General features: G+C 40.5%; 3 protein-coding genes across 12 annotated transcripts; 2 read left to right on the forward strand and 1 right to left on the reverse strand.

Moving 5' to 3' along the window:
* Positions 1 to 503: 503 nt before the first annotated feature.
* On the forward strand, positions 504 to 12463 carry Ssb (small RNA binding exonuclease protection factor La). Of its 2 annotated transcripts, none has more exons than XM_040745524.1 (12): positions 504 to 645; positions 2412 to 2503; positions 5239 to 5342; positions 5535 to 5709; positions 6216 to 6323; positions 6396 to 6496; positions 7348 to 7419; positions 7729 to 7768; positions 10550 to 10690; positions 11384 to 11585; positions 11677 to 11799; positions 12071 to 12463. In XM_040745524.1, the coding sequence occupies exons 2-12, from the start codon at positions 2438 to 2440 to the stop codon at positions 12157 to 12159; spliced, it is 1221 nt and encodes a 406-aa protein (XP_040601458.1). In that variant the 5' UTR covers positions 504 to 645; positions 2412 to 2437; the 3' UTR covers positions 12160 to 12463. The 2 variants fall into 2 exon arrangements, with proteins under 2 accessions (XP_040601458.1, XP_040601459.1); XM_040745525.1 differs by having other exon boundaries at positions 527 to 674.
* On the reverse strand, positions 12160 to 25140 carry Mettl5 (methyltransferase like 5). 4 transcript variants are annotated; one of them, XM_040745528.1, is made up of 7 exons: positions 24799 to 25139; positions 21504 to 21618; positions 20334 to 20515; positions 18715 to 18797; positions 14418 to 14469; positions 12674 to 12723; positions 12160 to 12263 (listed from the first exon to the last, which is right to left on the reverse strand). In XM_040745528.1, the coding sequence occupies exons 1-7, from the start codon at positions 24905 to 24907 to the stop codon at positions 12225 to 12227; spliced, it is 630 nt and encodes a 209-aa protein (XP_040601462.1). In that variant the 5' UTR covers positions 24908 to 25139; the 3' UTR covers positions 12160 to 12224. The 4 variants fall into 4 exon arrangements, with proteins under 4 accessions (XP_040601462.1, XP_040601463.1, XP_040601464.1 ...); XM_040745529.1 differs by having other exon boundaries at positions 12160 to 12723; positions 24970 to 25140; XM_040745530.1 differs by lacking the exon at positions 14418 to 14469 and having other exon boundaries at positions 24799 to 25140.
* Positions 25141 to 43605: 18465 nt separating this feature from the next.
* Positions 43606 to 187338, forward strand: Ubr3 (ubiquitin protein ligase E3 component n-recognin 3). 6 transcript variants are annotated; one of them, XM_040745531.1, is made up of 40 exons: positions 43606 to 44197; positions 65018 to 65157; positions 69125 to 69283; positions 74233 to 74376; positions 74942 to 74991; positions 87350 to 87416; positions 88165 to 88295; positions 89780 to 90008; positions 96151 to 96330; positions 97326 to 97459; positions 105643 to 105729; positions 108054 to 108119; positions 108212 to 108301; positions 108968 to 109096; positions 109703 to 109755; positions 109857 to 109990; positions 110331 to 110416; positions 112383 to 112524; positions 115619 to 115715; positions 122239 to 122380; positions 126106 to 126210; positions 127104 to 127277; positions 127450 to 127482; positions 129448 to 129908; positions 138349 to 138437; positions 140132 to 140281; positions 144389 to 144522; positions 150517 to 150627; positions 152621 to 152833; positions 154958 to 155094; positions 161865 to 161950; positions 164328 to 164433; positions 170843 to 170946; positions 178410 to 178534; positions 180848 to 180955; positions 181056 to 181181; positions 183107 to 183286; positions 185312 to 185521; positions 185940 to 186079; positions 186364 to 187338. In XM_040745531.1, exons 1-40 carry the CDS (start codon positions 43662 to 43664, stop codon positions 186479 to 186481), a joined length of 5706 nt encoding a protein of 1901 aa, XP_040601465.1. In that variant the 5' UTR covers positions 43606 to 43661; the 3' UTR covers positions 186482 to 187338. The 6 variants fall into 6 exon arrangements, with proteins under 6 accessions (XP_040601465.1, XP_040601467.1, XP_040601466.1 ...); XM_040745533.1 differs by having other exon boundaries at positions 152621 to 152821; XM_040745532.1 differs by having other exon boundaries at positions 69128 to 69283.
* The last annotated feature ends 59137 nt before the right edge of the window (positions 187339 to 246475 follow it).

Consider the following 246475-nt stretch of genomic DNA (forward strand, 5'->3'; position numbering starts at 1 on the left):
GCAGGTGGATCTCTGTGAGTTCGAGGCCAGCCTGGTCTACAGAGCGAGTTCCAGGACAGCCTCCAAAACAATACAAAGAAACCCTGTCTCGAAAAACAAAAAATTATTGAAAAAGGCCAAGCATGGTGGCATACTCTTTTAATCCCGGCACTGGGGTAGGAGGTGGTGCGGGCAGAGGCAGGTGGATCTCGCCAGCCTGGTTGACAAGAGCACGTTCCAGGTCAGTCAGGGCTAACCCAGGGAAACCCCGTCTCGAAAGAACAACAAACAAAATTTAAAAACTAAAAGAAACGTCAAACACAACATAAGGTGGAAGGGGAGGCTCGGACATACTGTCCAGAAATGCTAAAGATAAATAAACAAACAGACTGCCTGCCGTCCACCTACACTCCGCCGGGCGCCTTCACAATTTCTCGGGCGAGAGAGGGCGGGACTCCGAGGATTGTGGGAGGCCGCCGCTACGGCGCACGCGCGGAGGGTCGCGCTGGCGGAGCGCGCCCCGTGGCCACGCCCACCCGCCCGCAAGGACTGCCGGGAGAGCCCCCATCTTTAAGCGCGTTTGGCTGGCCCGCGGGCGCTCGGAAGTGGAGCCGCTTCCGTCGTTGTTCTTGAGGCTGTGGTGACTGTGGGATCGGAGTCTTTGAGGTGAGCTTCTTGGAGGCTGGGGAGAGAAGGTACGTGGGATTGTGCTCTGCGTAGGCCTCGCCTTCCTCGAGTGCGGCCGCGCGGCCCGTGTCCGTGTGCGGGGCTGCGGCCCGAGGGGGCGCGGGCCTCGGCGAGGCCGCGGAGCGGGCCCCCGCCAGAAATGCGGCCGCCCGGGGCTTCCCACGTGGCAGGGGCCCGGGAGGGCCGGTGTGGGAGGACGCGGCTCTCGCGGGGCCTCTGAGGAGAGGCTGGCCGCATCCTTACGGCGTCCTTTCGGTTTGTTGCCTGCACCCTTTCGTGGCTGGCGGAAGGCGGATGTTCCGGACCTTTCTTGAGTCCCCGGGATGGTCGGTGCGGGTGAAACGCTACAGGCTTTCCGTGGGGGCTCGCTGCAAGCCGAAGAGGTGGGGGCCGCGGCGATGCGCTCAGCGACGCTGCCTTGGGATTTCTCATTGATTTCTTTTTCTTTTCTTTTTTTTTTTTTAAAGAAATGCCATTTACCCCCTTCAAAGCTGCGTCTATGTGGAAATTGTTTGGAAGTATCTGGTAAAACAATTCCAGAGTTGGTTAAGACCACAGAAGTGTTGCAGGGGCTAAATAGGTCGTTTTTGACGTTGTTTTGCAGAGGAACCTAGGTCTCTGTAGTAATGTGGTGGCTGAGACAAACCAGTACCTGAAAAAGTGAATTTTGAAATGGGTGGGACGTGTACCGAGTAGGTTCCCCCTCACACGACTTCCGTGGGTCTCCAGGTTATAAACCAGCATTTTGAGCATTGTCTCTAATATACCGGCGGTAACTCGTAACTGTATTCCTTTTTTTTTCCTCCTCTCATAACTGTATTTTACTGCTGCAGATACTCTTAATGAGCTCGTACACTTTAGTACAATACAGCTGCGTGCTTTATTTAGTAGAATCCTGAAAGCCAGTACGTCAGAAGATCCGGATTTCTAACAAACGAATATCTCTTTATGCCAGGATTGCTGTCAGGCTGTGAAACAGGAAACCGACTATAGAGTGAGCCAATGTATTAGTGTATCAGGCACACCTTCCCCTCCAGCTCCCTCAGTTTAAAGAGTTTGTGTATCCATGCTCTCAAGTTCCCATTTTTCTTATATTGTCTATAGTATGTAACCACCATAGCTTTTGGTTTTGCCTTATTTTTCATTTTTGCCAGTAATGAGTTTTGGTAAGTCAGCTGTAACTAATTTGAAAAGAAATGCAAGCTGTGCCAAGCAAATAGTATTGAGAGCTATAGGAATATACTGACAGGTTGTAATACTGATCTTTTAAAAGCTAGAAATGGTTGAGAAGTGGTTAAGTGGATACTTTTTCCTTCTGAAACTTACTTTACCAACTACACGAAGATAACAAAATAAAAGAGGAGGCAGGTGCTTTACTGAAAAGAATACCAGGTTATTGACCTTAAGTTTTCCTTAAGGTGTTGTGTTTTTGTATTTTGTTTGCCCCCTCCCCCCTTCGAGACAGGGTTTCTCTGTAGCTTTGAAGCCTGTCCTAGAACTCGCTCTGTATGTCCAGGCTGGTCTCAAACTCACAGAGATCCACCTGCCTGTGCCTCCCCAGTACTGGGACTGAAAAGGCATGGGACACCAACACCGGTAAGGTGTTGCTTTATTAAGATATATGAGAAATCATAGAAAAACAACTTGCAATATTAGAAATTCTTGAAATTTAATAAAAGTGGTGTGATTTTTAATCTGTTCTCTTGTCTTAATTATTTTTATAAAAAATAATCTCTTTTCTTCAGTGTGAGAAATTTTACAGATAGCCACAATGGCTGAAAATGGAGATAATGAAAAAATGGCTGCTCTGGAAGCCAAAATCTGTCATCAAATTGAGGTATGATTCTTGTGTTGTTAAATTGCAAAATTATACATTCCTTCAAAAGAAACGTAGGGCTTTGAGTTGAAAAACAGAATATTAAATGTCATACGTGGGCTTAACTTTGATTCTTGGAGTTAATGTGAACATATTTTATTGGGGCTAAGTCAGGAAATTCAAGAATTACATACAACTCCTCCCCCCAGATGATAAGTGAAACATTCTAGATAGAAAGCAACTGAGGAGAACTTTTAAAAATTGAGGTAAGGGTTCTCAAGTGTATCTCCCACAATTGATGGCTTCTTGCGGGGTGCAGGTGGGGGAAGATCAGTTTTCTCTGAGGGACTGGCCAGTGAGTATATGGGCAACACAAACTGGACTTTTTTTCTCCTTTTGTGGGAGGGTCACAGGTTGGGGCTTGGGCCTGGGAGGACTGGGAAGTGTTACTGGGGTACATGATGTGAAATTTCCAGATAATCAATAAAGATATATTGGAACAAAAACAATTTAAAAAATAATTATAGTTATTGCAAAAGTTAGCATCATTTTAGTAAAGCTTCTATTCTCAAAGTTCTGTTAGCATTTCAAATTTAGGCATTGTGTTTAGGTTGAAGTGTGTCAGTAACAATAATGGCTGTATGGTAAATTGTCTGTGACTTGTGTTCATACTATGAAATCATTGTTTATGGTGTATTGTTTTTGTTTTGTATTTCTTAACTGTTTCTTTTTAAATTATTTTTATGTGCATTTGTGTATTACCTGCATGTATGTATGTATGAGGGTGTCAGATCCCCTGGAATTGGAATTATGGACACTTGTAAACTGCCGTGTGAGTGTTGAGAAGTGAACTCAGGTCCTCTGGAAGAGCAACCAGTGGTCTTAACCAGTGGGCAATCTCTCCAGCCTGTGTTTTTTGTTTTCTTGAAAAAAATTGTGTTCTTAATAATTGTAGAGACAGTGCTGTTTGCTCTTGCTTAATGCTTACACCAATAATAACAAAGCTGTTGTAGAAAAAAAATGTTATTTCCACAGCCTGCAGCCTCAAATCACTCCCTCTAGATAGATTCAGGGTTAAAAATCTTTGCTTCAGCCGGGTGTTGGTGGCACACACCTTTAATCCCAGCACTTGGGAGCCAGAGGCAGGCCTGGTCTCCAGACCAAGTTCCAGGGCAGCCTCCAAAAACAGAGAAACCCTGTCTCAAAAAAAAAATCTTTCATGATTCATGTTCAAATTGTTTTTATTTTTAGTTTACTTTATGTGTATTTTGCCTGATGTATGTCTGTAGACCATGTACGTGGCTTGGAGCCCATAGTAGCCAGAAGTAGGCAATTGTTCGCCTAGGACTGGAGTTATAGATGGTTATGAGTTCCCATGTAGGGATGCTGGCAATTGAACTTGGGTCCTGTGCTGTTAACCTTGATGGAGCCATCTCTCCAGCCCCTAAAATGGTGGGGGGGGGGGCTTTTATTTATAAGAGTAGTATGAAATTCACAGTAAATACCCAGAGATAAGATTTCCTAAACATCCCCAACTAGAATGGCACATAATTTTTCCTTTCCTTGACCAGAGTTTTGTGTCACTGGTAATATACCATTAATAATCCATTCATCTAATTCTCTAATGTGTGGAATCTTTTAACTAAAACAGTTCTCTGATGGATATTCTTTTAAACCTGTCCTGGAACTCAATCTAGACCAGACTGGCCTGGGACTTGCACTTTTAAGCACTAAGACATATCTCTAGCTCCTCTACTGGTTTCTTTAAGATGGAATTCCTAGGAGGTGCTACATTGGCTGAAGCTATGTACATTTTATGCTAGTCTATTTTTTGAGACAGAGTCTCACTGTGTTACCTGCTGGCCTGGAATTCACTTTGTAGAGCAGTCTGGTTCCAAACTCATTCCACCTATTTCTACCTTCCTAGCACTGGGATTAAAGGTATTTTGGTTTAGGTTTCAATTAGTAATGTTAGACTTTTCTGTGGGTTATTTTGTTTTGGTTTTTATACAGGGGGTCTCTTAGTAGCCTTGGCTGTCCTGGAACTTGCTCTGTAGACCAGGCTGCCTACCAACTCAGGGATCTCCTTGCCTCTGCCTCCAGAGTGTAGGGATTAAAGGTGTATGTTATCACTGCCTGCAAGAATCTTTAATATATTTAGTTTACCTTTTTGATTCATGTTGCTTTTGACATTTCAAGTAATCATACTTGTTGTCTTTTTTTCTTTTAGTCTGGGGGGTAAACTCAGTTTCTCAGTCTTTTTCCCATATTGACTAGAAAATAGGGTTTTTTGATTTTTATTTACTTTTATGTGTGTTGGTGTTTTGCCTACATGTATGTCTGTATGAGGGTGTCAGATCTTGCAGTTACAGACTGCCCTGTGGGTGCTGGGAATTAAACCCAGGTCCTGGAAGAGCAGTCAGTGTTCTTAACCTCTGAGCCATCTCTGCAGCCCTGAAAAGGTATTTTTAATATATTAGATCTCTACTTACATTTGAGGCTTTCTATTCTAGTAACACACTTATTATACTAGTTTACTAACTTTTTTGTTTTCTTTTTATTGAGTTCTGTTATGTGTATTTCATTATAGTTTATTTAGGAGAAAATGCTTCTTGGGTCTTTTAAGTTCTAACATACATTTTTAAAAAATAGAACTTGCTGGTATAAAAAGTAGTTTTCAAGAAATGTTATGATTGAACTTATTATACAGTGCTCTAAGTGCTCTAACACCTGGAATACATTACAATTATTCACAGTATTACTTTGGAGACTTCAATTTGCCAAGAGACAAATTTTTAAAGGAACAGATCAAATTGGATGAAGGCTGGGTACCTTTGGACATAATGATAAAATTCAACAGGTAAGACCTTTTTGTTGGTTTGTTTTCATTTCTGGGAATCAAACCTAGGAACTTGATCATGTGCTGTCATTCAACTATGTTAGTTTTGGGACTAATAAACCCCAAAATCTTCAAAAAGTCATAAGTTCTCTGTTACTGTTGATAGCTACTACTAGATCTGCTTTTACATGTTTGTATGTGTGTGCTCTTCAGGCTAAACCGGCTGACAACAGACTTCAATGTGATTGTTCAAGCACTGAGCAAATCTAAGGCAAAACTCATGGAAGTGAGTGCAGATAAGACTAAAATCAGAAGGTCTCCAACCAGACCCCTTCCTGAAGTGACTGACGAGTATAAGAATGATGTAAAAAACAGATCTGTCTATATTGTAAGTGGATCTTCAGTGCGTTTCATATTTTATTTAGAAGGAAAGTACATGGAGTGAATAAGGATAAAGGCTCAGGACATGTTTGGCCCATTACTATGTTTTTGCAAGTGTAATTCTAAGCTTTTATCATTTTAATTCACATATGCTAAATCCTGTCTATTAATAGGTGAATTCTGTAGTAATTTTCATTAGTTACTTTCTAAATACATAGAAAGCTTTAAATACAAGGAAGTAGATTGAATAGTGTAATGTACCATTGCCAGATATCAGCAATTCTTAACATGTAAATAATGTTTTGTCTTTGCTCCAGCTGAGTTATTTTGGAGCAAATCTTAGGTGAATCATTTTATTGCACTGGAAAATAAGGTTGCTAAACAAGAGAAGGGACAGAAAGTTAGACACTTATGTTTCTGGCTTCATTCAAAACAGAATAAATCAGAATTTATTCTGGGAAGAATTGTTACCTGGGAGTCATTATTTGTACTTTTTTTCCCCACTTCTCACAGAAAGGCTTCCCGACCGATGCAACTCTTGATGACATAAAAGAATGGCTAGATGATAAAGGTCAAATACTGAATATTCAGATGAGACGAACATTGCACAAAACATTTAAGGTATGATTATTTCATATAGACTTTCTAGTTGTAAAATATCGATTTAAAGAAAATCTTTCTGTCCTTTTATAGGGGTCAATATTTGCTGTGTTTGATAGTATTCAGTCTGCAAAGAAGTTTGTGGAGACTCCTGGCCACAAGTACAAAGACACAAGCCTGCTAATACTCTTTAAGTAAGTCTTTTTGCTTGCTTCTCAGGCCACATGATTATTTGGAATTGATACAGTGGGGTAAGGTATAAACAGCAGCATCCCCTGTACAGTTAATATTATTTTTAGTATGCTCTGAATATAGGTTTGTTCAGGGTAATTCTAATAGTATTTTAAGAACATGAAAGTAGCTCTTAGTACCTTTCTAATCTTATCTATTTTCAGTGCGTTGAGGTATATATGTGCATGATGGAGGTGCACATGTGCTGTAGTGGGCAGCAAGGGGAGGTCAGAACAACTCTGTAGCCCGTTCTATCCAGTGATAGAACTCAGGTCACCAGTCATGTGCAGCAAGTGTGCTCACCTTCTCAGAGGCTCGGGCAGGAGGGTTGTTGGATTGAGGCCTGGGCTACGTGACAAATTCCCAGCCAGTGTGTAATAAACAGTAAGACCCTGACTTAGAATATCCCATCAAAAAAAAAGAAAGTGTATGGTAATTTTTGTGAAGCCAGGATTTCAAATATTCAAAGTAATTTTCAACTGGTCTATGGTTCATGAACCTACTTTAGGCCCAACCCTTGGGAGGCAGAAACAGGCAGAATCTCTTGAGTTCAAGGACAGCCTGGGCTATACAGAGAAACTCTGGCCAAAAAAAAAAAACAAAGATAACTAATTAAATGTTTGTTTGTTTATTGGAGATACGGTTTCTCTGTGTAACAATTCTGGTTGTCTTGGAACACACTTCATAAACCAGGCCTGCCTCTATCTCTTAAGTGTTGGGATTAGAGGCGTTCACCACCACTGCCCAGCACAAAAAGTAGTTTTAAGTCTTTTCTTTGTCTTTGTGAGCTTAGTCTGTGTTTTGTGTTTTTCAGGGAAGATTACTTTGCAAAGAAAAATGAAGAAAGAAAGCAGAGCAAAGTGGAGGCTAAATTAAAAGCTAAACAGTAAGTGTGTTAAATTCATGTGACACATTTGAATTTCTTAATGCTTTTGCAAGGTTAGCCAGTGGTTCTGGGATGAGCTGATGATGAACTTTGAGATGAGTGATAACTGGTTTATCATTATTGATAGTGAAATACTCGTCTTAGGATACCTTGATAACCTGGAAGCCATATTACTGGTGTTTGTATGATCAAAAAAGTCTAAGGACTTGCTTTGATCATTAAGTGGGTTGGTGGGAATGATGGAGGTTATTAGGGTTTTTAATGTAGTTAAGTTTAAACATACTATAATCACAACACATTTATTTTTAGAGAACATGAAGGAAGACACAAGTCAGGAAGTACTGAAACAGTAAGTATTAATATCTAATACATGGGTGAATGTTAGTGTTTTTTTGAGTTGGGGTGTGTGTGTGTGTGTGTGCTATTGTATGGAGGTCTGAGGACAGCTTTTCAGTTATTTCCTTCCCCATGTGGATCTCAGGGATTGAACCCAGGTTGTCAGACTTGGCATCTAGCATTTTTACCTGCTGGCCCCTAGATTTTATTTATCCAGAGATAAGATTTTACCATTGTAATCTGGCTGGCCCAGAATTGGCTTTGTAGACCAGTTAGGCCTCAGACTTGGAGTGGGAGTGATCAACCTGTTTCTGCCTCCCAATTGCTGGGATTAAAGGCATACAACACCATACTCTGCTGAAATAACTTGTTTAAATTTTTTTCCATTTTATATTTTAAAATAAATTTACTTTGTATCCAATCTGCAGTTTCCCCTCTCTCCGTTCCTCCCAGTCTCCCTCTGCCCCCCAATCAACTCTTCCTTTCTGTTTAGGAAAGGGCAAGTCTCCCATGAGTGTCAAGAAAATACTGCATATCAAGTTGCAGTAAGATTAAGCACCTTCCCTTGTATTAAGGTTGGCCAGAGCAACCCAATATGAGGAGTATGGTCTTGGGAACCTGTAAAAGAATTGGAGACAGCTGGGTGGTAGTGGTGTACACTGTTAATCCCAGCACTTGGGAGGCAGAGAGGGGTAGATCTCTCTAAGTTTTGAGGTCAGCCTGTTCTACAGAGTGAATTCCAAGACAACCAAGGCTGTCTCAACCCCCTCCACCCCCAAAAAAAGAAAAGTCATGAAACAACCCTTGTTCTATTGTTAGGAGTCCCACTAGAAGACCAAGATACACAGCTGTAACATATGCAACGTGCCTAGGTCATTCCCATGTAGACTCCCTAGTTGTTGGTTCAATCTCTCTGAGCCCCAATGAATCATATACATGTACATACATAATTTGCTGGACAGTGGTGGCGCATGCCTTTTAATCCCAGCACTCAGGAGGCAGAGGCAGGTGAATCTCCGTGAGTTCGAGACCAGCCTGGTCTGCAAGAGCTAGTTCCAGGACAGTTTCCAAAGCCACAGAGAAACCCTGACTCAAAAAACCAAAGCAGGCCGGGCGTTGGTGGCGCACGCCTTTAATCCCAGCACTTGGGAGGCAGAGGCAGGCGGATCTCTGAGTTCGAGGCCAGCCTGGTCTACAAGAGCTAGTTCCAGGACAGCCTCCAAAGCCACGGAGAAACCGTGTCTCGAAAAACCAAAAAAAAAAAAAAAAAAAAAAAAACCAAAGCATATGTATATACATATACATCTAAAATTATATAAAAATTTGTAAATTTTTTGTGTATGTTGGAGGCTAGGAGAGGGTGTCCAATCCTCCGAAGCTAGAGTTGTATGTATGAGTGGCAGGCACAGTGGATGCTAGGAACTGAACTCAGTCTTTAAAAGAGCAGCAGGTGCCTTTAACTATTGAACTACCTCTCTGGCTCTCCTGAGAACAATTTTTGCATGCCAACCACAGCTTCCCCTCCCTTCTCTCCTCCCATCCTCTCTCCACCTCCTTTCTATCCTTCCCCATCCACTCCTCCTCAGTTTCTATTTCGATGGGGTAAGTCCTCCCAGGAGAGTCAACAAAGCATGGCATATCAAGTTGAGGCAGGACCAAGCTCCTCCCCATTGCATCAAGGCCGACCAGGCATCCCACAGTAAGGAATAGGTTCCAGCTCATGCATCAGGAATAGTTCCTGGTCCCACTGCTAGGGACCCCACAAAAGAGCAAACTACACAACTGTCACCCAAATGCAGAGGGCATACGTGGGTCTCCTTCGGCTCACTGTCCAGAGTCAGTGAGCTCCCAAAAGTCAACTAACTGTCTTTGTGTTTCCCCATTCTGATCTTGACATCCCTATGCTTCCCTGTGGATCTGCTTCTGCTTCCATCAACTGGATGAAGATTCTATGATGACAATTAGGGTAGTCACCAATCTGATTACAGGGAAAGGCCAATTCAAGTACCCTGTCTACTCTTGCTGGGAGTCAGTTGGGGTCATCCTTGTGGATTCCTGGGAGTTTCCCTGGCACTGAGAATAAGATTTTTTTTTAATTTGTGTGTGTGTTTGAGAATGTTTTGTCTTACGTGTGTATAGGTTCCTAGGGTGGGCAGAAAAGGGTGCCAGGTCCCCCGGACCTGGAGTTACAAGTGATTGTGAGCCATCTAAACTGGCAACTAAACTTTGGTAAACTGGAGTGCTCTTAACCCCTATGCTCCCTCTCTAGAGTTAGTTTTTTTTTGCTTGTTTTTGAGACAAGGGTTTCTCTGTATGTCGCTTTGGAGGCTGTCCTGGAACTCCATCTGTAGACCAGACTGACCTTGAACCCACAGAGATCCACTTGCCTCTGCCTCCCAAGTGCTAGGATTAAAGGCATGTGCCACCATCGCTCGGCTAGAATGAAAACTAGTGTGTGTGTGGTGTTGGGAATGGACCTGTAGTCCCCTTAGGCCTCTAACCATGTATGAGAGACTGTGTATAAATGATTCTACCAGTGTCATTGCATTAGTTATACACAAATAATATTGTCTGGGATCGTTGCTTATTAGAAGATAGTTAAACTCACCTATTGAAGAAACTTAATAAAATAAAGTCATTGTTAAACAGGATGACAAAGAAAAACATACTTTTACACTGTACTAAAATAGCACTGACTTCTCTTTTTTCCTTATGTAGGTATAGAATGATGTGAGCCATTTTGGTGAGGTTGCTCTTAAGGGAACCTTTTGATGGCCTTGTATTATTTTTGTAGAGACCTCTAGAAGGAAAGATGGGATGCTTACTGAAGTTTTCAGGTGACTTGGATGACCAGACCTGTAGAGAAGATTTACACATCCTTTTTTCAAATCACGGTGAAATAAAATGGATTGATTTTGTCAGAGGAGCAAAAGAGGTTTGTGAACATCTTTGTCCTTATTAGTCTATAGAACATTGTTAGAAGATGAAATTACTAGGAATCAGTTTTTCTTTCAAACAAATTAAAGTAATGTATAAAGCATGTTGATTAAAATAGTTAACAACTGGCCAGGTGTTGGTGGTGCACACCTTTAATCCCAGCACTTGGGAGGCAGAGGCAGGAGGATTTCTGTGAGTTCGAGGCCAGCCTGGACTACAGAGCGAGTTCCAGGACAGCCTCCAAAACAATACAGAGAAACCCTGTCTCAGAAAACCAAGATATATAGGGAGGGAGGGAGGGAAAATAGTTAATAACTCAGTCATGTACTTTTGTCTTTAAGTCCTTTACTGGGTGTGATGTCTTGTTTTGCATGTCAGATGGGTAATGTGCTGACCTTGTACCAAAATTTGTAGGACGCACATGTCCCAAAAAAGGCATGATAAACCGAAAAAAATCCTTGGGGGTAGGTAGGAGGGTATTAGTATAAATAAGTTGGTATTGGTAACTGGAGTTTACTTTTTTTTTCTTTTGAGACAGGGTTTTACTTTTAAAGCATTCCTTCATAATATTCAATAAGATACATTAAAAATAGCAATAATAGATATGCTGGCGTTGGGGAATAGCTTTGAGTAAAGAAATTGTCAGACTAAAAACTGAAGAGTGAAACATTTCTTTTTTCTCTTTTTGTAGGGAATAATTCTCTTTAAAGAAAAAGCTAAGGAAGCACTTGAGAAAGCCAGAAATGCAAATAATGGTAACCTACAATTAAGGAACAAAAAGGTGACTTGGAAAGTACTAGAAGGACATGCAGAAAAAGACGCGATGAAAAAAATCATGGAGGATCAGCAAGAATCACTAAACAAATGGAAGTCAAAAGGAGGAGGAGGAGGAGGTAATTATTCTACTTTTTCATTAATAGTTGGTTACTTTACCTCATTTTTGCTTGAGAATTTTTGACTACGTTCTCAATTGTGTTTCTGCAGGCCGCAGATTTAAAGGAAAAGGAAAGGGGAACAGACCTCCCTATGCTGGGGCACCCAAAGGAAGAGGACAGTTTCAGGGAAGGAGAACAAGATTCGATGACGATGATTATCATCATCGACGAGGTAAGTCTTCCTCAAATCTCTGGGAGTGGTCTCTGTACTTGATAAGACATTATTTCTCTGTGAGTGAGTCTTGATTCCTCTGTGCTGTTTCACAAATGAGAGGTTGGTTAAAAGATAACTTTAAAGGTCAGAAAGACTGTGCACTCAAGGAATAGCCTTTTCTCCCGGAAGGGAAATTGATAATTTTTTAAAGGAAGCTGTCAGTGATTGTAGTCAATATTAATACAGCAGTGTTTACATTGATTTTAACAAATTATTTGTGATTGTATAGGACCAATGAAAAGAGGAAGAGATGGAAGAGACAGAGAAGAGCCTGCATCAAAGCATAAGAAAAGAGAGAATGGTGCTAGAGACAAGTAGTTTAGTAAGCAATGTTTTTATTCATCTTAGTTAGATTTTAAGCTGCGTTTTGTCTTCGGAAGCTTTTAAAAAGAAAAGCGAATTAGGTCCACTTCAATGTCCACCTGTATAAAAAGAAAAAAATTTGTTTTACTTGTCTTTTTTTTTGTTGTTGTTGTTATCCAAATGAAAGTTTTTTAAAATGTATAGTTCTGTTTGTGTTTGGATGATTCAAATATGAAAAGGAAGATTCTTCCTCTTAATTGCCTTTGTAATATGAGAATGTATTAGTACAAACTTGTAAAATATATGCTGTATAAAAATAGCCAACCGTTTATTTTTTTCTTTTTTTGCTCTTAAAACTTTTCACAAAGTACTTCAACTAGAATATTGACTGCTTTGGTTATGGGCCCTTTTCACAATTAACTTATCTAATCTCTCAGGCTGGCTTTCTATTTACCCATGCAAGAGTGGAAAGAACTATTGCAAAGCTTTTGAATACTGAATGTACACAGGCCACAATTGGGAAACTTACTGTTTTCTTTTTATGAAAGTTGTATAATGCTGGCAGGTCATATCGAAGCTCTGTAAAACAAGCCAAACATTCACTTTACTTTAAAAGTAAATGCTAGTACGCATACCATTTTACATTCATCACTTTGGACATATCTTTGTATACTTATGTGTCAAGTTATGCATGGTGTTCCTGCTATTTTGATTACATGCCAAAATTTGAGGTTTTGGAGAATAGTTAAAAGAATTAACAAGTGAAGAAAAAATTCTATGGAAATAATAAGATGTATCTATAGCTTGATATTTTCCTGTCCACATTTTAATAATGTTTACTCCTAGTTACTTTTTCCACTAGCAAAATGAAGGCTCATTTTTCACATTCCTTTCTAATTTATTAGATAAATTCTCTGTACTTTCACTATTGACCAGTCGTATCTTTTATAACTTCCAATGTGATTCTAGTCCTACAGGTCAAGTCATTTGGGAATCTTGTTTAGCTGCCAACTAATTCTGTCTGTGTAGGCTCAGGGTTGTTAATAATAGGAAGGCAAACAGGTCTTTATAAACAATTTAGGTAGATGCTTTAACACCATAGGACCAATTCAAGGTAAACTCATAGCTAGGCATGGTGGCATGTGCCTTTAATCCCAGGATTGGGAAGCAGAGGCAGGTAAGGCCTAGTCTACATAGTACGAGGACAGCCAGAGATACACAAGAAATGCCTCCAAACAAAAATGTTCCTTTTATTGCACATTTTCCCCATTTTTCTCTTGTGTGTGCTAAGCAAGCATACACCCCACTGTTTATAGTTTGTTTCAAGCTTCTCTGGGTGACTTCTATGACTTCTACTTTCTAATGGTTTTCCTGTTTTGATGCTGGCAAACTTAGTAAAAAGGAAAAAAATTAAGGCATCTCTTATAACACTGTGGATGTTTATGACCCTTCAGAAAAGGAAAGGTTGGTGTTGTTTAGCTATGTATCAAGCATAAATCAATGGCATTTTCAGGTAGGCCTACCATGTTCAGGCCCATGTTTTCACTTACTGTTGGTAGTAGTTAGTCTTCTGTCAGGGCCTGGATGACCAAGTACCTTGGTACCATTACATTTTTTTTTAGAAATGCATAAATAGAGATAGGTGCAGGCCAACCTTGGTCAATGTTTACCCTAATTAGTGCATTTCCAACCTATTGCCGAACTGAATAACATTCCATAGTATTTTTTCAGTACCTTAAAAATTTAGGCCGGCCGGGCGGTGGTGGCGCACGCCTTTAATCCCAGCACTCGGGAGGCAGAGGCAGGCGGATCTCTGTGAGTTCGAGGCCGGGATGGACCGATAGCCTCCAAAACAATACAGAGAAATCCTGTCTTGTAAAAACCAAAAAAAAAAAAAAAAAAAAAATTTAGGCCGGTGGGTTGGAGAGATGGCTCAGTGGTTAAGAACACTGACTGCTCTTCCAGAGGACCCAGGTTCGTTTCCCAGCACCCACATGGCAGCTCACAACTGTCTAACTCCAATTCCAAGAGATCAGATACCTTCATATAGACACATACAGACAAAACACCAATGTGCATAAAATAAAAATAAATTTTTAAATTTTGGCTGGCCTGTTGACTTTTTAAATAGGGTTATAGACAGGTGGTAGTGCTTCATGCCTTTAATCCCAGCACTTGGGAGGCAGAGATAGGTGGATCTTGGAGTTCCGGGATAGCCTGATCCACAGAGTGAAACCCTGTCTCGAAAAAAAACAGGGTTGAGATAAGCTTACCTGCAATAATTTCTATCTTGACTTTCCATTCTGCAGCTTTCTTCTGAATATGCTAAAGACAAATAATACTTTCATATGAGTTGATGTTTAGATCTGTTAATGTTTGAGATTAAAATTACAAAATTTTCAATAAAATTAGACTCAAATTTTAATTATATAAATGCTTTTAAAAGCTAGGAACAGCCGGGCGTTGGTGGCGCACGCCTTTAATCCCAGCACTCAGGAGGCAGAGGCAGGTAGATCTCTGTGAGTTCGAGGCCAGCCTGGTCTACAGAGCAAGTTCCAGGACAGCCTCCAAAGCCACAGAGAAACCCTCTCTCGAAAAACCAAAAAAAAAAAAGCTAGGAACAATGTGACTTTGCTATTTAACTGAACATTATGTAATTGAAAACTGAAAAAAATCCATCAAAATCCATAACATGAACAACTTTCACTAGTGAATAACAGTTCTATGTCAACAGGTCATTCAGTGGCAGGATGGTAGAGAAAAGCATGGTCTGGAGCCATGGCCTTTGGAACTGCAGTCCTACTATACTTAGTACCTAACTAAAGTAGCCCTGGCTAAGTTATTCGTTCTAGACCTAAATCATTTTCCTCATCTGTTGAGCGACGTGATCTGATCAGAATTGAAGTGTTCTAAATAGTGCTACTACACATCACCAAATATATTAGCTATAAGTCTAAATTTTTGAACCTCTTCACAAATAATTCTTCAATCTGTTAAATTACATTTCAACTTCAATAGAAATGAAGAGGTTAAATTATATATGTATAATAGTCCAGGAAGGGGTGAGAAAATTTGGTATTATATACATTTTGGTCATATTGGTAGTCATCTTTGTGATCAAATTGATAAAATACTTTCCCCAATATTTTAGGTTCAAATATTTCAAATACTATAACTTTCTGCCTATTGGTTCCCCTCCCCCCAAACGTTCTGGATGTATTTCCTTCCACTAAAGATAGTTTGGCGGCTAGAGAGATGGCTCAGTGGTAGGTGTATTTGCTGTGTAATCTTGAGGAGAGTTAAGACTCTGGTCACAGTCTGCCAGGAAATACTTTTTAAAAAAGTTTTATCAGTTACATCAGATCTATACTGTGAACAGCTAGTCAAATACTTTTAATACACAGTTAAGGAACCTGGAATAAACCAGTGACAATGTTTGTTCTAAGTAATCCTGAAGTGAAGTTACAAGCTTGTGTATGTCTGTAGCATACAGTAAAGGACTGTCTTAATAAATGAAGAAAATTCATTCTTCTCAGTGTATACTGTACTCAATAAATCCATCACTTAAATTGGTTACTTTTCTGTCCTTAGTGAAAAACTTATTAAACCTGAAAAAGTAATGCTGATAATTTTGCCCCCAACCCCATAGTGGGGGAGTGGCAGGACCAAATAACAAAGATGGACTTAGCTAAATTTGTGTATCACGTATGCCTGGTGCCCTCAGAGGTCAGAAGATAGCATTGCATCTCCTAGGACTGAAGTGACAAGACAGTTGTGAGCCATCATGTGGGTACTAGGAATTGAACCCAGGTCCTTTGCAAAAGCAACCAGTGCTATTCACCATGCAGTCATCTCTCTAGCCCCTTTACCATTTTTAGGTGTGTGGGTGTATGTGGATATATGAATGTTGAATGCAGGTATATTCAGAGGTGCCAGATCCCCTGGAGCTGTCATACAGACTGTTGGGAGCTGAACTCTGATTCTATGCAAATGCAGCAAGTACTCTTTATACTGAGTCACCTCCAGCCCAATTGATGGTTGATTTTAATTGTCAGTTTGAGACGATCTAGAATCCCTCAGAATGTCAGTGGGGGATTATCTAGATTGTTTGCCTGTGGGTAATATTATTTGTTTTAGTTTGCTTGTGTGAATGTCTGCACCATGTGTATTCTTGGTGCTCTAGATCAGAAAGCATTAAATTCCCTGGAACTGGAGTTATGGATGGTTGAGAGCATCATGTGGGAGCTGGGAATTGAACCTGGGTCCTCTGCAAAAGCAACAAGTGTCTTAACCGCTGTACTGTCTCTCCAGCCCCCTGGAGGATTGCTTTGATTATGTTAATTAAAGTAAGAAGAAAGACCAAGTCCATTTTGAGCAGTACCATTCATTTCCTGAATTTGGATCCTGAAATGTCTAAGTGTAGAGAACAAGCTGGGCACTGACAGGCATGCATGCGTTTTTTTTTTTTCTCCTGCTCCTGACTACTGCTTAAAGTTCCTGCCTTGACTTCATGGTGAGGATGGACTGAAACCTGGAATTGTAAGCTAAATCAACCCTGTCTCCCCTAGGATGCTTTTTGTTGGGATTTTTTTTTTTTTTTTTTTTTTTTTTTGGTTTTTCGAGACAGGGTTTCTCTGTATTGTTTTGGAGGCATGTCCTGGAACTTGCTCGGTAGACCAGGCTGGTCTCGAACTCACAGAGATCCGCCTGCCTCTGCCTCCGGAGTGCTGGGATTAAAGGCATGCGCCACCACCGCCCGGCTTGTTGGGATATTTTATAGCAAAAGAAAATGAACAATACAGAGATTGAATTTAGGTCAGTAGGCTTGCTGGCAAGCACCTTTACTGGCTGAGTCATTTTGACTTAAATTTTTTGAGATGGTGGGTGGCAGTGGTGCATGCCTTTAATCCCAGAACTTGGTAGGCAGAGGCAGGCAGATCTCTGTGAGTTTGAGACCAGCCTGGTCTACAAGAGAAACCCTGTCTTGAAAAAAAAAAATAGAGACGGTGTCTCATGTATCCCAGTTTGCCTTGAAACTTCTTAGGAAGCAGAGAAGCTTGAGCCCATACTCCTGCCTTTACTTTTGAATGCTGGAATTATGGGGGTGTACCACCAAATCTGGCTTATATGTGATGGCGCTTAAATCCAGGGCTTTGTGAGATGGTCTAATGTATACAAGCTTAGCCTTTTGTAATTAAAGATGACCTTACATGTATTATCTTTTGGCATCCACCTCCCAAGTGCTGGGATTATAAGCATGTACCAGCAAGCAATGTTATACTTTTACAGGGGGCTATTAGATTACCATATACCCAAATGTATCCCTCTGACCTGGATTCTTTGCTGTGGGTACGTGTATGTACATGGCTATAGAGATCAGGTTGACCCTTGGTTTCTTTGTCATTTGTTCTTTTTGAGACAAGTGTGGTGAAGACAACGAGGGTGGGAAGAGGGCTCAGCAGTTTAAGAGCATTTGCTGTTCTTCAAAAAACCTGGGTTAAATTCCCAGCACACTCAGCAGATCACAACTTCTGTAACTCCAGTTGAGGGATCTAATGTCTTCTACTCTTCTCTTTGGACATGAGGCACACATGTTATGCACAGACATACAGGCAAAACACTCATACACATAAAATTTAAAGAACCAAATGTTTACATATACAATTTCAGGTAACAATAGTAAATGACAACTGATAATTAAATATGCTAGATACAGACATAAGTATTCCATAAATGTGCCAGACATGGACCTAAGTATTTCATAAAAATATTAACTCATTTAATCTAGAAGTAAAGTGTAGTCTAATTGTATTTCCTAAAAAATCATCATTGCATAGTATCGATAATGGTACTGAAGCCCAAGTTCTGTGACCAGGATTACAGCTAAGAGGAAGTACAGTTTATGTGTTAATCCAAGACAGTCGGTCTAGTCATTATGTTACAGTAACATTCAAATATTAACTCCTCCAGTGTCCTGAAAATAAGTAGTCTTGTACATGGTAATATATGTGCTATATGCTGGCAGAAAGGATAATAGAAGTTGTTTTTTTCTCTTTTTAACATTCATATATTGTGTGATGTGTAGCTGAATCTTCTACAGCACACGTGTGGGTTCTAGAGATCACATTTAGGTAGTCTTCCTTGGCAGCAAGCGAGTCCCTTGCCTAGACCTATTTTGCTTTAGGCCATGTTTTTAAAAATCAGCCCTTGGGCCAGTGAGATGGCCCAGTGGGTAAAGGTCACTTTATGCCAAGCCTGATGGATCTGAGTTTGGTCCCTGAGATTCTCACAGTGAAGAGAACTGATTCCTGAAGGTTGATCTCTTATCTCTACATGTGTGCACTGCCACATACACACACACACCTATTTAAAATAAACCTACATAACAAAAAATATGCATACATATATATTGGTTTTTTTGAGGTGGTTTCTCTGTATAGCCTTGGCTGTCCTGGAACTTACTCTGTACATCAGATGTCCTCCAACTCAGATCTGCCTGCCTCTACTTCCCAAGTGCTGTGATTAAAGGTACACGCTACCACTACCATAACAATAATGATTTAAACTTACTTCTCTAGTTGAGGATTTGTGTAAAGAATATACTGCTGTTCTTGCCATTTCCAAAGCAGTCTTCAGAAAAGCCATATCTGTACCTGTGAAGAGTAAAAAAGAAAATTCATATATATATATTTTTCCCCTTCCCCAGACAGGGTTTCCCTGTGTAGCTTTGAAGCCTGTCCTGGAACTCGCTCTTGTAGACCAGGCTAGTCTTTAACTCACAGAGATCTGTCTGCCTCTGACTCTTGTGTGCTGGAATTAAAGGCAACCACCAATATTTTTTAAAGATTTATTTATTATGTATACACTGTTCTGCCTGCATGTCAGAAGAGGGCACCAAAACTCATTATAGATGATTGTATTATGTATTCTTAGCAGAGTAGATTAAATGAATAGGATTAAGTAGCATTCTTTCCAAACTAAAATTTCTTCACATTATTTCTTCAAAAAGGGTACAGATAAAATATTCTGGCAAAACAATGGTTGGAGCTGGAACAGTGGTTCAGCATTTTAAGAGCTTTGTTTGCTCTTCTATAGGGGACTTGAGTTCAGTTCCAGCACCCACATGGTGGCTCACAACCATCCATAATTCCAGATCCCAACTTATAAGTATCTGACATCTGACTTCCTCAGACATGCAAAGTTACACACAAACATAGGCTAAATCCTCATAGATATAATCTAAAAACTTCAAAAACACTATGGACTGGGAAGATGGCTCAGTTTTTAAAAGCACTGGCTGTTCTTCTAGAGAGCCCAAGTTTGATTCCCAGCAATCACATGATGGTTCATAACTGTAACTCCAGTTCCAGAGGCTCCAATGCCCTTGCCTTTTTGGACACTGAACACATGTGGTACAAAAACATGCAGGCAAAGCACCTATACACAAAAGTAACAATAAATCTTAAACTGGGTCTGGTGGCATACACCTTTATTTAACTCCAGGATTCAGAAGGCAGGGGAGGGAGTTTGGGATCTACAGAGTTCCAGGAAAGCCAGAGCTACACAGTGAGACTCTGTCTCAAATAAATATTTAAAATAAAATCTGATGAAACCAAAATTAGGCTGTTAGAAAAAAAATTGGACTAACGTAAAATTTAATATTCTGAGTAACTTAGAGGAGAGAATGAAGAATGCAAACTAGTCAAAATAATCTTGGTGGTGTGGTGCTTTAAACTGCATGGTTTTTCCTTCGTATCTTTCCCACAGTACACACAAAAATAAGCACAGTGAATCACTATGGGCATATTTTGAAACCTAAAGCCGTTAATAACAGGTTTTAGAAGCTGAGAGTGTTTGCCTTCATGATAGAGAGCATCTGCTCAGCATGCATGAGACCCCCATTTTAGTCCCTGGGACCCTCTAGAACCCAGTTTCTAAAAGAAGAAAAATGTTTTAAGTTTTGTAACCATGGGGGCTGATCAAATCATTCCAGTTATTAATCAGAAATAAAAGTACATTAGTACAAATCTATAAAAATAAAGATTACATTTTCCAACTGAAGATCAAATGTGAATTTTAGTAAGTATTAAAGTGATTGGTTAATTTAATAAACAGTAGTAATAAAAAAATCACTTAACCCAGATCACTGCTCTATAAATATGAGAATATGCTGCACTTTTATTACTAACCTTTATTATTTTTGGTTCCAAAGGGAGGATTCATAATTACTGTATCAAATAACTTGGACATTCTGTTAGATAACGAGCACACATCACACTGAATCATATCAACATTTGTTAACTCAAACTCTTCCACACTCCTATTAAATATTTCCAGTGCATCTTCATCTATATCAAATCCAACACACAACCTATAAATATAAAATAAAACGATTTATTTATAAGTTCCTAGTTAAAAAAAAAAAAGAAAACAGTGGTAGCCCCAGCTCACAAATAACCCCAGAGAAGCTTGAACCCTCTTCCAGAAATAGATGGAAGCAGATGCAAAATCCACGAAGTGAAGGAGGAGTGATAATACGAACAAAGGGTGGGGAATCAGCTAGTGAGAGATCACTGACTCAGGTCTGACAAATGGGAAAGCTGCATAAGACTGAACTAGATTGCTTTAATAGAGGTGACAATGGTGTGACTGGGACAATATATGAGGCTACTGGAAGTAGGTCCAAGATCTAACTCTAATGCACAAACTGACTTAGTGGAGTCCATTCTATATGGAGAGATACCATGCCCAGCCTAGACATGGGTGTAGGGGGTGGAGAGGTGCCTTGGTCCTGCCTCAACTAGATGATGGGACAGACTTAGTAGACTTCCTAGGGGAGGCCTTACCCTCTCTGTGGAGCAGATGGGAAGGGGGAGGGGAGTAGAGGGAGTGAGAGAAGGGAGAGGGAACTGGGATTGGAAAAAAAAGAGTTAATAACTTTAAAATTCCATAGTCTTTACAAATTAAAGAACATTCTTATTTCAGTCTCAAAAAAAAAGTGGTATTTTAACATGCAATTTTCAACCCAATTAAAGTTTTTTGTTGTTGTTGTTGTTGTTTTTCTTTTGTTCTTTTTGTTTTTTGAAACAAGGTTTCTTTGTGTAACCTTGACTGTCCTGGAATTTGCTCTGTAGACCAGGCTGGCCTCAAACTCACAAATCTGCCTGCCATTGCCTCCTGCCTGAGTGCTGGGATTAAAGGTGTGCACAACCACCTAGCTGATTTATTTCTTAAGTGACATTTTTATCTTTAGCATACTCAAAATGTACTCAGTATCAAATTATTGCTCCTCTCATCCTATGAATATATACATTTACTTAAACCATGCCATATCCAAATAGCAAAAAATGATCACTTACCCTGCTCCTAACATCGAAGCCCCAATGCTAAGTACTCCACAACCACATCCTAGATCTGCAACCACTTTATTTTCAATGTCATCATATGTATTATGGATTGTATAGAGCATGCATGCTAGAAACAGTAAAAATAGAACATTAGTGAATAAGTTAACAAACTTACTACTAAAATCGAATGCAAATGGCTCTAAAATAATCTGTCTTCCCCCAACATGGAGCTCCAGGTTATTTGTTTTCCAGTTTAGTTCTTAAAAATACAGTGTAATAACTTGGTATTTAGGAAGAGGCACTGCAAAGGAAGATTATACACATCAGTGGTTCCCACATACTATAGAACTATGTCAAGTTTCTGCTGACAATGCCAAGATTGAAAAAGATGCTCAAAACATCTGCTCTGCACAGATCCATAGATGTAGATTTCCTTTGATGCTGAGATATTTTTATGAAAGATTAGTTTTATGAACGATTAAATAAGTCTATCATTCTTGGTCAAACTATGTTTAGTAACCCTGTATTATATCTCCAGAAGTATTTTGAAATTCCAGCAAGTTGGGGCTGGCAACATGACTCTCAGTGTGCAGAAGTACTTGCTGCGAAGGCTAACAGGCCTCGTTCAGTCTCCAAGACCCACGTGTGGATGGAAGTAAATAACCAACTGCCAGAAGTTCTCCTTGGACCTGACTGAGGGCAGACTTGTGTAACCTTCCAATAAACAAAGGGCACAGAACTTATCACCAGAAAACAGTTATCACAAACTTCTGCATCTACAGTATAGACTAGAGATACTTTTTAACTGTTGTTTTGCCTGCATGGATGTGCACCATGTGGTTGGTGCCCATTGAGGCCAGAAGGGGATATTGGATACTTCCTAGGTTTGAAGTTACAGTTGTGAGCTGCCATGTGGGTGCTGAATTGAACCTAGGTCCTCTACAAGAGCAGCCAGTGCACCTCAATGCTGAGCCATCTCCCTACCCAGACTTAGTGGTGATATCAATAGATGCGCATATTCATAATCTATAGCAGAGATCTGATAATAGAACAAATAATCAGGGCAGAAGTGGCTGAGATTACATGGAGTTCTCAAAAACAGACTATATTAAACACGAATAACACCATCAGTTTTTCCTTGTGTGTATCAGATCTCAAGGACTGCTACCTTCACTAATGTCTGAGGACCCAGAACATTCATTTAAAACAAGCAAATACTGGGTGATGGTGGTGCAGGCCTTTAATCCCAGCACATGGGAGGTAGAGGCACTCAGATCTTTGAATTCGGGGCCAGCCTAGGTCTACAGAGATAATTCTAGGACAACTAAGGCTACATTAAGAAACACTGTCAAAAAATCAAAACAAAACAAAAACCATAGGAATGCCGGGAGGGTGGTGACACAAGCCTTTAATCCCAGCACTCAGGAGGCAGAGGCAGATGGATCTTTGTGAGTTCCAGGACAGGCTCCAAAACAATACAGAGAAACCCTGCCTTGAAAAACCAACCCCCCCACCCAAAAAAAAAAACCATAGGACTGGACGGATGGGTAAGACTACTTTTTCCTCTTGCAGAGGAGATGGGTTTGATTTTCAGCATCCACATGTCAGTTCACAAACATTTATAATTCCAAATAATAAAAAATATTTAAACCAACTATGGGATACTTGCTTACTATTGCAAGTACTTTGAAACTCATATCATGTGCACATTACAACCAGGTGTGAAAAACTGATTTATTGATTAATTGATTTTGAGACAAAGTCTCATTATATATAACCCTAGCTGGCCTGGCTATATGGTCCAGGCTGGTCTTGAAGTCACAAAGATCTACCTGCCTTTGATTCCCAAGTGCTAGGATTAAGGGTATGTTCCACATTCCACCATAGGCCTCTAATTTTTATCTTTTTTTTTTTCCTTCAAGACAGAGTTTCTCTGTGAAGCCCTAGAAGTCCTGGTACTTGCTCTGTAGAACAGCCTGGCCTCGAACTCACTGAGATCTGCTGGCCTCTGCCTCCTGAGTACTGAGATTAAAGGTGTGCACCACCACTGCCTGGCTTCATTTTTGTCTTTTAAAAATTGAATTTCTCCGGGCGTTGGTGGTGCACACCTTTAATCCCAGCACTCGGGAGGCAGAGGCAGGCGGATCTCTGTGAGTTCGAGACCAGCCTGGACTACCAAGCGAGTTCCAGGACAGCCTCCAAAGCCACAGAGAAACCCTGTCTCGAAAAACCAAAAAAAAAAAAAAAAAAAAAAAAAATTGGATTTCAGCTGGGCAATGGTGGCGAAAGCCTTTTAATTTCAGCACTCTGGAGGCAGAGGCAGGCAGATCTCTGTGAGTTCAAGACCAGCCTGGTTTACAAGAGCTAGTTCCAGGACAGTCTCCAAAGCCATGGGGGGACGGGACGGATAGGTACGGATAAAAACAAACAAAAAACTGGATTTCATGATAAAACCCTACAACCAAAAGGCTGTAAGCAGTTACACTGAGAAAGCCAGGGACTGGCTTGGTAAGTGGCTGGCTCAGTTTGTACTGTCCTTACCCTGCGAGCACTAGAACCAGAGTTCAGATCACCAGCAGTGACATAAAAAGCCAAGTGCGGTGCTGCAGGATTATAAACCCAGCTCTAGGGAGTGAAGACGAGGATCTTGGAGCCTTGCTGGTCAGCCTTTTGAGGCGAATGGGTAAGCTCTAAGTATACACTAAGACCCTGACTCAAACTTATGAGGAGCAATTGAGGAAAACACCTGATGTTGAACTCGAACTCTGCCCTCCACACATGCAGACACACGGACAAACACACACTACATACATAATAGAGAAAACTAGTCTTAATCTGAACACGGTTAAATGCAAATCTTTGGTTGCAGCTATGATACTATTTAAACACATGTATTCTCCATGAGTTTTATTGGCAGCTTACAAACAGCTATTTTGGAACTGGAAACGATTCCCCTTTGCAGGTACTCCCAACCAAAGGAATTCTGCTGTCTTCCCTGCTACTCTGTAATAGGTGTTACATATGGATGGATTCGGCTGTATTTTCTCCTACACTCAGTATCTCTCTTTGGCATCAAACAAGAGGCTATTTGTTAAAAATGAAACGCATCTTCAACCTAACACAAGCATGTAACTCTGGTTTCTTGTACGTATCTACATACAGAGCAGAGAGACTCAACACAGGAATCCTTGTCCAATTAAAGGTGTGGGATTTCTCTAGAACAATGTTAGATCCACCACCACTTATTTTCATCATGAACTGGACAGGAATAATCCCAGAAGAGGGCACGATGAACCAGCCGCCCTACCTGCAATGTGCGGCCTGGTGGGATACTGTTCTAGAAGTAACTTGGGCTTTTCGAACCCATCCACTTCTTGCAGGCGACTCTCTAGTTCCTTAAGCCTTAACTTCTTCATTGTTTTTATTTTCAAGTTTGGGCTCCCAGGGCTTACAGCACAGGACCTGCAAGGAAATCTACCTCTCCAGCGGTGCAGGCCGGGGGCGAGCAGAGTATTTAGGATTCAGTGAGGGAATCCCTCAGACCTCTCGGGGATCACCGCTCCGGGCAGCGGGAAGACGCAGGATTGCACGACGAAGCGACTTGTGGATCCTCTCGGGTCCTCCCCGCAGCGCCGGAAGCGCCAGCGCGCACGCGCACACTCTGCCGGCGCCGAGCTGCAACCTCTGCCTGGCGCCGGGGTTCCGCCGAGGAACCGAGTGGTTTTTTGGTCCTCCTGGGAGCCACTGGAAGAAGACGCCATCGTGTGCGGTCGCTAACCAGCCTTGACGGCCCCTGGGAACGCCAGCTTTGTCTTGAGTACCGATAGCCGCCCAAAGCTTGGGGAAAAGAGTTGAAGGCGATATGGGACACTAGGCCAGTGTGACCTTTTCTCTGTGTTTCTCCCAAGTCTCAGATCTACACCCACTGAGGCTTCCTTCTCCATTCAAACGCTCGACTTTAACTTCGTGTCTCTCTCTCTGGGGCATCGTGTTTCTTAACAGTTAGTGTTGTCAGTGAAGGCAGAAGGAAAAAAAATCCAAAAGAGAGTTTAAAAGAAAGAACCTGTCAGCGTGGGTAGCGCACATTTTAGTCTCAGTACTCAGGAGGATCTCTGTGAGTTCGAGAGCCGCTTGGTTTACACAAAGTTCCAGGTCAGTGAGGGCTATATACAATAAACAGCCGGGTGTTGGTGGTGCACGCCTTTAATCCCAGCACTCGGGAGGCAAAGGCAGGCGGATCTCTGTGAGTTCGAGGCCAGCCTGGTCTACAGAGCGAGTTCCAGGACAGCCTCCAAAGCCGCAGAGAAACCCTGTCTCGAAAAACCAAAAAAATAAAATAAAAAATAAAAAAATACAATAAACAAAGAATATGATTGTGGTATCAAGTGAGGGAAACATGATAAGACTTGTTAAACACAGCAGAAGTTGTGGATTTGGGGATAAATGAAGTTTAGGAAGCAGGCCCATAACAGCAGTTTTTAAAAAATACTCATAATTTCCGGGCGTTGGTGGTGCACGCCTTTAATCCCAGCACTCGGGAGGCAGAGGCAGGCGGATCTCTGTGAGTTCGAGGCCAGCCTGGTCTACAGAGCCAGTTCCAGGACAGCCTCCAAAGCCACAGAGAAACCCTGTCTCGAAAAACCAAAAAAACCAAAAACAAAAAACAAAAAAAACAAAAAACTCATAATTATGACAAGAACGAAGGTGACTGACGCTCGGTAAAGCTTTATTATTGCCATTATTGGTCGTATTTTATTTATCTGAACCCAGGACATTGCGCATGCTTGGCGAGCTATCTGCTACTGATCTCCATTCCTAACCCATCATCATTGTGATCATCACCTCCATCTAGGAGACAGCTGGGCAGTGATGGTGCACACCTTTAGTCCCAGCACTTGGCAGGTGCATCTCTGTGACTTCAAGGCCAGCCTAGTTTACAGAGTGAGTTCCAGAACAGGCTCCAAAACAATACAGAGAAACCCTGTCTCGAAAAACCTAAAAGCAAAAACAAGTTCCATCACCTGGAGATCTGAAATAGAAATGATGGTAATAACATCCTTTTTTTTATTTCAATATTACAATGGATAGCCTGCTTTTAGAAGCCTTCAACCTCTGTTGGAAGCGTTGTATTTTACATGATTGTGGCTATGGAAATTGGTCACACACACTCCACTCCACAGTCCCATGCCTGGTTCCTGGAAATGATCCTTTTAGGTTACACAATCTGTGTCCAAAAATACAAATCTTGAAAGAGATCATCATAAGAGAGTCCTCCAGAATTCCAGCTAAGTACATTAGTAACACCTGATAAAGGATACCCAAGAGTTCACAACACTGAAGAAGAGCAATCCACAGAAAACCAGGCAGCTTTCATCCCTTTCCTCATGTTAGAAACACTCTGAACACAATTAAATTGGGCCCCAGCCTTGTATATAGCATGAGTTAAGCAGTTCACAATCATCAATTAACAGTGATACATAATTTAGAGTTTGCTCCGTATTTTTCCTAATGGATCACCAAATTATAACCCAATAAGGGGCGGGAGAGATGGCTCAACTGTGAACAGTACTTGGTCTTCTGGGGGACTCTCATGGAGACTAACAACCATCTATCTGTAACTCCAATTCCAGGGGATTTGGTGCCCTCATCTGGCGTCTGAGGGCACTGAATGCACTCAGTACACAGACTTTCCTGTAGATAAGACATCCAAACACATAAAATTAAAAAGCAAATAAAAAATTCATTTTGGAAAACCCATCTGGGCATTGTGGCTCACACCCTTAATCCCAGCATTTGGGTGGCAGAGGCCAGTCAATCTCTTTGAGTCTAAGGCTATCTGATCTACATAGTAGGTTGCAGGCCAGCCAAGAGCTATATAGTGAGATTCTGTCTCAACAAAACAAAACAATACCGAACAAGCAAATAAAGCAAAACAAAGACAGAAAAATATCAGAACACTTTTAACTGCTCATTGTGTAGAAACAGTGTGTCCACCAGCACACACTGATCAGTGTCTGCAGAATGTGTGTGCTGGTTTCTCTCGAGGACCACATTCCTGTGGAGGAAAAGAAGGACCTTTGCCCTGCTTGTGCACAATGATGCCTGCTGACAGATGCAACCTTCCACCATTCTTCAGGAGTCTCCACACATGAATGCAGTTCTACAAAGTCCTAACACTTACCCACCGTCTCCTCAGCACTGGAATGGTAATTACAAGGATGCTTAAATGTCACCCCCATTTTGCAGTTGCAGGGACATGGAAGTACATCTATAGAGGTCCAGGTATTAACCAGGTTTCTTACTATACTGGTCATGATGTCAAAAATCAGAGAACCATTCAATATAACCACAAGTAACATGGAAAAAGAAGCCCCAGATTTGGAGCTGTGTATGGTGGCTCACCCCTATAATCCCATCACAGGAAGTGGAGGCAAGAGTAACAGAAATTCAAGATTGGCTATGAAATGAACTTGAGGCTAACCCGGGCTACACAACACTCTTGTCTCAAACAAATAACAACATCAGCAACAACATCCCACAAGCACAACAAAATAAAAACAGGCATATTGTATTCTTCAAGTTTGTAGACTTGTAGAAGTGTGATATACATTGCAACAGAATCATAAATACCCAAGATTTCAAAATGGACAAAAAATGTGATTAACATTTTTAAAGATTTATTTACTTATTATGCATACAGTGTTCTGTCTGCATGTATGTCTGCAGGCCAGAAGGGACCCCAGACCTTATTACAGATGGTTGTGAGCCATCATGTGGTTGCTAGGAACTGAACTCAGGACCTCTGGAAGAGCAGCCAGTGCTCTTAACCATGAGCCATATCTGCAGCTTCCATGATAAACATTTCAAAAAAGAATTTATACTTGGATTTTAAAATGGCCAAAAATTCAATTAACCTTTTATGAAAGAAGTACATAAATATCCACAAAACATATGAAAATGCTCAGCTAGTTATTAAATAAATACAAATTAAACTACAAGGAGATGCCTATCCCTAGAATGGCAATAAGAAGATAACAATAACTGCTTGCCCAAACCTTTAATCCCAGAACTCAGAAAGCAGAGACAAGCAGATCTCTGAGTTTGAGGCCAGCCTGGTCTGCAGAGTGAGTTCCAGGACACCCAGGGCTACACAGAGAAACCCTGTCTCAAAAAACTAAAAATATACAATATCTAAAGTCAGTGAGAACCCAGCATGGAGGTGCAATTGGCCAGCATTAGTGAGGTGGGAGCAATAGGAGCTAGGGGCATCCTTGGCTATGGATGGGATTCAAAACCAGAGTGGGTTACTTACATAAGACCATGTCTCAAGAAACAAGACTTTTCTTTTTTGGGTGGGGAGCAGGGGGAAGTCAGAAGATCTCCTCTGTCACTGTAGAAGGTAAAATGCTACTCCCTCTTTGGCTTGTTCCTTTTTTTCTTTTTTTCTTTTTTTTAAGTATACAGTATTCTTGCCAGGAGTTGGTGGCTCACGCATTTAATTCCAGCACTCAGAAGGCAGAGGCAGGGGGATCTCTGTAGGTTCAAGGCCAGCCTGGTCTACAAGAGCTAGTTCCAGGACAGCCTCCAAAGCCATAGAGAAACCCTGTCTTGAAAAACCAAAAAAAAAAAAAAAAAAAAAGTACACAGTGTTCTGCCTACACGTATGTCTGTGTGCCAAAAGAGGGCACCAGATCTCAGTACATGTAAGCCACCATGTAGTTGCTGGGAATTGAACTCAGGACCTCTGGAATAGCAGCCTGTGCTCTTAGGCTCTGAGCCATCTCTCCTACCCCTCTTGTTCCCTTGTTACCTCACTCTGTAGCCCAGGCTGACTTTGAACTGTTCATTCTCCTGCCTCAGCTTCCAGAGTGCTGAGTTACAGATATGTGTCACCATGCCTGGCTCATGGTCCAGCTTAACAAAGAGTGACTAGCAGTTGGAGGATTGTTCAGTGAAATATCAGCATTTCAAATCTTTAATAGTCTTCCTCTTTCCTCAATTTTCTTGGTCAAAAAAAAAATGAGATTCTGTCTCAAGGAAACTGCTAATGGAGGCTGGCAAGACGGCTCAGCCCCTTAGCTGCTCTCGCAGAGGGCCAAACATCACTTCCCATCAGAACCTCCTGTACTTCACGGACACCTGTAATGCCAGTGCCAGGGAATGCCATACCTTCTAACTCTGCTGGTTGAGTTTCAACCAGACTCCTGTCTCTCCTGCCTTCCTCTCCTCCCTCTCCTCCCTCCCTCCCTGGAACTCGCTCTGTAGATCAGGCTGGCCTGGAACTCACAGAAATCCTCCTGCCTCTGCCCCTCTCCCCCGAGTGCTGGGATTAAAGGCGTGCACCACCAACGCCTGGCTTAAAATAAATCTTTTAAAATCTTTTATTTATTTTCATGTCTACATGCACATTACATACATGCAGTGCACACAGAGGCCAGAAGAGGGCATCAGAACTCTTGGAACTCAAATTTCATGGGTTTTTATGAGCTGCCATGCTGGTGTTGGGAATCGAACCTGAGTCTTCTGCAAGAGCAGCCAGGGAGTGAGTGCTCTTAACCACCAAAACATCTCTCTAGGTTTTGTTTTTTGTACTCTAAGCTGGCCTTGAATTTGTGGTAATCCTATTGTCTCAAACTCCCCCCCTCCCCCGGGTGTGTTTTTGTGTCTCTTTCCCTCTCTGAGACAGGTCTGTGTAGCCTAGGCTAGTCTAGAATTGTGATCTTCCTGCTTCAGTGTCCCAAATTCTGGGATTATAAACATGATTTATGGTTCCAGGTATAAATTACTCTTACCACCTCCCACCCCTTGCCAGGATCCAGGGCCTCAAGCATGCAAAGCAAGGGTTTTACCATGAAACTATAGCCCTTGTGATGTTACCAAGTTGCCTTTAAAATGGAAAACACACACACACACACACACACACACACAGAAAAAAGTTATAACTGAAAAATAAACACAACTTCTTCCATAATTAATATAAAGACCGTTAACAGGTTTGCATTATTAGACCTCTTGCCCTTGCAAGAGGAAGAAAACCTATTTTAATCCTAGAATGAGAATTACATGTCACAGCATACTTGTTTGCACTGACACTTTGAGACTGACAATAAAATTTAACCCTGAGTGGGGGTCGGGGGGGGCGCATTAGCGACTAGCTGACTGGAATTGGCCATAGAGGTTCTGAAAGACCCAGAATACATACAGAGAGACACAGGAAGTACTAGAGATAGGCTTAGAAAGATTCACGGCCCTTTCGGATAGGGGAAGGAGAGAGAGGAGGTCACTGGTCTCTTCTCTGCCATTGAATCTCTCCTCAGTCAGGTTTTACTCTGACATCTGACACCCGAGTTGTATTTGGCAAATGAACAATATAAGCAAATGCTTCATTTGGCATCCAGCGAGAGCAAGAGGATCACGAGGCAGCTAACCCCTGGCGCCACTTGCTTGTAGCTCTGTCATTCAGGCGGCTCCGTGCCCTCCCCACCTCGTGAGTTTCCCCTGCACTTGCCTCTGCTTTTCAGGCAGCTAGCTTCCGCTCCCTGAGCCCCGGGGCCACCCGGGCAGCCACTCACACCTGTTCCGACTTCTGCTGCAGCCGTCACTGCAGCAGCACACCCTCAGCCCCCCCGCTACACAAGAGCAGTTTCAGATGATCTCGGCCCCGCCCCGCCCGTGCAGCGCAGTGGCAGCCTGCTGAGACCCTAGTGCACACCTAGACAGTTTGGCTGTCTGGACACCCCCACCGGCTGCACAGCTCTGAGGTCACTGTAATTGCTGCTGTGCGACTGGAAAGTCGTCAGATCACGTGAGACACCAGGGAATTCTTAAGGAGAGACTTAGGCTTTATTTAAAAAAAAAGTTCCTACGTTAGAATAGGCAATGTTATGTTACAGTGCAGGGAGTTAGGACTTTTCTGGTTCCACAATGGATGGTTTGGAATTGGAAGAAATAAATGAAGGAATAACTGACATAGCTGGGTTGACATAATGTTGATTATAATTATTATCAGTTTTATAATTCATGTTTTATACTTTAAAAAGTGGCTTGATATCTGTGTCAAATATGAAAAATTGACCAATAAGATACAATTCTTAGAAAAACCTACCAATGAAACTAAGAAAAGTATTCACAGTATTCACACAGAGACAGAAGAGTTTAGGGCAGAACCCACCGCACCACGGCATGTTGAAACTAAAGATGAGGGACCCAAAATTATTAGAAAACCAACCTTAGTTTATGCAATTATCATACCTGCACGACCATTCAGGTTGTACACACAACAGCTATTGATCTTTTTTTTTTTTTTTTTTTTTTGGTTTTTTTTTTTTTGGTTTTTTTCGAGACAGGGTTTCTCTGTGGCTTTGGAGACTGTCCTGGAACTCGCTTGATAGTCCAGGCTGGTCTCGAACTCACAGAGATCCGCCTGCCTCTGCCTCCCGAGTGCTGGGATTAAAGGCGTGCGCCCGGCTGCTATCGATCTTTCAGAGGCTCAACAGCCCTATCTTTAAAATGGTTAACTGACTAACATGTTTGGGTGGAACAATGGCCTTTGACGTCAGAAAAATTACCTAGACTAGAACAGCTGGCATATGTAACTGCTACAGCTAAAAGCTCAACATGTTGACGAATCAACCAGTCCTTGAAATTCTATGTTTGTCATTAAAAAGAAATATGGAAAATGAAGAATGGTAACAGATGTAGATTAATAAGGTGATCAGCCAATGGGATTTTTGCAGCCTGGAATTCCCTCTCCTTCGTTATTACCTAAAGGATGGTCTATTATAGTGATCAATTTAAAAGACTGCTTTCTTTACTGAACATTCATAAGGACAGGATAAAGAGAAATTTGCCTTCACAGTACCGACTTACAATAACTCCCAGCCTGTTAAAAGATACCAGTGGAACAATCTTCCACAAGGGGTGTTAAACAGCCCCACCTTGTGTCAATATAGTGTACAATAGCCATTGAAAATAATTTGCAAACAGTTGTCTCAGTCTATAATTTACCATTATATGAATGATTTCTTACTAACTGATTCAGATGCAGATACCTTAGGAAAAATGTTTGAAGACGTAGATAAAGTTTTGCTTTATTGGGGATTATAAATAGCTCCTGAAAAAAAAAACACAAAGAGGAAATTCTATTAATTACCTAGAATATAAGGCAGGTTTATAAAAAATTCAACCTCAGAAACTACAAATCAAGGAGATCAATTATAAACTCTTCACTCAATTTTCAAAAATTGCTGGGAGAAATTAACTGGCTATAGCCCACAATTGAATAAACAACTCAAGAACTAAGTAATTTATTTCAAACCTTACCAGGGAAAAAGGGCTTAAATAGTCTAAGAGAATTGTCAGCCTAAGCTGAGAGAGTTGGCATTGGTAGAAAGGAAATCACAGGATGCACATGTGGGTCATTTGAATCTAGGGCTTGATTGCATTCCGGTTATTTTACCTTCTATGCATTCTCTCACAAGAATTTCTCTCTCACAAGAGAGAAAATAATATTGTAGAATGTATATTTTTGCCACACAAACAGTGTAGGAAATTAAAGATCTATGTAGAAAAGGTTTCTGAATTGATTCTGAACAGAAAATTGAGACTTGGTCAATCAACAGGAACAGACTCAGAAGAAATTGTGGTACCCTTTACTAATGCTGAAATTGCATCATTATGAGCAGAGAATGAGCATTGGCAAAGAGCGTGCAGTAATTTGGGGGGAGAAAGTAGCAACAAATACCCCAAAGACAAGAGACTTCAGTTATAAAAATAGCTAATTAGATCCTTCCTCACATAGTATGGAGAACACCAATTTCTAGATCTCCTCCATACTATCCTTGTGTATGGGGGGGGTTCGCCATAATTCAGCCATAGCACCATTACGTCCTCATAGAGAAGATGTGTGACTCCAGGTCACATTGCTGAAATACCACCTCTCAAGATAGGAAGTAAGTTCTGAGAAAACAGATCTGCAGCTTATCGGGCTAGTCTAGCACATAGGCTTGTACAACAGAAGGTAGAATATGAAAGATAAAGTTAGAATCTGCAGTTAGGTTACCAGAGGACACAGGATGACCTACCCCTCCCACTGACCTTTGCTCTGCCAGGCGCATTGCAGCTACAGCACACCCCTATTCCTTCCCCTCCTCCCTTCCCCTATATAAATCCCTTTGGGGTGAAATAAAGTTGTCACCTTGATCAGAATCCTGTCTTGGCCGGGCGTTGGTGGCGCACGCCTTTAATCCCAGCACTCGGGAGGCAGAGGCAGGCGGATCTCTGTGAGTTCGAGACCAGCCTGGGCTACCAAGCGAGTTCCAGGACAGCCTCCAAAAGTCACAGAGAAACCCTGTCTCGAAAAAAAACCAAAAAAAAAAAAAAAAAAAGAATCCTGTCTTGTCCTTCTTCATATCTCCCGTCCCCCATCTTTCTCCTAGGTGTCCACCAGTCCCCATGTTGAATGTGCTGTGGGTCGGGGCATATCCTGATGCAAATAAATCAGGAAAATGCAGGTTATAAGTCAGGAAATTTAAGTAAAGTGGCTCAAAGTCCTTACGATTCTGTTCAAAAGTCAGAATTATTTGCTATTCTCATGGTATTATTGGATTTTTCAGAAACTCTTAATATAGTTACTGACTCTCAATATGCAAAGAGTTGTTTTACATATTGAAACTGCTGAATTTATTCCAGATGATTCACAGAATTAACTTTATTATTTATTTAATTATAAGAAATAATCAGAAGTAGATATTATTCCCTATGTATGACACATGTCAGATCCCATACGGGACTACCAGGCCATCCAGCACAAGATAATGATGAAATTGATCAGCTATTGGCAGGAGATATGCTAGAAGCCTTGGAACTTCATAAGAATCACCATGGTTTTTTTTTTTTTTTTTTTTTGGTTTTTACGAGACAGGGTTTCTCTGTATTGTTTTGGAGGCTGTCGGTCCAGCCCGGCCTCGAACTCACAGAGATCTGCCTGCCTCTGCCTCCCAAGTGCTGGGATTAAAGGCGTGTGCCACCACCACCACCCAGCAAGAATCACCATGTTAATAGAAAAGATTTGAAAAAAGATTTTTTTTCCATTACTTGGCAACAAGCCAAGGAAATTATAAGGAAATGTCCCACTTGTTCTTTGTATAACCAAACTCCATTACCTGCAGGAAGTAACCCAAAGGGTACTCAGAAAAATGAAATTTTATAAACAGGTGTTTTAATTTTGTGGAGTTTTGAAATGTAAAATATGTGCACCATACCATAGATATGTACTCATTATTTCAACGGGCAACTGCTTTTGTTGGGGTACCCCGAATTGAGGAGGGGTCCCCAAGCTGGATTCATCACCCCAAGAATCAAGAGTCCACGCGCCAATTGATGCAACACGCAAGAGGCTTTAATTAGGCATCTGCAGATGGGCCTCTCGGTCAGCTTTTAGACCGATTGGCCCCGAGGTTCAGTTACAATCAGCTTTTAAAGACAAAAACCACAATCCTTTGGGAGGGGTCCCTATCTTGTGACCGGGGGGGGTGGTACGTGACTACTGACCAGGGGAAGTAGATGTCTTCCTGACCTACACATTGTAAATTCCTCAAACCTTGGTATGAGTTAATCATATCTCCCTAAGTAAATGGTGGTTATCATCTCCTTGTTTCCCACGAATCTTGTTTGCCCATCTCTGACGCCCTGGTCAGTTCTTCACAGGTGGTCAGCAGCCCGGAATTGGCCTTTTGTGGGTTTACAGCCCTTCTGCAATTAAGGTTGCTAAACCATACATTCCATTCTGGGTGGCCAGTTCCTGGGATGGGGTCCTTTGTTCACTTCCCAAGTTCTCTAGTGGGGTGCCCTCCCTGTTTAAGCTTATATTTTATTTCTATAAACTCGGGGTCTTTCACTTTGAGTTCTGAAAAGATTGATTCTGTAATCACACATAACTTCTGTTAGAAGTCATGGTCATCATGGGAATACCTGTACAAATTAACACTGGCAGTGCTCCAGCATAGATCTCTAGTGAAATGAAATCTTTTTTTTTTTTTTTGCTTATTATAACATAAAATATATTGCAGGTATACTGTACAATCCTACAGAACAGTTATAGAAAAAGCTAATCATACTTTAAAAGATATGCTTAATAAACAAAAAGGGGTAATAAAGACCCCTAGAGATAGATTGCACAATACTCTATTAGCTTTAAAATTTTTGAATGCTAATGACAAAGGAACCATAGCTATAGAGAGGCATCAGATAGTAGAAAAACCTGCTGAATTAAATCAGCCTGTATACTTCCAAGATGTGTTGACCTCAGAGTGGAAAGCAGGATATATGTTACATTGGGTAAGAGGTTTTGTTTTGTTTCCACAGGAGAAGAAAAGCTATGGATACCATCAAAATTGGTAAAGATTAGATTCCAAAAGAGTAGATCATTTGATTCGGAGAGGCTATTTTTAAACAGTTTATCAAACACTGTGGCCATTCAATCTAAATTAACTTACAAAACTAGCAAATGCCTTTTGGGGCTGGAGAGATGGCTCAGCAGTTAAGAGCAGTTAAGAGCAGTTTCCAGCAACCACATGATGTCTCACAATCATCCATAGTGGGATCTGATGTCCTCTTTTGGGATAAAAGTGTACCTGCAAATAGAGCACTCATATACATAAAATAAATCTTTAAAAAAAAAAGCCGGGCGTTGGTGGCACATGCCTTTAATTCCAGCACTCGGGAGGCAGAGGCAGGTGGTCTCTGTGAGTTTGAGACCAGCCTGGTCTACAGAGAGAGTAGTTCCAGGACAGCCTCCAAAACAATACAGAGAAACCCTGTCTCAAAAAACCAAAAAAAAAAAAATAAAATAAAATAAAATAAAATAAAAACAAACAAACAAACAAAAAAACCCAAATCACTTTCATTTGATCAGACACAACCTGCCAAAAAAGAGAACTCCCCAAAGTTAGGGTTGGGGTAGGGTTTTGTTTTTGCTTGTTTAATTAATTAATTATTTCATTTAACATTCCAACCACAGTTCTCACTCCCACCCAACAGGAACTAATTTTAATAACATGGTGCCCATATCCCCCAAGAGGTGGGGTGAGTGGTTTTTGGTCAGTTGGTGTATTATAGATGTTTATCATCATTTAGGGGGGTTGGTTGAAAGTTGTTAGTGGTTATGGTCAGGGAAAAAAAACACTCAAAGGATACTAGATTCGGGGACCTGGTTCTAAAAACAAAAAAAGGGGGATATAGGAATTACAGCAAAAAGGGTAGATTATCGAATCTCCTTTTAAACTAAAATAACTAGTAGTCTCAAATAGTTAACATTGATATGGATTTTTTTTTTTGAGACAGGTTTTCTCTGTATTGTTTTGGAGGCTCTCTGGAACTCCTGTAGACCAGGTTGGCCTGGAACTCACAGAGATCTGCCTGCCTCTGCCTCCTGAGTGCTGGGATTAAAGGCGAGTGCCACCATAGTGATACAAGATCCCAGCCATAATGATACAAATTTAAGGTTATTTTTGCTACACTGTATATATGTTTCTACTCTTGTTTAAGATATTTTTGTGTATAGATTCAAATTTAAGGTTATTTCTGTTACACTGTATATGTTTCTACTCTTTTTTTTTTTTTTTTTTTGTTTTTCAAGACAGGGTTTCTCTGTATTGTTTTGGAGGCTGTCCTGGAACTCACTCTGTAGACCAGGCTGGCCTCGAACTCACAGAGATCCACCTGCCTCTGCCTCCCGAGTGCTGGGATTAAGGCGTGCGCCACCATGCCCGGCTATGTTTCTACTGTTATTTAAGGTGTTGTACCTATGCAGCTCATTTAACAATGTGAAGTTCTAATACTTAAAAATTATTATTAAAAACTATTTAGGATCATTAATAAGTACAGGTTAGTAGTTAGCCATCTATAGCAATCGAATTTGTGACCATGCTTGGTATGTTTTCTAGGCCAAACAGAGATATAGTTTAGACAGACTGTTTTTAAACACTTCAGAGACCTACAGAATATGACATATAATGATTTTCATGATAGCGAGACAAGTCTGCTACTGGTAGCACCAATGTATTTATAAAGGATGATGGGAATTAAGGAACCTCCATTTCGAGTTTGCTTATATTGTGCAAAGTTTGCCACTGGACAAAAACTGTCCTTGCCTGAACTCCTGACAGTATGCTGTCCAAGCAGATTTCAAGAGAAAGTGACTGCTGAACTTCGCCAAGACAAGGTAAGATACTCCTTCAAAATTCTTGCTTCACAGAAGTCTGTCAGATATTCTAGGCCTGTAGGCCAAAGATGGATGCCCTACATTACAGGGTGACTGTCCAGACAGCCAGATGTCTCTCTATAGCTTTGGAATTTGCTTTCTCTGCATTTCCTGTTTACTCAGCTAATATTATATCCTTCTCATATCTCTAATGGGGTTGGAGACCAGATAGTTATAATTACAGTTTTCCTTGTTACCAAATTCAGAAAAGAAGTGCAAAAAAGAGATGTAAAATGTATAAGATTGATAGACATAAAAACTTAAGTTGTTGCCGGGCGTTGGTGGCACACGACTTTAGTCCCAGCACTCGGGAGGCAGAGGAAGGCGGATCTCTGTGAGTTTGAAGCCAGCCTGGTCTACAGATCGAGTTCCAGGAAAGCCTCCAAAGCTACAAGAGAAAACCTGTCTTGAAAAACAAAAACAAAAACAAGTAAACAAACTTAAATTGTTTATCTAAAAAATGTTTTTAGGTCTAAAAAGATATTTCTAGGTTGGCAATACAAGTTTTGATAGAAAGTAAATTAGGTATAAAACTTTGTCCTCACCGAGAGAGGCTAGATAATGGAGTATTTTCTCTGAATTTGTCTAATACAAATGGGCTGTACATTGACTGTAATTCTTATTTGATAATTGTCCTTATTGCATATTGTATATAATTGTATATAATTCTACCATGTTAGAGTTAAAATCTTTCTTTTTAGACAAAAGAGGGGCAAATGGTGCCGGAGGTTTGTTTGTATTACTGTTCTGAGACTGACAATGGGGCTAAATCTTGATTCAGTGGGTGGAATACATATTTAGCTGGCCTGAATAAACCATAGAGTTTTCTGATGGACTCAGATGAAGATAGAGAGACTCAGAGAGAAAGAAGGAGGAGCTTGGAATGCACTGAACCTTTTGATTTGGAAGGTGGAGAGGAGAGAAGCTGACCTTTCTCTCCACTGCTCTGTGAATTGATCAGGTTTCTACCTCAGCATCTGACTCCCTGGCTTTATTTGCTAGTAAAACAATAAAAGAAGCAGCTACTCAACCTTTCACGAAGTGGGGGAGAAGAGCTCTCTGTAGGCAACCGTTTCTGTGATCGGAGTGCATCAGCTCCTCTGTCTCTAGTACTGCCTCTGCCCACGGACTTCTCTCAGCCCAGCTAGGTGCTGGACTCTCTACAAAGCTGAAGCATTTATTTTCTACCAGGTCCAAGTGGATCTCTGAGTTCAAGGCCAGCCTGGTCTACAGAGTGAGTTACAGGACAACCAGGGCTACACAGGGAAACCCTTTAGAAGGAAACAAAACAAACAAACAAGCAAACAAGAAATGACCTCTGCAGGTTGTCTTAATGTGAGATCATCTGGCAGAATAACTTGCATTGTGGCAGGCACAATGGCTCTCATGATATGATTTCAAAAGTTGCATGAAGTTTTGTGAATGACCTGTGCACACGGGGAGGAGACGATCTGCATTTGGAGGCCAAACAGAAATTGAGTTGTTAGTATTGCTGGGAGCACCCTGCTTACCTCTTGCTGAGGGAGGGACACAGTCCACTAGCTGGCGACACAGTCCACTAGATGGGGCGATCACGTCTTCCCCACCACTGCTTAGCACAAAGGCCATTGTTATTTTACCTGTTTTTACATGCAGCAGTGATACTTTCTACATAGCCTTGAAAACAACTCTTCTCTTGTCTTTCCCTCATTTTCTGAAAAATGTGTGTGTGTGTGGAGACAGGTTTATCATGTAGCTGAAGCAGGCCTTGAACTTGGTTGCGTAGGAGAGGATGACTTTGAAGTCCTGTTCTTTCTGCCTCTACCCCAAATGCTGGGATGAAGCTAGGTGTGGTGGTGCATGCCTCTAGCATGTGGGGAGGCAGGTGCAAGCCACATCCCTATGGATTTCAGGCCACCCACAGCCTGAAGCAAAGCAGAGAAACAACAAAACAACACAAAAGCAACCACCAAAACCCCAAACCAGTTGCTGGGATTACAGGCATGTACCACTCCTAACTCCAGTATAGTTCTTTATTAGTAAATATTAACCTCTTTGGTCATATTTGTAAAAATTACTTTGTTGCGGGGCAGTGGTGGTGCACTCCTTTAATCCCAACACTCCGGAGGCAGAGAGAGGTGGATCTCTGTGAGTTAGAAGCCAGCCCTGTCTAGAGAGCGAGTGCCAAGCTAGGCTCCAAAGCTACACAGACAAACTCTGTGTCCAAAAACAAACAAAAAAGTGGGTGGGGGAGAAGGAAAGATAAAGGAGGTAGAGAGACAACAGAAACAGAGACGAGAGAGTACAGAAGAGAAGGAGACAGGAAAGGTTCTGTCCGCCCCAGGGGAACAGCAGGAAAGGGAGTAGGAAAGATAGAGCAGAAAGGGGGTGGGGAGATCGTAAGTGGGCGGGGTCTTTCTTTCAATGGGTTCTTTTGCACCTGCGTGCAGACTAGTAGTCATGGAGCCCTGGGCTGACCAGGGTACTGCCTGAGTGCATTCTGCCAGGTGACAGGGGCAGGCCAGCATAACGACTGAGTCCTGACAATGAGGAAGGGGAGCATGAAAGAGCGAAAGGCTGTCTAGGGGTGGGGGCATGAGAGAGGCAGGCAGACAGACAGATGGACAGACAGGAAAGCAAGAGGAGCAAGAGTAGAGAGGAAGAAGGCAAGAGACAAGAAAGGCAAGAGAGACCTGTGCCTGGTGGACACCGGTAAGGGGGAGGGGGGCAGGTGACAGGTGATGACGGAACTCCCTCAGCGCCTAGGCTGGCTGCCACTGCTGTGGGAACTAACAAGTCCTGAGTGGTGCTTCTGTCTCAAGTGTCTGGGGGACTACAGGTGTACACCATCATGTCTGCTTTCATCTTTTAACTTAGTTTTGAGACGGGTCCTCAGGTAGCCCAGGATGGCCTTGATGTCCCTAAGAGACTGATGATGACCTTGAACTTCTGACCTTCCAGCCTTCTCCAGTGCTGGGATTACGTCAATTGCCAGCATGCACTCGGGCTGGGCTGGGGTGGAGTTGGTTTTCTTTTTCCTTTGGAGACAACTGAGTCTTTTAAGACCTTGCAGCTGTGCTTTCTGCATTTTATTATTGAAACGAGATCATTTTTAGTAAGTTTCTCAGCTCATGTTTTAAAATATTTTTGGGAAAAAAAGCATGACAGTGCATTTAGGGTTTGGCCTACATTAACTCCTCTGCAGACTGTTCCTCAAGACATTTTGAAGATACAAATGTAGTTCTCGGGGTTTTTGTTTGTTTGTTATCATTTAATATCATTGCATAGCCCCCATCCCTTCTCCCCCCCTTACAAAAATTCCCAGGAAAACGTCTTTATCTACATTTATTCAAGCCCAAAGATTTCTGCCTGCCTTATTCATGCACTGCAACAGGGCCCCAGACTTTAGCACAGCTGACTCCATGGTGGAAGTGCCATTCAGGCTGTAAAACTCAGCACGTAGACAGCACCACCTACCCAAAATGAAAACAAAGACCTGCTCCATCCAAGTCCATAGGAAAGTCTCTGAATGTGCTAACCTCGCTTTTTCGCTTCTGTAGTTCTGGTCTGGGAACTGCTCTTGTTAACTTAAGTATGTCAGCCCAGAAGATGTTTTTTTTTTTTTTTTTTTTTGGCGCTCTTGACGAAGGCTCAGAGCTACATTGGGATCCCAAACACTCAGTACAGTCACCAACCAGCTAATAAAGACTTTCCATTGGCTTAAACCCATGTCCAAGTAGTCTTCTCTGGTGAACACTCCACAACAGCAACAAATTAGTTTACCAAAAGTCTGCCAAGTTGCTATCAGAAAGTTGCTCCCTGGGATGTCTGAGGCAAGTCCTGGAAACAAAACAGGCCTGCTGCTTGCTGTGTGCTTTTGGCATATGAATTACTTAAAATTGTATTTCCTCTGCTGCCACTCAATAGGCTTATTGAGCAGGTTAAAAGAAATAACATGAAAGAGCTGGTCCACACAAAACATTCCGGGAGTGCTGCCTGCTGGAATTATTTCTCATTTAGCCATAATCAGCAGATGCCTGAGTGCTTACCAGCAGTGATAAAGACTGGTTCTCCTGCCCTCAAGGAGTTTACCAGCTGGAGGGAAGGGACAGGCTGGCAATGCCAGCACGAGGGCAGGAGGCTCTGGTTTGAGGGTTCCCTGGGTTACACAGTGTTTCAGAACAAACAACCCATTCTAACCCTAAAGCCGCAGGAGAGCGGCCGGTTAATTGTATTGCAGTGGGGATGAGAATTTCCTGCTCAAGACAGTTAGCAAATAAATCAGAACCTTTTATTTTTATTATTTTTATGTTTTCTCGAGTCAGGGTTTCTCTGTATTGTTTTGGAGGCTGTCCTGGAACTCGCTCTGTAGACCAGACTGGTCTCGAACTCACAGAGATCCGCCTGCCTCTGCCTCCCGAGTGCTGGGATTAAAGGCATGTGCCACCAATGCCTGGTGAACCTTTTATTTTTTATTTAAAAAGTTTTTAATGTATAGGTGTTTTGCCTGCATGTATTTCTGTGTATACCTGGTGCCCACAGAGGCCACCAGAAGAGGCCTTTGGGTTCCCTGAAGTTGGAGGTAAAGACGGTTGTGAGCTGCTATCTGGGTGCTGGGAATCAAACCTGGGTCCTCTAGAAGAGCTGGGTCCTCTAGAAGAGCTTTTAAACACTGAGCCATCCCTCCAGCAACCCCTCTATCCCATTAAATTAAACGAGAGCTGGGAATGAGTGTAGTGCTTCCCTACCACACACGAAGCTCAGGGTTCACTACGTGGTACTCTATAAAGCAGGCATAGTGGCAATTCCAACACTGGGAGATGGAGATAGGAGTTCAAGGTCATCCTAGCCTATTTAGAATGCTTGAGGCCAGTCTGGGTCACGGGAGATCCTGTCTTAAAACAGATAAGCAAACACACAAAACTAATCAAGACCTTCTTGATAGAGTGACCAGGTTCCAGCGGTTGGTTTCTCTCTCTGCCTGCTCCAGACAGTAAGAAACAGTGATGTTGGTAGGTTTGAGAGACAACTTAAGGAGCTTGGTTTTTGTCCCCACTAAAGAGTTTGGGTGAGCCGGGCGTTGGTGGCGCACGCCTTTAATCCCAGCACTCAGGAGGCAGAGGCAGGCTGATCTCTGTGAGTTCGAGGCCAGCCTGGACTACCAAGTGAGTTCCAGGACAGCCTCCAAAGCCACAGAGAAACCCTGTCTCGAAAAACCAAAAAAAAAAAAAAAAAAGAGTTTGGGTGAGACCTGACTCAGCAAGGGGAGGGGTGCCTGCTGCCAAGCCTGATGGAAGGAGTGAGAACCAACTCCCACAAGCTGTCCTCTGACCAACCACCACGTGCACATCGGAGAGCCTCTACGCAAATAAATACATTGAACGTAATTTAAAAAGGGACAACAAGAATATATCTTACTTTTTAAAAAAGAATGTATCTTAGGAATTCACATGGAAGTAGTGTGAGGGTAAGGACAGACTGAGCGAAATATTTAGGAGGCAGCTTCAATAGCAGCAGGAATCCAGTAGTAATTAAAGTATCTGGTAACAAGAATCAACATCGGAAAAACAGATACAGATGCCTAAAATACATCTGGTAGATGCTTGTGTACAATTCCTCTGCTCCAGGAAAACAAAGAAGAAGACCACTCTCGCTAAGGCTTGTCTTTTGGCCAAGTCCCCGTGGAAGAAGCTTGTCAGTTTTGAAAGCTGGGACCATAGGCACAGAGGCTGGCCCGGCGAGGGGGCGGAGCCCGACGAGGGGCGGGGCGTGTCCGGAGGGCGGGCGCAGGGGCGGGGAGCGCGCGGAGGTGCTCTGCGGTGCCGGGTATCGCGAGAGTTGGGCGGGCCGAGCCATCGCAGCAGTCGATCCCCCCACCCTCCCGGGGAGGAGCGGCGGGCCCTGGGCTCTCCAAATTCTGAGCTCTCATCATGGCGGCGGCGGCGGCCGTCGGGGGCCCGCAGCCGCCCCAGCCGGAGGTGCCCGTACAGGGGCCAGCCCTAGACAAGGCGGCCACGGCCGCGCACCTGAAGGCCGCTCTCAGCCGGCCGGACAACCGTGCGGGCGCCGAGGAGCTGCAGGCGCTGCTGGAGCGGGTGCTGAACGCAGAGCGGCCGCTGGCGGGGGCTGCGGGCGGCGAGGCGGCGGCGGGCGGCGGCGGCGGCGGCCCAGGCGCGGCCGAGGAGGATGCCCTGGAGTGGTGTAAGTGCCTTCTGGCCGGCGGCGGCGGCTACGATGAGTTCTGCGCGGCCGTGCGGGCCTACGACCCCGCGGCGCTCTGCGGCCTGGTCTGGACGGCCAACTTCGTGGCCTACCGCTGCCGGACGTGTGGCATCTCCCCCTGCATGTCGCTGTGCGCGGAGTGCTTCCACCAGGGCGACCACACCGGACACGACTTCAACATGTTCCGCAGCCAGGCCGGGGGCGCCTGCGACTGCGGGGACAGCAACGTAATGCGGGAGAGTGGGTGAGTGCAGCCCCGGCTAGGCGACACCCGGGGCCGTGTGGTCCTGCGAGATCCGGGGAGGCCTAGGGGGAACCTGGGAGCTGACCCTCATCTGTCGGGGGAAGCTCGGGGGGAGGGCGCAGGCCCCAGAGGCTGGAGGTGGCTGAGCTGTCACTGGTGGAAAGGGGGTGGGGAGGGAGAGGGCAGCTTGTGCGGGTAGCCAGGCTGGGGATTTTCGAGGAGGTCACGGTGGGCGAGTGATGGGGAAAAAGGGGCCGGTGCGTGGGGCGAGAGGGCAGGGAAGACGAGCGGATACCTGGGAGAATCTGGCGTGGGGCTGTCAGTTGTGTACTTGTTGGGGAAGGCTGTACAGCCAGCTGCCTGCCTGGTTCTGGAGAAGAGCCTTGGAAGTGATTTGGAGTGACTGGGAGGGAGACGTTTGGGATCTGAATTGGGTCACCGGATGATGAGGGCCAGGGAGATGGTCTTGTACTGCAGGTTAGGACCCTTGTGGGGGAAAGCTGAACTGTCTGTGTGTCTGTCTGTCTGAAGGACTGAGCTCTCTGGAGCTGATGGGGGTTGAGGGAGGAGGGAAGGGGGAGGGGCTTGCATAAAAAGGGACTGTTGAGCTGTCAGTAGAGTATTTGGTGTGCTGGCGTGACATCGAGAATTGGCTCCGGAGCAGTCAGATATAGAAATACCCCTCACACCAGAGGGAGGAGGGAATCACTGAGCGAATTCGGAGTCAAGTGCTAGGTCTTATCTCCTTAAGGGCACCTTACTCATTACCTTGGGAACATCAGTGTAAAGGAGACACTCAACACATGCATCTTTGACAATCGCATGCGTGCACCTAGTGTTGGCACCTGTGCCTTAATCCACTTAGGCTACAGTCTTCAGCGATAAATTCCTTAAATAGTCAGCAGGTTAGGGGCCGGAGAAGAGGTTTCTGAGCAGAAAGATTAAGAAAAAGGATTTAGAAGGAGATAGTAAGAGCTCGCAAATAATAATCAAGGCTAGCAATTAGACCTTGAATTTTTTTGCTTCACTTTTAGCGTTTTAGTATTTATATATGATAAAGAGATAGTTTGAAGTTTCCTTTCTGGTCTCTGGTCTTCTAGTCCCTTCTCATGGCTGGCTCTTAGTTTCTCTCAGTGCACAGCAAGCCACAATAAATGTTTCCTACTCTTGCTGTCTCCTTTCACCCAAAAGGTAACATTGTTCTACATCTTGCCTTTTTTCACGTTGATGTCTTTTCATATCACTAATTCATTTTCCTGATTCCATTGTGTAATTTTCTGCCCTTGATTTAATAATGTCATTTGATGGGCATGAAGATTCCTAGTATAAAATGAAAACCTTGGTGTGCTAATCTTCTTCTCTCACCTTTACAAGAATACCATAGGGTAAATTTACAAAGGTAGTATTTTAAAAATTGTCCTTCCTAGGGCTTGTTATAACTAACGTATGGAATGGTCTGTTTTACAGTAACCTGTTTAACACTGTATTAAAACTGTGGGTTTTTTTTAATGTTTGGTGGAAATGTCAAATTTTAACTGCTTTTCATAATTTATTTAATTTTTAACAATTTTGAGATACTGTTATTCTCGTTGAGTTGGAGAGGAAAATAGGGCACAGATTTTTGAAACTTGCTAAAGATAACTCAGGTAGTAAGCTAGGCATGCTGGCTATAGATGGTGACCTCTCAGTCACTTCTCTTACTGCCTATATTAAACAGTATTCTTTAATTCGTTTTGTTTTGGGGGTTTATCTGGGTGTTGTGCATGCTAATAAGGGCATTTCCACCTTCTTTCACACCCAACCTTTAAAACTACTCTTATTGGTTCAGTATTTTTTTTTCTTTTTGATTTAAATGCCATTTTTAACCTCTAGTTAAAAAATAACACACACACACACACACACACACACACACACACACACACACAGCCCATGTGCGCAGACTTCAGAAGACAACTTTGAGTCGTGGGATCTGGGGATTAAATTTAAGTAATCAGGCTTATGTGACAAGCTCTTCTTATATGGAACCATCCTGCTGGTACGTCATCCTCCTTAAAAGGGGGACATCAAGTCATGGAGGAGTTAGAACTATCTTTTCCAGACACTGAGCCATTTTTACTTCTTGTTCTAGGTTAGCATTCAGGGGAAGTGATAATGAAAGAAATACTGTTAGTTCTTCCCTGAAATTTGGAATATAGTAGTTAGTTATCAGATTGTTCTTGATGAAATGCAAACCTGGTGTTTTAAAATTATAATGCTTCATTCTGGAAGTAGAAATAATATTAGTAAGGTTTGTATTTTGTTTGAGATAGGGTCCTGGAACTTACTGTGTAGACCAGGCTGGCTTTGAACCCTCTTGCCTCTGTCTCTAAAGTGTGATTATAGGTGTGAGCCTCCCCCCACCTCTATCTTCCTCTCCCTCTCTCCCTCCAGGGTGAATTGTGATGTCTAATCCCAGCTGTCCATGAATTGTCTTCCTTCCTTGTTCCTTCAAATGCTGGGAGTTCAGGTGTGAGTTACCATGCTCAGCATATCTTTAACTCCAGCACTTGGGAGGCAGAGGCATTAGATCTTATTAGATTTTATGAGTTCGAGGCCAGTATGGTCTACAGAGCCAGTTCTAAGATAGCCAGGCTACACAGAGAAACCCTGTCTCAAAAAACCAAAAACCAAACCAAACAAAAACAAAAACCCAAAAACCAAAACCCATAACAAAACAACAACACAGATTTAGAGCATCCATGCTATATATAGGTAAGTCCATGTATTTTATTGAGGTTTCAGGGAATTTATTTTGCCCCTGGTAGCAGTTGTATGTGAATTGACACCTAATACTTACTGATTCAATTCTTCTCTTAGAAAAACAGAACTGTTGCCTGTATGTTCCTGGAGTTGCCATGTCCAGTTACATGGACAAGACTGAAACAGTATTGGAACCATGCGATTATTCTAAAAGTTTTACAAGTTAGTGGTTTAGATAGAATAGTTCTGGGCTGAATACCTACTCTGCTCCCTTTAGAGAGATAGAGATAATGGCCAGAAGTGTAGGCCAAGGTGCAGCTCTATATTTTAGAACTATAAATCAACAAGTTATTGTAGTGTTTGTTTCAGGTGGACAGAGCTGTGTTACTCTGGCATGGTTGCTAAAAAACTGATAATTCATATATTTTGAAGTTGTTCTCATTAGTATAAAAGATTGTTAGTCTCACTGCACTGTTCAGGAAATCTCAGAAAGATCCTACTTTCCCCTGTATTCTTACTACTGTATTGATTAATAGCAGTGCTGGGGATTGAAACTAGGATTGTAACTAGGAATATGTTCTATCCCAGAGCTATACTTTATCCTTTTATCTGTGTACTCAATAAAAGAAGAAATCTTGCCATGCCTTAATCCTTTTCATGTGTCTGACTGTTGTGGTAAGATGTATGATTGGAAATGGTCATCACAACAATTTTAGTATTTCATTTAAAAAATCTGCAATTATAGAAATATGGAAAAGATTCTTTTTTTTTTTTTTTGAGACAGTGTCTCTTTACTTAGCTCTGTCTGTCATGAAACTTACTGTGTAGACCAGAATGGCCTTAAACCCACAGAGATCTGCCTGCCTCTGCCCCCTAAGTGCTGAGTGCTGAGATTAAAAGTGTGTGCTGGGGCCGGGCGTTGGTGGCGCACGCCTTTAATCCCAGCACTCGGGAGGCAGAGGCAGGCGAATCTCTGAGTTGGAGACCAGCCTGGACTACCAAGCGAGTTCCAGGACAGCCTCCAAAGCCACAGAGAAACCCTGTCTCGAAAAACCAAAAAAAAAAAAAAAAGTGTGTGCTGGGGCTGGAGAGATGGCTCTGTGGTTAAGATCACTGACTGCTCTTCCAGAGGACCCAGGTTCAATTCCCAGTACCCACCTGGCAGCTTGAAACTGTCTGTAACTCCAGTTCAAGGGGATCGACACCCTCATACAAACAAATGCAGGCAAAACAGTAACGTAATGAAATAAAAATAAATACATAAAAAAAGCATATGCCAACACTCCTGGCTTCAGTTATTTTTGATTTAGTAACTGTGGTGATATTGTCAGTTTAGTAGTAATATTAGCAGATACAGGAAACAAAGAGAAAATAATTGAGGACTCATTTGTGTAGTTGTATCATAAAGGGTTTGGGAATGATGTATTAATAACCATGCATAACTGGGCTGGCTCGGTGGCTAAGAGGACTTACTGCTCTTGCAGAGAACCTGGGTTGAGTTTCCAGCACTCACATGATGACTTACAAGCACCGTTACTCTAGTTCCAGGGCCCAACATCCTCTTCTAGCCTTGGGGGGGGGGGGTACTGCTCACATGTGGTGCACATAATGCAACAAAACACATACACAAAAAATAAAAATAAGATACACCTTGAAAAGAAAAACAATGTATAGCAGTATGATATTTTGTTTGTGGTGTTGGAGCTATGCTTTTCACATGTATAATAGTCACTATTGAATGAGCTGTGATCATTGCCAGAAATGGTTGATGGGTGGGAGAACTTAAAACAAGAAAAAAAGAGTGTAAATGGAAAATCCAAAATAATTTCTGGCTGGCTGGTTTTAGCTCTGATGGGGAACTAAACATTTCTCAAATTTTGATGTAGTTTGACTATTTTTTATATATTATCATGTAGTATAGATTTTTTTTTTTGCCACTTTGTCTGCTTGCCCCCAGATTTTTAAGGTCCTTAGAAAAAGGCACCCTAGAGGCCAGCATAGATGCATTTAATAGATGCTCCCTAAATGTTCGATTGGGCTATATTTGAAAAGTTGCCCTAAGATCACATTACTTTATCATTCAGGAAATGGCATTGATTAATGGGTTCGTAGCACCTGTTTTCAGAGTGCTTAGGATGTCTCCCCACCTTTAAAATGTCAGAAGTAGTCCATATTGGCTATGGCATAAAAGTGAGTGCATACAGTAAGAGATCAAGGCTCCTTTTTTTTTTAATCCATTCCTCAATAAGGGATTTCTCTCTTTTTCATTTGACCTTAATTATGTTCTTACAAGATGTTAGCAATAATGGATCAAGTTCTTCTGTTTTGTTGGTAACGTTTTGGTAGCTTATTTTGTGACAGTGCTGAAGGGGAGGCAGTGACTATCTGATTGATTAACACTCTTTCTTCATTATTTCCCTCAACATGTATTGGACAGTGTCTCATATTAGCACATAATGCATTTTCTTTTCTTTTTTTTTGTTTTTGTTTTTGTTTTTTTTTCAAGACAAGGGTTTCTCTGTAGCTTTGGAGGCTGTCCTGGAACTAGCTCTTGTAGACCAGGCTGGTCTCGAACTCACAGAGATCGTCTGCGTCTGCCTCCCGAGTGCTGGGATTAAAGGCGTGCGCCACCAATGCCCGGCTCTTTTCTTTGTTTTAAAAACACATTTTTTTCTATTTTATTTTAGGTGGCGTGAATGTTTTGCTTGAATGTATGTCCATTAGCTACTTGTATGCCAGGAGCTAGAGTTACAGATGGCTTTGAGTCACCATGTGGGTGCTGGGAACTGACTGGGCCCTCTGGAAAAGCTGTCAGTGCTCTTAACCTCTGAGCATCTCTCTAGCACCCCACCCCTTTTTGAGACAGGTTTTCACTGTGTTGACCAAGATGGCCTTGAACTCATAGGGTTCTGCCTGCCACTGTTTCCTGAGTGCTGGGATTGAGGATGTGCATCACCATTCTCACCTATTTTCTGGTTAATAGTTACTTAGTATTCCAATACATCTTCATGGGGGAAGATTGGAAATGCTGTTGTGGTCAGTAATTGCCATACAGTTTGTGTGTGTGTACACACATATGTGTGGAAATAAACTCAAAGACTACATTACGGTTAAAGAAGGTGTGCACTTCAATCTTTGATAGATCCATTCAAAGATATTAACTTATACTCTCCCCAGTGTATGAGGTGGTGTTTTTCTATTCTGGCCCACACACCATGTATAGTATTTTATTTTTGATTTTTCACAGGCATTTCTATTCCATACAGAAAACTCAGCAGTGTGCATTTAAGCTGCTCCACTGATGATTCTGTATAGCCTTTTCCCTTCCCCAGCTTGGATTAAGCTGTGGATTTTGTACCTGAGATATTGCCTTTCCACTGATGGCAGATATCATCATGTTGTTACCATTGGTTCTGGGAACTTCTACCAGCTTAGCCAGGGCTCCTCTTTTTCTGAGTTAGCCTGTTGAAGCAATGGTGGTACATACCTTCCTGTGGACTAAGCATTCCAGCCTTCTTTCTTTTTGATGCTGCTGTAGGGAACCCCTATCTTGAGGAACAGAGCTAGTTTGTTGCTAGTTTATTAGCGTCATTGGGTATCATACTTTTCATGAACTGTTGTTCATGACTTTTTGGCTATGATGTCCTCTATCCTGGGAAAACAACAGAAATTAATATTGCCTAGTTATCTAGCAGTGTCTGTTTAAGTCTTTGATTTTTCCCTTTTCTTCTGTTGCCCTCTTTGGTACCAAGTCTTTTTTTTTGTTTGTTTGTTTGTTTTGTTTTGTTTTGTTTTGAGACAGGGTTTCTCTGTGGCTTTGGAGGCTGTCCTGGAACTAGCTCTTGAGGACTAGGCTGGTCTCGAACTCACAGAGATCGACTTCCTCTGCCTCCTGAGTGCTGGGATTAAAGGCGTGCACCACCAACGCCCAGTTGGTGCCAAGTCTTGTTCTTTTGTTTTTGTTTCGGGTCTACTTGGTCCTTGCCATTGTTTGTTACCATCATAGTTTAGGGCCTTCATCACATCATGCCCTATTCTGTAAGGTACAATGTCTGCCTACATGCCATTATTTCTGTTTCCATTGTGCTGTGGGCTCCTCTCTCTCCATTATCTTTAGTGTACTTTTTTATATTTCTCTTCTTGGTGTAGGTCTGTATGAGTCTTAATTTCACTGTGAATGGAATGCATTAATAAGGTTACGTTTATATAGCACAAATGTGAAGCTATATGTGGTGCAGAGTTTGACTTTATGAGTTAACAATTTCTGTTTATAAGTTTGATTTGTACCTTACTCTCTCATTTATATCCTGTTTACACATACTGGCATTTTAGCAAATTAGTTAATTGTGTTATATAATATAACGGTAGAAAGTATGAGAGTTATTTATTTTTTTCCTTTTTTGAGATGATGTCACACTGTGTACATCTGGCTAGCCTGGAACTCACTATGTAGAATGGGCTGGCCTCGAATTCACAAAGATCCTCCTGCCTCTGCATATTGAGTGCTAGATTTAAAGGTATGCATTACCATTCCTGGTAGAGCTAATCTCTTAAATTATATGTCTGCATATATTTGTATGGACTGCTTGTTAAATTTTTCCCTATGAAAATTCCAAGGAATTTTCTCTAGAGAAATAGTAATTTAACTGTGAAGTTACCAATTCAAACAAAGGAACAAAACGTGATCCGAGAGCTTGGAGGAAGGAGAGCTGAAGAAAACTTTAGTTCCCTTTCTGTATTCATTGCCCTTTTTCATTTCTAATTTACTAGAAGTAGTGTAGACATGATTTCCTACTTCAGCTGGTAGAGTACTTCGTGGTATGTTCATTGTAATGAAATTTAAGTATAGCAGCAATTTGGAAGTCCTCCGAGTTGTAATTATTTTTCTCCTATTATAAAACTTTAAAACTATTTTAAACTGAAACAATTTGAGTAGAGCAAAAATACGATAAACACATTCTTTTGTAGTCACCATTGAGAGGAGTAGACATAACTGTCATGCTTGCTTTAGTAAGACAGCTAAAGCCTCACCCTTGTTCCCCCCTTTTCCTTGTTTCTCTGGAGTTTGTCATTATCCTGAAATTTGCTACATTCATACAAGTTTTTAGGGCTGGGGTCTAGTATTTATGGCTTTCTCAGGCTGTAGTTGTGGGAGGGATTGAAGGAGCGTTATGGTGACAAGGAAAGAGAAAGACCCCCTTACCTGAAGCTGGTTGAAGCCTCTTGCCAGCTGAGAATCAGGGATTCTTTCATATCAGCTTTGCTTGAGGCCTTCCCCCTTCCTAGCTGTAAACCTGATTTCCAGAATTCTCTTCAAAAATCCCCTTCACAGTAAAGATACATGCCCAACTTTCTTGTTCAGCCGGTGGCTCCCATTTGTATATTACTGGATTCAATCTCATTCAAGGTGCTTCCACAGCCGCCCTGTAATCTTATACCACACAGAAAGAAAAAAGAAAAACTTTTTTAGCCATGCAACTTAAAAGTTACCAAAATAGTCAGGTGGTGGTGGTGCACACCTTCAATCCCAGTACTCAGGATGCAGAGGCAGGCAAATCTCAGAGTTCAAGGCCAGCCTGGCCTATAGAACGAGTTCAGGACAGCCAGGACTACACAGAGAAACCCTGTCTTGAAAAACCAAACCAAACCAAACCAAACCAAAAAAGTTACCAAAACATAGTATAGAAAGTTAATGCTTTCTATGTGGCTATGTCTTATTCTTTCCTGGAGGGGCTCTGTGCTTAATCCCTCTGCTTAAAAATCCTTGTTAACAGAGTGAGTGCCAGGACAGGCTCCAAAGCTACACAGAGAAACCCTGTCTCAAAAGACAATAATATATATATATATATTTTTTTTTAATAAATTATGTTTCTTCTCTGAGATACCTAGACCTGTGCTGTCAGTCAAGTCTTATTCTTTCCCTGATTGGAGTTTAATAAACTCCAACTCTGCTTCATATTTTCTGTTCCTGTAATTAGTTTCTTTGTCAAAGCCAACAATTCTGGATGCCCCTGAGTAAAGAGTTCTCTGTAAAGAACTCAGCGCTGTAGGCTGCATAGAACTGTGTTTCCTGCCTGTCACTGAAGATAGACCAGCTTGTAGTTTTATTGACCCCCCCAATTCATTAGTATCTGTGTCTTATTTTCTTTCATCTTTTTGTTTTAATCTTCTCATAACAGTATAGATCATTAATTGGTCTTTTCTGGCTTTTGCTTGTGTGTATGATGTGTGAGTGAGTGTGTGTGTGTGTGTGTGTGTGTGTGTACTTGTCAGTGGGTGTCTGCACATATGTTTGCAGGTGCATGTGCAGGTGTGTGTGCTTCTTGCATGTTGAAACCAGACTTCGTCATCAGGAGCCTTTATCACTCTCTGCATTTTTTCAGTTAAAATTTTGTTTATATGTACTCAGGTAGTGATACCTGGATCTTACACTCTAAGAACACTTGGAGCTGTACTCATATTTAAGTCTATTGTCTTGCTTCCTAGTTATCATGTCTGTTCTTTCTCATTCGTTCTTTGGATTGTGTGTATGTGTGTGTGTGGTGAAAACTCATTCTGTAGCCCAAGCTGGCCAGGGACTTTATGTAGCCTAGGTTGGCTTATGACTCAGTGTATGATTTTCCTCCTGCCTCAGCCTACCGAGTGCTGGGATTACAGGAGTCAGCTCCTGTGCCCAGCTTGATTTTTTTTTTTTTAAATTTTTTGGGTTAGTTGTATTTATATTTCCTTCACTAGTTCATGAGCTATAGTTGTCACTATACTGTGATATGGAGCAGGCAGTTGGTGCCCAGTGCCAGTACTATGGTACTAGTGTTTTCAAAAAGAAAGCTTTAGTGTAGGTCATTTGACAAGGAGATAAGAAGAATGCTAAAATCTTTTCCAGACTAGCCAGTAGTAAAGGAATTTAAGTGTCCTAGGAGAAAAGGAACCCAAGGACTGCACTGATTGCTTGAAGCCAGGAATTTGGGTGGAATAATTGGTTTCAGATATCAGACTAGATGGAATCTGTGGATCCTTTGTAATTGAGGAGTGTCTGATCTATCTTGCAACTGTGGATGGCACCCCTTACTTCTAATCTGTGTATGTGTTACATGTACGTACTGATGGGTGTGCAGTTGTACTAGTATGGAGGTAGGTGTTGAGACCAGAGGTAGATGCTGGGTGCCTTTCTCTTCACCTGTTGTTTGAGACTGGGTCTCTTGTTGAACCTGGACCTTGGTGTGTTTGGGCTAGACTTTCTGGCCACTGAGCTCCTAGTCTGCCTGTCTCCCCTCTGCCGTTGCTGGGGTTACAGATGGATGCTGCTCTGTCTTGCTTGGGTGCTAGGGATCTGATTCAGGACCTCATGCTTGTTTAGCCACTAGGCCATTTCCCTGACTCATCTACGGTTCCTTTGGGCTCACATGTGTGTTCTGAGTCAGTTGTAATTGATGATTCTCATAGTATTGGATCCTTCCATCTCTGTGTTCTGTACATTCCTTGCCTGACATTGTTAGTTGTACCTTGTTGGTTGCCCTATATAATGCTCATATATTGTTCTTTTGAGAACTTTCTAACTTTATTTATTTATTTTTTTGTGTAAAGTTATTTTCTTGGAAACAGTTTGATCTTTTGTGTCTTTTATTATTTGTTAAGAGGGTTTGAAGAAGTTCTTAGTTTGGGGATAATTTTTGTCTTCTGAGGAAAGAGACTTAATGCCTCATGAATTAGTGTAATTTTGGTTAAGGATGTAGTTAAGTGGGAAAGTACTTGTCTAGCAGTTACAAGGTTCATGGTTAAATCTCTGGAGCCTTAAACATTACTTCCTGCCTGAATTTCTATTCATTTATTTATTTTTATTTTTAGAAAAGGTCTCAACTGTGTAGCCTTGACAGTTCTGGAACTCACTTTACAGACCAGGCTGGCCTTAAACTTACAGAGATCCACCTGCTTCTGTCTCCTGAGTGCTAAGGTTAAAGGCTTTTTCCACCACATCTGGCTTCTTGCTTGTATTTCCAGTGTGATTATGAGAACAGATACTATTCTTGATCCAAGAACATGTGAGTGTAGTATGTACTATGCTTTCAGAGGTTTCTCTGGCCTTGGGTAATTTTCTTACATTTGTGTTCTGTTTAGTAGTCAAGGACTCAGGAATAGTCTCTGTACATTCTCTGGATAATTTCTCTGGAATTTTTTCTCTCTGATGGCTGTTCTTCAAAGTGTAGCTGCATTCATCTTCCTAGACTAAATTCTGCCTTCCCAAATCAGGAAATTTGCCTGAACCATTTTGGTTCTCCTTTGTGTTGTACCCTGGAAAGTCTTCTAAGAAAAGTATTCTGACATTGGTAGACCTCATTTTGTTTCCTATCCATTAGAGATTATTGTTTTTCTTTGATATCTAGTGTGCTGAAAAATACCACTTTATACTTTATCTAGATTTTGGTTGTTTAAATGAAGGGGTTAATTTGGTGTCTAATTTATCTTGGGCCAGAAGTTACTGTCCCTAACTTGTTATCTTTTTTTCCAACGTAATATTTTCGTTGACTACTTGGGAATTTCAAATCATGCACCCTGATCACACTACCTTTCCAGTCCTCCCAGGTCTGCTTCCCCACCCTTGTGAATCCGTCCAAAAAAGAAGGAACCCCTCCCCCAAATGAAAAAAAACAAACAAACAAGAAAAGGTTCAATTTGTCTTGCTCACACACTCCCTGGAGCATGGTCACACTCCCAGTGGCCAGTCTCTTAAAGAAAACTGAGTCCTTCCCATCAGCACCCCAGTCAGAAGCTATTAATTTTGGAGAGCTACATTTTAGCATCCTTATCACAATTTTTTTTTTTTTGGTTATACGGGACAGGGTTTCTCTTGTATTGTTTTGGAGGCTGTCGGACCAGTCCGGCCTCGAACTCACAGAGATCAGCCTGCCTCTGCCTCCCGATTAAAGGCGTGCGCCACCACCCGGCCCTTATCACAACTTTTAAGAGTTCTCATCAATGGCTGTCTAGGCCGTTTCTTTTTTTGGGGGGTGAGGTGGGATGGAGTAGGGATAGGGACTGTCACAGAAGCCTTCTATGTCCCTTTTTCTCAGCTGTGAATCTGCGTCATCAGTGCCAAAAGTAGCTTCCTTGCCCTTTACAGTCAGTGGAAGCACAGATCATGGACTTACACATGGATTTTGGGACAGTATGGATCTTGGACAGCCACATGGTCTATTGGTGTTAGCATGTGCCATGTACCCTCAGCATGTTCTCTGGTGGCAATACAGACTATGGACATCAACATTGCCCTCTGCTGCAGTAGGGTCACCAGCAGCAGCATGGACCACGGCCACCAACAGGTGGCCACACAGGCCTTTCTTATTAACGTGACACCCAGCAGTCACAAGGCCCACATATGTCAACATGTGGCTGCATCACAGACCATTGATTACTGCATAGCCTTTGGTGGTAACACGGGCCACAGACATCAACACTGCCCTGGCTTCAGTAGAAGAATGGTCCCAGACATGGCCCTTGGTGGCAGCGCCAATCATAGACATCAACATGCATGGCCTCCTGGAGTTGGCCGTCAGCATGGCCTCCAGTGGCTGCCCAGACCACAGACATCCACATGAGCCTTGGGCTTCAACACGGTCTGGGGCAGCAGACCACAGATAAGCAACATGGCATCTAGGCACAGCATGAACCTTAGTGGTCTTTCAAGGAGGTCCTTTCAGAATATGAACTGACTTCCTGTTGTTGCTCAGAACCAGGTCGATTGTGCAGCTGGGCAGCGTTTTCAGGGCCTGAGTCTGCACAAGCTCCAGGCTGCTGCATACCACCTTGTCGGGCTTACTCAGCAGTGATACGTTCCCCTGTTCACTGCAGCCTTTTACACCTGTCACCACAGTCGTGTCCCTAGTCCCCCCTCTCCATTGCTCATTCATGCTCTGTTCTGTTCCCCATCTCTCCATCGAGTATTTGTTCATTAGAGTGGCATTGGAAACTGCAGCGTGTCACGCATCATACATACATACATACATACATACATATCCCAAACAGCTTTACATGCAAATATTCATTGCAATGAGTCATTGAAAGTTTCTGGTTTCTGAAGCACCATAAATGCTGGACCATTGCTATTGCCCAGAGTCAGGGTGATGTGGCTGACTGAGCAGGACATTTTGGAGCAAGTTCTACGTGAGCTCCTGCCTACCCCACACATCCCTGTCTTAAGTGTATGCCACCTCAGGCTTGCTGGGCTCGACCTTTATACTTAGAGCCTACAGGCAGCGCCATTGCCGTGCTCCCTCCCAGCAGGGCAAGTGCGTTGGCAGTGGCTCCATGCTGGGGGCTGGAACCTAGGACTGGCCCTATTTTCAGTAATGACATGTTTCTGTGGGAGCTCCAGGATGCTGCACATCACCCTGTCCCCCGGGGCTCACTAGGCACTACTGTTGAGCTTACATAGACTGCGGGCAGCCTGCCTGCCGTTCTCTGTCTCCCAGTAGGGCAAGCCGCATGGCCAGCTGTCACAGTGGCTCCGTGCTGGGGGCTGGCTGGTGGGCCTAGGGCCTGCCCTATTCACTATTGACCTGTTTCTGTGGGCACTCCAGGCCACTGCCCTGTGCCGGCTTCCGCATGGCCTTTGTCATTCTCCTCTGCACCTGGCTCTGTTCCACAGTCTTTCCAGTTTCATGAGTCCGCTTTTTAAAAGCATCTTTCTGTGAGACTTGCCTTTTTAAATAGTTGTTCTGAGCCTCTCTAGGTCTCTCAGACTCCTTGGAGTTCCACTGATAGCTGCTGCTATCTTTATTTTTCTTGGTATCTTTGTTTTTGATAAAGAATTCATTTAATTCTTTTTTTTATTAATAAGGTATCTTTTTGGAGTAAATAGTATTATCGTCAGAGAGGCCTCTTTGTTTCCTTTACAGTTAAATGATGTTTTGATGAAAACATATTGAAAAAAGGTGATATTGTTTATTGTCTCTTCTGGAAAACAAATGTGTTTTTTAATGAGATGCTTAATTCCTTTAATTATATACATATATTTGTAGTCCAGTCTTATTTGTTCATTCCCCCTCTGTAGCACAAAACGCTAATTGTTCTTAATAAAAATTCAAAGTCAGATACTGGGGTTTTAAAGCTGAAGATCAGGGAAGCAAAGAAGCCAGGCACTAGAGAGTTCTCACTCTACCAGTGCTCAGACCAAAGGGGCCATCTTGTCCTCAGACTGCGTCTTCAGATTGCTTAGACTGCCTGCTCCTCTCTCCTGTCTCCTCCCGCCTTATATTCCTCTCTCCTCTCAGCTATATCACTCCTGTCTCCCCCTTCCTAGTGCTGGGATTAAAGGTGTGTCACCCCAAGTGCTGGATCACCTTTGTGTGAGCTCTGTTTCTCTTTTGAGCTGTCTCTGTCTCCTGAGTGCTGGGATTAAAGCTGTGTACCACCACTGTCTGGCCTCTGTGGCTAACTAGTGTGGCTAGCTTTGCACTCTGATCTTCAGGCAAGCTTTTTTTGTTAGATCATTAGGCAAAATATCACCATACCCCTCAGGTCTTTTTCTCAGCACTTGGGAAGCAGAGGTAAGAGGAGCTCTGTGAGTTTGAGGCCAGCCTGGTCTAGAGAGCAAACTCCAGGACAGTTAGAGCAAACTCCCTGTCCCTAAAAATAAAGTTACCACACTCATTTACTCACATAATGTTCACACTTTCTTTTACTTTATAAAAGGAACATTGATTGTTTATAACTAACTATATGGCCCTTAAGACAGAAAATCTGTTCCTTTAAGAAACCAAAACAAGCCAGACAGTGGTGGTACATGCCTGTAATCCAGCACTTGGGAGGCAGAGGCAGGAGGATCTCTGTGAGTTCGAGGTCAGCCTGGTCTACAGAATGAGTTCCAGGACAGTCTCCAAGCTACACAGAGAAACCCTGTCTTGAAAAATCAAAAACCAAACCAAACCAAAACAAAAAACCCAAAACCCCAACCAAACAAAAAAACTAAAACAACAAAAATGTGATTAAATTTTGTACTATAGTTACAGGTTTTTGTGAACTTAAAAGTTAGTTTCCTTTTCCAAACAAATTAATTTAATATTTCATTCAAACCCAAGAAAATGAAAGTATGAATATAAATAATATATTCTTGGTTTTATTATGACCTTTTAAAAAATCATATACTAGTCTAAATGTAGCAGTCACTTAGCCATTTAAATTTCATACTGAAAGTTGAGAGGAGGGAGTTACTTAGGAATGCTTGAGAAAATGATGCTCTTATTATTTGCAGTAAGGAGTCCGGGGATAGGGAGCAGGTTAACAAGGTTGTGGATAACAGCTAGGCAAGTGGTACATGATTTTATGGACTTTTTCCATAGACTAGCAATTACTTATTTATTATTAATCAAGGTTTGGTTTAAACTAACGGTTTTGGTCAGACAGTTACAAAGATGTACAATTTTGTATAACAAACAGATACCCCTAGTCCTCCATTCTTCCTTATAAAGGGACTTAAGAGTTTTTTTTTTAAATCTCCAAACTTTTAAGTATGGGTATAGTGTATGGGAAGGGAAGAAAGAGAAGAAGGAGGAGGAGGAGGAGGAGGAGGAGGAGGAGGAAGATAAAATTTCTTAGGAATTGTAGTCATAAGAGTTCTTGAATACACACTGACAAATATTTTGTAAATAGTAGAAAAAACTATCAGGTAGGAACTCTATTTTTGAAACTGGAAGTATATTGTCATAATTTTGATAATTTCAGTTTTAGTTTCTGCTCAATTACTCATCCTCTAATTTATCTGAAGTAAAAGAGGGTTAGATTTCTACAGTGGGATTTTAGCATTGCAGCGGTTCACTCTTTCTCATTGAGGAACTAGGAAGTGGTTGATTGTGTATGTTTGAAGTTGTACACACACATGTGATGTATTTGTGTATATGGACTTTCTCCCTCTTTACTTTGGTACTAGGAATCTAACCAGGGCCCTACACATGCTAAGCATGAACAGTGCCGTAAGCTTGCAGTGATTATGAGTAGGGATCTTTATGTAAGTTATGAGTTTCTATGTTAGTAAATCTTGCATTTTTTTCTGGTTCCCTAATTTATAAATAAAGAAGAGTTTATAAAATGTTTGTGTACCGTGTACAGTTTATGAGAGTTTCTGGGACCATGCATGGTAGTGTGTGCCTGTAATCCCAGCAATGGAAGGTGGAGGTAGAAAGAGTAGGAGTTTAAAGGTAACTTCGGTTACTTTTAGGGATTTTTTTTAAAAGGTTTATTTATTTATTATGAATACAACATCCTGCCTCCATGTATGCCTGCACGCCAGAAGTCACCAGATCTCATTATGGATGATTGTAAGCCACCATGTGGTTGCTGGGAATTGAACTCAGGACCTCTGGAAGAGCAGTAGGTGCTCTTAACCTCTGAGCCATCTCTCCAGCCCCCACTTTTAGGGATTTTGAAGCCAATCTGGGCCATGAAACCTTGCCTAAAAAAAAAAACCTCACAATAAGCCCCCACCCACAACAAAACAACAAACCCCCGTAATTGGGTATTTATGTATCACTTGTCCTCTTTAGGAAGTATCACAAAATGTTTATCTCATTTTAATTCTAACTTAAAATGAACTCAAATTAATGTAGTTATAAAATTTGAAAGTAAGCTGGGTGGTGGCGCACGCTTTTAATCCTGGCACTCAGGAGGCAGAGGCAGGTGGGTCTCTGTGAGTTCAAGGCCAGCCTGTTCTACAGAACTAGTTCCAGGACAGCTTGGGCTGTTACACAGAGAAATCCTGTCTCGAAACAACAACAACAACAAAAGTAACAACAACAAGAAGTTGAAAGTAATTTTTTTTTTCAAAAGGCTTAAAAGAACTATAGAGGGTCCAGAGAGATGGCTCAGGAATTCAGAGTACCTGGGAGGCAGAGGCAGGCATATCTCTGTGACATGGTCTACAGAGCAAGTTCCAGGACAGCCAGCCAGGGCACTACAGAGAGAGCCTGTGTCAAACCATCACCAACAAAAAACAAAAACAAATAAGCAAAAAGAGTGCTTGCTGCTCTTCCAGAAGGCCCAGATTTGTTTCCTAGCATGTAACCCTGAGGGCTCACAGCTACCGTGGTACTCCAGCTGTGGAGGGTCTGGCACTAGGTCTCCTCAGCCATTCACCCTCACACCCCAATGTAGGATGCACACATACTCATAAATTTGGAAAAAAAAATCTTTTAAAAACAATGCTGGAAGGTTAAAGGATTATGTCCTAAGATTAGAAAGAGTTTAGAGAAGTTCATCCTTAATGTTAGGGTAGTAAGCTATGTGTATTGAGTCCAGGACTAAGATGTTAAGTATGCTATTCTGTGCTAAAACACAGGCTTGTATTTAGATAGCCCTTTGGCTAGTTATGAATTATAAACATTTTCCCGGTTTTATCATTGACGAATGAATGCGTGTGGTATTTTTTCCTGATAGGACTTTTCCTGATCAGTTTTTATGTTTGTATTCATCAATGGCAACTAGATTTTGTCAGGCTTAAATTGTCCCCTTTCTTTCATTTCCTTTTCCCCCTCCTCTAATCCCCCCCCTCCCGGTCTGGTTTTGAGACAGAGACTCAGTGTGCCCCCATGTCTGACCCAAGTAATTATTTCTTTTTGTCTTTTTATTCTTATAAAAAGTAGGTTTTCCCCACATATAATATATTCTGATTACAGATTCCCCTTCATCTGCTCCTCTCAGTTCTTCCCTACTCCCTCCGTCCAGATCTACCCTTTTCTGTCTCTCATTAGAAAACAGACAGGCTTCTAAGGAATAATAATAAAATACAGGATAGAAAAAAACTAACACATGGGAATAAGACAAAACAAACAGAAGGAAAAGAACCCAAGAAAAGGCACCAGAAACTGATAACGATGCAGAGATACTCGGAATCCCATAAAAACACTAGACTAGGAGCTTTACTATAGACACAGAGCTGTGGAGTGAGAGGAGGGAAGAGGAAAAGTGGGGGGTGCTGACGTTGTGAGACAAGGCTCCCTAAAGATGCTGTTGAGCTTGTTTCCTGTTGGCCATCTGTTGCTGGGCATGCAATTACCCTTAAGAGTAGTTTGTTTACCTGTGAGACTCCCTTGGAGAAAACTAAATTTTCATTTGCAAGTGGCTATCAATTGGAGATAGCTTCTGGGTTAGAGATGGGGACACGTGTCAACTTCTCCTTTTAGCTCTGGGACCCCATCTGGTGCAGAGCCATGCAGGTCCTGTGCAGGCTGCCTCAGCTACTGGAATTCTTATGAGCATTGGTTGATTTAGAGGGTCTTGTAACTTGATGCTTTACACTCTTCACTTTCACTTCCACAGGGCTCCCTGCGGGGTGGGGCTTGATGGAATACCCATAGATCAATACCTCACTTTGCCATCATCAGAGAAACTTCCTCCTGCAGCTCATGGAAACAAATAGAGAGGCTCACAGCCAGAAAATATGCCGAGTGTGAGACCTTAGAACACTCATCCTCGATAGGGATATCAACACATCCTAAATGGATTGTCTCCACCAAATAATTTCTGCGTCATTAAATATTCATGAACATATTCTAGGACCACAATGCCATTATCATATTTAATAAAATTCACTGTAGTGAACTAGTGTGCAGTATTTAATCACATCATCTTGGCTGTTCGTACATTCTATGATTACTTGATCTCTGAAGCCTATTAGATTATAGTAGCCTTTATACCTGCTTGATCCCTTTGACACCAACAGGTTGCCGAAACTGAAACCAGTTTTTCCATGGATGATGTCTCTCATTCTAAGTTTGTCTGTCTGTTCTCTTGAGGGTCATGTACTAGATCCTTTATTTTGCGTACTGTCATAAGTAGAGTTGGTCTTGAGGTTGGTGCCGTTCACTTTCAGGGTTTGTGCTGTGTGCATTGCAGGCCCTTCTTTCACTGCAGGTTCCGAGATTGAATCTGCTACAGTTTGACTCCTTACTGGGAAGCTTTCCCTTAAGTTTTTTCCTAGCACCTTCTATGTGTGGGCCAGAGGTGGAGAGGGAGGGAGAGGGAGAGAGAAAGAAAGAGAGATTGGACAGTTTGAGAATAGCAAAATCTAGCTGATACTGCAAAATGATAATTTTATACTCATTTTTTTTTTGTTTGAAAATTACTTTGTTAGAGCCAGAGCATCTTTTCATGTATTTACTAAGTAGTATTTTTTTTTTTTAACCAACTGTTGATATCAGGTCTTGATTTTTCTATTTTCTTTTTTTCCTTTAAAGAGTTTCTAATCATAGTAATTATCTGTTTTACATATTGTATTTTTTTTCAGTTACTTTGTGTAGAAGCTAAATCTTACCAGACAGGCTTTCTATACTCTCAGATAATGAAGAATATTATTTTCTTTCAGACTCTTTGCATGTAATTTTTTAATGTGAATGGGATATATTTTGTGTTAAGGTAGAGATAGAATTTATTTCCCATGTTTAATAAATCAGTTTTGATCTAAAACAGTTTGTTAAGTCTTTTTCATGGGGCAGGAGAGATGGCTCAGCAGTTAAGAGTTTACATTGTTTTTGCTAAGGATCATAGTTTAGTTCTTAGCACTCACACTGGACACTTGCTAACTACTGCAACTCAAGCTTCAGGGGATCTGATGCCTTTGGCTTCTATGGACACCTGTACACACACACACACACACACACACACACACACACACACACACACACACACACACACACACACACACACACACTAAAATCTTATAAGTTAGCTGGGCAGTGTTGGTACACACCTTTAATCTCAGCACTTGGGGGCTAGGGGCAGGGGCATCTCTGTGAGTTTGAGGCCAAACTGGTCAACAGAGTGAGTTCCAGGACAACCAGAGCTACACAGAGAAACTTTTTCTTGAAAACCAAAACAAAAAACAAAACCAACCAACCAAACAAAAATCTTAAAAGTCTTTACTGTATTGAGTTGTTATATTAAACCCATAAATTTACATACCCTTGTCCTGTTTTGTTTTTAGTTTTTCTTGGTTTTCCGAGACAGGGTTTCTCTGTATTGTTTTGGAGGCTGTCCTGGAACTCGCTCTGTAGACCAGACTCTGCCTCCCGAGTGCTGGGATTAAAGGTGTGCGCCACCAACGCCCAGGATCAGCCTATTGTCATTAATTATTTCTTCCAAGTGTTGCGATCACTTTTCACACAGAGGTTCTTTCACTGGATAGAATTAGTTTTAATTGCTTCCATTGCACTTTAAATTAAATGACATTTAAGTTTAGAAGAATTTCTGTGTTTTATGAAATAGAATAATTTTTCCACTTAAGAGTTCTCTCTACTGTATTCAAGCCATTTTTAACCCCAAAATAGCCTTTTTATTCATTCTTCCTATTAAGTTTATTTTTAGACATTTTTATGTGTTTAATTAATAATTTTGTGTTTGGTAGCGAAGTAACTTATTTGTGACGATTTGGATTGTGAATTATTTGTCTTTGTTGCTCAATGCACCAGTCATTTTTTCCAATAATCTGTAATGAAGGTTAAGACTATATACACTTGAATGTGTAAACTTTTAAAATAACCTTCAGTTACTTATATCATTGAGATAGGAGTGGAAAATGTAAATGCTTCAGATAACTATCAAGTTGTGCTTACAGGCTTATTCCATCCATTCATTCATTCATTGTTTTTTGAGGCAGGGTTTCTCTGTGTAACAGCCCTGGCTGACCTGGAACTCACTTTATAGACCAGGTTAGCCTCGAACTCACAGTGATCTGTCTGCCTCTGCCTCCCGGATGCATACTTATAAAAGATGGAAATAATAAAATAGCACTTGGAAATAATATATTGCAGTCATAAATGTAAAACTATGATGATTTTCCTTTTGTGTTCTGTTTGTGACATTGCTATTAGGTCTTTCTCAGAAAAGTATCTCTGGGTAACACTTTTAATTTAAAGGTCTACTAAAACCATATTCTTTTAAATTGGTGCTTTAAAGATCACAAAGAAGGATTATTCTGGCTGTAGTATTTGCTTATGCTTTCTTTATAAACATTATAAATAGAAGTAATACATTTTTGCCTGGATAGACATTGTTATTTTTCCCTTTTTCTTAGCTCCTTTTTTCCTCCCATTACAGGTTTTGCAGAAGACATCAGATTAAATCAAGTTCAAATATTCCCTGTGTCCCCAAAGACTTATTGATGATGTCTGAATTTGTTCTTCCAAGATTTATTTTTTGTCTTATTCAGTACTTAAGAGAAGGCTATAATGAACCAGGTATGTTTTAATATGTTCATTGTAATATTTTTAAATGATCACATCATAGAATTTTAGCACTAATAATAAAGTGAAAATTTAAAGCTATCACTTAAAATTTTGTATTTTGACTGTATATGTGTTTGTGATCAGTGTGTTTATCAGTGCATATGAGTACAGGTGCCCACGGAGGTCTTCTGTAAGAGCAGCACACATTTCTAATCACTGAGCCATCTCTCTAGCCCATGATAACAACATGTTTTTATTTAACATTTCTGTTGTTGTTTTGAGATGGGCTTTCTCCAGGTAACCACCCTGGCTGTCCTGGAACTTGCTCTATAGATCTTGCTGGCCTTGAACTCCGAGATTGATCTGCTACCACTGTCCAGATTGATTGATTGAGTGATTTATTTATTTATTTATTTTTTGTTTTTCGAGACAGGGTTTCTCTGTGGCTTTGGAGGCTGTCCTGGAACTCACTTTGTAGAACAGGCTGGCCTCAAACTCACAGAGATCCGCCTGCCTCTGCCTCCCGAGTGCTGGGATTAAAGGCATGCGCCACCAATGCCCGGCTTTATTTAATATTTTTAATACTTAAAAAATAAAAAGTTAAAGATGGGCTTCATGATGGCTTTTTTTGTACTTTACATTTTATTGTTACCTTATCCTTTCTGCACTGCCTTTTGCTGTATTTTATGCTCCATCAGATAACATTTTAAACTAATGACTGTGAATCATAGAAAAATAATGATATGTGTAACTTTATAGATACATTGTAGGAGGCCTCTAAATAAAGTGTGATTTGCAATTATATTATGATTGAGCAAAATTATACAGTTGAGAAATGTTTTAATGTAATGAATTTTTAGATAATAAATTGCCATTGTTTTCCTCCTTGAGATATTTTATATAACAACTTATGACAGACTTAAATTGTTTGCTTTCATATTTTTGTATCAGTACTAAGTGTGCATTAAGTTAGTACAAAAAATGAGGAAAAACATTCAACTTACACTTACTGTATTAAGATTTTGTCATAAACTTGAGTAAAATGTGCTTTAAAGGGTTAATTTAGGCACATATTATAGTTTATTGTAAGATCTTATAAATTAGAGATGGTGCCGGGCGTTGGTGGCGCACGCCTTTAATCCCAGCACTCGGGAGGCAGAGGCAGGCGCATCTCTGAGTTCGAGGGCAGTCTGGTCTACAGAGCGACTTCCAGGACAGCCTCCAAAGCAACACAGAAACCCTGTCTCGAAAAAGCAAAAAAAAAAAAAAAAAAAAAAAAAAATAGAGATGGTAGTGGTATAGAACAAATTTGTTAGCTTTTTATAATGTCTTCTGCCTTTCTATCCTGTTAGCACTTTTTAATATTATTTTTATATATTTTAAACAATTTAATCTATAAGTCTTATATTAATTTTGAAGAAAGGATATGGCACACATTTATATCTTCTATCCGCATTCTTAAACTGTGATGGAATATTAGATCTTTTTAGCTTTTTTACTTTTTGGGGGCAGGGTCTTGTTTGTATTCCTGGCTGACCTGAAACTTACTGTGTAGACCTGAAACAAACTGTGTAGTCAGACAGACTGGCCTCAAATTTGTGGCGCTCCTCTTGCATCTGTCTCCCAAGAGCTGGGATTACTGATGCACATCACCATGGCCATCTTATAATATCTTTACCATTTCAGAGACTCTCTATTGTGAGCAAGTCATTTTACTCTCTTACCTCTTACTTGTGCTTTAAGCAGCAGCATAGAATCATTTATGGAGTAATCTTAGATATGTTAAAATAAAAAAAGTAGTACTTTGATTTAGTCTCAAAGTATTGTCTCTTTAGAATGAAGTAACTCAAGATATTAGATAGGCTTTTTTTTTGTTTTGTTTTGTTTTGTTTTTGTTTTTTGAGACTGTCCTGGAACTAGCTCTTGTAGACCAGGCTGGTCTCGAACTCACAGAGATCCTCCTGCTTCTGCCTCCCGAGTGCTGAGATTAAAGGCGTGCACCACCAATGCCCGGCCTAGATAGGTTATTGTTGAAGTTGTTTTCTGCATTATTTCTCATGGACTTGCTAAGCTTTTTGGAAATTTGCATTTGTATCACAGGCATTCTATTTTTAAAAAGTAATAAAAATTCTTTGTGAGAATCTTAAAATTTACAATTAGTTTAAAGAATATTTCACACAAAAGTGCTATTAATTTTTCCTTTAGTAGCATTCAGTATAGTGCATAGCTGTGATAGTTACATGCTACTGTCACATGACTTGTTTATTTATTTTAGAGACTAGATATCACTATGTAGCCCTAGCTGACCTGGCTCTTCATGTAGACCAGGCTGGTCTTGAGCTCAGAGAGTGCCTGCCTCTGCCTTCAGAGTGTTGTGACTAAAGGCGTGTGATACTGCACCTGGCCTTTTTTTTAAACCTGAAAATACGAAGAAACTAATGGAACATTTTTGTCTAAGGATGAATTTCATGACTGTACATCATTAAATTATCTTCTCTTGCTCAGCATTAATTTCTTACTCAGGCAAACAATCCAAAAAAAAAAAAAAAGCCTAAACAAGACCTGATCTATCACACTATAAATTTGAGGTCATGGAAGCTGGTGGATTCACAGAAATCTTGTAGATTCACAGTTGCTTTAGGTTCTTTTTCTCTATCCTAAAATGTCTAGTCTATTATTAGATATTGTCAGAGCCCCTGGAACTAAAGGAAACATCAGTTATACCCACATCTCCTGTGTTACTGTGTAAGTCATTGGGGAAAAGGTACACATTTGTAGCTTACGACACCTGCTTCCAGCTGAGAAAGTGGGGTTTTAGGTGCTGAGTATGTGTCCCCTTTCTGGGGCACACAGACCCTTCCTTAACTCCTTATGTAAATTCTCCTTTTAGCCAGTCAATACTAAGCTTTAAATCTTTGTTTACATCTTTCTTTTAGGTTTTAGGGCAGTGTTCTCAACCTTGTGGGCCACAAACCCTTTGTGGGGTTGAAGATCTGTTATTATAGGAGTTGCATGTCAGTTAGCCTGTTTATCAGCTATTTATATTACAATTTATAACTAGCAAAATTACAGTTATGAAGTAGCAGTGAAATACTTTTTAAATTATGGTCACCTCAACCTGAGGAATTACATTAAAGGACCTCAGCATTTAGAAGGCTGAGAACCACTGCTGTATAGGGTTTTATTTATTTATTTATTTATTATTATTATTATTTTTTGGTTTTTCGAGACAGGGTTTCTCTGTATTGCTTTGGAGGCTGTCCTGGACCTCGCTCTGTAGACCAGGCTGGCCTCGAACTCACTGAGATCCTCCTGCCTCTGCCTCCCGAGTGCTAGGATTAAATGCATGCGCCACCACCGCCCGGCTGCTGTAGGGTTTTAAAACACTACTTTTCTGTTCGTCTTTAATATTTTTCTCATTTACTGGCCAAGGAGGTTTTTTTTTTTTTTTTAATTCAAGACAGTTTCTCTGTGTAGCTTTTTAGATTAGACCAGGGTGGCCTCCAACTCACAGTTTCTTTTCTTTTTTCTTTTATGTTGTTGTTGTTTTTAGTTTTATAATCATTCCTCTTTGTTGAGGTCAGGGACTGTCATATGTGTTTCTAGGCATTGAAGTCAGGTTTAGTGGCAAGCATTATCCACATTGTAATCTTGCCAGCCCCACAAATTAATTTCTTACTAAGTCACAATCATCTCTTTTTATCATCTACTTTTTTCAAATGACTGATTTCCATAGTGACATCAGCTGTAGGGTGGGTACTGAGCAGATAGTAATTTTCTAATAGAATTCTTAATTTTTTTAAACAGAGTCTCAGGTAATCATGTAACACTAGCTGGCGTGGAATTTTCAGCCTGGCCTTGAACTCACAGAGATCCACCTGCCTCTGCCCTCAGAATGATGGGATTACTCTTAATTATATAATTATGTGTCTATACATATATGTAAAACATATGTGCTATAAATACATTTTCTTTTTAGCAGCTGATGTACCATCAGAAAAAGAGCTTAGCAAAGTGCTGCAGCTTTTGGAGCCTCAAATATCCTTTTTAGAAGACCTGACTAAAATGGGAGGAGCAATGAGGTCTGTTCTTACTCAGGTGTTAACAAACCAACAAAACTACAAAGATCTGACTTCTGGTAAGTGAAACATTGGAGAAAATTTATAATTTACTTTTTCGTGTAAGAAAAGTAGCATCTTTTAGAATCTAAAGGTGAAGTTAATGTTTTTCATATAGTTCTAAAGCTTGAAATTATTAAGAAAAATTATAGATGAGGAAACTGAATTTCAGAAAAATTACGTGGCTTTTTAAAGACTTAACTAATTTCTGTTGTAGCATATCTAGTCTCTTCATTTGGTATGATGGAACTTGAAAGAGTTCAGCTTATGTTGCTTGTCCCTGGCAAGAGCCATCTCACCAGACTAGAATACCTGATTCCCCAGTAATGGGGTGGGGACATGCTAGTTCTTACTAATAAGTAAGATCTAACAGCAGAAATCATGAGCTAGAGGGCCATGGTAAAGGGGCTAGATTCCAGGTAGATGTTCTAGTGTTTGTCATAAACAATATACAACAGGACAAAAGATGAGGGAAAAGGAATAGTGCCAGGTGTGTCTCATGATTGTTCTGGGAGACCTCCTGACAGTACACAATGGCCCTAAAGCAGGTCATGGTGGTCCTGCTGAGTTAAAAAAATGCACAGATCATCATATCGGTGTGCTGAAGCTGGTGGAAACTAGAATTTTGGGGCAGAATACCAAGGTGTGGTAGGCAGACTTTTGGAGAACCAATTCATATCTAGTATGAGATTACCTAAGATTTTTTTTCATATTTACTTATTTTATATGTGTGAGTGTTTTGCTTGTGTAGACTGAAATTTCTGTCCTGCAGCCATTCTGTCCAAATAAACACACAGAGGCTTATATTAATTATAAGCTGTTTGGCATATTGCTTAGTGTTAATCACTAACTCTTTTTTTTTTTTTTTTTTTTTTTTTTTTGGTTTTTGTTTTTCAAGACAGGGTTTCTCTATTGTTTTGGAGGCTGTCCTGGAATTAACTTTGTAGACCAGGCTGGCCTTGAACTCACAGAGATCTGCCTGCCTCTGCTGGGATTAAAGGCGTGTACCACCACCACCCGGCTCACTAACTCTTACAACTTAAATTAACCCATAATTCTTATCTATGTTTATTAGCCATATGGTTTGGTACCTTTTCTCAGTAAGGCATTCTCATTTTGCTTCCTCTGCCTCTGGCTGGTCACTGCGTCTCTACCTTTCCTCTTCCCAGAATTCTCTTTAGTCTGGTAGCCCATCTATACTTTCTGCTTGGCATTTTATTAAACTGATACTAGTGACAAATCTTTACAGAGTGCAAGAACATTGTCCCATATCAGACTTGCATATATGTATGTGTACCACATGCACGTCTGATACCTGTGGAGGTCATCAGATTCCCCGGAACTAGAGTTAGAGAACTAGACTTTGAGTTGATGTGTGGGTGCTGGGAATTGAACCTGGGTCTTCTGCAAGAACAAATGCTCTTCACTACTGAGTCATCTCTTGCTCCCACCTAGGGTTTGTTAGAGATTGTCTATTATGGGCTAAAAATAGAATAAATACCTGTAGGCAAGCAGTGATAGGGAACTTTGAGGGCTGAGTTCAGCCACCTGATAGAGACCTTTCTAGTTCTATAAGCATCTGGCTCTGAGATACTAGAAAATCAGACCTTGAGTAAGTAAGGTTGGCTGTAGGTTAGTTTTGAGAAAACTCATCAAAAGAGAAAAAGAAAACCATAAAGGAAGCTCAGGGTCAGAGGATTAAATATAGCTCAGGATTTAAGGATGAGGACTGCTTTTCCAAGGAACCCAAATTTGGCTCCCAACATTCATATTTGGGCTGCTTACAACTGGTGGCAACTGCAGCTCTGGGGGCATCTGACATCTTACCTCTGAGAGCACTGCACCCACATTCTCACACATACACACAGATTAAAAAAGCTCACAATGCAGACAAGAAAGATGGCTCAGCAAGGAGAAGTACTTGTTGCATTAATCTTTTCTTTTCTTTTTTTTTTTTTTCGAGACAGGGTTTCTCTGAGGCATTGGAGGCTGTCCTGGAACTCACAGAGATCCTCCTGCCTCTGCGCGCCCCCCCGTGCTGGGATTAAAGCGTGCGCCACCACCGCTTGGCAAACTTAATTCTTTAGAAGGACTAAAAAGGCTAGGGTATTGATAAGAAACAACTGTTAAGGGGGATGAGAGTGGCTCCAATAAGGTTCACATCAAAGTACATCCAAATGCTCACAGGAGAGATACGATTTTGTTTTTATTCTGAATGTATTGTTGTATGTATTAGTTGCTTTTCTGTTTTCTGATAAAATACTATGACCAAAGGTTATTCATGGAAGTAAGAACTGATTTTGGCTTTGATTTTAGAGGGAGAACCCATGATGGCTGGGTAGTGTTGTTGTTAGTGGTGGTGTGAATGGCCGCAGGGAGCTGAGAGATTGTATCTTTAGCCACAGATACAAACCAGAGTGTGAACTGAAAGTGTGAACTCACAAAGCTACCTCCAGCAGCCTGCACTACCTTCATAAACAGTACAGACAGCTGGGAAGCAAGTGTTCAAGTACTTGAACCTACCAGGGACATTTTTCATTCAAACCATTGCATCATGCAGATGTTTCAGACTCAAGAGTAAGATGATCTTTTGGCCAAGAATGAATTGAAAAAAGTGAGAAAGGCAGCTTAGGCGGAGTTTCAGAGCTTCTGTTTGAGCTTGGCGATGAAATTGGAATAGCTGAAGAGCATACTTTTTAAGTGGATGTGGTAATTGAAGACAATAATCCCAGTTACTTGGGAGGTCTCGGCAGGAGGATTTCAAGTTTGCCTGGGCTATGTAGTGAGAACCCTGTCTTAAATAAAAGGGTGGGGAGGGATTTTGCCTAGACATCTGTTATTTTGTTAAACTAGAAATGATGGTTATTGTTGTTGTTTTTCTTTTTCTCTCCCTACCCCCAAGTCAGGGTTTCTCTGTGTAGCCATGGCTGTCCTAGAACTCACTCTGTAATCAGACTGGCCTCAAACTCAGAGACCCACCTGCTTCTGTCTCCCAAGTGCTGGCTTAGAATGGTTCTTTATTCGAAACTATCATCTGTTGAGAAAGAGAATAGGCAGATTGACTTGATTTTTCTTTTTCTTTTCTTTACCAGGTTGACCTTGAACCTAGGGAGATCTGCCTGCCTCTGCTTTCTTCCTCAGTGCTGGTAATGAAGGTGTTCACTGCTATAGTTAGCTAAGTCGGTTATTTTTAACCACTATAGCAATGTTTATTTTAGAAGGGAGTTGTTATCATTGTTTTACTTTATTTCTACAATTAAAAAAAATCTTACTTCTAGAAACTAAACAATATTGAAAACAACCCTTAGTTAACTTTTATTTATGGACATTGAATTAGATTTTGATTCCAAAGTTTGAAATTTGAGCCAGGCTTTGTGAATGTGCCCACAATCCCAGCTACTCAGGAGGCTGAGATGAGTAGATCACAAGTTTAAGGTCTTTGTGGGGTACAGAGTGAATTCAGGGCCAATTTGGACAACTCTGAGACCTTGTCTCAAAATTAAAAGCAAAACAGCTCAATGGGGGAGTTGCTGCTTACCATGCATGAGGTTGAATTCCCAGTAGAACAGAATTTGAGGTTTCCAGTCTAGCATTGCTTCTGTGTTTGCACACTCATTGGCTACCCAAGACATCTTTATAAACCTGTTGTCTTACATAGAAAAACTGCAAAAATGCATTCATTTTCAGAGCTACTGTGAGGAGTTGGTAAATTAGTCAGATGAAAGTGTACAACTTTTATTATTTAGGAAACTTTTTATGATACTAGAGATTAAACTGGAATCAGAGCCTGGCATATGTTAGGTAAGCCACTGACTGAGCTAGATCCCTAGCACGTACTTCTGTAAGAGTCTGTCGGATTTTATTTACTGTTTATTTTTATTTTATGTTTATGAGTGTTTGTCTGCATGTATGTAAGTATACCAGGTATGTGTCTGGTGCCTGCAGAGGTTAGAAGATTGTGTCAGATTCTGTGGAAAAGAGTTAGAGGTGATTGGGAATCACCATCGGGTACTGGGAATCAAACTCCATGCCTCTGCAAGAGCAGTAAGAACTCTTAACCACTGAGTCATCTCTTCAGCCTCATTCTTTATTCTTTTTGTTTTTTTGAGACAGGGTTTTGTTGTGTAGCCTTGGCTGTCCTGGAACAAGCTCTGTAGACCAGGTTGGCTTTGAATTCAAAGATCCTCCTGCCTCTGCCTCCTGGGTGGTGGGATTAAAGGCACAAACTTGGCTTCATTCTTTATCCTTCCTTCCTTCCTCCCTCCCCCCCCCCTCTCTACCTCTCTCCCTTCCTCCTTCCTTGCTTTCTTCCTTTTGACAGGGTTTTACTATTTATCTTTGACTGACCTGGAACTCACTCTGTAGACCAGGCTGGTCTCAAACTCAGAGATCTGCCTGCTTCTGCCTTCCAAGTGCTGGGATTAAAGGTGTACACCACTGCCCAGTTATAAATTACACTTTTCATTTTTTAAATGTGATAAGATGATTGGAAAAAAGAAGAATCAAATGTAGTTTCATTTGTAATGTTTGAAAATGTCAACTGAAGCTTTGTCTCCTCTGCAAAGCCTTTCTCTGGTTAAGTCTCTCATGTTTGGTGTCCTGAGACCACAGATGCTCAAATCACCTGCAGAAGTCTGCTTAGTAATTGTCGTCTACAGCATTTTCTCTTGCCTTTCTTTGCCACTTGTTTCTAGGTTTCTAGAAGGTTGGATCATGCCTTAGTATACCTTGTCTATAGACCCCTCATGTATTAGATGTTTAACAGATTTTATTCCTGTTATAAACTGCTGCTCATTCTGGGATTGCTAGTGCCAAGCATAATCACAAAATATTATATGAAGCGAATTGTATGTTTATTGTAAGTTTGTTCTTCCGTTGGAACATTTGCTCATGTGTAGTCACAGGATGACTGTATTTAGGTTTTGAATGAAATATTTTCTTCTGACTCTAACTTTGTTTTAAATATTAGGTCTTGGAGAAAATACTTGTGCAAAGAAAAGTCATGAGAAGTACCTTATAGCTTTGAAGAGCTCTGGACTCACATATCCTGAGGATAAGCTTGTATATGGGATGCAGGAGCCATCGGCTGGTACTAGCACTCTGGTAGTTCAAGGTTTGTCTAAATATTTAATTTGAACCACAGTGACGTTATTTTATTAAAACAGAAAGCCCCTCAAACTTTTCTCACTATTGGGCAAATTTGTTTTGAGCCCTAACAGTGGCATTCTTTATATTAGAATCAAGAAAGAATAGATGAGTCTTTCTTTTCATCACAGAGGAAGTGGGTGGGGTGATTAGACAATGAAGAAGCTTCACTTTCTCACTTTCCTCAAATACAAGGTGTTCAGGTTTAGTGTTGTGGTTCTGATGTGAAACTGTAGCAGTTGCTATTCAGACTTTATCAACTCAGTGTTTTAGTAGTCATGGCTTAGATCTAAAAAGCAAGCTCCTTTGGAAACACCATTTGTAATTATTTAACTTCTATTTTCACTGGGGTTTTTCTATTGAAATATCAACCTATTAGGTGACACTTTAAAGTTGAGCTTTGCCAAGGTAGCTTTTAGAATGAGGTGCCTTCACTAATATAAAATTGTGATATTTGCATGCCTCAAAATAATTTTCAAAGACATTGATGTATGACAGTTATGATGGACAACCTTTTTTTCTTCCATCTGTAGGGTTTGCAGGTGCTCCGGGAGCATTGGGACAGGTAGAGTCTTCAGATGAGGTGAGATTTAAATTTTAACCGTCTTAGAAATAGAATTTTAAATGTTTCAGAGCTGTAAACCTGAGTTTGAATTTAAACACCCACATAAACACCAGGTGTGAGCTTATACATGTAACCCTAGTGCTAGGAGCTGGAGATTGGGGCAGAGGGGCCTCGCCAGCTTAGGTAAAATGGAGAGTTCCAGATTCAGTGAGAGCCCCAGTCCCAAAAAGTATAGCGGGAAATGATAAAGGAAAGTACCCAGTATTGATTCTGGCCTTTGCAAGTATAGGCAGGAACATATATTCCTGTATGTACACACATATATCCCACTTCCCCAACTCAAAATTAACATAAAACCAAGATAGGATTTATGAAAAAAAAAAGGTTTATGTGTAAGTTCCTTATGCATATAGATATATATTAAAGCTCAAGAGTAGATCACAGTTACTTTGTGACAGGACAAGGACTACAATTGATTGTTACTTTTATATGTAGAGTGAAAAGATAAGACATTTAGTTAAGTAACTGGACAAGGCAGTGCATCCCTGTAATCCTAGCACATGGGAGGCAGATCCATATACTTGGTCTGGTGGCTCATGTCTGTGATCCCATCACTTGGAGGGTGGAGGCAGGAGGATCAATTTAGAGTCATCCTCAGCTACATCTCAAGTTTGAGACTAACTTCGGATATGTGATCTTGAGGTTAGTCTGGGTCACTTGAGACCTTGTCTCAGATAGTAACAAGACAAAACAAAACAAGGGACTGGAAGTGTTGCTCAGGAGCAGACTGCTTGCCCAGCATTTGGAAGGCTTCAAGTTTCGTCCTCACTACTCAATACACATGCATGCATGCATACATGTACACATGTGTACACACACATATGCTAAACAACAAACCCCTGAAGCCAGCATGGTAACATATGTCTGTTCCTAGTGTTGACAAGATTAAAGCAGGTATATTGTGATTTGAGGCGAAGAAAAAACTTGTGTTAATTTTTTTCTAGTTAGTGAACTAGACATTTTTGACATTATGACATTTTCACAAATGTATATATCATTACATTTTGCTCATAGTTTCCCTCTTTCCTCCTACTAGATCTTGTCCCCTCTCTCCCCTACTGCTGATAATTCTACTTTATTTTCCAGAATTGAAGTTGATTTCTGGACATGTAGAAAGCCAGCTTTTGAAAGAGGTGCTTTTTCCTCTAATGAGGAAAGAAGTAACCTTGGTTTAAAACTCCTAGAATTCCATTTGCAACAGCATAGTGTCTTTTGGTTGGATGCTAGAATGTCATCCTTTGAGAGAGAAATCACTTCTTTCTCTTTTTTTTAAAGATTTATTTATTTATTATGTATGCAGTTTTCTGTCTGCATGCATGCCTGCTTGCCAGAAAAGGGCACCAGATCTCATTATAGATGGTTATGAACCACTATGTGTTTGCTAGGAATTGAACTCAAGATCTCTGAAAGAATAGCCAGTGCTCTTAACCTCTGAGCCATCTCTCCAGCCCAAGAGAGAAATTATTTCTAAAAGTAATTTCTGCAGTGATAGTGGAAAATTTTTGTTATGGTTCTGTGTTCATTATTGCCTGACTGTCTTTTAAGGCCTCTTGTAGTCATTCCTCTTAGAGTCTATTTCATCTACCTCTTTATGTAATTTTTAAAATTGCTTCAGAACTAGTTTAGCTTTTCACTGTTAGAGAATTTCCTAGGTTTATGATGTGTTTTGAACAAATCCATCTCCTTCCCTCTCTGCACTTCTTTCCCACTGTCATTTCCTCCCAACTTTATATACTCTCCTTTTTAAACCCCTGGCCCACTTAGTGCTGCTTGTGTGTCTGGGTGTAAGACATACTGGAGTCCCTCAGGGGCTGTATCCTTGGAGATAAATGGTTTTCCTTCAATTCAGCAGCTGTCCCCTGTCCATCATGGAGTTTTAGCTGACTTGTCCATGCAGCCACAGCCACCAGGAATTCATGTTTGCAATAGTATTGTCATGTCTGGCAACTATTGTTTCATTGCAGATGTCCACTCTTTTCTTCTACTGTGATCATGATCCCTGAGAGAGAGAGAGAGAGAGAGAGAGAGAGAGAGAGAGAGAGAGAGAGAGAGAGAGAGAGAGAGAGAGAGAGAGAGAGAGACAGAGAGAGACAGAGACAGAGAGAGAGAGAGACAGAGAGAGAGAGAGAGACAGAGAGAGAGACAGAGAGAGAGAGAGAGAGAGAGAGAGAGAGAGAGAGAGAGAGAGAGAGAGAGAGAGAGAGAGTTGTAAATGTTAGTAGCATCTACCCCATTCAGAGCTTATTTTCTGCATATTGGACAATTGTGTGTCTCTAAATTGATCATCATAAGAAGTTTCTCTGGCCGGGCGTTGGTGGCGCACACCTTTAATCCCAGCACTTGGGAGGCAGAGGCAGGCGGATCTCTGTGAGTTCGAGGCCAGGCTGGTCTACAAAGTGAGTTCCAGGACAGCCTCCAAAGCCACAGAGAAACCCTGTCTCGAAACCCCCCCCCCCAAAAAAAAAGGAGTTTCTCTGATGAGGCCTGAGAGATGCACTAATCTATAAGGTATAAAGGTAAGAATTTAGGGTGTAGTTTATTATTAGGTCTCTTGTTTTCTTTCTTTCTCCTCACCCCCCCCTTTTTTTTTTTTGAGACAGGGTTTCTCTATGTATCTCTGAGTGTCCTGGAACTCACTCTGTAGACCAGGCTGGCATCGAACTCCCATGTCCTCCTTCCCACTCCCAAGCATTGGTATTAAGGGCGTGCACACCACTGCCCAGTTTATTAGGTAAATTTAATGGAATAGTAGTATTAGGTTCGCCTCTAGGGCCAGTGATCTAGCCAGGCATGGATTTGGGCTAGGTATTAGGAATGAGTTCCATCAAGTGGAGCAGGCTTTAACTCCAGTCAGAAAGTGGTTGGTTACTCCCATAACATTGTGCCACTATTGGACCAGCAGGCTTATCTTGCCAGGCCAGTTGTTACTGTAGTTCTTCCAATTCAGAACTGTGTAAGGTTCTTGTAGGGTGCATAGCACCTTCTAGTATTATGGTAATAGGAATGAAACTTCCAGCCTTCTCTCAGCCTGCTATCTCCAGGTCTTACTGTCAAATCCTGGGGAAAACCAAGAGCAATGACAATAACCTGTAAATGTTTAAAATTGGATAGCTGGAGTAGACTGAGTAGATATCTACATAGCTTTTTCTTTATGAGAATTTTTAGAAACACCATTACTATACAGTTAATTTTTCATGTTTTCCAGGGTGGTATACAATTCATCCTAAAAAGAACTTGGACTTCAGAGTCAGGCAGATCTATGTTTGTCAGGCAGATCTATATTTAAATCTTGGCTCATTATAGCCTTATATACCACATTATTTTATTTTTCAACATTAGTTTTTTAAATGAAGAAAATAGCGGTAATTTAAATGTTAGAATTAATTGGGATATTATGTATAAAACCACTTTCATGTACCTGCCACCAATTTAACTATTTTCTTTCTTTTTTTGAGACAGGGTTTCATGTAGTATAGGCTAGCCTTGAACTTGCTATGTAGCTAAGGGTAACCTTGAAGTTTTAATTGTCCTGCCTCTACCTTCCCAATACTGGGACTGTAGCATGTATGTACTGCCCCACTTGGTTCACTTAGGCTCTGGGGGAATGGACTGATTGATGGCGTCATGCATGCTGCCAGGCAAGCAGTCTGCTACTTAGGATGCATCCCTGGCCCACTAATTTAGGTCTCAGATGTTTTCTGTCTGTAGTCTTATGTGTAGAGGGATTATAATATGTATCATACTACAGACTTTTCAGCTTACTTTTCCTGAGAAATAGTTACTAAAACATGATTTAAAGGGAATCAATGTGCCATTCAGCTTTTAATTGTTCAAGTAATATGCAAATTCATTTTGGTTGTTTTACTGGCAATTCAGATAAAATAAAAGTTTCTGTGGATCCTCTCCAATACTAGTTCCTCCTCAGTCCTGCCATTTAGTTGCTCTCATGCTTTACAGGTCCATTTCTATAGAGTAAATAACGGCACTGTTGGTGAGAAAGTAAATGAAGAAGCTTTTACTCTTTGTAACCTGCTTTTATTTACTTAGTAGTAAACTATGCAAGTCTGTCTTTGTATGTTATTTTCATTGGTGCTACAGTATTCAAAATAATGGGAAAACTACATATTGTCCTATCATGCTCTTGATTTCTAATTCTTATTATGAGTCACTGTTTCCATTTCTTTTTCTTTTTTGTTTTGCAGGTATACAAATAGTTCTCTAAGATGGAATTGCTCAGCTAAAGTGTATATATATTCAAACACACATATATTTTAATAGGTTATATTTATTTTTGGTTATAAAAATCACATAAATATTTAAAGTAAAAAGTATAAAAGCAAGCTGGGTGGTGGGACATGCTGAGACAGAGGCAGGCTAATCTCTGTGAGTTCAAGGCCATCCTGTTCTACCGAGTGAGTTCCAGAACAGCCAGGGCTATATAGAGAAACCCTGTCTTGAGAAACAAAAAAAGAAGAGAAAAATGTTAAGGAATGTTTGTAACTTCTGTAATCACAATGTGCCATTAGCCATTCTTTTCCTTGAGTTCTCTTGATATTTGATAATGACTAGGAATTATAGTTAAATAGCATTTCAGTAGTTGGCCTCAATCTTTTGACAAACACTGTGAATATGAAATATTACTGTAGCTAGTAATGACTTCAGTTTTAAGAAAGTTTTATTTATAACAACTATTATTGAATATCAAGAGAATGAAAACTTACATTTAAGATTGAAAAGTATTTTTGGAGGGCACTTAAAAATATTATTTATGTGTGTGCATGTAAGCATGTGTGTGTGGGTACTCTTGGAGGCCATAAGAAGGTGTTGGAAATTCTAGAGTTGTAGGTTACAGTTGGTTATGAGCCTCCCATTAGGGAAACTAGGAACTGAACTCCAGTCCTCTGCAAGAACAACAAGCACTCATAAATGGTTGCTATCTCTCCCTTGTATCCCCCCCCCCTTATTTTTAAAGACAGGGTCTTACTATGTAGTCCTGGCTGGCCTGTAACTTGCTATATAGTCAAGACTAAAAACTTGGAAGCAGGAGCTGATGCAGAGGCCATGGAGGAGTGCTGCTTACTGACTTGTTCCCCATGGCTTGCTTAGCCCACTTTCTTATAGAATTCAGGACCACCAGCCCAGGGATAGGATAGTACCACCCATAATGGGCTTGGTCCTTCCCCATCTTTCATTAATTAAGAATGTGCCTTCCAGGCTTGCCTGTAGCCCTGTTTTTATGGAGGCTTTTTCTTAACTGAGGTTCCCTCCTCTCCAATGAGTTCAGCTTGTGTCAAGTTGACAGAAAACTATCCAACACATAGGGTCTCTGGCTGTCCTAAAACTCTATGTATATGTGCTGGCATGTAATTTACAGAGATCTGCCTGTCCCTGCCTCTTGAGTGCTAGGATTAAAGGTATGTACCACTGACTTTTTAAAGACAGGCTCTTATTTTGTAGGTCAGGCTGGCTTAGAGTTACTGTATACGGCAAATTGGCTGGACTCACAGCGGTTCCCTTGCTTCAGCCTCGCAATTGCTGGAATTAGGCATGAGTCACTACATCTGCCTTAGAGTTGATTTTTACCTTTCTAAAGCAAATGGAATGTACTAGGAATTGCTAATATTCTTTATAGTTTAAAGAACAAAATGTTTTAAAATTTAATGAACTGCAAAGTTATATTATTTTAATCTTCTGAAGGCCTTTTGGACTTGCCTGACCTCTTTTCTTTTTCTTTTTTGGTTGTTTCTTTTTTTCTTTTTGGTTTTTCGAGACAGGCTTTCTCTGTTTTGTTTTGGAGGCTGTCCTGGAACTCGCTCTGTAGACCAGGCTGGCCTCGAACTCACAGAGATCTGCCTGCCTCTGCCTCCCGAGTGCTGGAACCAAAGGTGTGCGTCACCAACGCCCAGCCTGTTTCTTATTTTTAATGAGAGAAATATTATTGTATTAGGACCATAGGCTTGCATGAGAAAAAGTACCACTGGGAACTACTTTATAAGCACAAAAATGTATTGAGTTGTATTATGATTCATTTAGAGAGAAAAAGAAGCATTTCTACCCACTCCACAAAATTAATGGCATATTTTGAATTTGTATTGCACTTTTTTCAAAACATTTTTGCATATATTACTAAAATGATTAAACACTAATAACTCAGTAAAGAACAGAATATGCCCTTTAAGGAGGAAAGTGATGACAGGGTGAGGTAGTGTGTGGGGCCTAGATGTAAAACCTCTTGAATGAGTCACTTGTGCCATTTGAAAATTTCATTAAGGCTTTTAAAAGCTTCTTCCCCCACCTCCTCCTTTCTTTTTCTTTCCTCTTATTTTTTACTATCTGGAAACTGTAAGTACCATAGCAAATTTGCTTTAGTGTTCATATTGAGATTTAATGAGGCGTGATGATTGGAATTTCTCCCTGTTGACCCACAGATTAGCAAGCCAGCCCTTTCATTGTTTCAGGGTAATCCAACAAATTATAAGTAAAGGATGAGAAGAAGACAGTTATATTTTAATTACCCTAAATTGAAGTAGGTTACAGCAATTTAAAAAAGGTATTTTAAAAGCTAGGTTTGTAGCTAACTAGTGGGCCACATTGCTCTGGGGTTGACCCCCAGCATATACAGAAATATACCTCAAACAAAAAAACAACAAACTAGAATTTCAAATCGGGAGAGATATCTATCTAATTTAACTTTCAGTTTTAAGATGAAACAGTCTTGAAAAGTGGCTCAGTGGTTAAAAGCACTGCTCTTCCCGAGGATCCCACACCCACCAGTAACTCCAACTCCAGAGGGTCTGACCCTGATGCTCTCTTCTGGCCTCCAAGAGCACCCCCACACACGAGGCATATCTACATACATATAGATAAAAATTTAAGTAAAGCCGGGCGTTGGTAGTGCACCCCTTTAATCCTAGCACTTGGGAGGCAGAGGCAGGTGGATCTCTGTGAGTTCGAGGCTAGCCTGGTCTACAGAGCGAGTTCCAGGACAGCCTCCAAAATACAGAGAAATCCTGTTTAGAAAAACAAAACAAATCTAAATAAAAGACATAGACTTGAAATCACAGTAGTAGCAAGATTTATTTCTGTTTTGGAGTTTTCTTTGACTGAATATATATTGCAAACCACTTAATTTTGATCATGCCAGTGTGTCAGATACTGGTTTCTCTTGTCCCCAGGGTAGCAGAACACTGAGTACTCAGCAGTACTATTTACATGCATGACATTTTTCATAATAATACTTCTTATTCCTTTCTTGTGTAGCTCATCTGAAATAAGAGAAAATGTCGTTTGTTCTATATGGCACCCAAAAATAAAATCAAGAACACATCTAGTTTTTATGAAATATTTTTAAATTTAATATACATATTTTTAAAATTTGTGACTATCAGATAATCTATTTCAATAGAAAATCATCACCAGTCTAATATGTGAGTTGGACTAATTATAATTAGATGTTTCTGAGAGGGAAGAGAGTGTGTTGTACAGTAAGGCATTTCCCTCCTTTTTTTGTTTTTTGTTTTTGTTTTTTCGAGACAAGGTTCCTCTGTGGCTTTGGAGGCTGTCCTGGAACTCACTCTGTAGACCAGGCTGGCCTCGAACTCACAGAGATCCGCCTGCCTCTGCCTCCCGAGTGCTGGGATTAAAGGCGTGCGCCACCAACGCCCGGCCATTTCCCTCCTTGTTAGTCAAGATTTTGTTATGTAACCCAGACTGTTTTTTAAGTTTTTTGATGCTTCTGCCCATGGCCTTCTGAGTAGTGGGATTACAGGTGTGCACCACCATTCCAGCATACAGATAATTTCTCAAAGAAAGGTTAGATAGCCTGAGGTCCATAAGCAACGTCTATGTGTACCGTAACCAGATCATTAGTTTCTGTGACTTTGAGGTACAAATGAAATAAAACTCTTTCTTCCCATAAAATTATGACCATCTGAATGCCTGTTTTAAAGAAATTGAAGAACAGGGGAACAAAGAAAGGAAAAACAAAAAAGAAAGGTTTGTTTTCAGTCTGCTATCATTGTTATTAATTTTGCTTATTCATGAATATCTTTTTTCTTTACACACTTATATAATTGAAAACAATCATTAGCAAAATGTTTAGATATCTTTGTAGACATTATTTGAATATTTTTACTGAATAAAAGAATACATTTTTCAGTACTTATATTGAAATAGGATTATTGAAATTGGAGATACTTTTTCAAAAATGAATTCAGTGATAAAAATGTAAATATGTTTTTGGGAATTAAAGCTGAATTTTAATTTATCAGGAATTATGTTAATGGTGAATGGTGGGGCTGGAGAATCACAAAGTTTTGTTGGGAAAGCTCTTAGAAAATCCTAAAATATTTTTTTCCCAGTGTAGGAGTAGATTTTGCAGCATTCTTGACAATTGGTAAGCTTCTGTATAAACGCTTCCAGGCATTTATAGAAATTTCACTTCTAAAAATATTTCCAAAGAAATAAGGAGACAAAGCCGGGCATTGGTGGCGCTCGCCTTTAATCCCAGCACTTGGGAGGCAGAGGCAGGCGGATCTCTGTGAGTGCGAGGCCAGCCTGGTCTACAAGAGCTAGTTCCAGGACAGCCTCCAAAGCCACAGAGAAACCCTGTCTCGAAAAACCAAAAAAAAAAAAAAAAATAAGGAGACAAATAAACAGGAACCATATCTATCACTCATCACTATGCTTCTGTATAAATGTCTCTGTGTTTGATAGTTTCACAGTTAAGAAGTTCTCACGGCTTGAGATGTATGTAGCTCATCAGCAGAGAGCTTGGCCAGTATGTATGAGGTCCTATGGAATGGCTTTCCATCTCCATTGGCATTACACACATGTGCACATAAATACATTCAGACAAAACACCCATACAGTAAAAATAAAAAAAAAAAAACTTAAACTCCTGCCCCTCAAAAGACCTTGACTCTGCCTCTCAAACACACACCCATCCACGACACACACCCATCCACGACACACACCCATCCACGACACACACCCACAGACACACACCCACAGACACACACCCACAGACACACACCCACAGACACACACCCACAGACACACACCCACAGACACACACCCACAGACACACACCCACAGACACACACCCACACTAAAAAAAAAAGCTGGATGTGGTGGTACACATTTGTAATCCCAGTTCTCCTATATTGAAATGGGAGGTAAGGGTAGAATAATCTGGAAGCTTGCAGGCTAGCTAGCCTGTAGTCTGCCTCAGCAATGAGAAATCTGCTTCAACAGGGTGGAAGAGAGCCAACTTCTAAAAAGTTGCTTGCCTGACTGCCACACACAAGTTACAGTGTGCATTCACATGCATACCCATCCCTTTCAGTCTCTGTCTCTCTCTATCTGTCTCTGTCTCTCTCTCTCTCTGTAATAAAGAAGAGAAAATGCATAGTGATGAATGATAGATATGGTTCTTGTTTATTTGTCTCCTTATTTCTTTGGAAATATTTTTAGAAGTGAAATTTCTATAAATGCCTTTTAAAAGACTATTGGTTTGTGCACTGTAAACTGACATTTTAAGAAGAGTGTACTACCATAATACTATCGACCATCAGTCTGATGGTAGTGTCCCTTCCTAACTGTCTGTGATACCTGGTATATTGTTAAGTTGGATTCAGTGAGAAGCTATGTTTCCGAATTTTTGTTTTTGTGTTTTGATTCTTTGTTTTCTTTTATCATCCCTTCCCTTTTCTTGTTTAGGATAGAACCTAGCTTTTCCCATGCCATGCAAGAGCTCTACTATTGAATTATGTACCACCCCTATGTTTTCTTTTTGAATGACTTTTTCTTCCTAATTCTACTTGTCCTTTAGGACTGCAAGGCCAGGAAATGTGTAGAACTTCACAGCACCCTGTCACTTGATCATGGGTAACCTTTTTATAGGAAGTTATAGCTGAAAAATATGAAGCAGTTCTAACAAGGTGTCAGTTCAGTTTAAAGTTGTTGATTTCTTTGCAGTGTTCCCTGGATTCCCTGACTTAGGAGTGCTGAACAGCCTTTAGTTAGACAGAAATCATCCCTTAGTTCTGCAATGAAGGTAGCAGGAACTTTTCCAGATGTATTTTAAGAAAATACTTGCACTCAGGACCCCTTCCCCAAGAGGCACACCTACAGCTTTTCCTTTCCTTTTTTCTTTTTCTTTGGTCTAGCTTTCACAGAGGTCTGGCCTCTGTTACTCTTCTTTGAAGACTGGGATCTGCACTGCACTAGTTAGCTGTCTCATTCTATTGTACAGTCTCAAGCATCCTCTGAGATAGCCTGAACCATCCTATATTTTCCTGGCATACAAATGAAATCCCCAGATATCAATTATTGTTTATATACTTCTTTGGCTATGAAGATGAATAGGTTCTGAGGGACTTGTCCCTTAGTGTTCTCCCTAATTAATCTATTTTATTCATAAAAATTTTCACAAATGTATATGTTATAAATGAGCAGAAATGGCTTTCATTCATGAGTGTTTTTCCAAAGCATATTATTATTTTTACAGTATCAATCCCAGCTTCTAATTTATTATGCTTATTTTTCAGAATTGATCCCTCCCTTTTCCCTTTTTGTATGTGTGCCACCCATGTGTCCTGTTTGCTTTCTATTCCTGTGAGAAACACAATTAACATAAAACTAGAGAGGAAATGGTTATTTGGTTTATACATTCTGATCACAGTTAGTCATTGCGAGAAGCCAGAGCAGGAACTCAAGCAGAAACTGAAGCAGATGCCGTGGAGGAATGCTGCTTCCCAGCTTTGCTCCACATGGGTTGCTTAGCTGCCGTTTGTATACAGTGCAGGACTACCATTAAGTCATTAAGACAATATACCCTGCAGAGTTGCTACAGGCCAGTCTGATAGAGACAATTCCTCAATTGGTACTGCTTCCTAGATGACTCTAGTTTATGTCAAGTTGGCAAAACAGACTAGCATAGTGTGTGTGTGTGTGTGTGTGTGTGTGCGCGCGCATGTGCATGTACTTGTGCTTGAGTTTGATATTGGAAGCATCTTCCATCACTTTCCTACCTTATTCAGGGTCTCCCTGTTAAACGAGGGCTTACCCAATTGTTAATCCTGATAGCCAGCTTACTCTGAAGAATTACATCTACTATTCCAGAAAGCAGGAAATACAGCCAGGCTACACGTTCATCCAGCATTTACATGGGTTCTGGGTATCTGAACTCTGGTTCTCATATATGGCAAACTCCTTTACCACTTAAGTATTGCCCAGCCCCTCCTTTTATTATCCTTTCCTTTCCTTTCCTTTCCTTTCCTTTCCTTTCCTTTCCTTTCCTTTCCTTTCCTTTCCTTTCCTTTCCTTTCCTTTCCTTTCCTTTCCTTTCCTCCTTTCTTTTCTTTTTTTCTTTTCTGTTTTTGGAGACAGGGTCTCTGTGTAGCCCTGACCTAGAACTCGCTTTGAAGATCAGGTTGACCTTGAACTCAGTGATGCCTGCCTTCTCTGTCTCCAGAGTGCTGTGACTAAAGTTGTGTGCCACCACCACCCAGCATGTTTTTATTTTTATTTAGTTTTTGAGACAGGGTCTCATGTGTCCTAGGTTAGCCCTGAATTTGATTTGTTGCTAAAGATAACATTGAAGTCCTGCCCCTCCTGCCCCTACCAAGGGCTGATTTTCTGTGCTACCATGCCTTGTTTGAATTGACTGAATTCATAGTTTTGTTCACAGTAGGCAATTATTCTACCATTCCTCAGTATTGGAATTTGATTTCTTTAAAAATTATTTTTTAAAAATTTTTAAATTTTGTATTAATTTATAAAGTATGTGTGTGTGAGTGAGTGTGTGTGTGTATGTATGTATGTATGTGTGTTTGTAATTGTGCAAGGCAGTGCACATGCCAGTGGTGTGACTGTAGAGGTCATAGGTCAAATTACTGGATTGGGTTCTCTCCTATCAAGTAGGTTCTGGAGATCAAACTTGATGGAAGGTGACTCTACCCACTGAACCATCTTCTCTGGCCTCTGTTTGGTCCCCTCTCCTAGTTTCCTTCCTTCCTATGGTAAATTACCCTATTCCATTAGCTTCCATGTGCCTTAATGTTACGTGGGTGAGCTTACAAAAATTTTTATTTTGATATTTTGGGATGCTTAAGAGTCTCTCCCCATAGGTACAGATTAAGGATGGTTGTATTTTAATAGTCAGGATATTTTTTCTATGAATTTTACTAAAATTGCATTAAAATACTTGTAGTAATGTTGGTCTATAGTATGTAAGAGTATATATGCTGCATTTTTATGACATACACACATTTATGAGCATGGCTATGGATAATGTTGACTTTGTTTCTTCCAGGAGGACCAGGATGGTAGTCAAGGCTTGGGCAAGAGAAAGAGGGTAAAGCTAAGCAGTGGCACCAAAGGTATTTATATTTTGCCTGTTTTTTAGATATGGTTTTAGTACATAATCTAGACTGGCCTTGAAGTTTACTATGTGTATATGTTGACCTTGAACTCACAATCTTCTTGATTTAGCCTCTACACCTGGTTGTATTCTGTTTTTTCTTTAAAAATGTTTAAAAACAAACTAAACAGAACACTTAGTCTTTAGGAATCCCAGCTACATAGTGAGACCCAAGACCCTGGGTTTGTTTGTTTGTTTGTTTGTTTATTTATTTATTTTTTGGTTTTTACAAGACAGGGTTTCTCTGTTTTGGAGGCTGTCAGTCCAGGCTGGCCTCGAACTCACAGAGATCCGCCTGCCTCTGCCTCCCGAGTGCTGGGATTAAAGGCGTGCGCCACCAACGCCTGCCTATTTATTTATTTTTTTACTTACTCACTCACTTACTCCTGGCACTCAGGAGGCAAAGGCAAGAGGACCTCTGTGTGTGAGGTCGAGACCAGCCTGGTCTACAGAGCGAGTTCAAGGGCAGGCTCCAAAGCAATACAGAGAAGCCCTGTCTTGAAAAACAAAAACAAACAAAGAAAACTTTCAGGGTTAAATGTTTTGCTATTCGTGGGCTGTGGGAGTTGGTGACAGTGCCAGTGCCAGTGAAAGGGAATCTGGACTGTAGATGTTTTCAGGTGTGTTTGGTGGGCTCTGGATTGTATGGTGAGGTTTAAATGAGATGAGCAACTTAATTAGTGATAAACTTTCTCTTTCTTATGCAGATCAATCCATAATGGATGTTTTGAAGCATAAAAGTTTTTTAGAAGAACTATTGTTTTGGACAATAAAGTATGAGTTCCCCCAGAAGATGGTAACTTTCTTACTTAATATGCTTCCAGATCAAGAGTATAAGGTATCTATTCAGTCCTTTTGGAACTTGGCTTTCATTGTTTGTTGTTGTTTTTTTTGTCCTTAAGTCTTTTTATTTTGTTGCATTTCTGAGCTGAGGCTCACTGTAATGTAACTACAATGATATGGCATGAAGGGGCATTGGTCAATCTCTTGCTTGTTCAAGTGTGCTCAGGATACACAGTATCCAGCTTACTCTCAAAATAGCATTACTCAGCAGAATTCCAAAGCATTGCCAGTTTTAAATTTAAGTTATAAAACAATTATAAACATTGTGGTTTAAGAATATAAGATTTTACTTGCTCACAATTACACATCAATTTTTTGAAAATTAACTTTGTTCCATGAGATCTACAGCAATAAAATCAAAAGTCTTAGCTAGAAACCACAGGAATAATATTACTAAACAAGTTGAGTTTTGGGTTCTAAATAAGTAGAACTAGGTGTGAAGAGCATGATGGGAGAAAAACAATAATAAAATGATTTAAGAAGCAGGTAATATGTAAAAGTGTCAAGTCCTCTGAGGGACAGTGACAAAGTACTATCATAACATGTAATGGGGAGGTTGACTTTAGATTATAGAGTTAGCACAGGTTAGTAGTTGCTGGTTATGTTGCCAATGGGAGAATAGTTACTAACTCAAATACAAGTGTAGGGAGTTGTAGTATCTAGTCCTAAAGGGTGTGGACCCACGTCTAATGACTATATGGTTATGACAAAATGACATAGCACTGTGTATGAAAGCAATTATCATGCAATGACTCTGTGTACATTAGGAGAGACACTCTCAACTAGCATTATTTTTTATCTATACTCACTAAAAAGTACAACAGTAAATGCACCTGTGACATAGAAAGGAAATAGCACCAACATTTGGTCAGATTGCTGGTCAGCTCTCAGAGCAGGTTGGGGGGATTATTTCTTGTGGGGTTATCACACCAACTCACTTGTTTAGTAATGCTTCTGTGGAGTTTACTAGCTAGGACTTTAGATTTTATTATTGTAAGTCTCACAGAACAAAGATAATATTCCCCCCCTCCCCACCTCTGCCAGGGTTTCTCTGTGTAGGCTGCCTTGGAACTTGATCTGTAGATCAGGTTGGCCTTGAACTCAGAGATCTGCCTGACTCTGTCTAGGATTAAAGGTATGTGCCACCACCCCCTGGCTAAAAATACTTTTCAAAAAAAAATCATTGTGTACGTTTAAGTAAAAATTTATATTCTTAAACCACAGTTTATAATTGTTTTAAAATTTAAATAGATTAAATTGTTTATTAACTTTTTAAAATCATCAAAATATTTTATAAATGTTCCAAAAAATGCAAAATATGACTTAAACTTACCATTATTATTTAACTACCCTTTCATTTACCTTGCATAGCATCATAAGCTACTAATAGCTTTAAAAGCTGATCATAATATGCAGTATAGAAAAGCAGTTTAATTTGGAGTTAAACTGATTTTTTTTTGCTGTTTTAAATTTTTACAGGTTGCTTTTACAAAAACTTTTGTTCAGCATTATGCTTTTATTATGAAAACACTGAAGAAAAGTCATGAATCAGACACAATGTCTAACAGAATTGTGCATATTAGTGTACAGTTGTTCAGCAATGAGGAGCTCGCCAGACAGGTGACAGAAGAGTGTCAGCTCCTGGATATTATGGTCACTGTACTATTGTACATGATGGAAAGTTGCCTTATTAAAAGTGAGCTGCAAGGTAAACTCAGAATTATATCCATTTGTTATTATTAGTGACTTTTGTTTAACAAGTTCTAAAATTACTTTGTGTCCTTAAAAGTAACTTTAAAAGTGCTGTAAAAATAATGTGTGCTTGGAAAATAAGTATTTGACAATTTTTAGTTAAGTATAAAGAAAAAGTTAAAATTATTACTACCTTAGTCATTCCCAAATAACTTCTGTTTTTATATTCTTCTCATTTTTGAGACAAAGTCTCTTGGGTGCTTGGGGGGGCTTGCTATGTTGACCAATGGCATCAGGTGTTCTCTCTCTCTCTCTCTCTCTCTCTCTCTCTCTCTCTCTCTCTCTCTCTCTCTCTCTCTCTCTCTCTCTCTCTCTCTCTCTCAAAGATTTATTTGTTTCTCATGTATACATTATTCTATTTTTTAAAAGATATATTTATTTCTTCTTGTATATTATTCTACCTGCATATACACTTTCATTCCAGAATGAGCAGCAGATCTTATTATAGATGGTTGTGAACCACCTTGTGGTTGCTGGGCATTGAACTCAGGACCTCTGGAAGAGCTGCTAGTGTTCTTCATCTCTGAGCCATCTCTCCAGCCCTGGCATCAGGTTCCCTTGGGCATAGACTGGGAGCCAGTGTTTTGTTTTATGTTTGTTGTTTTGGTTTTTCAAGGCAGGGTTTCTCTGTGTATCTCTGATTGTCCTAGAACTCACTCTGTAGACCAGGCAGGTATCAAACTCACAGAGATTCATCTGCCTCTGCCTCCTGAGTGATGTGATTAAAGGTGTGCACCATCATCGCCCAGTGTACATGCTCCTTTTTTCCCTCCTTTCCCCCCATACATTTGTTGCCATCTACCTTAGATATTTTTATATAATTATAGTTAAAATTTCTTTGAATTGGAATAAACCTTGTCTTGTCTGTATACCTGTAGGAAGAACTTTTGTAATCTTCTTTCATGCCCACCATTGCTACTTTTTGACCTAATGTTTCCATTCTTGCTCTCTGTTACCTTTGGTACTTTCATTTTTAAGATGAGAACTTAAGTCCTTCCAAAGTTAAGTCATTTACTGTTGAATTGAGTAGCTAACAAATGACAGTGCTAAGAAGGATTTCATGTCTCTTGATGTCACAACTTTCATTCTGTGCCAGTACACAGACAGGGCCACACAGAAAGACTGGGTCTTCACTTACTGACACTTAGAACTCACCCTCAAAACAAGAGGGCTGGGGAGCTGGCTCAGTGATTAAAGTGCTTGTCACAGAACATAAGCATGAGGGCCAGAGTTAAGATCCTCAGAACCCAGGTAAATCCCATTGGACATGGTGGCCCTGCAGAGGTCAGTGCTGTTATGTCTTTCTGCTCACAGATTGGCTTGACTTGCTGGCCAGTGAGCTCCAGGGAGCCACCTGTGTCCAGCTCCAACTCATGCCTTCCTCCTTGGGTGACAGATATGACTACATGGCTAAACCTGTTTTCCTGTGGGTGCTGGGGACCTTTTTCAGGCCATTACATTTTTGTAGGAAGCTGAGCCTCTTCCATACCCCCAATAGCTCCTAACTCATGATATGACTCTTCCCTCTTATCGTAGGCACAGAGAAACCCTATTATATTATTGAACACTATACTGTTGATGTTAAACAGTGCACTTCTTTTGCTTTTTAGAAGAAAATTAAAAAACTTATGTTTTTTAAAAATCTATTTAGCATGTAGCATGACCTTTGAGTGTTAGCTGCATATTTCACAGTTTCTTTTTTCCTTTTTGAGAGAGCATCTATCATCTTTCATCTGTATCAGTGATGTTCTCTGCAGAATTATACTTAACAGAAAACCTTTAAAAAACAAAGTAGTGTTTAAATTATAAAGTAGAAAACAGAATTTAGAAATATATGTATGTATACACACACACACACACACACACATATATATGAACGTGGTGTTCACATCTGAGTGTATACAAGTGTGCATGTGTATGCAGAGATCTGAAGAGGATGTTGAGTGCCTTCTGCCACTTTCCTCCTTATTTCCTTGAGACAGGGTCTCTCACTTAACCAGAGACTCACCATTTCGACTAGGTTGGCTGCCTGTTGTGCTCTTGGGATCAACCTGTCTTTGTTCCTCAATGCTGAGGTTACGGGCATGTGCAGTGATGCTCAGCTTTTTGCATGGGTGCTGGTTATTTGAATTCAGGTTCTCATATTGGCAGAAACAGGTGCCCACTGAACTATCTCCTTAGCTCATGAAGTCCATTTTCTTGACTGGTCTAGCTGTTTTTATATATGGTTTACATTTGGCTTTTAAAGAGGAATATTCAGGAAAAGATGTGTGAGTTTGTCTCCCATTTGTTTTTTTTTTTTTTTTTTTGTTTATGCTATTGTATTGCAGCTGTCCTTCATGAAAACCGTGTGAGTCATGTGCCTACAGGTTAAGTATGTTACATCATTAACGTTATCTCCCAGCCAAATTCTAACGCTACAATTAGTAATCTTGCTATGATTTTTAAAATCACCTGTGATAATAGCATACCATTTCTTAATGTATATTTCTGCTTTTCCTAAAGTACCATAAAAATTTATGTTAACAATTTTAGAATGTGCCTAAACTTTGTTGAGTAGCTACAGACACGACAAGATCTGTTTTTAAAAATTTTAAACATTTCAAATAGCTTCTGTTTAGCCTTTGTATGAATGACTTATTATTAGGCACTATTCTATCTTTTTAATTTAGCTTTTTACAGTACTTGAGATTAAATCTAGGGCCTTTCCTTGCTAGGTATGTGTCTTACCACTGAGCCAATTCTTAGCTCTCGCTAACTTTACTATTTCCACAGCTCAGACCCTTGCTGCTTTCTCCCTCGTCATCACTGTCCTCCTTTAGTCACATTCTTTTCTTACCCTTTGCTCCATCCTAGTGGCCTTCCCGACGTTTCATATACACCCAAGCTGCTGAATATATAGACCTCATTTATACCATCATCCTTTCTCTAGTTCTGTCTAAGTGATTGTAACTTTCCCTCAAACTTCAAGAACATCATTTGCTCTTCCTTCCCTAGTTTGTCTAGTGAGTCCTAATTCATGTTTCATAGTGTAACTCTTAGTTTAAACGGTCCTCAGTCAAGAGAGTGTTCTTGAATTTTAAATCAGTTGCATTTGTTCATCAAACTCCCTGTACTTCTCTTTTTATAGCCTTATTTATCACACTGTCTTTGTAGGTGCGTGCTGGGGTGTGGGGGAGAATTTATTTTTTTATTTTCCAAGATTAGGAGAGTACCTGACTGCAGGTGCTCAGCAAGGTGTTTTTTTGTTTTTTGTTTTAAGACAGGGTTTGTCTGTGTAGCCTTGGCAGTCTTGAAACTCACTCTGTAGATCAAGGTGGCCTTGAACTCAGGGATCCACCTGCTCTTTCTCCTGAGTGCTGGGATTAAAGGTGCTTGCTACCACCACCCGCAGCAACTCTTCCTTTTCTTCTCCTTTCTTTTCTCTCTCTCTCTTTCTCTCATTTAGCTATTTTATGTGTTTTGATGTTTTGCTTGTATTTATGTCGGTGTAAGGTATCAGATCCCTTGGAATTGGAGTTAGACAGTGTTAGACAGTTGTGAGCTGCCATGTGGGTGCTGGGAATTGAACCTGGGTCGTCTGGAAGAGGCAGCCAGTGAGTGCTCTTAACCACTGAGCCATCTCCAGCCCCAATAAGTATTTATTGATGAGTGCATTTCATGTAACCCTGAATCATTACTCTTTACATTTAGTCAGGAAATACCAGCTTGGATAAAGAAGAAGTCATAATTGCTTTATTTCTTTAAAGATTACAAGGTGTTTCCCCCCCCCCCCCATAAGAACAGTTGTATTTAAAGTACTGCTGGGGGGGGGAGAGAACGTGTTTATAAAAACTTCTGCTTATTCATTCTCTAGTTTCAATTAAATAGACCAGCAACTCTAAATTTTATTTAGTTTTTTTATTTTTATTTATTTTTTTGGTTTTTACGAGACAGGGTTTCTCTGTATTGTTTTGGAGGCTATCGGTCCAGCCCGGCCTCTGCCTCCCGAGTGCTGGGATTAAAGGCGTGGGCCACCACCGCCTGGCAAATTTTATTTAGTTTTTAATTTTGTTATTCCCAACATCCTGGACCACAGTCTCATCAGTGTCACTAGCTCATCCATCAGTTTTCATTGGCCGGAGTTTTTAGGGGGATTTTCTTCAGAATTTTGGATGTAGGCAATTCCTCTCCTCTAATGGAGTTCTTTAGTTTCACCCTTTTAATTTATGGTGAATCAGAGAGAAACAGGCAAACTTGACTTGTAATGGGTACTGGTTTTATGTGATATAACTTAAAAGTAGGGTACAATAATTCCATGGACTGAAACAAATTTTTTTTTTTTTTTTTTTTTTTTTTTTTTGGTTTTTCGAGACAGGGTTTCTCTGTGGCTTTGGAGGCTGTCCTGGAACTAGCTCTTGTAGACCAGGCTGGCCTCGAACTCACAGGGATCCACCTGCCTCTGCCTCCCAAGTGCTGGGATTAAAGGCGTGCGCCACCAACACCCGGCTCTGAAACAAATTTAATAATAAGTAGTAATAAAGAAGTTCAGTAGAGGTCCTCCTTACTGATGAATTTGTCAAATACGGTTAGTCTGATAAGGTGAGGAATCATTTAAAAGTGATACATTGTATTTGAACTTTAAACATAGAAAGCAGTTTTATTTTCCAGTCTTTAATAAAAATGTATTATTGTGGATGTGGTTGGGTGCATTAGTCACAGTTCATGTTGAGGTCAGAGGACAACTTTGTAGACTGTTTCTCCTTCAACCTTCATGTCTATAACAGGGATTGAACTCAGGTTGTCAACCTTGTGGGACAAGCATCTTTATCTGCTGTGTCATCTCATTAGTCCCCATTCTACAGTTTTTTAATTTTGTGGGCAAAATGTTTTTAGAATGTGGTTTCCTTGGTTAAATTTCATCTCATCTTACATATACTGCACGTGTAAATTTCATTTTCAGTCTATTTAAAGTGGCATCAACATATCTCGGTGAAGCAATCTTGCTTTTCTGCCCTGAGGCTGTTTTTTTTTAAAGATTTATTTATTTATTTTATGTATATGAGTTCTATCTGCATGTATGATTTCATGCTAGAAGAAGGCATCAGATCCCACTATAGATGGTTGTGAGCCACCATGTGGTTGCTTGGAATTGAAGTCAGGACCTCTGGAAGAGCAGCCAGTGCTTTTAACCTCTGAGTCCTCTCTCCAGCTCCATCCCTGAGATTTTTTTTTTAACCTCTGAATCCCCATGCATTTGTTTTTATTGCATCTCAAAGCATATGATCTAGTTTTTATAATACCTCTTAATATTGTTTCATTATTTCATATACTTTTGTTTGAATCTATAATTATGATAAAATAACATTAGTGTGAACAAAAAAAATGGACTTTAGATAACTGTGTACTAAAAAATAGTACTGGTATTGAGCATTTGGTGTGCTGTGAGTATTGTGCGTTTTGTAGTGGGAATGGAGGCTTCCTAGTCCAGTATGTTAGTCAAGTTGGAATAGGTTAAAAGGGTTAGTTACTAAAAACTGGTGTTAATGGCACCCTTCCATTCAACAGTAATTTAAACTTTTGGAGGATTTTTGGGAGAGGAGGCGTTAAATAGGTTTCATTTTTGTGTGTGTGTGTTTATTTATGAGATAATGCTGTTTGGTAAAAAATTGCATTTACATATATTCTTTGGCTAGAAGATAGCAATTAATATGTCCAACTTGAAATCAGCAGACTTGCATGATAAACTAGAATGAGATTAATGTAGTGATAATGATTTTGATTGAAACAAACATATCATTAGAATTCAGAAAATGAGATTTTGTAAGCACACAGCTAGCCAGTATCAGTAATGAGGAGGACATGTATTATTAAGTACTGTCACAGTGTGCTCAGTGACTTAGGTTAACGTTTTGTTTAATGTCTTTGAGATACACTCCCTCCCCTATTTTAAGAATGAAGAATTTGATCTGGAGTCTAAGCAACATATGTAGAGCCATACAGATTTTAAGTGATATGCTGGGGTTAGGATTTAAGTGTTTTTGGTTTTAAAGTGTACAATAATATTTTGTGTCATTTGTGAAGTTGTTTTAAAGAAAGTAATTTTTGGACTTTTTTAGATGAAGAAAATAGTTTACATGTTGTGGTGAACTGTGGAGAAGCCTTACTGAAGAATAACACTTACTGGCCTCTTGTTAGTGATTTTATTAATATTCTTTCTCATCAAAGTGTGGCGAAGAGGTTTTTGGAGGATCATGGCTTGTTAGTTACATGGATGAACTTTGTTTCTTTCTTTCAAGGTATGAATTTAAGCTTTTTTGTTCAAAAGGTACCTAATGCTAAACAGCTAAATACTAATTAAAAATGATAGCACACTACTGAAGTTATAAATAAGGTGTCTCGTTATTTGAATTATTTGTAAGAACTTTAATATTTATTCATAGCAACATAGCCAGGGTTTATTAGGAAATGAGTGCAATTTTCTGGTAGCACGATAAAATATTAGTTTAAAAACTTAATCTTTTTCAGATTTGTAACATGTTCATAACAATTTGGACTGTCAGCAATTAAAATTTTTTTGATTTTCTTATTTAAATATTTTCAGTTCTGCTCTGGGAGTCTTGCTGAAGAAAGGGAAGAGGGATTTATGAGTGGGAGCAGGGGTCATGACATGGGAACCCACAGAGACAGCTGACTTGAGACTGTGGGAGCTCATGGACTCTGGAATAGTAGTTAGGGAGCCTACTTGGAACTGATGTAGGCCCTCTGCATATGTGTGACAGTTGTGTAGCTTGGTCTCTTTGTAAGGCTCCTAGCAGTGAGATCAGACCTATCCCTAATGCTTAGCTGGCTTTTGGCTCCCCATGCTGGCTTAGCTTGCCCAGCCTTGATGCAGGGGGAGGAGCTTGGTCCCTATCTCAATCTGATGTGCCCTGCTTTGTTCAAGCCCATGGGAGGCCTGCTCATATGTCAGTGAAGATGGCGGAGGAGTGAAAGAGGGGGAGGGTAGATTGGAAGCAGGGTGGGATTGGGAAGGAACAAGGACCTGGAGGAGAGGAGGGAGGGCAAACTGCGGTTAGTATGTCAAATAAATGAAAAAAAAAAACATTTACAAAATGTGTCTGAGGAATGTTAGTTTGTAAAAAGTTTCTGAAACAAAGACTAGCTGTTTATGTATGTTCTGTGTAATTGGTGCTACTTGCTTAAAATATGTTGAATATAGAGAAATGTTTGATTTTAATCTACATACTTGTATCTTTTTGACAAAGTCCATGTGTGCTTTACTTTTTACAAGGTATGAACTTGAACAAGCGAGAACTCAATGAGCACGTGGAGTTTGAGTCTCAGACCTACTATGCTGCTTTTGCTGCTGAGCTTGAAGCCTGTGCACAGCCCATGTGGGGACTCTTATCACATTGTAAAGTTAGGGTATGTTGGGAGTGTTTTTATTAATTTCTGCATTTTAAAAATAATGCCTTAAGAAAGAAAACACACTTGAAAATCTTATATGTAGTGTGAAGTGTTTAGTTCTGTTTCAAATTGAAGTAATCATTGTGGAAGCTTACCTGAAATAATGTATTTTATTCTTGGGTATACTGAAATTCATTTATATCAGCAGACCTTCCCAGCTGCTCCTATTCTGAACAGTTGTTGAAACTTCATAATAGTCTACCTTTAACATTATTGTTTCATTTTACCTGTTGTTGGTTGTCTAACACCTTTTGTCTTTCAAAAGATAAAGATGGTCTTCATAAAAAGTTTGTAATTTTACATAGAGTTTTGCTATATAGCCCAGACTGGCCTTGAACTCAGTTTGTCTTACAAGCTAGTTTTAATTTTTCAATGCTTTTGCTTCAGCTGTCCAAGTGTTGTCATTCTAGGTGTGTGCTATCATGGCGAGCTTCAAGTTTCTAGTTTTAAGGCTCTAAGCACAACATAATTTTATTCAGCTTACAGATGCTGTTATATATACTTAATCATTAGTTTGATAGGTCTTTAGAAATCAGAAATAATTAAACTAAGAATTTCATGAAGATTTTGATATAAGACCATGTGAAGCTCAACACATTAGCTTGTGTCAGTAAAAATTCTGTATGTCTTACTACATAGCTTTGACTAACCAGGGGCTTGTTGTGCAGCCCAGGCTGGTCTGGAACTCACAAAGATCTGCCAGCCTGTGTCCCCTGGCTGCTAGGATTAAAGCTATATGCCACCACTCCTGGCATAGGTAAGATCTTACAGTGGGAATATTTTGTTTTAGTCTCTCCTCTTTCTCTTTATACAGGGTGACTAGGTCAACCCATGAAAATCTATTTGAGACTTTTGTCTTTTTTTTTTTTTTGTCTTACATCCTTTTATAAATGTAACACAACAAAATGAAACAGAAAAGGTGAACTGTTCCTTAAAGGTAATAATGGGGTTTCTTTCAATCTATCCATTAAGCTTATATGTTCATCTCAGTAGTTTTTTTTTATTGTGTTTCTCCCACAGATTTACTTATTCTCTAAATGCAGTGCCTCACTGCTTAGTGTAGTCCAATTTTAGAGTTCAAAAGGTCATGCTACTCATGTTGATTTTATGGGGATGTGAAATGTCTCAAATCTTTTAATAACCATGTCTGTCTGAGGGAGACAAAGATTATGAATGAATGAATATGTATATGTTTAGTGCTAGAACTTATGTGTGTTAAAAAGACTTCAGAGCCGTACATGTTTTAAAAGCCAAAGACAAACCTCAGTTACCCTGCTTCATTAGGTTTTGTTTTTATTTTTGATACACATTCTCACTTTTGAGTCTCAAACTCATGGTCCTCCTGCCTCAGCCTTCCAAGTGCTGAGACTGCACATGTGTACCACCATGACAGCTTTAAAAATCACTTGTCATGGGGCTCAGTGGTTAAGAGAACTGACTGCTTTTCCAGAGGTCCTGAGTTCAATTCCCAGCAACCACATGATGGCTCACAACCATCTGTAATGAGATCTAGTGCCTCCAGGGATACATGCAGTCAGAACACTGTAAACATTATAAAGAAATAAATCTTAAAAAAAATCATCTGTCCACACTGTATTTCATTTTTGTGTTCTTCATGCCATTTAATGGTATCTTCAATGATTTAAGTATTTCTGCAGTTTGCCTTAGCTTCTATGTATAATTTATCCTCTTATACCACTTCCATGCCGTGATCCATGATTGTTCTTTTTTTAGTTTTAGGCTAGCCCTCCACTCTCCCGTTTGGGGGTATATGGTTTCCTGAGGTGTCATTCAGGGAAACAAATCCCACAAAGAGATAAGAATGAAAATTGTGCAAATTGACTTCATCAACATGGACTAGACTTTGGGGAGTCTAATAATACCAGGTGGTTCATTGTCAGTATATTTAAAACAGGACAATTTGGGAAAAGGTTTCCAGGCAATAATCAGTCCTATCGGTCCAATTCCAGGTGCACTATAAAGCTTAAGATGTGACTATACAGGGACTGTTTTACAAAGGCCATGTGACCATGAGGATGGGTTCTATAGCTAAAAGGCCTAGAATCTAGTGTGGTCTCTGACAGCATAGAGATTGGCAGGCCATAAAGTACATTGACATCTCCTCTAATGATGGGTAATGGTCTAGGGAAGGGAGAGTCTGGAATGACCATCCTGGGGAATTAGAATGAGGTCTTCCTAAACAGCAAAGGGTTGTGATGTCTGCCCTCACCGATAGCAAAAAAGGTCACCGGGTTGTTAGCAAGCTGTCTGGATGGATTGTGGGTATTTGATTTTTATCTTTTCCATTGAGGCAACACCCCTGTGCAGTTACCATTCATGGTTCTCTTATTGTTTCTCAGAGTACAGGGACCTCTGTGCCCCAACCCTTTCTCATTCTCTTTTCTTGGTCCAGTGTTTTTCATGCATTAAAAGTTATCTGGGAAGTGTAAACACACACACACACACACACACACACACACACACACACACACACACACACACATATGCTGAAGCCACACTGTTAAGATTTTGATTGATTTGATATGCAGTTGAATCTGAGTAGCAACACTAGCTAGAATGAAGAACTATTAGGGTTAACTTTTGCAAAAGTTTGTAAGACTTAAACTGATAGCTTAATGTCCTTTCACCAAATAACATTCCCTGTGTGTTCATAGTTCCTTGTTTAACTCAGCTGTAACATTTATCTAAGAACTGTTTGCTTGCTCATTTACTCAAAAAGGTTTGTCAAATGCTGGTCTAAGTTAGACACTATTTACATTTTAGGTAGTTTGGTATTGATCCAGATAGACATGGTTGTTATTCTCATGGGCACAGTGTAAACATATGGACTTATTTTGTTATTATGCTCTCTGGCAAAGTAACACTGTTTTTGTGGGAGAGAAAAGCATGTTGAATCTGAAGATCAGAGAAAGCTATTCTGAAAAAAAGACTATGAAGAACCAGCTGTGTGAAGAATATGAGGGCGGGTTAGTGGTGGTTATGGGGGAGGTACATGGGAATAAACCATCTCCTGTGAAAGTGTCTGTATGAGGAATTTGTGTCTAGAACAAGAAAGTAGATATGATTCATTGAAGAGAGAGGGATCAGACTGCAATTCAGGTTCTTGTAGATACATTGAAAAGTCTTGGGTTTAATTAAAGAGGAGTCTGAAGATTTAAAGCAGTTTGATATCAGATTTATATATAAAAGACTAAGCATAAGAGATGTAGATGTAGCATGGTGGTAGAGCTCTTGTCTAGTACATGCAAGGTATGCGTACACACATAGGAAAACTAGGAATAGGTAGATTAAGGTGTTTTGATAAGCCCAATTTCATGGATACTTAAGATTCTTTTTTTTTTTTTTTCCCCAGACAGGGTTTCTCTGTGTAGCTTTGGAACTTGTCCAGGCACTTGCTCTATAGATCAGGCTGGCCTCGAACTCACATAGAATCTCCTGCCTCTGCCTGCTGAGTGCTGGGATTAAGGGAATGTGCCACCACCACCTGGCTCACTTTTGAGTTTTTTTTTTTTCCCCCCCAAGACAGAGTTTCTCTGTATTGTTTTGAAGGCTGTCCTGGAACTCGCTCAGTAGACCAGAGATCCACCTGCCTCCCGAGTGGCTGGGATTAAAGGTGTGTGCCACCAACACCGGCCACTTGTGATTCTTTTTTTTTTTTTTTTTTTTTTTTTTGGTTTTTTACAAGACAGGGTTTCTCTGTATTGTTTTGGAGGCTGTCGGTCCAGCCCGGCCTCGAACTCACAGAGATCCGCCTGCCTCTGCCTCCCGAGTGGCTGGGATTAAAGGCGTGCGTCACCACGGCCCGGCTCACTTGTGATTCTTTTTTTTTTGGTTTTTTCGAGACAGGGTTTCTCTGTGGCTTTGGAGGCTGTCCTGGAACTCGCTTGGTAGTCCAGGCTGGTCTCGAACTTACAGAGATCTGCCTGCCTCTGCCTCCCGAGTGATTCTTAAAACACTTCTAGAAGTGAGAAAAAGAACAATGGTCTCAGGAAACTGATAGTGCTTTGATAGAGCTTTTGGAAAAGGAGATTTTGATCAATGGATACAAAGTTTAAACCTGACCAAAGGAATGTTTTTGAGATTTGAAGCTTAGTATGGTGATTGTTGTTAATAAGATGTATATCTCAACCTTCTTTTTCTTTTTTTTTTTTTTTTTGAGACAAGGTTTCTCTGTATTGTTTTGGAGGCTGTTCTGGAACTCCTTCTGTAGACCAGGCTGGCCTCAAACTCACAGAGATCCACCTGCCTCTGCCTCCCGAGTGCTGGGATTAAAGGCGTGCGCCACCAATGCCTGGCTATTTCAAACTTCTTTGAGGGAGACTTGTTTTAACATTTGTGCATTTTTCTTTTTAACAATTATACCCATTAGTCCATTTTTTAATTTAGTGTAAGTGGGCATGCACATGCTATGGCACACATGTAAGATCAGAGGACAATTTGCTAGAATGGGACCTCTCCTTTTACCATGTGGGTCCTGGAGATCAAACTTACATCATGTATCTTGGAGACAAGCACCATTACATGCTGAACTAGCTCTCTGGACCTATCTCACTATTTCAAATTTTCTAAAAGAATAGATTTTTAAATACTCTTGTTATTAAAAAAAAAGTCTTCCTCCTTTTCTTGTTTTTAATCTAAGGGGGCTGGAGGAATCAGTGGTTAAGAACCACTTATATCAGGCAGCTCACAACAATCTGTAATTCAAGCTCCAGGGGAATCTGATGCTTCTGAGGGCACTTGGATCGAGAAGACTTGACTATCAGATAACGTATACAGAAGTGGACAAGAAGGATGAGTTCAATTAGTTTTAGAGATGTTGTTTGAAATGTCTATGAAATGTCCAAATGGAAATAGTGAAAAGGCAGCTGATATGAGTCTCATGCTCAAAAGAGAAATCTGGACTGAAGTTATAAACCTTAGCTCCTTTGGCATGTAGATAGTATTTTTTCACTAGATAGTGGAATGAGACCAAGAAGGGCGATGAGACATGAACCATGAAGAAAGAAGGGAGAGGAGGGGACCCCGAAGAATGAGATTCCTTGTCAGCCAACCAAATCTGATTCAGGAAGATAGACTGACTTGAGGAGGTTAGTTTTAGGCAGGATATTTTGTCAGTTTTGCTTGGATTATGGATTGAATTTGGATTATGAAGCTGGATTTATATTTATCTCTGTGATAAATCATTGGTTCTAAGCAGTGGTTTGTTTTTTTCTCTGAAGGCCAGAATTGCATAGATATAAGTATTCCCTTAACCTAAGAGGTATAGAAGACAGTGAAAAAACAGGCCTGTTGAATTTCTTTTGTAATCTTTGCAGTAGCTGAAAGAGCAACTTTTCAGATAAAGATGCAACTAGTTTCTACATAAGGTGTTCATCTTGATGAACATCAAGATGATACCAAATACTGTGCTAGGCACTCTCTAGATTCATCCAACCCTCATAGCATCTCTTAGGAAGTACCACCCATTTCCTTCATAGATTAGACAACTTTCTTGGTTTACAGCAGCTAAAAGTAGAAGCTGAATTTGAAAGCAAATCTGTCTGATTTCAGAACAGTACTCTTTACCAGATTGCTATTATTTATTTTTTAATCAGAATGACCAGAGCTGTTTTTAGCAGTCCTGACAGTGTTTAGAAATGAAAACTAGAAGAAACAGTAGCATTTAAAGTTAAGCATCTATTTTGTATTTACAGTTCCCTTATAAAATATGAAAGTAAAGGATGAAGAATTATAAAAATTACGATTCATATGATTTATAGTCTATATAATTGCTTCCATCTAGTGGCGAATTGAGGTTATTGCAGACTCAATGAGTCCTTGATTCTTGGTGCATACAACTTCTTGCTAATGAGGTGTAGTGCTAGACAGACTTGAGCATTTTATAAGCATAATTTCATTTGTATCTTCATGACTACTGGGAGGTACATAGTGTTATACCCATCTGATGCAGAAACTCAGACAAAATTTTAGTAGCTTATGGCAGGTATAGAATGATGAATTATTATATATACTAGGGTAGGGAATGTAGGTGGGAAGATGAGATCATTGAACACAGTGTTAACGTATACCACGTTTAGAAATGGAATTAATAGGCCTTCTTCAAAAGCACTCTCAATATCTTTGGCTAAGTTGTTCTGTGGTAAAGTTTGTTTAGGCTTGTGCTCACTCATATAACAGTCTGTCTAAGCTCTGAAAATGGCATATTTGGTTTTCAAAGTTTCTTTTCCTTAAAAAAAAGTGCTTCATACTTCATCTATTTATTGATTGCCTGACTGATTGATTGGTTGTGGAGGGGGTGTTGTTTTTGTACCAGTACACCATAGTGTGGATGTGGAGATCATGAGTCAGTTTTCTTCTTCCACCATTTAAGTCCTGAGAGTGAACCTGGTCAGGCTTGGTGGCAATTGCCTTTGCCTACTGAATCATCTTCTGGACCTTCAAAGTTTCTGAATTAACTTCCATTTTAGTTTGATTAAGACAGGTTATTTATTATTAACTTCTGTCATTAAATTTTACTCAGTGAGAGATGGGGAGCAGAGTGTGTAAGATAATATTTTTATAAAGATAAATCTTATACAGGATAGATTGGGACAGAGTGAGACTGTTGGCAAGGTGACCAGATGAGTGATGTTTGGACTGGATGGTGGCAGCAAAATAGGCGAGGACCTGTGTGATAATGTCATGGAAGAAGTGACAGGACGTGGAAGAGCAAGGTAAAGGAGAAATGAAGACCGAATGGGGAGTGTTGTCGAGTGTTGTGTGGTGAATGTCGAGATTCAGGAGTTCAAGGCCAGCCTGGGATACTTGAGACTCTGTCTCAGGAAAAGAAAAGAAGGAATGTGAGATTTGCCTTACGGTTTAAAGGCACATGTGGTTTTTTAGGTAGCTGATGAGGGTGAGCTACTCGACTTGGTTGCTTCCTGCACTTTTATGCTATACATTGATTCCCAAAGTGCATTTTGTAATTGTCTTAATTTAGGTAAAAATTGCTGTTCTAACCATTTTAAATTATACAACTCAGTGATTTATAGTGTATTTTCAAAGTTGTGCAGCCATGCATTTTAGAACATTGTCATTGTCCACCAAAGGAACCATTTACTTCCCAATTCTGACTTCCCAGTATCTCCTGGGAACTACATATACTTTTGGAGGGAAGGGGGAAGAGATTTTTATTACAGTCTCTCTCTCTCTCTCTCTCTCTCTCTCTCTCTCTCTCTCTCTCTCTCTCTCTCTCTCTCTCTCTCTCTCTCTCTCATATATATATATATGTGTGTGTGTGTGTGTGTGTGTGTGTGTGGCAAGAGCCTTCTTTAGAGTGACATTTTCATTTGACTTTAAACTTAACTGTTTGAATAGATCCATTTTATTATAAAACTTTGTAATTGCTTTTCACAGTTCTCATACTGCAAATGGCTCACATGATTTCTTTTACCAAGCCAAGATATTACAGGCTAATTATAGCACATGTATGTTCTAGCTTCCTTTTTATTATATATAATATCCATTGAAAATTGTTCTTTAACCATTTTCAGGTGAACAATTCAGTAAGAATGATTTTTTTTTGTTGTTTTTTGTTTTGCTTTTCGAGACAGGGTTTCTCTATGGCTTCGGAGGCTGTCCTGGAACTAGCTCTTGTAGACCAGGCTGGCCTCGAACTCACAGAGATTCGCCTGCCTCTGCCTCCCAAGTGCTGGGATTAAAGGCGTGTGCCACCACCGCTCAGCTAGTGAGAATGATTTTTAACCATCACCATTATTTATGTTTAATACCTTTTCACCATCCCCAAAGAGACTTGGTATTTATTGAATAATAGTAATGAACTTTTGGGGGAGCCATTGAAATGGAACCTGCATTTAATTTATTTAAAGTGTTGCCAACTTTGCTTCACTTTTAACAATATATACAACAAAACACATTGTATTCTGTAATTTTCATATTTGCCATTGGTTGCTACTTTTAGTTTATGAAGGAATGGTTTCTTGAAACAGAAAATATAGATTATCTTGAAAATATATACATTTTATCATTATATATGCAATGCTTGTAATTATTTTTACATGTAATTTAATGTTGAAAATACACGTTTATGTACTGTGAAATATTTGTAACTTCTTTCAAAGGAAACTCAAGAGTATACCCGCAATGTTGTAAGATACTGCCTTGAAGCTCTTCAAGATTGGTTTGATGCTATTAACTTTGTAGACGAGGTATGTTTATGTATATATTATATAAAAATATGCTGTTATGTAAGGACTGAACCCAGGGCTTTGTACATGTTAAACAAGTGCTCTACTATTGAACTGTATCTCTAACATGTCTAGGTATGGATGTTTTTTGGCATATATAAAAGCAAAGGAAAAGGTGTTAGATTTCATTTAACATTGAAAATTATGTGTATCTTTTTATAGAATAAGAGTGGAATAATTGGTATCAGAAAGACTTCACAGAATAGATGGAAAAGGGATGGCTAGTCTTTTGACTGACATTTAGGAAATTGCAGAGTGACTTAATTGTGTTTGCTTATATCCTAGAGGACAGAGGCACAACCTTTTCCATTTTAAGTGTATATGTGTCATTTCTCAGGAGTGAAAATTAGCTTCAGTGAAGAAGTAAAAGTGTTGGCATAAATGTGAATGGGGCAGAAGAAATTAATGAAAAGTATATTCCAACTTTATTATTTGAGCAGTGTTCTTGCTAGAGAATGGAAGAATGAGCTGGAACCAAGGTGTGTTTTATTAATAATGAACAGGGCTGGCACAGGGCATACTCTGTTGGCTTTGAAGACTTCATTCCTTCTCTTCCAAATAGCTCAGAACACAGAATGCAGAAGAAAGACCAGACAGTGCTCCCCAATTACCCAATCCCCCCAATTTAAGCTCTGAACCCTGGGCAGGTAGGACCCCTGTTGTGTATATAAGGGTGGTGAATTGTTCTATTTCTTCTTTTATTTATTTTTTAGTGTACAAAGTTATAGGTTTTATTCTGACACCTTCGTATACAGTTTGCTTTTCTGAAAAATGTTTTAACAGCTAGAAATCTACTGAAAAGTTGGGAATACAAAGAACTTTCTTTTCTGGTATCTTGTGAGTTACTGATTCTGTCTCTGTTTTTACACAAAACTTTACTATGTACGACTTCTAATTCTTAGAAGTTATTTTTGTCTTAGTAGTTGCTCATATGTGTGTGTGTGTGTGTGTGTGTGTGTGTGTGTGTACTTACGTATGTATGTACTACGTACACACAAGTGCCTGTGGATGTCACAATCAACTGAGAGGGTCATTCCTTAGGATCTGTCTGCCTTATTTTTGAGACAAGATCTCTCATTGGCATACAGCTCACCAAGTAGGTCAGTGTGATTGGCTAGGATCTGCCTTTGCCTCTTCCCAGTGCTGGGATTATAAGGAAGTAACAAGATACCTGGCTTTTTTTTTTTTTTTAAACTTGAGTTCTGGGGGCTGGAACGCAGTCCTCATGTATACTTTACTGAATATCTCTCCAGCTCTAACTGATACTCTTCTTAGCAAAATGATGGGGTTTCACCACTTGGTGAATTTTGTTACCATATCTCAGATCTCTTTCTGGAACACTTGTCTCAATGTTTCTTTATCTTTATTTTGAAAGATATAAATTAGTTATTTTGTAGTGTTCCTTGGTTTAGATTTGCCTTCTGGTTACGTTCAGATGACACAGATTTACCAGGAATATCACAGAAAGATTGTTGGAGGCTTTCATGGTATCTAATCTGATGTGATGTGGTTGTCTCAATGTTTGTTTGCTTTGACCACTCAGCTGCTGGCCTTCTTTAGCCTAAAGCTGTTTTTTTTTTTTTCTCACTGTAATTAATAAGATATTTTGTGAGGACACAGCTTGAAACTATGCAAATATTTCTATGTTCTCTTTCAGTTTGCAGTTCACTAACTTACTTTTATATGATAGGGGTTCATGGTTTTCTGGTTTTTTATTCAGAGTGCTATTTTCTGTTTGATGCTCAGATTGTTTCAGATAGGTGTATTGAATTTGGTACCAGTGAGAGCCTCTTCAAGTTGGTTTCTGTGTCCTTCTGCTTATTCATCATTTTTGAGTATGCCCATGCCTGTGTCCCTTCAGAGGTTTTAGACTTATTGAATAGTTTCCCTGTTCCTTTCCTGGAGTCAGCATTTGTATCTTTCTGATGATTTCTAGTGGGGAAAAGTATTTAGAAAACAAGAATTGGGTGTAGGTATGTTCACGCTGTGAGTGTTTGCTTTTTATCAGGCCTAACTAAAAGCAGTTGGAGTGTAGATAAGGATGTATGTAATCTACATCTGTCTGTATTTTTATAGCTGCATATATAGTGATGAATTCACACTTACATTAGTACCAAAGAACTTATTGTTGAGATGTTGTTCTTTTCAAAGCTGTATTTCCAAGATTTTAAGTGTTGATTAAAAAACAGTGTAGGAATTAATCTAGGTGGGACTATGCTTACAACATTTAAAACCTTGCAACTCGTGTTAAACAGTGTTTGAATGGTGGCTTTTCTTTATTACAGCCAGCTCCTAACCAAGTCACCTTTCACCTGCCACTGCATCGCTATTACGCTATGTTTTTAAGTAAGGTGAGACTGCCGTTAATGAAGTCTTTCAGTGGTGTTAGATATAATCTGTGGGGAAATACTGAATTACTAACTTTTTAATCATGGTTTTCTAGGCTGTGAAATGTCAAGAATTAGATTTGGATTCACTTTTACCAGATCAGGAGATGTTAATGAAACTAATGATTCACCCACTCCAAATTCAAGTATGTATTCAGGCTTCTAAAACATCTTGAATGGGTTTTCTTGGTTATCACATTCTCCTTTAGTTTTAGTTGATGCTGGACATGAAGAATTAATTTCTAATAGAGTAAGAACAACTCCTAATCTTATTTTTGATTTTAGTTCCAGTTATTTACAAGAGTTTTTTTTTTTAGATTGGAAGTTGATAGGTTGAACTAAAATGTAGAGTGTATTCATCAACTTTGACCAGTTAGATTTGTTTTATGCTTATTTCTTTAAGCATTAATATGTATTTGTTTTATAGGGCAGGAATTGAAGGAAACTATTTCAGTGAAATTATTATAAATGTATCCAGAAGCCATAGTTGAAAAGTAGCTCATTCTTAAATTTCGAAGATGAGAGCTACATAAAATATAGTCATTAGCTTGGATTTTTAAAAATAAGCCTACATAGGGAAACAGAGGCCAACCTGATTAACATAGTGAATTTGTGGTCAGCCTGGGCTATACGGTGAGACCCTGTCCTAAAACAAAAGCAAAACAAAAACAAACAAAAAGTGTATTTAAACTGAATAAGGTTGGACAGAATGCTAAGCTTATGATTATGTCAAAATATTTTAAATGATTGCTTAATACAATATGATTTTATTGAATTTAGATGATAGATTTTCTAATTCACTTTTTACTTAGGCTAGTCTTGCTGAAATTCACAGCAACATGTGGGTAAGAAATGGTCTGCAAATCAAAGGACAAGCCATGACCTATGTCCAGTCTCATTTCTGCAACTCCATGATTGATCCAGACATTTACTTATTACAGGTGAGCGAGCTAGATATCCAGATGTTGTGCTTTAGAATTCCTTGTAGTGCCTGGTATCTTAACTTACAGAGGTGACAGTGACGATGGGAGAAGTTAGTTGGTTGAGAAAAGAATATGCTACTTAAATTTTCCAAAGAAAGGATGTTGTACCATATGGACCACAAGGAAAGCATCAGGTTTTAGTCAGGAGGCAGAAGCAGAAGCCAGGGGAAAGCTCAGACAAGCAGCATTTTGAGGGTGTCTGTAGGAAAGGCAAGATAGACTGGAGGAAGGAGTTTAAATAGTTGTAGCAGGCTTTGCAGCATAGGGATCATAACTACTAGTGCTGCATGCAGGCTGAGAGTCATTGAGGCCCTGGGAAGAACTGTATTCGTATGTGAGTTAGATGAAGTGGGTGATGCTTGTGTGTGGTTGAGTTCCTAAATGAATCTTCTACTATGTTTAGGAATTCAGTATTCCCAGCTGTCATTGGTATCTTTTACTAGTTCTTGGTGCTTTTTTGTTTTTGTGTGACTCATGACTTGTAGAAGATACAGAAAATTTAAAAACATGACTAATATAAGAAGCAACACTGAATGTGAGAAATAAATCTTTGTGTTTTTAAAGGTCTGTGCTTCTAGACTCGACCCAGATTACTTTATATCGTCTGTCTTTGAAAGGTAAGCATATGTTTACTAAGACAGGCATTAGGAAGTATCTGGAATTTCACTTAATTTTGTTTTATTCTCTAACTATGTAATTGCAATATTTCTTGCTGTAGATTTAAGGTGGTGGACTTACTGACCATGGCTTCCCAGCACCACAATACAGTCCTTGATGTGGAGCACGAGCGGTCGATGCTGGAGGGCGCGCTCACCTTCCTTGTGATTCTGCTGAGTCTTCGCTTACACTTAGGTAACCCTGGATCGCGATGCTAACAACTGCTCTTTCTCTTCCCCTAGTCCTCCGTTAGCATCTGGGTTATGGAAAAGGAAAAAGGATGTGGATATATTTAAACATATCTTTACAATTTTGACATGCACAATTAATACATGGTTTAGAATAATCTTAAAAAAATCCTTTGCATACAGGAACTAAAATATCAAGGCAGTGAAACTGCAGTTCAATTTGGACCTTACAGTTTTTACTCTTTAACTCCAAGCATTTCACATTTTATAGAGCATCATAATAAAATATGTGGTGAATCTTTATAATTCATCTCTATGTAGATTAATTCTGTTTTTACTCATTTTAGGAATGTCTGATGATGAGATTCTCAGGGCAGAGATGGTAGCCCAGCTGTGTATGAACGACAGGACGCATAGCTCTTTGCTTGACCTCATATCCTTTCAAAATATAATTTTGTGCTTGTGATAAAATCACTTTTCCTTAAAAAACAAACAAAAAACCTACCTACCTACCTACCTATCTACCAACCAACTTATTTATTTTTGAGGCACGGTTTCTTTGTGTAGCCCTGGCTGTCCTGGAACTCACTCTGTAGACCAGGCTGGCCTCTAACTCAGAGCTTCCTCTGCCTCTGCTTTCCAAGTACTGGGATTAATGGCATGTGCTAACACCACCCCACAGTAAAATTACTTTTATGGATTAGAAATATCTCAAGCTTTAAAGATTTAAAAGGAAAACTTGAAAATATTTGAAAAAGAAAAGTCCAAATATTTGAAAAAGAAAAGTCTCAGTTGTTTGCTGAAAGACATGTTCAGGGAAGGTGGTATGCATTTGTCACCTCTTACTTTCTCTTGGGAAGATTTTCTTGGGCTTCAAGTTGACCTCAGGACTGATAGTTCTGGACACATAGGACCCGATCCTCTAAAAAACAGCATTAGGGAGAGGATGCTGGACATTTTGTAAGTGGGACCTACTTCTTCTTTCCTTATGTAGCCAACCTGGGTGCAAAGCCTAGAGAGTCCTAATAACTACTGTTGTGATGCGCGGTGTGGGTGAGAGATAAATACGCCGTTCAGGCATAACTCACATGGGAAGTTTTATTGGGGGAAGGGAAGGGAGTAGGAAGAAGGGAGGGAGAGAGGGAGAGAGAGAGAGAGAGAGAGAGAGAGAGAGAGAGAGAGAGAGAGAGAGAGAGAGAGAGAGAGAGAGAGAGCGAGAGCTTCCTCAGAGGAATAGCAGAAAGAGGAAATAGGCAGAGTGCATCTCTTTGGTGGCTGTGTACAGAGCGAGGGTACTGCTCGTCATGCTTGCAGGGGCGACCCCTCTGCCAGGTCCCAAGGGCAGGGCCAAGGTGTGCCTGGAAGCTAACATTCATCCCTTTTTTATTTATTAAAAAGGTGAGGAGTTAGGCATGGGCGGTTAGGGGAAATGAGGGCCTTGGGTTTCAAGACTGCTTCCTGCTTACCTGGGGAACCTCGTAAATCTGGGATGCTGGCCACTTCTTGGGATAGCTGGTTGTTTCACTGTTCTCCAGGCTCTGTTGAACTGTCTGACATCTTCTTGGACCTCGCAAGATGCTGGCAGAGCAGAGGACAAGGTTAAATTGAGGGAAAATTTTTTTCTTAGGTCCTACCGATTGAAGGGGAGGGTGTCAGGACCAGGGAAAGGTGAGGAGGCTTAGGCTGCTTAGGTCCTGGTAATTGAGGGAGGGAATACATCTGATGTGTTTAAGGTGAATCCAGGTTGACTCCCTGGATCCTACAGGAAGTCTTTGAGTTTGTGAAACATAGTCTGCACTGAAATTTACATTGTAGAAATGGCAGTATACTACCGGGGTTTTATATATTCCAAGGATTTTTGTTGGAATTGAGTCTTAAGAATTTAAACGTTTATGGTCCTTGGTTTTTTTGAGATAGGGTTTCTTTGTGTAACAGCTCTGGCTGTCCTGGAATTTGTTCTTTAGCCTAAGCTGGCCTTGAACTTATAGAGATCAGCCTGCCTCTGCCTCTGTAGTGCTGGTATTAAATATGTGCCACCACTGTCCTGCTCTTTCTGGGTTTCTATAGAAGGGTGCAACATATTTATGCATTGATGATAGTGGAGATAGTTAAAGGTGTTTTCCTCTCAGTTAATGGAGTTTGATGAATTTTTTTGGGGGGAAGTATACTTGGGAATACTTCATTGTAAAGTTTATTAACTGACTCCTAGATTTAAATTATTGAAAAAGACACCACAGTAAAGTTAATACTGACCTATTATGTGGCCCTCTTGTGGCCAACTTTATAATATACACTAAGGTTAGTCATTTTCTATTTTGGTAAAATGAATTGGGAGTAATTTGCAGACTTTAAAGCTTGCTCTAATCATTAATATTGTTTTTTCTTGACACATACATCATATCCCAGAAAATCCCAACCCCAAAAGTGGCATTATTCCTGGAAGTTACAGCTTTGAGTCAGTTTTATCTGCTGTAGCTGATTTTAAGGCTCCTGTTTTTGAACCTGGAGGCTCTATGCAACAAGGCATGTATACTCCCAAAGGTATGTTTACAGATGTAATTATATTCTTTCCTGTGTACACTGAAAGAAAATGTTTTCTTGTTTGTATATTTATTTATTTAGTGTGCATGTGTGGGTATGCATATTCGTGGAGCCAGAGGTCAACTTTGAATGTGTTGTTTATTCCACAGATTCCCATCCACCTTGTTCTTTGCAACAGTTCTTTTCACTGAAACTGGAGCTCACTTAATAGGCTAATTGTTGGCCAGAGAGTCCCAGAGATCTGCCTGCCTCCACCTTCTCAGCTCTGGGATTATGTGGGTTCTCTGATGGAACTTAGATCCTTGTACTCTAAAAACAAGTGCTTTACTGACTTTACTCCTAAAATCCTTATCTTTTATTAATTCAGTTTTGGTATTGTTCTGCTAAATGTCTTACAAATTTATGTTTTTCTTAGTAAACAGTTCTATTACTTCCATTTAGGAGACAGAGGCTGGTAGATCTCTATGAATTGAAGGTCTGTCTAGTCTACATAGCTAGTTCCAGGATAACCAGGGCTACATAATACCGAGACCCTGTCTTGAACAACAACAGAAAGTATTTATGTTAAATTGTGGCCTTCTAAAATGAGTAAATTACAAAAATAGCTTTAGCTAGGAACTCTATTTCATTCTGTAAATGACCACTAACCGTAAATGAATCGTAAGTTATAAAAGAAAGAAGGTATCTTTCTTGATTCAGTTTGAAGCAGTTTTCATTTATTTTGTTGAATTCTTTTTAAAGACAAGGTCTTACTATGTAACCTTGATTGATCTAGAACTTGCTGTATCCACTAGACTGGCCTCAAACTCCTTACTCTGTCTCCCATGTGCTGGATTTAAAGGCATTTCCCACCATGCCAAACTCATCATCTAATTTTTAATTTGAAACAGTTTAAAAAGTCTGTATAGGATGCTAATGGCATTACAGCATAGTATGTTTAAATTCACAGAAGCCTTCTCCTAAGGATTTGATTGACAAGAGTGAGAAATCGGTGAGATTTTGATTGGCAGAAAGATCTTAATAGGAAAAACTTCAGTTTTCACAGTAAAAATTTGAGTGGGTTGGAGTTTCTGCTCCTTAGCCTCCTCAGCATTATTTTCTAAAGGAAAGTCCATGCATCTCAAGTTACATGTAGCATGTACTGCATGTAGCAAAGGACATAAGAAGTGCCTGATTTGTGGTTTCCTGTGGCATGCATAAGTAGAAGGAATAATCCAGTGTCCGGGCGGAATATGATTCTAGTAAAGGGAAGTCGGGAGTATGTGTTTGTTATTTAAGAAACCGGTTTCTGAAATTTAGATGAACTGAGGAATGGAGAGCTGTTCCTGTGTGATGCAGTGCTTAGTGAAGGCTACCCAGCTCACCTGCAGGTCTGCTCCAAACACCACCCATCAGGATCTTCCTGGGTGAAATCTGGGAGCTGCTCGATAGCAAGCTCGTGGATGGTTGTCGTATACAGTAAAGTTCAAGGCAGACTAGGGACTATAGTCAACAGTTTCTCGTGCTAGAAATTGAAATAAGCTTAAGCTCTGTTCTGTGTTTGCAAATGTTAAGGCTTTTGCTATTGAGCTTGAGAACAGAAAAAACATTTAACCTATGAAAGAGACACTGTTTCTAAAATTACTCTCAGGTCATATTTTATTTTATTTATTTTCAATTTAAAACATTGTGAAATTATAATTATGTAATCTCTCCCTTTCTTTTTCCTCTTTTTAGTACCTCTCATGTTCCCTCTTTTTTGCTCCCACTCAAATTCATGGCCTCTTAGTCTTAATTGTTACACACAAGCACGTGCATAAATATACAAATACAAATTGCTTAGTCTACATAGTGTTACTTGTATATGTGATTTCAGAGCTGACTAGTTATTTTTTTGAGGTAGGATTTCACTATGTAACCCTGGTTTAGAACTTCCTATGTAGACTAGGCTGGCCTCAAAACCACGTAGATCATCTGTCTGTGCTTCAAGAATGCTATAATCAAAGGTGTGAGCCACCATGTGACATATTTATTATTATTATTGTTTATTTATTTTTATTTTTGGTCTTTTGAGACAGGATTTCTCTGTGTAGTCCTGGCTGTCCTGGAACTCACTATGTAGACCAGTCTGGCCTCAAAATCACGGATATCCATATGCCTCCTGAGTGCTGGGATTAAAGGCCTGTGCTACAACTGCCTGGCTTGTGACATATTTTTTAAATTATTATAAAAATTTAATGAATGTTTGCCTGCCATGTATATATGTGTGCCAGGTGCCTTTGGAGGTCAGAAGAGGGCATGAGATCTTCTAGAACTAGAATTATAAGTATCTGTGAGCCATCATGTGGGTGCTGGGGATTGAACCCCAGACCCTCTGGAGGAGCAGACTATATTTTTAACTGCTGAGCTGTCTCTTCAGGCCACCTTTTAGACATTTGTCCTATCTAAATATCATCTGTAAGTTTATATACTTAGGATTTTGCTGCTTCTCCCCCTCAAGTGGGTTAATTTTTTAAATGTCACTTTATCCTAACATGACTATGAGTTTTATTTGCATCTATATATGCATATTAAATCTGAATATTACACATTGAAAATAACATATAAGTATTAAAAGCAAATGGTGTGCAAACACTCAGCACTTAAAACCATCCTGTACATCACCAGTTTCATACAGTACATGGGATAGTGACTCTGAATGGTAGAGAACGGACAGAGATTCTTGATTAAGTTTTAGTTGAGGGGCAGAAAACAACAGTCATAAAATGACCTTGCAAACCAGACGATCAATACATTTTTAATTTACTTTTCATAATCTTACAGCTGAATCATTTTAAAGATATTTTCTCTTTCTACTATGCACCCTATCAAGGAAATAAGAAAAAATAATTAAATCCAACAGCAGTGATCTAAACTTTATAGTGGAGCATTGCTATTGTTTTTAATTTAGCAAAAGTAATTACAGCATCAAGAGCTAGTTAAGGCAAATTAATTAAGTTTAGCTTCTAACGTTTGAATTTAAAATGTTCTTGATTAATATAATAAATAATTTGAGGTTGATTTTTTTTTTCCCTAAGAAGTCAGATTTCTGTTTCTGCTTCCTTTTGTCTAATAGCTGAAGTCTTGGATGAGGAGTTTGACCCCGTCATGGTCATTCTTCGAACAGTTTACCGCAGAGATGTGCAGTCTGCAATGGACAGATATACAGCATTGTAAGTCTGATAAGCTGATTAATGTCATTATGGAATAATTTGTGTTTATAGAAAAGTTTCCATTATAACACAAGAAATGGTTTCATTAAAGTATACTTAATCTAAGAGAAAATACCATATAAAGGTCTGTATAACAGTCGATATAAAGCTGGATTTAGCAGGTCATGCCTGTAATAGCAGCACTCCAGAAGGATCTTGAGATCTAGGCCAACCTGGACTGTACAGTGAGAGCTTGTCCCCAAAACAACAACAAACAAACAAACAAAATTGGGTATTGATTTGATTAAAATTTTTAAAAAAATTTTTTTGAGACAGGGTTTCTCTGTATTGTTTTGGAGACTGTCCTGGAACTCCATCTGTATACCAGGCTGGCCTCGAACTCACAGAGATCCGCCTGCCTCTGCTTCCTCAGTGCTGGGATTAAAGGCATGTGCCACCAACGCCTGGCTTAAATTTTATAACATATGATTTCTAAGTTAAAAAAGAAAAACCTAGATACTGTTTTTTGATCAATCAAATTTGAAGTTTGATTTTGTGTTGCTCTACATTTGAACCAATAGATTAGGCAAAGGTATAAAAGTAAAATAGTATGTTATTAGGGATGATGGATATCAACAGAAAGTGTAAAAATATTGCTGTATTTGACAGTTGAGAAAATAGTCAAAGCAAAATGAATTTTGCTGATTGACATGCAAAAAGTGTTATAAATCATTGGTTAATGAAAAAATTTGGCTGGGTGGTGGCGGTGGCACATGCCTATAGTCTTAGCTCTTGGGAGTCAGAGGCCGGTGGATCTCTGAGTTTGAGGCCAGCCTGGTCTATAGACTGAGTTTCTGGACAGCCAGGGCTACACAGAAACCCTGTGTCTTGAAAAATAAAAAGCAAAGCAAAACAAAACAAATAGACAAACAGAAAAATCCAAAAAGACCCAAGTTAGCTGGGTGGTGGTGGTGGTTCGGTAGTGGGCTCATGCCTTTAATCCCTGCCCTCAGGAGGCAAAGGGAGGTGAATCTCTGTGAGTTGGAGGCCATCCTGATCTATAGAGTGAGTTCCAGATTGCGAGGGCTACACAGATAAACCCTGTCTTGAAAAAATAAAATTGGCCTTGAGAAAGTCTTTATTCAGATAATATTCAAATAACTGGTAACGCATAATTGTATATGTTAGGTTTACTTGAACCTTTCCTTTTACCAAGATTTTTAAATACTAGATATGTTCACTTTAGCCGCCATCATACTTGAGACAAGCAAACTTACCCAAACAGAGCAAAATTCCCTAAGACAAAACAAAAACCAAACTCAACTCAGTCATCAATATCTTTTTGCCTCTCTCCAGCATCTTGAAGGAGAAAGTTTGAGGTTCTCCTTTCTCTGTTTACTTGGACCACCTCCTTTTGTGTATTTTGCATTTTGTTTCAGTTTGTTTGCCTGTAGGCATTTATTTACTCAGCTACTTGAGGAAGATGATTTTTGCTTCTATATTTCTTATACATCTCAGGATCTATGGCAGCTCAGTACTGTCTCCTAGTAGGCACTCACCTAGCAAGTATTTGTTAGATTAGTAAAGTTGAATAATTCATGCTGAAAAACTGGAATATGCCAGGCATGGTGGCACACACCTTTTATCCTATTACTCAGGAAGCTGAGGCGGGCAGATCTCTGTGAGTTTAAGGCCAGCCTGGTCCCCATAGCCAGTTCAAGGACAGCCAGGACTGCATGGGATTCTTTCCCAAAGAACAAGAAAAAAAGAATTGGAAAGATAAGCTGGGTGGCTGTGGCACACACCTTTAATCTCAGTACTTGAGAGGCAGAGGCAGGCGAATTTCTGTGAGTTCAAGGTCAACCTGGTCTATAGAATGAGTTCCCAGGCAGCCAGGCTGTTACTCAGAGAAACCCTGTCTAGTAAAGCGAGCAAACAAAAATTGATGCAAAATTGATGAGAGGAAATCTTTGCTTGGAAAATCTTCAGGTTGACTTTTTAATACTGTAGTTTTAAGTTGCTAGGACTTTTTCAGTGTTATGGGTGTTAGTCATTTTAAATATATAAGAAATAAGTATACAATAAATTTAACAGTCTCTATTACTTTGTAACTGAGAAATTTATACTATGATTGGGCTGAAAAAAATTAAAGCTTTGAAAGACCTACTAATTATTTCACGTATGGGCTCAGTGGTTAAAAGTACTGGCTATTGTTCTTCTAGAGGACCTGGGTTCAGTTTTCAGCACCCACATGGCAGCTCACAACTGTCTGTGATTGCAGTTCCAGGGGATCTGACATTCTCATACAGACATGCATGCAGAGCCATGTCAGTCCCAAATGAACATGCCAAACACTATATTAATTATGAAGCTGTTGGCCATTAGCTCTGACTTAATTATTAACCCATAACTGCTAATCTGAGTATTTCCACTTGGTCTTCTCTTACCCGAGAAAGGATCTGGACCTCTTACCTCCTCTGGCATCCTACATGGTGACTGACTGTGCCTCTGTTTCCCAGAATCCTCCGTCTCTCCTAGTCCCACCTATTTTGTTTCCCTATTGGCCAACAGTGCTTTATTCATCAACCAATAAAACAAACATACATACAGAAGAACTTCCCCCCATTACAGACAAGATACTAATGCACATAAAATAGGAATAAGTAAATCATTAAAAATTATTTCATGCTGGGTGTTGGTGCCACCATGCTTTTTGTCATGATAATGGACTGAGCCTCTGAAATTGTAAGCAAGCCTCCTCAATTGAATGTTTTCATCTATCTGTAAGAGTTGCCATAGTCATGATGTCTCTCACAACAATAAAAACCAAAGTAAGACACAAGGCTTAGTGGTTTTGAATAAAATTCAAATAATGGACTTTAGTATTCTGTCTTCCTATCTTTAACTGTGCTTGGTGTTTTATCCTCATTAGAAAGAAATCCTTCCAGCAGAATTCTTTTGCAGTGGTGAGGGGCAATTTTCATCCTTATGTATTTTAGCTTTTATTGTCTCACCTGTTACATTGATCTAGCAGATACTGATAATGTCACTGTGTATTTAAAATTTCAAATTAAAAATTTATTATATGTGTGTGTATGATGTCTTTGTGTGGATGAGTGCATGCCATGAAGTGTGGAGGCCAGAGGACAACTTTGTGGGTTAGCTTTCTCTTTCTACCTTTATGTGGGTTATAGGGATGGAACTCAGGTCACTAGACCTGTGTGGCAGTGCTTTTACTTACTGAACTATCTTGTCAACCTCTGCTTCACAAAATTAGCTTGCTTTTAGTTATCTGTATGTGTGGGGGTGTGTGCACTTGAGAGATGTTTAGTCCCCTAGAGCTGGAGTTACACGTAGTTCTGTAAGCCTGATGTGGGTGCTGGGAATCAAACTCTGGTACCATTAGCTGCTGGGCCCTCTCTCCAGCTCTTACTGTCTGTTTTTTAAAGACTTTTGGGGTAGACTTTAGGAATTGTCTTACTTAATTTTTAAAATGGTTTATTTTTATTGTGTGTGTGTGTGTGTGTGTGTTTGCTTGCATGTATGCAAGTGCACTTCATGTATGCCTGGTTTCTGTGAAGGCCAGAAGAGGGTACTGGATCTCCTGATAAGCTGCCATGTGGGTGATGCAAATTGATCCCAGGTGAAATGCAAGAGCAGCCAGTGCGCTTGAGTGCAGGTATCTTTGGAGGCCAGAAGAAGATGTCATATCTCCTGGATCTCAGGAAGTTGTGAGCCGATGGACCTAGGTGCTGGGAACCAAACTTTCTACAAGAGCACTCTTAACCATTGTGCCAACTCTCCAGTCCCCTTTGCTGACTCTGAAGTGTTCTCTATATATTTGCACTACTAGATACATGATTTGCAGTTATTAGTGAATTGATTTTCCACTTAGTTGAGAGGTGGTGTTTTTTTGTTTTTGTTTTTGTTTTTGTTTTTGTTTTTGTTTTTGTTTTTGTTTTTGTTTTGTGTGTGTGCCAGGTTTTTAAATGTTGATGAGTTCTATTGTTTTACTTTTGCTCCTGAGGCTTTCTTTCAGTGTCATAACTGCTGCTTGCTCCAAGGTTACAAAGGCTTAAACCTATATATGTATGTGTGTTAGGGTGCACATTGCCATGTATGGAAGTCAGAAAGCAACCTTGTGTAATTGTTTTTTTTTCTTCTGCCTTCACTTGGGGCCTGGGAATGAACTCTGACCTTCATATTTGACAATAAGTGGCTTTACCTGCTGAGCCATAACTGGACCCGGAAACAACTTTTGATTTTTCTTGTTTCTTTTCTTCCCTTTTTTTATATTCCATTCTCTTTCTTTTTAGTCATCATTTCTTTTCAACTAGTTTTTCTTTTTTTATCCTTTCTTGCATATTTAGTTTTGATTTTTAAAAAAATATTCATTTTTAAGGCCATAAATTTTCTTCCAAGTATTGCTTGGTTTTTAGTTTACATTTTTAAGTTCATATTATTTATACTTTAAATTCTAAATATTTTCTGTTATGGTTTTTAACAACCTTTGATTTTTTTTTAATCCAACAGCGTTTAAAAATGTCTGTATGTATATAGTTTTGGATTTTCTACTTAAGTTGGTTTTAGTTTTATTTATTGTGTGACAAGTGATTATAGTATGTATGTTGGTTCAATAATTTTTGAAATTTGCTGTCTGATGTTTAACCTTTTTTTAAACTTAAATTCAAATTCTTAATCACTACTTGCCTTACTACGTTAAGACAGGTTTTTCACTGAGCTGGAAGCTGTTGGTTTCAGCGAGGCTGGGACTTGAGCCCTGAGGTTTCCCCTTTTGCCACTCCCCAGTGCTCTGGTTACAGGTAGACACAGCCATGTCTGGCCTTTAATTTAGTCTGAATGTAGGTGCAGGCTGGTACATGCCAGGTGCTGTGTGCTTCTAGCCTCCAAACCATTTTGCTCCCCACACCTTCATTTCTTTCTTTCTTGTTTAAACACAGTGTTTCAGATAGCTTATGCTGCCTTCAAACTCACCATATAGCTGAGGATGAGCTTCACCTTCTGATCCTCCTGCCTCCATCCAGCAAGTGCCGAGGGTCACAAGTGTGATCCTGTGTGCCAGCTTTATGTGATATGGAGGGTAGAGCATGGCATCCCGCATTATTTAGCAACTTTTTATAAATCTTCTGAGTGCACTTTGTATAAACGTATTAAGTGCACCTAATTGTCATGTGCTTTGGACCTGGGTTTATTAGTAATTTTGTTAAAACTCTTCCTTCTTTCTCCCTTGGGCTCTGAGCAACATAGCTCTGTTAACTCTTCTATGTTATTTTCTCAAATTTTGCCTATTGTGCTTTGAGTCTGTGATTATTTGTGTGTAGGATTGTAATCACTATCTTCCTGTTCTTCTGTTCAGATACAGATAAACTTCTTACTTCTTGTGAGTTATTCTCATGAGATGAAAGACTTTCTTGGTCTTAGCAATAAAGGGGTCTTACTTCGATGTCTGGGCCTTGTGTGAGTTCAATACCTTCTAAGTAGAGTACAATAACATACCACTCAAGACTGTATTTATTAAATTGCATTTGTTTAGTGTGTGTTCCTGTGTACACACAGTGCCACAGGTGGTTGTGTGGAGGTCAGAGGACAACTACAAGTTTTTCTTCTGCTATGTGGGACCAGCAGATTGAACTTGGGTCATTGGGCTTGATGGCAAGTGCCTTTACCTAGTAAGCCATCTCACTAGCCCTCAAAGACTTTTTTTTTAAAATTTAAATTAGAAACAAGCTTGCTTCACATGTCAAGCCCAGCTCCCTTTCCTCCCCTCCTCCCCTGTCCCTCCCAACCCCCCCACCCAATCCCCAGTCTGCTCCCCAGGGAGGGTGAGGCCCTCCATGGGGGAATCTCCAGAGTCTGTCATTTCATCTGGGGTAGGACCTAGGCCTTCCCCCATGTGTCCAGGCTGAGAGAGCATCCTTCATTGTGGGATGGGTACCCAAAGTCTATTTGTATTATAAATACTGATCTACTACTCTGAGCCCCCATAGATTGCCTAGGACTCCTCACTGACACCCACATTCAGGGAGTCTGGATCAGTTCCATGCTGGGCTCCCAGCTATCAGTCTGGGATCCATGAGCCCCTCCTTGTTCAGGCCTCAAAGACTTTAAACCATCACCACAAGTATCAGTGACTATTGATAATCCTGATCAGAAGAGTATGCTTCTTTTTATCTGCTTTGCAGCTGTTAGGTAGTGGGGATGCTTTCACATTCTGATTTTGTCACATGTTAGAAGAGGAAGTTGCTTTGCCTAATAACTTATAGTATGTGTTCTTTTTGATAGTAATTTTACATTCATTTTTCTAGTTTTTAACCTAGCCTTTTTGACTAACGCTTATCTAATAGAAAAGGAAATGGTAATGTTCATTGTGTAGTGAATAAATATCTAACCTTTGAAAACATTTATGATCAATTAGTAAGTAATATTTAGGAAATGTGGTAGAAATTGATGCTTGTAAATCAGTTTAAACCATAGTTTAAGTTTGAGTCTGTCATGCACTTTTGATTTTGTTTTATTTCTACAGTTTAAAACAGAGTGGAAAATTTCCTGGCAATCCCTGGCCTCCTTATAAGAAAAGGACATCCCTCCACCCCAGCTATAAAGGTCTCATGAGACTTCTGCACTGTAAAACTTTACACATTGTGCTATTCACTCTGCTTTACAAGGTATAGTAGTCATTTGATTAGAATTACCTAGGCTGTAATTTATTTTCTTTTTTTTTATATTTTATTTTCCAGTTTAAATTTAGATAAGAAACGAGGTTGCTTCACAAGTCAGTTCCAGGTCCCTCTCCCATTCCCTCCCCTCCTCCCGTGCCCTCCCCCCACCCCCCCGTTATCCCCTCATTCCCCCAGGGAGGGTGAGGCCCTCCATGGGGGTGTCCATAGTCTGTCATTTCATATAGGGCAGGGCCTAGACCCTTCCCCAAGAGTTCAGGGTGAGAGTGCACCTCACATTGTTCATAAGAAGGCACCACTTATAAAGCAAAGTATGTTTGTAAAATTTTTAATATGTGAGGATGTTATCATTACATGTTTTTGAATTCCAAATTGAAAATTATGAAGCAGTTATACTTCTCTGTGGAAAAGACTGGAGTATTTGGCATAGCTTCTGTAGAATGAAAAGTATTGTGGCTATAGGAATTATGCAGTAGACTAAGGGACTAAAAAGCCAGTGAGCCTCCTGTGTGACAAACAGTGCTGTGTGAACCAGTGAGCTGCTCCTTGTAGGAACGTGACAAAGAAGAGTTTGTATGTGGCTCTTTAGAAACTTGAGACAGCTTCCATTTCCACATTACCTAGAATTGGTTTCATTTTGGGGATGTTCTCTCACAAAACTGACTTCTCATTGTGTTCTAAAAGTTTCCTAACAGAGAGAGAGAGAGAGAGGGAGAGAGAGGGAGGGAGGGAGGGAGGGAGGGAGGGAAGGGAGGAGGGAGGAGGTATGTGTGTACACACGTACTCTGGGATTTTTAATAATTTAAACTGTATAAGAGATGAAAGGTCAGATAACCATACCTGTAGAATATTGCTCAAATGAATAAACATCTATCAATTAATAGGCATAGGTGTTATATAATTACAAATAAAGTAAATGTATGTTTTTTCTTCCTTCATTTGAAAAATTAAAAACAACACATTCTGTATATAGATCTGCATTGACTGTGTACAGATAATTTTTAATTATTTAAGAAAGCATCCATTAATTAGGTAAGTAGAGCTCTTAGTACTAGTGTTAGGCACATAATGAAACAGTACTTTTAGCTTTTTGGGTAAGATTTTAGATCAGTGCCTTCAAAAAGTGCTTTGAAAGTTTCATTTTTACCATTTATCAAAAATTACTCAGAAAAAATGATTTAAGGTACCCCTTTCTCCATTGAAATATATAGAATATGCTTTTTTATGGGAAAACAGTTTGTGTTGGTTTTGTAGGCAAGTATAGTTTGTAGGATTCCCTAGAGCCAGGCTTCCCTCTGTTACTGAGTGTACACCACAGATAGTTACTGTGTCAGTAAGCTCTGTGTCATTCTCAGCTTTTAATAAGAGAATGGAGTTTTAGAGGTTGGATAACTGGTTCAAATGATGACCTTAATACTGTTTTCAATAATAATTAAGAATTCATGATAAATGAATGAAGCCTTACTGAAAATCTCTTTCAAGTTATTCTTTTTCAACTTTTAAAATTTGCTTAATCTAAAAGAGTTTTATAAGAGATGAAAGATCAGTGTTGTAGTTGTTTTAACTCTTATGACCAATTTTTTGAAATTTGAATGCCCTGTTGAGCATTCAATTGTCAAGCGCTGTGGAGCCAACTTCACAGAAGTTACCTGCAGCAAGCCACCATCATTTCTTGCCATGCATAATACAAAAGAACATGGTGCCATTTCCCAGAAAATGCCTTCAATTTTTTTCTTCAGGATCTTTAGCTTTTATTTTTCTCAGCTAAATCTGTAATACCACTAGATTTCAGTTCAAAATTTCTGTGGATTTAGATAGTAATGCTTTGTTATCAAGAGGAGACAGAAATGTCAAGTATTGGCCTGGGTGACTGAGAGCTGCGTGTAGTGCTGTTTAGACAACCGAGTGCCTTGGTTTCCCTCCATGATGTGATGGTTTAGAAAGGGTGGCCTCAAGGAGCTCCTGCCTTCAGGCTTCTCGTTGGGCTCTTTCTAGTCTTCACACTCTTGGCACTACCTGCCTACTACTGGTTGTTGGTTGCCAGTTGCTAGACACTGATCTAAGCCAAAATGGCAGATACTAAGTGAAGCCAGCCTCAAATAATTCTGAACTTCGTTTTGCCTTTAGATATGGGGAAACTAAGGCCAAAGATTGTTGCTGCAGGTCAATAGGTATAAACAGACTCAAGAGCGAGGTTTTACAAGAGAAAACGGAGGCACCATTCTAGCTGTCAAATAGTAGGAAATCAGTCAGTGAATGTCTGCATTCTTTAGTTACAAAGACTTGTTTTTTTCCCTTGTCCTCTCATTTGAACTGTTTCTGTGAAGCTCAGCTTAGCTTACCATCCTTTCAGCTGACAGGGCCCTTTCCTTGCTGTTCCCTATCTTCACATGCCTACTTACAATGAGGACACATGATAGCTGCTGTGCCGTCTTGTCCCTGTAGTAGTTTAGTATCTTCAGTCCCCGGCTATTACTGCCCTGAAATCCTGTATGAGATCAGGAAGGCTTGACTTGTGTGATCTATGTATAAGGCAAAGCTCATTGCATTTTTCTTTTTCCATTCTTTTTTGTTAATAACAAAAGATAATTAACTTAAACATTCTTGCTCTACAAAACAGTGTCAAGATGAGGATATGAGACATATAACAACAAAAAGTATTTGCAAAGGACACATTTGATAACAGAATGTTATCCACAAGAAACATGAAGTTCTTATCACTCGACAGTAAAGAAATAAAAACCATTTTTAGTGAGTAGACCAACGACCCTAATAGAAGAGCACATGCACATGGAGCATAGAAGAAACACGGAAGAGCTTCTCATCCCAGAAATGCAATTTAAAACAATAGTGGGGAAGGTCTCTAAGGCCTCTCCCTTGGTGAGGAGCTATTGGCGGCGGCTGGCTGCTGAGAGAGTCACTCTCCTTTCAGGAGTGACCGCTGGGTGAAACGACAGCACAGTTCCCAGCAGAAGCTTCCTTTTTCTTCTTACCATGTAAACCACACATTGGCTTCCACATTTAAATAGACACACACAGTATTTAAGGCTCAGAACTTTAAGGCAGAATCAATGCTCATGTTTCATATTGTGTTCCAGCTGTTAGCCAACTGTGATTGCATTTGGATGAGTGATCCTGGTTAGGAAATTCATTTATTTGACACCCTTGTCTTCAGGAGGGTATCAGGAGATTAGGATGTAAAGTGTTCTTGGTAAATTATTTTATATTTATATTAGTGACTTTTGTGGATTGTTAAGTGTGGTGCTCTTTAGAAAGTCTCCAAACTGCTATTTCCAGATATACATGATATTCCTTTGTAGGGACTGGAGAGATGGCTCAGTGGTTAAGAGCACATCCTGCTCTTGCAGAGGGTATGAGTTCAGTTTCAAGCACCCTCATTGTACAGCTCACAACCATCTGTAACTACAGCCTTGGGTGATTTAATATATAATTCTGGCCTTTGACAATATCTGACAGTAGGTGCACACATACCCCATACACATAATTAAAAATAAACTAGGAAAAGCTCTATACAACCTTCAAAGGAAACCTAGTGTGTTGTCTTAGTTTGTATTTTCACTAAGATTTGCATTTATATTTCTGCTGATTATCTGATTATGTTTTTTTGTTTGTAGTAGAATGTTTTTATCTTTAATTGAAATATGTATTGAAAAAAAGTTAATTATGAGGTGTTTTCTTCTTTTTTTTTAAAGATTCTGATGGATCATCAAAACCTGTCTGAACATGTGCTGTGCATGGTGTTGTATCTGATTGAATTAGGTCTAGAGAACTCTGCTGAGGATGACTCTGAGGAAGAGGTAAGCACTGCCTCTGTCTGAGAACTCTTAGGAGGAAGCATCCCTATGTTTTTTCAGACACTTGTTTCCAAGGAGGGTCCTTTAGATTTGTTTGTTTTGTTTCTTGTGACAGGGTTTCTCTGTGTAGCCCTGGCTGTCCTGGAACTCGCTCTGTAGATAAGGCTGCCTGTCTCTGCTGTGATTAAAGGCATGTGCTGCCACCACCTGGCTAAAATTCTTATTTTTTTTATGTATGTGATGGGTGTTTGCCTGCGTGTTTATCTGTGCATCATGTTCAAGCAGTGCCCACGGAGGCCAGAAGAGGGCATCAGATCCCCAGAACTGTAGTTACAGATGGTTGTGATATGCTAAGGAGTGTTGGGAATTGAACCCAAGTTTTCTGGGAGAGTAGATGGTGCTCTTAACCTCTGAGCTATCTCTCCAGCTTCTAGTTGTATATTCTTATTTCTTAAATTTGAAGAACTGAAAAGAAGGTCCCATTTTAGTGTGTGGGTGTGTACCCTGATGCACATGTGCAGGTGAAGGACAGCTTGCAGGGATTGAGTCTTTCCATCTACTATATGGCACCTGGGGGTTCACCTCAGGGTGTAAGGCTGGGCAGATAGTGGATCTGCTGAGCTAATGTTCTGGCCTAAAAGAGGCTTTGTTCTTAAAATAAATCGGGCCTTTTGAAGCTTCTCTTTACGGAATTATATTACGTGTGGAACTTCTGAAATGGAAGACTTATCATTCAAATGAAACCATTAAAGAAAACTGTTTATGTATTTTTGGTATTATGGTGACAGCACCAATTATGAGTAAGTAGTCACTGAATATTTCAGACTTGAAGTGACAAGCTTCTGGTGTGTGCCCATTTATTCATTCTTTCATTTATTTGTTTATTTATGCCGTAGGTATCAATGGGTGGACCAGAGCGCTGTCATGACAGTTGGTTCCCTGGATGTAACTTGGTATCAAACATGCGACACTTTATCAATTATGTTAGAGTGAGAGTCCCAGAGACTGCTCCTGAGTTGAAAAGGGACGCACTTGCCGGCACCAGCTCTGATGGTTTGGGCTCTTTACAAGTAAGTAGAAGTGAGGGAGAGGGAAGGGAAAGGTTTACATTATGCAGAGAGAGTGCTTAGATAACCTGTGATTCAGAAGAAAACGTGGTTACGGGAGTCATAAGTTGTCATTTATTTCCTGATGTACCTAAGTCTTGTTGCCTTAACCAGTCTTTTTCCTTTAACCTGCTAGAATTCCCGACGGCCTAAAGTTCTTCAAAGAGAGGTAGATGGGTATGGTATTTGTGTTAACTAGCAACCTGACTAATTGGAAACGGGGGAAAAACCACTGCAGTATTTGTGTGTATATGTGTACGATTCATATGATTAAATTTAAAACATTTCTTGAATTTAATGCTTTTATTTTTGCTTTTAATAAAGTTATTTATATTTAATTTAAATTGATCAAAAATGCAGAGTGGTTAGTAGCAGATTTTTTTTATTGTGTTATAAGTTTTCTGGACCAGTTACAGTGGCACATTTGGATCTGCTTACATTTAGCATGGCAATTGTTTTACTAACATCTAAAAAAATGACTAGACTTATCTCCTAAATGAAAATTAATGTTGCTGGCAGCACGGCCATTACATTCTTTTCTTTTCTTTTTTCCTTTTTTTTTCTTTTTGGCTTTTGTGGTAATTAACTGATGAAACAGGTCTATGAAGACTTGAATTTGTATATTGTGTTTTGGAACGCATTGTGAAAAGCAGCTCTTTGCATGATGCTTAATTAATCTTTAAAAATAAAATGAGAAATGGGTCTAGACAGATGACTCAGCAGTTAAGAGCAAGGTGTCCCTTCCAGGGTACCTGGGTTAAATTCCCAGCACCCACATGGCTGCTCACAACTGCCTGTAACTCCAGTCCCAAGCACCAGGCAGCATACGATGCACAGACACACGTGTGGCCCAAGCACCCACACATAAATAAGTTTTTAAAGAGGAAAATATTAAGATGATATGCCAGCTAATTAGGTAGTTTCTTTCCATGTGTGTGGAGAGAGAAAGAGAACTGAGTTAGATTTTTTTTGTAGTCAAGTTAGAATATTTGTTAGAATATTCCTTGCTTTTGACAACATGTTTTTATTTTGAACACTGTAATTGGTTTTAATTAAAAACTTGGAATCTCTATCTGAGGCTTTTTTGCTTCTAATGTTACAGAGTACTTTTAAAATCTTGAATGTTAAAAGACATTGTATACTATAATTTGACTTACAAAGTGTACTTTTTATGCTCATTTTAGAAAATGAATGAAATCAATTAAACTGACTGATATCTTAATTAAAAGATGATTTCTAAGAGGCTTGATGTGTTTCCTTTAGCAAAAAGGCTGTTTAGGAGACAAATATTGGGAAGAACACTTGTTAAAAAATGTCTATTTAAATAACATACGGTGATATGCAGTTTGAAGCAAATCGATTTATTTTTTTATCTTACATTTCAATTTTATAACTTGAAGTCTTTGTAATTTTCAAACCTTAGAAGTTCCTTAAAAGTGAAATTAATTAATCCCAGCACTCGGGAGGCAGAGGCAGGTGGATCTCTGTGAGTTCGAGGCCGGGCTGGACCGACAGCCTCCAAAATAATACAGAGAAACCCTGTCTCGTAAAAAAAAAAAAAAAAAAGTGAAATTAATTTTCACTATAGATTTATTGTCTTAGAAAAAATGAAGAAAGTCAGGTAGAGATGGCTCATGCCTTTAATTTCAACAGTTGGGAGGCAGAGGCAGGTGGATCTCTAAGTTTGAGACCAGCTTGGTTTACAGAGTGAGTTCCAGGACAGTCAGGGCTACACAGAGAGACCCTGTCTCAAAATACCAAATAAACAAACAAATAAAATAAATAAGTAGATAGATAAGATTGAACTTTTTTCTGTGGGAAATCTGGAGCAGGCTTTCAGAAATTAATAGAGTATATGTAGTTTCTTGATGAGTGGTGTTATAGCAAACTTTATTGGTTTTCTGTGGAAGACAGGCTCATGTAGTTACAGAGAGGTGACTGTGGTGACCTCCTTTTCCTCACCGCTGTCCTTGAATCTATTTGAGGAAGAAGCAGAGGAAACAGGCTTATCTATTGGAGAGATCTATGGATGAAACTTTAAGCATTCATTCCCTTTGGAAAAATCCAACAGTATATTTTGGAATTGGCATTGAGTAACCTTAGGCTTTTCTGTGTTTCTTATCTTTGCTGGCAGAACTCTGGTACAGCTCAGGTTTTCAGTTTAGTAGCAGAGCGCAGAAAGAAGTTTCAGGAGATTATCAACCGCAGCAACAGTGAAGCACATCAGATGTCTCGGCCCAGGACGCCAAGTAAATGGTCAGCTCCCGGCTCAGCTCCCCAGCTAACCACAGCCATTTTGGAAATTAAGGAAAGCATATTGTCTTTGCTGATCAAACTTCACCACAAACTCTCAGGAAAACAAAACTCTTACTATCCTCCATGGTTTGATGACATGGAAGTTTTAATACAACCAGAGATTCCTAAATACAATCACGGGGATGGTATAACTGCAGTAGAAAGAATTTTGCTAAAAGCTGCAATGCAAAGTAGAATGAACAAACGTATCATTGAAGAGATATGCAAAAAAGTGACCCCTCCTGTGCCACCCAAGAAAGTCACCACAGCAGAGAAGAAAACTCTGGACAAAGAGGAAAGGTATGTCCATTTTTAGTGTTTTAAATATGTGTGGTACAGCTGGTGGTTTGGGTTTTTCTCTTTTTCAGTCATTCAGTCATAGCTACTTACTTCGTAAGGGAACAATTGAATATAGACAGTGCTTATGTGTGTGCTTTGCAATTCTTCAAGTGTAAAAAGATGAGTGTTGCTGGTCCCAATGTTAAATTACTATTGAAAGCTGGAAGCTTCTTCAGAAACATTGCTAATACCATTATTGCTGAAGTACCTCAGAATTCTCTCGCTGTTAAAAAAGGCTTAACAACTTTAAATAAAAGTAGAAATATTTTAAATATGTCTTTTTTAAAAGAACATTTATTTATTTTGTGTGTCTGCACACATGTGTGCATGTCAACACATATGTCATGGTGCACATGTGGAGGTCAGAGGACAACCTTTGGAAGTCTGTTCTCTTTTCTCATCGTGTGGGTCCTGGGGATTGAACTCAGGTCATCAGGCTTAGTTGCAAGTGTTTTTCCTGCTGAGCATCTCACTAGCCCTTAGTATTTCTTGAAATAGAAATCCAACTATTTGAAGTTTGGTACTTACGTTTATTAGTATATGACTGTCAGTGATTAGAGATGGCAATGTTTCCTAAATTTTCTTTTGTCAACCTTTGTTTCCTAATTTATTAAAGTTAAAATTTAAATTAGATTTATTCATTTTATGTGTATTTTGCCTGCATTCATGTATGTATGTATTGTATGTGTATGCATGTATGTATGTATATATGTATATATGTGCACCACATGTATGTTTGGTGCATGTGGAAGTCAGAAGAGGTTATTAGGATATCAAATCCCCTGGCACTCAAGTCATTCACAAGTTCTTGCTTAGTTGACTTCATATATATGTGTATATATATATCCCAAGCCTACATTGGTACCCACAGTGGGCTGGACAATTCCCCACAAACATGGCAATAGGCCAGTATGATCTGGGCAATCCCTCAACTCAAGACTCCCTTCTCAGGTGACTCTGTACTGTGTAAGGTTGATAGTTAAAACTAACTAGTACAAGTGGCATTAAAGAAGATGTAAGAGGCTGAAAGTAAACCCTGTATCAAGACTGTTTGGTATTATGAGTTCAGATAAGTTTGGCAGTCCCATGAGATTTGCTAGTTATGAAGAAGATCATCCTATGATAGCTGTTTGAGTAGCCATTTTAGTCGCATACGTGGTTGGTCTTCATCTCTAATACAAGAAAAAAATGTGTTTAGGGGTGGGAAAAGTGGCTGAGTAGGTTAAGTGCATTTATTGTGGAAGCATAAGAACTGAGTGCCTAGCACCTGCAGAAAAAGCTGGGCAAGGCTATGCATGCCTGGGGCTCCCTTGGAGCTCACTGCCCAGGGTATCTAGCTGAGACAGTGAGCTTCTGGATCAGGGAAATAAGGTGGAAATGATAAAGTCCCCGTGTACCACCCACACCTGCGTGCATGTGTGCACACCAAAACCAAAACCACAAACAAAGCACCAAAGACCCACAAAGGAACCAAGTAGAATAATAATTACAAGGATTTCTATATCTTTCTCATAGTATTGTACTTCACAAATAGGAATTACAAAGAACTAATTTAAAGGGCATTTAAATTTAATGTATCTCCTAGTAGAAGTGGAAAGTTGAAAATAAGATGACTTATTTCTGCTAGTCTCTTTAAACCAGAGGACTTTCTTCCTGTTTATATAATAGGTTGTTCTTTTTTAAAAAGACAAACATGAAGTGATTCAAAGTTAGGACTGTTTTGAAATTATTGCTAATAATAGATATGATACTAGAAGACATAGCTTAGATGCTATTTCTACAAAGGTCCTTCAACCTCCAGGATAATCCTGAAATGTACTGAATCCACCAGAACTTGTCATTGTTAATGACCTTTATTTACACGTGTGCCTAATTTAGAAAAGGAATAATGTAGATTTTTTAAAAAGCTGGTTTCACAGAAAGCTGATAAACACATTAAAACAAGATTCAATTATTTTATGTGCATGGGTGTATGTAGACGGTGTCCCATGTCTGTGCCTCTGGAGGCCAGAAGAGGGTGTTGGATACCCGGAAACAGGAATTACAGATGGTTGTGAGCTGCTACGTGGTGGTTGGAAACCAAACCCGGATTCTCATCTTTGCAGCACCTGAGAAATGCATTTTGATTTTAGTTGTACCAGATTCTCTTATGTTTGATGTACAGAGAATATTGTTACTTGGAGTATTTATTATTTTATTGTCACAAATACTCTAGATGTACATGCTTAGAAGTGCAGTGTAGAGTGGCGTTAATGAAAGAAGCATTCTGAAGCTCCAGAGTTTACCTAGTGGTGATAAGAGAGACCACACATGGGTTGATCTAAGTTACTGTCTGTCAAAACATTTTTGCATTGCTCTTGGAGTGCTTTCAGCATCCACACAATAATTTTATTTATATCCCTTATTGACAACATTTCTTCTTTGAGGATACACGTACATTTTCATGAGCCTTTATTTAAGGTAATCTTAAATGTAGACATGGTTTAAGGACAGTACCAGGAACTTACTGAAGGTTTCAGAGTAAGTTGCTGGTGTGCTGCCCTCAACACTGGGATACTTTAGTGTGTAGTTCCTAGAGGTAAAGGCCCTTTCTTATATAATCACAACAGAACTACAAGATTAAGGAGTTAACCTTGTATTTAAGTGGGGTTATGTTATAAGATCCCATGTTTAAACAGTTGTTCAAAGTTCCTCATAAAAGAAACGTCCAGTCTACAATTGGCTCATTGGATTTATTTGCTGTCTGATGCCTGGCGGGAACGTCACTGAGATAGATGTTGCTGCTTCCACCAGGTCACTTGATTTCTGTTTGTTTTGTTAGTGGTGTATACAGCTGACTGTTGGTTAGGGGATTGTTTGCCAGACTTGTGCACTGTCTGTTTACCTTACTCCTTTGTAATTGGTACATTAGTGATAATTTGAGATTCTGTAATTTCCTATTTATCTCCTTTGAAGGTACTATTCATTTATTTTTATTATTCATGGATTCATGAAGTTCTTCTTTTAGTTTATGAGTTATCATCTCCCTGATGTGTTCAGTATTCATTCTGATGATCAAATGTTCCAGGTTTAGCCACTAAGAGTTCCTTAATGCTGAGATCTTTATCCCTTTTGGTTAGTTCTTATCAGTGGTTGAACATATTCCTCTTTGTAGGCAGAGAGATCTTCCAGGCACATCTTGTACTTGAAGCTAGCAATTTCCCATGGAGTTCTGGTTACTTTCACTAGAGAATGGGATTTAGGAACTATAATCTTGCAATTTTTCTAATGAAATATAGCTATTTTCAATTCCTCTTAGTGAATAGAACTGGAAAAATGTGTGTCCTTTTTTGCATTAGGGGCTGGAGAGTGAGAAGACATTATTATTTTTGACCTATCCTTATGTATTCAAAACTATGAGTTTATGTATTTTTTAATGTGCATTGCTGTTTTACCTGCATGTGTCTGTGTGAGGGTGTCTGATCTCCTGGAACTGGAGTTACGAACAATTGTGAGCTGCTGTGTGGTGCTGGGAATTGAACCCAGGTTCTCTAGAAGAACAGCCACTGCTCTTAACTGGTGAGCCATATATCCAGCCTGAGTTCATTCTTTTACTTACAATTTTAAGCTGATATTGTTAGAGTCATTCTAGTCTTTTATATATCTTATTTGCCAGTGAAAAATATTTAATAACATGCACATTATTTTTAAAGTTGTTTTTCTGCTATAACCAATTTCTTGTACTGTAACCATAAAATACCCTTTTGTGCTAGGCTGTTGAATTCTGGCAGTGGGAGTCTCCCTTCATGTTCAGGGATGGGTGGGTAGGTTTATTTATCTATTTTTTTAGTTAGTAAGTGTCATTGAGAATTAAGTTTCATAAATGAGATGAATGATTAACCCAGATAATACTCGGGTTAATATTTGGCTTAAAATAAATATTTGGCTCAAATTAAATATTTGGCTCAAAAACAATGCAGAAAATATGTAAATACAAAACAACAAAGCAAATTTTCTTATGTAGTTCTTAAATTATCTACAAAGTAAATAAAAATCTTTTGAACATTATGGGCAAAATGTGCCAATAGTCCTTTCAAGTGCCATAGTCCATTTTCTGTAGGTGTTCTGTATTGATTTGACAGGGGCATGTTTGAGGAACCTTAAAATTGCTATGAGCAGTTCATCTTTCAAGGGCCATATGTTAGATCTTTGCATCATTTCAGATTAACAGAAAACTACTTTTAGGCTTCCATGGAAATGACTACATATGATCTCAGTCTAACATAATGTGTGATTTCATAGTGCTCAGCTGCAGATTGGTATTAGAAGAAAGTGTGCAGTATATTGTGTTACTGTGAGCTTTGTTTCACAGCTTTTGATCAGTTTCTGTTAATGTTCTCACAAACTTAAACAATTGTCTTGACCAATAAACAACTTACCTTTTTAACCTTTTTTCTTCCTTTTCCTCCTTGATAAAATTGTTATTTTAACTTTCCTTAGGAGAAGTACAACTTTATGGTAGTAGTATTGTTTCTATAATATAACCAGGGGAAGTCCATGTCATTACAAGTTTACTTTTATTTTTGTATTCATTTGTACAGTCCTACTTTATTTATTTAATTTCTTATTGCTTGCAGCCAGTCTTAAAATATTCTCTGGAAGTAGATAAAGAATATATGGTAAAAGAATTATGAATTAATACAAAGGAACAATTATACTTGGATTTAGAATGTTTTTTATTCTTTGCTAACTTCATGACTTACATTCTTTTACTTTGCACAAAGTAATCTAAAACAGAAATGCTCCTTAAAAGAAGTTGAGAAATTCACTGGCTTCTGCTCATGCTATTAGGAGACAGCTAGTGTTAGGGCTGCAATAATTGGTTATTCCTGTGTTTTAGACTTTATATGTAAGCATCATAGCCTTTTATAGAACCTGTTTACTATCCCTTGCTAACAGAGATGTTTTTGCTCTTGCTGCCTTTTGACATATACTGTTGGAAACCCAGATTCTCTCTCTCTCTCTCTCTCTCTCTCTCTCTCTCTCTCTCTCTCTCTCTCTCTCTCTCTCTCTCTCTCTCTCTCTGTCTCTCTCTCTCTGTCTCTCTCTCTCGTTTCTCTCTGTCTCTCCCTCTCTGTCTCTCCCTTTCTTTCTCTTTTATTGAAAATAGATTCTTTTCTCATATAGTATATCCTGATTATAGTTTACCCTCCCTCTACTATTCCTAATTCTTTCTCCTTGTTTTTTTCCTTGAAGAACCACTCCTTTACTGTCTCTTGTTAGAAAAGAACAGGTTCTAAGAGATAACAACCAAATGTGACAAAATATAAGACAAAGTCAAAACTGTTATATCAAAGTTGGTCATGGCAACCAACAGGAAGAAAAGAGGCCCAAGAGCAGGCACAAAAGTCAGAGACCCATTTGTTCTCACAGTCAGGAGTCTCATGAAAGTGCTACGGTAATACTATAATATAAACACAGAGGACCTAGTACAGAACCAGGTAGGCCCTGTGCTTCAGTCTCTGTGAGTTCATATATGCTTTGCTTAGTTGATTCATAAGGCCTTGTTCTCCTAGTGTTCTCCATTCACTCTGGCTCTTAGGACATTTTGGTTTCCTCTTCAATGGGATCCCCTGAGTTCTGAAGGGAGGGATTTAATGGAAACCTCCAATTTAGACCCTCTATTCACATAATATGTGGAAGTGGGTCTCTGCATCTGTTCCCACCTGTTGCTGAAAGAAGCCTCTCTGATGACTGGATGAGGCACTGATCCAGAATATCATTAGGAATCATTTTATTGATTTTTGATTTTTAAAGACCACTGGTGTTTGGTTTTACCCTACGTTTCTGGACTGCTTAGTCTCTGGTTCTTGATTGCTTAAGCAGTGTTGGGTGTGGGTTCCTGCTCATGGAGTGGGCCTTAGGTCAAACCAGACATTGATTGGTTACACCCACATATCTGTGCCATCATTGCTCTGGCATATTTTGCAGGCAGGACAGATTGTAAGTCAGAGGTTTTGTGGGTTGGTTGGTGTCCATGTTTCTCTTTCGGTAGCCTGCAGAGTCCCTTCCTGCACCAAAGAGACTAGAACATATGGGTGGGGGCTCCATGTAGGCACCAGCTCAGTTTCTCCATGTCCAGTGTGTTGTGTGGGTGTAACCCCCCCACTCCCTTGCTGTCAGTCTGCAGAGTGCAGCCTTTTGTTCTAGCAACAGCCTGGGTTCGGGGATTTCCATGGGACCCTCTTGGCCAACAACTCATTTGACTGCACCCTAGTCCCATCACGGGAAGCCTTGAGATGGCCAGTTGAGGCTCCACATCCCCCAGAACTAGGAGTCACTAGGATTATCTTCATAGAGTCAAGGAATTTTCCACTGCATTGTTTCCACACTACCCCCAAGGCCCCCTCTCTCCAATTCCAGCTGTCTCTCCCTGCACTTCCTCCTCCTACCCCATCTCCCCCATCACCTGTTCTTCACTTCCTGCTCCCATCCCCACCCACCCCCAGTGCACCCATAAAATCCATTCTATTTCTCTATCCCAGGTAGATCCCTGTGTCTCCCCCCAGACTCATCCTCTTTATATATAACCTCTCTGGATCTGTGAATTATAGCTTGGTTATCATTTAATTAGGGTAATATCCACTTATAAGAGAGTATGTACTGTATTTATCTTTGTGGTTCAAATTACCTCACTCAGGATGATTTTTTTTCTAGTTCCATCCACTTGCCTGCAAATTTCATGATGTACCACATTCTCATTATCTGTTCTTTGGTTGAGAAATGATTGGGTATATGCCCAAGTGGTATAGCTTGGCCTTGAGGTAGATTGATTGCCAACTTTCTGAGGGACTATATTATTGATTTCCATAGTGGCTGTTCCCTTGCTCCACATCCTCTCCAGCATGAGCTGTCACTTGTTTGATTGATCCTAGCCATTCTGACAGGTGTAAGATGGGATCTTAGAGTTGTTTTGATTTGCCTTTCCCTGATGGCTGAGGATGTTGAACATTTCATTAAGTGTTTCTCATCCATTTGAGTTTCTTCTAATTGAGAATTCTATTTAGTTCTGTACTCTTCTTTTTAATTGAGTTACTTGTTTTTTGGATACCTAATTTCTTGAGTTCTTCATCTATTTTGGATATTAGTTCTTTATCAGATGTGGAGTTGGTAAAAAAACTTTTTCTATTTTGTATGCTGCCATTTTGTCCAATTGATGATGTCCTTTGCCTTACAGAATCTTTTCAGTTTCGTTTCTTGAGATCCCATTTATTAGTTGTTGATCTTCGTGCCTTCACTGTTGGTGTACTGCTCAGAGAGTCATTTACTATGCCAGTGCATTCAAAGCTACTTCCAACTTTCTCTTCTGTCAAGTTCAGCATATGTGGTTTTCTTTTGAGGTCTTTGATACACTTGGACTTGAGTTTTATGCAGTGATAAATATGGATTTATTTGCATTCTCCTATATGCATGCAGATGTCCAGTTTGACCAGCATCACTTGTTGAAGATGCTATCTTTTTTCCGGTGTCTATTTCTGACTTCTTTATCAAAACTCAGGTGTTGATAGGTATGTAAATTTATGTCTGGGTCTTCACTTCAATTCCATTCTTCAGCATGTCTGTTTTTAATGCCAATACTATGCAGTTTTTATTACTGTAGTTCTGTAGTACAACTTGAAATCAGGAATGGTGGGGCATCCTGCAATTTTTTTATTGTCCAGGATTGTTTTAGTTATTCTGTTTTTTTTTTTGTCTTTCCATATGAAGTTGAGAATTGTTCTTTCAAGGTTTATAAAGAATTGTGTTGGAATTTTGATGGGAATTGCATTGAATCTGTAGATTGCTTTTGGTAGGATAGTCATTTTTACTGTGTTAATCCTACTGATCCATGAGCATGGGCGATCTCTCCATCTTCTATTGTCTCCAGTTTCTTTCTTCAAAGATTTGAAGTTCTTGACATACAAGTCTTTATTTGCTTTATTTGCCTTGATTGGAGTTACACCAAGATATTTTATATTATTTGAGGCTATTGTGAAAGGTGTTGTTTCCCTGATTTCTTTCTCAGTCTATTTATATAGGAGAACTATTTTTTTTTTAAAGTTAATCTTGTATGCAGCCACTTTGCTGAAAGTGTTTATCAGCCGTCAAAGTTCCCTGGTAGAACTTTTAGAATTTTCTATCTACCTCATTGTTTCATACTCTAGATACTACCATTATTTTTACTTATGCAAACAGTGGGTTTGATGTCTTTTGGAAAGGATAGAATTGTTTCAGGGACATTCAAAATCTTACATGATATTTAGTATGTAGTGTAGGAATCAGGTTGTTCTTAATCATATCGCCATTCATACATCATATATTTCTGAAAGGCAGTAGATTAGTGTTGAACACACCATGTACTTATAATTTCATTTCTCTTTAGGCGACAAAAGGCTAGAGAAAGGCAGCAGAAATTGCTTGCAGAGTTTGCTTCACGACAGAAAAGCTTCATGGAAACTGCAATGGATGTTGGTAAGTCAAAATTCTAGCTTAAAACTCTCACAATTAGTTACTATATATATGGGGATAACTGGTTTAAACTTTCAGTAGCTCTAAATAGTACAGATAATTTGCAGTCCTTATTTAAACAGTAGAGTAATGGAGTGATCAGAATAATTGTTTAATTATGGTGTGTGCACACGGGTACAGGTGAGGCCGTAACACAGTATATGTGGAGGTCAGAGCACAACTGTGTGGAGTCATTCTCTACTTCTACCATGTGGGTTCTGGGGATGGAGCTCGGGTTGTCAGGCGTGGGGGCAAATGCCCTTCTTAGCCACTGAACCATCTTGTCTACTTTGGATCAGGTCTTCATTTTAGCCATTTTTGTTGTAGAACAAAGGCAGTAGTTAAGAGCCCTCTCTGTTCTCTGTAAGTCTGCCCCTTATAAGTAAGTCTGTCAGTAAGTGATTGTTATTTTGATGCTCTGCTCTGAAGTTAGCCTAACATCCTTATAATGATTGCTTTAAAACACTTTTGGGTGGGGTTTTTTTTGTGCTATCACATGAGTATTTCTAAAAATCATGTGTACCTTTTTTCTATATAATGGTAGAGCTATGAATAGTCTTTTAAACATATATTTATGCTTTCCCTTCGCCTTCTCCTTTAACATTTTCTATAATATAGTTCTACTTTCAGATTACCATCTTTTATTATTTTCTGCATATGTGAGAAAATACCTAATGCTTATTTTTCTGTGTCTGCTAGTGTTTCTTTATTTCTTGTTAATGATATATTATAGACCACTGTTATTTTCTGTATCCTGTTTATTAATACATAATGTGGGAATATACAATTATTTCCTTATATAAACATTAATCACTATTACTTGAGAGATATTACCAAAGTAGAGAATTAGGAAGCAGTTTACCCTATATTGTCCCCTAGTATTTACTAATACCAATTTTCAAAGAGTTATCATCTTGTAAATTTCGTCTCTTTAGAACCTCAAAGTAGGCTGGGTGTTGGTGGCGCACGCCTTTAATCCCAGCACTCGGGAGGCAGAGGCAGGTGGATCTCTGTGAGTCGAGGCCAGCCTGGTCTACAGAGCGAGTTCCAGGACAGCCTCCAAAAGCCACAGAGAAACCCTGTCTCGAAAAACCAAAAAAAAAAAAAAAAAAAAAAAGAACCTCAAAGTAAATTAAGGCAAATGATCTATTTGTTCTTTAAAATGTAATAATTAAAATTTTCTCTTACACAGTTTTTAAAAAAGATTTTAATATATGTATATGAATGCTTTATTTGCATGTATATCTGCAGGCCAGAAGAGGGCATCAGATCCCATTACAGATGGTTGTGAGCCATCACATGGATGCTGGGAATTGAACTCAGGACCTCTGGAAGAACAGCCAGTGCTGTTAATCACTGAGCCCATCTCTCTAGCCCCTTACATAGATGTTTTTGTTTCTGGTTTTTGGTATCAAGTTTTTATCTGTAATTGGTACAACATCAAAACATTGAGTTATATATTACTCAAAGTTGTTTTTATCAACTTCACAGTTTGGCCTTTCTTAGAGCTAACATTTTACTTGAATAAGGTTCTTACTAGTTGTGTTATGATACAAGTTTGTTAGTATCTACCTTAGAAAGTATTTTGAAGTGTAACCTTTTGGGGGCATTTATTGAAAAGAAACTTTTCTTCTAAGAGTTATAGTTTTGCCTTCCAGATTCTCCTGAAAACGATATTCCTATGGAAATAGCCACAGCAGAACCACAGGTTTCTGAGGCTGTGTATGACTGTGTCATCTGTGGACAGAGTGGTCCTTCCTCTGAAGACAGACCTACAGGACTGGTTGTACTGTTACAAGCATCATCAGGTGAATGTAGAGAAATTTTTTTATAGAAACATTTTAGATAATGCCATCTGTAACAGATAAGTATGTATTAAATGAGAGCTAATATTAGAGTGTATTTTCTTGTTAAACTGTTCTAAAATCTATAAACCCTTAAGTTAATCATTGTTGTTTATTTAAATATTCTAATTACATATGCATGTCCTTCCAGTTTTGCTTTGGTTTCTTGGGTTCCCAAATAGCATGCAGATGTAGTTCTTGACATAGCATGCGGATTGCTGTTTACCAATCTGTCTTTTAAATTACTTCAAAGCTTTGAAGAATTTGTCTGAACGTTATTCTTTCTTTCTTCGCATTCTCAGGTGTTTTTGAAATAGTAATAGTTCTTAGACAGTCTAGTCTTGATGAATTTAGTCCTACTATAACAGGATATATGAAGAAATTGATCTGAAAAGAACTGCATATCTAGACTTTAAACCAAGTGTTAGTGTATTCTTACAAAAAAGTGCAGGCATTTTCACACACACACACACACACACACACACACACACACACACACACACACACACACACACACACACAGAGGCAAAGATGGAGGATGGAATGGGAAAGAGGTTTATATGTTATCAAAACTAAGTAAAAATATTAATTCAAAATTCACTATTACAAAGTGAAGATGTTAATCTATCCTCTACGTAACCACAAAAATCATCCTTCTCAGCAAAATAATAATAATAATACATTCATATTAAAAGAAATGGAAAGGGACTCAAAATCCCACACTGTAAAATTTAGTTACAAAAGAGAGCAATAATAGATGAATTAAGGAACAAATAGAAAACAGCGTAATTTCAGAATCAAGTTCTTTGTCAGTATCACTTGAAGTACAGTGTTTTATTTTTTACTTAGAAGGTGGAGATTGACATGTTTTAAAATGTGAGGATACTATATACTATGGATAAGAAATTTACTTTAGGGCTGGGGTGATGGCTCGGTGGTTAAGAACACTGTCTGCTTTTCCACTGGACCGGGTTGAATTCCCAGTACCCACATGGTAGCTTATAACTGTCAATAACCCAGTTCCAGGGGATCTGACATCCTTACCCGGACATGCATGCAGACAAAACACCAATAAATAAAATAAATAATAAATAAAAATAAAATAAATAAAAATAAAATAAATCATTAAAAAAAAAGAGATTCACTTTAGACTTAAAGATACAAGTAGGTTGAAAGTGAAAGGCTGCAGCTCAGTTGGCAAAATGCATGCTTACGTGCACAGAACTTGGAGTTGGAGGTATAACGGGGAGGTGATGGTGCATGCCTATGATCTCCGCACTCAGGAGGTATGGAGGCAGGAAGATCAAAACCCATGTCAGCAAAGTACAGGACAGTGATTTCTGTTGAATATTGAAAGAATCAATACCAAGCTATCTGAAACTTGTCCAAAAAATACAGAGGAAGGAACATTTTCAAAAATACCATGTGAGGTTAGTATTCCTTAGGTCCATAAGTACTAGACTGTATTACCAAGTATAGATGCAAAAGCCTTCATCAGAATTCTAGCAAATGAATTTGGGAGTGTATTAAGAGGATTGTACTTTGTGTGTTTCACTGTGAGAATCCTTTAGATTCTTTTATTTCCAAATCCTCATAAACAGCTCTTCCCATGAAAATGAATTTAAAAAATACCATTCTTATTTCAATGATACATTAAAAACAAGCATTCATAAACTGGTTTGGTAGTGTTTTGAAAATGTATGCACTATGTGATATTCTTGTCTATGTAGTCTTTCTTTTGTTTTTTGATGTTTTATACTTACAAAATGGTAGCATTTTCTCTCTCTTTTTGTCATATTTATGTCTGTCTTCCAGAATTTTTTGTGGTGTTTTGTGTCTCCAGAAAATTAAATACCTCTTACCTGCTGTTAGTTGTTCCCATGCTAGCCCATTTGATACTTTATGCCCTCAGAAAACACATGCATGTGTAGGCATGTGAGTGTAAACATCCTTTTCCAGAAGGGGCATTCTCTTATATAATAACAGTACTTCTATCATGCTCAGTAAATTTCATATTAGTATTATATATTATTTCTATATTCAAATTCTTCCAGGTATCTGAATTTTGGTTTTTTTTTGTTTGTTTGTTCATCTGAGTAATAATTGTGATATTTTGGTACATGTATATATTGTAGAGTGAGTATGTACAGCTAACTGATATACCTTTTACTTCAACTACCCTCATTTCTTTGTGGTAGGAAGCAGTAGTATCTTTATAATATATGTTTCTTCTCTTTAGTGGTCGTTTGTGTGGCTTTCCTTTAATTTAGAGCAGTCTCTCAGAGCGTTTCTCCAGGTCATCTGTTCCATAGACTGGACATGTGGATTTGTGTGATTGTTTTCTTACTGTGAGGTTCAGAGTAAACATTTTGGAGAAGGATATTACACAGCATGTTCCTTCTGATGGCATCACTTTAGGAGGATTCCATGTCAGAGTGTTCCATCCTAGGTGGTGCCTATCACTTGGTGGCAGGTAACCCAGAAGGTGATGCGTTGAGATTTCCCCCATTGGCTTGTTTGTTGCCTTTTACTGGGTGTTTCTTGCCTGAGTCTGTGGACGTCACATCTGACACTGGCACCATTCTTTCTGATGCTAAATTTGGCCTGTCCAAACTTCCCTAGGTCCTTACAGGGTATCCCCTCAGTGATGGAACACTTCTCTTTGTCACATGTAATTCAGGCTCTCTCCAGCCTTGGGCTCATTGCTTTCTCAAAGCAGCTCTGCTTCCTTTTAATAGTGTGTTTAAAAACGAGGTAGGTCCGCATGGGAAAATCATTGTTTCTTTGTGTGTGTGTGTGGGGGGGGCAGACTTAGGAAATCATCCATCATGCATTGATAATCATATTTCATTTTTATTTATTGTGTCAGGGTCTCACTTTGTAGCTCCAGGATCCTCCTGCCTCTACCTCTCAAGTGCTGAGATTAAAGGAATGTGCCATCCCATCACGATATTATTTTAATAGTAAATCCTGTCATATTTGGGCCTTTATTTACAAACTAGACAAATAAAACACTATTCTTTTTTTTTGAGGCAGGGTTTCTCTGTATTGTTTTTGAAGCTGTCCTGGAATTAGCTCTGTAGACCAGGTTGGCCTCGAACTCACAGAGATCCGCCTGCCTCTGCCTCCCGAGTGCTGGGATTAAAGGTGTGCGTCACCAGGCTTGGCATCCACTCTCTCTCTTTTTTTAAATTTTTTCCTCAATATATGTTTTTATTTAAATTAGAAACATGCATGCTTCACATGTCAATCCCAGCTCCCTCTCCTATCCCTCCTCCCTTGTCCCTTGTTCAAGGGTACCTTCCACTTTTTCTTCTAACAGATTCAGTGTGGCTGGATTTATGTTGAGGTCTTTGATCCATTTGGACTTAGTTTTGTGCATGGCAATAGACATGGATCTATTTGCAGTCTTCTACGTGTCAATATCTAGTTATGCCAGCAGCATTTGTTGAAGATGTTTTCTTTTTTCCATTGTATAACTTTAGCTTCTTTGTCGAAAATCAGGTGTTTGTAGGTTTGTGGGTTAATCTCAGGGTGTTCAATTCGATTCCATTGGTCTACCTGTCTATTTTTGTGCCAATAACAAGCTGTTTTCAGGACTATAGTTATATAATAGAGCTTGAGTCAGGGATGGTGATGCCTTCAGATGTTGCTTTGTTGAGCAGGGTTGTCTTGGCTATCCTGGGTCTTTTGTTTTTCCATATAAAGTTGAGAATTGTTCTTTCAAGGTCTGGGAAGAATTGTGCTGAGATTTTGATGGGGATTGCATTGAGTCTGTAGATTGCTTTTGGCAGGATTACCATTTTTACTACATTGATCCTATCTATCCAAGAGCATGGGAGATCTTTCCATTTCCTGGTGTCTTCTTTAAATTTTTGTTTTTAAGTTAAGGTCTTTAGAATATTTTAATAAGAGAGTTTTAACATTGATTGATACTTAAATAGAATTTTAATTTTTGACATTTAAAGTATTTCAAAAATTTGGCATCTATTGTTGGTTGTAGTGAATAACCTGGGTTGTTGTTTAGGTCTTTGTGTTATTTAATGAACTTTTGTCTGTGTTGTTATTTAGTTTTAGGTCAGTGCCGGGACAATGCTGAGCCAAAAAAGTTACCAATCACTGAGGAGGAACAGATTTACCCTTGGGACACATGTGCAGCAGTTCATGATGTGAGACTTTCTTTATTGCAGCGTTACTTTAAAGATGTAAGTATTTTTATTATCAAACAATTTCAACTTTTTTGTCTTTAATGGTCTTACCCATGTTAAGCAAAAGTTCTATATCCCTAGCCTTTGAATGGTGTGTGTGTGTCTGTCTATCGTCTGTCTGTCTGTCTGTCTATCTATCTATCTATCTATCTATCTATCTATCTATCTATCTATCTATCTATCTCTATATTTTATGTGTCTGTCTGTTTAGTCTACATGTATGTAAATGCACTGTGTGTGTGCCTTTGGAGGTCATAAGAGGGTATCAGATCTGGGTGTTTGTGAGATACCATGTGGGTGCTGGGAACTAAATCTGGATCCTCTATAAAAGCAGCAGTTCTAATAGCTGAGCCATCTCTTGTATAGTAATTTTAATGGCAATATTGATAATGATATGCCTGCAGAATTTTATTTTATGTTATTTTCTTCTATTAAAATGGCATTCTGACTTCAAATCATGAAGTTCATTAGAAAAATAATAACAATAATTAATGTGTGGGCAACAACATAATAGAAGTCTGTTAATAAAAATACCATGCAGCTGGGCAGTGGTGGCGCACACCTTTAATCCCAGCACTCAGGAGGCAGAGGCAGGCGGATCTCTGAGATCAAGGTCAACCTGGTCTGCAGAATGAGTTCCAAGAAAGCCGGGGCCACACAGAAAAATCCTGTCTCCAAAAACCAAACCAAACCAAAAGCAATAATCAAGCAGTAAGTGTGATGTGCGTTTTAAATGTTGTTTATTGTGACGTCTACATAATTTACTGTAAGGATATAATAAGTATTAACTCTTAAAATATTTACATAGTATGTGAATATTTTATGTAGGTTTTTACCACCTTTTAATTTTTGTAAAGATGCGTAATAGAACTACCTTGTGTTACTTTTAAAATGTAACAGAGACTGTTCTCTCACTTCCTATAAACTTGGTTGGTTATTTTTCAGCCTCTTTGCAACTGTAAGCTCTAGCACTCAGTAGTGTCCCAACTTAACAGCAGCAGCATTGTTAACTTCCTTTTAAGATCACTAGAACACCTCTCTGCTATGGCTTCCATCTCCAGCACTAAGAGAAAAAAGCTGTGTTGATTTTGATTTTTTTCTTTTAAGGAGATTATCAAATAAGATCTCCTTCCTTTTTAGATTGAGCCTAATAAATTCTGAATTACATAAACATATAATAGTTTAAAGGATTATTTTTAGTTAACTGTAGATTATTGTATTGCTTGCTTTCCAAATAGATCTTTCTTGCCTTTGAATCTGTTGATTGAGACGTGTGATGTCAGTAGCACAGGCACAAGACACATTAGTTTTTTAGAGTCAACAATAACTGATGAGGGGATGAGATGAGTCCAAGCAGTTTGTTTCCGCAGTCCATGGAAGTGAGGTTTCTGATGGCTTCAGGAGGAACTTACTGTTCTAGCCAGGGAGGCATTATATGTATCAGAATGAATCTAGTCCAGAAAAAAATAGCTTTTGTTCTGATCTTGCCTTTTCTGAGCTATGTACATGTGGCCAAACATACTAAACCTTAATTTCCTTATCCGTTAAGGGTTCAAATGGTGTTTTCTACTGTAACTTTTTGGGCTAAATCAATGTAAATGTGAAGTGAACTTTATAATATTTAGCATGCCTAATTAAGACATCTCATATTAGGCCTTATAATGCAATTTGGATAAGCTAATGGAGGGTAATGGCTCTATTTTCAGAGTTTCCAAAATGAATTTATGGTTATTTTTTAATGTATTATGCTTATATGTTTGATTAATATCTGTATTATTAGTGTGTATGAGAGCACACGTGATGTGTGTATGTGGTGGGGCATGTGGTCCATGATGTGTTTATAGAGGTCAGAGGACAACTTTGGAGTCTATTCTTCCCTTCTCCCCTAAAGAATGCCTTTTTACAGATTTTATGTGTATGAGTGTCTTAGTTATTTTTCTATTGCTGTGAAGAGACAAGACCCTTCAGGCAAGATGGCTAGCTAGATACAAACACCATGCACCATACATGCCAAAAAAGAAAGGTTCTATTTGGCTTTGGTATTCACCTTTATGCGTTTAATTTAAAGTGATTCAAATAAAATGCAAAGCAGGGTGCTAGGAAGATGGATGAGTGCTTGCTGGACTTGAACTTAGTTCCCAGCACACATAATCAGGTGGCCTCTGATTCCAACTCCAAAAATCCAAAACCTTCTTCTGACCTCCGTGACTATCTGTACACATGTGTCACATATACATTCATAGATACACATACATAAATAAAAATAAATATTCCAAAAGTTGCACCCAAGAAAGATATTAACATAATCTTGCCAACAGAATTTTCTTTGAAAATACTTACTTGAGGACTGGAGAGACAGCTCAGAGAAGGACCCAGGTTTAACTGCCAGATCACATGGCAGCTCACCACTATATATCCCAGTGCTGGAAGACCTGACACGGTCGTCTGACTTCTGCAGGCTCCAGGCACGCATGTGGCTGTTGTACCTGGTTCTGGAGATCTGAGCCATATCCCAATCTTGAAAGCTTTTTTTAGAATTCAATCAAAATATAACACAGTGTGATAATTATGAGGAAAAGAGATCTAATAAAAGAAGATTGATTGGGTATCTCTTTCTAAGCCAAAATAATACATTTCAAGATAAAGGGTTTTGTTTGTTTTTAAATAAAAGGCTCTGAACTGACCTGACTATTGTGTTCCTGTATTAATGACTATTAGATTTTTCTTCTGATAGCATGGTTTTTGTGTACTTATGGTATGTCCCCTGAACTATGTGCCTTTGAAGATCAGCGCCATATAGGTTTTATATCCCCCTCAAGGTTAGTTAGTCCCTGGCCTATGGGGTATAGATGCTTCCTGGATTTCTTTCTTTCTTTTTTTGGGGGGGGGGGTTGAGACAGGGTTTCTCTGTATTGTTTTGGAGGCTGTCCTGGAACTCGCTCTGTAGACCAGGCTGGCCTCAATCTCACAGAGATCCGCCTGCTGCTGCCTCCCGCGTGCTGGGATTAAAGGCGTGCGCCACCACCGCCCGGCCCTTTCTTGATTTTTTACCAAATGACTTTAACGTAGAGGACAGGAACTTTGAGTAGAACAGACTGAATGGACAGAAGAATAACTTAATTGGCATTGATACAGATCATAGAATTAAGCTGTGTATGTTACAGAATTTACGTACAGAAATTCAGTTATGTAAAATAGCGCATATGTCCACTGTAGAAATACATGGCAAATGTGACACGGTGGAAGCAGGGAACCTGAGCCTTGGACTTGGCCTCTTTTGCTTACAACTTAATGACCTTAATAGTGTTTTATTTTTGTCTTATAAAAACAGACAGGACTATTTACTGGATGGGGTTTTCACAAGTACTGACTTTATGAAGACACAGTTGTAAGCACTTCACACAGCAACAAATGGACATATAGTTGGAATCTCTAAAATATTTTCTCATGACAGTTTTCCTGTGCTTTTGACTCTAGCAAACTCAAATAAGACCTTGTTACATAAGCATTACTACTATCTTTAGTTTTTAAGCTAACTGCTGGCCAGGGGCTAGTGGCATACCTGTAATTCTAGCACTTTGAAGGTGGAGGCATGAATATCAAGAGTTTAAGGTTCTCCTGGATCACATAGTGAATGACACAAGAGCAGACTGGGCTGTAGGAGACCCTGTCTCAAAGTACTACCTCTTATTACTATAAGGTTTTAGTTTTTGAGACAGGGTTTCTCTGAAGCTTTGGAGGCTGTCCTGGAACTCACTCCATAGACCAGGCTGGCCTTGAACTCACAGAGATCTTCCTCAGATCCTCCTGCTTTTGCCTCCCCAGTGCTGGGATTAAAGGTGTTGCTCCCATTTTTATGATACTGTCCTGTTCAGTGTGCTTATTAACTGACTACTCACTGACTCTGAATGCTCTAGCTCTCAAATCTGTTTCTATTTTAAGGCTCTCCAAAATATAAGCAGAGATGAGTAGGCCTCCTATTTTTTTTCTGATCTATAACAGTAGAACCTTGCTTACCTGCTGTGAGTGTTTGGTTTGTGTTTCTGCACACCTTTATCTAGGAAGGCATTTTATGCTGTGCAGTCTTGTCATTTCATTTTTTAAATGTGTGTGTGTGGGGTCATGTACATACCTTCATTTGTGAGGAGGTCGAACTTTGGGGGAGTCAGTTGTCTCCTTTCCACTGTGGGGATTGAACTCTGGTCCTCACACATGCATGGCAAATGCTTTTACATGCTGAGCCAGCTTGCCAGCTCCTGTGCAGTATTTTCAATTCTTATGTTCTCATGAAGAATTTTGATTTACTACTGTATCCTTGGATTTAAAGAACATTTAGGTCACCTTGTGTTATGATATGTATGTAAATTTCCTCCCAACATAAAAATCTAAATATTTACACTATTTTTAAGCATGTAGAAACTGTTACGATAACTGTCAAATGTTTGATCATGTAACTGTCACTCATGGTGTCCCTTGTGCCTCACATGACTCTGCCTGTTTTATTACTACAAATCCTACAGGTTGAATCCAGAATTAGTCCCAAATTCTGATATGATAAAAATGAGAGAGGGGAAAAGGAGAAAGCGAGGGAGCATTGAATTTGAAGTCGTTGGCTTGTTTGTAATATGTGATAGAGGTTAGGAGCTAATATGTGGCATGTAGGTAAATAGGGTTGATAAAGAATGACTCTTTTTATTTTGACAGTAAGTACTTGTGGAGTTTAAAGCCAAGAGTAAGAGAAAGATTCATTGGGAGGATGATTGAGTTTTGACATAGTGATTTTATATTAACATAGTGTTTATGTTAACTAAACTAGAAATTTCTGATTTCTGGCTTAGGAAAAAAATGTATAAAGTCCTACCTATCTGTATATATCTTTGTCCTCCCTCCCTCCCTCCCTCCCTCCTTCCCTCCCTCCCTCCCTCCCTCCCTCCCTCCCTCCAGCGAGGCACCCAGGATCATAGGATAGATGAAATTATGAACTAATTCCATAGGCAGCACAGTTTCAGTGACAAGAGACTAGTATTCTCTGAGGAGTACAAACAATGAAGGGGCTGGTAAACAAAGGAAGTTTAAGAAAAGCATGGGAAGCCGGGTGTTGGTGGCGCACGCCTTTAATCCCAGCACTCGGGAGGCAGAGGCAGGCGGATCTCTGTGAGTTTGAGGCCAGCCTGGTCTACAAAGTGAGTTCCAGGACAGCCTCCAAAGCTATAGAGAAACCCTGTCTCAAAAAACCAAAAAAAAAAAAAAAGCAGGGGAAGGGAACTTAAGAGAGATCGACATTATGTAAATTAGAGGGAGGTCTGCATTCCATAAAAGAAACTGTTGATGTCAGAAATTAAGAGGTTAATACCATATAAAATGATCACATAAGACATATAAATGATCAGCAACAGTGTAGTTCATCCCAACCCTATTTTTTTATATGAATGTGTGTATATGCACATGCAGTCTATAGGTTAATGCTGGGTGCCTTCTTCAGTCACTCTCTACCTTCTGTTGAGACAGTTTCTCATTGAACCTGAAGCTCTTCCCTTGAGCTTCTGAGATCTATCTGCCTATACCTATCTCCCCAGTGTAGGTAAGATGTGTACTGATGTACCTACCTTTGACCTGGGTACTGAGTCTGAACTCAAGTCCTTCTGCTTTTATAGAAGACATTTTGCATACTGAGCCGTTCTCCCAGCCCCTGAGCTATAATATTGAGAGCCTATATGTTGTGGGATAGAAAAAGTATTATCTATGTTATTTGTTCTCTTTTATTATGAGCATAGATATTTGGAAACTAAAACTTACAGATTTCTAGTTTTAAATATCTTGCTTTAGAATTGTCTAGTCATATATTAATTTATATGTATTACGCTATGCATGAAAAAAGGCAGGTTTGGTTGGATGTATTTCTTGGATGTATTTCAAAGTATGTTCATAATTATTTTTAGTGTTAATAATTCTTTAAAGTTACTTTTCTTTTGTCCTTTTGTCTCTTTGAAGAGCTCTTGCCTTTTGGCAGTATCAATTGGCTGGGAAGGAGGTGTTTATGTACAAACTTGTGGACACACGTTACACATAGATTGTCATAAATCCTATATGGAATCATTACGGGTAAGTTGATTAACTGATCACTTATGTTCAGCCACTAGCCAGGATTCTATTATTGTATTGAATATTTTTGAGTAAATATTTTTGGCATTAATTTTGCCTTCATTATTCCCACTGATATTTTGTGTATGCCCTCCTTTTTTTTTTTCCCCAAGACCATTTCTCTGTCTAACAGCCCTGGCTGTCCTGGGACTCACCTTGTTAGACCAGGCTGGCCTTGAACTTACAGAGATCTGTCTGCCTCTGCCTCTCCAGTGCTGGGATTAAAGACATGCCCCAGCACTGCCAGGCATGTGTATGGCCTCTTTTGACTTGACTTTTGTAATTGCTTTCGATACCGATTTCCTTACTCTAATTTATTCACTATCTTCCTAAAATGTAAACCTGGTGACATGTGTCAGTGGTTTGCTAATACTTTCTTGTTTTCCTCCTGGTGGAATGAAGCTTACTTTTTTTCTGAATGTCATTCATATATTCTATGATCTGAGCTTGCCTGTTGTCAGGATTAATAAACTAATGGTTCTTTTTTTTTTTTTTTTTTTTTTTTTTTTTTTGGTTTTACGAGACAGGGTTTCTCTGTTTTGGAGGCTGTCAGTCCAGCCTGGCCTCGAACTCACAGAGATCCGCCTGCCTCTGCCTCCCGAGTGCTGGGATTAAAGGCGTGCACCACCAACGCCCGGCATAAACTAATGGTTCTTAATAAGCACATTACACATTTCAACAACTATTAAGGTTCTAGAGTATTGTAGATCCTGTGGTGAATCTTGGGGATACACCAATAAATAAGACAGAGATCCTTTCTTCCAAGAATTTATGGTGTTTATTAGTTACTTTTCTCATTGTTTAATTATATACCTGTAAAATCAATAGAAGGAAGCAAAGAAGAGAAGGAAGGAAGGAAAGAAGGAGGGAGGAAAGAGGAAGGAAGGAAGGATTCCTTTGGCTCACAGTTTGAGAGTACAGTCTAGCATGGCAGGGAAGGAAGGAGGGAGGGAAGGAAGGAGGGAGGGAGGGAAGGAAGGAAGGAAGGAAGGAAGGAAGGAAGGAAGGAAGGAAGGAAGGAAGGACTTTTTGGCTCACAGTTTGAGAGTACAATCTTGCATGGCAGGGAAGGAAGGCATGGTGGCAGGAGCATAAGGCAGTGGTCACATTGACCCACAGTCAGAAAGCAAAGAGAGATGAATGCCAGTACCCTGCTTGTTTTCTCCTTCTTATTCATTCTGTAACTCTAGTCTGTGGAGTGGTGTTCCCCTGTAGAGTGGGGGCGCTCCATCTCAGTGAATCAGTCTAGAAACTCCATCAGAAGCATGCCTAGAGGTCTGTTTCCTAGATGATTCTACATCAGTCAAGTTGTCAACCAGGGTATCATCCATTGTGCATTTGGTGGGTAAGAGTGCTAGCTATTTTAAGGTATACACAGGGTCGTAGTGACCATCAACTGTGTGCCAGAACATTTGATGAACTAAGGTACTTTTGAATAATTGTATCTACATCTATCTGAAGAACTAATTAGAAATCAGATTGTAAAGAGTTTTGTGGTCCATAAAAACAACTGAGACTTTATATAGCTTCCACAGAGAAAGATATTAAAGGTTTTCATATAGAGGAAAAAATGTGGTATTACTCAGGAAAGAGGTAGTGTCTTGTATGTGATTATGGCACAATGCTGTATTATAAGAAGTGCTTCAAGCAAGGAAATGGTGGTGGCACACGCCTTTGATCCCAGCACTCTAGAGGCAGAAGCAGGTAGATCTCTGTGAGTTTGAGATCAGCATGGTCTACAGAGTGAGTTCCAGGACAGCCAGGGCTGTTGTTACACAGAAAAACCTTGTTTTAAACAAAACAGAACAAACAAACAAAAACTAAACCAGAGATTTTATTTCTTTGTGACATTTTAGAGAAACCTTTCTTTGTATGATCTGTATATTTACTGTAAAATCTATTGTTCACTTCAAATGTGTGCATCAAATATCTACATGTTTATTTCATCTTTCAGAATGACCAGGTTCTGCAGGGCTTCTCAGTGGACAAAGGAGAATTCACATGTCCCCTCTGCAGACAGTTTGCTAACAGTGTTCTTCCATGTTATCCTGGAAGCAATGTGGAAAATAACCTTCGGCAGCGTCCTAGTAACAAAAGCACACAAGATCTCATAAAGGAAGTGGAGGAGCTACAGGGACGGCCGGGAGCTTTCCCAGTAAGCATCAGTGTAAGGCAGAAATATCCTGGTTAACTTACTGTGTTTGCTTTTCTGTGTTTTTCCCCTCCCTCCCTCCCTCCCTCCCTCCCTCCCTCCCTCCCTCCCTCCCTCCCTCCCTCCCTCCCTCCCTCCCTCCCTCCCTCCCTCCCTCTCCATCTCTTTCCTGCTAACTATACTCTTTTCTTTTTTCCCTAAACTCTGGGCCTTTATACGTTTAGTAGAAATTGATTTTTAGAGGTTTTTGGTTTCTGTGCTTATTAAAAGCAGAATTGAAATAATAGAAGACATTATCAGACACTATACTTTTCCTTAGTCAAAATCATTATAATTTAATGTGCTAAGACCATCCTCCAGATTGTGAATTTAAAGCTTTATCCTAGTTAGGGTTGTCATTGCTGTGATAAAACAACACCTCCAGAAATAGCTTGGGGATGAAAGGATTTGACTTTCGCTTCCATATCACTGTTCATCTCTGAAGGAAGTCAGGGCAAGACCTCAAACAGGGCAAGAACCTGGAGGCAGAAGCTATGGAGGTTGCTGCTTACTGGTTTGCTCCACATGGCTTGCTTAGCCTGCTTTCTTATAAAACCCAGGACCACCAGCTCAGGGATGGCCCCACCCACAATGGGCTGAGCCCTCTTCCATCTATAGCTAATTAAGAAAATGCCCTATAGACCTTCTTGTAGCCTAATTGTATGGAGGCATTTTCTCCACCGAGGCTTCCTCTGCTTTGATGACTCTATTAGCATATATCAAGTTGACATAAAACTAGACAGCACAAGCTTAAATGGTTAGACATTTTAAAGGTATTGAAATATTTAAAACAATACAAAACAAAAAGTATGTATGTTATATTTTTTATTTAACAATAGATACATTTGGAAAATGGCATCAATAGAATTCTGCCATTGTGTGAACATCAGAGTGCATTTATACAAACCAAATGACTTTGATGTCTCTATTACTATAATTTTAAGGGACTACCATAGTATATGTGGTCCATTCTGTACCATTGCTTGATATGCAACTCTATCTTGTCTCTATGTACATATAATACCATAACTGTCAAAAACAATGTAATCACTTGAAAATAACATCCATTAGTTATATTAAGATTAAGCTTTATGATCTGAGTTTAATCCCTAAGGACCCACATAGTGGAAGGACAGGACTGACTACCCCAAGTTGTTCTCTGACCACTACCCATTTGCCATGGCATGTAGGAGCCCACCCAGATGTATACATATGTACACACACCAAATAAATGAATGTAATAAAAATTAAGACTGTATTTTTACATATCTTTGTTTACTCTGTATGTTAGAAAATACTATATGACAATTCACTGTATATTAGTGTTCTAGAATGTGAATTTGGCATAAATGAATCTTTTTTAATCCTCACCAATAGAATTTATGTGATTTAAGTTCTTAAAATTTTTGCCTGCATTGTAGATTTCTGTTATGGTCTCTAAAGAAGTGACAGCTGTGCCTACTATGAAAGCCAGGCCAGCCACCCGATATTTTTATAGTGCTGGGAATTGAACTTAAGGCCTCTCATGTGCTCTACCACTGAGCTAGATATTCCCAGCCCCTAAACTAAGGACATTAATCTTTTTGAACAAAAATTTGTGCATTAAACCATAAAATTTATATAAAAAACCACCCTCAAATTCTAAAGTTTCTTAAATGAATTCTAACTTTAGAATTTGAGGGTGTTTTTTTTGTGTGTATATAAATTTTATGTGTTTAAAAATTGCCTCAAAGTAAAGGGACATTGATACTATATTTCTTTGAAAACCAGCCTTAAATAAAGTCAGGGTTTTGGCAAAGCTGAAATGGTTCTAGAATATTATTTAGTGTTATATGCCCTTTGGATTAGAGTTTGTGTGGCTAATTCATAATAATTCACAATTTAGTAATCACAATTGGGTAGTATCAGTTGCCATCCAGAATTTGAATAAACACTTATAAGACAGATTTTCTTTGCACACTCAATTATGCAAAGTTGTTCATGTTATATCTCATTTGACTTAAGCTAATTTCCTAGTGTGTTCATATGATAAACATTTCAGTTTAAGCTGTTCTAAAGAAAATGGATATGAACTTTACATGTATGTTTACTTTTTTATAGTCAGAAACCAACTTAAGTAAAGAAATGGAATCTGTAATGAAAGATATAAAAAATACCACTCAGAAGAAATACAGAGACTATAGCAAGACCCCAGGCTCACCAGACAATGATTTTCTCTTTATGTACTCTGTTGCTAGGTAGGTATGTGTAATAGATATTAGTATTTCCTTAATACTAGCCTTTCCTTTATTGTTTAGTAAATTTTTGTTTTATCTGTTACCATTTATATTTGTTTAAAGAAAGGATATGTATCTTTAATATTGGTTAAAAGTATATGAAGTCGGGCGTTTACGTCTGCACCTGAAACCATGCCCAAAGGGTGTGGCCACCACTACATGTTCACTGGCAAGGCAAGGTGCCACTACAAGTATAGCTAGTTTTATAACCTCCCAGGAGGTTATTTCCTGAAATTATTTTCCAAATTACTTTGATGCACAGTTTGGATGCTATTGAACATTATAGAACATAGGGGGGAAAGTATGCTATTAATACTTACTTGGGACAGATAAGTCCCTCAAAGTATGACATATTATATCTAATGAAGTCTTGTCAAGTGCTGATGCCAAGAACTAAAACATAATGTTATGTTCCTTCATTGCAGAAAATACAGCATCATGAGTAAAGTTTGTTTCTTTGTTGGCCCTCATGGTATTTAAGGAAATGACAGCTGGTTTAGAAAACCAGAGAGAGAGAAGAGAAAGCAGGAAGGCAGGTGCTCCAGCCTTGCGTGGATGTCAAGGAAGCAGCAAGTGTTCCTCACCTTTAAATTAGGGAGCAGTAGTATAGTGCTGAGTAAGTGGACCATCACCAATGAACACATTGAAGCAGGAAATTTGGAAAATGTGTGAAAATGGAAGCCACAAAGGAAGTAAACAGGGAGGAAGCCAGCACTTACAGCTAGGCACTTACAAACACATTCTTCAGAACTGATACTGCAGAGCCTTGGATGTCTTTACAGTCATATTTCTCACTTTGTTCAATTAGTGTTGTAGTCAGTAAGATGTAGAGAGATGATGTGCCTCAGAAGTCATGTAACAACTGAATGCCAGTAAAGGCCTGGAATTCAGATCACTGGAGTCAGGGTTCAGTGGTTTGTTTTTTCAAGTCATCTTTTTTCCTGTCTTATGTTCAACTTTCATAGGTTGTGTTATGTTTTCTAATCTCTTTGCCCCACTCCCATAGCAGCATAACAAAAAGTAAATGAAAGAGTATATGTAACCTTTAAAATCCAGGAAAAATGGATGCAGACTTAGAAGACTTGCAGCAATCAAGTTAGAGCTCCAGATTAGGAACCTTACTCTTCAGTCTGAAAATATGAATGCTGGACCTAAGTTGACATAGAAGATCTGCTGAATTAGAAAATGACTTCCTAGTTTATGTGTTCATAGGCTATTGTTTATCCAGAGTGCCTGTGTGTGTGTGTGTGTGTGTGTGTGTGTGTGTGTGTGTGTGTGTGTGTGTATGTGTTTTGTTTCTGGAGTTACTGATTATTGCCTACTTATAACTAAATATACTTATAAAAGCTAAATTTAATGTAGATTTTATATATTTAATTTTACTAAGGACCTGGGATCATGCTTATCTTCTGTATAAATTGTAGTAACATTGTAGCTATTATACTTACACATTCTCTCTGTCTCTCTTGTCACTTGTGTATTATGCCTTCAGTTTCACTAGAGTTAGCATTATTGCAAGATCCTGAGATTCTGATTGAACGGGAATGATCAATACATGGAATTTACCCAGATGATTGATTTTCTTGGTATACTACATTGTGCAATGGAATACATTTCCAAAAATGGAATTTTCCTGTAGTATGATAAATTTGATTAAAGTACAATTTGGCTGAAATTTTAGATCAAGTTTCTTGCCTTAAAATATAAATAACTTACAAAAAAAAGACTGAATAACAATGAAATGGACTCATTGTGATTTTCTATTTTATGGAGAAGCAAGGACAGGCATCAGATGCTAAAGGTATGGGTAGAGAGACAGGAAAGACATAGTGCCAGTCCCATCCTTCTCTGAACCCCAATAATAAACTGAAATAGTGAGACAATGAGTATTTAGCCAGCCTCACCAGGACATTGCAGTCTCGAAGTGAACTTGCAATTCTTAGTCATTGCAATGACAAGTGAAGGCTGGAGTGACTCAGGATTAAAATCTAAATTGAAAGGAAAAGGTTCTTATGATATTCAGTCAATGATGTCAAGATTTGATACTAGCCCTTCATCTTAATCTAACATACAGCTTATTCCATTATATTATTTAAATATTTAAATCATGCTAGATATTTTAGTGCCTACCTTTCACAAAAATAATTATTTCTGAAACTGTATTTATGAAATAAGTTGTAATAAACTTAGAGATACTTAAATTTGAATTATTGTGATTCTCAGAGCTTGAAGATATATTTGGCATTTTAATAAGACACAATTTTAGTTTCTGAGTTGAATTTCTAGCTGTGTAAATAATTTGTCTACAACAGTTCTGCTACTCGAGAGGAGAGTATCCCTTAGGATAGCTACAGAACTCATTCTTCTGAAGGAGAGGACTCATGTCTGTTTTTAATTTGATTTGAATGAAGACCCTTTGGAAGATTTTTTTTTCTCATGCAACAGAGGAGAAATTGTTGGAAAGTGTTTTTGAAAATTAATTCTCAAATTAACTATACCTGCTTTATTCAGATTTCAACTTGTTTCTGAAATTTTCATTCTATTGCAAATATTAGTCATAAAAATAGATTATGAAAAGATTATAATTGATAGGAAGGTATTCTTCAATAATAATTCATTATTTGATTCCTGAAACTAAGAAAAATATGCCTTTCAGTAATTGCTTTTCTGTCTAAGGACTTTTGTATCTAAGTCACAAATAGTTTAGAGGGTATTGGTCTATGGCTCTGGGTGTCCACCTTGTGAGAAAAATGGGAATGTTAGAAAGAAGAAATGGGAGCATTTGAATTGAAGATGAACAGATATTTTTCAGTCATGAATGGATTGGTATTCAGTAGAGTGAGTATACCTATCTTCATATACTGTATTGTAAGTGTGCATCTTTGAAAGTTATTATGTTGAAAATAAGAGGAATACTTTCTAAAATGCCAAGTGATAGGTCTTTTGTGTTTTTCAAGTAGAGTCTGACCTGACTATGCTGCACATGCTGATCTTCAAGGTCTATGCTTATGCAATCTGTCTCAGCTTCTTGAGTATCAGGGATTGCAGGTGTAAACTACCATACCCAGTGTCAAACTGAACCCATTGAGTTTTATCAGTTGCTTTTTAGGGTAATTTCCCCCTTGAAAACAATCTGTCCCCTCTTTAGTAGTTGTTGCATTTAAGGATTGTGTTAGTAAAAGGAGATCAACTACAGATCAAAAAGTAGAAGTTAAGTGTGTATGTGTATGAGTGTGTGTGTGTGTGTGTGTGTGTGTGTGTGTGTGTGTGTGTGTGTGTGTGTGTGTGTGTGTGCGTGCGCATGTGGCCTACAGTTGACATGGAGTTTCTTCTTCAGTCACTCTTCACCTTACAGGCTGGTCTTACCGACCCTGGAGCTTTCTGTTTACTTTCCTAGCAGCTTGTAACTGGGATCCTCTGTCTTCACCTCCTGAATGTTGGGCTGATGGTCTGCTAAATGGGTTTGGCTTTATATAGGTATAGGAGGTCTTAACTCTGGTCCTCATTCTTGCAAGGCAAGCACTTTACCCACTGAGCTGTCTCCCCAGTCTTTCCATGTTTTTTTGGGGGGTTGTTTTTTTTTTAAATAAAACATGTTGATAAGTATCATTGGGGATTTAGATATCAAGACATGGTCCTTGTTTTTTAGGAATTTAGTTGCAGAGCCAAAACTAAGAAGCATTGTATATAAAGCAGAATAAAATAGGTTCTTAAAGAAATGTTAGGTAGACAAAATGCTGTAGAACTTCAAAAGGGAATGTTTTAGTTAGGGTTTCTGTTACTGCAACAAAACACTGTAATAAAAAAGCAAGTTGGGGAGGAAAGGGTTTATTCACATTGCTATTTATCACCAAAGGAAGTCAGGACAGGAACTCAAGCAGGGCAGGAACCTGAAGGCAGGAGCTGATGCAGAGACCATGGAGGGAGCTGCTCACTGGCTTGCTTCCTGTGGCTTGCTCAGCCTGCTTTCCTACATAGAACACAGGATCATCAGCCCAGGGATGGCCGACAGTAGCCACAGTGGGCTGGGCCCTCTCTCATCAATTACTAATTAAGAAAATGCGTTACTGCTGAATTTTATGGAGGCATTTTCTGAATTCCTGTTCCTGCCTTCCAGATAATTCTAGTTTGTATGTCAAGTTGACACAAGACTAGTCAGTACAGGGAATATAAACAAATTGAAACAAGGTATATGTAATATTTATTTCCTGTTTCAGAAAGGCTTCCTAGAAGAACTACGCCTTCAATGTTGGCTATGTTATGGATGAAAGTATACCTCCCAACTTCCTAACCCTGCAGAGAAACTGAGGAACTTGCTCAGACAAAGTGGCAGTTCAAGGCCTCAAATCTGCTGTTTTCTAAGGCATTTGCCCTCTCTATTGTCCCAGTTTGGTTTGAGAGAGAGAGAGAGGGAGGGAGAGGGAGAGGGAGAGAGGGAGAGGGAGAGAGGGACAGAGGGAGGAGACAGACAGAGACAGAGAGAGACAGAAAGGGGGGAGAGACAGAGTGTGTGTGTGTGTGTGTGTGTGTGTGTGTGTGTGTGTGTGTGTGTATACAATCGCGCAGGGGTTTTTCAGATTATTGCTCTAAAAATAGCAGTAAGAAGGGGAACATAACAGGAGCACAAACTTTTGTCGTAGAAAAAAGAGCTGATATGTGCTAAAGGGCTTTTTAAAGCATAGTGTGTCTAAGAGGCCCAGTGATAGCTTTCAGCAGTCTTGTCGATCCTTGAAATGTAGAGGTTTTCTTTGCTGCCAGATTCATTTGGATACGTTTGTGGTAGAAAATGCAGAAGATAGAATGTACTTTTTTCCAAGAATAAGAAGTGCAGAAAATTCATGCACAAATTATATTTATTTTTGTATTATCCATTCAGGAAAGAAAAGCAGATTGCTGTGGTTTTCGGCAGTGAGGTGTAATATACAGGGGACACATGGCCTCCTGGATGGTTTACTCTAGTGAGTCTAAAGGGCCAGTTTGGGTATAAATGAAGCCAGTAAATGTTGATGGTTAGGGTCTGTGACATTCATTTTTTAAAATTCTAGATATTATGTGTTAATGGTTTGTATAGATAGTTTTAAAAAATGAAATGGAAATGTTGTATAGGAGATTTTCCAGTCATATTTTAAAATAATGTCAGACTTAATAGGTTTCTTTAGAAAAAATTCATAAGCACTTATTTGTTATCTGTAAAAGTATATTTGGTGATCCAATAAACAGAATTGTTTTTATAGTTTAGTGAACATTTTTGCAAATAGTGAGATGAAAGTTGACATTCTGGTTCTGACATTCATTTGTAAGATTTGTTGGTGTGTTTGGTTGGTACTTTAAAAAGTACTATCTAGGAAGTCATATAGTTTTTATAAGAGAATATAGCCATTAATTTTTTTCTACAGATTAGGCAACAGAAGATTTGTGAAAACAAAATGTATTGATCTCATTTATATTCCCTTGATGAAGGAACACATGCTGGTCTCCGCGCTCGCTTTCTGTCCACTAATATGAAATCCTTGTCCCTGCTTCCTTGCTGGTAGGTTTTTAGAAGTTCAGTGAGCATTGCAAATCGCCTGAAGGGTGGAAAATTCCCTTGTCACACAGATGCCCTTATCAGCAGCAGCCAGATGGAGCTCTGAGCAGGAACATTATCAATGCTAAATTGCATCTTCCCCACCCTGAGAAGAAGATTAAACCATTCTCTAGAAATGGGTGGCAAATGTACTGACTCAGGAATGTTAATATTTTAAAGTTTGTATTTATAAGTTATATGTGAAAAATCATTTCAAAATAACAGCCAAAGCCAGTTTAAATAATTTGTTTTTCAGTAAAATAGGATGTAGTCTTTCTTAAATCCACAGCAGGGAGTAAGCTTGAAGCCTTGATTCTCTTTAAGGTGGGTTGGAAGTGGGTGGTGTCTCATTAGCAAAGTTTGAGTACAAACTAATTAATTCACTTTTGTTTGCTGAAAATAAATATTTAAGGTGATAAGAATTATTGAAATACAGCACAATTAAAGTTTTAACTCAAAATGTAATATATTTTGGTAAAATCATTCCACTGTTAATATTTTAAAGTAAATATTTCAGTTCTGCATAGGTTTGCTTTTTGAAACATCAGTTTACTAATAGTTGCTAGTTTGTAAGCTAATAAATGCTAAATACCTTATAATTTCAAATGTTTGTGAACAATACTGATCCTTACCACTATCAACAGTTGCATAATGCTTTTTAATGAAACTGTAGTTGTAGAAGTCATAAAAGAGATGTGATTATAATCATGTGTTGATCATAGTCACTTCAGTGTTGGTTTTGTTTCATGATACTGATTTCCAGATACCATCTAATCTCCAATGAATAAGAACCATTTCTTTGACAGAAGAATTGGTATGTTTTTTAATGACAATGATTATCTGCCTGGTGGCTGGCAGTTGAAGTACATATTTTTTCATTTAATTTATAGTCTTATGAAATACATTACAGGATTTTTGCTGTTAAGGCCTAGTTGTATATATACTTGTATGTGTAATTTTTTTACAGGTATAAATTTGAACATCTAAGTAAAGATAAATTGTTACTGTTAATTTCTAAATATAAGAAAAAAGTCATTATTGCATAAGCTGTGATTTTGCGAGTAATAAAGTTGAAGAATTTTATTGTTTAGCTTGATTGAGGTATGTCAGTAAAACAGCATCTCTGAAGCTTGTGACTGAGATGGATTTTAATCTTTGCTTACAGAACCAATTTGGAGCTGGAATTGATTCATCGAGGAGGCAGCCTATGCTCGGGCGGTGCGAGCACAGCTGGTAAAAGATCTTGTTTGAGTAAGTATTGAGCAGTATGAAATTTTAGAACATTTCTATTTATGTCAGTTTTGAAAGCCTGTATAGGCAAAGTGGTCATTCTGTACTACTGGTTTTTCTTCAAATGCTGTTCATATAAGGTCAGTTTTCAGTGATGGGATACTACTATCTTTAAAAGAACAATATGGATTTTTAGCCTTTTCTATATTATGTTAGATCAGCAATATAAATGTCTAATTGGTAAGATTTACATTAGTTCAAAAAATTTCAGAAATAAAGAAATCAGTTTTTGAAAGAAATTTTGCATTGAGTTGATTAAAATATAGTTTTATAAAATAAAGTTTTATAAAGATACTTCTGTTTATAGATCCCTACTATATTGTTGCTGTTAATTAATGAAGATAATGTGCTATGTTTTGCTGTATATTAACTAACATGTATTAAAATAATACCTACTTTCTTTATGTATATGTTTTATTATAGACATAATTCTTCAACACCATTTGTAAAGATATGCTTAAGAGAAGTATAATTTGTAACCTAGACTAGGTTTTTCATGAACATGGCTTTTCATGACTGTTTACTGTGAATACTAGGAGTAATATTAGTTAATGTCACAATATTCACTATTATCCCCAAATTGCTAGAGTTGAAATATTACCTAAGGTGCTGCCATAGGAAATAAAACTTGTTTAAAATACATATTGAAAAATGAATTTATTTTCTTAAGTACTAAAAATAATATTCAATAGTAATACATACCAGCTTTTAAACATATGTATATATTATTTTAAACATAATACATATTAAGATGGATTTAAAAGCAGAATACTTTAAATTTTGTACCATAAAAATATAAATTTGAAATTTTGATAAAGTATTTAACAGTTTTTTTAATGTTATGATATATTTGGGTGTTTTATTTTTGGTTATCATTTAATTTCCAGAATTGAAGATTTGGGGATGGTTTTTTAAATATTAACTGTTTAGTGACCTCTAATGTATGCACTTAAACCCTATGGGTACTCTGTGGTGTAGTAATATGTTTTAAATAGGCAATTGTTGAGATGCAGAAAGTATAGTTTATATGTTTGAGTTAGTACATAGTACAGTTACTTGAGTTTAGATAGTTTGGCATTATTCTAGAAACAGTTGTTCCAGAAGGTTTTCAGTAAAGGAATTTGGGGATTTTTGTACATTTTTCTTCTGAGACATTTACATTTACCTAGAGGCTTAGAATGGTGAGTTTATCCATAATCTTGATGAGAGTGAATACAATTCTAGTGATGTTTTCTTGAGTTTTTTTCTTTGGGTCCCCATTGTTCTCTCTGTTTCTTACCACTTTTCTGGTCACTTCCCCTTGATCCTGAGGAGTGCCATCTGCAAGTGTCCATAGCAGCTCCTCATGCACCAGGACACCAGACTCTAGGGCATTGTGTCCAGCAGTTGACTCTAGTTCCTGATCATTGGTTGTAAGATAGGTTGTTGCCTGTGACTATTAAAGTGTGGGAATGTTTTTGTATGGTGGAAACAGTGAAGCTTTTGGTGGGCATGGCATTTCAACAAGATTCTGAAAGAGAAACGAGAGAGCAGCTGTTGCAAATTAGGCCAAGAAGAACTTGGTGTCCATAATGCCCAGGCAGGGAGTTGAAGGTAGCTGATTTCAGTTAGGAAATGTCTACAATACTGAGAAGTACAAATGGGCATAACCGTGGCAGGAATGGAGGAAAGGCAGGCCTGCTGAGCATGAGGGCAGTCTAGATTCTATTAGAAATCATTTGGAGTTATGTCTGAGCACTGCAGAAGGGAATGAAGTAGTTGCAGTTTGTGATGGCTGATCTTGGTTGTACTGCATGGTTTTTGCCAACTTGACATAAACCTTGACATATCTGGGAAAGGGGGATCTTAATTGAGACAATTTCTTTGTAAGATTGACCAGTAGTCAATTCTGTAGGGCATTTTCTTGATTGATGATTGATGTCAAGGGCCCAGCTCACTGGAGGCAGTGTCACTCCTGGGGAGGTGATCCTAGATGGTGTATGAAAGCAGGTTAAGTAAGCCATAGAGAGCAAGCCAGTAAGCAGTGTTCTTCCATGGCTTCCGCTCGAGTTCCTGCTTCCAGGTTCGTGCCTTGACTTTTCTCAGTGATGGAGTGCTACCTGAGAGCTGTAAGATGAAATATACCCGTTCTTCCCCAAGGTGCTTTGGTAATGAATGGCCTTTGGTAAAACAATAAAAATTTAAGCAAGATACAGGTTAAACTTGATTAACTATAGTGACTGATCAAAATAAGAGGATCGTGTTTCCTTATTTAAAGTAACTAGAATTTTGAGAACATTTTGTTCTGGAAGAATTGTACCAACTTTCTCATTAGTTTTTTCCCCCCCAATTTATTCAGATCAGCTGTTCCATGTATTAGCCTTGCACATGCGGCTTTATACCATTGATTCTGAGTATAATCCCTGGAAAAAACTCACCCAGTTAGTGGAAGATATGAATTCACAGTAAGTATTATTGAAAGATTATAATCAGTTAAAATAAAATCCTTTTTAGAAAAATAGTCATTAAATTAAAAATGATATTAAATTTCTATATGAATACATTTCCTTTTGGAACATAAAGTGTATAATAAAAATTTAAAACAACTTACCATTGTACTTTCTGTGAGACAGTCTTTAGAAGAATCCTATTGGCTTTTGTGCAGGTGGAGCATTCAAATAAAGGTAGAGAGACTGACTGCTATTTTATGTTAAAATTTGATCAGTGGGTTCATTCAGCCTTTCACCCTTTTTTGTAAAGTTTTACATTAGTTTTCGTCTGATGGTTTAACCATACCTGATGAAAAAAAAATATCTGCCCATCTGCTGGATTGTTTCTATGAACAACACTCTTTTTTATATGGACTGTTGGCTCTGAGATACAATTTAAAAGGATGAATGCTTGATAAAGAGTTGGTGCTCTGGCAGCTCTCATTGATGACTAATAAGTTGTACATGCTTGTTTATCTTATATTATGATTCTTTTATACATTTAATGTGTTTCATTTCATTTCAGTCATTCTTTTCAGTGTACATTGTTCCTTTTAGTTTAGAGAGACTCCTCAGCTGGATATTGCACTTTTGACGTATTTCAAATAGTCTGTTATAGTATCTTTTGTTTTCTGGTAGTGTTCATTTTGAACACTTTATAGCTGGTATCTGCCATTTCTCCCTGTAATTGTCTTTAATGATATTTTGAAAACATTGTCTGGGTCCTCAGGGGCCCAACACAGCTACTGGGTTATTGTTTGCAGGCCATTTCTGCCTGCTTGGCTGCCTAGCTGCTGGTCTATTTGTCACCCACATACCTTTCCTCCCTCCCTCCCTAAGATTGAGTTTTTGAGTGAATTATGCCACGTGTGTGTGGGTGCCGTGCATGTCAGAAGAGGGAGTTGGATTCCCTGTAGCTGGAGTTATGGGAGGGTAGTTAGTGCCTGATGTGGGTGTTGGGAACCAGACAAAGGCCTTTGGAACTTGCTCTATAGACCAGGCTGGCCTCGAACTCACAGAGATCCACCTGCCTCTGCCTCCCAAGTGCTGGGATTAAAGGCATGCGCCACCACCACCCGGCCATATCAAACTTTTAAGTCATAACATTTTGTCAGTTTTATCTTTTTTTTGTTTGGAAAAAAAAACCTTTATTCTTGATATTAATGTTACTACTCATTTGCATAACTGAAGTTATTGATTTTATTTTTTGTTTTTGTTTTTGTTTTTGGTTTTTCGAGAGAGGGTTTCTCTGTGGCTTTGGAGGCTGTCCTGGAACTCGCTTGGTAGTCCAGGCTGGTCTCGAACTCACAGAGATCCGCCTGCCTCTGCCTCCCGAGTGCTGGGATTAAAGGCGTGCGCCACCACCGCCCGGCTGAAGTTATTGATTTTAAATAACAGTATTACTGTTAACTAGAAAATTAGTTACTTTCTTCACTGCTGTAACAAAATGCTTGACAAAAGCAAGAAGAGAGAAAGAAAGAACGAAAGAAAGAAAGAAAGAAAGAAGGTTTATTTCCATTCATAGTTTAAGGGTGCAGCCTGTCATGGCAGGGCAGGAGTGGGAGGTAGCTGATTGCAGTATACAAGCAGTCGGGAGTCAGATGCTGTTGATTACTCCACCTTTTCCTTTTAAGTCTAGGACCATGGAATGTGCCATGCACAGCTAAGGTGGGTCTTCCCACCCCGTCTGAGCCAAACTAGACACTTCCTTATAGTCACATCCAGAGGCTGTTTCCTCAGTGGTCCTAGGTCCTCTCAAATAGACAGTCGATGTTAACTGCTATACCAGACCCCCTTTGTTTTTAGAATATGTGTCATGAAGAATGGTTTCTTTTAAATAACTTCATAATAATCTTGCTTCACTATACTGTCAGTTTGTTGTATAGTTCAATTTATTTTTTCCTCAATATTTAAAGACATTTTCTAGCTGGGTGGTAGTGGCGCACACTTAATCCCAGCACTTGGAGGACAGAGGCAGGCAGATCTCTGACTTTGAGGATAGCCAGGGCTACACAGAGAAACCCTGTCTTGAAAAACCAAAAAGGAAAATAAAAATACAAATTTTTCCCAAAGTAAAACCTCAATAATAAAGTAAATTTAGCTGTATCTGCCTTCCATATTCATCCACATGAACTGCTTATTGTGAAGCCTCTTATCTGTTGATGACTTCTAATTTCCTGTCATGCTTAATACAGTATGAATGCTAGTCCTTTGTGTTGTGAGCAGAAAATGTATGTCACCAGATTCTCAGATGTCTTTTTACCTGCTTTATTTTTTGTTAAAGTCTTAAAACTAGCAATTTATTAATTTTTCATTTTGAGTCAACAGGTTTTCTCCTACTCTATTGCTATATCACAATTTACCCATTCTTCTAGTGCTTGCATGGCTTTAATTTTTACATTAAGGGTTTTAATGTGTTTGGAATTTATTGTAGTGTATGGTATAGGTATTACACAGAATTTTGCTTTACTTTTCTATGTAGCTGTAAAATACCTTATCATTTATCTTTACATAGCAGCTAATTTAAGTGAACTTACAATTAAAATGCAGGGTAAAGGTACTTTTGTTTACTGCCACAAAGTTCAAAGAGAACAATCGAAGATGGAGACTATGCTACTGGCTATGCAACGGTTGCAGGGAGTGAGAAAACTAACGTTTTCTTGCAGAAAAAAATAAATAAACCAGACACCACGTGTCTATAGAGTGAGTTTATGGACAATCTTATGGAGCAGCCAGGAAGTATATTCTTTCTGATATTGTCCTGAGTTACATGAGAACAATATTGACTACCACCTCATACAAATTGTATTCACATTTGCCAATTGCTTTGATAAAACTGTAGCAAAAGAAAATTATAGATTTCAAGGTCATGCTTGCATCTGATCTTAGTGTCTCTTTAATTTTTTTTTGTAATTTGAAATTGATTCTGAATGTTTCTTGTATTTCATGACATTGACCTGTTTTTGTTTTTTAAAGAGCTAAGGCCACTTGTTTTATAGATTGTTTTAAAATTTGTTTTTGTCCATTATCTCCCAGTGATCAGATTTTACATTATAAACTTTTCATAAAATCACCTGATGTGTTGTTCTTCTTAGTGTGTAATATCAGGAGGCAAGATTTGATTTGTCCTATGACTTATCATAGCAACTCTGATCATTTGGCTGTGTGAGTAATTGCTAGCCTTCTCCATCATGTAGGAAAATGCTTTGAGAGAGAGAGACTGGAGAGAGAGAGAGACTGGAGAGAGAGAGAGAGAGAAACTGGAGAGAGAGAGAGAGAGAGAGAGAGAGAGAGAGAGAGAGAGAGAGAGAGAGAGAGAGAGAGAGAGAGAGAGAGAGAGAGTGAGAGACTGAGAGAGAGAGAGACTGAGAGACTGGAGAGAGAGAGAGAGATGCTCTACTTTCCATTATAATGCTGGGCCGTGCTCCTTTTCAAACCCCAGAATTTAATAAGCCGTAGGATAGTAATGCTGCAAACAGTTACTCAGTGCTTACTTTACAGCAGGCATTTTGCTTACCCATCACTATTGTCTATCTCAACTTTCGCATCTAAGAACTGTGAGGCTTAGAAAAGGTAGTCCTATTTAGGGACACACCGCCACTAAGGAGCAGAACTAGCACTTTGCTTTAATTGCTCTGTGGTTCCCTTTCCAGTACTAGGACATTTGGATATTTTCAGAAAAATCTGATTGACACATCCCACCCCTATATTTACTCCTGTTTTTATGGTTCACTAGGTCATTAAATTATAAAAGTTTGTCTTATAGTATATAATCATCATCTATATTTTGTATTTTTTTATTTTACAAATTGAAATATATTCATTTCCTCACCATAATTTTTCCAATATAAACCTCTGTCTAATTTGGTAGATTTTTAAATATATAATTTTATTTTATGCTCATAATAGAAATTATTTCCTTTTTGCTTATAATCACTAATTTTTTTCAAATGGGAAGTTTATTTCTGTTATCAGTATTTTATGTTACCATTCATAGATGTAATGGAGTTATGTGTGTGTGTGTGTGTGTGTGTGTGTGTGTGTGTGTGTGTGTGTGTGTGTGTTTGGGAAGCATGTGTGTACAGATACATGTACATGCTATGGAGACCAGAGAACAACCACAGATACCTTACATGTAGGATTTGTTTTAAGACCAGAACTCTCCCTAACTGGTCTTGCTGGTTGCCCAGTGCCCCAGGGATCTGTCTTTTGTGCCTCTCCAGGACTGGAATTACAAGCATATATGATTACACTTGTATTACTTACATGGGTGAGTTTTGTCATCTGAGCTGTCTTCCCCACCAGCCTCTACTTTTAGAGTCTAGGTTTAAATGACTACCTAAAAATTCGGAAATAGAAGCAATCTTTTTGTTGTTTGAAAATTTCATACAAGTATGTATCCTTTTTGATCAAATGGATCCCTCTTTCTCCCCCATTCCAATTTCTCCCCTAGACTCATCACCGGCCCCACATGCTTATTGATGCCTGTAAGTGCATGGGTATAGGTTTACAAGGCATGTACTATATGCTCTTTGTGAATTATATTTTCAGGATTATGTTTCCTTTTTTCTGTAGTTGTCTTATTTTTTGTTATTGCTGTTGTTTGGTTGATTTTTCAAGATAGAGTTTCTCTGGGTAGCCCTTGCTGTCCTAGAACTTGTTCTGTAGACCAAGATCCACCTTCTGCCTCCCAGTGTGCCTATCTAGCATCTTATTTTTCAAAGTATCGGAATAATTCTTTATGGCTTAGGATACTGAATTTTATTTTGTCACAGTTGGGCTAAGGAGGTACATGTGAGGGTCTGGTTTATGTTGTTTTTTCTTCATAATTGTTGAAAATTTTCTCCCCAAAGTATATACCCCTTTTGACTTTATAATTACTTTGCTCAGCATTTGGAAACCTGAAAATTTTATAGCAAACAAAATTTGGTCTTTATTTTTTTATTGCCTTTATACTTTGACTCCCCATTCCATCCAAGATCTGTTGGTTGCTTTCATAACCAGTAGTCTGTCCCAGTTTTAAGATTTATAGTATTTAATCTATATTTTCTACTTGGAGTGTTCTCATGGTATTATATATAATATTTATTATATAAATATCTGTATGTATCACTTGGAATTAATTCATCCTCAGTATCAGGAAAGATAATAATTCCAGGTAATTGTATTCAAGTATATCTGAAGTCAAGGGTCAATGAAATGAGGACTTAGAATGGCCACTAAACTTTATAATTAAGAAATCATGATTGATCATATGGAAAATTATTTTCATGAGGGATTTTGATAATGAAATGGAGCTCTCCCTCATTCCCTCCCCAATTTTAGTCTTATAAAGTTAGGGGCAACTACCGGGAAGAGAAGATAATAGGAGCCATGGTCTTAGAGAGGAAGACAAGTACAGTATATGAAGAGGTATTTGTAGGGAATGGAGAAATTCAAAGAGCTGTCTTTTGTTGGCAGTCATAGAATTCATAGAAGCATGAACTGACTTATCTAGCTGTTTGTCCAGTGCCTGGCACAGAGTAGGAACCAGCACTTAACTGACTAGTAAGTGCTGGTAATAGAGCCTAATCACAGACTTCAACAACATTGCTCAAGCCTAGACAGTTTAGCTTCAGAATTTAGTCAGTTGTGGAAGCTTGAGATTTAGTTTTATTAAAATTTAATCCTATAACACAAATAATTAGCTCCATTATTAAAGCTATACTCACTGAAAAGTACTTGTTAAATATGTATGAGCCCTGAGTTCAGTTCCAGCAAGGCAGATAGACAGACAGACACCCCTCCTAAAAGCGCTAGGGAATTGTTAGTGTGAGCTTTTGCTTTGAGGTCTGTACTTCCATCGTACTGTGCATCTCTAAATCTGGTACCTTCTCTTTTGTAGTGTGTGAGACGTTCTACTTTTGTTATCCTGTGTTGAAACTGCAAATGTTAAGGCTTTTGTTAGAATTTGTGTCAGCAATAAAGTTTTAACAGTTTTTAGCGAGACTAGAAAGCAAACTAGATTTCTGATCTGGTCATTTCCGTGGATCTAGTTGTAATGGTGTCTGAGCTGTCTCATATGTCTTGCTTTCTTGTCCCTATTCAATGCCTCACTTAGTTTCTGTAATTTCTGTGATCCAAAAGACTCAGTGTCACGTTAATGCAGATCAGATGTTTACTTGGTAAGGCATAATAAAATTCTTGTGTAGTGTTTTCAAATTAGAAAAAGGAAATGTATGTATTATTAAAATGACCATATTAGTAAAACAAGATAATGGTCTTCAAGTACTTCTGTTAAGATTTCTTTATTTTTTGTTTGTTTTGTAGACATACATGTTAGATAGGAGGTGAATTAGAAAGATATGCAGTCCACTAGCATGTGACCATGCAATTTTTCTTTCAGGCCGGGGAATGAAGAACAGCAGCCTGAAGTTCCAATCCTTTACCATGATGTGACGTCCCTTCTGCTTATCCAGATCTTAATGATGCCACAGCCCTTACGCAAAGGTAGTTCTTAAAATTCAGACTCTCAGATTACATTTGGAATATTCTGGAGGTTATAGGGATAAATAGGACATCCAGGCTGATGGAATGCCTGTGAGAATGATGCAGAAAAGCTTTAAGTATGCAGTTGGGACCAACCCACGCTTGGGCTGGACTCCAATTAAATATAGCAGAGAAAGCAAGCTTAGCACTGCTGGTCACTCCCCTCCATTTACTCCCTCTGCTCCTTTACCATAGATGTAATGGGACTAGGTACCTTGTGCTCCTGCTTCCTTGCTAGGACAGACTCTTATTCAAACTGTGAATCAGATAGGATCTATCTTTCTTTAAAACACACACACACACACACACACAAAGAAAGAAAATAATTTTTTAATGATAAATAGCATTTTATTAGTAGCATATTTTAATCTTAGCCAGGAAGTGTGAGAGAGAAATAAAGGTGCTTTTTTTGGTCTTGTGAGTTTATTCTTTATTTTTTATTCTTTTTTTTTTCTTATCAATAAGAAACAACATGTTTGAGGGAAGCACTCTGAATACTATTGTTTAAAAAAACTTAAGTATTCATATAAAAGAACACTTGAAAAACAAAGCAAAGTATCAGCTTTAATATCACCAACTGATCTATATGCACACAGTAGTTAATTATAAATATATTAAAAATGTGAGGTCCTATCATTTTAAATTAATGGTAATAGTATAACATTAGGTAAACAGCTTCAAATTAAATTAGCAACATTTTAATTACTGCTTCATAGTTTTCATACATTTTACTTTAAAGCATCTAAAATATTTCTTCTGAAAGATTAGTTTATTGGTTTATTTTGTTTACTTTTTGAGGTGAGGATCATTATGTAGTCCTTCCTAGTCTGGAACTTCTGTGTAGACCATGTTGGCCTGGAACTCATAGTGATCCCCCTGCTTCTGTGGCTTGAGTACTGGGATTGATGGTGTGCACTACCATACCTATCTCTGTTTTGCTATTCTAAGTTACAGTGTAATGTGGTATAAAAAGACTTTCTTTCCATGGAAAACATTCTTTGTGTATGTTTCAGTTTTAATAAAATCAACCTAGGGGTAAGAAGTGACCATTTATTTTAAATATACAAATTACAATATTTCATTTAAATTATATTTGTTAAAGGTAAAATAATGTCATTCATATGCAAACCACTTTCATAGCAGCCCTGTGAATTTTGATTTACGTTTTTCTTTTTTTTTTTTTTTTCTTTGTTTTTTTTTTCACACAGGGTTTTTCTATGTAGTCCTGCTGTCCTGGAACTTACTCTGTAGGCCAGATTGGTCTTGAACTCAGAGATCTGGTTGCCTCTGCCTCCCGAGTACTGGGATTAAAGGCGTGCACCATTACTGCCTGGCTTGATTAATACTTTAATTACAATATTCACATAACATACAAGGTGCTGCTTGGATATCTCTACAGGTATGATTGCAGTGGCATTGGATGTATCGTCACCATTACTAAATTCCAGAAAAAGTTAATCATCACACATACACAAAAAAGACTATCAGTAGTCTTTTTAAATATTTTTTTGTGGGATTGACTATGGCTATGAATTTGTTAATTTATTTTGTAACTTGTCAAATAGCCTAATTTGACCTCTTTACAAAATAAATTTCAAATTCTTTAGTATGTGAATGTATGTGAGGGAGAAATTATGGTTAGTTTTCATTAGTTTCAGAAAACAGTTCTCAGGGGGTCATCGTAGTTTATTCCTAATTGTGTTCAATTAATACACAATATATTATATTTTAACCTAAAAAAGTTGCTATGTTTTACATTTTAAATATACACTTTCCTTATAGGGATAGTTCCATATAAACCTGAGAGCCTAATAGGGAAGGGAAGAAATTTGGCATGTAGAAGGATTTACATTTCAGGTAGAGGTGCAGGACCTGCTGCTGAGTGTCTGACTGGTGTAGCTAGTGGCATTGTCAGAAAGGACTGTGACAAAGGTAGGAGAGGATTGAGTATGCTGAAATATCTGATCCTACAGATTTTAATTCAGTAGAAACAGACTTGAAAAGTTATGCTCTAACAGGTTAAGAAATTTGGGTTTTCTTGATTCAATAAATGGATTCAACAACAACAAAACTGCATAGAATTTTATGTTAGGCAGATCTCTCAATTTGAGACCAGTCTGGTCTACAAAGCCAGTTTCAGGACAGCCAAGGCTACACAGAGAAACCCTGTATTAAAAAAAAGTTAATAAGTGTCCCTTAAAATCATTCCTAAATAAAATGTAAAAGCAGTTCTGTGGGTGTAATTGATAAGCAAATCCTAGTTTAGTACTAAATTGTGAAGTCATTGATTTGCTCAAGAAATATTTAAAAGTTACGTTGTGATTCTGTGTGTTCTGTGTGCTCTGGATAAGACACAGAGGAAAACATACAGGACTCAGTTCTCTTTCTCCGGCGAGGGTGGGGGGTGGGTTCTGGAGATGAAACTCACTTACCAGTCTTGGTGGAAAGCGCCTTTGCTCCCTGAGCCACTTCTCAGGCCAAGACATGTTTAGTGAACGGCTACTACATGCCATGTTGAAACACTGCTTTACTGAAGAGTAGAAATGCAAAGATGAATACAATTTGGACTTTGCCCTTGGGGAACCAAATAGACTGATATCTAATAGTTCTTAAATTTACCTGTAGTTAAATTGCTTTCAAAACTTGTGCTTTAAGATTTAAAATAATTTGTGTTTTTATCTGGGTTAGTCAGCTTTCCATCTTTGTGGCAAAGTACTGGGGCAGATAATCAACTTTAAAAGAAGAGGGTTATTTATTGCAGCTCATAGTTTCAGAGGGCACCATTGCTTGATATCCCTGGTTTTGGGCCTGTGGCAAGGTAGCACACTGGCTGAAGGCTGTGGTAAATGAAGCTGCGTATGTTGTCCATGAATGGGGTGGGGATGGGCGGGACAGAGTCCTGATACCCCTTCCAAGGGCACACCCACTTTGCCACCTCCCACTACCACCACAGACTGGCAACCAAGCCTTTGTATGTTAAACTTTGAGGGATGTTTAAGATCCAAGCCATGATACTATTTCTAAAAGCTGTCAAGAAATATTTAAAACAACAACAAACCCTGAGCAACAATGGCATGGCATAGTGTGTTATATTCTTTATATTGGCTCATATCAGGTTGATGTGACCCCCACAAATCTTTGAAAGCTTCTCCTTTTTTTTTTTTTTCCTGGGGGCGGGGGTGTGAGGCATTGAGACAGGATCTCTCTACATAGCCCTGGCTGTCCTGGAACTCACTATATAGAGCAGGCTGGCCTTGAACTTGCAGAGATCCTCTTGCCTCTGTCTTTGGGTGTTGGGATTAAAGGCATGCCTCACTAAAATGGACCTTTCATAGCTTCCTTAGATCAGGACTTTTAAATCTGTGATTCTAGACTTTATCATGGACTTCAATGAAGGCATGAATTTTCTTAAACTGTCTGGAAAAGTTTGATATGTATATGTACATTTTCTGAGCAGTTCCATAGTTCTTACCATATTTAAAAGGATATTGAAGAATTCTTCTGAGAATTTCTGACCATGAACAAAGATAGTTTTATAATAAAGAATAGCAGTAAGAAGCTGTGTTTTCAGTTATAGAAGCAACAGATTATCGTGGAATTAAAAAATGAGAGATGAGAAACTATAGCAGAAAGAACTGGTGAAGGCAATGGTGGATGGATGAGGAGGGGCTAAATGGGGGCAGAAACCATGGTAGCTATTGTGTTTGCAAGATAGGAACATGGTGAGCATATTTTGGTGTTTGCTCTGTCTTCATTCTTCACTACTAACTCGCAGTGTTCCTGGTTTCTTTTTAGACATCCCTTTCTTTTTCCCATATTAACCTGCTCATGCTTCTTCGTTGACACTCATACTGCCACTAGGTTTTCTTGGAGGTGCTAAGTTCCTCTAGGACTAGACCAACTCTGGTATATCCCTGCCAGTTGGTACATAATAGTCTGTCTTACTGTTTGGTTACTGTGAAGAGTTCATGACCAAGGCTCTTAAATGGGGCCTTGTGTACAGTTTCAGAGGTTAGTACATGGTCATGGTGGGAAGCATGGCAGCAGGCAGGCGTGGTGCTGGATAGTAGCTGAGAGCTTGTATCTTATTTGCAAGATGGAGGCCTAGATAGAGACTGGGCTTGACTTGAGCTTTTCAAACCTCAAAGCCCACCTCCAGTGACACACCTCCTCCAGCAAGGTCACATTTTCTAATCCTTCCTAAACAGTGGCCCAGCTGGGAACCACACATTCAAATATATAAGCCGTATATATAAATCATTCTTTTTCAGGCCACATACAGCCAGCCAACATTTGCAGACTAGAATAAGGTGATTTTATTTTCTGTGCAAATGCTTATTTTCTATTTTGAGATTCAAAAACACTATTACTCTCACTTCAATCTTTAGTTCTTCTGTTGTGATCAGTTTTATATAATGTTCCTGGGAATGTTGGCAGATTATTAGAAACAAAATTCAGTTGCCTGAAGAATACTCAAGGGGCCAGCATTAACTACCTTAGTTAAGTGTGAGGTACACTTTGGGATCTTTCCTTAGTGCTGTCATGGTTAAGTAAAATAAAATCTTATGAAACTATTTGGGTTCTTCAGTCACCAAAGAGAAAATGGAATACAGCATCTGGCCTAGAAAAGCATATCAGAAATTAATTTTTGTAAGATTTTTTTGTGGGAGGAATCGAACACATGTAATTAGTAACTCTAGAGATGAAAGGGAAGAGTAGGAGAATCTGGGATTTCCATGTAGTGCAGAGTACTCTTCCATAGAAGGGTTCTTTTTTTCTTTTTCTTCAGTTTTTCGAGACAGGGTTTCTTTGTGTAGTCCTGGCTGTCCTACAGCTCACTCTGTAGACCAGGCTGGACAAGAACTCACAGGGATCCACTGAGTGCTGGGATTAAAGGTGTGAGCCACAACCATTCTGGCCTTTTTTTTTTTTTTTTAAAGAATTTCTATGGTACTTTTAGGAAAAGAATAAAGTATCTAATGTATCTTCATATCCTATTGTAGTATATTATTTATGATTTATTAAAGCTTGACTGAGGATTCAGAAAAGCAAAGTCAGCTTCAAGCTATAGAGAGCAGGCGGGTGGTGATACACACCTTTAATCCCAGCAGCCAGAAGCTAGGAGGTAGTGGTACACACCCTTAATTCTAGGACTCAGGATTAAGAGGTAGATGGATCTCTGTGAGGTCAAGGCCACCCAGATCTACACAAGATAAAATCAGTCTAAAAGAGAATTATAGCTCATACCTTTCATTCCAGCACTAGAGGGGTATTAATGACTGGAGCAAGTATTCAGCACGAGGCATTTACTCTCCAGCCACACTGAGGAGAGGCAACAGGATCAGCCCTTTCAGCCTGAGCTAGAGGCAAGAACTAGTAGCCGGCTGCTTTACTTCCCCGATCTTGAGGTTTAACCCAATGTCTGTCTCTGGGTCTTTTATTTATTCCTGTTACATCCTATCCTGTTTCTTGCATGCTCTTTCTCTAGGGCCTTTGCATTATATCTTTGCCTCATCCTAAAATGAAGCTTAGAGCCTTTTGTATTACTTTAGCTCTAAAACAATTTATGAGGAAAGAGCTTTTGTAATTCTTTGAGTACCATTTCCTTATCTTCTGCACAAAGCATTGAACCTTCAGGTAAGCAAGCCAGTCAATCACTGGATGTTTATTGAATAGCTATTTCCAGAGGCTTGTGGATTCTCTGAAAAATGCATATTAAGTACAGAATAGGATATTCACATGTCATTAAATATTCAGGCATTTGGTTTCAGTAAATATTCAGCTCAGTAAGTACTCAGGTTTTCAATTCTCAGTATATTTTCCTGTCTTACACAGTAAAGCAAATGTGGTTCAGTCAGGTTTTGTTGGTATCATTCTAGAGTCAGTCAGTTTTCCCAGTTAATATTAGCACTCTTACTTTTGAGATTTCATCTTTATGCAGAAGTAGGAAATACAGGTAAGAGTTAACATAATATTTATTTAAAATGTTATTTGTCTGAAATAGTGTAATGGTCAGGTAGGTCAGCAGTCAAGAATATCAATAGATAATTATAAAGTTATACAAGTAAATGTGAAAGCTGGAGCTGTATTGGTTTAAAAACTGTCAGTTTAAGGATTTGAAAAAAATTACTAAAAATTGGAAATAAGGCCAGGCAGTGGTGGTATGTGCCTTTAATCTCAGCACTCAGGAGGCAGAGGCAGGCAGATCTCAGTGAGTTCAGGGCCAGCCTGGTCTACAAAATGAGTTCTAGGGCAGCCAGGTCTACACAGAGAAACCCTGTCCTCAAAAAACAAAACAAGATAAAAAAAAAAAAAAAGGAAATTCTCTCCCCCGCCCGAACTCATAAATCCGATTGCCTCTGCCTCCTGATTGCTAGGATTAAAGGCATGTGTCACACCGCCCTGTTGAAATACTATTTATAGTAGCTGTTACTTCTCTTGGTGGATTACTTTTTAATTTAAAAAAGCTTATGAAAACTCTACTTAAGTAGTGTCTGAATGGCTTCCCAGTTAAGATCTTTTTATTGGTTGCTGAGTCACTAAATCTGGAACTTGACAATTTGGCTACATTGACTGGTCACTGAGCCCTGTCTCCCTCTTCTACACCCCAGTGTTGGTGTTACAGATGTGTGCCTCTGTGCCTGGCTTTTCATGGGTTTAGTGGATGGAAATGAGGACCTCATGTTTGTATACATAGCACCTTACTGACTGATCTGCCTCCCAAGGTCCGATCTTTCTTAAGGCAAGGTCATTAATTGCTCAGGCTGTTCTTGGGCTCACTCTACAGGGCGGGTAGGCCTTGTACTTGCAATCCTTTTGCCTCAAGCTCTCAAGTAGCTAGGATCACAGTCTGCTCTACCAGGCCTATGTGAGAGCACCTTCTAGAAGACACTGATACTCACTGACACCCATTCTGCAGAGGTGTATTTCATAATTGCATAATAGAGGAGCTTTCATAATTTTGGATTTGTTGGGAAGTGTGATGGATGATTTTGGCTGTCAATTTGATTGACTTTTAAGAACTGCCTAGCAGACATAGTGAGAACTAGTCTCTAGGAGATTACGGAGGTACACTTTGGTTATGTCTGTGAGGGTATTTGTTAGGAGGAGAAGCCAACCATGAATGGACAGTATTATCCCACGGGCTGAGTTCCAGTGGGAAGAGAAGAAGGGGAACGAAGCTGAGAGCTACAGCTGAGATGATGAGACACACATCAGTTTTCCTTTAAGTTGTTTAGGTCATGAATTTTGGTCACAGCCACAGTAAGGATAATAGAGGAAATATAGCACATTATAATTACATTTTATTAACCACACACATGCTGAAAAATTACAGTGCAGGGAAAGCTATATACATGTGAAGTTTTCTTGGGTTCAAAATGTCTGCATCCCAAACAAACGGTGTTGTTGTCTTCCTGTTGTAGAGCACTTCACCTGCATTGTGAAGGTACTCTTCACCCTACTGTACACACAGGCTCTGGCAGCACTCTCAGTTAAGGGAAGTGAAGAGGATCGGTCAGCCTGGAAACACGTTGGCACTCTTAGAAAGGTAGTGTCTCCCCGAATTCCATCTCACCTCAATAGTTTGCGAAGCCATTTAAGTTGGGGGTGGAAGTGAATGAGAGTATGTATTTGGCATGGGGTGTGTGTGTGTGTGTGTGTGTGTGTGTGTGTGTGTGAGAGAGAGAGAGAGAGAGAGAGAGAGAGAGAGAGAGAGAGAGAGAGAGAGAGAGAGAGAGAGAGAGAGAGAGAGAGAATTCTTTTGTTTTGTTTTTGTGGTGCTGGGGGTTCAGGCCTCCTGAGTGCTCCACCACTCAGATACAGCCTAATCCAAGAGTGGTTGTTTGAGAGACAAAATGAATTAAAAGTTGTTTTAATTGGAAATGGAACACCTATGAGGGAAAAAAGAAAGAAAAAATAAGAAACTGTTTTATTGCATGTCTTAGAGTGTTACTGTTATTAATGATAAAGTATAATGACCAAAAGCAAGTTGGAGAAGAAAGGTTTATTTGGTTTGTATGTCCTGAGTCACAGTCCACTGATGGAAACCAAGGAAAGAACTCACTCAAACCTGGTAATTTTGGAGCTTCAGACCCTAGAACTTGTCTGAATATGCTTTTTTTTTAATAACCCAATTTTTATTTAAAGTTTTCTCATCTGTTTTCTACTGTGTTATGTCCTAATTGTAAAGTAGAAAACATTCCTGAGTTTACAGCTGCTCTCACAATGTGACTTGCCTAATTTTGCCAAATTAACAGAAGCTCTAAGGTCAGATGTTCCTAGATTATCAAGAAAAATTCCATTCATTAGCCAGTACCTATTTGTTGCTAGAGTTTCTTTATGACGCAGAATTTATGGAAAATGGGAATTATAGTTATGGACTTTTGGAATTCACAGTCTAGGTGAAAAGAATGCAGTAACATGAATGGAACATTGAGGGTGAAAAAGCAAGTGTCACCAGATAACAGATTCTGTTCTCCAGCTGTGAATGCCATCAGTATTCAGGATGGTGCTGGAGGTGCAGCTCAATGGTAGAGTGCTTGCCTAGCGTGCCCTAACTGCTGACATCACCCTAGAGGAGGCTTGACAGGAATGGTAGGGAGGCGGGAGATGAGAGTGGACAGTATGGATTGCATACATGTATGAATGCAAATTAATTTAAAATTAATTAATAAAAAATAAGAAGAGTTCAGGGCTAGCTTAAATTCTTTGATGTTTATTAAATTATTTAAAATATAGAGATATTTTAAAGGTATAGTTAATAAAGATAATGACTATATAAATTTTGTTTTGTTTTGTTTTTCAAGACAGGGTTTCTCTGTATTGCTTTGAAGGTTGTCCTGGAACTCACTCTGTAGACCAGGCTGGCCTCAAACTCACAGAGATCCGCCTGCCTCTGCCTCTCGAGTGATGGGATTAAAGGCGGGAGCCACCAACATCCAGCGACTATAGAATTTTTTTTTAGATTTATACATTGTTATAATTTATACTATTTTTTTAATATAGTAGTGAGTAAGATACATTTCTTTGATATTAAATCTTTATTGAAAGGTTTTTTATTTTGTTTGTTTTTCAAGACAGGTTTTCTCTGTGTAACAGCTTTACCTGTCCCAGAATTCACTATGTTGACCACGCTGGCCTTGAACTCAGAGATTTGCCTGCCTCTGCCTCCTGAGTGCTGGTGTGAACCACTATACCCAGCTTATTAGTTTATAACTTTTCCGTTTCTTAAAAAATGCAAATGGTTATCAAGCTTCTTCTATATGCCATTATTCAATGCAGTTACTTATATAGTGTGATAAATATTTTATCACAGTTATATTTTTACTAAACTTTTCGAAAACCTCTTTAGGGAGTTTGTAAACATTGTGACCTTATTTTCTTATTTCATATGAAAATATTTGTACCACTGTCAGGAGGCTGTTAATATACACTTTTCCTTGACTCTTTTCAGATTGCAAACATTTTCCCTATAGTTCAGATCTGTTGTATTTGTTGCCTGTAAAGTATCTCTCTAAGTCAGTGTTACCTAGTTCAGGGGAACTCCTCTTCCGCATCAGTTCTCAGGATTGGAAGTTTTTGGGGGATATATATGTACATACATACATACATACATACATACATACTTACATACATAATATATATATTAATTCTGTTTTTTTAAAGACATAATTGGGATAGTTTTAACCACTTACTCAATTTTATGACTACAGTACATAGTTAACCTGAATTTAGAAGAAATGAAGTTCACCTGTTTGAGAAATAATGCAATTACAATTTTACTATATTAAAGGGGACTATTTCCAGTGAACTTTTTTTTTCAGTGCCCGATGTAAAGTTGATGTTTTAACTTTTCCCACAGAATGCGTGTGATGCAGAAAAGTCTTGTGACATGCTGCTGAGCTTTGTTATAAGCGAACTGTCAAAAGGGAGGTTTTATTGTGAAGAAGGAACCCAGGAGGGTGCAGCGGTATGTCTTTGTTATGTTAGATTGTATTGTTGCCGCTAAGAATGAGCTTTTGAAAAGCTATTGCAGAATGAATCCTTGCATTTTTCTTTTTTAACTGTAGGTTAGTCCTATTGCTTGGTCTCCTGAGTCTGTGGAAAAATACATCCAGGCCTTCTGTTTACCTTTCCTCAGGATCAGCAGCCTTCTTCAACACCACCTCTTTGGGGAAGATCTACCAAGTTGCCAGGTATATAATTTGGGGTAGAGAGTAGGGGACCTTGTTACAGCAGGCCAATTTTTAAATCATACTGATACATAGTAGAAAACTTATATCTCTTAATATGCAGAACAGTGCTATGAGGACATGTCAGTCTAGCTCAAAGGACTAGGTGTCCTTAATATTACTGTTTTACTGTTTTGTGTTTATTAGCATTCACTTATTTTTTTTCTGATAACATTGATAATTATGGATGGGTGAGTAGTTATAGTGCAAATTCAGGCCAAATAGTTGAATAAGAATGGTAATCATTCTGCTTATATTTTCATCACTGGCATCACATGCTTTTAATATTCTTTTAAAGGTTATGTTGTTCAGAAGAGAAGCTGTGAGATAGTGTGGCAAGTTTTAGGTTTTTATGGCAATAAAATGTTTGCTTTATAGGCAATTGTAGAAGCACAAGCAAACACAAGCGATGGTACCAAATTAGCACCACAAGTGATAGTCAGGGGTTGCTGAGGATTTGGAGTAGCCAGATTGTCATTCACTGCTGGTAGGGACATAGAATGATACATTCAGTTTGGAAAAGATTTCTTAGTATCTCTTCAGAATTAGGTATATGCTTCCTTTATAGATGAGCTGCTGTGTTCCTAGATGTCCACTAAAAAAAAATGAAGAAATATATCTGCATGAAGACTTAAAAGCATACTTCTATCAACCTTATCCATGATAGTGTAAAACTAGTCCAGAAATCTAGGAATACATGAATGAAATTTAGCATGTTAATATAGTAGACTAAGCAATTAAAAGGAGTAGCTGATTGTCATGGCATGTAATGGTAGGATATACCAAAAGGTAGAGGCAAGAGGATCCTGCATTACAGGCCAGCCTGAGCTACAGCAGATGTAGTGGCCCACACCTTTAACCCTACTACTTGGGAAGCATAGGCATGCAGATCTTTGTGAGTTCAAGACCAGCCTGATCTACATAGTGAGTTCTAGGCCAGCCAGTACTGCACAGTGAGACCCTGTCTCCAAGTGGTGGTGGGGGTGGGGATAGAAAACCCCAGTACTTGGGAGGTATAGAAAAGAAGACCAGAAGTTTGAGGTTTTAACTAGTAAGGGAATGTAAGGTGAGCCTGGGGGCACTCGAGACATTGTCTCAGAAAGAAAATAAAACTTTTGAGGTCAATCTTGTTTAGAGACTTCAGGCCAGCCAACATGATGTAGTGTGAGCCTGTCTCAAAAAAGGAGAAAAACAAACTTATAGAATATATGTTATTCTCATTTCTCTGTTTTATTAGTGAACAGAGTTTCAGATCTGACAGATCATTCTATGGATTAAAAAATATCCCCCTCCTACACTCTTTAAAAAAACAACTTTGCTTTATGTGTATTGAGAGCTTTATTTAGCTTTTCTTCCTGTGAGTTCTATGATTTTTGTTCTTTATCTATATTGGCGACCTGTCCACTACAGCCCCATTCCTTGGGCTGGTGATCAAATGCAGAGCCCTTCAAGCACCCTGCCGCTCAGCTGCACCCCAGCCTGTGGGCTTTGAGGCATAGTGTCATTATTTATAGTTCAAGCTGCCTTCAAACGCTTTCTTCAAACTTGAACTTTTACATTCCTGCTTCTATCTGAGTGTTAGATTACAAGTTTACCCACCACACTCAGCTCAGTGCACATGGGTTTATAGAGCTGCTAACTTCTGTAAACTAGTCATCAGATTTGTGACAACTGTTAAAAGAAGCAGGCGGAAAACTTGTAGGAGTTAAATTTTAAAGAAAAAATATTTAGAGGATCCTTGGAAAAAATATAGGAGGCCCCTTCTCCCCTTTTTGTTACTTCTGCTTCCTTCACTTATTTTCAATAGAGAAAGTTTCCTTTTGTCCCCAAGTAATTGGTGAGAATGACAGTTAAAATATCTTGAAATTTTTCTATTTCATGTCTAAAAGGAAGAAGAAGAATTTTCCGTTCTTGCCAGCTGCCTGGGACTTCTGCCAACTTTTTACCAAGCAGGTCACCCATTCATCAGTGCCTCGTGTCTGGACTGGCCGGTTGCAGCATTTGACATTATAACTCAGTGGTGTTGTGAGATAAGATCATTTACGGAGAGGCATGCAGAGCAAGGAAAGGTATGGAGAAAGAGAAAGCCACTTGCCATGGGGACAGTGCTTACAGGAAAGAGAACAATGGAAACATTCAGATTTCACGTCTTGTGTGGCAGCATGTTAAACTGATAAAGTTGAAGAAATAGCTGACTCATGAGTAGTGAAAAAGCAGAACTATGTCAGTTGAAAAGGTATATTGGTTGTTACTTTTAGCTTAAGCCAGTAGATTTTGATTAAATCATTTAAACAACTGTCACAGTAGTGTTGGAAGATTTAAAAAATTAATAAATTATATTCTTAGTTGTAAAACTGTTGTCTCATTCTTCAAAGTATTTGAACTGAAAACTAAAAGATTATTAACTTTTAATGTGGGTTTATGCTGCCAGCTTGGTTGCTCAGGGATTTGTGAGGGTGTGAAAGTAGGCAGCAGGGGAGCTGCTTTTGCCATGGTTTCTATACAGCCTTTATAAAGGAATTACTGGTAACTGAGAAATGGATAATATGATGAAAATATTATTCCACAGGGTAGTTCTGTTGCCCTTGAGTCGATAAAGTAAGGCAATAAGACAGCAGAGATGTGAAGCAACTCTACACTGATTTCCTGATAGTAAAAGTCGAGAAAGTAACTAGTGTGAGAGTCCACGCAGGTGACTTTCTGATCTTAGATGCAAATCACCAGCATGTTCAAGTTCTCATGGAACATGTTCCTGCTTATATTTCATCTAGGTACTGTCCGCATATTTAGGAAGACTGCCCAACTTGGTGGTCAAGGGCTTTCACCATTTTGCTTATGTTTCCGTTGTTATTATTTATACCGATTCGTCTGCTGCTTTGCTCAGATTGACACAAAAGAGTTTTTAAGTGCATTGCAGACTTTAAAATGCCTGTAAATTTGTTCATTGCTGCTACTTCTGTCTCAGGCAGCCCTACTACCCTTCTGTTGAATCTATCACTTTTTGAGGCTTTACCTCTTGCGACAAGATTGACTACTAAATCATCTTTATAGTCATAACCTCCTCCATCTCTAGTGTTGTGTTTAATCATTGCTGTATTTATGGACAAGATTCAGCCCAGGGCCTCAAGTGTGATGAGCTCTGAATCCCCAATTGCCACTGAGCTCAGCTTCTGTTTATTGTATTTGTTTCTTTAATGAATCTTTATTTGTTTGCTTTTTCCAAACAGGGTTTCTCTATATAGCCTTGGCTGTCCTGGAACTCATAGAGATTCACCTTCCTCTGCCTCTCAGGAGCTGGGATTAAAGTCATGCTCCACCACCACCCAGCTTTTTAATATATCTTAATGAAGACCTTACAGAACAAATTTTTTAAAATTTTTCTTTGAGTTTCCCGGTTCCTAGAAAGTGTATTATAGAAATTAGTCACCTAATAACATATCCAACTATACTGTGAATGGAGTAACATCCAGAAAAAATATTTCTAGTCCCCCTTTACAACTGCACATAATAAATAAAGTTTGCCCTGCAGGGAGCTTTAAGTAACATGGAGTTTTTCCTATGTGAATAAGAAGAATTATAGGCTAGCACTTACAGACACAAATAACCTTGACAGCCTAAACTATATGGATATTACCTATTGTAGGAAGGAGAATTCATATAAAACATTAAAATAGGAATAATGACTTACAATTTGACTTCTGCTAATGAAAAGCTTAAGAATCATTGATGTGTGACAGGTCAAGACCTGGTGTCAGAAAATGTTTAGCAATTTTATTTAATGCTTTTTAATGTTTACAAATATATTTTCATGCATGTTAAGTGAAACTAATATTTTTTCTCTTAAAAATAACATGTTTTTAGGGTGCTTACTATAAATTTTTACATGTTATAATTGAAATCTGTATGGAAATAAACAATAATAATTTCTAAAGTACTTTTTGTTGTTTATAAAATGGGAAAAGAAGGATTCTTAGTGAGTAAATCACATTCTTGAAGGCAGATTTTCATTTCTAAATAAAACCCTTTTAAAAATTGAATGTGTAATTTTAGTATACATGGGCTGATGACTGACTTTTTTTTTTTTTATGTTTTAGGTTTTGCTTATCCAAGAGTCAAGATGGAAATTACCACACCTGCTACAGTTGCCTGAGAATTACAACACCATTTTTCAGTACTACCATAGGAAAACCTGCAGTGTCTGCACCAAGGTTCCTAAAGATCCAGCTGTTTGCCTTGTTTGCGGCACTTTTGTATGCCTGAAAGGACTGTGCTGCAAGCAGCAGAGTTACTGTGAATGTGTGCTGGTAAGCAACTGGCAGGCAGGGCGTAAAGCCCGGCCCGGGGAGTGTGGCGCAGTGAAACCTTCAGCTCTGCAGTCTGAGTCAAACAGTACATCCAGAGGCAAAGCCCACGCTGTTTACCCTTTCTTAAGTACAGTCCCACTTCTCCTTTCTCTTGCCTATTTTTCACCGGGTTGGGAAACAGTTTTCTTTCACTGAAGCCTTGAGCTAGGTGAGCTACAGCTGCTTTCTGCATGATGCTTACCCAGACTCTTCCCAATATACTAACCAGCTGTGGGGGCTGAGGTTATGACTTCAATAGATGAAATCTTATTTTACAATTAAATAGTTTTTATATTGTTAACTGTTAATAGAGATGTTGATTTTTCTGTAAAGGCCATTTTATTTAAAGTACATTGTTATATTTTTAATTTTTTAAAAGCATTCTCAGAATTGTGGTGCCGGAACTGGAATTTTCCTTTTAATCAATGCATCAGTGATTATCATCATCCGAGGCCACCGCTTCTGCCTCTGGGGTTCCGTCTATTTGGATGCTCATGGAGAAGAGGACCGGGACCTTAGGTCAGCCCTGCTTGGATGTGTCAGGTGTTTTCCTGAAACTCTAGCATAGAAGCCAGTGTACCATGCTTGGTTTTACAATTATAACTGTTAAAATATTACAAAGTCTGACAATCATTAATTTACATAGTTATTTCTAGCTTAGAGATATTTTTCCTATCCAGAATGCAGACCCCATAAAATAAAATCATAGTTATCTATGCTGCAGTGTGCTTAAAGAAGAAATGCACATGAAAGCCCGGTTGGGCTGTGTAACCTAATGCTTCTGTTCTTCGTTTGTGCTGCAGGCGAGGCAAACCTCTCTACATCTGTGAGGAGCGATACCGAGTCCTCGAGCAGCAGTGGATTTCGCACACCTTTGACCACATCAATAAAAGATGGGGTCCACATTACAATGGGCTGTGATACACACTTCAGCACTGCATATATTATCATTTTCATTGATATTGATTTGTCAACAATAAGCTTTAATTTAATTTGGGGGGGTTGATGTCTTTGCTGAGGGATTGAAAAGAAAACATACATTATGAAGCCTTTCCAAAATTAGGTGCTTGGTAACCACATTAATGATATAATAATTTTTCTCAAGTATCTGGACAGCAAGTAAGTTAAATCATTCTTTAGTGGTCATTTTTTAAGTGCACAATTAATAAAAAGCACAACTTGTCCACAAAAATCATTCAGAAATGATTTTCTCTATAATGCCCTTATCGGCTGTTCACTGATAGAGTGGATGTGATTGTTTGAAGTTTACTGCTCTGTGTTTTCATTTGCATCTGCTAAACATAATGCATCTTTTTATTTGTCATCCTTGTATTGATTTGAGATTTTGCTGTATGTAATTAGAAAAATGTAAAACATGATTTATGTGAAATATTGTATAGTAAAAATTGGTCTAATAGTAGAACTTTAATTTTTTTTCTTATTGTGATGAATCTGTTAAAAGTTTAAGGCTTTGCTGAAAACTTAATTCATTCTCAGGAATTTCATAAATGCTTTCCCCAGTTAACTAGCTGTAAAATAGATAGCTGCTGTTAGTATAGAGCAGTGCGCTGCGGGAGAGACTGAGCATATGTGTGGTGGGGAGGTCCTTAAACATGAAACTTTGTGGGCTAGGGGTATAGCTCACATTCTCAAGACCCGAGTTTCATCTTCAGCACCACACGCACCCAAAAACCAATTTGCCATTTCAATGGAATGAATTATTAGAGTTGTTAGTGACAAGTAGGTTTTACAATAAAATCAAAAGGGTTAAGAACGAATACATGGCAGAGTTTTGATTCTGTGCATGCTCACCTTTTATTACTAGCCAAGCTTGTGTTTCTATGACCAGACTGAAAATGCTCATTCGTCCCAACAGATGAACTTTAGTTTCTGGAACTTCCCTACTGACTGAAGCACTCGTCTGTGTTATGCTCACACAATATAATCACTGCTACTTCTGTGTGGTTTCCCAAAGGGGCAAAGGCTCAGAGGGCCTGACCCTCGTGAACGAGTCATGCTTCTGCCTTTAGAAACTGCTATGAAGATCAACTTACGTATTAGGGGTTTTAGTTCAGAATGGGAATGACTCAGTAAGAGGGAAGGAAGATGACAGAAAAGCATGTTTTATTGCTTCCAAGGTTTTTTTTTTACAGGTGAGTCAATAATTTGATGATTATTTCACACATATAGTACTATCAAGCAATTACTGGTACTTTGAATTTTCATGGCTTGTTATATAAAATTACATTTTTACTTGTAAAAGTGAAGCGGTGGTGACACACACCTTTAATCCCAGCACTTGGGAGGCAGAGGCAGGCGGATCTTTGTGAGTTCAAGACCAGCCTGTCTACAAAGTGAGTTCCAGGATAGCCAGGGCTACACAGAGAAACCATGTCTCAAAAAAAAAACAAACAACAACAACAAACTAAGAAACATTAAATGGGAAAGTATAAAAGCAACATGAGACCCATGTTCTGAACTTTGGAATGACGTGGCATTACAGGATATGAAAGTTAACATAAAATGATGGCATTGCATTAAAGTAAGGGGAACAGAGTAGAACACACTCAGAAGAATTCAGGTTGTCAGAAGATTGCCTGGAGCACTTTCTATGTGGAAGTGACTTGCTATTTTTATATACATTTCCAATATTAAGATAGCTTTCTGTAAGACTAGAATGATTTGTTCAGGTGAACCACTGCTCTTTAAAAAATACTGTGTTATAAGTTCAGCTGTTACCTTTTTGCACCGGTCATTATGATTATCAGACCATTTGTAAGTGTGGTCGAGGAGCAAAATGCTAATTACATCTTTAGTAAATACTGTTACAGGATTCATGGACTTGAATAATTCTACAGTTTGGAACTCTGATCTATATATACATGGTATAATGTATTCAGACTTTGATCACTACATATTTAAATGGAATGTTTATGGTTGTGCATATGGATGTGAAGTGAAAATATTAGCCTTAACTTTAAAATTTTGGATATTTGATAGTGTTTATTTTGATATTGGTGAATTAGTCACCAGTAAATTTTAAAAAAGCACTTGGTTGAAAATTGTACTTGAATACATACATGCATGCTGCTAAATTAAAACTTCCATTTCCCCTAACTTTTATAAGTCCAATTTATAAACCCACTTTTAAAATAACAGGTCCAAGTTAGAGTGATGTGTGTATATTATTAAAAAACATGTACTGGTGTGATCTTGTATGAATGATCATTTAAATACAGTACATTACTGTAGAAGCGAATCAACCTTTATAATTAAGCAGAAATTACAAAACTAGGAATAAGTGACATTGTAAGATATGTTAATAAAACCTACTGTCATTTGCTTTGTGCAAGATCCTTAAAATGTTGAATGTTATGTTCTTTTCCAATGGTATTAACAGTGACACATGTGAGTGATAACATAATTAGGAACTGCCTTGCAAAGGGTCAGCAACAGGCCTGTGTGTCCTCTTGCTTCCTCCTGCAGGACAGGTCCTGCTTCTTTTGTGTGCTTCATAACCATGCCTTTGCTAAGTGTTTGTGTTTAGGGGAATGGAAGAAAGATGCTTGTGTAAAGATGTTTGTGTAGACCGTAGGCACACAGCCCTGGTCCCTGCTTTCTGCTGAGAGTTCCCACCTAGGCTTGGAAACTACTTCCTAAGGGATTTGTTTTGAAGAGTCTGTGGTCCTACATGAACTGACAGTTCTCAGTTCTCATCAGTGCACCTCTGTCTCATAGCTTACCAGGTAGTAGTTTAGTTTTATACATTCTGAGAGTCACTGATTTCTATGGTCTATACATGAGGCTGACTGTAAAGCCCTGAAGGGGATGTAACCCAAGACCCTAACCACCTTCAGGATTGTAACTGCTCAATCTCAAATTCCTTGTGTGGCGTTTTTGAGGTCATGGTGGAAAACAACAAAATAAAGCATCAACAAAAACAAGACCCATTTCTAACTGCTAGAATCAAATCAGCCAGAAGCATCTCCTGTGATATATTAATAGCTATAGCTATGGAGAGGGCTGAATGAAGACTGGCTCCACCCCTCTTCACACCAGTCCTTCCCCAGGCCTTACTATCTGGCTGGATTATATTAAGTACTCTTCAGTCCAACAGCGATGAACTGGAATTGGCCAGAATTCGAGCAACATGATCACTTCTCTGTTTACCACACATTAAAAACTATCTGTTAATCTGGCATGAATTGAGGGAATATAATGAAACCACTATGATTTAAGGAGCAGATTTTTAAAAAAATCTTTTTTGCGAATGTGTGGGATGTTTCTGTGGGGGAGGGGCAGGTGCAGTAGCATGCATACATAGGATAAAGTACAACTATAGACTTGGTTCTCTACCTCATGTTGGTTCCAGGGGTCAAACTTGTCCTCAGGCTTTTTGACAAGTGCTTTTGCCTGCTGAGCTGCCTGGCCCCCTGGAGATTAGATTGAAAAGGTGCTTTCAGTTCTCTTTTGAAATTGTGAAACTAGCTTCATTGTTGAAGTGTCTGAAGTTCATTTATTGCTGGGCAGTGGTGGCACATGTCTGTCTGTAGTCCCAGCACTCAGGAGGCAGAGAAAGGTGGATCTCTGTGAGTTCAAGGCCAGCCTGGTCTATAAAGCAAGTTCCAGGACAGCCAGTGCTGTTACACAGAGAAATCAGTCTTGAAAAGCCAAACACACACACACACACACACACACACACACACACCCCTACCTCATTTATTAAGTACATACTTATTGGGCTTTTTATATGCAGTGTGATAAATGTTGGAAATACAATAGGAAAGAAATCAGATGGTCATTCAAAGTTTTGTGTTTGATAAAGTTTAGTATGTGTCGGGAGGGGGGGTGTTGGGCAAACTAGAAACTGCTACTCTTAATCGAATGGGGCATATGAATAAGCTGGGCACCAGGGATGTAGATGAACACTAAATACTACATGGCATTATGGGAATGTAAGGAATCATTTCAGACAAGTATCAGACCTATTTCAAAGGCCCAAAGTTACAAGAATACCTGTAGCTATGGGCCTGAGAGGAACCATCCTGACCCTGAGCATAGGTGGTTTTGAGAGGAAGGTAAAACATGAACGGCAGAAGTTGTTTGTAAGCCATTCTGATGGTTTAATTTGATCAGAGTAGTAACTCTAACTCTTGTGCCTAATCTTGAGGCTATTTTCCTCCTCCTGTAGGGTTTCAGTGTCCAACTTCGATATGATAGTTGTTGTTTTGTATTTTATTTGTCATGTTTGGTTTTTATCTCTCAGATGCCCATTTTTTTCCTTTGTTATTTATTTTTTTATTGGTTATTTGGGAATCTCATATGCGTTCACCTCTCGTCTTCCCATGTTTGACCTCCTCCGTGATTCCCCCTAAGGGAAAACAACGTCCATTTTGTGTTGTCTATATATTTGGAGCATGGTCAGATTCCTAGTGGCCTAAGGGAGGATCAGTCTTTCTCTGACTGCAATGGCACCAAATGTCATCAACTGAAGAGAGCTCTGCGGTGGCCTGAGCCAGCTCTCCTGCATCTAAGCCACTGCTTGCACTGTAGTGCTGTGGGCCAGTGAGGGCCTGGACCAGCTCTCCTAGGGCAGTCAGGGGAGGCAGCTTTCCCAAATCCACTGTACCATCAGAGCTACCACGTAACTCCCACTGCTGGTATCCACCCCCAACCCACCCAATACCTTCATCAACCAGCTCTCCTGAGCACACAGATATTAACATGGCTTCAGGCAGCAGCCCAGACCACAGACTCTGCATGGACTTCGGTAACATCACAGTCTATAGATATCAACACAGCCCTTGGCTATATCAGGACCACTGACCCACTCATGGCCCTCAGTGGCTGCGGGCCATGAGCCTCGGATGATTACACATGTCAGTCACACCAACATGACACCTGAGGCAGCAAAGCCTGAGGACGTCACCAAGGCATCAGGCGCTGCACAGACTGCATATGTCCACATGGGTCTGAGATCTCATCAGAGCCTGGAAGATGAAAAGGACAAAAGGACCTGTTGTTATTACTGGAATAAAAAAACACAGAGTACCTGGAAAGAAAGACTCTCAACAGTCATCTAAGATACTGTTCTATTGCTGTGAAGACTGTGACTAAGGCAGCTTATAAACGAAAACATCTAGTTAGAAACGTGCTTCCGGCTCTTGCTTTTTCTGCTCTTTGCTCTTTTTCTGACTCTTCTTTCTCTCTGCTCTACTCTCTGTCTGCTCCTGTCTCCCTCTTCTCTTTTCTCCTCCCTTTGTGTCTCTTTACCTCTTTTCTCTTTCCTTTCCCCTCCCTCCCCTTTCTAATAAAACTTCTCACTCATAAAAAAAAAGAAAGGAAAGAAGAAAAGAATAGGACTAAAGAAACTTGCTTACAGTTTCAACATCTTAGTCCCTGACCATCACTGCAGGGAACATAGCAGGTAGGCAGGTATAGCACTGGAGCAATAGCTGAGAATTTACGTCCTTATCCATAATTAGAAGGCAGAAAAAGAACTGGAAAATGGCTTGAACTTTGGAAACGTCACAGCCCACCCCCAGTGACAGACATCCTCCAGCAACCACACCTTGATCTTCCTGAACAGCTCCACCAGCTGGAACCAAGCATTCAAACATCTGAGCCTATGGGGATCATTCTCATTCAAACATCTGAGCCTATGGGGACCATTCTCATTCAAACATCTGAGCCTACGGGGACCATTCTCATTCAAACATCTGAGCCTATGGGGACCATTCTCATTCAAACATCTAAGCCTATGGGGACCATTCTCATTCAAACATCTGAGCCTATGGGGACCATTCTCATTCAAACATCTAAGCTTATGGGGACCATTCTCATTCAAACATCTGAGCCTATGGGGACCATTCCCATTCAAACCACTACAAGAGTCAACTTCAACATTGTTCTTGAAAACCTTTCTGACTATAAATGTAAAAGTTCTCAGGGCCCACAGTGCATGAAGATAAAAATAACTAGTGTTAGACTTCTCAAACACAAAGACCAAGACAAAACTGAGCAGACTTAACAACAATAAAAAACAAGATTCCTCAGATTTTATTTAAAGTTGAAAGACCCCAGGCGGGGGACTTTCACGGGAGGGAGACCCGAACCCAAGGAACACCGAGGCCACGAGCTTGGATGCAACAGCAAGAGGCTTTATAATACACGGGTACCCGGGGCATCTCAGTCTCGGGAACTGAGAGCCCCGAGCTGGGGACTCGGGTTCTTTTATAGCAAAAAGCGCAGTACAGAAGCGAGAAGCCTAGTTACGGGACCCTGATTGGGTAATTTAAATGAGGCTGGGGCTCAGAACGAGGGCAATTAAGGTTTCTCCCATCTGGACAGAGAGGCAATTAAGGTTTCTCTCAGAACTCAATTCTCGGCCTTGGCCCTATCTGAAGAACAAAGGGTTTCTGTGCCTGCCCAATCTTTCTGGGCTGGCTATGCAGACCATAGACACCTGTGCCCCTATCTGGACAGAGATAGTAGTGACTATTCAGCTGCGAAGACCTTGAGCTGAGCTCCCTCCTGATAAAAAATGGCTGAGCTGTGGGGGAAAGGAGTTTTCCATAAGCCTCAGCTGCTTGCGCTGGGCCGGGGTCTTTCAAAGTCATGCTGACCTCCACATACCAAGATCATAGAAAAGCAGCCTCCTCTCCTTGGGCCTTCCTCTGGGGCTGTGGAGACACCTCCAGTTTTTTACAGAGAGTATTTTAACCCTTAATATCCCCCTCCTCCCTGTGAGGTTTGTGCTCTTGCTCTCCCGTTTCTCTACACTAAAGGGTGGGTGTCTCTGTCCCCTTCCCTCCCTGATTTATACTGGGATCTTTTTTGCAGTATAAAAGACAAAAAAAAAAAAAGTAGTTGTAAACATGTAAACTCAACCAAAAGGCCTGAGAGGGCTTGGTGGTGTGACTCAGGTAAAGAGCTCTCCTGGAAGACTCAAGTCCCTGGTATGGCATATAATAAAGTTCCATGGAATTCCCATGGCTAGTGAGGCCTAACTAGGCTGAAGTTTATCTTACTGAGGGAATTACTGACTGAAAATAAGACAGAGAGACCTAAATTCCCAATACAAGCAATAGTAATAGTAGTCATAATAATAATGACCGTGCCAATTATGTTGTAGCCCAAGAACAAAGGAGCTGGAAAAGGACAAGTCCTCTGGGGAGTGATGACATCATCTAAATTCATAATCTTCCGAACTGTTTGGTTGTTTTGTTTAGTGGTACTGGGGATCAACCCAGTTCTTTGCTACAAGTACTCTACCATTGTGATACACCCCCTAACCCTGAATGTGTTTCAAATAAAATGAAGAAATGCAACGAGACAATAAACTTTAAAAGCCATGACCCATAGAAAAACAACATCACATGAATTCAAGATGTCAAAGTTATTGGAAAATTGTGATTTTGTTTTTTTAATTTGAGACAGAACCAAGGAGAAGTCCTATTACTAAAAATATAAACAAAACTTGGAACTCAGAGGATGTGTTTAATACCCAGTGAGAAGTGGCTAAGGAAAAACTTAGCTGGATCTTCAATTAAAAAGCACTATCTAGCCGGGCGGTGGTGGCGCATGCCTTTAATCCCAGCACTCGGGAGGCAGAGGCAGGCGGATCTCTGTGACTTCGAGGCCAGGCTGGACCGACAGCCTCCAAAACAATACAGAGAAACCCTGTCTCGAAAAACCAAAAAAAAAAAAAAAAAAAAAAAAAAAAGGGACTATCTAGAAGAGGGCATGGGAGATAGGAAATAAGTTAAAAAGTAGGAAGCATAGCAGCCACTATGTCATATACTTGTAACTAGGGTCCCACAAAGTGAGGCAAAGCTGTTGCCATGGCAACAAGGCTGAAGCCATCAGGGAGGAAGTTTTTCCTGAAGTCATAAAACCCAGTAGGCCCCAGGCAGGCAAGATAAAGGAGCTGCATGTAAATGTACCATGATGAGATTCAGAACAACCAGGCTGTTCTGTGGGGGAGGGTGAAAACTCCTGACACTTCAGTAACACAAAACATGAGGTGGCTGCAGGAAAATACAGAACTTTTGAACTAAAGATCTGCATGACAAATATTCAAGGATGAAGACAAACCGAGTACAGTGAGAGGAAAATCTGAAGGCAGTTCTCTAAGCAGATGGAAAATGAGTTTTAGCAAGAAATGAGAACGCATCTATGGTAAATGCAGCTAAATGGACAATTACCTCACCAAAGTGTGAAAATGTTTTATGTGGCATTTCAGTGTGTGCATGTGTATTTGTAAATAGAATATAAGTTGACCAAGGTAAACACATTTGAAATTCTCCAAATTCTTATAGTATCTTGAAGGGGACAAACTTTAATAAATTTAGTTAAGAATCTTTGTGACCTTGGATTAGGCAATACCTTACTAGATTTGACACTTAAATGACAATAACAAACACCTATCCTTAGGGGAAATAAAAGTAGACTTTATCAAAACTTAAATCTTGATATTCAATGAAGAGGGGAAAAAAACAACTCACAGAATGGGAAAAAGTATTTGCAAATCATGTGCCTCTCAAGATTTAAGATCTAGAATATATAAAGAGTTCCTGTTATGAACAACACAGCACAACTTAAAAATAGCTAAATTGGAATAGTCTTCCAAAGGGTTTACACAGAAAGATGGGCAATATTGTTATTTACTGGAGAAAGGCAAATAAAGCCACAGTGTGATATAGTTTTATACTCTCGAGGATGGCTTCAATTACAATGTTGGACAGCAGCAAGTGTTGAAAAGAATGCAGAGCAACTGGAAGCTTCCTACATTGCAATTGGTATATAAAATGATTCCTTCAGCTGGAATTCAGCTTGTGTCCCAGTACCCAGGAGGAAGAGGCAGAAAGATCAGACACTCAAGGCCAACTTCAAATGCATAGCAAGTTTGATGCCAGTTGGGTTGTATAAAAGGTGTTTCAAACAAAGATTCATTCATTGGTCGTTTCTCCACAAGTTAAACATAGAATTACCTGTTACCCAGCAATTCTCCAACTTAGCTACCAAAGAGAACAGAAAGCATGTGCTCAGATGACTACAGCAGCATCATTTGTGATAGTGGAAGGTGTCCAGCCCTTGATTGATGGACAAAGTACCGTATCCATGGGTGGAATCATTCAATCGCAGATGAAGTGCCAATGCATGTTATGACATGGAAGAACCTTGACGATATGCTAATTGAAATAAACCAGATACATGACTTACCTAAAATCCATTCCCATGACATGTCCAGTATAGACAAACCCAAATGGAAACATTTGCCAAGGAGCTGAGAAGGAAGAAATGGGAGTGACTGCCATGGTGACAATGTTTTCTTTAGGGGAGATGAAAATTTTCTAGAATCAGTGGTGATGGTTGTGAAAGCCTCAGACAAACCACTTAATTTTATACTTTCAAGATGAGGAATTTTGTGCTATGTGGATTGCATCTAAAGTCACATATTCTTAAATAGTCACGTGTGTAGTTTTGACAGATTCTGTCAGTGTTATGGAGAGAAAAATCTAAGCACTAGAATCAGGACCTGGGTTGAAGCTTAGCCCACTACTTCATTGGCTGTGTGATCTTGGGGACATCCATTAATGTCACTGAACTTCATTTTCTCATGAGTATGATGAGACAGATGGTGCTTTGCCCCGAGGCTGCTGTGAGAATGGGCATAATGTGTGTAAGATGCTGTTAGGTCCAGAAAAGTTGAGTCCTCTGAAATGCTAAACATACACACACCCCACACACACATATACACATCACATATATACATACACATACCACACACCCTGCAGCACACACACACACATATACACATACACAACACACATACACATATATACACACATACAACACACCCTGAAACACACACATATATATACACATACCACACAACATATATACACACATATGCACATACACACACATACACATCACACATATGCATACACATACCACACACCCTGTAACACACACACACATATATATACACACACCACACACCACATATATGTACACACATACACAAAACAAACACACAGTGTATGTGAGACAGATTAACACAATAGCTGACATTGTGATAAGGTGATAAAATATTTTTATGAGCATGATACTTGTATAATGAAAAAAGAAAAATGGTAGTAGTTTGAACTTTGATGATGGGCAATTCTTAAGTCCTTAGTGCTGGAGTTAGTGGTTGTAATCTTGGCTCTGTGTCTTCAAATTTCAGCACATGTGGGATGCTCCATGTTACGTGAAACATGCTTTCACTATATCTTGGAGAGTTGGTTTCTGGGGAACAAAACAAAACAAAAACTCTTTTTGAAATAGAATAGAAAGAGAATAAACCTTCCAAACCAGTGGGAATTGGAATAATAGGTACAAAATATATAAAGAAAGGACTTAAAAATCAATATAGGCAGTAGAGAAGAATGAAAGCACATAAGAAGGTATGGCTTTAAGTTAGCACTTAGAGTAATTGCATCAGTTGCTAGCAGTCTGAATTCTAATCCCAGGTTAACCAGATTAAACAGAAGCCCAGTGTGTGTTGGTTAGGTTTTTTTTTGTCAAGTTGATTCAAGCTAACTGAGAAAGTGCACCTGTTAGACTGACCTGTAGGCAAGTCTGTGTGACATTATCTTGATTGATGACTGACAAGGAAGGGCCCACCAGGCCATGGTACCATCCATGGACAGGTAGTCCTGGGTGTATAAAAAGTAAATTAAGGAAGCTAAGACTAAACCAGTAAGCAGTTTTCCTCTGGCAATAGTTCTCACCCTGTGGGTCTGGACCCCTCTGAGGATGTTGAATGACCCTTTCACAGGGATCACATATAAGATATCCTGCACATCAGATATTTACATTATGATTCATAAAAGTAGCAAAATTACAGTTATGAAGTGGCAATGAAAATAATTTTTTGGTTGGAGGTCACCACCACATGAGGAACTGTATTAAAGGGTCTCAGCATTAGGAATGTTGAGAACCACTGTGCTACGGTCTCTGCTTCAGTTTCTGCCTCTAGGTTCCTGCCTTGTTTTCCCTTAATGAAAAACTGTGATCCAGACATGTAAGACAACTAAACCCTTTCCTCCCCAGCCAAACTAAGACATAGTATATACCCTTTCCAAGAAACCCATTTGGAATAATGATGGCTATACTTTTGTGTGTGGTCTATGTATGTGTACATGTCTGTATGTATTCATATCACACTGTGGGTTGCACATGCAGAGGTTGATATGAATATCGTCTTTGATTGTTGTTCACCTTATTTTTAAAACATGGTCTCTGTCTGAATATGGGGCTCACTCCTTTGGTTAAACTGGCCAGCACAAGTATCCTCCTGTCTCTGCTTCTCCAGTGTCATGGCTACAGGTGCATCTCACCGTGCCAAGATTTCACATAGGTGCTATGTGGATCTGAGCTCAGACCCTACACTTGTGTGCCACACACATTACCAATTGAACCATCTCTCCAGTCCCTGATAAGACTATATTTTAAAGTTTACTTTTCTAGAGAGATACACTGGAGCATAATAATATAACATCTAAGCTTGGTGAGGTTGGGAAATGAGATATCTGAAAGGAAATTGACTATGAACTTAGTGAGGGTAGAGGGTGGGCACATGGGGGGTTAGATTCTATAAAAATTTATGTATTGGAGATCTTCTGCAACACATCATGATGAAATTGGGCTTACACCCCAAATAATGTGCTGATGGTACAATATTAAAGTAACAATGTGATTTGTCACATTAACATACAAGGAGTGAAGATCTGAGACTTTAAGGCTACTCTATAAATTGTGTCATAGTAGCATGGGTATTTCACATTTGGAACATCCAAGTATGTTAATGACAGTCACACAGGTATAAAAGTTAGAAGCAGGTATCTTAGTTATTGTTTTATTGCTGTGATAAGACACCATGACCAAGGCAACTTAGAAAGCATTTAATTTGGGGTTCGTGGTTCCAGAGGATTTGAGTCCGTAACAGGGAGCATGGCATATGCAGACTGGTATTCATGACACTGGGACAGTAGCAGAGAATCCACGTCTTGATCCACAAGCATGAGTGAGAGAGGGAGGTAGTGGGAGCAGAGAGAGAGGGAGGGAGAGTGAGGGAGGGAGAAGGAGAGGGGGAGAGAGGCAGAGAGAGGGGAAGAGAGGGAGGGAGAGCAAGGGAGGGAGAAAGAGAGAACTAACAGGGAGTGGTGTGGGGTTTAATATCTCAAACCCACCCCCAGTAACACACCTCCTCCAACAAGGTCACACCTCCTGATCCTTCCCAAGCAGTTCTACCAACTGAGCACCAAGCATCAGCTATATGAACCTATGAGGGTCATTCTCATTCACACCACCACAGCAGCTGAACTATTTCAGAAATAAAATAACAAGCGAAATGTGTACAGGGATATATCATAGTGGTTGGCAATTACATCTACACAACTTTAGAACTAGAGTATCAGAAATACTGTGTTGATGATGACTCCAGCTAAAACTAAGCAATAGTGGAGAGGGTGCCTAAACTGGCCGTCCTTGTAATCAGATTTATGACTACTCTAATTGTCATCATAGAAGCTTCATCCAGTAACTGGTGGAAGCAGATGCAGAGATCCACAGCTAGGCACTTGGCTGAGCTCCTGGAGTGCAGTCAAAGAGAGGGATGAGTGATAATATGAACAAATAGGTCAAGACCATGATGAGGATACCCACAGAAACAACTGACCTGAGAAAGTGGGAGCTTGCTGACTTCAGACTTACAGCTGGGGAACCTGCATAGGGCCGAACCAGGCCCCCTGAACGTGAAAGTTGTGTGGCTTGGGTAGTTTATGGGACCACTGGCAGTGGGATCAGAATTTATCCCTAATGCTTCAACTGGCTTTTCGGAGCCCATCCTTTATGGAGGGGATACCCTCTCAGGCTAGATACAAGGGGAAGGTACTTGGTCCTGCCTTAAAGTGATATGACAGACTTTGTTGACTCCCCATGGGAGACCTCACTCTTTCTGAGGAGTGAATGGGGAGTGGGGTGAGGAGAAGGAAAGGAGACTGGGAGGATGGGAGGGAGGGGGAACTGGGATTGACATGTAAAATAAAAGAAGATTGCTTGAAAAAAATATTGTGTTGGACAACTTAAATCATTGGACTACCATCGGTCACCTAGCACATACATACATACATACATACATACATACATACATACATACATACACACATACATACACACACACACACACACACACACACACACACACATATATATATATATATATGCCAAGATCTAGAGAAATCCCAACTTTCATAAGTTCAGATGTGGCAAAGAGAAACAGGGATATTTTTTCATTTGTTGAGGAGGTGTCAACATGTGTTTAGTGGTGCTGGAAACTGAATACAGGGCTTTTGGCAAGGCCAGCTAGCATTCTACCAGTGAGCTAACATTCCCAGACAGGTCCAACATTTTTATATACATATGCAATGATAAGGTACTTTTATGTAGTCACTTTTCTTTTTAAAAAAGTTCATTAGAACTCTAAAAATCTTTATATGATTTGTGCCTCCAGTATCATAAAGATGCAAAGATGAAAAACAACAGAGAGTTATTTTTATTAAAATGCTGATAATTTAAGTGGCAGTAAAATGCTATGAAGGAAGATACAAAAAATTATTTGACAGATGAAAAAGCACATCGTAGGGACAGCCAAAGAGCAGTTGCACAGTTGTAGCCCCTGAGAGTGGGATAACTTCCGCAGACACCAGCTGTGTTTTGAAGCTAGGAGACGAACAGTTCCTGTCTTCTTTCAGGCCCCAGCTGTCCTCCAAGGATACATGTTTTTTGAGGCGCTGCTCATTTGGAAGTTCTAATTTGACATGAGCTCTGTTGGTAGGGGTGTGTATAGCCCACCCCACAATGCTCTCCTGTAGGTCTGTGCGAGCAGTGCAGGTAACAGAACAGCACACTTTAACATCTCCTTGCCTAACAGGGCACAGAAGTATTTTGAACCAGTCGGTAACTTCACTGTCTGTTCCAGGCAAGTGCTGCTTGGATTCACTGAGAGGACCTGGGATTCTGCTGGAAGGAGTCCAGGGGCCGACAAATGATCCATTTGACAACCGAAATTATCATCGTTGATGTGTCACGTGTCACTTGCTCAGAGCTGATTTCCTTGCTCCTCTGATGTCACCATGTGTGAGAACAGCAAGTGTGACTGGAGGGGTTTTGTTTCCAGGAGTTCCACACTTAGGATTTGAATCTTTCAAGAGGGTGGTCTGGGGGGTTTTGGAGTTTAGGGAACTTGCCCATTCAGGATTTTAGCACTCCCTGTTGTGTCTTGGGATTGTGACTCCAGTGTTTTACATCAGTGCTTTCTCTGCCTGGGGGAATGTACTCCAGGGACACTTTCTGCATGGCCTCCAGGGTGTCCACTTGCTACCCATCATAAGAGGGGATTGTTCATGAAGCAAGCAGTAACTGAGGAAGCTATGCATCTGTCAAAAACCATGAGGGGATGTACACAGGGCAGGGGGTAACCTCAAAACATGTGGGGTGAGAGAAAAAAAACGGATAAGATCTACAGTGGAAACTGTTTATGGACAACAAAAAACTGTATATTAAAACTACATAATTTAAAAGAATAGGTTCATATCCAAGGGTAGTCTTGAGAACATGCTCCAAGCTGCTCTGTTGATAGACAGAGAGGGTGGGGGTGGGGTGGAGAAGGAGTTGCCAGTGCTGGAAGGAGCCAAACCAATGACAAACTTCTTGTGGATATGGTCTGGTTACCCTGCTCTCTGATCCTAAGGCCACCACTCTCCAAATGGGAAGCACCTGTTATGAGAATGATTGATGCCAGTCACAATGCTACCAGTCTCTGCCATTGGTGGGCAAGGATAGGAAGAGCAGTACCAGCTGACTCAGTCCCTATGAGACAGGTTTTTCTAGAGGGCTGATGGTATTACTAAGTTAGGCGAGGTGAGATAAACACAGAGAAGGCTAGGAGGATGCTTCCAGGAGCATCTTCAAATTATGGAGACAATGCACACGTAAGAGGCTACACAAGCCAACTGCCTCCTGCTTTCTCGCCAATGTTTTGCAGGCAGTGGACACTGAAGTCCGTTGAATACATGTGCATCTCTAGGCAGGCATCCCCCTAGGTGGAAAATAATGCCAAGTAATAATCTGCCCCCTCTTTTGGCTCCAACACTGTGAGTCAATGAAGGGTTCAAAATTGTGCACTAACCTGTTTTCCCATCTCCACCGAGAGTAGAACGGGAGTTGATGAGTCTTGCAATGAGAGAATTGATTAAACTTAAGGAAGAACTTTCCTAAACTGAAGGGCTATTAACCACTGGAATGGCTTTGGGTGGAAGCTGGGACTCTTGCTCCCTTGTGATTACTAGTGAGAGGCAGCAGCTGCTGTGGACAGTGTGCACTTGCTAACAGCTATTCCATAGTCAGAGTATGGAGCTAGGAGCTCTGAGGGCCCAGATCCTGGGGTGACTGCTATTTGATGTACAGAAATGGAAGGCGATGCCTATGACTAAAGTGTCATTTGTCTTAAACGACTCTTGCCTTCTCAGCTCCTTGCCTTCTGTCAAGTTGATGCAGGGCAGGCAATTGGCCTCCTGTGCCTTGACCTCTCTCCCTAGTCATTGAGGATCAGGATCTGTCTGACCCTGTCTGTAAATGTGCCATTCAACTTGGGGCACAGGCAGTGTTCACCATTACCATTGAAGTCACTCAGCAAGGCACTTGTGTCTAAAATGGGCTGACACCATCTTTCAAGTTCAGGCTCCCAAAGTTTGTCCATAGCAAGCTGAGGCCACTCCCAGTTTGTGGCCATTCCAAAACAACCCTAAGAGCTTTTTCCAGTGGATTCTCACATCACTCCTCGATCTTGGTTTGATTTGGATTATTGACTACACAAGCCCAGAGGCCAGAATTTATTTAGAAATATTAAGAATCCTCAGCACAATGAGATTGAGATTTTTTTCTAGAAAGTTAAAGATTTCCCATTTAGAAAGAGAGTTCACAAAAGACCCCATTAGCCAAGCTGTGCCAGTGGTTAGTCTGATTTTTCAGGCAAAAGGCAAAAAGCCATCCAAAATGCCCAGGGATGCTGTAAAACAGACCACCCTGTGAAGAGTGCTTGGGAAGAACCCCTGCCATGTCCGAAGTACTTTCTATTAACTAAATGTTCACATTGAGATCAACAGATGAACTTCTGAACAAAATGTGTGGCTGTGGGCTGGAGAGATGGCCCAGCCGTCAAGGCTGGCCTCACAACCAAAAATGAATGTGTGGCTGGTTTTCACATGGCAGATCATAGGTCTGTACTTATGGCCCTTGATAACAGAGAGATGGAAAGGGGCTGATACTCACACCACTAGATATAAATTATGATCCGAGCTTGATAGATAGAGCCACCGGGGCCCGAAGAAGGGCATGACTCACCCCCCACCAAACACACGGTGATTTGGTGGCAGAGCTGGGGTTCATTGGGCTGGAGCAAATGTGGAACTTGGGAAGGAAGCAGCATTGCGGGGGGGGGGGTGGCGGAGGCGGGCAGGCTGGCTTCAGGAGAGCTACAGGATGATGTAGCCGTGGCCGAGTCCCGCCAGGCTGCGATCCACTGAGTGCTACAGAGATTCAGATTTGGGAGGCCTGGTGTTTGGAGTGTGACGCTTCATTTTTAATTAGCGGCTCTTCTGGCCTGGGAGGCAGACTGAGAGGTGCAGACAGGGCCTTCCAGCCCTGGTTGCCTGTGCTCATCCATCTTGATTTCTGCTGAGTTCATATGGAGTGGGGCAAAGGTTCTGTCTCCTCACCTCGTGTTCTAGACAAGGGCCTGGAACAGGGAGACATCAACAAGCATTCCTCACAGAACTGTCGTTCTGCAGGGATAGCATGTTCCTCCTCTGTTAACTGTTGTCCTTTCATGGCTGGCGATGGGTATTTTATCCAGGGCATTACATCCAAACCCACAGGATAACATCTGCCCCATAGAAACGTAGTTAATTTTCATTACTTAGAAGGTGTCCTGCAGTGTCTCCTTTGTCTGGGTGAAAGTTCTCTGGGTGCTTATTTCCCCTTGAAAACAATAATGATAATGGTAACGATGATGATAATGATGATGATGATGATATACACTTGATGATTCAGTTCAAAAAGATTCCACAGAGCCCCCACACCTTCATGATGAAGAGCAACCTCTGACTTTCTGAAACCCAAGGGAGCCATATGAACTTCTGTACGGACTCCAAACTGTACACAGCCACTTCAGAACTTAATGGTAGGCAAGAAGTCAGACAGAAATGAGCTATGCTGGGAACAAACCCATCCAACCATTCACTGAGAAGTTCTGCCCAGGTAGCCAGGGTTTCCTCTAGCTCTTTGGTAAAAGCAAAAAGCAAACAACAGCATCTTCTTTGATGCATTCTATTGTATGAACCCTGTCTAGGCTTAAGAGATGCCCTTTGGTTGACAGGTCCTGAAAAATTCCAGAAAACATTGTGAGGATTCCATACATTGTTGAGAAGGCACCTGGAAGATAGCAACATAGACATATTTCTATCTGTCTGTCATCTGGCAGCCCATCCATCCTTTGGACCAGTGTCTACTCCAGTAGCATCTTGTTTCTAGAGACCCAGTCTTAGAGCCAGGGAGGAAGAGAGGATGAAATTCCCCAGTAATAAAAAGGGATGTAGTCCTGATGGCAAATAGGGGAAACCCTTCACATTCTGGCATTTATATATATTAATATGTACGTATAACACATATAGTGATATTTATAAAAACAGAATCTACCAGGGAAAGGTTATTTTACTTTTATTATAGGGAAAGGAAAACAAAGAAACATATGCTGGTCATTTATTAGACGTGACCACAGACTTGTGAGGTGAGGGGCTGCTCACAGCTGGTGTTTCATAATGACGGTGGAATTTACAGTTGGGGGAGGACATAGACCACATAGTGGATACTGGATACTGTCCTCTGTCCTCTGCCTTGACCTTTGTCGAATTGTGTTAGATGAACCTGAGGGATCTAGTGAGAAAGAGAAGAGAGCTGTTCACCGGCCAGCCTGTCCAAGGAGCAGAGTCCACAGAGTCTATTAGGGTTGGAAAGGGCCCTTTGTCCGCACACAAGCCCCTGCTGCTGGGGGAACCCAATGTCTTGGCAGTTCTATGCCAGGGCCGGGGAGGGGACTGAAGCAGCAGGGCTCTTTCTGACTCAGTGCGCAGGCTCCTGGGAACAGTTGGGGTTTTTGCTGTTCAAGGGATTAAATTGTTGGAATCTCACTCACCCATTGATAATGCTCCCCAAGATGGTAGTGAATGTTGATCAGGGGAGTTTCTCCTGGTGCAGAGAAATGTGGGGCTGCTGGCAGAGACCACAGAGGAAGGGGCCAGCTTTTGAGCCGTTTCTTCAGGGTGGGAAGCTCCGAGTCCGACAGCTGGCATTCTGGAGTCTCCTGGGCAATGGGCCCACTTCAAACCAAGCCTGTGGAATAGGATTTTCTCTGGGCTGGGGAAAGGCCTCATGTTCATTTGTTGTTTTGGTTGTTGTTTGTAAGGAAGGAAAACATTTATTTTTTATTGTATTTTATTTATTTGTTTGTTTGTATTGTGAGAGGATCTCTCTCCCAGGTCTTTCTGTCTCCTGCTACAGTCACCCAGGAATCTTCCTTTTCCTAAGCTAGACCAGCTGACCCAAGTGACTAGCAGTGCATGCATTCAAGTGATGTTTGATGAGAGAGTGAAGCATGGGGGAAGAGAGGAAGAGGGAGAGAGAGACAGAGACAGAGACAGAGACAGAGAGAGACAGAGACAGAGAGAGAGACAGAGACAGAGAGAGACAGAGACAGAGAGAGAGACAGAGACAGAGACAGAGACAGAGACAGAGAGAGAGACAGACAGACAGAGACAGAGAGAGACAGAGAGACAGAGAGAGAGACAGAGAGAGAGACAGAGAGACAGACAGAGAGACAGAGAGACAGAGAGAAAGACAGAGAGAGAGACAGAGAGAGACAGAGAGAGAGACAGAGACAGAGAGAGAGACAGAGAGAGACAGAGACAGAGAGAAGCAGAGTGACAGAGAGACAGAGAGAGAGAGACTAACTGGCATAGAGCAGAGAGAGAGAGACAGACAGAGAGAGAGAGAGACTAACTGGCATAGAGCAGAGAGAGAGACACACAGAGAGAGAGAGAGAGAGAGAGAGACTAACTGGCATAGAGCAGAGAGAGACAGAGAGAGAGTGAGAGAGAGAGAGAGAGAGAGAGAGAGAGAGAGAGAGAGAGAGAGAGAGAGACTAACTGGCATAGAGCATGATGACAATGACTAAGTCACAGAAACAGAATGGAGAAAAACAAAACACGAACAGTGAAACATCCAAGAAGCCAGTGTGGATGGACAGGAGTTGCACGTGTCTGTCTCACTCACAGCCGGTTGGTTCAGCATCCGAAATGCACCAGAACAGCTACGGCTTAGCCCATGTGAAACACACTGCAGCCACATCTCATTCATATGAACTTCCCACGAAACTCTAAGAGTCTAAACTCTCAGATACACAGACAGCAAATACATACATTCATACATACATACATACATACATACATACATACATACATACATGGAGATGAACTACTCCCAGCAGTTGAAGAAGATAAGTTATTTAGTTTCAAACCCAGGACAAATGGCTGAGGTGCCTATTTAACGTATCAAAGTGGACTTGACCTCCAGGTTCTCCCAGCATCCCTCAGTCCCTTACCTGTTACAGGGTATGGCTGGAATACCATCTGCCCTGAACTCGCCAGCCCAGGGGCTGGGCTGCCCTTCCCTCAGAGGTTCTTTCTGGTAGAATCCAGACATTTTGCTTACCTATCCCTTTTGTACCTTTGACTTCCTGGCTGCTGCCCTGCCCCCTCCCTCATGGCACAGCTCAGTCTGGCCATGTCCACTTTGGACTCTCCCAGATGTCCCTGTCTCTTACCAACGCTCTCATTTTTCTCTATAATAAACTTTCTATTCTACCATACCTAGGAGCAGTCCTTTCCTTTCTTTTTCTTTTTCTTTTTCTTTTCTTTTTTTTTTTTTTTTTTTTTTTGCGTTCAGAAACAACAATTGCAATGGTCCTAAGAACGCCAAACCAACTTTCTGGGCCTATTTAGTGTAAAGCTAAATGATCCCTGTAGACTTAAGTCTGTTCTAGATGGGACAAGATAAATATATGTATACACACACACACACATATGTATACATACTTTCTAGACTAGACATTATGGCCATTTTACTTTGTCATGGAGCTTGAAATATTTTTGTTCAGAAAACTTTTTGCCTCACAGAAATGAAATAAAAAAAAAAGATTTCAATGATTAAACTCTCAAGTACCTGGAGATTTACTCACCCAATGTGATGGGGCTGGGGGGGGGCATGACAAGGTTCAGCTGGAGCACAGGTGTGTTTGGGTTTAAATCAGTCTATTCTTGTTATAAATTATATTTCCTGTCTTGAGGGGTATAATCTAAGATTTCACGCAGACCTTTGAAAATAGCATCAGTATGATTCATGCAGAAATTATCCAGAACCACAAGGGCCAAGTTGCCACCTGGAATCCATGCAGGTTGCAAACAGGTGACTGAATGCATTTGGTACTTCTCAAATTAAAAAGAGAACTCTAGAAATAGAATTTGAAGTGTTTGAGTCAATTGCAAAGCTGCTAGACAGATTGTGGTTTTGTTTTGCCTGGCCTGTTATTAGACTTTTTTTCTTCCTGTGACCACACGCACGCTGGAAGCAACTTAAAGAGAGAAGGATTGGATGGGGCTCAGCTTCTCAGAGGTTTTCAGTCCACCATGCACAGGGCCATGGCAGAGTCAAGCAGGCTGCTTAGTCACATCATGGCGGCCATGACAAGAGAGATACAGCACAGGTTGGCTTCCTCCTTTCAGTCTACCCAGAACCCGTCCACCAGGTGGCGCTGTCCACATTCAGGGCAGGTCTTTCCCCCAAGCTCACCTTTTTTGAAAATATCCACAGACAAAGCAGAAATCAGCCTCTCTATGTCCTCCGTTTCCTGGAATTCCTCCTGTACAGTGAGCATGAATTTTGGCTTAGGATGGAACCCCAGAAGACAGGAGAGAAAGAGCAGGCCACAAAGGAAATAGAACAATAGCCAGAGGATGGGGACCAAAGAACATCAGGTCCTGGAAAACAAAACAGGCAACATTACAAAGAAAGAGCAGCTCGTCTGGATCTAGGCCCCTAGAGATCAAGATTAAGAATATAATGGTCATGACTACTATTGCAAAATGGGGTATGAATAGGCCCGATATGTTAACAAAGCATAATAACGAAATAATGTCAGCCACACTGCTTCAAGTCCCAGCTTTCTCCATACTTCCAGAACCTGCCTCAAAGGGCACCTAGAGGGCCAGCACTTACTGACTGTCGCTTTTCTCAGAGTTCAGGTCCAGCTTTGCGGTACCTGCCTTAAGCATATTGGATTAAAATATAATAAGAACAATAGAGCTTGAAGTCAGGAATGGTGATGCCTCCGGAAGTTCCTTTATTGTACAGGGTTGTTTTGGCTATCCTGGGTCTTTTGTTTTTCCCTATAAAGCTGAGTATTGTTCTTTCAAGGTCTGTGAAGAATTGTGCCGGTATTTTGATGGGGATTGTGATGAATCTGTAGATTGCTTTTGGCAAGATTGCCATTTTTACTATGTTGATCCTACCTATCCAAGAGCTTGGGAGATCTTTCCATTTTTGGTATCTTCTTTAATTTCTTTCTTTAAAGACTCAAAGTTCTTGCAATACAGGTCTTTCACTTGTTTGGTTAGCATTATCCCCAGATATTTTATGTTGTTTGTGGCTATTGTAAAGGGTGATATTTCTCTGATTTCTTTCTTAGCCCATTTATTGTCTGCATATAATAGGGTTACTAATTTTTTGAGTTAATCTTGTATCCTGTTACTTTGCTGAAGGTGTTTATCAGCTCTAGGAGTTCCTGTGTATAATTTTTCGGGTCACTTATGTAGACTATCATATCATCTGCAAATAGTGAAAGTTTGACTTCTTCCTTTCCAATTTGTTTCCCCTTGATATCTTTCTGTTGTCTTATTGCTCTAACTAGAACTTCAAGTGCAATATTGAAGAGATATGAAGAGAGTGGACAGCCTTGTCTTGTTCCTAATTTTAGAGGAATTATGTTGAGTTTCTTTTCACTTAGTTTGATGTTAGCTGTTGGTTTACTATATATTGCTTTTATTATGTTCAGATATGTTCCTGCTATCCCTGATCTCTCCAGGACCTTTATCATTAAGGGGTGTTGAATTTTGTCAAGGGCTTTTTCAGCATCAAGTGAGATGATCATGTGTTTTTTCTTTTGGAGTTTGTTTATATGGTGAATTACATTGATAGATTTTCATATGTTGAACCATCCCTGCATCCCTGGGATGAAGCCTACTTGATTATGGTGGATGATTTTTCTGATATGTTCTTGGATTCGATTTGCTAGTATTTTACTGATATTATTTATTTTTGGATTTCTTTTATTTTATTTTTATTATTATTTTAATTTTAAATAGCTTGTTTTACATGTCAATCCCAGTTCCCTCTCCCTCCCCTCCTCCTGCACCCCCCACCATCCCCCCCAGCCTCCCACCCTATCGCCATTTCCTTCCACATAGGGGATATCCAGAGTCTGTCATTTCACTAAGGGCAGGGTCCAGGCACTCCCCTAAGAGTCCAGGCTGAGAGAGCATCCCTCTTTGTGTTATGGACACATGATGTCTGTTTTTATGCCAGGGATAAACACTGATCCACTGCCCAGGGCCCCATAGGTTGCCCAGGCCTCTTCACTGACTCTCACATTCAGGGGGTCTGGATCAGTCCCATGCTGGCCTCCCTGCTGTCAGTCTGGGGTCCAAGATCTCTCCCCTGTTCAGATCAGCTGTCTCTGCTGGTTTTGCCAGTCCATTCTTTGTCAATTTGCTCATCACTTCTCTCTGTCGCTGGGTTCCTTGGGTTCAGTTCAGTGTGTAACTGTGGGTGTTTGCCTCTGCTTTCATCAGTCACTGGATGAAGGTTCCAGGATGGTTATGGACATCAAGTTCATTATCAGGAATGGGCATTCGAGGTGGTCTCTTCACTATTGCTTAGCTTGCCAGTTGGTGTCATCCCTTTAGATCACTAAAGGTCACACTGGTGCCTGATCTGTCTTCTAACCTATGATTTCCTCTTCCCCCTATTCTACCCCCCACTCAACCTTCCTGTTCCCCCATGACTCTCTCTTCCTCTTCTTCCTCTCTCTTCTTCCCAGCTCCCACTCCCCCACCCCTCGCCGTGTTCCCCATCTGTTCAGAAGATTTTGCCTCATTCCTCTCCTCTGGGGTACCATGCATATCTCTTAGGTTCTTTCCTGTTTCCCAGACTCTCTGTCAGTGGAAGTGCAGACTGGCACTATCCTGATCCATGTCTAAAATCCATATATGAGTGAGTACATACCATGTTTGTCTTTTTGTGACTGGGTTACCTCATTCAGGATGGTTTCTTCTAGTGCCATCCATTTACCTGCAAATTTCAAGAATCCATTGATTTTTTTTCTGCTGAGTAATACTCCATTGTGTAAATGTACCACATTTTCTCTATCCACTCTTCAGTTGAGGGGCATCTAGGTTGCTTCTAGGTTCTGGCTATTACAAATAATGCTGCTATGAACTTAGTGGAGCAGATGCCCTTTACTGAGTATTTTTGCATCAATGTTCATGAGGGATATTCGTCTGTAGTTCTCTTTCTTATTGTGTCTTTGTGTGGCTTGGGTACCAAGGCAATTGTAGCCTCGTAGAAAGAGTTTGGCAGCGAGCTTCCTGCTTCTATTGTGTGGAACACTTTGAGGAGTATTGGAATTAGCTCTTCTTTGAATTTCTGGTAGAATTCTGCACTGAAGCCATCTGGGCCTGGGCTGTTTTTGGTTGGGAAACTTGATGACTACTTCTATTTCATTAGGGGTTATAGGTCTGTTTAGGTTGCTCATCTGTTCTTGATTTAATTTTGGTAAGTGATATCTATCCAGAAAATTGTCCATTTCCTTTAAATTTTCGAATTTTGTGGAGTACAGGTTTTCAAAGTATGACATGAAATTCCTCAGTGTCTGTTGTTATGTTCCCTTTTTCATTCCTGATTTCGTTAATTTGCATTTTCTCTCTCTGCCTTTTGGTTAGTTTGGATAGAGGTTGTTGATTTTCTCAAAGAACCAACTCTTTGTTACATTAATTCTTTGTATTGTTTTCTTTGTTTTGACTTTATTGATTGAGAGATACCATAATAGAGAGAGCCATTATAGGTTTGAGGAGAGATCTGGCACTAGTGAGATTTCCAGATCTACAAGGATAACACCAACTGGCAATCTAACCAATAGTGGAGAGGCTACCTTAAAAGCCCTTCCCTGATAATGTGATTGATGACTACCTTGTATGCTATCCTAGAGCCTTCATCCAGTGACTGATGGAAGCAGAGGCAGACACCCACAGCTAAACACTGAACTGAACTCCTGGAAATCAGTTGCAGAGAGGGAGGAGTGATGAGCAAAGGGGTCAAGACTGGGCTGGTGAAACCCACAGAAACAGCTGACCTGAACAAGGGGGCACTCATGGATTCCAGACTGATAGCTAAGAGGCCAGCATGGGATTGATCCAGATCCCCTCAATGTGGGTGTCAGTGAGGAGGCCTTGGCATTCTTTGGGGCCTCAGGCAATAGATTAGTTTTATCCCTGGCATCCAAATGGACTTTGGAAGTCCATTCCACATGGAGGGATGCCCTTTCAGCCTGGACACATGGGGGAGGGCCTAGGCCCCGCCCTGGATGATATGACAGACTTGGAGATCCCCCATGGAGGGCCTCACCCTCCCTGGGGAGTGGAGTGGGCATTGGGCAGGCTAGAGAGTGTGGGGAAGAAGGGGAGGGAGAGGGAGCTGGGATTGACATGTAAAGCAAGCTTGTTCTAATTTAAATAAAAATACTTAAAAATATAATAAGAATATTGGACTAGCCAGGTATAGCAGCTTGTTCCTGTAATCCCAATACTTGGGAGACTGAAGACGGAGGATTAATTAAAGGCTGTCCTAGGCCACGTAGTGCCAGCGTGGCTTAGAGAGCAAACCCTTGTCCTCACATTGTCCTTGGTTCACCCATCCCTGAGCAGAGGCTGCCTTTTACAGTGAACATCTCTATGATCATATTGGAGTCCCCCATTTGTCTTCCAGACATCCAAAGCTTAGTAAGGAATATAAAACTCGATTGGAATCACTGTATAAGTTCTATTCCTAAACATACTCTAACACAAAAGCTCAATTTCAAGAAAGAACTGAACTCATGAAACCCAGAGTTGCCCTCTGTTGAGATTTACAGGGCCATGATGGGAGTAGGCTTGGAATCTGGCTTTGACCATATAAGATGAATGTTGGGTGTGAACTACTGAGGGTGGGTTTGTGCTCACAGGAGAAACCTGGGCTGACAAGGTAAGCCCCCAGCGTAGGGGCTTAGCCTCTCAGAGTCACCGACTGGAGACATTCTTGGCCTTTCTTCTCCTCCTCCTCGTCCTCCTCTTTCCCCTCCTCGTCCTTCTTCTTAGTGCTACTGACCGTACAGAGACAGACTTCATAAATATCTGTTACGTGAAGGACATGTGGGCAAAACCACAGTGTTTGTTGAATAATTGTGCTTACAACAGTAAACTGTTTTGAAAATAAACTTTCCCAGGAACTGAGCCAATAGGTCAGGGAAGGGCATTGATGGGCGCCTCCACATCCACTAGCAAGTCAAGCAGGTACAAGTGGTCCCTTGGGATGCTTGAGGCTCTGAGGCCCGGTCCCCACGCAAGACTGGTGTTTGCATGTAGAGCATCAGTTTTAGCACAGAGCACGGGCCTCCTCTCCCTGAGCCCTCCTAGGAAGCAGTTTAGGTCTTTCCCACTTAGCCTTCTTTCCCCTTTTCACCAGGGCCTCCCGCTTCCCAGCCGCTTCAAGTTCTGGTGACTTATTCATTATTCATCTCTTCTCATCTTTGTTCTTAGGAGCAGGGCTCCCCTGGGTTTAGTCCCATCTCTGGGCTGCTTGAACAATGGCAGGTAAGGCCCTTGCTGCTTTGGCCAGGAACTCAGTGAAAACTAATGCCCAGACCCTGGTGTCCCAGGTGACCCCAGGTAAGGGCCCCTGGTGTCAGGTGTCTGTCATGATTCTGCTTTTGCTTTTCCCATGCAGCTGCCTTGGAGGTGAACAGTGAACACATAGAAGACAAAACAGGGTAAGAAAGAATTTCTCAAGCTCCTTCTACGTGGGAGAACCAGGCTGAGGCCAGTCGGATGCGCAGAGGGTAGAGGAGGCTTTCTGCTATGCTTAACTTGTTCTCGCCCTGAAGAATTTACACACACACACACACACACACACACACACACACACACACACACACTCATATGCACTGGTCTGTGACCAAAATCATGTCAGCCATGGTACAGAGCTAAAATTAGTAAGGCTCAATAGATTTGATTTAAATATGATTAAAAATTTTTCATTGCACATCCCCTTTTGTATTTGAGGTGTTCCTGTTTTAAAACAAAAGCAACAGCTGGGAATTTTAGTGCAATTCTGTGTGAGTACTAAGCATGTAAAATTATTTACCATCTAACTAGATCCCTGTGTAAAACTACTGGTGTTCTTTCTGTCTCTGTTTCTCTGTCTCTGTCTCTCTTTCTCTCTGTCTCTGTTTCTCTGCCTCTGTCTCTCTCTGTAGTGGGGAAGAGTGAGACATTGGGGATGATGGAGCCCAGGGCCATGTGAATTCTAGGCAGGTGCTTTTCGTGACACTGACATTCCCATCCTTTTTCTTTTGGCTCTTATTGAGACAGGGTCTTGCTATGTGGCTCTGGCTAGCAAGGACCTCATGACATAGCCCAGGCTAGTCTCAAATTTTCCATCCTTCTGCTTCTGCCTCCCAAGTGCTGGGATCACAGGTGTGTCCCATAACAGCTCAGCCCCTACATATGCCTGCTACTGCTGTCGGACTCAGGAATTTCAGTTTCTATTCTCCAAGGCTCCTTGTGACCTTCCTGCCTGTGAGTGGTGTGCTGGGACCCTGGGCGCACAAGCTGTTGTGTGAGTGGTGTGCTAGGACCCTGCTTGTACAAGCTCTTCTTTGGAATTCAGAAAAGACAATGCAGAGCTTTTCTCTGTAACCCAAAATTTCGGCCTGCAATCAATCCCATGACATATCCCATGAACCGGGAAAGGATGAAAGGAAGTCTTAGCTATCTCTTTTCTGGGCACCCATCCCCCATTCCCCAACTCCTATCAATGCTGAGGAACAACAAGCTTATGGGAGGTCATATGGGTTATCTTTAAGGTGGAGATGGTGAGATCACTAGGTTAGCACAGTGGAGGAAAAGACAGACCTGTGGATCTCATTCTTGTTATAATCACTGCTCTAGAGTGGTGTCACGTCATTATGCTGGGTACAGAGCTGACCATGTCCACTTTAACCTGTCTGTTAATCCCCAGAAGAAACGAGGTGAGCAAGAGCAGTCTCCAAGCCATGCAGTCAGGAAGCTTTTAGAAAAAGAATACTTTTTATTCTTTGGAAGTTCTCTACCTTTATACGATGTATGTTTGCCACATCCATCTATTGTGTCCCTCTTGTATTCCCCCATCTCTCTTCTGGCGTCATGATCTCTTATTGTTGCTAGTAACTCCCTGAGTCCGATTAGTGCTGTCCTCATGCACATGACTGTGTGGTCATCAGAGTGACCGCCCCTTCCTCAGCAGCCATCAACTGCCGTCAGCTCCTTTGACAGCAGTGGGGTCTCAGGTCCCCTTCCTCACGCCATGCTGGAATTTTGACCGTCTTGATCTTGGGCAGGTAACACAGCTGCTTTGAGTTGGTATGTATGATAGCCATGTCATCTGCAGACGCCATTTCCCAGCTTCCTCCCCGTCTGCTGGCTCCTGCGTTCTTCACATCCCTGACTGGAAGTGGTTGGTAAAGGAGAGTACTGAGAGTTAGCATATTTAGTACTCTGACCAGTCATGAGTCTCCACATCAACCACTACTCACAATCCCAGCACTCGGGAGGCAGAGGCAGACAGATCTCTGTGAGTTCGATACCAGCCTGGTCTACAAGAACTAGTTCCAGGGCAGCCTCCAAAGCCACAGAGAAACCCTGTTTCGTAAAACCAAAAAATAAAAAGGAAGTTTTCTCTCCAAACTTGAGAGCAGCCCAAACTTATGGGTATAAATATTTGTATTTAGAGCACAGTTTGACAGAATGGCCATTTAGTAAAACAAGAGTAGGTTCTGCCCTCTGGACCATGGTCTTCCTGGTTATGTGCTTTTGGCCAGGTTCTGTGGAGCAGGCCGCATGTTTAATCAGAACGTGGTTGACTACCGCCATAGCTTTCAGTCCGCCATTGCATCAGTGGGTATATCTTGTTAGCAGGTCAGTGTTGCGGCATGCAGGGGCCAGCGCTGGGTAACACCATAAAAATTCTGTTAGAGGGAACAGTAACACACAGTATTGTGGAATAAGGGGGCCTTTATTTGGGGTTAAAGTTTTGGATGGGGATAGAGGAATTGAGGAGATGGCAGGTAGGGTGAGCTAGTCAAAGCTAAGGCTACACAAAGAAACTTTATAGAACTACACTAGTTGGTAAGATAATTGAAATGTATAATGCATGTTAATATATTTATGTTTAGTATTTTTACAATTATGTGTGGGTGTTTGCATGTGAGCATGTGAACATGAGTGTTGGTGCCCGTGATGTGATGGGCCATCAGATTCCTGGAGCTGGAGTTATAGACAGATGTGGGTGCTGGGAACCAAACTTAAGTCCTCCGGGGGAGAAGCCAAGTGCTCTTAACTGCTGAGCTCTCTCCAGAGCCCCTCCCCACCCAGTGCACATATTTTAAAGGGAGCTTGAATGAAAGTACCACACATGAGTAGACTGTGCAGCTCCTAGAGAAGACACGGGCTGGAAAGTCAGGTTGTGTGAAAAACAGTAACAACTGCCCAACTGTCCCTGAGTGGCTGAGAACCTGCTAGTTACTTGGTCCTTGAGGCTGGGGGTCTCAACGGGCTAAATCTGACGGGGGGTGCTTGGAGAGCTGCTGCTTCTTAGTGACAGAGGCCTGGGAACTCCTGTTTGATGTCAGTGAAGGCAGCAGCAGCAGCAGCAGCAGCAACAGAGCAAACCAATTCTTCAGCAGAAGGGAAGGCCAACAGGCAAGAGACAAACAAGCTTCCTTCTGCTGTGCCCTTAAAAAAAAATCTGGGCTGCTACTGGGAGCTGCCACCCACAGCTGGGGCGGGTCTTCCCAAGCCAGTTAAGGTGAAGTTTTTTAATGGAGGCTCCCCACTCCGGGAATTCTAACTTGTGCTCTGTTGACACTTAGCCAACCATCCAACTGGGTGTTGCTTTTCTGACTAGACTGAAACACACCGATTGTCCATTTGAAGCAAAAGCCACCATGGTTTTGTAGGGACAAGTCATTCCTGTGGGTATTTTGCTGACTTATTACTCAGTCGTCCTTCCTAGCCAAAAGCATTTGCCCTGAACATCTGAACATCCCCGGTCCGCTTTCCCACAGCTCTCATCACAGGCTTGGCCAGAATCCTTCGCCAGAGCGTGAATCGGCATCTTCTTTGTCTTTTTGTCAAATGGACTTTTATGTAAGAAAAAGGCAGATGCTATGAGAAGGCAGGGCACATACAGGAAAAGGGACATGCAGAGCCACCAACTGTGGCGCTGAAACTTCACAACAGACGCGGTTCGTGCTTTCCTAACCCTTTCCTTTGAGCCAGTCGCCAGAAAACAATGGTGCCTTTTTCATTTCTCTTCCTCCCCTTTCCCCTCGTTCTTCCTTTTACCATTGCAGGTCTGACATCATGTTCCGTGGCCTTGTGCCAGGGGCAAGAGGTCGCCGCAGGATCAGGTGTGAGCCGTGGGACAGCGGCTCCTCAAACGGTTGTCTAGGAAGGCGATGTGAGGACGCCCCACCAACTTGTCACTGCCTTTGCTTCTTTCTTCATTTCGCTCTTTTATTCCCTCTCCAACGGTGAACTTTGCATAATCGAATGTTAACTGTGTGTGTATATCCATTGAGAAGGTTCTGGAAGGATATATTCCCTGCTCCTCCATCCCCCACCGCTCTGTTTCAGCCGCAGTTGCCTCTGAGTGAGGAGGCTGCAAATGAATTCGCTCTTCTTCTTCTTCTTCTTCTTCTTCTTCTTCTTCTTCTTCTTCTTCTTCTTCTTCTTCTTCTTCTTCTTCTTCTTCTTCTTCTTCTTCTTCTTCTTCTTCTTCTTCTTCTTCTTCTTCTTCTTCTTCTTCTTCCTTCTTTCTTCTTTCTTCTTCTCCATTTTAGAAATGGAAACAAAAATATAGATCTTAGCTACCTTACAGGGAAAGGTACAAGTGGGGTGTGAAAAGTCACAAGCCGGCAGTGTGGGCGGGAGTGCCTGTGGGAACGGAAGCTTGTTCTCTGTGGTCTCTCAGGGTTAGGGCAGTGGCATACACGCTGTGGGCTTTTCTGTGTGTTTCCGGGGTGAGTATTTAATTAGACAACATTCTGTGTTGAAGGCAAGGCAATTCTGGAGGAGACAACTGTTCCATTCTCCAAAGGATTTCTATTAAAATTCGTTCCACTTGACATTGAGCACAATGTTAGCAGATTGTAACTAAAAAGATACGATTTAGGCAGGACCTAATGTGTCTCTTATTTTAAGCTCTAAGAATCTTTTATTAGAAATAATGTCAAGAACAAAGGTCTAGAAGTGGTTGTCTCCACAGAAAATTAAATCTGACTTTTTAAAAAAGCAAATGTGTATTCTGTGGGGATACTAATATTACCATCTGGTCACATGTTAAAACATATCTGTAACAGCCAGTGTGAGATGTAGGGAAAGTTCCATTCTCTCTTTGAAACTGTTTCTTCTAGGAGAAAGGCTAATGGATTTCTCTGGAGCTGGTGGCTGCCAGCGGGAGGAGGGTGCTGACCTTATTGTCTCCCCGCTCGGCGCAATCTTGGTGTTCAGCCAGGCGAAGCAGATGGGCCAGTGGTGAGGCAGCTCCCCGGCTCAGAGCATGAAGCCCCTGCGGGCAGCTTTCAGCCAGTCACCTGCAAACGTCCGGTCTAAAGACGACGGCGCTGTTAGCCAACTAGGGAAATGCTACAGTGCTTCAACAGAGTCGTGTTAGCTGTTGCTTCACTGGGTAAAGGAGTTCCCTGAAATTCTCTCCGTGGCTGAGCACTCTGGGATGTTAGTGGTGGAGAATCCACATCTGTAGTCTTTCCCCAAATCTCTTGTCTAGCTGTCAGTTTTCTGTTGTATCACACTGGTGTCTGTAGAGGAATCCCCCCCCCAACAAATCTTTTCTTCCTATTTTATTTTATTCTGGATAAGCAGTCACCAATAGTTAAGAGTTGCAGAGGTGACAATTGCATGAGGATTTGAGGCATGGCTTTTGCTTATGGAGTAGTGACATTACTCGCTGGCAGATTGAGGATAATTTTGTGAGGAACTAACCTTTGTTTTGGTCAAAGGAAAGACTTTAGATTTTTTTTTAAGAGAAGCTCTTGCCTGGCAGTGGTGGCACACACCTTTAATCCTAGGACGTGGGAGGCAGAAAACTGTTTCAGGGGTGGTGGTGATATAATCAGTTCCCTAATTCTCAGTGAGTTCAAGGCCAACCTGGTCTACAGAGTGAGTTCCAGGACAGCCGGGATTGTTAACACAGAGAAACCCTTTCTCAAAAAACCAGAGAGGGGTGGGGGGAGGAAGGAATAGAGGGAGGGAGAGGGAGAGAGACAGAGAGAGACAGAGAGACAGAGAGAGACAGACAGAGAGAGACAGAGACAGACAGAGAGGGAGGGAGGAAGGGAAGGAGGGAGGGAGAGGAAGAGAGACAGAGAGACAGAGAGAGACAGAGAGACAGAGAGAGAGAGAGAGAGGTGTAAGCAGTCTGCTGACTTCTCTACACTGCTCTGTCTAAGATCCTGTTACCATTCCTGGAACAGCACTGTTGGTAAACATCTTGTCCCATGGAGACAGCGGGCTACCTGCCTGATATTGATGGGCGACCCTGTGTGTCCCTGCCACCAGCCCTGTGTGACCCTGGTACCAGCCCTGTGTGTCCCTGCTACCAGCCTTGTGTGACCCTGCCACCAGCCCTGTGTGACCCTGCCACCAGCCCTGTGTGTCCCTGCTACCAGCCCTGTGTGTCCCTGCCACCAGCCCTGTGTGTCCCTGCCACCAGCCCTGTGTGCCCACGTGCGCACGTCAGCCCTGTGTGTCCCTGCCACCAGCCCTGTGTGACCCTGTCACCAGCCCTGTGTGTCCACGTGCGCACGTCAGCCCTGTGTGTCCCTGCCACCAGCCCTGTGTGTCCCTGCCACCAGCCCTGTGTGTCCCTGCTACCAGCCCTGTGTGTCCCTGCCACCAGCCCTGTGTGTCCCTGCTACCAGCCCTGTGTGCCCACGTGCGCACGTCAGCCCTGTGTGTCCCTGCCACCAGCCCTGTGTGTCCCTGCCACCAGCCCTGTGTGCCCACGTGCGCACGTCAGCCCTGTGTGCCCACGTGCGCACGTCAGCCCTGTGTGTCCACGTGCGCACGTCAGCCCTGTGTGTCCCTGCTACCAGCCCTGTGTGTCCCTGCCACCAGCCCTGTGTGTCCCTGCTACCAGCCCTGTGTGCCCACGTGCGCACGTCAGCCCTGTGTGTCCCTGCCACCAGCCCTGTGTGTCCCTGCCACCAGCCCTGTGTGACCCTGCTACCAGCCTTGTGTGTCCCTGCTACCAGCCCTGTGTGACCCTGCCACCAGCCCTGTGTGTCCCTGCCACCAGCCCTGTGTGTCCCTGCCACCAGCCCTGTGTGTCCACGTGCGCACGTCAGCCCTGTGTGTCCCTGCCACCAGCCCTGTGTGTCCACGTGCGCACGTCAGCCCTGTGTGTCCACGTGCGCACGTCAGCCCTGTGTGTCCACGTGCGCACGTCAGCCTCTTGGGCTCACCGAGAAACTGGCGCCGCAGATAGAGAAAGAGGGCTCCAGAAATGCCTGACCTTCCGATGCTTTGTGGCCCCTGCCATCGCATCTTCCTTACTTCCTGCGTGTTCCTCCATTCTTCTCGTTCCCTACAGATTTGCTAAAAGGTTTAAAGAGAAAGTGAAATCTGTGCTGCTTCCTGTGCAGAAATTACATGCTTGTGCTGATGGGGCCATTTGTTTGTTCGATGGTCGGCTGCATATTAGATTGTCTCTGCAGTCTGCTAGCCACCTTGATGGGATACTAGCAGGAAATTATTTCTTAATGTAATTTTATGCTTAATTTATAGATTTGATGCCTATGCTTTTTTATCATTATTTCTGCTAGCTTTAAAAACTCTATTAATGCTTTAATTGTGATTTTTCTTTTATTTTTCCTAGCCTAAGGCTATTTGATGGGTAGACAGAGTTTTATAGATTAAACAAGTAGATGTGGTTCACTTGCAGAGAGAAAGAAAATGAGAAGAAGAAAACTGTTTCAGAGGGGTGGTGATTATAATCAGCTGCCTAATTTAAACAAAGATCCACACCCAGCATGGAGCTCTGGGCCTTTGGAGATTATGGAACCTTATCTCTCTAGCCTCAACTATGCTGACCTCAGACACCAGAAAACTTTTCACCCTCATGGGAAAAGCAATGAAATAGGTTGGAAACCAGAAGGCATGTAGACACTGCTCTTGCCACTTATCAACCAGTTATGTGGCCCTGGGCAAGTGATTGCCTTCTCTGGATGTCCATTTCTATATCCCCAGGGGTGTCAGTAATAATATCTATTTCCCCTGTTTTTCTGGGATCTTCAGAAGAAATGACAAACTGGCTGCAAAGCCATTTGCTAAACTGTAGGGTAAATGGAAGGGACAGGATCTATGTTGGCACTGCTCTATTCACGTGCTGTACACGCAGTTTATAATGACCTTAAAATGTCTATATATTTTAAGGCAGAATCTCACTATGTGGTCACAGATGGTCTGGAACTCTACATACACCGGGCTATCACTGCACTTTCAGACATCAGTCTGCCTCTGCCTGCTGAGTGATGGGTTTACGGGAGTGTGCACCCATATGCTGCCCTGCCCTGTTTCTTTTTTAACTGAAAAAAATTTGTTTCATACAATATATTCTGATCATGCTTTTTCCTTCCCTGATCCCTCCCAGATCCTCCCTACCCACTTTCTTTCTTTAAAACAAATAAGCAAAAAGCAAGAAACACACACAACTCCTATTCAAAACAAACAAACTCACAGAAACCTAAATATACAAGCAAAAGACCAATAAGGTAAAAAAAAAGCCCAAACAAAGCAAAATGAGATAAAATACAAATATGCCATTGTTTTGTGTTGTCCAACTATTCCCGGGTATGAGACCTATGCTGAAGTGTAGTAATATACCCAATGAGACTCCTTTGGAGAAAACTAATTTTTCCTTTGCCAGAGGGTATTAATTGAAGAGTGTTTCTTTCTTTTAAAAATTAGTTAATTTATTTTATATGCATTGGTGTTTTGTCAACATATATGTCTGTGTGAGGGTGTTGGGTCCCCTAGAGAGTTGTAAACCACCATGTGGGCACTGGGAATTGAACCCAGGTCCTCTGGAAGAGCAGTCAGTGCTCCTAATCTCTGCCCCATCTCTCCAGCCCTGCAGATAGCTTCTTGGTTAAAGGTAGGAGCCTGGGTCCACTTTCCCCTCTGAGCACTGGGAATATTTGTATTTTTAAAAGAGAGTTGACTTTCAGAAAACACAACAACTTACAGAAAAATCTTCAATTTCTGACTTCTCTTGAAAACCAAGCAATGAGGCAACTTGGTCCATTTCCGTATGTTGACTGTGTATCCCAAGTTGAGCTGAGGCTGTCTTTGCTTACAGCCACATGCTGTCCAGTCCCCAGATCTGGACCTTCCTTGACAGCCTCATGGTAGCAGAGCGCTCTCTTTCGCTATGCATATTACTTGCCTGGCTCCAGCCTTTGTGTTTTTGATACTTGGCCAAGATTTTCAATGAGATGTTAAACTTTTGAAGCAAAACACACTGGAGGGTCGGGGTCAGAACTAAAGCTTTTGTTCCTGCTGAAAAAGGGAGACAGGGAAAAGCAATATGGGAGCACTGAACACAGCCTTCCTTAACATTTAGGGTCAGAATTGTTAGTATCAACTCTCTGGACGGTGGAAGAGCACGCCTGCCCCTCCCCCCCACGACCTGTAGATGCATCTGAATGGACCCGAATAAAGTTCCCTTTGTCGATGCTCTTGAAGCAGTTCTACAGGGCTGCATGGGTGTGGCTATAACACTTCTCTGCTCACTCCATGTTGAGATGGCAGGATATCTTGGCATCTTTATACAAAAAACAGTACCAAGAGCCCAGGATGGGGAGAGATCCTTAGCACAGGGACTTAATCTAGAAGAGAATGGGGAGAGGAATAGACAGATAGGCCTGGAGTCTGCTTCGTGGCCTTGTAGCATTAGTTCAGCTCTGAGGGACTCACCTGCCTGGGACTGAGTTGCCATGTTAACCTTGCTCAGAGTGACTTCCAGTGGTGTGTTGGTGGTCAGCTACGCACGGTGAACTATACGTTTCCCTTGTAGGACTGCTTTCAATGTGTCACAGAGGTTTTGTGCGTTGTGTTTTCATTTTCATTTAGTTCCAGGAGATTTTTTTCTCTCTTGATTTCTTCTTTGATCCATTCATCATTCAGTGATAAATAATCCCCACAAGTTTGTGGGTTTTACCAGAGATTTGTTTGCTGTGAATTTAGACTTTTACTGCATTGTGTTCAGTTAGGATGCATGAAGTGATTTCAATCTTTTGAATTTGTAAAGATTTGTTTTATGTCCCAGGATGTGACCTGTTTTAGATAAGCTTCCATATGCTGCTAGGTAGATTGTGTTTTCTTTGGTGTTTGGGTAGAATAATCTGTAGATATCTATTAAGTCCTTTTGGTGTGTGATGTCATTTAATTCTGATGTTTCTCTGTTTATTTTTGGTCCTGTTTATTGAAAACAGTGGAATAGCAAAAATCACCCACTCATAATGGGCTGCTGCTCATCTGTGTTTTAAAACAAGTAGTACATGTAGATGTTTAAAAACTTTTTTTAAAGACTTTATTTTTATTTTATGTGATTGGGTGTTTTACCTGTATGTATTTCTGTGTGCCATATGCATGTAATGCTTGCCAAAATCAGAAGAGGGCATCAGATCCCCTGAAATTGGAGTCACAGATGTAGCAGCCGATGTGCATGCTGGGAACCAAAGCCAGGTCCTCTGGAAGAGCAGCCGGTGCTCTTAATCAGGGTGACATCTTTCCAGCCCATATTGATTCAGGAATATTGGTTCAGTGCATTCCCTATGGCAACTACTAAAAATTCTGTATAAAGAGCTACAGCAAGAGCACAAAGTAAATAAACTTACGAAAAATACTGAAAAACGTGTAAAAACTCAAAAGGAGGTAAGAAAAGCAAACTAACTCCTGGTAATGTTAACAAAAAATTTAGATCAGCCAATGGATTAAATGAAAAGTTCTAACCAAGAACAGTAATAACAACAAAACAGAACAAAAGAAAACAAAAGCAAATGCTAGCTAGACCTAAGGAAACTTATTATCGATTATTAAAGGTTAATGTATGCGGCCTTTAGTATAAAATGTCTCTGAGACACTCAGTTTTTGTCATGACTCAGGGAGGAGATGGAAAAAGCATATTGTTTTCTGCTGCAGAATAGATTATTACATAAACAGCAACTCAGGACAACACATGCCTGCTGTCTTGGAGTTCTGTATGTCAGGACCTTGGCATGGCTTAGCTTGGTTTTCTACCTTTGAGTTTCACAGGTTATGCTTGGGACATTGTCTGGGGTTGTGACCTAATCAGAAAATCAATAAGAAAAAAATGTGAATTTGTTGGCAGAATTCATTTTACTTTTTTATGGCTATAAGCCTGGGGCATTGATTTATTTTTAAAATAAATATAATACTTTCATAACCCATCTCTCATCCCTCTCAACCCTAACTCTGTTCCATATATTTATGGGTGTAGTGTTATCCACTGGTGCATGCTTGACCAATGGGGTCAACCAGGGTCCAAACCTTTCAAGAAACTGATGGTATGTGGTGGTTTGAATATAGTTGGCCCCTATGCTCTCATAGGGAATGGTACTACTTTTTGAAATAGGTGTGGCCTTGTTGGAGGAAGTGTGTCACTGTGGGGGTGGGCTTTGAGGTCTCTTTTGCTCAAGCTTCCCTCAGTGAGACAATCAGTCGACTTCCTATTGCCTTCAAGATTTGGGCCTCTCAGCTACTGTAGCACCGTGTCTTCCATGTGGGGGCCCTCTCACCATAATAATGGACTGAACCTCCAGACTGTGAGCCATACCAATTAAATTTTTTTTCTTTTTTTTAATAAGAGTTTCCATAGTCATGGTGTCTCTTTAGAGCAATACAAATCCTAATTAAGATATTGCCCCTTCCCCAGAAGCCATCAACTGTCAGTAATTCCTCAGCTGGGAGTGAGAGTTCATGTGCCCCTCCCCTCTCCAGAAGCATCGGTTTCTTATGGACATACATTTGTTATCCTAGATGAAACAGACCAGTTCCTCAAAAATCTAGGGATTACTAAAACTAGCCCAAGATTAAACAGAGAAACAGAATAGCCTTGCAATTGTTAAAAGAAGGGGCTGGAGAGATGGCTCAGTGGTTAAGACCATTGGCTGCTCTTCCAGAGGACCCAGGTTTGATTTTCAGCACGCACATGGTGGCTCACAACCATCATTCACTCCAGTTCTAGGGGATCAAATGCTCTCTTATGGCTTTCTCAAGCACCAGGCATGCACCATGATTCATAGACACCCATGCAGGGACACAAGAATGCACTTCCTTGACAAGTTCCATCTCCAAATCATTTCATGAAGAGAAAACTCAAAAGTTCCTAAGTGAGGCGAACTGGGAGTGTCATGTTGGAATGTCCCATGTCCATCACCCACTCAGTTACTGATGTATGGTGTGATTTTCCTTGTCTCCCTGGAATTGGTAATGGAACACAGCATTGTACTCACTCAAAGGATGTGTGAGCTAACGCTAAACCTAATCACAGTACTGAAGTGAGGCTCATGGCTCCCTAAGCAAAGTGTAGAGTCCTGGTAAGAAGAAGCAGTGATGACGGAAGTATGGAATAAACTTTCTCTTTCCAGAAAGATCACTGAAGCTCCCTGGAACCAGAAAAGCTCCCCAGTTCTGACTGGAGAGTTACAGCCTTCAACACAGCTGTTGGAAGAACCGTTGTTTGGGTAGCAACCGTCTGGGTTCAGATGCACACATGGCACTGTGGGGTAGCACTTATGGTGTGTGCCAGCCTCAGGAAGTCTGAGTTCAAGGTCAGGGTCTGGCCTTGGGAAACTCAGTTCAGGCCCTAAGGTATAAAACAAGGCGACAGCCACATCGTTTTTTAGAGGACTGAATGGACTGTATCTGGTTGCATGTGTCCAACATCTGGAGGTGTATTTGGCTTTTAACAAGTGTCACATAAGTGTTTGCTGTCAATACCCACTGCCCAGGTTCTGGGGAAACGATTCTCCATTTCAGTGTCCTCACTGTGAGGTTGGAGACATTGGGCTGTATTTCTCAAGGTGTGGTCTGGAGACCCCTACTGTCAAAATGATACCAGGGATACTTTAGATAAAACCTCTTAAAGTGGAGCCTGGGTTGTTTATTATTATTACTCATTTATTATTATTATTATTTGCTTATATTAACTAGACTAGTCTTATCCTCCTTGGCTAAAGTGAGCCCCCTTGTCTCAGCTCCTGAATGGCTGGGACTACTAGTGTTGGATCATACCTGGTTCAGAGCAGGGCCTGGAGAAGAGCTTTAAAATGTTTTCCAAGTGTTTCTGATGCGTGTTTGTTTAACAAGAGCAGAAGCCACACATTGCAGTGTTAATATGGTGGAAGATACAAATCTTAATCTGAAAAAAAGCGATGACGTATCAAGGTTCTCAAAATGTTAGCTGACAGATACTGTCCATTCATTCCTGGCTGCAAACTCCCGGTGCCATGGAAGCCAATACTTCTGATAAAAGGTGTAACGACAGTCGGCCAGCTCACTGTTAATTGATTCTTAATACTCCAATTATTTGTTTTTATGCCAGTTGGATTCAATCAAAGGGGTCAGAAAAGTCCTCCAAAGCTTACAATTTCAAAATGATTTGCATATATTAGCGTGCGTATGTGTCATTACCTGGGTCCAAGAAGAAGCTCATTCATGTAGATCTCACCTACTCATCAAAGTTTTTGAAAAGTGAAGTCAATGTGTATAAGTATTTCACCAATGACAGAAAAATGATATTGTATCTTAGACTTTAGCTCCCTGTTCTGTTTCTTTATCCTTTGAAGAAAAATGACTCTGAAGCTTTCTAACTTCTGTTAGTCATATAACTCACTCACCAGCATCTTATTTCTCCCTTTTTGTCTTGACAAGATGTGTGTGTGTGTGTGTGTGTGTGTGTATGTGTGTGTTCTATTTATCATCTTTACAGGCTGGCTTCTGCTCCTACTGCAATTTTGAAAGCCACTGTCAGAGCCCTTACCAGCAAGGTCAATGGCCTTTTTATGGTTCCCAGCCTTCTTCGAGACTTTAATGCTGCTTATAGCTCTTTGAAAATTTGCCCTTTGGCTGGGATCCCTGCTAGACACTTTGCTAGGAGTGTTTTCTGGAAGCTGATTAACAAAGCCTGCCCAACAGCAAGCACAGAGGCCTCGTGGGCAGAAGGAGGTAACAACCTTGGGAACTTGATGGGTTCCTGGTGGTGATGGTGGGAATTAGCCATCCTACATGAACACCCAGACTAAAGGGAATAGGGAATCCCAGTTCAGTTCTTAGCCCTGGCTGGCTGTAAGGGGTGGGTCAGGAGCAGGCACCTAGGAGGGTGGTGAGCACACATGGGGTGGAGGGTGGTGTGCACACTTGGGTAGAGGGTGGTGTGCACACTTGGGTAGAGGGTGGTGTGCACACTTAGGTAGGGGGTGGTGTGAACACTTGGGTAGAGGGTGGTGTGCACACTTGGGTAGAGGGTGGTGTGCACACTTAGGTGGGGGTGGTGTGCACACTTGGGTAGAGGGTGGTGTGCACACTTGGGTAGAGGGTGGTGTGCACACTTGGGTAGAGTGTGGTGTGCACACTTGGGTAGATGGTGGTGTGCACACATGGGTAGAGGGTGGTGAGCACACATGGGGTGGAGGGTGGTGTGCACACTTAGGTAGGGGGTGGTGTGGACACTTGGGTAGAGGGTGGTGGGCACACTTGGGTAGAGGGTGGTGTGCACACTTGGGTAGGGGTGGTGTGCACACTTGGGTAGGGGGTGGTGTGCACACTTGAGTAGAGTGTGGTGTGCACACATGGGTAGAGGGTGGTGTGCACACTTGAGTAGAGTGTGGTGTGCACACATGGGTAGAGGGTGGTGAGCACACATGGGGTGGAGGGTGGTGTGCACACTTAGGTAGGGGGTGGTGTGGACACTTGGGTAGAGGGTGGTGGGCACACTTGGGTAGAGGGTGGTGTGCACACTTGGGTAGGGGTGGTGTGCACACTTGGGTAGGGGGTGGTGTGCACACTTGAGTAGAGTGTGGTGTGCACACATGGGTAGAGGGTGGTGTGCACACTTGAGTAGAGTGTGGTGTGCACACATGGGTAGAGGGTGGTGTGCACACTTGGGGTGGAGGGTGGTGTACACACTTGGGGTAGGGGGCGGTGCGCACACTTGGGTAGAGGGTGGTGTGCACACTTGGGTAGAGGGTGGTGTACACACTTAGGTAGAGTGTGGTGTGCACACTTGGGGTAGAGTGTGGTGTGCACACTTGGGTAGAGGGTGGTGTACACACTTAGGTAGAGTGTGGTGTGCACACTTGGGGTAGAGTGTGGTGTGCACACTTGGGGTAGAGTGTGGTGGGCACACTTAGGTAGGGGGTGGTGTGCACACTTGAGTAGAGGGTGGTGTGTACACTTGGGTAGGGGGTGGTGTGCACACTTGGGTAGGGGGTGGTGTGCACACTTGGGTAGATGGTGGTGTGCACACTTGGGGTGGAGGGTGGTGTGCACACTTAGGTAGAGGGTGGTGTGCACACATGGGGTAGAGGGTGGTGAGCACACATGGGGTGGAGGGCGGTGTGCACACTTGGGGTGGAGGGTGGTGTACACACTTGGGGTAGGGGGCGGTGTGGACACTTGGGTAGAGGGTGGTGGGCACACTTGGGTAGAGGGTGGTGTGCACACTTAGGTAGGGGGTGGTGTGGACACTTGGGTAGAGGGTGGTGTGCACACTTGGGTAGAGGGTGGTGTGCACACATGGGTAGAGGGTGGTGTGCACACTTAGGTAGAGGGTGGTGTGCACACTTAGGTAGAGGGTGGTGTGCACACATGGGGTAGAGGGTGGTGAGCACACATGGGGTGGAGGGCGGTGTGCACACTTGGGTAGAGGGTGGTGTGCACACTTGGGGTGGAGGGTGGTGTACACACTTGGGGTAGGGGGCGGTGTGGACACTTGGGTAGAGGGTGGTGGGCACACTTGGGTAGAGGGTGGTATGCACACTTAGGTAGGGGGTGGTGTGGACACTTGGGTAGAGGGTGGTGGGCACACTTGGGTAGAGGGTGGTATGCACACTTGGGTAGAGGGTGGTATGCACACTTGGGTAGAGTGTGGTGTGCACACATGGGTAGAGGGTGGTGTGCACACTTAGGTAGAGGGTGGTGTGCACACATGGGGTAGAGGGTGGTGGGCACACATGGGGTGGAGGGCGGTGTGCACACTTGGGTAGAGGGTGGTGTGCACACTTGGGGTGGAGGGTGGTGTACACACTTGGGGTAGGGGGCGGTATGCACACTTGGGTAGAGGGTGGTGTGCACACTTGGGTAGAGGGTGGTGTGCACACTTAGGTAGAGGGTGGTGTGCACACTTGGGGTGGAGGGTGGTGTACACACTTGGGGTAGGGGGCGGTGTGCACACTTGGGTAGAGGGTGGTGTGCACACTTGGGTAGAGGGTGGTGTACACACTTAGGTAGAGTGTGGTGTGCACACTTGGGGTAGGGAGTGGTGGGCACACTTGGGTAGAGGGTGGTGGGCACACTTGGGTAGAGGGTGGTGTGCACACTTGGGGTAGGGAGTGGTGTGCACACTTGGGTAGAGGGTGGTGTACACACTTGGGTAGAGGGTGGTGTGCACACTTGGGGTAGAGTGTGGTGTGCACACTTGGGGTAGGGAGTGGTGGGCACACTTGGGGTAGAGTGTGGTGGGCACACTTGGGTAGAGGGTGGTGTGCACACTTGGGGTAGGGAGTGGTGTGCACACTTGGGTAGAGGGTGGTGTACACACTTGGGTAGAGGGTGGTGTGCACACTTGGGGTAGAGTGTGGTGTGCACACTTGGGGTAGGGAGTGGTGGGCACACTTGGGGTAGAGTGTGGTGGGCACACTTGGGTAGAGGGTGGTGTGCACACTTGGGTAGATGGTGGTGTGCACACTTGGGGTGGAGGGTGGTGTGCACACTTAGGTAGAGGGTGGTGTGCACACATGGGGTAGAGGGTGGTGAGCACACATGGAGTGGAGGGCGGTGTGCACACTTGGGTAGAGGGTGGTGTGCACACTTGGGGTGGAGGGTGGTGTACACACTTGGGGTAGGGGGCGGTGTGCACACTTGGGTAGAGGGTGGTGTGCACACTTGGGTAGAGGGTGGTGTACACACTTAGGTAGAGTGTGGTGTGCACACTTGGGGTAGAGTGTGGTGGGCACACTTGGGTAGAGGGTGGTGTGCACACTTGGGGTAGGGAGTGGTGGGCACACTTGGGTAGAGGGTGGTGTGCACACTTGGGTAGAGGGTGGTGTGCACACTTGGGGTAGAGTGTGGTGTGCACACTTGGGGTAGGGAGTGGTGGGCACACTTGGGGTAGAGTGTGGTGGGCACACTTGGGTAGAGGGTGGTGTGCACACTTGGGTAGATGGTGGTGTGCACACTTGGGGTGGAGGGTGGTGTGCACACTTAGGTAGAGGGTGTTGTGCACACTTGGATGGCAGATACCCTGTTTGGTCAAGTTCTTTTCCAGGCGAGGAGAGGACCTTCAGGAAAGCAGCCAGCCTGGGAAACAACAGGACAAGGAGAAAGCAGTCTCAGTGACTGAGGCAACCCCAGATGGGGCTGAAGGAGGACTCTGTGTGGGGCGGGTGGGTGAACAAGACCCCCATGCCCTCCCCCAACTACTGCCAGCCTCTACTTCTGACTTGCATGTTAGATTTTTAAGTTCTTCAAACTAAGAAGGGAAACGTATAACGTTTAACTGAAACAAAAGAAGAGCCTAATCAGCAATTCTGTCCCTGGGTATTTACCTACAAAGCAGGAAATGTTCCCTCCTACACACAAAATAGCTTTGTACAAGACTTTCCATAGCTGTTTGTAATCATTCCTAACTGGAAGCAATGGTGGGTGTGTAAGCTGCAGTAGATCTGCTTTTAAAATGTGCTGAGTGGAACACACACACTCCCTCACACACACACACACACTCACACACACACTCATACACATTCTCTCTTACATACCCTCACACACTCACACACACACGTGCAACAATGGGATCAATACTACATGAAAGAAATCTACTTTCCTATTGTTTCATCAGGTTGCCATTTAAACAGCTGAAGTCTTTCAAATGTTTAAAGGTGTCGTCCAACAAACCCACTGATCTACTGCATTTTCTTCACTCACTTTAACAGTGATCAATCTCATGCCAATACAGTAAGAATCATAATGCAGTTGGTTAGTTACAGGCTGCTGTACCTTTACATATGCAGGCACAGGGAGTGGGGCACTTGCATGTATTCAATACCTACAGTGGACTGGGAGCCAGGTGTTTTATACTCATCCTTTCTTTAATCTTTGTAACCGTGGGCTCCAATTTACTGATTAAAAACTCAAGAGAGTGGGATTCTATGGGTAATCTTCACACAGCCAGCAAGTGTTCAAAGCCAAGACTTAAGTCGTGGTGTCCCTCACTCCTCAAATATGTTTCATACCCTAGTTCTACACAGCACCCCTGGGACAGTGTGCAGTGGTACAAGCCAACCATGGATTTGGAAGGTGTGATAGAGAAACGATGACTCCCAAAGATGCCTGTATCCTAATCCTGTATCCTAATCCTGTCACCTGTAAATATGCCACCAGACATGGCAAACAGTGCTGCAGCTGTGGCAAGTTGCAAAGATCTCCAGAGACCTCCAGGAAGCCAGACCCCTAAACTTCAGAAGCAGGTTTTGATTGTTCATCCAACCATGACAGGGACCTCGTCTGGCAAGCTGTTGCAGCAGCCCACAGAGGGAGTGAAGTTCCCTGTCTACTGCTAGGTTTTAAAGACAAAAGTTACAGGATTACATCAGTAGGTGCGGGTTGGTTTCTGATTGGTTGACATTTGGGAACTATTAGAGAATTTCTCAAAGTCATATTTTGGCATGAAATACCTGTGCACCACTTATTTTCATTGGCCAGTGCTGAGAGGGAACGTTCTGTGGTTTCTATGGTATTGTCTTGTTATTTGCAGGTGGCCTGTTGTATGTAGTTACCAATAGTTTTCAGAACTATATCCTGGAGACTACAGGGGAGGTTTTGGTCCCCCATGGAGTTTCTTTTGTGGCCAAACAGTTGCCAGGAACTGAGCATCTAGGAGGCTGGGGGGGGCGGGGTCTGGAGTTTCTTTGTGTTCAGTTTTGGCCCTAGGCTCTGGAAGGACAGAGGATGTGGAGTTTCCTTGTGTCAGAGGCCTACGTGTCTTTTCTGTAGCCTATCATGGCTACTAAAGCAGGGGGCTGAGTGAGGGTCTGGCCCCTTTATTTCTAAGTTATTAGAAGTGAAGCCCTTGAGTTTAGTTTACCCCTTTCAGTGGCTAGATGAAGGATGAGGAGGTTCCATTGGAGGGTTTGCTGTCATCACATGGTCCTGTGAGGAAGAGGGGGAAGCTACAGTTAAAGGTACAGTCAGAGCTGTTGGCTTTGAAGCTGGAGGGCAGTGAGCTGAGGAAGGCTTGAAAGGCAGGCAGATTCTCTCCTGAACCTCCAAGATAACACATGACCGACCAGATCCACTGCAGGCATCTGCTCTTTAGACTTGCATGGGAGTGGGCTGGCGCTCTTTGAGGTGTGTATACCACAAGTTCTAGTAGGTCTTAATAATAAAAGCCGGGAGTCAGATATTAGGTGGAGAAAGCTGAAGGATCAGAGAAGCAGAGCAGCCAGCCACTGGAGTTCTTACCACTATGAAATTCTCAGACTTAAAGGAGACTGAGTTCCTGTCTCCTCCTGCCTATATTCCTCTCTCTGCCCAGCCATCTCACTTCCTGTCTGTCTGTATAGACCTCTATGGTTAGCTAGTGGCCAGCTCTGCCCTCTGATCTTCAGTCAAGGTATAAACAAGGTATACTGCAGGCGTGGAATTTGTATTAACGTGCAGCAGCAATAGACACTAATGGAAGAGATAACCAATCCAAAGCAGGTTTCATTTTCTGTTTTGGTAGTTGTGTTTTAATTGGACATCCTTATGGCCAATGCCAAGATAAGATAATATGTGTAGATGGGAGGAATGTGAGCAAAGTAATGATGTGCTTGAATAAAAATGTCACAATCTAACTCATTGTTGAAATGAATATATGGTAGTTAATGTATATTTGTACCATAGGAGTCTTAGACTGGTAGGAGAAATTAAACACTATGAAGATTTTCCTAGAAAAATGGCAATAACAAAGCTAGTTATATTAAAATTCATAGACTAACTAAATAATTGGATAATTTATTGCTCTCTCTACCACAGTGGACATTATCTGACTTGTCATCTTAAGCCACAAAATTTATTGCATGTATTCATCATTCAATAACCACCATCATTCATTATTTCTTTAGGGTCATTTTGATTTACAACATGTCGTATGACACACAGACACAATTATTTTAGTAAGCAAGCATATATGCAGGTAGACAAGGAGACGAATGAATTCTGAAGGCCCTCAAAATTTCTGTTGCCGGTATTGGTTTACTTACCATCTTTGAGTTAAGTTGCTGCATAAATATTTAAAAGTTTATCAGGTATCTTGTTACAAGAGACTATAAATAATTCAGTTCAGAAAATTACCCCTTCTAGAGTTGATAGACATGGCACACAATATAAATTTAATATAAATGAGGAATTTCAATTTTGACTAAGTTGCTTCGGTCATTAATCTTTTCTCAAAAAAAAAAAAGAGCACCCTGGCATCTATTAGATCTTATAAAAGCTTGATTTATTTCTTTTCTATTGGAGTTAATTTTGAAAGTTAGAGGGAAATCTTGATGCTAACAGATATGGAAAATCCTTTGGTGCAGTGTAAGGGTCTTTCAGGAATTCAAGTCTCAATTAAATTACAAAGTTGATCATTTGTCATTAGCCTTGTCCTGTCCCGTCCATCCCCCTCTCTACCCCCCCCTCCCGTGGGTGGTTTCAAGACAGGGTTACTTTGTGTAACAACCCTGACTGTCCTGGAACTTCCTCTGCAGACCAGGCTGGCCTCATACTCACAGAGATCTGCCTGCCTCTGCTTCAAGGGCTGGAATTAAAGGTGTGCTTCCCCACTGCCTAGCTAGACTTTCTTACTGGAGACCTAACAACTGGTCCTGTAGGATGCTAAAGCGTTATTTGGGACCTACGTGAACACAGGATTACATTTACCTCTGACTTGGCTAAGAGTACTATTCTTGTTCTAGAAGTCTATGTGACCTATTGGAACCTCTTTCCCTTTAAACGAGGAAGGTACATTACCTGAATTCTCCTCAAATGCTAAAGTGATACTTGATCCCAAATGAGTGAATTGTGGTTCTGAGACCGCCCCTCCCTTATAAGTATTTCTTAGTATCTCTTAGCAATGTGCTCATTCAGTCTGGCTAATGCATATTGATGCAGCACCTGCCATCTTTAAGGGTGTTGCTGCTTTTTGTTTTGAGTAATATAAAACACAGTGGGTGTGTGCTGTCCAGTGTTTTGTGTGAATTATGAAAGGTTGCCCAATCTGGTGTGCATCTATGCCTGTATGATGGTTTGAAAGAACTATCCTTTTCTCTGGCAGATGAAGCTCAGCCAGGGTCCCCTGACACACACACACACAGTGAGCAGTCTTTGGCTGGATTTCTTAGCTTCTGTTTTTTCTTTTGGCTGGGTGACTTTGGGTAGTACACCAGCTCTCCAATTGTCATTTGAAAATCTGGTGTGAGGTATCGACTGTATCCAGTTCTTAGTCATCCCTCCCAATGACGTTGTTGATTCTTTAAATGGAATCAGCGGAAGTAGAATATTCACATTTTTCACATCTCTTTCGAGGTAACTGCCATATGGCTGTTTGCAAACTGTTTTGTCAAGTTTGCTTTTTAAATACCCAAAGTGCCTATGCATTTCACAAGTCTTGCATACAAAAATGAACTTGTTAAACCCCATCGATTCACCCAGCAAACATGTTTTCAGAACTCTTGCCAGGCACTGGGTTAGGAACAGTTGGTGCTTATGCACAATCCCCGTTCTGCATGGAGAAATATTCTTGCAAGGGGGTGGGAACTGTAAAAAGGAACATTCCAGATCTCAGATCCCGATAAAGAGGTTGTGTTCTTTGCTAATACCAGAACTTACTGAACAGGAGGGTGGGGGGTGGAGGGGCACAGTGATGTGGATGGTTGCCAAGGAAACCTCTCTGGGCTGAAACATGGCAGGTGTGGGCTGTGCAGAGGTGCTTGGCCTCATGCTTAGCCTTTTCTGACTGGAAAGGACTGGGGGTGGAAGCCTGTGGTGGGACTGGATGAGCAGTCAGAGAAGGCCAGAGGTACTGGCATGTCTCTGAAGCAGCGGTGATGGGAATGCATCCCAGGAGCCCTGGGCAAAGTGTCTGAGGTGCTCAGCGCCTAAATGAGAAAGAGAAAGATGGCAGAGTCAGTGGCTGAAGACAGCTCATCCGTGAGAAGTAGTTTTCAGATATTTAAACGTTTTTATCTTTTTTGATCATTGTCGAGCCGTTCAGTGTCTTTTTTTCAAATGAGTTTCAGAAACCTTCTCATGTTCAATTCGTATTTTCAACAGTGGGGTTTGAGTTCACTAGGTAGGGGTATGTGAGTGCAAAATACTGCTGTTGTGCAAACATTCGTGGGCTTAGCTGACTAGGCTTGGGTCAAAGAACACAGTGGAGACACAAGGGCCTGTCTCCCCTCTCCTTCCCCTCCCTCCCCTCCCTCCGTCCCCCCCCCCCCTTCATCACAATGATGGTTTGGACCCAGGGCTTGGGGCATGTTAGGCAAGTACTCTAATACAGAGTGACACTCCAGCCCTCATTCCAGGAGTTCTGGAAGACCTGGGAGAGGTGGAATTTGCAGAGAGATCATGAAATGTATAAAATGTTTTACTTACACAGTTGCCTACCTTTCAAAAATAAACCAGCCCAGATTTTGAGTAATCGGAGAGTTAAGGGCCAATCGATGGGGCATCACTGCTGTGTGGATTCCTTCAAAAAGAACAGGTTTAAACCACACCTGCAATCCCAGCTACTGGGGAGGCTGAGGCAGAAAGGTTGCATGCTCAAGGCACACCTAGACTGTAGAGTGAGTTCAAGGACAGCCTGGGCAGTTTAGTGAAGCCTACTGCAAGGTAAAAAGACAGGCAAGATGGGTGGGAAGGGTCTGCCTCTCTGGCCTGGAGAAGTAGTTTCTCCCCTCATTGAAAACCATAGCTGTCAGAACCAGGTAGGTGCCTCCCTGCCATGAGACCACAGCTCACACCATGCTCTACTGCCCTACAGCTCAGCTGGCCCTACAGGAAGTTGCTTGCCCATGGTTATCTTCTCTCTGAGCCTTTCAATGATGTGTTCCCCTTCATAGAGCACAGGTTGTCCTCTCTCCCTCACCCATGCCTGAAGCACTGTTTCTCATGATGTGGTCCTGCTTGCAATTCCTGGTAGCTCCTTAGAGATGCACAGTATGAGACCCTCATCCTCAGTGAATGTCAGGGCTGTGTAGCCTACAGTCTGTTTAACAAGCCCTGCAATGACACTCATGCTGACCAGGACTGAGGAGCACACAGGGATCCTCAGACTCTGTCCTTCAGCTGGGAGGCTGTAAGACCCAAAGGCACAGCTGGGCGGTGGTGGTACATGCAATCTCAGCACTCTGGAGGTAGAGTTGGGTGAATTTCTGTGAGCTTGAGGCCAGCCTGGTCTACAGAGCTAGTACTAGAACAGCTGAGTCTGTCTCAAAACCCTGTGTAATGTGCATTCTTCCCACCAGCCTGGTCCCAGAGCCACATCAGTCCCAAATGAACACACAGGAAGCTATATTAATTATGAAGCTGTTGGCTGTTTTCTTGGTTTCTTATTGGCTAGCTCTGACTTAATCATTAACCCATAACTGCTAATCTGAGTATTTCCACGTGGTGTTCTCTTACCGGAGAAAGGGTCTGGACCTCTTACTCCTCTGGTTTCCTACATTGTGACTGACTGTGCCTCTGTTTCCCAGAATCCTCCTCGACTACTAGTCCCACCTATCTTGCTTCCCTATTGGCCAACAGTGCTTTATTAATCAACCAGTAGGACAACATAAACACAGAAGGACTTCCCCCATCAACCCTGTCTCAAAAAACAAAGCAAAACCCTAAACAAACAAACAAAAATACCAAAGTGTCAGTGCTATAACCCAGACCAATTACAGTTGAGTCCCTAAGGGTGGGACCTGGGGACCAGGGTGTTAAAATCTCCCCCAGATGGTACCCTGATGGAATAACCATCATGGGGGCTTTTGTCCCAGAAGCTCACAATGCCCTGTACATCTTTGTGAAACACTAATGCCATGAGCCCAGTGATGTCACTTCCTAGGCACCATTGCATGTTTGTTGACAGAATAAGTCACACTGGACTTTGATTAGAGTGTGTGTTAGAACGATTCATTTTAAAAGCCCTAATTTTAGAAGTATTTCAACATGGTATCATTAAAAGTGTGACGAGAGATCTGGTATGAGACTACCACATAGTTTTAAGTGTTCAAGATGATGGGAGATGGTCTCCTTTATAGAAAGAGGTATAGAAGCTTCCTTATAGGGGGACATGGACCACAACGAAGCCACAGTTCAGCCTGTCTCTTCCCCTCAAACCATTCTTTTTTTGTCCTTTTGTGCACAGGTGAGGTCTCTGTGTGTCTACCATGTGTATACACGTATGTGGATATCACAAATAGGTGTGTGTCTGATTCATATAGTTTTTAATCTCTCACTGGATACATAGCCTGTCCTGTTTTTCATTTAGGGCAGATTTAATACCGAGTGGGCCTTTTTTCACCACTGAGATTTATTTAGTTAAAAAAAACCTATTAGTTGGTGACTTTGGTTAAATCCTCATTTGAATTGGATGTCATTTGGAATTGAGGGATAACACCCATGAAATGAAAATGTGGGTACTGAAATGGAGCAGAAAATGGATGACTTGGTTCTGTCTGGGATGCATCTGTTTAGAACAAAATGTAATAAGGTATTCTTGGGAAAATGACCTGGAGGAAGAATGCCTGACCTAGAGGAGTGCCAAGTGTTAACTTTTTTTTTTTTTGATTTTTCAAGACAGGGTTTCTCTGTATTGTTTTGGAGGCTGTCCTGGAACTTGCTCTGTAGACCAGGCTGGCCTCGAACTCACAGAGATCTGCCTGCCTCTGCCTCCTGAGTGCTGGGATTAAAGGCGTGCGCCACCAATGCCCGGCCACGTTAACTCTTTTGTTTACCTCTACAATTCTTCAGCCACTAAGTAGCTGGTATCCCATAGATGGATGAGGATGCTCTTCTAAAAATGGTCTTCCCTTTTGGAGGTCTTACTACCTGTGTGTATTGGGAGATGCCCTTATGCATACGTGTGGGCATATGTGATTATGAATCAGTGTGATGAGAAAATTCTGTTCCTGTCTACTAGGAAAATAACAAATCTCATGCACATGTTTTTCCAGGTTATTAATTATCTGTTATGTGGAATAAAACAACACTCATTCATTCATGTATCTTGTCATTGATTTAATTTGATGTGGTCCCATACCTAGCACAGGGTCTGGTTAGGTGTGTGGGGAGGAACATGATGGACAATGATAGGTTCCTGTCTGTATGATTCTGGCTGTGTGGTGTGGTGTCTTAGGATATACATATATATATATGTATATATAATTTAAATTAGAAACAATCTTATTTTATATATCAATCCCAATTTCCTCTCCCTCCCATCCTCCCATGTCCCCCACCGACACCCATCCCATCCCTCTTTTGCTCCATAGAAAGGGTGAGGCCTTCTGTGGGGGATCATCAAAGTTTGTTACATCATTTGGGGCAGGGTATAGGCCCTCCCCTGTGTGTCTAGGCTGAGAGAGTATCCCTCTATGGGGAATGGGCTCCCAATGTCCATTTGCACACTAGGAATAAATACTGTTACACTACCAGAGGCCCCATAGACTTCCCAGGTCTCCTAACTGACGCGCACGTTCAGGGTGCCTGGTTCTGTCTTATGCTGGTTCCCCAGGTCAGACTGGGGTCCATGGGTTCTCACTTGCTCAGGTCAGCTGTTTCTGTGGGTTTTTCCAGCCTGATGTTGACCCCTTTGCTCATCACTCTTCCCTCTCTACAAGTGGATTACAGGAATTCGGCTCAGTGCTTAGCTGTGGGTCTCTGCTTCCATCAGCTATTGGATAAAGGCTCTAAGTCAGGGATGGTGATGCCTGCAGAAGTTCCTTTATTGTATAGTGTTGTTTTGGCTACTGTGAGTTTTTTTGTTTTTCTATATAAAGTTGAGTATTGTTCTTTCAAGGTCTGTGAAGAATTGTGTTGGTATTTTGATGGCGGACTGCATTAAATCTGTAGATTGCTTTTGGCAAGATTGCCATTTTTGCTATGTTGATCCTACCTATCCAAGAGCATGGGAGATCTTTCCATTTTCTGGTACCTTCTTTAATTTCTTTCTTTAATGACTCAAAGTTCTTGTCATACAGGTCTTTCACTTGCTTGGTTAGAGTTACCCAAAGATATTTTATGTTGTTTGTGGCTATTGTAAAGGGGTGATATTTCTCTGATTTCTTTCTCAGCCCATTTATCGTTTTATATAATAGGGCCACTGATTTTTTTGAGTTAATCTTGTATTCTACCACTTTGCTGAAGGTGTCTATCAGTTGTAGGAGTTCCCTGGTAGAGTTTTTCGGGTCACTTATGTAAACTATCATATCATCTGTAAATAGTGAAAGTTTGACTTCTTCCTTTCCGATTTGTATTCCCTTGATATCCTTTTGTTGTCTTATTACTCTAGCTAGTACTTCAAGTACAATATTGAAGAGATATGGAGAGAGTGGACAGCCTTGTCTTGTTCCTGATTTTAGAGGAATTACGTTTCTCACCATTTAGTTTGATGTTGGTTGTTAGTTTGCTGTATATTGCTTTTATTATTTTCAGGTATGTTCCTGTTATCCCTGATCTCTCCAAGACCTTTATCATGAAAGGGTGTTGGATTTTGTCAAAGGCTTTTCCAGCATCTAGTGAGATGATCATGTGGTTTTTCTTTTTCAGTTTGTTTATATGGTGGATTACATTGATGGATTTTCATATGTTGAACCATCCCTGCATCCCTAGGATAAATCCTACTTGATCATGGTGGATGATTTTTCTGATGTGTTCTTGGATTCGATTTGTCAGTATTTTATTGAGTATTTTTGCATCAATGTTCATGAGGGATATTGGTCTGTAGTTCTCTTTCTTAGTTGTGTCTTTGTGTGACTTGGGTATCAAGGTAACCGTAGCCTTGTATAAAGAGTTTGGCAATGGCCCTTCTGTTAGGAAATCCAGAGAATCATTGGGTCATGCTTTAAAACCTGTTTTAGGCATTTTAAAAGCTACGTGTAGTGTTCTTTTGCTTCTGAGTTGTTGTATTATTGTTGTGTATGTGTGTGTTCGTGCACCCACGCATCTCTGTGGTGCTTTTGTTGTTGGCTCCATTGGAAAGAGTAGCTCAAGCAAATCTAAGATTAATAGACTTTATCTGGATTGGTCTTAGAGATGAGAAATTAGGGATATGGCTGCCAGGCTGCTGCTCCTCTCACACTGGGAGAGTGACGTCACTCAGTTCTTAATGTGGAAAATGTATAATATGGAGCAGACCAGACTGATGGCCTCTTCAAGATTGTGTCCCTGTCTCTGAAGGTCCCGCTGAGCCAAGAAGTGCTGTCAAGATTAAGGTGAGGGGTGAGTAGACAGGATGTACCGCCGTACCCCCTGAGAAGGCGGGGACAAGACCTGGTGCAGTCAGTTTGTCCACTCCTTTGCAGGGCACCTGGCATTTTGCCCTCAGCCTGAGCAGGCTTTCTGTGACTTTCTGAGTCCTGTTTCAAGGCTGTAACTCCCTGGTGAAGTTGGACCCCACTGCTTACCTGTTCTGCCCCCATCCCCTGTCCCCGCATTCCCACCCCTACAATAACTGCCAGAACAATCATTCTCAAATTGAATTCCCAGATCTATCCGCTAGTGTGACTCACCGCATCTGTCTACTGGTGTGATTCCCCATCACTTCTGAGACAAAAATCACAGCTCTCCATGCACACCCTAATTGAGACTGTTGCACACTAATCCAGCGCCACCCTTCAGTGTCCTTATGATCCTTCTTTTGAAATCAGACTGGTCTGTTTAACATCCTGTTCATATTCTTTAGCTTATTCCATCCAGCAAGTAGATGGGATGGAATCAAATGATGAGAATCTGAGTCTAACAGTGAGGATTATGTGTGTGGTAGTCACTACAGAGATGGGGAACATGTCCCTTTTTTTCTTTTTATTCTAACTTTTATTTTCTGTGTATGGGTGTTTTACCTGCATGTCTGTCTATGCACCATGAGTGTGCCTGGTGTTCATGGAGGACAGAAGAAGACATTGAATCCTCTGCAACTGAAGTTGCGGTGTGGGTGCTGGGACTCAAATCTGGGTCTTCTGGTAGAGCAGCAAGTGCTCTTAACCACTGAGCCATCCAACTCCCACATTCCCTTTAAGATCCCCAAGGCAGTAAATGGAAAGGCAAAGGTAATTATTGACCAGCAGCAGCAAGATATCTGCATCCTCGAGTGCTGTTGCTGGATGCTGACTTTCCTTCCTGCTGAGTGTGCACGGACCCTTTCATTGCTTTTTCCAAAATCCTATCCAGATCACCCACTCCAGGAAGTTCTCCAACTTGAGTCTTGATGCTTCTTGTCAATCTGCAGGTTCAATGGACATAGCATTGTTTGGCTCCTGCTGTTTGCAGGCTTCGGCTACTGCATACAAATCTTTACAGGTGTTTACAGGCATGCTAACCTGATGGGAAGATTCCAGAGAAACAGCTGGCCTGGACTTTCTATGCCTGGCATCCCTTCTCTCTCTTTACCTCAGTCCTCAGCACACAACAGAGGGTGTGGCATTGGAAGCTACCGCATGCCTCTCCAACTTCAGGAACTAACCCAGGAGATCCATGGTGCTTGTCCTGGCACACCTGCTGTTCTGAAGCCTGGCTGCTGTATCTGAAGTGACTAAGCCAAGCACTCAGAGAGATGATTTGTTTTGGTTATGCAGTGTTTGGAAGGAAGGGCCTCTGCAGCTTGAAGCTGGACCATAAAGAATTGTAGTTATCCAATGTCATGCCCAGGGGATCCTCAAGAGAGGCTGTCGTGCCTGGTGTGATAGGAGACACAAGTAGATCAGGTTTGCTCAGTACAAGTCAGCATCAAGCTAATCTTGAATAAGGATGCAGTGAAGCCAACCAAGATTTGATGGCTTTATCAGCCCCTCCTATAGTAGTCCTCTGAGGTTAGCCCACTGGAAATCTGGATGGGAAGAAAGTCCGTTCCTCTGGGATGGAGAGATGGCTCAGCAGTTAAGAGCACTTCCAGGGGACTGGAGTTCCGTCAGGTGGCTCTCATCTGGGGTCTGATAGTCAGTCTCTTATGGTCTCCGCAGGCACCTGCACACGGGTGGATAACATTTACACAAAACACTATCTTTAAAGAAAGTCCCTTTGTGAGATGGGCCAAACCTTTTGATCAACACAGTCTGCCTTGTTTTCTGAAAAGGTCTGCTGTTCTGGGAGCGATGAAAGCCACACAAAAGCTGGATTCAGGAAACAGGTCATCCATGGGGGGCACAGTTATGTTCCTTCGAGCTTTCTCCTGGGCTTGCTTGAGATTGCTTTTCTGCAAAGGGCAGATGTGGCTGGAAGGCAATTGAAGGGGGTGACAGGCTTTGGCCTTGGCACCCTGCCAGCCACCACTGATTTTGAGTCCTCCGAGCTTGCTCTGTTTTAGTCTGGGCTGTTGAGCTCCCACCGAATAGAGGAAACAACCTTTTTAAGTACTGATTTTCACATGAATATACACACATGCACTACACATGCCTACACCCTCACAATTGCATTCTGTAAGGTTCATAGTTCCCCGTGCATGTTACAGACACAGTACACATATGTACCACACATGAGGCCCAGTTCACAGTCACTTGACTTGTCCCCTGCAGTCTATAATAGAGCAGGCCTGTGGGATTATAAGCCACTTTATTTCTGCACACAATCTCTCAGCTTGAGGCCAAATTGGAGGGCATTAGTCATCAGTAATTTGCAGTTGCTTTTAAATGTGTTTTGCTCAGAGAGGCTTAAGGCAGCTACAGCTCAGATTTCCCCAGGCTTTGGGTAAGGAAGTGAAAAATCTGATCATTTAGTTAATCATTGTCATGGCGGTGGCTATGTATTGTTCCTCAGTGACTGCAACATCGTGACTGGCCTGTGAATTAGGTAGCAATTTGAACAATATCGAGCAAATTCCATTATGCCACAGATCTTTCTTTCTCTCAATATTTTTAAATGCTTAATATTTAAAATTCATTGACCATCAGACAAGGAAACTCAGAGGTCAGTTAACCCAGGCACCAGTGGCTCTAAGCCTGGATGTCTCCCCAGGAGGTCCAAGGTCAACAGCCCCAGGTTTGATCAGCTCCTCAAGGATTGCCAACAACAAACTGTGAGAGTCTAGCTTAGCCATGTCACGTTTGAGATGGAGGGGAAGGAGGGTGGTCAAGGGGGACAGACCTTAGAGATTTGCCAGGGTCTAGATCCTGCTGTTCCTGAGCTGTCCTGGTTTCAGTGCACCCTAGGGAAGGGAAGCTCCATTTTCCTGCTCTAGTGTCGGTCCATGTGGTTATTAGCCCCCCAGGAGCAGTGGGGACATGGTTCCCTCATAGAAGGAGGGATGTCATGTGGTTGAGACCGTGGCATCTTCTAGCCTCGTTGCCTCTTTGTCAGAGGGACTCAGGCATGCCACTCCCTGTCCCCTCACCCCAAAAGGTTGGCCTTCTGCCCAACCGAAGGTCTCAGTTAGGAGTCAGCCATTGGAAAGCAAAGACAAGTCCACTGTTCATGTCTTCTGCTGCTCAGCCCAGCAGGAAGCTCTGCCCTTTTCTTTAGGGATCTCTCCATCCTCCTCCGCCACATAGGCAGTCTTCCTCTTCCTCATGTCCTTGCTAACCTTGTATTTCTGAGATAGGACTGCAGTGCCAGACCACATATGCAGTGCTGTGCACAGACTTGACTGGGACACCCAGGAACGTTCCAGAGTCCTTGCTTATGATGAACTTCATACCGTGGCCACTGCCTCCACACCTCACTCAGAGCACCTTCATAGTTGACTGCTCTCCTTCCCAGGCTCCCCCTGAAGAAAATATTCCAGACTCTCTCCTGACTCTTCTGTTGTTCCACTCAGAGGCAGTTAGCCCCAGTACTGGCTCCAGTTCCTGAGACTCTCGGGCTTCGTCTGTCCCTTCTATTATCTCCAGAGAGCTCTCCTGATGCTATCCTGACCCCTCCCATGCCCCTTGCCTCTCACTACCTTGGGTAGCTGAGTGAGATTCTACTCTTGCCTCTCTTCCAATACAGCTCACTTTAGGACCCATGGGGCTGTGGGTGGGTGAGCCCTCTCTGCATGTTAGTCCTCCAGAGCTCTCCATTTTAGTCAGCTCCAGCTCTCTCTTTACAGTTCCTTCATCTTTTACCAGAACCTTCAACCCACAGGCAACACCACACGCCAAGTCTCCCCAGGCTAAACTTCCTCCAGCATTCTACCTTCTGTCAGCCTCCTAGTCATCCAGGTCCAACCTGTCGCTACTGATTCTGATTCTGATTCTGATTCTGATTCTGATTCTGATTCTGATTCTGATTCTGATTCTGGTTCTGGTTCTGGTTCTGGTTCTGGTTCTGGTTCTGGTTCTGGTTCTGGTTCTGATTCTGATTCTGATTTAGTTTTGATTGGACTATTAGTTTGTCTCCCACACGCCATTGTCTTTCTCCTCTCAAGTCTTAGTTCAAATCCTTATAACTACCCACATTCCATAATAGCCCCCTGATTCACCCTCTTGCTTAGGCCACCGCCTTTCTGTCTGTTCTTACTCCTGAGAGATGGGTCTCTTGGGACTGACCATTAGGCTATGAAAAATCTCCAGAGTTCTCCACTAGTTCTCCACTAGTTCTCCACTAGTTGTCATCGCTGCTGTGATTGTTTTCATCATCATTATCATCATCATCATCATCAACATCAACAACAACATCATCTTGTATCGAGTATTTGTACATATTACAACAATCCACTGAATGGCTACATAGAGAAACTCTAGTTTCAGGCATGTTTTCCAGAGATGTAAAACTAAGGCACAGAGTGATTAAGTACCTTGCCTTCAGAGTAAAGCTCAAATGCTTAGCAAACTATGCAGACTCTTCAAGCCTTTTGATCCCAGGCCCACCATTCAACACATGACTGGTATTTATGAAATATCTGGTATATGCTCCTGACTTAGTGGAGCTCATACTCTGTGGATGGAAACTAATTTATGTATATATATATGTATATATTTATAAACAATATGTAAATATATATAAAAAGGAAATAGTGTTATATGGAATTATTAATAGGAGAATGTTTAGAATATTAGTTTAAGATGTTATATTCATTTATGCTGTGAAATATTTGCTTAATGATGCAAAAATGTTTCATTCTTTTATTTTGAATTTGTTTAACTCTGTAAAGATGTGTTACTTTGTCTGCCTAAAACACCTGATTGGTTTAATAAAGAGCTGAATGAACAATAGCTAGGTAGGAGAGAGAAATAGGCGGGACTAGCAGGCAGAGAGAATAGGAGAAATCTAGGTTAAAGAAGAAGAAAGAGGATCAAGAAAAGGAGGAGAGTAGGATCCCAGGGGCCAGTCACTCAGCTACACAGCCAGCCACGGAGTAAGAAGGGAAGAAAGACACATACAATAAAGATAAAAAGCCCAGAGGCAAGAAGTAGTTAAAAAGAAATGTGATGGTTTAAGTTATAAAACTGACTAGAAACAAGCCAAACTAAGGCTTGGTATTCATAAATAAGAATAAGTCTCTGTGTATTTATTTGAGAGTTGGGTGTCAGGCCCTCAAAGAGGAAAGAGTTTAAAAAAAAAACAACTACAGGAGAAAAACTACTATGCATGGGAAACAACTGGTATAGAATTACTTTATGGTACTTGATAAAAATTGTGTTACTCTAGTTGCTGTTGACTAAGAATTATGAGAGTATTTTCAGAAACTGCATGTTAAGTCTGTTGCTAGGAGATTTTTATAGAAATATTTCATATTTTCCCAGCATAGCTCCCATTTTCCCTCTTTTATAGTTACTCTCTCTCCCCACCCTAGTGTGCCCAGCTCCAGCTTCCTATTCAAGGTCCATGTCGAATGCCTTCACAGACCCTCCCAGCTGGATGGACTGCCTCCTCTTACCATGTGGGACATTACTCTTCATTCTGTAGCACAGTGACTGTATGTTCAGGTTGTGTCCTGGATAATTTTGTCAACTTGACACAAGTTAACGTCATCTGAGAGGAGGGACCCTCTGTGCACTGCTATGAGGACCAGACTCCAGCAGCTCAGGAGGACTTTTCTATTGGAGGATGTAAACCTTAATTCTCTGGGGCTGGTGAGGGGGGGGCTAAACTTAACTCTCTAGGGACAGTCAAAAAGGGAAAACCACACCAGACACAGGCACACATACACAAAAACATACACACACGTACATCTCGAACATGTCAGGATCCCACCGAGGGTGCCGATGAATGACTAGCCTTCGTCAGGTAAGAGAAGCTGAAGAGGAGATGTAGAGTAGGCAAACTACTGGACAGACAGACACATGAGGGCTTTTCTAAGGGCCAAAGCTTTAGTTTGTTTCATTATTCTTCCTGTTGCTTGTTCTGCTCCACTCTTCTGACGTTTCCCTTCTGTCTCTCTTGATGTCTTCCTTCTCACGTCCTTCTACATCTTTCCTGGTGCTTTCCTTCTCTCACGTCTTTATTTTTTTCCCTTACAGCTGTATACCCCAGTACTATGTTTCAAGCGATATAGAAATTACAATGTGATTACACACTATTTTTCAAAGGAATGAATTGCAATGAGTACAAGTAAAAAACAGCATGTTTCCCAAATCCCTTACATGATTAAACATTTTACATATTGCAAGTGAAAAACAAGTTGTCCCAATAACCCACGTACATTCATATCCAAGCAACTTGTTATAGATTAATAGAGGGTAAGCAAACCAGGAATTTTTCTCAGCCAGTTCTTTTACTGGCAGGCTGCATTTTGCACTTACAAAGAAATGATCAATTATTTTATTATTTATCTCAAAAGGTAATTTCATAAAAAGTCTTAAATGAATCACAAATCTACACTTTTCTGTATGAAAAGTCGTCAGTCAGCTCTACTTTAAATCCTCAGGGTGCTCAC

This window comes from Mesocricetus auratus, unplaced genomic scaffold (assembly GCF_017639785.1).
Source record: "Mesocricetus auratus isolate SY011 unplaced genomic scaffold, BCM_Maur_2.0 Super-Scaffold_100004, whole genome shotgun sequence".
Taxonomy (NCBI): domain Eukaryota; kingdom Metazoa; phylum Chordata; class Mammalia; order Rodentia; family Cricetidae; genus Mesocricetus; species Mesocricetus auratus.

Excerpts from the sequence above, each read along its gene's own strand:
- Ssb (XM_040745524.1), top strand. The coding sequence starts at position 2,438 with ATGGCTGAAAATGGAGATAATGAAAAAATGGCTGCTCTGGAAGCCAAA. Across the intron at positions 2,504-5,238 it reads AAATCTGTCATCAAATTGAG|TATTACTTTGGAGACTTCAA; the intron begins GTATGATTCTTG and ends AATTATTCACAG. Across the intron at positions 11,800-12,070 it reads TGATTATCATCATCGACGAG|GACCAATGAAAAGAGGAAGA; the intron begins GTAAGTCTTCCT and ends GTGATTGTATAG.
- Mettl5 (XM_040745526.1), bottom strand. The coding sequence starts at position 24,907 with ATGAAGAAGTTAAGGCTTAAGGAACTAGAGAGTCGCCTGCAAGAAGTG. Across the intron at positions 21,619-24,798 it reads CACCAGGCCGCACATTGCAG|CATGCATGCTCTATACAATC; the intron begins GTAGGGCGGCTG and ends TACTGTTTCTAG. Across the intron at positions 14,470-18,714 it reads ACAAATCCTCAACTAGAGAA|CATATTCAGAAGAAAGCTGC; the intron begins GTAAGTTTAAAT and ends ATTTGTCTTTAG.
- Ubr3 (XM_040745531.1), top strand. The coding sequence starts at position 43,662 with ATGGCGGCGGCGGCGGCCGTCGGGGGCCCGCAGCCGCCCCAGCCGGAG. Across the intron at positions 74,992-87,349 it reads AGGTAGAGTCTTCAGATGAG|GAGGACCAGGATGGTAGTCA; the intron begins GTGAGATTTAAA and ends TGTTTCTTCCAG. Across the intron at positions 186,080-186,363 it reads GAAGAGGACCGGGACCTTAG|GCGAGGCAAACCTCTCTACA; the intron begins GTCAGCCCTGCT and ends TTTGTGCTGCAG.